At 47.9% G+C, this 234499-nt stretch overlaps 11 protein-coding genes across 32 annotated transcripts; 6 read left to right on the top strand and 5 right to left on the bottom strand.

Annotated features, from left to right (window-relative positions):
* Window positions 1-6412: 6412 nt before the first annotated feature.
* Window positions 6413-50689, bottom strand: LOC104063140 (gamma-aminobutyric acid receptor subunit pi). Of its 3 annotated transcripts, XM_009565295.2 has the most exons (10): window positions 50572-50689; window positions 43284-43372; window positions 37155-37258; window positions 29971-30038; window positions 28384-28601; window positions 27838-27920; window positions 23312-23449; window positions 13610-13762; window positions 12557-12750; window positions 6413-7068 (listed from the first exon to the last, which is right to left on the bottom strand). In XM_009565295.2, the coding sequence occupies exons 2-10, from the start codon at window positions 43337-43339 to the stop codon at window positions 6757-6759; spliced, it is 1326 nt and encodes a 441-aa protein (XP_009563590.2). In that variant the 5' UTR covers window positions 43340-43372; window positions 50572-50689; the 3' UTR covers window positions 6413-6756. The 3 variants fall into 3 exon arrangements, with proteins under 3 accessions (XP_009563590.2, XP_053927620.1, XP_053927621.1); XM_054071645.1 differs by lacking the exons at window positions 37155-37258; window positions 50572-50689 and having other exon boundaries at window positions 43284-43362; XM_054071646.1 differs by lacking the exons at window positions 37155-37258; window positions 43284-43372; window positions 50572-50689 and adding an exon at window positions 30735-31117.
* Window positions 42638-110871, top strand: ENTPD1 (ectonucleoside triphosphate diphosphohydrolase 1). Of its 11 annotated transcripts, none has more exons than XR_008450686.1 (12): window positions 74484-74632; window positions 97165-97298; window positions 97696-97813; window positions 99052-99202; window positions 100042-100201; window positions 100828-101064; window positions 101586-101846; window positions 102879-102998; window positions 103199-103336; window positions 103496-106427; window positions 107223-107299; window positions 110270-110869. XR_008450686.1 is itself a non-coding variant. In XM_054071642.1 (11 exons), the coding sequence occupies exons 3-11, from the start codon at window positions 97185-97187 to the stop codon at window positions 103700-103702; spliced, it is 1506 nt and encodes a 501-aa protein (XP_053927617.1). In that variant the 5' UTR covers window positions 42638-42784; window positions 43702-43801; window positions 97165-97184; the 3' UTR covers window positions 103703-110121. The 11 variants fall into 11 exon arrangements, 6 of the variants coding, with proteins under 6 accessions (XP_053927617.1, XP_053927615.1, XP_053927618.1 ...); XR_008450689.1 differs by having other exon boundaries at window positions 103496-103909; window positions 110270-110865; XM_054071642.1 differs by lacking the exons at window positions 74484-74632; window positions 110270-110869 and adding exons at window positions 42638-42784; window positions 43702-43801 and having other exon boundaries at window positions 103496-110121.
* A 1177-nt stretch (window positions 110872-112048) lies between these two features.
* On the top strand, window positions 112049-124563 carry CPN1 (carboxypeptidase N subunit 1). Of its 2 annotated transcripts, none has more exons than XM_009565316.2 (9): window positions 112049-112442; window positions 115678-115874; window positions 116557-116712; window positions 116974-117156; window positions 118654-118765; window positions 120020-120159; window positions 120466-120565; window positions 122394-122512; window positions 124283-124563. In XM_009565316.2, the coding sequence occupies exons 1-9, from the start codon at window positions 112220-112222 to the stop codon at window positions 124412-124414; spliced, it is 1362 nt and encodes a 453-aa protein (XP_009563611.2). In that variant the 5' UTR covers window positions 112049-112219; the 3' UTR covers window positions 124415-124563. The 2 variants fall into 2 exon arrangements, with proteins under 2 accessions (XP_009563611.2, XP_053928183.1); XM_054072208.1 differs by lacking the exon at window positions 112049-112442 and adding an exon at window positions 114399-114999 and having other exon boundaries at window positions 124283-124562.
* A 4652-nt stretch (window positions 124564-129215) lies between these two features.
* DNMBP (dynamin binding protein) lies at window positions 129216-163955 on the top strand. Of its 7 annotated transcripts, none has more exons than XM_054071593.1 (17): window positions 129216-129278; window positions 138004-138182; window positions 140500-140622; window positions 141194-143122; window positions 155266-155453; window positions 156030-156129; window positions 156662-156809; window positions 157338-157355; window positions 157948-158147; window positions 159376-159506; window positions 159737-159841; window positions 160051-160179; window positions 160619-160951; window positions 161353-161535; window positions 161612-161810; window positions 161906-162360; window positions 162739-163955. In XM_054071593.1, exons 2-17 carry the CDS (start codon window positions 138038-138040, stop codon window positions 162922-162924), a joined length of 4572 nt encoding a protein of 1523 aa, XP_053927568.1. In that variant the 5' UTR covers window positions 129216-129278; window positions 138004-138037; the 3' UTR covers window positions 162925-163955. The 7 variants fall into 7 exon arrangements, with proteins under 7 accessions (XP_053927568.1, XP_053927572.1, XP_053927569.1 ...); XM_054071594.1 differs by lacking the exon at window positions 129216-129278 and adding an exon at window positions 130436-131899; XM_054071595.1 differs by lacking the exon at window positions 129216-129278 and adding an exon at window positions 134895-134983.
* A 715-nt stretch (window positions 163956-164670) lies between these two features.
* On the bottom strand, window positions 164671-182481 carry ABCC2 (ATP binding cassette subfamily C member 2). Its single transcript, XM_054071376.1, has 32 exons — window positions 182324-182481; window positions 181584-181757; window positions 180987-181112; window positions 179786-179920; window positions 179275-179397; window positions 178878-178933; window positions 178397-178628; window positions 177601-177785; window positions 176844-177021; window positions 176100-176354; window positions 175581-175646; window positions 174930-175067; window positions 174456-174602; window positions 174067-174151; window positions 173915-173981; window positions 173590-173716; window positions 173264-173440; window positions 172993-173160; window positions 172505-172691; window positions 171510-171642; window positions 170978-171083; window positions 170508-170727; window positions 169888-170042; window positions 168752-168907; window positions 168450-168649; window positions 167906-168032; window positions 167408-167509; window positions 167170-167313; window positions 166734-166892; window positions 166316-166482; window positions 165773-165967; window positions 164671-165341 (listed from the first exon to the last, which is right to left on the bottom strand). Exons 1-32 carry the CDS (start codon window positions 182363-182365, stop codon window positions 165212-165214), a joined length of 4662 nt encoding a protein of 1553 aa, XP_053927351.1. The 5' UTR covers window positions 182366-182481; the 3' UTR covers window positions 164671-165211.
* Window positions 182482-185501: 3020 nt separating this feature from the next.
* Window positions 185502-190743, bottom strand: CUTC (cutC copper transporter). 2 transcript variants are annotated; one of them, XM_054071379.1, is made up of 9 exons: window positions 190666-190743; window positions 190305-190376; window positions 190179-190238; window positions 189348-189557; window positions 188157-188192; window positions 187621-187754; window positions 187004-187031; window positions 186513-186618; window positions 185505-185935 (listed from the first exon to the last, which is right to left on the bottom strand). In XM_054071379.1, the coding sequence occupies exons 2-9, from the start codon at window positions 190372-190374 to the stop codon at window positions 185824-185826; spliced, it is 756 nt and encodes a 251-aa protein (XP_053927354.1). In that variant the 5' UTR covers window positions 190375-190376; window positions 190666-190743; the 3' UTR covers window positions 185505-185823. The 2 variants fall into 2 exon arrangements, with proteins under 2 accessions (XP_053927355.1, XP_053927354.1); XM_054071380.1 differs by lacking the exons at window positions 190179-190238; window positions 190666-190743 and having other exon boundaries at window positions 185502-185935; window positions 190305-190466.
* On the top strand, window positions 190627-197065 carry LOC104059740 (cytochrome c oxidase assembly protein COX15 homolog). Of its 2 annotated transcripts, none has more exons than XM_054071378.1 (8): window positions 190627-190743; window positions 192177-192299; window positions 192892-193078; window positions 193346-193513; window positions 194027-194108; window positions 195383-195537; window positions 196380-196493; window positions 196784-197064. In XM_054071378.1, exons 1-8 carry the CDS (start codon window positions 190724-190726, stop codon window positions 196913-196915), a joined length of 981 nt encoding a protein of 326 aa, XP_053927353.1. In that variant the 5' UTR covers window positions 190627-190723; the 3' UTR covers window positions 196916-197064. The 2 variants fall into 2 exon arrangements, with proteins under 2 accessions (XP_053927353.1, XP_053927352.1); XM_054071377.1 differs by lacking the exon at window positions 190627-190743 and adding an exon at window positions 190750-191001 and having other exon boundaries at window positions 196784-197065.
* A 478-nt stretch (window positions 197066-197543) lies between these two features.
* On the top strand, window positions 197544-199072 carry ATP6V0E2 (ATPase H+ transporting V0 subunit e2). The gene is made up of 4 exons (XM_054072069.1): window positions 197544-197700; window positions 197766-197813; window positions 197904-198030; window positions 198240-199072. The coding sequence occupies exons 1-3, from the start codon at window positions 197597-197599 to the stop codon at window positions 197995-197997; spliced, it is 246 nt and encodes an 81-aa protein (XP_053928044.1). The 5' UTR covers window positions 197544-197596; the 3' UTR covers window positions 197998-198030; window positions 198240-199072.
* A 1223-nt stretch (window positions 199073-200295) lies between these two features.
* ENTPD7 (ectonucleoside triphosphate diphosphohydrolase 7) lies at window positions 200296-204950 on the bottom strand. Its single transcript, XM_054072068.1, has 12 exons — window positions 204795-204950; window positions 204558-204722; window positions 204282-204487; window positions 203976-204126; window positions 203483-203586; window positions 203353-203409; window positions 202837-202985; window positions 202587-202753; window positions 201531-201855; window positions 201363-201448; window positions 201122-201283; window positions 200296-200956 (listed from the first exon to the last, which is right to left on the bottom strand). The coding sequence occupies exons 1-12, from the start codon at window positions 204800-204802 to the stop codon at window positions 200737-200739; spliced, it is 1800 nt and encodes a 599-aa protein (XP_053928043.1). The 5' UTR covers window positions 204803-204950; the 3' UTR covers window positions 200296-200736.
* Window positions 204951-205702: 752 nt separating this feature from the next.
* Window positions 205703-209790, top strand: SLC25A28 (solute carrier family 25 member 28). The gene is made up of 4 exons (XM_054072221.1): window positions 205703-206044; window positions 206281-206509; window positions 207253-207309; window positions 208670-209790. The coding sequence occupies exons 1-4, from the start codon at window positions 205736-205738 to the stop codon at window positions 209185-209187; spliced, it is 1113 nt and encodes a 370-aa protein (XP_053928196.1). The 5' UTR covers window positions 205703-205735; the 3' UTR covers window positions 209188-209790.
* Window positions 209791-218371: 8581 nt separating this feature from the next.
* On the bottom strand, window positions 218372-220580 carry NKX2-3 (NK2 homeobox 3). Its single transcript, XM_054072041.1, has 2 exons — window positions 219991-220580; window positions 218372-219347 (listed from the first exon to the last, which is right to left on the bottom strand). Exons 1-2 carry the CDS (start codon window positions 220331-220333, stop codon window positions 218707-218709), a joined length of 984 nt encoding a protein of 327 aa, XP_053928016.1. The 5' UTR covers window positions 220334-220580; the 3' UTR covers window positions 218372-218706.
* Window positions 220581-234499: the final 13919 nt, after the last annotated feature.

Raw genomic sequence — 234499 nt, 5'->3', positions numbered from 1 at the left:
ATAAGACTGTAGCATGTGTGAGCATATGTGGTTTGAAATGGTGCAGGGTCACCCATGTAGCTGGCATCCATGTGGGATGCTCTGTGGTAATGTATGGAAATCTCCAGAATTATCAGTTCTAATTACCAGGTTTTGCAAAATGTGGGCCAGCAGTGCATGAAAAGGTTGCTCAGTAGAATTAAAATTATCCTGGGGCATAGGAAGCCTCAGACTTCAAAATCTTAAGCTATTTGCACATCATACTTGAGTTTTTTATTTCAAAGAAAAAAAAATTACAGGGATTTCTGACTCTTTCATTATGAAAGAACCTTTTGAGGTACTAAGAATGATACTTGAGCACGACACTTATACAAAGATGATGAAGAATGATATGGAAAGATGATAAAATGGTGCTCAATCTCTTATTCATCTTTCTGGGAAAGAAGCGGAAAATAAGGTTCGATTTATTTTTAGCTACTTATAAAATTTCCTCAGACCTTAATCTGCTATATTATTATTTTGAACATTGTGCCATTTTGAGAGGTCATGACTGCAAGTTCTTGTGTTCTCAGAAATTCACCAAGGGTTTTCAAGGTAATCCTACAGCAAGGATTAGACCAGATCCCTATAACCAACATATAGACTGATTGTGTAGCATAGAAGCTGTTCCTATAGGTATTCTTTATTCACAAGGATGGAAAATATGACAGAAAAGGACAGTTGTATTCATTAGATACCATCAAAAATGTATTGCTGTGAATGGAAAGCACTTTAATTAGGACTAAATTAGCTACATGCATAATACAACTCATCATATGAGTCTAATGGACTAGCATTTAAATGCATATAATTGTGCAGATGGTTCCCTCAGAAGAGACTAATGTGCTATTACATGACTCCTGTTCACCTTGTCATGGCACTCATCCAAAGCAGGTGCTCAAAAAACAAAAAAAAAAAAAGGAAGTGGACTGAAATGAACTGGCTCCTAAAAGAGTCTGGGACATAGAAAAGGAGGAGACAATCCCTTCTTCTGCATCTTTCAAGGATATGTCAGTGGGCGCAACGCTAGCTTTCCCAGGCTGGCAAATCCCACAAGCTTGTTTCTGAAATGCAATGCATGTTGTTTGTAGCAACATCATTAACATCAGCACGAGGGCCAGCAGCACACAAGCTGAGAATAATATGTAATTCAGGTTTGGAATCCATTTTATACTCTCATGTTAATTTTTTCTAACTTTGCCAGGTTCTGCTTCCAAAGCAGCCAAGCTCCAGCTACAGCCAGTGCTGTTAGAGCGGCTATTCCAGATCCATTCCTGACCTGCCTTTAAAGCACAAAAATGGCATTCCTCTCCTTTCTGAGAAATCAAATAACCCTGGTATGGAATCTTTTCATTGTCTAGGTTCCAAAACTCACCTGCTGTAGCAAGGGAAGCAACAGCAGTGCAGCTGTTTGTTCATTAATACAGATGAAGTTACCCAGTGGTTAAATCTGGATTCAATTTAAATTCAGAGCAGAGTTTAAAAATGAATCAGGTTATGGTCTGTGATGGTGCTAAAATCTTAAGGGGGTTTTCTCTTCTGAAGTTTTGGCTGTGTTTGATCTGGAATGGGAAAATAGGGTATATTCCAGTTTGGAAAGAAAAGTAGAACCCAAATTAAATTAGCAAAATCAAATTAAGAGACTGAACTGCCCTCAAACATCCCCTTATCCTTCTCTTTCTGAGGATGGAAAGTTTGACTGTTTGATGGAACTGAGGAAGAAAGATGGCTCTAGATGGAAACTAATTAAAAGCTGACTTTGGCAATACTATTGAAGTGGACGCCTGGTTTTAATCATAAAGTTATATAACAAGTAATGGCAAATACACTACAGACTTCGAAATCACGTCAAGTTTATCTGCTTTCAGCACTGTCAAGCACCCCTTTCTCTACAGTGAACAAAATTCACTCTAGCCTTCTGCTCTCAGGCTGAGCCAGCTTGATCTTACAGCGAGCTGTTCCTCACCCCAGAAGACTCCCATGCCTCTGTTTCCCACCATTTCAGTAAACTATGTCTTCAAGGAAAACTTTTTCAATCTATTTGAATGGTATTTTAAAATTCATTTGATCCTTGTGTCAACTGTTAACAGTTACTTGAGAACATTTACTTAGGATTCATAAATACATATAGGAAAACTCTTGTTACAGCCACTCTTGAAATACTGAGATACTATAATACTTTGATTTGAAATATTACAACCTGCAGAAGAAAACTTGTAAGTAAGGATAGAAAATTCAGGCTTAAAACATAAGCTATTGTGGTCATTATGTCACTTTGCAGGCTGACAGAATATGTTAACAATTAAGTGGCTAAAAATATGGAAACAACAGTCCAGATCTGAGAAGCCTCAACAAGAATGATGCTGCTGCCTTGCAGGTATGCAGGGTGGAAAACACGGCCATATTCCACAGTATCTGCAATTACCAAAGCTGTGAATATAATGAAGAAGGACGAAAGATTAAGAAAATTCTCTCTGTGGTGGCAAAGGTATAACTGAGTGTAGGAATACCTGAAGGGGAGAAAAGAGGCTACGGCAGTGAATTATAGAAGATGCTTCAATATGGATTTAACTATGAGCACTGAGAAAGAAGGACACTTTGAAGACCTCAGTGCCCACAAGCCTTTAGCTGAGACGCTCACCTCATACAGGCTAGAGGGAACATCATCATCACAAATCTTCTTTGATAATTATAATGATCATCACAATTTTGGAAATCTTATTTGAGATTAATAATGATCAATAGTGACTTGCAATATTTTAAAGCTTCCCTTTTATTATAACACAGCATTTGCTGCATCAGGGTTCATTTCTCTCAGAAGTCCTCAACAGTCCACCTGACAATGCTGTTTTGTCTGATTTTAATTAATCTGTCACTACAAACATGACCTAGTTACCATAGTACAAATGTCAGCTTGTAATAGCTTTTCCCTAGAGTCCTCCTTAACTAGCATTTGCCATTTACATTTGCTCATTCAATCATGAAGAGTAGTTAATTAGCTCCATCTACTGCTGTATGCAGTGAATTGTACCAGCAACGCCCGTTCTCTAGTAGCTTCTTCAGATTCTACAGGCAATGGTGGTTTGGGCACTGAGGTGCACCATGGCACCGGCGAGAGCTGCTAGCAGAAACCAGGAGATTTATATCTTTCTGTTTCTTCTTCTGTCATCAGCTTTATTGTTACATATGTTTTCTTTAATCTCTAATCTTTTTTTGTTATTTCTTGTTGAATTTCAGTGTGAAAATGTGGGGCATCTTTTTTAAAAACATTTTGCTATGCCAAAAGACGTAAGAGTTCACAAAATAATTAACACAAAGGAAGGAAACAGCTATTCCATTCGCTGGTGCACTAATAATAAAGAAGGCCTCTATGCTGAAAATGAGTACTCAGATCAATAGATGCATGCCCTTATGTTATGCTTGCCATATGTGTTGACCAGAGTATTCAGATGGGGTATTTAGTTGTTTATGTTTTAAAATAACTATTGTGATATTAATTTTAAATGCCTTCTTATTTTATAAGAGACCTAATGAATGCCTGCTCTAAAATGTCATTTTTCTTGGTATTTCCCTTTCGATTTAGGTGGAATATTTCGAACAGTCTCAAAACAGCCTAACTAGCATACCTATAAGCAGACTGCATGAGGTACTTACTTACCTATGACGCAGCTGGATCAGAGAAACTCATCATATAATTGCCAAAGTGGAGAGGTAGCAAGGATTTATGCCTTCAAGTGTCTAAAATCTAAAAAAAGAAATAGTATTTTATTTTTAAAAATGGCTCAGCGAAGGATTTTATTTTCCTAATAGATTTACTTTTCCATTAAGAAATAAAATAATACCAAAGAGCTTATTAAAGTCAAACGTGTTTCTCTAGTCTGCATAATGCTTAGACACCTGTGAGATGGCTGCCAAATCAAAAGACCAGGCTTGCAGGTATTCCAGAGGAAGGAAACATATTCCTTGGGCTGGCTGCTGCCTTCGGATACATCAATAGTAGTGCTCCTCCCGCTAAAAGCAAATGGCATGAAGGTACATTCTCAGTTCATGTTGCCACCCCAGTCACCCGCCTCCAGTCCCCAAATGTACAACTGCCTCAAGTGGCCTCAAAATCCAATAGGCCACTTCTGAATTATGAGTCTGAGAAGATTTCTGATTAGAAAACATTAAAATCAAAGTAAGGGGGAAAAAAAGATTACTATCAACCAGAAAATGATTGCAAGAGTTTTTCCTTTTCACCAGGTCTGAAAACAAAGCCATTTTCATTGCCAATGTTAGCTTTTAGTGCCTCAACCTCAACTTTGGCCCCTGATCTTAGCTCTAAAAGACATTTCTCCATCTCTATGTTACTTCTGAGTTTTAGCCTTCAATGCATTGTTCGTGAATGCCACTTACTTAGAAGAGCCTTTCCAGCTAATCCCAAGGAATTTTATAGTTTCTGGGGACAGTTTTGTATGTTCGAATAACATAAAACTCTTCTTCATTCTTCATACGCTGCACTGAAAATCTGTTCCCCTGTCCCCTGGAGGGAACATCTTTTACTCACACAACTTCATGTCAAATCAAGTTTTGTTTTTCAAATTAGTAATTAAAGCAGAATTATGCAAAGCAGAATAATAAATAATCTGGCTGTGCAGTCTATTAGTTCATAAAAACATAAGGAACTGCAGTGCCTAACTCTGCTTATAATTAGCACATCAGTGGGAAAACAGATCCTGTTATCAATTAATGCACTGTAAATAAATTTCTCCAGACCTTCAACAGCTTTGTAAAAGAATATTTAAGGTGATTTATCTCCAATTTAATTGGAAGCTACAAACCCCCAAATGCTTACTTTACGCTTGTAGTAAATGTAAATCCCAAATTTAGTGTTAACACAACAGGTAACTTGCAATGTGCGGATAACTGTTTGGAATTATTCAGAATTAATGTAAACTCCAAATCTAAGAAACTAAAGACAAAGCTTTACCATAAGTCTTCTGTGAGTTTTACGGGAGTAAGAACTGCAAAGTGACCTGAGAGTCCAGTTCCGCACCTCATTTCCAAGAAACAAATCCTATGGAATCTGAATAAAGGGTTTCAGGTCAAATCTGCAAGAACAGAATGTTAAATAAAAACTTTTGGGAGGTTTGGGGGGTTTGGGGCTTATCATTAACAGGGGCACTCTTGGTTTGATTTCAGAAATGTATTTGCTTTTACATGAATTTCAGATGAGCCACAAGGTACCAAAAGCCACGACATTGTTCTTGGGGTTACACTGCCTCAACAAGCCTTGCAAAAAGCATTAGTGATAACAGTAGGGAAAAGCTTTCAGTACTCAATTTCTTTGAAAAATAAAAACACTGAGGGGATTTTATTGACCTAACACCTGTTTATCAGTGTGCAATGATTTTTATGGATTTAGTTGTGAGCAGGGGTAAATCTACTCACACTGGTATTTAGGACTTTCTTCTCATGTAACAGTGTTCTTCACAAGCAGCACACTGGTCGAAAGATATACTGGAGCGTCTCAACATTACGGGGTCTTCTTAATGCACCTCTACATGTGCAGTGTGTCAGATCATCATAAATGTCAAAGTATAGAGTCTATAAAAGCACATATACACATTTATATATATATATGCAACCCACACATATATTATGGTCAGGAAAAGGTATAAGTGCTTCTAAACTTCCAGACTTCCATGTAAGAAACAGGTTGATCCATCAATAACTTTTGTAATATCTATCAGATAAGTAACCACTCAGAAAGATTGTTATCGTTTTTCATCAGATGTAACCACTCTTGCATATGGGTCATAATTTCACTTGTGTTAAACTTCCCTTTTTTTTCAAGATTTACTGCACATCCAGAGTTTTCTTTTCAATTCAGGAAGTAAGGTTTTTCATCTTTATGTGAAACTTTTAATGGCAAGTGACTTGAGGAATTTGCTAAGCTGAAAATTAAGCATATCAATTTTTAACTCTGCGTAACAGTTACCCAGGCAGCTGTGAAGGAGCAGAGTACAGAGTACAGACATCAGGATAAATGGCCATATTCCATTAAGGATCAGCCAACACCTAAGTATGTCCTCACTTGGGAAAAACTTTTCTCTGGATCTAAACATTTTGGCTCCAGTCCATTTCTATATTATGCCCTACACTTAGAAAAGCCATTGGTGCCTATGGGAATTCTATCTAAAGATGTAAGGCAGAGTCTTGATAGATTTTTGTGATCTTACAAAGATGAATATATGTTTGGCTTGTGTCGGTAGCCCGTGACTACAAAGCTGTTTCTTGCCATGAAGCAAAACCACTTTGATCTGCAATTACACATTTTCTTGTACAATTTGCAAAACCTATGCATTATTGACAAAGCCTGAAAGAACTGAATACTGAAAGCATGGCAGGAAAACAACACTTCATTGTTTTTATTTTTAAATGTATTCAATGCAGTTCAGAAACAAGTGTAATATAATTCTTACTTTACAAAGTTGACCATTAAAATAGTAAAAAGGGACTTACTGGCCTTTGATAAACAGTTTAATATGGGACATACATGCTAATAGGAAAGTCAGTTTTGCATGACAGTCATTTAACGATGGAAAAGTAAGTTAACAAGGAACTTGGTAGAAATGCTTGAAAAGATGGCATGTCCTTTCATATCCCTTTATCCAAAGGCAACTTCTTCATTATTCTGCAGCTTCCTGTCTCATATCCACTCTCTAAACTTTAAATCAATTTTACACATTAAAAAAATTAGAAATACAAATAATATACCCAATATAATACATTAACTATGATGAATGATAATGGGAAAGAAAATCTGGCATAGTTATCTATGTGGTAAGGATTTTTAACATGGAAGCAATCAAAGATACAGAAAAGTCTTTTCATCACTGACATTGGTGAATTACACCCACTGTGTTTACTTTTCTCCCTTTTCCCATTGATGCTGGGTTTGCTGCTCTTGTTTGACTGGATCTTGTTTGTATCGTCAGGGGCACTGCAAGTGTTAGCAATGGCTGCCAGCACTCCATTCCTCTCTTCTTCAGCCTCTTCATCATCATCCTGGTAAGAAACAAACCAGAAGGTACTTAAATGCATGCTTCTTCATCTATTTACGTTAGGGCTACAGCAAATAATAGGATTTTTCTTACAACCCCTCCCTTAGCTCACTCTTCGACTTCAAGGGTGAGCACCTACATGCAGTAGACCGCTCCTTTCAGCTTTCAAAGCCTACATTTACAGGAGAAACACTGACTTTAACAACATCTTACCACATAAGTTTTCATAGGACTGTCAAGCAAAGCTGGATTTGCTCAAATATGGCCCACTAAGCTTTACTTAAGACAGCAGCAAATCCATGAAATGCACTGTATTCTGTTCAGGGAAAATACTGGCAAAGGTCAGTGTCTAGAAAGTGAGCACAGCAAAGCCCCAGTATGGAGATGGAGAAGGCTGAGGAGCTGCCAGACCAGCTAATCAAGGTGGTGACCCCAAATCAAGCACAGGACACTTTCCTTCAGTGCAATCGGTTACTTTATTCGTAGTTCTTTGTGATGAAAATCAAAACAATTCTTAAAAAACAAAAGGTACAAAGAAAAAGAGGATCATGAAGAGGGATGAGCCCCACAACTAATTCAATACTAAATAACTCATACTACTTATTTTCAAGTCCTGAAACCCATACTTTAAGTTCAAAGTTATACTAAGGTTAAGCACATTTTTATGTGCTTCACTGCATCAAGACAGCTCTTTGGAGAATGTTGTATAAGCCTTCTGGTGGGTTGTTTTTCTTTGATTAGAAATGGCTCAGAGCCATGAACTTCATGTATGACATCTTCACCCTTTGAAGTCAGCAGGTTTTCTGTTACTGACTCAGAGGACGCAAGACTAGACATCAGCTGCAGCTTCAGCTCCAAACACAAACTTTCAAGAAAGTTCTGGGGTATCTAGTTTGTTTGGAATATTGGAGAGATACCAGGAGATCTAAGCTACAAAAGCTGGCTCCATCTTTGTACGTAAATTAAACTTAAATTGGTATATCTGGAGGAGGCGTCATTTTCATTCAGGCAGGTGTACACATAATTTTCATTTTCTGATGATAATTTTATTACCTTCCAAATCAGCGAGTGGCATACAAGCAAGAAAAGGCTCAAAATTTATTTGTGAAATGTAGAATGCAGAATCTCTTTCCTCTGACCAATTTACTTTCTCCATTTCAATCATGAGAAGAAAGAGGTTCAACAACTTTCAAACTTCAGAAAAGTTAAGATGTACAGCCCTATGTGTAGCCACACAAAAAGCTCATTTAGAAATATTCCAGCTATTAAAGTCAAAGAGAGCTCATTAAGCCACCTGAGCTATCTCCATGTTACATTAGTAACATCCTTGAAAATTAAAGTGGAACCAGGACAATGTCCTCAAATTGCTGTGAACTACTGAAGCAGAGCACATGGAACGAGAAAAACAGATTATTACTGCTTTTCATTTTCAATTTGAGAAAAAAAAAAATCCAGTATATTTTATTTGAGAGAAAAAAACTTCAACACAATGTGTCATCCTAAAAATATACTGACTACAAAACCTTGCTCATCTTCCACCTAGCCTCCCCCAGCTATGTGAGAATTTTGAAACCAAAGGACAGGATAAAAATCTGCCTATAAAGCATTAAGAGGCTATAAAGCATCCACAAAATTCCTGTCTGAAATTAAAACAATTCCCAGCATAGTACTAAAATACAAACCTGAGGGCCTAGATCTGCTATAAATACCTAGCTCTTCTGCTTCAAAAAGTTCAAGCAGCCGAGGGAAGCACTGGGGATGGCAGAGGAGCCTTTGCCAGCAGCGCCTGGCACCTGAAACAAGGCACTGGAATGACAGCCCAATGAATGCACTCGGTGCTTCAGAAGTTAATAAAACAAAGAAACCTGTCAGAAGAGTCCTGACTTTTTTCCTCTGCTCTCATTTTTTTAGGAAGGGAAAAAAAGGCAAAACAACATCTATACTTCAAAACTGGCAGGATTTGGGCATTATTCAGTCTAAGAGTCTATTTGTCTCTCAGGTAGGGCAGGCTGAAAGTTGTACAGAATTAGTTCTACTACAGAGCATGAAAGGACATCGCGTACGTGCCGTTTGTCTTTTCACAGAACCGCATGTGAACAATTCGCAGGAGACTGATGCTTTATTAGGCTGTTCTTAACTCTTTTCTGCTCCCCAAGAGGCAGTTATTGCTTAAGCAGAAAACACCATATATGGTGCCTATGTACTTGATTCTGTTTGCAGTTTTGCAAGGCAGGGATCTCACAGAACACAGGCAAGTTTACAGCAGAAGTGCTGCATCACATTGCTTGTAAAGGAGAGAGCTAATCCAGAGGAGAACCACAACTGCTAGGCCATTAAAAAATATACTCTTATAAACTGGGACTATCAAGGGACTTTTCCAACTTGCTATGGAGAACTATACGTGACGAAAAATGGTTTACATTATAAAAAAAAAGATCATGTTGCAAGTCCCCAGTTGTGGCTCTAATTTCAAATGTCACACTAAATCTTCTCTGGATTCCAGTTGTCAATGAGAAAATGGCAGCTGGCACTAAGAAGGGCTCTGTTTGGATACAAAATCAGTAGCATCCAGGAAAGGTACAGTACATCATTTGAAAAGCAGAGTATACAGCACTTGCTACTGTGGCAGCTGTTTATGCTAACTGAAATGTTTGTTGACATCTAAAACCATATGTAATTGAGCAAAATTGTTACTTCCATTGAATAATAAATATCCTCGATATTTAAAATATTCCAATCTAGAGAGTTGCACACCCAGAGCTTCTTTGGTGTTCACAAAGACTGCATGATGCTTGCACAGAAATGCCAAGTAGCCTGAACACTGCCTCTGAAACCTTATTTTCAGTTTTCAAACTTATCTCCTTTCTGACCAAAAGGGAGAGGTTTAGGTGAAAGATAAATGAAGACCAAAGAGGATTTCTCTTTTACAATTCAGACCTTTGCATAAAAGAGAAGAAACTCAAGATTTTGGAAACACAACCTTGCCATTTAGTCAGTCTGTCACGCAGTTGACGTGAATGGCACATTTTGCCTGACTGTCCTTGAAGCAGGTAGCTCCTCTGCTTTTGCCATAGCTTTGAAGCTGTCTCTCTGGGTCCTGGTTCACATGATGTGAGACACTGCAAGAGCATGGATATGATGAGCTGTTTCATCAGTTTATATTCTAAGCTGGAGACCCCAAAGGCTTCAAAAGAATCTGATACACCAGTGGCCAACCACTTTAAAAAGCAAACCAGAAAGCAAACCGGTACAACTAATTGCTATGCAAGGCAAAGGGTTACATTTTCAATACACCTCCTACATTTATTTACATAATTCTGAGTGCAAATTTTGTATCAGCTCACATATGTGAATAACAAACCGCCAAGTGAGATTTCTAATTAACCTATGTCCACAAGACAATATGATAACGAGAACACATTTATGGTGACAATAATCTCACAGGAATTTGTTAAGTACCTGCTAGACAGTGACATGAGATTTTAGCTACTACTTCTGTCCTCAAAACGTTCTGTTTTTCACAGGGAGAAATGAGAAATACAAATCAAGTGTGCTTTACATGTCACCTTGCTCAGTAAGCAGTACTACAGTAAGAAGAGGACATGATGGGCATTTCCCTTACTCTACAGAGTCTTGAGTCGAACTAGGACCAGTCAAGTGCCCCTTCCATTATATGCTTGTGTTTGTGTGGCCAAGAAGTAAATTGGACTGGTTTGCTCACTCCTGATGCACAGCAGAAGGCAGGAAACGTGTCTGAAGTGAAAGACTACCCCTGTCAGTCATTAAGTCCATCACAAAACTGTACCTTAAGTCCTTCCTCCTTCCTCATTTTAGGGCTATACCTCCATATACTTCTACACACATCTTTCAAGTCCACAAGTTCCAATGTCTACCCCATTTCCAAGCACTAGTATGTGTGCTGCAGATCAAAGGGAATCTCACACACAGGCAGGCAAAGGCAAGGGCAGTCATAAGTGCCCTTCACAGATCCAAAGATGCTTAATCACCCAAGCACTAAACCACTTTACTTTCTTATCAAAAACTCCAATAGTTTTTTTTTCTGCTCTATGAGCAAAATGACAACCACTTACTTCACAAGATGGATACGTTCAGAGGAAACTGTCACTGATGCTGCCTTGCCAAGAAAAATTACCTTCAGGCTTTCCACTCAAATCCTCATTCTAAACAAGTGTTTGCCCATTTGCAGACACTCTCTTCTCAGAGCTGTTTTTTAGAACCCACTGGGTGGCTCATCTTTGTATCCATTTTTCAATCCTTCTCCACACACTTAGACGTAATGACAGCTTTGAACATATTCTTGTGCATTTACAGAACCTATATCTCATCCAAACAGCCAAACTCTCATATTCATTGTTGAACTATCTAGGCATAAAAAAACACATCTTGGCTGATCCTCATTGGTTTTAAGGTTCTACACTTCAACTCAATATCCTGTTTCTTAAGCCTACTGAGGAGCTTTGCTTAGGCACTTGTGAAGGAAGCTCTGTTCTAGTTTGGCTTAAATAAAATCCTTTCTTCTTCTAGCCGTTTATCTCTATAGCACTCAAATAAACCTTTTCCTGTATTTCTCACTTTCCACATATTACTCTTTTCTATCAGTCCAGAAATTTCATAAGCTGCTTAAAATTTTCTTTTTTGTCATGCATATTAGATTTAGTTCTGTAATTAAAAGCTGTAAGACAATCAGCTTCCAACTTCCTTGTGATTTCTTTTTCACTGCTAATGAAAGCAGTGTTAAACTCTGAAGATGGGACACGTGACAAAATTTCTTCGTGAAGCTGTCCTGATTATTTCAGCAAGATGACAACCGTCAGACTCAAGAACGCCTATGTTGATTTCATTCCTTTTTGTTTTAAGTATATTTCGCACTATTTCAGAATTGCAAGAAACTTATTAAGGCAGCAAAAAGCATTACAATAATAATGCAGAACAGAAAGTGAATCTCAGTCCGACCTTCAGCTGCAGCTATGGAAAGAGAAGGTGTAAGTGGAAGGCTACAGGGATCTATACATCTGGTACATGAAGCTATCTGCTAGTTAACCGACTCACATACCATGTATGTGCAGGTTTCATAAACAGAACGTGATAAAATCTTTTATTTTTTTGCTGTGCTACAAAAAGATCGAGTCAGATTGGTGTAATTTTTGAATTGTCAGTAAGCACATGTCATTGTTGGAGAGACATCAGGTGCCTATGATATTTGTGATATGTTTAGCACATTGTTTGATTAATGAAAATAAAGTCCATGCCGAAAGAGAGAATCATTATGGAAGGGTGTATTAATTTGTTTGATCTCTTCCAGGTATACCAGCAATTTTTCTTTTTCTCAAGGTTATTCTGTTTCCACTGCCCTTATTCTAAAATAGAATCTTCTTTAAATGCATGTACTATTACTGCCAAGATAATTCATTCTCTTCAGCAGGTATAATTGAAGCCTGTTGTGTAGGACAACAATCAAAGAACTGAAATACCTTTCGAAGTTCCTTTGAACTGAGTTGATGCACAGTGCAGAAATGAGCCACAGCATACTCTAACAGTGCTCCAAAGATGAAACTGAAGCAGATACCAAGGTACACATCAATTGCTTTAATAAAGCAGTTAGCATTTGGAAGTGAAGTCCTGGCTCCCATCATCAGCGTTGTCATAGTAAGGACTGTGGTAACCCCTGTGGAATGCATAAAAGTTAGTTCTCATAAAACGCAGATAGCAATGAGAGCCTCTACTGCCAGGGCCCTGCTACAAGACAGTTCTTCCTGGCTCTGTGAACTCCTAGTACACCACAGCATTTAATGTGTCATGTTTTGGAAAGAAGACTTTCAAATGAACTTGTGATTCTGAAGTTAAATGCTTAAGATGAAAAGTGTTTGTAAAGCTGAGAAGACTGGAAATTAAAACGAGATATTTTGGTGTCATAGAATGTATATTTATGATTAATACATTATTATTGCAATACTACGCAAATGGACCCTTTAACACATTCAGATATCATTTTGCTCAGTGCAGTTGTCCACTGGCCTCATTTGATGTGAAATCTTTCTTTATTCCCTGTTCTGTAGGAGTGTTTTTCCCACTCCACCTGCAGGCTGATCAGAACTCATTTACATTCTCTCCCATTCAGAATATCTTCTATTTGCAATTAATTATATTTAATCTCTTATAATTCTCTTATTATTCATGTGTTAATTAGTATGTATCATTAAACCTCACAAAAGCCTCACAATTCTGTCTGTACATGCCATGTGCTTGAATATGTTGAAATTATTTCCAAAATGACTGATTTTCCTTTGCTTTCAGGAGCCTCCCCTGCCTCCAAGTCAGCTGTAGCTCCCAAAGATGTCTTCTTAGTTAAAGAATAGAAAGGCTTTAAGTGGAATCTGTATGATGTACTGCAGATGGCAAACCAGAAAAGTAATCCCATAAAACTCGGTATTTGCAACTTTTGGAAATGGATGCCATATAGATGCAATAAATAACGCATCTTAATGATCCAGTTCTTGGTTTGTTTTGTTTTATCAGCTTCTCACCTATGCAGATTCTGGCTGGAACTGATGACTGGCTTATCCAAAATGACACCCAGGAGAGCACAACCAATAGGATTGATGGCACATACGTCTCTAGTATGAAATACAAGATGTTCCTCTTGAGATTAAAGTGAAACACTAGCTTTGGGTAACGTCCTGTGAAAAGAGCAGGGCAAAAAAAAATATTGTGAAGGTGCAATTCATAAAAGTTCTTTAAATTATCAGTCCATATTACTTTTTTTTTTTGCATTAAAATAAAGTAAAAACTTAACAAACAAGCTTGAAAAATATTAAACACTGTTGAAAAATTCTATCATGAAGATTCTAAATTGAACAGAAGGGAAAAATCAAAACATATAACGCCCTGTCACCATGTCCAAAATTTCATTAAGGAGGTCTTGAACTGGAAATTCACTGAGGATTAGAGAAGGAAAAAATAAATCCATCAATGTGTACAAAGGATGGCTCATTATATAACACAATGCAAGGAAATTAAAAATCACATAATTATTCAACTGTGGCTATTCATAAGAATTACCACAATGAGTTACTATATAAACTAACATAGTAACAACTGTAATTTTATGAAGTTAGCATGGTCCTTATCTTTAACTGCCTCAGATATCTCGTTTATTTTGCCTTTTTTTTTTTCCATTTACTGTTGCTCATTATGTGGATCAAAGGTACCTCTTCTCATATTGCTGACCTACCTTTTATATTCCACTTAAACACCAGCAGCATCTTCACAGCTTCATCATCTATTTTTTCTTTATATTAGGGCATTGCAGTGTTCATGCCGCTCTGAGCAGTGTCACTGTTGTGGCAGAAATGGTTTGCTTCTAAATGACTGATTAACAGAGATGAAAGTTTGGGCCCTTGGTCAAAGACAGAACTGGGTTTCATTAGGGAGCAGCACACTGGTAAGCAGAGCCTGAATTTGATATCCAGCTCACTAACTGAGCAAAATTTGGCTATATGTGGGCAACAGAAGTGAAGGAGCAGAAATTGTTACCAGTCCAACAGATCAAAGTAAGGCAAAAGCTTGCATTTTACTAACCTAAATGTGCAAAATAGACTTTTTATTCTGACGTTCAAAGTTCAAAATTAAGTGTTAATTGTATTTAAGTTTTTTAAAACATTATTTTAACAAAATTCTTGAACCAGAATATCAACAAGAGACTAATGCTTGAACATACTGTGGCCAGATAACTTTGGCTTCGTCTACTTCAACCCAACAAATGAAGATCTCCAAGACCTATATTTCGTTCCAACACTGAGTGCTGTGAGTCAGGACAGAACGACAGAACAGTGAATGCACTTTAGCAACAAAAATATATGCATAGAAAGGCTATTTGTACATCCCTCAGGTGCACTGTGAGACACAGTGTCAAAGAAGAGTACTTTTAAAACCTTGAAATGTAAGTAATGGATGCCAATAAGTGTCTTCTTGCTCCCAGGCTAGGAAACAGATGTTTTAAATGTCTATTTTTAGAAGTATTGTATAAATTGCTTCCAGAGAACAAAGTTTCACAGAACTCTTAAAAAATCAGAATCACTAGATTATGTAGCCTGACCCTAATCACAAATCATTAAATTGACCCAGTAAGCCCTTGCTTTGAACTCAATCACTTCAACTGGAATAGAGTTCACCTTTCACATAGACATCTAGACTTAATCTGAGGATATCTAGACATGCAGCATCCACCATTTCTCTCAGTAATCTGTTACAATGATTAAAATCATTTTGTCTGTTAAAAATGAATGCCTAATATCTAATCTAAATCTGACTTCATCTTTCTGCCATGTTCACTCTACCTTTTCACAAGTAGACTGAATAGTTTTTTGGTAGTCAGATCTTTCTCCTTCTAAAGGTACAAATACATTGTACTTAGGGTTCTTCTTCATAAGTTCAACATACTGACTTCTTCAAATTCCTGACTGATACCAAAACAGGATAAAAAAAACAGACAGTAGACTTTAAGTCTCTCCAAGAGGCAGTAGACACAAAGATGATTTATACCGTTATCATCATTTTCACATGAGAAGAACATTACATTAGTGTACCTCTATCAATACTGTGATTTTAACCAAAACAGTTGTTTCAGTAAAAGTCATTTTGGCCACCAAAACTGATTTTAAATGTAAGCAGACCAAACTAAAGTACTCAAAAGTTACGAAGTGCAAAACTCACAGCTCACTGTGTAACATTACTTCTGCTCCTGTCTGCACTCATCCTTATACTAAATCACGCACTACTGCTATGGAAAAACACTCAGTATGTACAATAAAGGACTAGAGCATAACATATATTTAGGGCACGAGAATTAGGTCTGTACAAGAAATTGTAAACTAATGGCTTCCTAGTGTGCAAGAGCAAGCATTTAAATCTTAATAAAACTGTTGAGGATTTTAATAATTTTGCTTACAATTTTCTGAGCTGCTACTTAACTAGACTCAAAACAGGTATTTTTAAATAGATATACTACATTTTCTGTTTAGTGTTTGTACCCCAAACTGCTATTACTGTGGCATGGCTGCAGCTAGGACATGAAGGATGATGGCACTGCCACAGTGAGCAAGGGAAGTGTGTCAACCCAGAGCTTGTGTGAGAGTGCAGATGGTACACACCATCAGGAGGAAACCAAATCCTCCACAAAAGGAATTTGTCTTGTGTTTCTGTCCTGACCAAACGGAAGGATGTGGTGTCATGTACGCAGCAAAGAGGAGTGAAAAGACTGGACTACGCTTCCTGCAGTGTACCACAAGCACTTCAGGGTTCCTGTGGTTCAGTCTTAGAGCTTGTCTTTAAGACGGAAAACTCTGAAATTGCCAATACATAGCAGCCATACAGCAATAACCTCTCCTCATTAGCACCCTACAACTGTATCTCCATTCACCTTACATAGGAAGCACTTACACAGGAAGTTAGTTCAAAATATCTAACCTGAAAGTCATAATTTGCCACTTTGCTGCAATTTCCAAGTGTAGAGAAGCCCTTTGAATGTTCCAGTGTTGTTTCATGTTATTTTTCCTTATGCCAGAAATTTCTGAAGCAAAGTAGACAACAAAGAGAAGCAGAGATGTAACAGCTTATAGCTGAGTGGCTTTTGGGGGAACAAAGAAAAGGCATTTCTCTAACCTTAAGGCTTTCTGCTTGCCAGAATCCAGAGACACATCATGGACATAATAATAATAGTGTCAGCATTTCTCTAAAGAGCTCAGAAGAGCTTTTATAATGGAGAATTTGAAGCAACCTATATATAGAATTCATACAAGCTCCTCCTATAATAAGGGGAAGGAAGAAGTAATCAAGAAACAGTAAGCAATGCGTACTTACCACGCTAAAGAAATGAGAAATAGGACAATATGAAGACAGAAATAGGGAAATATTACAGTCCTTTTTCATCTACACTCCCCATATATCAGAAGTTATCACCTTTCAAATGAAATAGATTTGCTACTCATATTATGTGAGTTGCATATGAGATAGTAATGATGTATCTCATTGCCTTTGACTTGCACATTGGAGGCTATGGTGCCATCAGTCAGATCAAAAGTGAAACAGGTTCGTGTAATCCTGGTCCTGGCTTTCTAGAGTTAAGTCAAGTACAATTACAGTTAACTCCTCAAACCAGTCAAGTTTGTCCCTTGCTTGAAAAAATATTAGCATTAAAACAAGAACTTTTTCATTCAAGTTTCTGGCCTAAGATGGATGTGACCTCAGTGATTTAAATTTGATAATGTGATGGAAATAAACTTCATGCATATAGCTAACTCTGCAGCAAAGGCATAGTGTTAGCGCTTACCCAACTATCAAATAACTGTGGTTAGCAGTTTCTCAGATGAATCTGAAACTAAATTACTGTCAATATACATACTCTAAACCCACCAGAAGGTGAGGTATTCTACTTCAGTCACCCCACAGTAAAATAAGATTAAGCTGCGTTACTTGGGCATTACATAATTTACTAGAGGGTAGAAGTACAAAACTACACAGTAGCTCTAACTCATAGATCAAGAACAAATCTAGATACTAGACTACAGTCTCCTTACCTAGTTTACCTCTCTCTGCTGCTTAAAAATAAAATAAAATAAAATAAAATTTAAAAGTATCCTCGAAAATAGAAAGAGGTAAAAGAAACCAAATTTCAGTTGATTCCACTTTTATTTCAGCATCATAAAAATTATACTAGCATAGATTCTTTCCCAGTAGTGAAGCAGGTGTAGGTCTAGGCCTAAGGCAGATCTTTCTGAAGGCAAGAAAAGCTAGTTTATTCCTTTTTACAACTTGCCTTTGAAGTTTGCCTTCTGGCTTCTAAAAACAATATTCTGATTTACAGCACTATCTGCCACTTCATATAGATCTTGCTGTATTATTGATGATTTTATCAACACTGACTACTGCTGCACTGCTTAAGAAATACAAATAAACTTAATCAAACAGGCTTCCTTATCGTCCTAGGTCATCCATTTTTTGATTTTCCATTTTTCTATGGCTTCTGTTCCTGTCTGATGGCAGAACACTGCATCTCTGCTCTTTTCTGCTGCCTTCTAACCAGCAGACAGTCACAGCAGAAGCACCTGAAGGAAGGACTGATGCTCCACAAATGCTACCAGCACTTCCTAACTTCCACTCTAGTGTTACAGGATGGAAGCATCTTCCCCACAGTTACTTTCTGTGGACTTTTTGATGAACTCTACTCCAGTAAAAGACTGTTCCACATCACTCTTTATGTAAGAAGCACTTTGGCATCTTGCACAGAGGTGTGCAGTCAGGCACAAAGAGCACATTCTTCTCCATCATGAAATATGTATGCTAACCCCTTGGGTGCCACCTAAAATGTGTGATGTACATCTCACACACACTCATCAGTATAACTCTAGCAACGCATCATTTTCCTCTCTTCTTGCACTTTTTAAGGGCACAGGATGGGAAAGCTTTAAATAGAATTTTACTGCCTTAACTATGTGCTGAAAATGTAGTTTTCAGTATGTATTTTTTTATAGCCTGTTTACAATGAAAATACATGTTAAGGAATGGGTAGTGTTCCCACTTTTACCCAACAAATAAGGTGTGCAACTAAAATGCAGTTCTCTGATGTAGGATGCTAAGGTTGTCAATGTTATTACAGCTTCTTTGTCCCTCCCTCAGAGAACAACCAGTCTTCTGCTCTTCACAGTCAAGATATTAGAAACTACCTCTTTTCCTACTTGTTCTTCAGAAATGAACTACAGGAAATTAAAGATCAGGCCAGACTTCTCAACATCCGTTTCATCTTCAAGAAAATGCTTTACAAAAAAATGAGTTTGAAATTCAAACTCCCTAAGAATGACACAAACCCTTTCATCTAGTGTTTGTGTGCAGATATATTAATCCATTTAGCTTACCTCTAAAAGGAAAAAAAAAAAAAAACTTACAAAAAATTATACTATAGAAAGTCTTTCAAATGTTTATGTGTATTTCTGTATATTCTACAAAGAACCTCATGGAAGTTAACAAAAAAACACCTTCTCTTAATATTCTTGATATTCATTCCATTCATTGCATTTCCACATGCTTTTATGTTACTGTGACTTTTTCAATGCATTTTCCAAAATCATTTTCTTTCTGAACAGTTTTACAGTGCAGAAGTATCACAAAAACAACTTGCAATGGAAAACTTTACAACACCAACTCAAGTGGAAAAGCTTGCTTACAAAGAATGATTATATGAGCTTAGACAGGTAAGTTGAACATAACATGGTAAAAGACACATGCACATGTAACTCCTTGAATCTTAGGTGAGGGAGACAGAGGACTCACCAGATCAGATTATACTGAATAAAATGCTGAGATTGTTTGTAAGCCCTGTATGGCAAAGAAGATATTCTCAGAAATAACATGGAAAGAGTAATTACAAAAGAACTTAAAAGGGAATGAGAGAAGTTATTCACTATACCATGCCACAAAAATGGAGAACTGGAAAATCCTAGAAAAGTTTAACTAAGAAATCTCCAGAGCCTGGGGAAACTGCATATGGACCTGGAGGAGAAAACAAGGTAATGCCTTTATTTCAAGAGACAAAGACTGACTGATGAACACACACCCTGCGTAGGAGTCTGATACATTTATATACTCTTACAGTTTATATACCTTTTGATTTTCAGATCATTAATTGTAAATGAGAGAGAATCATTGCTAGCTTAGTCATGACCTCCCACCTGAGAAGCCAATAACAATGGGTGGTCAGCGGTCGGCAGAGTTGCAACACTGCATAGCCAAAGGTCTGACAGACCTCTGGCCCAAGGAGACCAAAGCAGCATTGGTGATGGACATCAAAACCCTGGCACTGACAGACGAGGAACAGCAGCCAGATCCCTTTGCAGTCTTTTTCAAGATGGCAAATGTCACATCTTTGTGCATCACGAAAAGGAGACTGACTTTAAGTGTTGCATCTTTTTTCCCTCTGTTCTGCCAAAATAATAGCATTTGAATATGCCAGTTTGCTGACTTCACAGTTTTCTACGTGGGGAAGTGCACCGAGAGCACTGACTGCCTGACACTCTCGGTGCCTTCTGGGCTCTGGCTGCAGACTCAGTGTTAGACTAGACCCGAGCAAGCTGAGCCTCTTCATTCCTGCCGCTACTGAAGACTTGGCAGGAGGGTTGCAGTAGCAAGAGCAAGATTTTAAGGAAAGTTGCTGGCTAGAAGAAAAGCTATCAACAGCCAATTAGTCTCAAGTATTAAATGACATTTTTGCTTCTTTCTCCAATTAAAGATGTTAATTGAGATTAATTAGCTATCACTTGCTGTGAAAATAGAAGCATTTATCAAGTGGGAACACATGGGGTCTGTCCTGTGCCCAGTACTTCTCACTAACAAACACGATGATATACCAAGTGTCTTTTAAGAGAGGAGCATTAGCACATGGGAGAACAGGATTAGAGTTCAAAATTATCTCAAATATCAGCCTGAGCAAAACAAGATGCAGTTCAACAAAAGCAAGTACAAACTCCTACACTCAAATGGGAAATACCAGCTCCATAGACAGAGCACAGGGAATACAGAGCTAAAGTGTGATAAAGGAGATGGAGTACTAGAAGGTATCACAAACTGAACAAGGTCAAAAATGCACAACAATTTTCTGCAAGAAAAGCAAATATCAACCCGGAATGGATAAAGAGGAACACGGTTCAAGAAATGCATTTAAGTAATACCCTTCCTTCTAGGGAGGATATCTGATGCCAATACAGTGCCCCATTTTGGGTACTGTACATCAGCAAAGATATGAGAAATTTGATGGGAGAACAATAGCAAAGACAAGAGATCTAGAAAACTATATGAATTAGAAAGAGCGAAAGCATTGGTCTGAGAAAAGATATACCTGTCCTGAAATAGTGAAAGAGCTGCTGATAAATAGCAGGAAATTTGTCTCCTGTATCCACGTAATGTGTCTGAAATGCAGCAAGGGAGATCAAGATTAGACATGAGGAAAATATGCATGTAATAATCACCAGAAAAAAATCATCTACAGAGGATGAAGCAGACATTTTGGAGGTTTATCTGACTTATTCCTAGAAACATCTGTCAGGAAGTAGGTAGTAGATATAGATGACCTTGCCTTGGGACGTGAAAATAGATTAAATGAATTCTTAAAGTGTACCTCAGCCTTATTTCTATGATTATTTACACAAAAAGCTAGACTGTAACAGTCCTTCGTTGTTTTTATGTTTCTTCCAATAAGAAGAACAAGCATTTTATATCACTATTTATTACTCTGAGAATGCAGGTGGTGTTGGATACACAGCTAAAATATGTGTATATACACAGTGAAAATATTTCACTCGCACAGCAGCTGTACTGTCTGGTCAGGTTCACAGGGTACCAAATCCTGATTGCTTTTTTTGCTGTGTTAGGAAATACTATGCCTGGCTCTTCTCTGTATGTTTAGCTTTAGCCTTGTGAATAACTGTAATTTATAAAATAATTTCAGCTATCTATTCATGGTGCTAAGGAAATGCAAAGCATCGTTTTTCACATCTATATTGATTACATAATGTGGTCACTTTTTTCTTTTAATATGGGCTACAGTAGACACTGCTTTCCTAAAAAAATATCTATAGAAAACAGCACTTAATTCATAATGACTCAACAGAAAATTAAGAGGATTATGAGATTCCATTTTAAAACTACGGCATAACATGATAACATGCCTTTCTTGAACAGGAGAATTAAAACAACCAGGTGTGCGAAGTTTTAATTGAATTAAGTTGCATGTGTTAAAATGCATAATTAAAAGAAGAAGTAGCTTTTGACTTTATACATAAGATTACTGCCAACACAAAGGGAAGAAAACAGCATAATTTATGGAAAAGAGCACAGTTCATCTCATCGTGCCTCTTCAGTAACAACTGGAAATTGGTTTTATTCTATTTGGTAAAAAATAATAGTACTTTTTCGGCTTCAGAGTCTGGACTCTATGATAGAAGGTGGTAAGAATTAAGCAAGTTTCCTCTCTCCTGTATAGTGAGCAGGTCCTAATATCCTTCTGGACAGAACAGCAGTAAAGGATTATTCCCCTTTGATTGAACCTAATGTTGCTTACCCAGAAGCTGTAAAGAGAAGGAATGCAATCACACGTCTCTTACATAAGCAGCAAGATACTTTGTGATCCTGCAGCTTGATAGTATGTACTTCATTTCTACTTCTATATCCATTGAGAAAATTTTGACTTTTACCTTGAAATTAGAGCATAAAGCTTCTGTGTGTTGAATTATTAAAGCAGAAATATCCAACAATGGAATGGGGAAACTATGTTTCTGTGATTCAGAATTAGTAACACATCCTCTGGTGAAAGTACAACTTTGGAGGATGTGCATGTCATCATTTAAAGACCTCTCTTTCAGTTGGCATTTTGACTTGAGCAGAAGAGAAACTGAGTATGCCGTGAAGAACAGTAATGCAGGACCAAACAGTAACTCAAAGAGGATAAAGCAAGCCTGGCACATCTTGAACTCTTTGAAAGCTCTTTCAAAATCTCTGGAAAATAAACAGGAGCAGACTCTTTCATGAGGGAAAGTCCTGCAGTTAGAGGAAACTTTCTAAAGCAGTTTACTAAGATCAGCAGAAGAGCAGGTCTGTAGGAATGCTTCTGCTCCTTCCCCATCAGAGGAAACTTAGGCTGGGCAATCTGTGCTCTGCTGCCCACCGGACTGCACAGAAGCTGCCACTGACGAAGAGCAACTCTGACAAGCACTAGCCCTAAATTTTTGCAGCTGTAAAAGCACCCAGCATATTCACAGAAATTTTCATGACTGACTAGAGGCTTTTTTCTTGCCTCATAAAACCAGAGTGGCTATTTCCAGGAAGACAAGGAACTGTTCCGAGCTGCATACCCAGTGTCCCTGGCTTCTCTCCGATTTATATGACCAATTTTACAGGCTCTTCTTCCTTCACAAGAGCTCTCCGTGACATTGCATGAGAGGAGTAGTACATCTCTTGTTTATCATTTTTTATACAATGCATACACTGCAACCTCAACCTTTGCAATTATCTGGGTCTCTGCTGGTAACATCTGGACAAGCTTGTACGGTTTCAAGAACAAAATCTAGCAGAAAATTAAAACTGTTTTCCTACTACAAAGCAACACACTCAGTTCCTTAACACTGCTCTGTTTCCAGAGCCATATTCCAAACTGTACCTAAAAAGTGTTAGAAGTGTTTTACCTGTCTCATATACCGCTTCGGACACTGAGGTAAAGTGATCTTCTACTGTGTATTGTGCCAGCCGGAGTGTGTCCAAACCTCGAACTGAATCATTTCCTCTAGTCCAGTAAAACATGACATTATTGATGTTATACCCCCCTGTAGTGATACATAAGCCAACAAAAGTGTTTATTTTACACAATAACTCATTTGTGTTGAGTGCACTTACGGTTCAGCTGTTTCTTATTTGTCTGTCTGAAAGTACAATTAGATGTAAGCAATGATGGGTTTTGGCAGAAAAAAATGCCTGTCTGTAACAAAACTCCCAATAGCGTGCAAAGTCTTATGATTTAAAAGCTGACTTTTTTGGAAGTGGTCATTTTTACGTGTTCTATTCTAGAATAGATGACATGAACTGATAAGAGACTAGTACCACATGGTATAAAGGCAAAAGCTATTAAGCTCTTCAGAGCTACAGTTTTTATGAATTACAGCATTGCCAGCATTTGGACTAAATATTAAGTGTGCCTTCTGTTGCATCCCAGGCTGCTGTTTCTGAACGCAGTGCATTTGGCCTTCATTCCTATGGAAATGAAGGGGTAAAAAGAGCAGCAGGGCTGCTGCATACTGGCACTGTGCTCTGAGCCAGGCTTGGGTCATCACTTGGGGTGACATTTTGGCTTTGGAGCTTGGGTGCTTCCCAAGGACATCAGCTTAGATGCTGATGTTTCTGCAGGCTCAATAGCGTGGGATGCTTCAGGAGCCCCAGGAGACTTCGTCTTAACCTTCAAGCAGTAATTAGGAGCTGAGACGGGACATGAATTATCCATCAGAAGGCAACTGTATTTTGCACACACTTGTCAATATGCAGCACAATCATAGCTAAAATACCTCTGTAGCTTTTCCCCATTATATTAAAAGGCAGACAATTTTCAGACTAGTGTATATGATTAATTCAAGATTATGTTAATGTAATTTACATGTTAACAGGGAGCATTTGAACATCTTTAGCTTACTTAGATCAATCATTCTTGTATTTGACAGACTTATATTGTACGAGTTAATAGCTAAGCTTAGGGGCAGAAACATAAGCTGATGATTATTTTTAGACTCCAGTCAATTGTAAGTAAATTAAAGCGTGAAACAATAATGTAATGCATTGCACAAGGGTATATGCTGCAAAAAGAACAAAGCTCTAGAATCACAGAAAAAGAGATGCATTAAAATAAAAAAGGGCATTTTAACATTCTTAATTTAATAGCTTTGGTTATTGCAATGACAAAAAAGAACTGATTTCTTACAGCAATTTAATGTGGGAAAAACAGGAATTCAGAAATTTCACTTCAAGAAAACACTGTGCTGGTTACCAATAAAAATGACAACTCCATCTGGAAATTCTTTCCCTGAACATTCTTAAAGTGTAAATCTTGTTTTCACTACCACTGGCAGTTTTCCGAAAAGGTACCGTGACCAGGGATCTCTGCTCATATAATCCTATTTATAGCAACAAAAGCCAAAACACTGCTGTGTCAAAACACTAGGCCAAAAACATATGAGTCCAAGCTAAGTTTTTGATTCTCCAAAACCAAATGATTGCCTTGTCCTTAAGACAAAGTAAAGACGTTTATAGATGCAGTTTCTATGCATGACCCCAGGCATGGATTCGTTTGACTTTCCTTCAGTATAAATGAACTGCAGGTATTTAAATAAGGTCCAAAGAACTTGAGAGTACCACAGTAAATCCTTATTCATTTTTACAAGACACTGAATATTCCAAGCTGTGGGAGATGTCTAGATGGGTGAGAAGAAGCACATCTCCAAATGAAGGTTGTTTTGCTTTTAACAGTACCATTTTTGTGGCACAGTATTTTCATTAGCTGAATGATTTGTAGGCTTTGGTGACTATGCCTACAAAAAATCTTTGAAAATACTAATTCCAAAATTCTACTTGTGATGAATTTTCATGAGGAGCATCTTCCTGATAGTCAATAAAGTCAAATAGCAGAGTACTCTCTCTGTGAAAATAATTCTTTATTCGGGGGATTAATATTTTACTAATTATAAAATGTGTTAAAAGTTTATATAGACAAAATCCTTAAGCCATGTTATCTGGCTTTTACAAGTACTGTCTATTCCCTTTACATGATACTGAGTTTTCATTCTAACTAATTACTCAAGCCCAAAATGTCTCACTCCTATACTTTGCTGATACAGTATGAGAAGCTAATACCTACAGGGTTAACTACAGAAATAGTGAATTTGGAATTAAACATTTATAATGCCTAATACAAATTAGTTTTTTACCTTTCGGTTGCTAATTTTAATTTCCCCTGATTGTCAAGCACAAGTTAAGTGCCTTCATGTGGCTCTTCACTGAATAAATGCTAAAGGACAAATTTAAAATAGAAAATAAAATTTCAGAGATGGGCCTAAAGCAGTAATATGTATTTGGACTAGAGGCCTGACCAGGGGAAGATGAAAAAAATCCCTCAGCCCAGTGTGAATAAACGGTGGTGTTCCCTACTACATGGCAGAGAGCATGAAGCCCCTGGCAGCACTAACAGAGGCACAAGCCCTCCAAGTCCCCAGATGTCACATCAACAGAGACTCGGAGTGGCATCTCCCTGTCTCCTAACATATGCCCGTACTACCTTCTGAACAGTTGCAATAACAGCTGAAAGAAAACAATAGACAGTTTGGCTGCAATGTATTTTGCTGTGTAGAAAGCATTAGTCTATAAAAATTAACTACTAAAGGCAGAACAGTATGTTGAAAAGGCCACTAGGGATACTTTATTATGTAAAGTCATTACTTGATAATATCATGTCATGTTTATCTTTACATTAGTAATCACTTAATAAAAGGTTTAACACTTTGTCTCAGCTCAAATATTTGCTATATATATTACATTTTATTTATAAACGTCACTATTTGTGTGGATGTGTATGCATGCTTGCATTCACAACTCTTAATTTCAGGTAATGGCATCTACAAGAAGTATTACGAGATGATGTCATAATTCATCTATAAATTGACACCACTTATCTCATGAGGGAGCAATCACCATTTCCAGAGTACCCAAAAGAAAGTACTAGTGTGCACAGAAGAAAACGGCCACAGCTAAAGGCACACTTTTGTTCTGCATTCATTGCTTCTAGCGGTTTGCTTTCCTCAAAGCAAAACACCACTGTCATGGGAGCATTTGTGAAGACATTACTATGTTTTCCCCTTAGAGGGGAGACACTTGTGTGTTGTTAAAAAAGCAGATGGAATCATTCTGAAAAATGCTTGGTTTTAATTACACAGGGAATTCTTGTTTGTTTAATCCTGTCAAATAAATTTTAAGTTCCTGTGGGACACGTATTTTATTCTGGAACTAGAGAAAATACTAAATGACTCATTAGGCAATGCCGTTGATGGAAATCCACATACATTGATTTATGTATGCTCCTCCAAAAAAAAAAAAATTTAAAGATTAATCCAAATTCTAATTCAAATCACTGTTAAACAGAACTTACAAAATTGCTGATTCTAGGGGGACTCATGCATGAGGAAGATTTTTGGGTTGATTTTCTTTGTGTTTCTGACTAAAATGAATCTTTGCAGCAATCCTCTAATTGGTCCTTACCAACAAGAGATAAGGAACATACACACTCTACTGCAACAGCAAAGAATAAAGTTTGCCAAGGGCCAAAAAACTTTCCAAAAGATTTTGAATATATATCATACTGGACATCCTTTTCCATTATCCTCCACAAAAATATCTTGATAAGAGTATTATCATACGAATAATAGCAAAAAGCTACCTATAAACATGCGCATTTGGGTATTTACAAAGTGACGTCATCTACACTATATTAGAGAGTGTATTTTAATGAAAATTACGTGAACATTGATTGATTAAATGAGACCCTATAAAGGTATATTCAGTCTTGGTCTATCAGTTGATGACATTTTTTCTCAGGACACTGCCACAGAGACAATTAAGTAAATCATCGAAGGAGTTGTATATATCCATCTCAGAATTGAACTACCTATGAAATTACCTTTTTTCAGCATGGAAACAGCAAATTAATAAAATATGAACCCTATGCCTTATGAATAGGCCTTATTCTAATTTCTCTCTTTCCTAAAGGAATTGTGCCTCAGGGCACAGGCAGGGAAATACGTTTTGCCTGAAAGAAAAAAACCATAAAATTTCTCAGCAGTGCTGGAAAATATCTGCTCAAAGAACTCCCCCTGAAGACCAACAGAATTAACTGCAGGATGTGCAGCAAAACCAGGCTTATGATAATCTCCTGACATTTTGTTTAAACATTAATAATAAGTAACATAGCAGCCCTTCAGTACTGACATGCTATTTTCAGTGAAGCCTCATGTATTTATCTATGAATACAGATACTATTGTATTTTAACAGGGTCCGGTCACATACTTCCCCTTGACTTCTTTGAAAATTCCAGACTCTTTGATAATAATATCTAGCAGTCCTTGAAGATTAGGGATACTTTTCTAACTGTATAAAAATAATAAGGAATAAGTGCCTTACAGCTTTCCAGTTGCAAAGTACACGTCTGCTTATCCATTGGATATTTGGTTAGATCCATGCTGCATGCAACAGTCGTGGTGATGCTTGCGAGAAAAAAAAAAAGAAAGGATTGCTGATGGTTAATGGGAGAAAATTGCTCATCAGTAAAAATAAAATAAGCTACGTAGCCTTCTTGAACTAATATTTGCAGGCAAATGTCTATTGTAAGGGGAAAAAAATAAAATCTATATTTCCTGTTACTTAATTTGGAAGAGTAATAGCATCCCAAATGGGAAACCACTCCAGAGGAGCCGAGTTTAGTGGCAGTCTAAAAAAGCCACTCCTTGCTCCCTTCTCTCTTACGAAGTACATTTTACCTTTGTTGCTATTTTGCAATACATTTTACAATTTTGTTATACTTATCAAAAATCTATTACAAAGCATAATCTTCTATAAATAATGTTTTACAAACTAATCAGTTTCTTAAGTGCAAACTCATGCTAACTTGGAAAGCCTAAAATGTAAGTAAAAACCAAATATAAAGGTTGCTATGTGGTATATACACACCGTAGAGCATATAAGACTGTTCCATTAGGATATATTCTAATAAGACGATTGTCAACAGTGACATCGTGAAGAAAAGACTTTTTTGAATCAACTATGAAGGTATCTGGTACCCAAAGCATTTCCACAAGCCGGCCATCTAAGCTTAAACTCTTATTGCCATCAAAACAAAGTCTGTCATCAGTCCATCGCTGCCTTAGAAATATGGTAGCCGTGTAATCCTGAAAGAGAAAAAACTAAATTATCATACACAGCAAGCCACCAATATTCTGATTTGCAAAATATAGAGAAATAGCTGTGGAGTACAAATAGCCTCCAAGTCCCCTTCTTAAATGCTGGCACTTCAATAGCAGTTGTATTGGCTTTTGTATTGTCAAATTTTCCAGCACTTGATGTGAGGTTGATAACATTAAGAAATACTATCTTGAGTAGATTTTGTTCTTACAGTAATTGGAGTTTTACAGTAAGAGCTAATGGCCTAAATCTGGGGCTATAATTCAGCTGAAGTCAGAGCTTTCTAAGCAGATAATCTGGCTCTGTAAATCTTTAAATTTTGGGATGGTTTATTTCAGTGGCTGCAAACGTCATTTTGTTCACATAAACTACTGAAGAATGCATCTTTTAAGAAACCTTTGGAAAAAGTTGAATAAATCCAGACAGTAAAAAGAACAAAATAAATTAGTGAAATAGGAAGGGAATCATCATCTTTTAGCTCGATTTGTCTTTTCAGCATCACAAGGGAAACAGTGGTGCCAAATTTACTGAGACCTTTCAGCCCAATTCACCTTCAATTCAGATATGCCTGGTAGCCTTATATTAAAATTACACTAATTCTAAGCACCTTTTTAATCAACTTTTGAATTTATGGTGTGTTTTTATAATTATGATACATTCATCTTAAGTTCTGAACTTCCTCCTTTCAAAATATCTGTGAATACACTGAGTACAGAGGGATACTAATATTCAACTTCTCTGGAAGCCCGAGTAATGAAATGGTGAGGTACATTTATATACAAACACACACATGCGCATATAGCACATTTACTAAGACTGAATACCTGATTAATGAATTTTGCCTTTTATTTCTATGTACCAATGGAGGATCTTTAATTACAAAAGTAATCTCCATTTCATATTTCTGAACAAGCTAAGTGATACAAATATAATAAAACATATAATAAATCAGTGTGTGACAGTAACAGTAAAAGAGAAAAACAATATGAGTTCAGCTGTGTCTAATCACAAGGAAAGGGAGTAGCTTCAAAGTCACCTGGAAGTATCTCTAATCTTCTGAAATGCATATTTAGACGTTTCATCTGGAAAATAAACACTGCTCGACGTGCCTGTTGTTAAGATTAATACTCAGTAGCAAATTTCTGTTTGTATCTATGAGAAGTGCAATTTGCATCTGCATTTCTATACTGATTGAAGTGCTATAAGCACTATCTGTAGTGAAAAATAAAATTTTGTCTCCTAACACATAGACCGCACAAGGACAAAAGCCTCAAAGTCACACTGCCAGCAGGTGTAAACACAAGACACCAGCTGATCAACAAGTAAACCAAAAAAAGACTGCAAAAGCTACAATACCATATTTATTTCTGATATTGTATCAATGCTTGCAATATCCAGACTCATTCCAATTGACACAGGACCATCTGTAAAAAAAAACAAACAAAAAAAAGAAGACAGAATCTAGCACACAGTTCTTCAATACTCAGAGTTGAGAACTGGCTACAAAATCTGCCACAATGTGACCCAGTTTTTCCTAAATGTTTAGCAGCTTTTATACAAGTAAATGTTTCTCAAACTTAAGATTATGGAAGAATTTTAATAATTTCATAAGCAAAATACAGTACTTCTAGACTAACATTATCTTGGTTCTAACAAACATACTTTAGTTCCTAAATATTTCCTGGCTTATATGATTTTATTTCCCCCTGGAGAAAAGGAGTGCTGTGGAAAATGTTGCAAAATAAGGAACTGAAGGTACAGTCCCCATGATACCTTACACCCTTCTGCTCTGAGGTGCAGAGCAGTGGAAAGAATTCCTCCAGTTGCAACATCTGGTCCATCAGATGTCAGTGAACTAAGGAGTTGCTCCTGGCAATGTCACATGGTTAATATCCAGATGGGATATCTGAGTAACTTTATTTACTGCCTATTTAAGAATATATTGTCTACATCAGGTCACTGTGTTTTAACGTCTTGCTTTTCACTATCAGTGCTCTTTTACTATCAGTGGCTAATTTGCGATTTAAATATTTGCACTTATAAAGCAAAGCAAGCAATTTAATTCTTCATTTGATATTAATACCAGTTGAAGGTTTATTCAATGTGATTAAGCACCTTACCTAAGGAGTTCTCATGATGTCATTGTAATGCTATTAAGCTCGGACTCTCATTTCCTTGTGAATGTGCTTGTCACAGTGTCAGAAGGAAGATCATCAGTTGTGTATTTTAAAATGCAGAACTTGTGCAGCACTTTCATGGAAACATGACATTATTCCTGGTTGAATACGTGCAGAATATTAAACAGAGTACACGTACAGGGTACAAGGAAATTAATATTAAATGTGCATCTTTCCAAGTAATTGAGAAATGAAGAAATAATTCAGATAAGATCTATGTAGCTGATGGTGGCTGTGTACCACAGGCACATCACTGAAACAACCACTTGGCTCCCTGTAATGTACCATGTACATGGCTCTTATATGCCCCCAGTTGGCACCTCAAGAAGGATGGGGTCCGACTCTACCCCACTGAGTAATACTAAAGAAAAGAAATGTGTCATTCTAAGTGGTATCAGTGAATTAGTTGCTTTGGGTTTTTTTCTCAAAATAATTTCCATTTGTAATGTATGTGCTAAAGTTATTAAACATCTGGCACACCTGAAAATGTATAAATACTTTGTTCGGGACTCAATTAAAAGCTCAAATATGAAGCTCCAGCTTAAAGCAGAACTGTAGGTCTGCAGCATCCCCTTATGGTAACCTATGTGTTTATTACATACCATAAATTGTTCATCTATTAGAAGAAAACTTGGGAGTTACCTTTGAAACAAACTTATCTGAGTGAAGAGTTCTGACCTCTGGCAGCTTGTTCTTCTTTTTCTTTCCATTCTTTTCAGGTTCTGATACTCCAATTATAAATTTATGGTTTGTCCCTCCCAGCTTAAAAACTTGACCCTCCAGAAAACTCAGCCCAACTTTCTAGGGTACAACAGTGTCAATTGACACTTCTGCTTACCATTGTATCATATCATTATTACAGGTACACTACAGCCAGCCTCCAAAAATGTGCCAGAACCTCGCAAATCACTGAATTTGAAAATAAGTCTGATTTGTAATATATTTCTGATTTTTTTTAATTCTTCCTACAGATTCCCATGTATTACTAACAGAGTGTATTATTGTCAACTGTCACACAAGAATTTGGGGGGGAACCTCACCATGCAAGGCATATGCCTAATGATGTACCATCCTAAGGAGATGATAATGCAGCGTTTATCTAATTAACATACACTTTACTTTTACTAAAATGTCTATATAAACACTCTAACTACGCACTCTACAGATATTCACAGTAATTCCATATGGGGAAGCAAACAGAAGAGTGGCAGATAGCACACAATTTGTTTAACCTTGTATCAACAAACTAAATCACCACTGTATCGCACCTGCGTTGATAACTCTGTAGACCTACTACTTAAATCAATCGTCACTATCATGAACTGTCAGTGCTGAGCTGTTAGTATTAGCTCTTATTAATTTTGTTAAGAAAACCTAAAACAACTGACATTCGTAAGTATCTCAAAAGGGATGGCTCTTTGAAAGAATACCTTGTCCTTGCAGCAATAGTGAACAAAATACTATGCCACTCTAACAGAGAATTAGAAGGAAAAGTATCACCAGAAAAAAATTATTATAGTTTCATAAAAACTGTCTTTGTCTGCCTGTTTGCCAGCTTTGCTTTGTTTTAGAGTATTACAGGACTTTTAGATAAGGCGATACATTACGCTTGGATTTTTCCAGCATTTCACGATCCACCACAAGACTTCTTTCTTGACAAATACACATTACATGAAGAGACTGGACAGATCAAGACAGGCCTTCTGGCAGACCTCAACTGTAACTGTTGATATGAAGACATCAGAAGACACATCCATTTCTAGCAGGAATCAGCTTCAATTCTATTTGTTTGCATCAGTCATCTTTAGACAGTGATGTAGCTTTGCTGGTACAGTTTGTAGACAAGACAAAAATTGGTGGGGATAGTAATAATAATGGCTTGTTAAATCACGTGTCAAAAAAACCCGTATTTTACTACAGCAAAATGCCAGCAATTAATGTGGGGAAAAAATAACGCAGGCAGTACGTACACGATAAACTATCTTGGCCAGCAGTGCCTTTGAGAAGAATGTAGAGGTTGTCACAGATAATAATTTCAACACAATCTTTCCATGTTATACCTCGGCAGAACTAGTGCGATGTGGGTTATTGAGAATTAAGTTATCTTGCAATCTACACTGTATTGGCAAGAATGTTATAAGATTACTGTGACAAGATTTGTTTTCTACATTAAAATTAAAAAGCGCAGACAGTTCAATTGAGGAAGAGAAATATTTCAGAAGACAACAACTCTAGAAATTTAATATCAAAGCTTGTAACATGAAAATCATGAAACAGCGTTTACACAGCTACTCAAAGAGAAGACAGAGAGGTGATTTGCTTAATGTCAGCAAGTGCACAGAAAGTGTATCTAGTAGTCAATTTCACACGTTCTCTGACCAAACAAAGCAAGATCCCAGTTTTTGGAAGCTAGAGATAACATGAAATTTCAAATAAATTTACTTTTTTTAACCGAACTTAATCACTGTTCATCATTTGAAGTGTCTAGAACTCAGCATTTTAGAGGTGAAAAAACCTCAGACTATATCCCAAACTGTTCTGCATGCGAGAAGCTGGATTTGGTGGCAGTAACAGTCTCAGGGTCTCTTGTTTCCATGGGAAAGGAAGCAAAATCTACATTACCACCTCTGTAAAGCTTAGAGTTTTACACCAAATCACTGATTTAATAAATGACAATTTTAAGGATTCAATAGGGATTCAAAAGATTTTATTTTTTTCTTGTATACAACTGGCCACAAATATTCTAAGCTTTTCGTCTTTCTATGAAGGATTAGACTCCGGCTAATAGGTACATAAAAAGTCTTTATGTGACAATTATTTGGTCTTTCTTTTTCATGACCCCTGTGAGCTTGTCTCATTAAATCAAAGGGGTTTTTGACACTGCTGACATCCCAGCATCTCCTGATCTTTCTATGGTAAACAGTAAGCTCCTGAACACTAAAATGCCTTCATCTAATTAAACTCATAGAACTTATTATTACCAACATTTGGGGAAAAAATATGACTGATCTTACACAGAAAGTTGTACTTGAAGATTTAATTCCCTTTCTTGAATTTAAACCTTAATACCACGAAATGTATTACTTGCTGCAAAGCTAAGGAAAAGAATCTTTTAAATGTGGTTTAGAATAACCAATTTAAGCTTGACACTTTTCTATACCACTTGAAAGCAGTTCCATATTCATATATACTTAGCTTTGACCTTTTCATAGTCTCTCTTTTTAATTAGAACACTTAAATTATCATATTCAATCATAGAACAAATTCTATTTGTATAAAATTATTTACAAGATTTCATGCATCCCTTAACAACTCTATGAACCTAATCCGAGGCTCACTGAAGTCAGCAGGAATTGCTCATTTATTCAGAGAGGTTTGGCATAGCACCTCAAGTTATAAAATTGGTCAGCACAGTTTCAGCAGAAAACTCGATGTTGAAATCAGCTTGTACTGCCATGCTAAACTGTCAGGGTTATGTAGTACATTTAAGGGTGAAATAAGTGTGCATTTTTAAATTCCTTACGTCAGCTTTTCTATAGAAGCCTTTCGTATCTATCTACAAGTCTAGGATGGATATTATTACACTAAGAGGTACTATCTACTAACACTAGTATAGGCATACTTCATATTCCCGCACAAAGAACGGCTAAAATCATTCTAGATTAGGTAACTTTTTTAATTTGATAACAGATCTTTCCAAGTCTATCTGTTCAGTTTTTTAAGACTCGTTTGATGAACCAGCTCAAAGAGAGACATTAAAATGCTATTGTTCAGGAAAGAGAATATTCTTAACAGTAACATTCAGATGAGGGCAAAACCAGTGACCAGTCCAGCTGGGATTCCTCTGTACTAAACATTGTGTGAAAGTACTCCCATAATTTGGTAACTGAAATGTGCTACCCACCATGGACAAACATAGAGCGCTCAATCAGTTTTACTTGTCTGCAAACCTTTGACATACTAAGCCTGGCTTCATCTAATCTAACTTCAGGCACCTAAAGATGGGAATGAGTCTGGTTTAAACATAAATGGCAGCATTTGGGTAGCAAGGGTCTAGAGGCATGACCTGTGGGGGAGGAGATGACTCAAGACAAGATTAATCAAGGTTTAAAATGTATAAATCTATTAGTTCAAATTCATGCAAGGAGACAACCCAACAGTTTTTATGTTGTTAGGCACAGTCACTGGATTCAAATGAAAAAAATATCTTCATAATCCCCCCATTAATGGCACTGGCTGAGCGGAATCCACATAGGTAATTTCCAGTCACCCACCAGTCCCAGCACAAGAACAAACCAGGAACAAATAGGCAAATGGGGGGCTTATTACAAAAAGAACTTGCGAACTACCGTAAAATTTCCTTGACCAGTAAATATTTCTGTTTCTTTTGGCTTTGGGAAAAAGGAACCTTCATTTTATGATCATTTCTTTATACTTAATGCTTTCTTTTCAGGACTAAAAACATATTTTGCTAAATATTAAGGAGTTCAGTGTCATTGAATTTGTAAGAGTATGATTGTATCTTGGCAGCAAACATCACTTGAAAAACCCTCATTACCTGCCTGAAGAAAAATTTCAAGGACAAATAACTTTGAAAATACTTTGAATTTTGTTATTCTAAAATTCAAGCTAACCTTCTGGCCTTCTCACACCTGATAAAAATCACGTTTCAGTGTTCCATTATGACTAGCTAACACTAAGCTCAAAACACAATAGATACCAACAAATAATACCATCTAGTTTTATTTTCACATATATTTACGAGTGCATATCTAACTGACTACACAAACTGTAACGTGCACTCTGCATGTCGATCTGTGCTTGAGCTACTCTGGGATTTCCAAGCAAACATAGAATGTCCTTTGCACCCCTCTGAATAAAATCAAAAATAAAAGAAAAAGAGCTATAGCCTTGCTGCATTACAACAGCTGAGAAAAAAATTGGCTCACAACAGAAAAGGGAGATTCATAATTCAAAAGTGCTTTACAGTTGGTATTGACTACTATCACAGGATTTTGCAATGATGCTGATTGCTGTCTACCAAAACACGTCATGGCAGTGCGAACACATCCCTAGCAACAGCATGAAGTAATGAGTGAAATACATTAACAATCACTGAACATACAGTTAGTTTTCATCATCTCCAGTGAGAAGGTGTTAATTTATTTATTAGCATTACTTTTAATTTGCTGAAAAACTTCATATACCATGTAAATACTTATAGCAGTTTCATCAGTATCTGAGATAATTACAATAAAACCAAACAGATCAAGTATCTTTCCCTTTCTCCTAAGCCTAAAATACAGATTTAGCTCAACATTTTCATGAAATGGATTCAGAAATTGCACACGATGTGGAGTGCCCTCATTGAACAGGTTGATGGTCTGATCAGGTATTTGGATGGCAAGATGTAACAGCATGGTCTGAGAATCTCTTTAGTCAATCATTTTTTGGTGAGATATAAAGGGATATAAAAGTCTTCATTTGAAAACTCTAATATTCCTGAATATCTAACTTAAGAACTATTGCCTAGCATTCACCCTGTAAGTTTATTTTCTGACAGACATCTGGTGCTGAGCATCATTTCAATGTGCAGAATACTGTCTTTTTCAGAGTTCTACAGTTAATCCAGGCAGAGATCTTGTAACTCTTCAGTATTTCAGATAAATGAAATAGCCTGTTTCAAGTCAGGAAGATGCTTCCTGCTGAGATTTCAAGGGCCTAACACTGCGTGCACTGCAGGGCAGTAAAATCAGCCTCAGTGCAGTGTACTATGTGGGTCTTCCAACCTGGTGACCATGGCCTTCTAACAAAGGGAACTTACATTATTGATCACTCTCCCCTCACTGGTTCTGCAGTGAAACAGTTTGGTGACCTTTAAGACTGAAGGCCAGGAGCATTTATTAAATAATTATCTTGCAATTTTATAGTAAATGCACATAATACTTTGTATACTAACAAGATTTACCTGCGCTTTTACAAACAAGTTGACGCATACATACCTTCTTATCTTTAATCAAAGGTTTTTATAGCCATTACGTAGAAAATTAGGGGAAATTATGCTATTAAATAGGTAAAGCATCACAGCTTATTTCACTGGGGACACATGAACATTGGTAGCCAAGTTTCTAACAGAGTCTGAAAGTTTTGCTTGTGAATACCTGTAATACTCAAGTTTCACCTTGAACCACAAAAATTATGATGCTCTTTCCTATCATACCATAGTACATCATGTATAATCAGATCAGTCACTGTCAAATGGTGGAATAAAAAAGGACAGTGAAAAAAACTGCTCTGATTGCTGAGTTTCAGACACTGCATTATGCCACGGCTCAGCCTTATTAAAATAGTTTTACTACTTACTATCAAAAAAAGGACGTAGATACTTGTTGTATCCTTTTACTATTCTTTGTATCGTTGGAGGTAGAATTTCACTTTTTCCTTCAGCTTCAGGAATTTGCACTACCCTAAAAGGAATTAAAATAAGTGAAAATGTTTTAAAAGAACATCATCAGTTACAGCAGAGATCATATACCAAAAAATGCCCCATTAGTTTCAAGGTTACTGATGATTTGCTCTCTAGCAGATAACCTATCATAAAATATTTGTATGTTTGCATTTCACAGCACTGTAGAAAAATCGCATTCTAGAAAATAAAAGACTTTATAATCTGCATTAGTTTTCTATTGGAAAAAAATACTACTTTTATACCTTAAAGTCTATTTTCTCTTTGAAGTCTATCATTTCTTAACATCTCACCTGAGAAAGTAGTTTAGTTTTCCTTAATGCCTTCTCTATAAATAAGGCACTATTGTTGTAACTAGGAATGTGGGAGGGGTGTTGATTGGTTTATTTCAGCATTTAAAATTAAGCTTCTTTTTGTATAATGAAATACATTCAGTTTTAGCTCCCGGAGAGAGAGAAAACAACCTCAGAGACTAATGTGTTAAAAAAAAATCACTTTTAAAATACTGCTTTTACAATGTAATCTTTAAACAAGTTGCAGAAATAGTCCTGTTGGGCTAAACCAGTGAAGCATAATAAGAATGCAAACGACTCCTATGCGCAGAAACAGCTACAAATACAATTCACAGAAATCAGATATGAATAAGTAATTACCAACCCCATTTTTGCCCTGACGCCCTGCATTTATTTTACTGGGAGGTTCCAAGGGAAAATGAACAAAGAAACACAGGATAATACACACCTGAATGGCAATTATTCACCTAAACTATGGTAGGATTCATTCATTTTAATACTCTTTTATTTTGTCTCCCTCCTTCACATTTTATGGGTCTTGATGGTTAGCAGCTGCGGGAGGGACAGCTGAGGCCACTATAAGTAACTGACCTGTGGCAAAAAAAAAGCTTTGTCCTTAATTTCTGCCCAGCCCCTGAGGTGAGCACCCTGAGAGTGTGAGCAAGGTGTGCTCGTGTGCTCTCCCATCACAGATTCAGGCTGTGAACTTCATATATTAAAGCATGGTCCTGACTGCTCATTGCCAATGATTCAGAAAACCACAGATGCAACTTTTCATTAATTACAAAGGTGATAAGTAAGCAAATAATTGATTGAATCGAGGAAGCCCAGCTGGTTGCAAGCAGAGGCATTGTCTATGGAGCAGACACCTATACATTCAGCAGGAGAGGGCCTCTCTGCTTCTTCTCCCCATTGTGTCAGAGGCACTAGTCACTGAGAGGGAGTCATCACTGAGAGGGCTCTACTCCTTAGTTCTCCTGCAGAAGGTGCAAGACCTATGGTTGTGGTGGCTCAGCTCTGAAGAAGAGAAGAAGAATGATGATGACAATAACGATGACCTGCTCCTTATGAAGAAGGAGGTATGCTTAAACTGATAGCTAAGGGAGCACTGGTGTCTTGTGTTCGTTCCTAGTCCTGCTAAATCCTCACTGAATTTCTTGTTCCCAGTTTCTCATACAACTGCTGTTCCTAATGATGTTTCTGGGTCTTCTGTAGCCTTCTAAATGTGTCTCCTTTGATTTGAGTTTTATGATGTTTCTGAGAGAACTTGTGCTGCTCTGTCAGGAAACTGTGGGTTTTATCCACTAGGGATAATCCAGTAATTAGACTGACAGAACTAAATGCTAATATTTCCCTGACTGCATGTGGCCAAATTGCCCTGGTTTTGTATGTGGTGTCCACCACCTTTGCTCCTTTTGTTGCTTCATTTTTCTATGCACCAGATCTTATTCCCACATAAGTATCTGCTTTTCATTAAGTCTTGTAACTTACAGCTTAACTTACAGTCTGCTTAGGGACATGGTTTAGGGAGTGTTAGGAATGGTTGGACTCGATGATCCAATGGGTCCTTTCCAACCTGGTGATTCTGTGATATACTTGAATATTCCTATTTCCCTTATTTTGTCTCTGTTTTTTATTTCTTTATTGTTAGAGAACTACTTAATTATTTTATGTAATGTTAAATGTGGTCTTGAATAATGCCAGCATTGAAATAGGAAAGCACAGTCAGTTTGAGTTGAAATGTGAATATAAATAAAAAGGCTAGTTTTATGTTGGTCAGAAGTATTGAAATTAAAAATGTGCTTGAACTTCATTGATTTCTCAAATACTGTAGAAACAGCAGATTTTTCTCCTTTTATAACTTACAATTTTAATGAAGCATTCAACGTGGTGCAAGAGTTTAACCTCGCTGTGCTTGGGTTGTTCCTGAATAACTTCCACATATTGTGAAACAGAAAGGCAAACTTGTCCCTTTTCCATGGTGAGGGTATAATATCATTCTGCTGATGAGTATGCCATTGTAGAACAGCCAGATATGTTACCATTAACAGCTATTTTCTGAAATCTTAAATGTTTAGCATTACTGTACGCAAATCCTCCCTTTAAATCACCTATGGTACACTTTGAAATCATTCTTAACCTCTCCCATTAATGTATATTGTGTGACCTCATATTTGATTTTATGCTTAAGTAAGAACTCATTGGCATTGGAAACTTGCTGTGCAGTACCTGTGGCTGTGAATTGATGGGGCCCGTCCCTCGTGTGCTATTTTGCCATATAATTTTTGAGAAGCTCTATGATAGTAAGCCAATATACAAGGGGAACCTGATGCCTCCTAAAGGGGTGTGTGTGGTGCTATCCCCCAGGTAATTCTGGAGCTCTTAGAAGCAGATTGCCAGTGTTGGAAGTAAGAAACCAATATGTTACATGCCTTAAGTGGGTTTGCTCTGACACATTTGGGAAGATGTCCTGTTTCCTTTAAATTGCTCAATTCAAGTGCCCCCTTCATCACAAAGCGAGAGTAAGCTCAAACCATCTACATTCTTGTAGGAAGCTTTTTCTTTTTTTTTTTAAAGATAATAATCTGTCATATAGGCTCATGCACACATCAGAGGATAAAAGTAAAGGCTGAAATTTTCTTTTCTTGTATGTTCTTCTTTACCAATTCATCTATGTTTTGTTTTTATTCAGTATCTGTGTTTTTAAATTTACCTAACTACATATTTTTTAGTTGATACATTTTCCTAATGTGTTTGAAATACATTGGCAAACATCTAAGTATGGGATTGCTTTGAAATAGCTGTTCCAGCCACTGAGGAGAGAACAGGCTTTTACAGAAGGAAACAGAATATACAGTTATTTGACAGCCTGAAATACTTATCTGTTCATGGCTGGCAATGGTATAATGCAGATTTTAAACTCTTCAGGTTCAATGACCCATGCTTGCCTTTATAAAGGCTCAATTCCAATTATTTCATGTCTTCAGCTACCTTATCTCAAAAACCTAGTATTTTTACAGGTTAGGCTAAACTTGGAAGATACAACAAATTCTCGTTATTTAAGATAACTTTCAAGTTAGTATTTTAATAGAATAGGGTAACTGGAGGGGTGAAAGGGAACATCTATCCTAAACAGCACTACACATCACTGCTTAAAACAAAAGTACAGTCTAGACACATGTACGGGAATATTTTTGATGGCTATTGTTTGTCAACTGTTGTGTTATGAAAGAGGTAGAAACTAAGAGAAGTGGGAAACAAAATGCCAGTCAGAGCAAGCTTTTGAAACACCACCCTCAGGAAAAGCTTTTTGTCAGGCAAGTCACTGACGGGAAGGATTTACAGATACAAACAAACCACTTGTTTCGTACCCAATATGCTCAAGGCTTTTGCATAGTTTTTGTAGATAAACTGCAGCAGAATTTGCCACATCGCGGATTAATTCTCTGCTTCAAAACAGCCCGTACTGTCACGGGTTTTTTTTGTTACTTGGTGAGGTTGTAACAGCAGCATTGCACTACAACTTGCCAGATACATGAACAAATAATTAAATAATGTAAGTGCTCTTAAATGCAGAACAAAAAAATCAACATCACACACTTTTCTGAATCTGACCCTAGAAAGTCAGGCTAGCAGTCTTTAATTTGAAAACACCCTTTCTGAAATGAGTGGGAGTCCTTCTTAGAATCAAATAGCATATGTTTACGTAAGCTGATTTCTGGTAATGATTTGAAATGTAAGTTCTACTGATTGCACTGATAAATTTGCTTCCATTTTTTTCATTTTTAATAAAAATATTTCCAGGAAAGTGATTGTTCGGGCAACCCCTTGGATATAGACTTTAGCATGCATGTTTGTGGCTGACTGTAATGTAATTTTATGTCAAGCACTGAAAGTGAAGTTAAGAAATGTCATTCAGGAAGGGAGAAGTAGAAAATAAGGTGGAGACTGATAACCTGGTGTGACATTTGGCATGTGCACTGTGACAGATCACACTCTCTGTATACGATAAGGACAGTGAGGTTCTGGCTGTCTCTAAACCTCAAAAAAATCCCACACACAACACAAAATAAGCCCAACCAAACATTATTGATTATGAAGTGCTCAGTAGTGGAAACTCCTTAGCCAGAGCTAATGTGATATCTAAGGGGCCGCTTGAGAAGCAATGCTGGCCCTTGTTTCTTTGCACCTTGGTCCTTGGGTACTGTTTAGAAATATTTCTCTGTTTCAGTGCCAAGCAGGATAGTTTTTTTTTAACCAGCACTTGAACCAAACCTTCCTGGTTTGTGCACAGGGAAGAGACATTTGTGTACCGAAGTGCATTGTCTTGGCTGTGAGCTAGCAAGGGGCAGAGCTTCTCAGCAGCTGTTCAGATTTGGGTACAACACGACTACATCAGCTCAATGCTGTGCACTCACATCCAAGCTAAACAGGTGCTGTGCATGCACATAACTCCCATAGGTAAGAATCAACTGTCTGTGCTCCTGGATACTCTTCATCATATAAAGCTGTAAGAGAGGATTCACAAAGTTCACTTCATAATAATGAAGGCAATTATAAACTGCAGGGTGAACTCGGGGAATTTTGCTTCCTTGTTGCTTAGATGCTTCTGAAATTGTGTTGGTCTCCTAGCAGTGTTTTATTACTACAAAGCCATGAATAATCTATAGTGTGTGGCAAGTCACCGCTGACAAGGAAGAAAGGTGGAAATAGAGCAAGCGTTCTGGGCAAAGATCTCTTTATAGCACTGGAGAAGGTGGGGGAGATGGAGGCTTTAAATTCCTTTTCAGGGGATTGTTTCATGTCCCTCAAAATCAAGAGGAGGCTTTATCTAAGCATGTGTTTACACACCCACTTGAACTGAAACTCACGCAAATTCTTATCTTGACAAATTTACTGGGAAACCAAACAGGTTAGGCAATTCCACACAAAGAATCAGCTAACAGACTTTAAATACTTCAGTTAAAAGTGGTAGTTACAATGCTTAACCTGTCCATGTCTGCATTTTCTTACTGGAATTACTTATAAGGAATATTTTTTCCCCGTTTTATAGGAGGCATATGTTTTAAGGGCTTCATTTCTATCTCCAGGCTTTTGTCACGGTAACCGCGCTGTTAGCGGGGTTACCTGTACACAGCAGGGACTGGCTTCACCTTCCACCTTAACACAACTCGGCTTCCCTAAAGACTTCAGGATTTCTTCAACAGAGAATAAGGCGATGGTGTTTTGACCAGGTAATTCTTTTTAAGATTCTTTCCTTTAGTAATGAATGCACAGGAATTGCTTTACTACCTCAAGCTTACAGTAAATCTAAGCGGGCTGTGTGCTGCTGTCCTTGGGCAAGGTACTACGCTCCAGGCAAGGACCACGTGCTGTTCTGAATTTGCTAAACATCTGATAAAATATTCAATCACTGTACACAGTAATCCTTCATTTGATGGATAATTTACTTAAATTAAATTCCTTTCTTTTTTTTTTCCCCCCCTCCATCAGTCTTTTCAGTGAAAAAATCTAACCCAATCAGGGCAGCTGAGATGATCCATGAAGGAGTTCAGTCCTCTATTTCTGTTATTAATATCCAGGTTATTTAATCTTCAAGAGGTGTGATTCAACTGTCAAGTAGGTTTGGTTTTATTACCTGATCAGTTACATTTCTAATTATATGTAAGCTGACTATAAACCAACTGATGTTATGTGTTGAAGAAATAGTAGTTTTTAGCAAATATTTCTTACCTACACAGCATCAATAGAAAAACGGCTCTGAGACTGCAGCATTTAAGGCTGCACATGGTCAGGTGTGGTTTTGAAAGTTCTTGTGGCTCCTAAAAAAAATGCAAAGGTAATGTTTTACAACACATTTGCATTTCAAATATACAAATTTCACAAGGTTTTCAACACTAAACATACTGTATCTTGAAAAGCTGCTGCTATAAATGTATTGGTGAATATCTACAATAGCAAAACAACCTCAGCAGTTCAGAAAAGACATGGTATCAGCAATAATTTAACTTGCTGAAAAAAGCTGCATTCCAGTATACTACAGCTTCCATTTTTGTACTTATCCTCTAAGTATTTGATAAAGTAATTGTTTTGAAAAATAATTGCAAGTGTGCTCTGGAGAATTACTTTGAGCTTTGCTTCTGCTATTCAGGTTTGTACATGACTGTCTATGGCACATCAGTGCACTCCTCTGCATGGAAAGTGATTGCCCCCATCTTAGAACGTAAAGCTGTTTGAGAACATCATCTCTGGTACGTGGGTACTAACACCACTTGTGATATATGTATGTTTGGTAAGCTTTTCATTAATAACAAAAATTGAAATCATATCCTTCTACCTCCAGCTATCAAAAAAGATCCTTTAACGGTATATAAATAATCCTTTATACACACCCACATTCATCAAAATGTTTGGCTGAGGCAAGACATTTTCTACTGAACACAATTTCTTTGTTTTTGTCAGTATGATTCACATCCGTAATGGTTATTTTAAGTAATCTGTCAGCTCTGTAATCTATTTCTGGATGAAAAGAGTATCAATCAATACTTCAACGCAGTCATGCAATAGATCTGAAATTCACAAACTGTGCAAACTTTTTCTGTATTTCATCAAAACATTGAAATCTTATTTGTAAGACTTGCTTCAAAACTTTAAAAAGAAAACTACATGACAAGAACGCTACCCAGAATCTGCAAGACAGCTCTTAAATAATAAAGACAAATGAAATGTCTCCCTTGGGCTTTAGGAAGGGACAATCAATACGATTGTCAATGCTGAGAATCAAACTTGCAAGAGTCTTGTGCTGCAGTTTCACAATAAATTACTAAGTCACAAACCTGATGCATGACAACTTGAAGCTGTGTTTTAACATCCCTCAGAGATCAGGATAAAACTTTTTTACCCCGAAGTAATTTTTCTTTCAGTCTATAGTCCCAGTATGTGCAACACTAGTGATATTTACTTAAATTAATGCAGTATGAATGGTATCTGACTGGTATTTAAAAGTGATGAAGTGAAAAATAAGTTGTTAATGTTTGCAAGAAAAAAATGAAAGCTATTTCAATGGCTTTTTAAACAAGGACAAATTCTCAGCATCTTGAATACTTTAAGCATACACCAGCTCGGTAAATATTAATGTCAAAATATATCATACACTCCTACTTACTTCCACAGAAAAACATGCATGAGACATTAAGAGAGTCTGTAAGAGGAAGATACAGCACAAATGAGCAGATGGGGTTGTCAGAACATTGCTCTCTAAATGCTGATTCTGTAACACTCCTGGTGCATACTGTGGGATCTCTTTTGCATATCACTTTGGGTTTGGATGGATACTTTCTACATTCACTGTCTTTATCTCACAGGAAAACATGCTAAAAATAGGTATTATCTTTCTGGCTTCCCAGAAAAGCTCTTACTGACTTTATAAGTACTTCATAAAGCTTCTTTTATATTTAGCTTTTGAATTGCTACTATGAGCTCCTAATGTGTCTGAAGATCCTTTATAAGCAGATTAAGGAAACCTATGGATATTTCTGTACTCGTTTGGTTTTAGTTTTTACAGCATTGAAGATCAAAATGAATGGGTAGATTACTAATCTTTCTAAAGCAACTGGTTTGCCTTCAGATCTTAACCAACATTCAACTTAGCAATTTTATGTCTTAAAACATGAAAGGTCAAATCCATTCTATGGTACATGGATTAATTTTGTATGCTCAGGAAGGGAGAGCATGGAAATAACAGGAAGGAGAGGATCTCTTATTTCTCTATAAGAATTACTAATAGGGATCTAATTACCATGCCACCTGGTAGCCCATCACTACACTGGGTAGCTATTGAAGTCTTAAGGAGTTTAACAGATAATACTTAGGCTGGATATGTAAATCACTGCTGCATGTGCATACATGCTTACACACACACATTTTCTCTGCTGTCATTTTTTAATGGAGCTTACTGAGCAGGTTTGTTCCATTGAAAAGCCTGCCTCTTGGCATGCTTCACATCTGGACCTTTCTTCTGTCATGCTTTTATTTATCAAATGCTGTACACTTACAGCAGGATTCCCTCCTGCATATGTTGACCTTATTAAGTACGGATATTTATAATAAAACTAGTACAGCAGGACCTGTAATGTTTTCCTTTCCTAGTACTTAGAAAAACATACATAAACTGTTCTTTGCATGGAATATTGAGCCATTTGGTTTTACCAGACAGACTACATGCTGTCCAAATTATTGTGCGTATATTGCCACACCTTCTAAATATACCACTTAGTAATTCACGTGAAGGCAACAAATATCTGTGCCTGTTTCCCATAAGATGAGACAACACCACTTTCTACTTCGAACCAGATCAAATTAGGACTGTAAAACTGCATCTAATGTTTTGGCATTTCTCTTGGGAATTCAGTATTTATCTTCAGCATAAGAGGAAAAGTGAATTATCCAAATTTCACAAATCTCTAAGACTGAAATGGGATGAGGCAGAGAGCTGGCAGAGGCAGTAGCAGTATCTTAAAATTTCACTGGGAGTAGACTTTGAGTGAATGAAACAAAGGATGAAATGCCTGTCCTACTGAAGTGTCTTATCCACAAGTGGATGCATGGAAAAGACTAATAATTTTTAGATAAGGATATTTTGTCATATGATAGCCACCATATGCCTGAATTCCCATGGTTGCTGTTACACGTATCTAAAATTGCATGTAGAATTATCTTAAAGTCAGTAGTGGTTTTAAAGATAGTATAAGCTGAGTTAGCATTGCAGTTGCATTTGACTTCTGAATCCAAACTGTTGAATGACAGCATCTTTAAGTGCTTGACTGAAAAACAGCTAGAAATTCAGGAGGGATTCAGCCAGTGTGCCAAAGAAACACCTCTCCCCTGTTATGCATCGTCCTATTTGCATTGTCCACTACAACTGCAGAGTAGCCAATGAGTCTATAATATATTTTCTTAACTCCATCCTCTGGTTTTTAAATCAATATGAACTACTTGGAGGGAAAATGATGGAAAGCTGAAAATACTAAAGGCTCAGTGGGAGAACAGGAGTGGATGTATGGAAGGTAATTGCAATATAAGATTGAGAAGTAGAGGGGCAGAGAGGAAAAATAAAAAGGAAAAACTCCTCCAGGATATGGCCCAGAATGCCACTGTCACTTCCAGATTCTTTATTCATTATTCTCTCCTGCCCTTGCTTTTAGCAAATCAGCACCTGATGCTATATTGCCACATTTGTTAGCTGGGCAGTCTGCCTTACTGCTCTTATTTCTAAGTTGTATGGGTATTTTTTTATCTCACTTCAGCTATGCACAAACTACAAGAGAAAATAAAGGGACAGTGAGCAACTTTTGCTCATCACACTGAAAAGCCAAGTGCACACAACTGACTGACAGCATTTTGTGGAATAGTGTATAATAGTCCTAGGTTTTGATATTCTTTAAGTCTCCCTAAAATACACAGATCATGAAAAAGAACAAAATGTAAAGTTTTTACACTAAGATTATTTTTCATGTTAAGATCAATTAATACAGCAAAGAGCACAGCTTAAGTGAAAAGCAGCAAGATGCTGTGGGTTTTTTTATGGGGCAAATGAGAAAAATAAAAAAATTAATAAAACCCAGAAGCAGCAAACCTCAGGGTCTAACTGGGAATTGACTGATTAAAGTGGACCAATGCATGTGCCTGCATCCTGTTAAAAGGGGTGCCCTCTTATTTGGCTGACAAGCTGGCTCTTGGCGTACCAGCTAGCTAGCTTGTTTCTAAACCCTAGGCACATCAGATCTTGCCTAGCACAGACAGAAATCACGCAGTCTCCTTGGGCAAGTAAGCAAGGTTAGATTTGCTCAATCTATGGAAAGTAGACGTCTTGTCATGTTCTCTTCGCAGAGACAGTACAGGGGGTCATCTGTGGTGACAGTGCTATGTTAGCAACTGGATGGATGTTACGTTTCTACTATTGATATATCCAGCAATAGCTCTAAGTGAAATAGTGGATTCTAGTTATGCTCCAGTGTTTTGATCAATACAGTTGTGATATTTGCCAGGTAATACAAATAACAGCTGAAGATGTCACTTTCTCACTGAACTCTCGGTGAGTTGCTCCCTTCTATGCAACATCTTCAAGTTTTGTGATTTGAGATGGTTTTGTCAAAGATATTGTTCAAAGCAAAAGGTTGTATTGTTAAAATAAGTAGAATGGATTTAAGACTCATTTCATTTAAGAAATTAAAATCTGCTTCCCTGGTGTGGCAAAATGAACTGTAAGTGAAACTTCACAATCAAACAGTGCTTATATGTGTATAGGGCATTGTATGAGTCTTTAGAGTGATCCTGAATAAATCTGTATGACAAACAGGTTCACTAATTTTTTTTTATTTAAATTAGCAAATATTGCAATATCCTGAATAATATACATGTTGACACGTAAAATCACTGCCCTCAAGATACACTGGAAGGTCAAAGCAATTCATTGTTGCAGCCATTTTAAATTTCTCTTAGTATCAGTTCTTCTAACTACAAAAGAAGTAAGGACTAGCAGTATATGAATACTGTCGAATTGAGACATATTTGCAGCTCCAGCTTGTGGTCTGTATCTCTCACCAAGTTGCCTGCATTATAAATTTTGTAAATAACAAAGCTTTAGAGTAACTAACATAACCTTATAGTAGGATTATTTTATATGTTCATATGTTGTTCTTTTCATTCTGTGCATTTTAAGTAGATTATGTATCTTGGGTTAGCTGGGAAATAGGTTAACAAGCAGACATGTTGTTACTGTTACACAGTTTTCCTGGAAAATTAAGTTTAGATTTATAACAAGTGGGTGTTTAGAATGGCAATACAATTCTAGGAGTTACATTTGTGGAACAAGTGTCAGATGTCCTACCTCCAACCAGCATAACACTGAAACAAAAGATTTTGAACATCTACAGATATTGATGTAGTAATTAACTGTCACAGTATAACTTTTAATAAATGAATGTGTTCATTTGACTGCTTAAATGTAGCACTCATTACAAGCTTTGCTCTTACCTATTGAAAAATCTATAGAGTGTGCCACGTAGGCTATTTTCTAGTAAAAAAATTCAATGGATTTAATCATTCATCTCCACCTTGTTCTTAAATGAGCTTTTGGATAGCTGACATTCAGAAGTCCAGCAGATCAGTAGCGTTTGGGTCATGTCTGATTACTGTCATTTGTATTATCCAAATTAATCAGAAGTTTGTGGGGTTGTTAACAGTTGTTTGTAAGTATATAAACAGACTTTTTTACTGAAGTCTTCTGCTCTGTGAATCTCAGCTGGGCTCTAGGCAGCTGGACCTCTACACACATCTGTAAATGTTTAAGGGACCTCTTGTCTCAATGGCTTTTGAAGGTGCAGATCAATACTGCAAGGTCTTCTCGCCTCCAGTCCCACAGTCAGTCACGGACCACCTTCTGGTACACCAAGCTTTGCCTATGTTTGACAGTCACAACTCGCAGCCCACCTCTATGGCTGCAGCAAAGCGCAGAGAGGTGCTCAGCTTTCACGCAGTTTAAAGAAAGAACGTGTTTGAGTCAAGCCAAAGAGCGAGGCAGCCTTCAGAGATTGTTAATGATGAACGAAGACTCAAAGGCATCTCCACAAAGGTTTTGACTTTGCAGGAAGGTGCAAACAGCTTTGTGGCTAACAGTGATGGCCTGGGTGGTCTCCCACCCCCCAGCTGAGACCCAGCAGTTGCCTGATAAGCACTCCAGGTCACCAAGGTTCTAAAGAGCACCCACAAGTGTGGGTCGAAACGCAGTGCTGCTACTGCAGCACTGATACCATACCACACTAGTTATACAGGCCAGGTTAACTTGTTTCTATAGTCTGTAGAAAAATGGAGCTATAGTTTTGTTTGGGCACTATCAAAATAGGTATGATTAATATAAACAGTTGAAAATCCAGAAAGTTGGACAGAATATGCAGGTTCAGATTAAGAACTAACAATTCTTTTTTTGAAAAGGCAAGTAAAATCATATCTTTCTGGTGCCAGCTTAAATTATTGTTCACTATGAAAGTTAACAGAGCCAGAATCTTCTCGCTCTTAATCCACAAACCCTGATGTCTGCAAGCTTTGCTCGAGCATTCTCATGTTGTAGAAACTACCTAGGAGGCAACTAATCTGCCTGTGGCTTCCCTCCATGCAGCCTCTGGCATGGGAGAATGAGGGACATCTTGCTCTATGTCACTGAACACACGCTTGAGGCTGTGAGGGAGAAATATTAACCCTGCAGTTGCAGATTAGGCTTAATCATATCCATCTTCTCTCCTCATTCAGTATTTTGCAACATGCCTCTGAGATGAATGAACCAGTTTGCAATTAAATTTGTTTTCAATTGTAAAGGCTTCCTTGTTTGCAGGGAAGAAGGGAGGTAGTATACCCCATTGATGCTTTGTTTTCCATGCAATATGCATTTGAACCATAGATTTTTCCTGGTTTGACCACTCTTATCCATGCCTGTAAGCCTCTAGAGAAAGTATTATTTGATCACTGGTTTGACCACTCTTATCTGTGCCTGTAAACCCCTAAAGTATTATTTTCCTTGGGACACTCACTCACCAAATAACTACTTTGTCAGTCTGAGTCCAATGACTGTAATTCCTCACTGAATTATTGTCAAGTAACCAGGAGATTTACCAACTAACAATTTGAGCGGTGCAACAGGATGAAACAGTAGGGAGGTGGGGGAAATAGAAGCTGGCTCATAAATTATCTTAGAGAAGTTTCTCTATATGCCATTATGTTTTTAAAAGCAAATTTTTGCAGGTCTTCTGGGGGGAAATACACCTCTCAGATGTGGTTTATTTCATTATCGGTAATTTGAGTTATTCTGTGATATTTTAATCCAGAAGAAGGCATTTTACTAGTACCACAGAGAGGAAAACCGAAGGTGTTTTGGAAGCAGTCGTGCAGAGGGGGAGGAATGAGCAGGGGAGGCGAGAGAACCCCAAGAAAGGCACTGGGGGAGAGGAGCGGGGCCGGCGCGTCTTACCTGGGGTCGGAGCGGCGGCCGCTCCGTGCAGCCTCGCAGCCGGCCGGGCAATGCGGGGGCACTGCGGGGGAGCCGCGGGTTCGAGCCCGCCCCCCGCCGGGAGTGGGCGGCAGTGGGAGAAGCACCCTCGGTGCTACCAGATTAAGCGCCTGTAGGTTGTCCCTTCGGTGCCACTCCTCCTTTATTTACTCCTATTCACACCCCTTTCCAGTTTATGGTGCGTTTGGAGGAAATTTTGCTGGAGAAAAAAAGTGGTGAGAGATCCCTGCAAGACAAAAATCTGTGGCTGCACTTCCCACCGCTCCTTTTTTGTTGTTGTTGCTGTGCCCTTATAACAAAGCTTGCATAAAACTTCCTGGCTGTTGCCTTGTTTTCCCTCTTGCAATTGTCACATCTGAGCTACCTTAGGTAGTGACATCCACCTTGTTCTCTATTTGATGCAGAAATGTTCTTGGAATATGCAGATAACACTGTTCCAGTCTTTCTAGGAGTGACTGGAAGCCAAATGCTAGGTTTGCGGATATTACTTTCTTGTCTGACGTTTCGCTTCAGGAGCTGTCTGAAGTTTGCAGGTAGATGGGGAAACACCAATCCATGCAACACATGATGAAGGAAACAACTTGGGGAATGCAATTCCCGACTCAGGCTGTGTTAGGGGAAGTAATTTCTGTCTGATTTTAAGATCTGCTGTCAGAAGTTACTGCCTGTACCTAGGATGTGAGGGAAAGAGAAGAAAATCCTTCCTGACAGGGTCCCTATCCCCAATACTAAAATATGGTGGTGTTGGTCCAAGGTGTGGAGAAGAAAGAAAATTATTTTGACTACTTTGGTTTCAAATACTAGTGCTGGGGGTTGGGATGAAAGAGTTGACAACTGTTGAGGAAGGCAAAGGCTGAGAGGTTCCAACCCTGCAACTCCTGGCTGTAAGGACTGACAGATTTTGGTGCCCTGCATGTGCTAGTGTCAGTTCATGTTAGAGGTTTTTCATAGAATAGTTGAGTTGGAAGGGACCTTAATCTAGTCTAACTCCATGCAATGAGCAGGATCATTTTCAAGGAAATCAGGTTGCTTAGAGACTAATCCAACCTGACCTTGAGTGTTTCCAGGGATGGGGCATCTACTGCCTTTCTGGGCAACCTGTTCCAGTGTTTCACCGCCCTCATTGCAAAAAAAACTTATGTGTATCTAGTCTGAATCTACCCTTTTTTTAGTTTAAAACAGTTAACCCTTGTCACTTTCTGAAGTTTACCTTACTAACATCAGTTAGCTCCTGATGTGTTGTTATAAGAGACTGTTTTTACATCATGTGCCTGCTGTGACTGCACTGGAAGCTCCCCCCAAGCCACAGAACATACAAAGGTCTGAGGCCCAAAACAGGAGAGGAAATATATATCCCTCTACAACAAAAAAAGTGCACGTTTCCCTATTGTTGTGTGCCTTTCTGCTGCTGTTATTGCCTAAAGCTCTTATTATTGTATCTGAGGGTCAGAGAAACGAGAGAAACATGAAATCCCATATTCCTTGCGAACACTGAGTATTGATCCAGTTATAAGTCAAGAATATGAGCCGAATGTGCCTGGTCTTGGGTACCCCCGCCCATATCTTGTTTGAACAGTCTTGTTCAACTTGTGTAATGTGTATAGTGTTTATCTTTCATTCATCAGTCAAGCAGAAAGAAGCTTGAACCCCAGTGGGAAAAAATCCCTGATTGTTTCTGTTGCAGAACAGCTGCAAGGGGAAGAATCTGCGGGTTTGGTCTCATGTGGCATTTCACAGAATTGTTTAGGTTGAAAAAGACCACTAAAAGCATAGAGTCTGACTGTAAACCTAATACTGCCAAGTTCACTGCTAAACTGTGTCCCAAAGTGTCATGTCTACACATCTTTTAAATACCTCTAGGGATGGTGACTTGGCCATTTCCCTAGACAGCCTGTTCCAGTGCTTCCTAACCCTTTTGGTGAAATATTTCCTAATATCCAATCTAAGCCATCCCTGGTGCAACTTGAGGCTTTCTTCTCATCCTATCACTTCTTACTTGGGAGAAGAGACCAATACCTGCCTCACTACAGCCTCCTTTCAGGTAGTTGTAAAGAGCAATAAGGTCTCCCCTCAGGCTCCTTTTCTCCAGACTAAAGAGCCTCAGTTCCCTCAGCTGATCCTCATAAGACTTGTCCAGACACTCCACCAGCTTTGTTGCCCTTCTCCAGACATGCTCTAGCACTTCAATGCCCTCCTTGTAGTGAGGGGCCCAAACTGAATGCGGTATTAGAGGTGTGGCCTCACTTGTACAGGGGCACAATGACTTCCCTACTCTTGCTGGCCACACCATTTTTGATATGAGCCGGGATGCCATTTGCTGCCTTAGCCACCACTGCTGGCTCATGTTCAGCTGGCTGTCCTTTTCTGCCAAGCAGCTTTCCAGCCCCTCTTCCCCAAGCCTGTAACGTTGCATGGGGTTGTTGTGGCCCAGGTGGATGACCTGACACTGAGACTTGTTGAACCCCACACAGTTGGCCTCAGCCCATCAATCCCACCTGTCCAGATCCCTCTGTAAAGCCTGTGTTCTCTTAAGAGATTAACACTCCCACCCAATTTAGTGTCAACTGTGAACTTAATGAAGGTGAAATTGATCCCCTCATCCAGATCATCGATAAAGGTATTAAATGGAACTGGCCCCAACACTGAGCCCTGGAGAACACCACTTGTGATTGCCCACCAATGGCATTTGGCTCCATTCACCACGGTTCTTCAGGCCTGGCCTTTCAGACAGTTTTTTACCCATCAAGGAGTATGCCTGTCCAAGCTGTGAGCAGCCAGTTTCTCCAGGAGAATGCTATGGGAGACAGTCTCAAAGGCTTTACTAAAGTCTAGGTTGACAACATCCACAGGCTTTCTCTTACCCACTAAGCAGGTTGCCTTTTCATAGAAGGAGATCAGGTTAGTCAGGTGGGACCTACCTTTCCTAACGTGCCATGTGATGGCACTCAAGATGATCTGCTCCATAACCTTCCCAGGAACTGTGGTCAGGCTGACAGGCCTGTAGTTCCCCAGATCCTCTTTCTGGTGCTTCTTGTAGATGTGTGTCACATTTACTAATATCCAAGGAAGTGGGTCCTCCCTAGGACTGCTGATAAATGATTGGAAGTGGCTTGGTGACCATTTCCACCAGTTCCTTCAGTACCATTGGGTGGATCTTATCTGGCCCTAGAGATTTGTGCATGTCTAGGTAGCGTAGCAGGTCATGAAGCATTTCTTCTTGGATTGTTTCTCTTCCATTCTGCTCCCCATCCCTGTCTTCCAGCTCAGGGCGGTAGGTGACCAGAGAACAACTGGTCTTACTATTAATGCCATCTTTGCCTTGGTCTCTAAGAACCTCCGCCTTTTCCCCATCCTTTGTCATTATGTTTCCTCCTACAGCCAATAAAAGCTGGAGATTCTCCTTAGCCCTTCTTTTGCTGCTGATATATTTATAGTAAGGGCTGTAGTAGTTTATCAGCAATTGGCTAATGTGAGTCTGTGCCTGTGCACAGAAGCAGACCTGTCCCCTGAGAGCCAGCTCCTGCCAAGCCCTTGTCCCCTTTGCACTCCCTGCAGCAGTGGGACCTCTGAGGCACCAAACCCACTGCCTATCCTTGACCTACACCCAGAAGGGGACGGCTCAGTTATTAACCCAAAGCTTAAGTCTCTGAATGGAGCCATTCATCAAGTGGGAAAATCAGCTGACTCCGTCCTCGGGCTGGTAAAGAGTGATGAATTTGTTTCAGAGAACAACTTACAGGAAAGATTTCTTGAACACACGAAATCTGGATGCCTGTGGTAAGAAATCATTTAACTCCGCTGTGCATTTAGTGCATCTGTGTCAGAACCCATGTCGGGTAGGTTGGTTTTTTAGTAGATTTTCTTTACAATTTGTAATCTCAGAGTTGTAACATCTGCAGAACTGATTAAACAGTGTTGAAGTGTGTAATGACTTTCAATAGCTGTAATGCCAAGAATAGTAGAAAACAAAATGAACTTCTACTGTCCTTGGGATTCCTGGAGGTATGTTAAGTTCTTATGGCAAGCTGGCTGTGAGACTTTAGGTGTTTGAACTGCTTGCCCCATAACATATAAACCTTACAAATTAGGAAATATTATCATTTAAGTATCATATCGATGCATAAAATACTTAGTGATGGGATGTCTTGTAAACCAAAGTGTCTCCAGTTTTTAATTTTATTGATACCATTATTTTAGGCACATTAATACAAATGTACATGCTTGGAATGCCAAGCAGACAAGTTCTGAATAAAGGCAGTCTTTAGTGAGGACCTGAAAATTGAAAATAATACAACTTTTGTACTTAAGCTAAAGGCAAAGCAAAAAGTGAGAAAAATACCCATTAATCTCTAGATTTTATTTCAGTCTTTCCATTTTAATGAGGTAAATGGCAATATCAATGCTGAGGATTTTCAAAATACACTGACTGCAGAGTATCTGTTTGAAATTACTCTGAAGAATTCTATTTTATTATACAGTGCTTCAGTAATGGAAAAGATGAGGGAAAAAAAAACCACAAAACATGCACCATCTTTAGAATTCTTTAGCAGGGGTAAAGTTTTCAGATTACTATAAATTATGCGGCAAGTAGAGGATGAGTCAATTAGTGTTCTAATACCTGGCAAAGTGTACTATCAAATGGGAATGCTTGCCCATGAATGTCTACATTCTTACACCTACTACACACTGCATGAATAGTTGCATTTTAAGTTATTATAATAATAAGCAGTAACCTGAGGGCTGCAATACTCTGCAACCATTCCAAATCATCTGAGTGGAAAATAATGAAAATATAAAATGGTTCCAGTTTAAGAGTTCACGTCCTCCTTTTTTGTATCTTGCTGCCCAGTCACACAACAAATTCTTTGAACATTACCTGTAGCAAGAGTCACTTACATAAAACACACTAATTGTTTATTAAGTATTAGATGTCTTTATTTTGGTTTAGGCCCATCATGGTTGAAATTTTTATCCTCTTGATAAGCCTTTACTTATCAGGTGAACTTCTTGTTTCCCTACTTGCTTTTTTCACTGAAGTTGCTAGGGGTTAATGGGTTATTTTAGTATTCATCTGACTTCTTGTAGGATTGCTCATAGGCTGAAACCAATGCATGTCCTTATTGAAATTGGGACCCCCTACCTCACTTCTCATTCTGGAGCACTATGGCTTTGGTACCTTGAGAGATGTTGTTGTAGACAGCCAGGATGCACCTCGCCCCTGAACAACTTCAGCTTGGATCATGACTTTCAGGCACTACACTAGCTTTTACTCTTCCCGTGTAGTGACAAAACACTCCAGGGTGAAACCTTCCCAAGAGCAAAGCACCTTCATCTGAAACCACTATTTCTTTAACGGTTGTGTGGAGAAACACGTATTTTTTGCTGTATCACTTGTCAGTTGATTCACAACAGCAAGACTGTATTTGTCACAGGTTTGTTAGCTCTTGCTACACTGCTTAGTCTGTCCAGGTGCTGGCTTTGATGAAGTACTTACGTTTCCATTATGTCTGGTATAATGTCAATACTCAAGAATTAGATTAAATGAGAGAAAGCTGAGCTGTAGACAGTGGATTTGATTATCTCAGGTAATTGATTTCCTTTTTATGATGCTGTCAATGCCTGAGAGGCCTGGTGGATTAACTGATTCTGTCAAGAACAGGCAGGCTTGTGCTAGTCTCACATCATATACAATTTTCCATTTTATTATCAGTAGGACAGTGGAATTGTGTAAGCCTCTGGCTGGGATCTTTCCTGCTCTTTTTAAAGACTTGGTTTGGTTTCTTTTACTGGCCTGAAATCCTCACTTTTAGTCAGGTGGAGAATGTACCTGTTCAGCTATCAATAACAAAAAGCCTCCAGCAAGTGTGCTGCTGAGACATCAAGAAGCAGTTTGCACAATCCCTGTTACCCCATGGAGCGGTACAGACATTAATTATATGCATTGTGAGCATTCTGGCCTGGTTATTAGATGGAGTAAGATAAATGCAGTGGGGTACGGTTAGTGAGCCCCAACTGCGAGCAAGACCAGGAAAAGCCGTGAGACACCAGGACAGTTATGTCCAGACAGACAAATTTGCTGAGTAGTTGTTGTGTGGTCTTAGTGGTAAAGCCAAATTGCTGGCAGAAGGTGGACTTGTCTTCCCCAAAGAGAAACCAGAGTGGTTACTGGACCTATCCTACACTTCCTCATGAAAGAATTGGTGGTAAGAAAAGTGCTGCTTTCTCCTGTCCATGTCCAGTCTACCTAAAGATGCCACTGATGTCCCTGAATGTAATGATCATCCTTTCATCAACTCTGCATGATTTATACTAAAACTGTAAGAATTGCTCCATCAGTTTCATTACTTAAGCCCCACCTGCTGTATGATCTAAGCAAGACTAAAAGAATTGATGACATAATACTGAAGTTCTACTTTGACAGAAAATATTTTTTCCAGCCCAAACAGGATTGCGCTGTGCTGTGAATATATACTACATGGATTAATCTGTTTATGGTTTAGTTTATTCCACTAGACTCTAAATCAGTACATTATGTGTAATTACAGAGCAGAAGCTTAGGGAGACAAAAAAATTCTTTTGCTCGCAAAAGGAAATAAATTATTTTTCTTCTTCCTTTATTTGCAGCACTATTTTACATAAAAAGAGTTCCTAATATTAACGTATCCTTAACAGTTTTAAAAGCATATGAAGACAAATTTTGTTCTATAGTTGACTGTGCAATACCCTACAGTCTAACTCCTACTTGTATTAAATTTAGACTTCTGTGTGCTATTTATTAAGGCTTAGTAGCTATGTGTAAACACAAAAAGGATTCACCAATATTGGGTTTGAAAAATTATTATGAATATAGAGAAATTGTTTCTTACAGCACTTGTAAGATTTTTCGCTTATTGTAAAATTATGAAAGGAGAACAACAGCAAAGCATAGTAAATTCTTAAATGTCACTTGAACTATCATCTCTTAAAGTTACCAAATTAAAATGTAACATTCACTTAAATCTCTCTTGTGAATATACTGTGTATGAATCCCCGTTCTGTAGAAATGCTAACCCCTAAGGAGTATTCAGGCCAATAGCTGGTGAAGTTGAACTTCCCACAAGCTCATTTTGAGTAGACAATGGCAACTTATATTTTTAGTTGGGAATACCTCTTTTAAAGGCTGTCAGATTTAAAGCAATGTTTCCAGAATTTTTTTTTTTCTTTGAGAAACTATGTGCTCCAAATAAACCCCCTGCCTTTTTCTAGGAGATTTGCTAGGGGAAAATAAGAAGTGTTCGGACAAAGGCGGTAATGGGTATTTTTCACAAGCTGCCTCAGTAGTCCTTCGGAGGACACAAACAACCCATTTGCCATTTCACGGCTGCTGTTATTTGCATTAAGCAGAGTGATAGAATCCAGGCAGAGTCAGAGGAACACAGTGGTGGAAGAATGTCAGAAGAAACCTGTCTTCCACAAGACAAAACATCCTAAGACTTTTCATTTTTACCCTGGTACATATTCCCTGAATTCCTGGAATATTTACATTTATAGCCTCAGTTTCCTAAAAAGAAATGGGTATCCTGATGTTATGGCCTTCCTCAGGCTGACTCACTTGAGTAACAGATGGAGGTTGTGTGCCTTTATGCCCGTGACTTTGAAATTGCAGGTCATAGAGGTAGTTGCTAAGAGAACAGAATAAATACAGAATATCAGACTATGTTTCTAGTCCTAAACTTAAATCTCCGTGTTTTAAAATCTTCACTAGAGGCTGATAGATTGCTGAACCCTGGGTCATGAAAGAGGGTTTTCTCATGTTCCTACTTAAGTCAGGAGTAAAACTTTAATGTGGGTAACAACAGACCTTATTTTCACAGAAAAACTGTTGTCTACATTATTCTTGGGGCTAAACAGTTTTAAATTGCAAAAAGACCATGTGAGGAGCGTGCAGTTATGCTCAAATCATGTTCCATTTTCCTCAGGAGCACACAGGGAGTTGTTTTAATTCAAAATATATAGTATCTGTCTGATCTATTAAACTAGAGAAAAAATAATTCCAAGAACAGAAAATGCCAAAGGCAGTTTGAAGAGTTATAGATAAACATGACATACAAAAACCGTGTAGTGAAAGTTAATGCAAGTCAACATCTACAGTGGTCTTAAATGCCACATTGATTCAAAATCACACAGTAATGGATGAAATGGGAATGAATTATATTTGATGTCTCTTTTAATGAGCTCAACAAGGAATTTGGTCCAAGCATGCTAAATGTAGAGTCCTTGGGATGTGAAGTGCTGAAGCTCACAGCCTCAAAATACAACTGTTTTTATTATTTCGGGGTTTGTTATTCTATAGCACTGCATTCTTTTTCTCTTCTGCTCTTTAAGTGTATTATGCTGAAGGCTTGGAATTTAGAATGTAAATCATTCTTTAATACTTCAAGTTATGCAATTACTATTAATCTCCTGGTCTGATTTACATTACTCTTTGATAAAGCAGAGTAATGAAGTTCTATACGGTCAATTTTACAATCCAGTTCCCAGCCATAGGAATCCTGTGGCTCTGCATTGAAGAGGGAGCCTAGAAAACAAACATAGTTGGGCAAAATGTTCTGCCCTTGGGTCTGGGCTCACAGTAAACAGCTGGAAAATAGAAATTGTCTGTAATATTTATTATGAGCAAGATTATTAAAACACAATTCCTGTATTTGGGCCATGGCTGCGGTCTCTCTGTCTAAAAAGTTGTCTGGGCTGATGCTTTTTCTTGTGACTGAGGTATCATCACCTCTTCCCTGGAGCTTAGGTTAAGGGCCAGGTAAGGTTAAATTCAGGATTCTGCCTTTCTTCTAGGGAGAAAGTAGGTGATCTGATCTACACTGAAAGATGTTATCTTGTTTCCATGTTTATTTGCATGAAACTTCAAGTAATTTAATGTATTTGTGACTGATTATCTATCAAACTTGAGATAAATTAGTAAATGCATTCAAAAGTAATTAGTAGGGAACTTACAAAATACCCGTTTATGCACGTGTATATATATTGCACATTTTATTTCCCTAAGCAACTAGATTGAAAAAGAACTCAAATCTGCAGAATTGATGATTTTTAACAGTGAAATTAAATAGTTAAGGTTTTATCAGCTCTGTAATGATGGTATGATTACATAATGTCTAGTCTCTCGACAATGCAGTATTAAGTGTGATGACTTTAATAGCTAATGTGCTGACCTGTTTGAAAAAGCATCAGGTTTCTCTCTGAAGTAAAAGAAAACTTTTCAGGAATTTTATTGAAAGTTAAAACAAAGTAGAAAATATTATTACACTTTATACAGCTAAAATGTAAAAGAAGGATAACTTTTTAAGTTCTGATTAATCAGTTCTGCAGTAGATGTTCCTCAGTAGTTTAATTATTGAAATATATATCTCAACGAAAAATATTTTTGGTAGCTGTGAACCTAGAAATCTGAAATTTGAAATGTTGAATATGGAATACTATCTGCTTTCTGTGACTAAAAATTACTTAAATGAGTTCATCTACCGCCATTGTGTAAAATAGCAAATTCTAAGGAAAACACCATTTGTGGTATATAAATATATTTTAGGTTTGCAATATAATACAAAAATGAAATTGGAGAGGCTTGACACAAACTGCAATTTTAGTTTACACTGTTCTGCCCATTTCCTTATGAGTTATTATTTTTCTGATCAATTTGTGAGACAGAAATATGAACATAAAAAGAAAATCTAAGTTCAGACCAAAACAAAATTTCACACTCAATATTATTATTATTACACCTTTACATATCTGCTTATGTCTTACTGAGGAGTCTTTAATGTTCATTACAGAGCAAAGCAGACGTAAGCATGGATAGGAAATCGAGGCACTATACTAGGGAAAAGCCAGTCAGTTCTGACTTGTTTTCAGTCCCTGTGTATCTATGAAAAAGATATATCAAAGCTGTTTTGTTAGTTATTTAGACACACTGCTTAGCAACTGTAGTTTCTCATCAGCTCGTCTTGTCTTCCCATGTTTAAGAGGAGCCTGAGCAGAGCACTGAAACTTTACTGGTGCAGGTACTTAATGTTTTTATTTCCTAAAAGTTAAATGCTACTTATGGTAGTGACATGCACATGGGAGATGGGTTTATTCCTTGCTGATAGCAAAATCATGATAATTTGATCCTTTCCCTTTTGAAAGGAGGGTAATGTTTGTATTAATGTTGATTTGCTGTTCCTGCAGAGGGTGGCAGTATGGTACTATCCTCAAAACCAGGGAAGCCCTGCTCTCCGGCAGAAGCCTTTCTGATTTTTGTAGGACACGTATGGGCTCACACTGATCACAGAGTGTAACAAAGCCTGATTCAGGTGAGGTGCATACTGCAGTACCTGTAAATAACAATTTTACTCGTGAGAAAGACTGACCAAGGCGCAAATTGTGTGGGAATTATCATTACCAGGGATGGTAATTCCAGCTTGAAGAAAAGATCAATTGATTTAGCTTTTAAGGAAAATGGCTTTCCTGAGGAGCTCTGGATATTAGGGTTCCCCTGGCTTGGTAGCCATGAAGAGTCCAAAATCAGCATCCTGGCACGTGTCACCAGCTTACATAAGGTCTATGGTTTATATAAAACACTGCCACACCTTTGTTTAAAATCACTGATAGACCCGTGGGAGAAGGACATATGACTGACAGAGTTGTTTAATAACTACAAGCTGATGTTGAAAACATGTGAAGTAATGTAAAATTTGAATCTTTCCCTATGCTATTGACTGCTAATGAGTTCAGTTTGCAGCCAATGTTATTTTCAGGTACAATGGCTTATTTCAATCAGCAGCATTATAGAAGTGCTTCTTTGTAGCTGTGTTTACGTATCCTTAATCAGATCTCTATCAAGTGAATAATTCTGCTCATTTGGACGTTGGTGGGTGTTCGGGTAGTTCAGAGTGGGATTTCTGTCTTTGTGAACACTGTAGGGAACTCTGGCTTAGTTATGTAGCACAAGCAGTTAACGTGTTGTTAAAGCTGTCATCAACTTAGAATGAAAAAATTGAAATTACCCTTTCTGCCTGTATTAATGAAAAGACTGAAAATATAGGACACACTAAGTATTCAGCCTTGTACGGGCCATTTTCTTCACTGATTTAATGTCAGTGAAAATTCAAAGTAACAGCCTGGAAATATCCCAAGAAATTTAACCCCTGCAAGGAAACTTCCTAATTAAAGTCAGGGGAGCTATTTGTTTGCTCAAATACTGTCAATTACATGTTAATTGACTTTTAAACAACTACTGTTAAAACTTAAATATATATTTGCTTTAAGGTACATAGAGGCTTTTTGTCAAAGTGATCTAGATTTTTTTACTGTGATAAAAGACTTTTTCTAAATGCAAATTTATGTTAAACCTATAAGCAGTACGTTACTACTATGTGTGAAGGCAAACACAGAGTAAAAACCCTGGAAGCTGTATAGTAAAAATGTTCACAGGCCAAGGGAACAGACTGGGAATAACATTAAGGTTAAAAAAAGAAAGTACTTGCATGGAATTAATATTTGTTTATATTGTTAGCTTTAGACCAGGTCTTCAGCAATACTCCTACACTTGTACGCTACATAAGCAGAATGCTGAAAGTGCCAATGCTGTTTATGCTGGCCAAGTTGTGTTTAAGCAGTGGAATTACTAATATACCACATGCAGTGAAGAAACTGAAGATCTCAGTCTTCCCATTATGGTACTGGCAGAGCTATGCCCAGTGTCCCACTACTGGGAGAGCTCTCTATTTGAGGTTGGAGGGTTGCTGGCACTACAGGAACAATATTAAAATTACTTGATAGAGCAAATGCTTTGATAAATTTTTACGTTATTTGTATTTACATATTGGTGAAACAATTTAATTTTTAATCCAAAAACATATGACAGAAAAATTAATTCATGTGGATTAGTTAGGATTTTAACTGATATGCCCAGGGTCACTACGGCACTCTGTATCAATGCCTCAGTGTTGACAGTCTCCTATGAACATCTCTGGAGAGTCTTACTTTAGGTGAGCTTTGTCATTGTGTTCAGCCTGCGATATTCCTCTTCAGAATGTGAAAATAATAGAGAACTAAAAATACTTATGTTCCTGTTTCTGCAGTGTGATGTAAATGCGCATAGTTCAGTTTTACTGCTTTTTTCATGGAGAATTAGTATTTTAGCATAGTTTACATCAAAGAAGTTTAGAATAAATGAGCTAAATAAATCCTGGAGAACACTTGAGTGGTAAGTTAGTATTCAACTACCAACAACTTTTTTAAATACCTCAAAATACTGATTTTGCTCTATCTAGAAATGCTTAATTTGGAAAAGTTTCTGCTAACTACCTCTCTAAGCCTTAAGTCACCCCAGATTAAGTTTAGACTTGCAATAGCTTTTTTGTTTACTTTTACTGTCATCTCCTGTAAGAAAATAGGATCAATTTGCAGTAAAATTCTTGAAATATTTTTGCAGCTGCAGCTCTGTTTTCTTTACTTTCCATTCATTTGCTGTGGGAAGAAGGAGGGGGGGAAGCATCTACCACTTAGTTTCCTTTCAAATCAGAGAGTGAGGCTTCTAAGCTTCAGAAGTAATTACGTTTTTGAGGTATTTGGGCATAATATTTGAGGGTAATGCAGTAAATAAGTAATTCCCAGCCTGCAACATAAAACCAACAAACTTTAGGGGAACTATCAAATGCAGCTCTGAAATTTGCTGATAATAGTGGGAAATTCTACCACAAATAAAAAGATTATACAGAGTAAATTAAATTTCATATAATCCATCCAGGTTGCTTTCCACAGGTGTAAGTTCAAGCAAGTTTGTGTTTTGTTTCAGTTTTATTACACGGTTTGATTTCCATATTTAGAAAATGCTGAGCCCAGTATCACGCCTCCAGTTGGCCCGTTTTAACCTAGATCGACTTCAAGCAATGAACATTGGACTGAAGCAGAGGCAAACCCAGAGTGTTTCCCTGCTCCTACAGGGCTAAATCTAACTCCAACGAGGCATGCAAAGGGGCAAGAGTGTAATGTCCTCCCAGGTGCTGATGTGCTGGTTCCTACTGTGGTAGCCAGCATGGAGAAGACCCTTGATGCTTTGCCATGGCACTTAGAACAAGAGTATATCAGATGGTGTTTACACATAAAAACATGCAGTGTATATTTATATAAGACAGTTCCTTCGGAAGCAGGCAATAGCACAAACTAAGACAGGCAAAATGTCTGGATAGATCTCTCCCATGCATTTCTGACCATTTGCACTGAGCACTTGGCCAGCCATGAGCAGTCTGCAGGGCAGCCCTCAGTCCAGGACAGTTTTGCAGCACAGAATTGCCCAAGGACATGAGCCAAACTGCTCCCAGGATGCCTTATGCTATGCCAAGTCTGGGACTGTACCCACATTGCAGAAAAACAATGAGCTGTAACTGTCTGTTAACCCCTGGGTGCTCATTGACCAAAGATGAGGTCTGGCTAGAGTCCTTGCTTAGTGAGGGATACAGTCCTTGCAGCAGGTGAGCTGTATGACACTTGTAGCCCATACGGAAATATCAGATAGCAGCTCTTTAATTTGGACACTTGCACAGCCTTGGGCAAGTCCCTGTATCCGAGTTTCCCTGAAAAGTGATTTAAACTCTAAAGAGATGCTTTCCAAGAAATTGCATAAATGTGCCTCTGATAAAAACAGAGGATGTTTTTGTGATGGTGAGGTTGTAGAAAACTGAGGGAGGTACAGACAATCCTGGAAAGCACTAAGCTTTGGAGTTGCTTCTCAAATACCATCCCACCTCCTACTCAGTTTGGAAAAAGACCTGATAGGCCTGATGGAGGCATGGGATCATGTCGCAACAAATCTCAATATTCTACTACACCATCTGGGTAGTGCTTTTTGTTTTATTTATCTCTTCTGCAGAGAAAATAAGGAAGGCCTTTAGAGACCCTGAATTAGGAGGCTAAAGCAAATCAAAGAGGCAATCAAAGAACAGGTTAATCCAATATTTTATTTTGCTGCTGTTATTAATCTTGAACATCACAGCAGGAGTATTTTTTACATATACTATCTGTGAACCTTAATGAATCTTTCAGCTCTTATGCGTTTTGTTTCAATGCATTTCAATTTTGAGTTCAGCCCCTTGGCCAGCAGCTACACAGTTAATGCATTCAGAGTCCTGCACAGTGGCACTCAAAGAGGTGACTTGGATGCCATTTGTTTTGAGTTGCCAACTCCAGACTGAATGACCAGAATTATTTTACTCTTGTGCTGGATTTTGGCTGAATTCATGAATTACTCTTGAACTCAGATATTCTTCAATTGCGTTTGAGGGACTAAGAGAGGAGTGCTAGAGGGATGCTGTTTGGCTGTTCAGTATCAGGATCTTGCATTGCAGCATTTATTTTGTCTGCTCCTTATTTTGTCTGCTCCTTATTTTTTTTCTTTTTACAATCATGTTAACAGTTCCTTAGAGGGTAAGATAGGTTTATATATTTCCTTGTTAAAAGGGTAATTGAAGGAAGAACTCAAGGAAGATAGTTTATTCAATACTTGCTTTCCTTTGCTGATGGATTCACAAGGATGCTAAAGGTACAGAAGAGTACATGGAAAGGAATACTGAAATAAGAGCAAGACTGTAAAAACAGGATTATGAGCAGACTGGGTAAGTCTCGAAAGGGTGATAGTCATTATTGATGAGGGGACCTCTCCTTCCCTCCAATAAATGAATGTTAGAGGTGAAGTTGCCTTTAAACTTAAGGGATGGCTCATTAATATCCAACTTCCATTAGAAAGAGGTAATGAAAATTACCTGCAAGACTTCTAATAGAATGCTCATTTGCTGGGAGACTTGTACAGATGTATGTTTAAATAAATCATTTTAATATAAGTGCTGTGTTCCTGCATTTTGCCATTCCTGTGCCCAGTGAATTTACAGACAGTCTGATGGAAATAGGGTTAATCTGCACAACCTTGTTTCACACCTTGGGATTAAAAAAAAGGATGAGGACAAAGGTGAAAAAACACAAAAATCAACAGCTGCAATTGTCACTGTCAAATAAATAATTAACTACTAGTGAGGATGAGAACAATATTCTGTACTTTAAACGAGTGCAGTTATTGGAAGTTTAGCAAATACTCTAAAAAAACAAAATAAAGACTGTGAAGGCTAGCTTTCTGCAGGGGAACAACATCATTCCATCAAAAGTAGCTTTTAAATGTATTTTATATAAATCTTCCTGTATAAGAAATGGAGGCTACCAACACTTTTTGTAAATGAGTTCATTATGCAGTACTCAGCTTGTCATATCTGTCCATTCCTGCTATCATTGTCCTGTTTTGAAAGATAAGTATATTAAATATGTGCAAAATGCTTGCCAGGTCTCAATTACTTGCAGTCATTTAGAGCAGTGATGATAGACTACTACATAAATTATGCAATACTTTGATTAGTATACTGTAAATGCTGTCATCTTTAACTTACGGTCTCAGGCTACACCTGGGGACAATTTAAAGAAACATTACTGTTTTTCTAAAGTAAAACAAGTTTTTATGCTTTTAGCTCAGTTAGCAGCATTTCATTCAAAATTTGTTATGCACAAAGGCACACCAATTGTAATAAATGTGAGATGGCCTAAATCCTTTCCAGAGCAAAGAAACAGATTACAAACTATGATGAAAAATCCTTATGTAAAAATATGAAAAGATAGAATATTTTTATTAAAAGAAGGAGTAATAGGAAGTGAGTGAAGAGAGTAGTTAAAAGGGAAAGAGCAACTAAGATATGGGGGAAGGGAGTAAAGGAAAGTGAAACATTAAATAATGAAACAAAAATGAATGCTGAGGCAAGAGCTGGAGGATGGTGATGGGAACTATTTAAGAAAAGACCAACAGCTTGAGGTTGGCAGCGTTTGTGTTTGTAGGTGCTAATGTAGCTCCCTGACAGTTATTCCAGGAGCTCTGTAAGGTTAAACAAGAGGTTGCTTTGGGAAAATATATTTTCTTATTTCATACTGATAGGCAGACCTGTTTCACAGTGGTAAGTAATGCTTTTCTCTGATTTCCAGACTGTTCATTAAACCAGGGTGTAAAAAATACTGTAATAATGAAAAGCAGTCAGAGCAAAATTGAAGCAGAATAGACTGGGGTTAATCTGCCAGCACACAGAGGAAAACAACATTTTCCCCTGCCACAAAGAACCTTATTGTCTCATGTTAAGTATTTAATTTTGCCTGTGTTTAAACCAAACTGTCTTAAAGTCTGTTTTCTTATGATGTTCAAGCACATGCCAGTTACTGCAGCAGCGTACGCTGGCACAGCCCCAGGGAGGAGCTGACCTCTGCATTTTCCAGGGCTCTTCAGTTTTTCTCAGCCTGCTTGCATTGGGTTTTGGTGGAGGAGAGTGCAACTTGCCCTTTATGGCTGGGAAATCTCACCAACCAGAGTTGATGTTACATGAGGGAAACAAGCCCATGAGAAATCTGTGCATTTGGGGAAATTTTGGATATTAGTGACTGATCTCTACTTATATCCCACTGGTAAATCTTATTAATGAATATTAAACGTATACACTTTCATATAGTATTTGTCACTAAGTGTTGAAACCCAAAATTTCATTTGCTCTGACTTAGGAAATTTGTGTGTGCAGAGGTTTCTTTTCGAAGCTAACAAAAGTTAGACAAGTGTCCCTCTGCAATGCATTTCCTTGGTAGGGCATCATGTCAAGGAGATTCTCTCTACCAATATTAGAATAATTTCTCCTTTATTTAGCAGAAATGAAGCTGCTATTAATATAAGCAAGCTGTTATTAACAGATAACTAGTCACACAATACTTTCAATTATTTCCGCCTACAGCCACACACACACACTTGCACTCATTATCCAGAGAGGAGATGGAGAGAGCTGGCTTGCTACTGTGTTGGCTCCAGCAGACCAGTTTGGCATATTCATAAGAGAAGAAACCAAGGGAGGAGCATGATGGGGGCAGGGAGGCACAGCTGTCAGTACAGAAATATCATTTAACAGGACTAAATAATGTGGATTTTTGATGCCATAGCACTCTTGCTAAGACTACCTTTGCCTGTGATTAGAGCCTGAGGACTTCAAGTTGAGGAACATACCAACAAACATGGGACGGCAGAGAAATTACTGCCTTCTTTAGTTCAAGCTCAGACTGTCATTTGGAATTTCTGCTTGCATATTACAAATTAAATTTGAAACAAATGGATGGTTGTCTGGAAAGCAAGTAGAAATCTCCATCTTTGTTGAGTCAGGCTTAGTTTGTAAAGATGTTATGCTTAAAGTTCCTGTACATCTTTGCATGTCTGTCTAATTTCTTTGGTCATATGGAGTATAAATCCACACATGCCAAAAAAAAAGAAAGTTCCAGGGCGCTAAAATTTAATAGTACTGTAGTTTAGCCCATAAGAGGATGAAACATCTGAAATCTCCAAAGTCTACTGACCTGGTATATTTTTACACTGTGTGGTATTGTTGCTTGGAGAAGTTCCTTGATGCTAAAAATAATCATTTCTACGCTGTTTTCTATCTCCAAGGTTACAAAATCTTTCAAATCTAGGCATAATTAAGATTATACCTACCAGACATATTTTTAGCATGTTAGGTTTTCTGTGATGTAATTTTGTTCCATTACACACTGCTGAGTTCAGAGGAAGTCTGCTCCATATGAGAGTCAACAGAAGAAGTGAAATCATTAACTTCTGTAGGCACTTGTTTTTGCTTAATTACCCACAGATCTTTAAAGAGCAGCAATCAATTTAGAAGAAGAAGCTCCAGGTGAACCTCAAAAAAGAAATCTGAAATTCAAGTTAAGAAGTCAGAAATTTGATGTTCCCTAACAGGTTTGAAGATAGAATTGTTCCTTGAACTAAGATTTTTTTAAATATTTTCTTGCTTTAAAGTCTTTTAAGTAGTAGACGGATAACAACAAAATTAATAGAACTGATGTACCTCTCAGTTCAGATACTTTCAAAGAAGGCTAAAAACGCGATTTTTTGTTTTGGCATGTTGTATTTTAATGTTTAATTATTTAATTTTATAAGGGCTTGGCCTGATAAAAACCTCTAATCCAGATAATGGAACTGCTGCCCTAGAAGTATGACAGTAAGACGGTGGCATTTGTCAGATAATTGTTCTGCAGAGTTTTTAAATTAATACCTGTTTGCAAATGACTCTTGAGCAGTAATCCATCCCTCACAGAGCCTGGCTGGCTGCAGCTGATGTCCTGCCTCTGGCCCCTCAGCCCCTCCTGAGCGGGGCTGGTCCTTCTCTGGCCATGCCACCTTACCCAAGCGTCGCACAGGGCTGCAAATGAAGGAGTATGCTTTTTGCTTTGTGAATGAGACTACTGCCATACAATGAAATATCTGCTGGAATGATCACCAGCAGGACCGGAATAGGTCATTAATTCCTTATTCCAATTGTATCCAACATGCTTGGAAAGACTAGCAGCCTACAGATAGGGTCTTGTCTGCAAATGAAAACTGATTTCAGAACCTGCGAATTTGTAACTCAGATAGTTAAAGTCTGAGTGCCAGAAAGTGGGTCGCAGAAGAACATTTGAAATGTGATGGTTTCCTTGGAACTCTCATGCAGGAATTCCTTAAAAAGATGGAGAAGCATATTTATTTAGCCTTTTATGAATCTTTTCTGTTGGGAATATTGCTGAGACCTAAATCTTTCCTTTTCCATACCTATCCACAGACAGTCATCCATTGGTAACGTCATTTTTCAAAAGGATGTTTGGGGGATATAGTGAAATAACTCTTTCACATACACTAAAATAATACTGAAAAACACTGAAAAAACTGAAAGTTTTGTGGATTTTTTAACAATAAGGCCGTTAACTTATTTTATTTTATAAAAATGTAATTTGTCTTTAGTAGCCACAACTGCTGAGAAGAATAAACCTAGCAAATTAACTAGAAAACTGATTCACCTCTATGAACAAATTCAGGAACTCTTTTGTTTGGTTAGTTTTTTGCCAGTTTCAATGAACACCATTACCTCTGCATTATCAGTTTAGTACTGATCAGACAAAACCTGTAAATAACTAACTAACAGGGTAGTCTGCAGATGTGTCATCTGAGCACTATGAACCCTATGTCACAAAAAGAGAGATGGGCAAAGGCTATGAAATTTTAACATGAATGACAAAGAAAACAGCCAGCAGAGATGATGACAGTCATGGCTGAGTAACAGACAAGCTGGATGGTTTTATCTGTTGCACTTCAAAACAAAATAGCATCAGGGTCTCTGAGGAAATTACACTAAGGTGGAAGAGGAACCAGCAATACAGACACAGTCTGGCGCAAGAAGCAACAGAGAAATGAAAGGAACTTGTACTTGGGCTGAAAAATAGGAGATAGTAATGTTTACTCATAACTAAAAATGGTGGAGAAATGCAGTAAAGTGGGTGTTACCTTAGAGACGATAGACACGTTTGGGGTGACAAGATCTGTGAATATTCGTATGGAGACAGCATAGTGGCATGCTCTGAGAAAAGGATTACAGATATTTAAAGCAAGACAAGGAACTAAGATGATGGAAGGGAACTTAAGTCATTTTCATAGATAACCCATTTCATAAGTTTAAGGCTAAGGACCAATACTCGTTCACAGCAAGATGAAGCTGAAGGTCATCTGATCTTTTCACAGAAATATCAAAATTTTTTTTCATTTTTCTAAGTACTGCATTCTCTAAAAATAATGCTCAGTGCACACAGGTAAATCTTGTAGAGATTGTTACTCAATTGTCTGTTTCCTCAGGAGTCATCCAAGAGGTTTGCTTTTCAGAAAGGTAGCGTTTTGAGCATCTGAACATTTGAACTTCAGCTATTGCAGAGGAAACTGAAGATGTGGGGAGGACTTGACCTACTGTGTTGTGAAAACTGTCAAGCTTGAAGTGATTTGTAATGTTGGTTAAGTGGGCCAAGGAGCCCAAAGCTGTTAAAAAAATCTTGATACCATTAGCACTTTCGGTTATTTGTCTTTTTTCTATGTCTGGCCTCTCCTCTGCTTTCCTTTCCAGAAGGAAACTGTCTTTAATCACTTGGATCAACCTCCCTTTGTAGGGAATTCTGCTCTCTCTGGTCCCAGCAATGTAATGTGTTCACTGTCTTTCTGGAGACCATCACTTTTTATTGTCTGTTGCAGAGATGCTGTGGATGGAGGACTGGGTACCTGTTGCCTCTCATTCCAGGGCTGCTGGATGGTAGGTAGGTGGTGACATGAACCAGCACACTGGGATTAAATGTCTTGGAAAGCTTGAAGAATATCCAGTCTATCTCTGCTCAGGCCAATGTTTACACACAAAGTTTCTTGAAGCTGCTGCTCTTCTCTGTTGCTCAAACATAGAGTGATGGTCATCATCTAAATACGTAACCCCAGGTCACACCCTAAGGAGACACAGACATGGATAACTTCAATATTGTTGTTGAGATTGGTGATGGGATGGCCTGTTTCTGTTTAAAATATTTTAGATGTTTTCATACCGGTTCTTTCCATGGAAACAAGCTACTTCTGTTTCTAAAGCCTGTAAGTTCATCCCCAGGCTCCTTGATTCTTTTCCTATGGCTGTTTCCTTCCCCCATCCCTAAGCCAAGAGACTCTGGACTCAGTTTCCAGCGTTATTGTCTTGGGCCCTTCTGTCTCCTGTTTGCTGCAAATGGAGCTACTATGTCCCAGTGCTCACTCACTCTTGCTCCTTTTCTGAGTCCCAGAGGCAGCATAATACATCTGAAAAAAAAAGCAAATTGTAGACATCTGTGAAGTTTCATGTTTTTAGACACACACAAGTGCTCACACGCCTTGTGTAAACTTAGAGGAGCAAGATTATGGAATAGTTTAGTTAGGAAGGGACCTGAAAGATCATCCAGTTCCAACCTCCCTGTGATGGGCAGGGACACCTCCCACTAGATCAAGATAATTGCATCTAAGCTCTTATTATGGCTAGGAAGATAGTTAAGATCTGTTGTGCCGCCAGAGTTGCACAGGATGGTTGTTTTTGTCCTAGGAGTAGAAAAGTGAGACTCTTCTGGTTTGCTATTCTTGCCCCCTGTTCAAGATGCATGGAAACTACATCCTGAGCTCACTGATTTCCTCTTTTTTTATTCCTGTGTTTTCAAGCTTCCTCCTCAAACTGTCTGGAGCCTTATCAGAGTACAAATGCCTGCCTAGGGCTGCTTTTTTTCCCCATTTTGTTTTCTTATGGAAATGACTGCGACAGAGAATCAGCTGTTGCCTTTTGCTGGTTTGTGGATTGCAGTCAGAGGTTTGCCCAAAGGCAGGAGGATTAGCAGGAAGAGCCAAACTGCTCTGGAAAATCTGGACTTTACTCTCTGTGGAAGAGGAAGTCTGCGTCTCACGTCACATGAGACTAAAAAGTCCACCCTTTCCATTGTCTGTCATAGACAAAGGGGGAAAGTTATTTTCATCACTATCTCTTACACCTAAACTGGCTGCAAAATAGCATGCAACTTTGTTCCCTGCTTTTGTAGCTGTGGAAATACTATCCATGTGTTTATCAGTCCATAACTTAAAGTAGGTCATCCTCAACTCAGGAATCTGTTCCCTGCAGCTCTGTGAAGGACTTGGATGGTTTTAGGTGTAGCAGACCATAACTATCATAGTTCATAAGTTCATAGCAACTCTTTTCCAGGGGCCCTTACGCTCCAGGTGACAACTTTCTCTTGTGTGAAAACACCACTGCTTGTTTCAGGATCACTGATTAATAATGGCCCATCCTTCCCCATAAAGTCTTCATCTGTGTATCTTTGAAGCTGAACTTTCTCACATGAAAAAAAAAAAACCCAAACTAAACAAACCAAAACAACCTTGTCATTGGCCAACTTGTATAAAAGAGCTTATTGTAGTTTGTCAGGTACATAAACAATTTTAAAAGACTTAAATAGATCACTTTGATCATCCATAAGAAGTGTTAGATGAGACTTGGAGTCATGTCTATCCTCCTTTGAGGGCAGCTTGTAGGTATTTTCCACTTGTTAAATTTGCTCTCCTTTGGATCAGCTCTTCAATAAGCCCAGTTGACCGAGCTTCTGGAGTTTCTAGCTGTAGAGACAATGAGTCTAAACAGGGTCATGTGAAAATCAGTCCTGAATACCAACTATATGTTTTTTAGAAACTACATTTCGGTGAGATTTAATTCATTTAACATTTGGCATTTTTTATATAACTGTTTGGTTTCCTGTGATGACACTCAGCTAGCAAGTATTCTTTGCAAAGTCAGTGTGTGATGAGTACAGAAGCAGTAGTACTTTTATCTTTTTTTTTCTTTTTTTAAGGCAGTAGTATTATTGATAAACCTGTGCAGGTGGTATTAATTACATCGAAGACTTCTGAAATTGTATGTAGTGACTAAGCATTATGTCAAATGCACTCTCATTTTTACAAGAATTGTTTTCAAGGTCACCAACATAATTACTCTGCCATGTTAAACCCTTTAAGAAAGGTCACCTGTTATTGCTGGAGGTAAGGTCAGTTCTCCCCTACTTGGGCTGCCCAGACCAATTTTTCTGAATAAGATGGCAAACACTTCATGTCTACCTTCAGCTTTGTCTGCTGAAACACTGTTCCCTGGACTTTTGAACCAAAGCTGACAATCCAGGAGAAAAATAACTTCCTAAAGCCTTAATTAGGTAGATTGTTTTATTTTGTAGATTCCTATTTTCCTGTCCTGGAAAGATTACAAATAGCAGTAGTGTCTTATCAGATTGCAGTAATGCAGGGTAGGTCGATGTTTGTGAAGGAGGAAGAACTGGTCTTTGTTTGTGACAGGCTGCAATAATGCATTTGAAACCCGATGTCCAGATGAGGCTCTCCAGGTCCTAGCATCAGCCTGCTGGACCATGTTCTTCCTGCCTTTCCTTGGGGCAAGATCTGGAAGCTGGTGATGGGCATGGAGCTGGATGGCGTCCAGCTGCAGGGCAGCGTGTCCATTTGTCCAGCTGCAAAGAGAAGCCCCAGGAGCAGTAGGGTGAGTTGGTACAAGTGACACCTCTGAGAGGGGAGCGGTCTCTGGCACAGACAGAGCGTGGCAGCTGGCTGCGGGTGGTGGTGGCCTGTGCTCCAGCAGCTTCACCCTTTGGGTGACCAGTGGGGAAGGCATGTGGAGAGGGGGAAGAGCCCCAGGGGCTGCGAAGCTGGTGGCCACCACTCTGAGAAGGAAGTGAAAGAGCCAGTGTGGTTGTAACTTCCTTTGGAGTGGGAGGCTGACAGATTTCGAGGCAGGACGGGTGATGCGTGGAAAGGGCCTGAACGTTGTGTTTCATGTTTGCGTGGAAGTGTGCAGAGGCTCAGCAGAGCTAAAAGGCAGTGGGGGGGGAGGGAGAGGGGGAGGGGAGTTGGGTGGAGGTGTCCCTTCAGGCCATCAGTTGTCAAAAATTGGCTCTTCCCCGAAGTTCCCCAGGAGATGCAGCCGAGGGGGGAAGCTCATTCTGCAGGGCAGGTGCAGAAGGTGACTTGCTATTACAAATGTATCCCTGTTTGAGGGGGAGGGGGTGTTAATGTGGGCTGGACCTCTTATCTGGAAGCAAAGTCGATCTTCTCAGGACCGTTCTTTGTGTTCTTCACCGGTGTGAAGGGTATATGCTCAGTCTTATGCAACTTAAAAAAAAAAAAAATACCCTTTCTCTCTGCAGCCAAAATGACTTCTGTGCCGCGGAGCCAGCACGCAGCCCTGCTTCAGCCGGTGGAACCAGCAGCGGCCGCTCCCTCGGGTAGCCCCGCCGCTCCCCGGCCAGCGGGGACCCTCCGACCCGGCAGAGGGGACCGGGGCGATGGCGCTGCCGCGCCTGTGAGGTAATCTGTGCCTTCAGGAAAGCAGGAGGTCAGCCCGCAAGTTAGATGGATTGAGTCATGTAGAGTTAAAGTAACCCCTCCCACAGCCATGGACCACTGTTTTCATGAGCACCTCTCGCTAAGGCAGCTCAGAGCCCGCAGAGGCTGAGAAAGGAAGAGAGGGAGGGAGGAGGGAGCGAGCACCGGCACTGATGGACGAGCCAAAGGGTAAGGACGGGAGCGCAGCGAGCATCCCTGACCCTGGCGGGGGCTGCCGGCATCCCGCGGCTCGGGGCAGGCTGGGCATGAGCATCTCCTGCGGGAGGGAGCGGCGGCATCCCCGGCGGCAGCGCTGCGGGAGCCGGGCGAAGCCTCCGCGGCGGGGTGGGCGCCGCAGCCCTCCGAAGCCTTGGGATCCCCGGGCGGCTGCCGGAGCGACGATGTCAACTCGCGGCCGCTCGGGGGAAGCCGCGGGGGCCGCGGGGCGGGAGCGGAGGCTCCGCGCCGGCGTTTGGCAGAAGTTTGGCCGCGTCAGTGCGAGGGATTCCCTCCCTCGGCGGCTCGGGGGACTCCCGGCTGCAGCCCGCACCGCCCGCGGGCCTCTGCCCGGCGCCCGGGGGGGGAAGGGGAGCGAAAACTCATTGGAAGCATCGGCTGTTGGGAAACCGCGGTGGAAAGCGACAGCCTCGAGGCTGGAGGAATTGCTGCTCTGGGTACGAAGGGTTGGGAGTGCGTGGGCTCGGGAGAGCGGGTGCCCCCGGCACCCTGGCAAACCCTCGACTGCCCTCCTGGGGATGGGGGCAGGGACTCGGCGTTAGCCGGGGATGCTCGTTGCACGGTAATTTTTCTACAAGGTACGTCTTTGTACCAGGATTTGCCTTTTCTGCCGTCTGGCACGGCGCGTGCAGCAGCACTAGTCCCACTCAACGTTTGGCAGAAACATTTCCTAGTTTAGTATCAGCTTTTGCCTATCTGGGTGTCTTGCCCTCTGTTTAGCGCAGCTCTGCCATACAGTCCATCTTTCTGCTCTGCCGACAGGCTCTGTGGGGGACTTTTGAACACGAAGCAGGAACTCGGACAATTGGGCAAGAAGCAGTAAACTGGAAAAAAGACCTGGGCATAAGCTTATCCATTAAATTGAGAAGCTTAGGGATAACAGTTTCCGCTGATTTCATAATTTCTTGTTCAGTACAAGGTGGGATTCTCCCAGTGATCATTGTTATGACAACAGGGAAACAAAATGTGATTTGTTTGGTGTTTTTTTTTTCCCCTGGAATGAATAAAATTACAAACTAGATCTCTCCCAAGTTTTTAACTTCATGTAATGAAACGAATGGCATTTGTGTGGAAGAAGCATGTTCTCAGTCTGACGTACGTCAAAATTTAAGGCAAAGACTGACAGAAGGAGAAGGTTAGCTCATTAGTTTCTGCAGTCATATGTGAAGCTGGAAATTTAGAAATACTTTTCCTCAGCCGAGGAGGGAGATAAGAATAGCTTTGAAACCAGTCTTTAGAAAGTTTCATTCCAAAAATGAAATGTAATGCATGAACGGCGATGCCTTTTCTAGTGAGGTGAGGAATCACAGGGAAGAAACTTAGATCACAACTGATTTAGCAAAGAGGACCAAATGAGCCTTCTTTTAGAAAGTGGAATTTTAAAGAGACAGAAGGAAACTGCAGAAACCTGACAGTGCTCCGACTGGTTGCCAGAGAGGTGAGGATGGTGTCAGAATAGGCCAACCTGCAATAGTCGTCTTGCAAGTGCCTAGTGAAAATTGGTGCCTTGGGTAGCAAGAAACCTCATTTCATGTGTGTGGGAGCAGAAAGCACGAGGCAGTGTTTTGGAAAATGCCTCTCATAGTGTATCTTCCAGAGGCAGCAATCAATAGGTTCAGCACGGGGGAGTTCAGGACAGCAGTATCTATCAGCAAGTAGGAGAGCTTCCACCTTGAAATGAGCCATTAATGCACACCGAGGGCATGTCCTTTCATCAGAAAGGAATTATTAGGGAGTGTTTCAGAGAGAGAGAGCAGTTTCCTGGGAGTCTTGTCTACAGGGACTGTAGAAAACAGATTGAAATCTTCAGCTTTAGGAAACCCATATTTTAAATACGAATACCATGAGCTCTGCCTTTAAATTTGGATCAATACACTGACATAGGCAAGGAAGAAATTCTGCTTGGGATGCTACAGAGCAACAGACTATATCAGTTATTAGTATGATTCTTGGGCAGCAAGCGTGACATTTTTTCAGTAGCATATGTTTTTCAGAGTATCTGTGGAGGACCTCAGTCTGGGGAAAGCGTGATACTGATCTCATGCAGACAGCAGTAAAAAGCAGTAAACCTTCTGAAATGTATAGATTTTAACTTAAAAGTTACTGAACAGAACAAGAGGTAATGACTTAAGCTTGGAGTTCTATATACATGATGAATTAATCAGTGCTGTTGAATAGTTGCTTTCTATGGAACAGCAATTGTTCCATAAAAATTGTTCCAACAACAACAGAATGGAATGGCAATAAAGCAAAATCTGATGGAAAAAAAAACACCAAACGTAAACGAATATGAAGGAAGATTGTGAATTTAAAGAATACATACTGACCAGCACCCCAAAACCAAGAATCAGGATACTTTAACTAGTTCGTTCAGGCAGTGAAGGCAGTAAGAAGAAGTTAACACAAGTTAATTGGAAGGAAGTAAAGGAAGAGGAACTGGAGAACATCTGATAAAACATACAGACTGTGAATTGTGGAAGATTATTTAGAGAAAGTGAAGATGTCAGGGAAAAATACAATGTTAGCAGGACTAAGTGTGATTCAAAGGAGGCTTTCTGTGTGTCTAAGGAACAAAATAATGTATATCTAGCAATTGCTTAATCATTGTGGAGGTGGAAGGGGTAAGAGTCCAATGATGATGTGGAAAAGCTGAATAAAATATTGGTTAAATACTTTTCCAAACTTGAGGGGGGGAAATGAATTCTCACATGAAGGAATATTTGGTGGAAATATTATAATTAAGTAGCCTGTTTTGCAGATTAACATTTTGGGGGGCAATAAAGTTTCATGACAATTCTGAATTAAATGTGTCAAATACTTACTGAGAAGACCTACGCTCAATGATATTAATTTTCAGCAAACTGGAGTGGAACACTAGGGATATTCCAGTCAATGGGAAAGGTGCTATTGTCAGCCCAATATTCCAGCAGTATAATGGTGGGTAGCCTAGAGAACTATTGCCAATTTAGTTTGACATCAGTTCTGTCTAGATTACTCAATACATCTCCCCAGTACTCAAGTTTTAATAGCGAGTTTTATCATATTCTTTTGTTGTTTTGTAGAGGATGAGGCTTATCAAAGTAGCTTTCAGATTAATGTTGTTGTAGAAATGGATAGCGCTGTCAAAACGGGTAACAGGAATGAATGCATTGCAAAGAAAATTACTCATCCCAGATGGAAGCAAACCTGTGAGTTCATGTGGTCGCCTCAACCAAGCATATTAATCTGCATCCTAGAAAGGAGATAGTCCCACCTACAAGAGTCTGCAGGAAGAACTTCAAACAATATGTTCCTTTTGATTTTGGAACTCAGCTAGAGAAAAATGCATTAGAAGATGGGGTAGGAGGTGAATTATTGCAAGTACTGGTAGACCTTTTCTTTTGTCTTTGCTTTCTTGAAGGCTTTTTTTGTTTACAGTGTAAGTCAGATGACTTAACAAAATAGATGTCAAACAAGCCTGGTGTGATTCTCATTTGGAGAAAGGCAGGCTGCATTTTGTCATATGCCTGTTACCACTATTGACACCCTGGATTTATTTCTTCAATGAGTCTAGTGTCTCAGAAGAGTTCTAGGGAAAAGGTATTCTTACAAACTGAGTGAACATTGAATAAATCTGGGCTGCAAGTTATGGGACTTTTAAAGCCTGATTTCTCTGATGGTTAGGAACCACTTCACAAAAGGGGAACTGGAAGAACTCATCTCTCTGGGTGATATTTGATAGCCAAGGGGTGGACTATGAGTTCAGGACTGGGAAGGCAACTGGTCCTTTGTATGATCTATTTTCCAAGTAATTATTTGCACTTGTTTTATTTTTCGGAGATGAGAAATGTGTTGAAAATAGTTAATATCTCATATGTTTAAAATTCTCCACAGCAATAGATGTGTTTCTGATATGGTTCTGATTACAAAAGTCTGCCTGTGACTCTCCACCAAAGAATGAGCTAATGGATTAAGACCTGGATCTCTACAGACCTCAAAAATAGTTGTCAAAGGAAATCATCATTAAGCAGCTGTGTTTTCAGAGGTATTCTGCAAGAGGCCTGATGGCATTAGACAGTTTCGGTAATGATGTGAAAAGTATAAAATCACTGCTGATTTACAGATGGAGTTTGTCAGTGCTAGGAGGACCAGTACAAATACCAATTAAGTCAGAGGAAAAAGTCTAAGGAAGCCAAGAGTGGCTGGAAACATAAAGAGCAAATAATAGGCTTCAAGCCAAACTTGTAAAAGCACAGCTAATGCAACTTTGGGAGGAAAATTGGACATTGAAATCCTGAATAGACTAGAAAGATTTCCAGAAAATGTTGTCCGGAAAAAATATGCAGAGGTGTGTGTATGTATGTGTGAGTTCATAGTTTATTTGTTTTAAAAAGCAATGGTTTTGTCTGTTCGGGAGGAGGTTGTCCTCTAGTCAACCTTATTGTGACCGCTGCAACCTGTGTTTGCCTTTTAACTTGTAATTACCAGAAATCTGTAGAAAATGCTCAAGGAATTATTCGAGGAGAATGAATAAATTTAAGAGGCTATGCACCTGAAAAGGGAAGGGTTACAAAAGCTGTAATAATTGATAATCCTTCTGGCCTTTCCAAAGTTGTGTAAATGGCTTAGTATGGTGCAGAAATATCAAGCTTGATCACATTCCTTCTTTTCCTAAGACATCTCTGCAACTTTAGCATCTGTGGGATTGGGAGCAACTAGCAAACCCAACTTTGGGGTTAGAACTCCTTGGCTAGGTATTTTGTACCTTTTTACTGTCCCGCTGCTCAATGGCAGTTTTAAGCGGTGCTGGATCTGGTTTGAAGTGTGAGATAGGAGCCAGGTTCTCAGCTTGGAAATGTTCTGTTCAAGGTGGCTAGAATGTGGTCAAGGACACATTGGTCCTTGTGGTTTAGGCTGAAACTTGGGGTGAAGTGAATGATACTGGTGATGACTTTGGGGAGCCAGCCCAAAAGGGATTAGTATTGCTTAAGACTCATCAAACAGAAATCATAAAATTCCACATCATCTTCATAAGACAAGATGATTAGGAGGTGATTCTACTCTGCTGTTCTGCTCTCATGAGACCTCACCTGGAGTACTGTATTCAATTCTGGAATTCTCAGCACAGGAAGGACATGGATCTGTTACAGCGGGTCCACAGGAGGACCACAAACAGTGGGATGGAGCACCTCCCATACTGGGACAGGCTGGGAGAGTTGGACTTGTTTAGCCTCAATAAGCAAAGGCTCTGGGGAGGCCTAATTGCAGCCTTCGAGTACTTAAAGGGGTGCCAGAGGAAAGCTGAGGAGAGCTGTTTTGTCAGGGAATGTAGTGACAAAATGAGGGGTAATGGTTTTAAGCTGAAAAAGGGGAGGTTTAGATTAGATATTAGGAAGAAATTTTTTACTGAGGGTGGTGAGGCACTGGAATAGGGTGGAAGTCCCATCCCTGGAAGCATTTAAGGCTTTGAGCAACCTGATCCATTGGAAGGTGTCCCTGCCTGAGGCAGCGAGGGTGTAACTGGATGATCTTTAAGGTTCCTTCCAACCCAAACCATTCTATGAGAAGCACCCATGTTGGTTTTCTGAAAAATTAGTTATACCGAAACCATTTCTTACATTGTATTTTTGTATGTTTTTGTCAGCTAGATGTGAGAACTGGCTTTATCTCTCAGGTCAGCAGAAACCCCTGAGCAGAGCTGAAGTTTTATTGCAAGCACTTCCACCAGTGTTTCCCAGACATGGAGCTGTTACCTCTGTGCTTGCATGGGGAGCAGCAGAGCCTAAGGGTGCACTTCGATAGCATCATAATTTGACATAAATTTGTGCTGTTGAAAGAGAAGAGGAAAAATGCCTGTCTTTGTCCCTAGTCTTGTTCTTTTTTTCCTGCAATAACTTTTGGCTTGTCTGGCTTGAAAACCAACACCAGCCTAAGTGAGAGAACAGAAGGAAGCAAGGGTAAAAGTCACTCATTTAAGTTATTAGGGGGGCTTCACTGTAAGACAAGGAGAGACACAAAACCAGCCCTGTGCTCTGAAACAGTGCAGCATTCGTAGTACAAATTAAGAAATGAGTTAAAGGAAAAAGTGTGAGAGACCAGATGGAAAGGAACAGTATCGGCTAAGTGCACACTGAATAAATTCATCTGCTCACATCCTCTCATGCATTCGCTCCCCCCAAATGCTGTTGGAAAGATCATCTTCCTAGCCAGCTTATTGGGCTCCTCTCCCCTCCGTCCCTTGTGCTGCCCTGGCTGTTCACATTCAGGGATGATGTAGGCAGTGTAGCAGTCACTGCTGTCACGACTCTGTCAGTGTTCAGCCACCGCCAGCAATGCTACAACTCTGCCTGTTATAGTTCTTGTCTGAACTCTTTTTGGTTCTTCCCAACTTGGGAAGAGCTTTCTGTGAGGATTCACAGAGCCACTTCACTGTCTGCCTTCACATTGCCTTTCAAATTCCCCTTGTAATGTCAACATACTTTGTAGGCAGTCATTAAGCTTCTGGTATGAGGAGACACGTGCCTATCAGTCTGACCCACACTGTCCCATGCTCCCTTTTGACCTTCATCCAGCTGTACACTACATCTCTTCTGGCCAAAGACTAACCCTTACATGGTGGATGGATGGTTTACAGACTGACACTTGCACCTTGGAGCAAGCATTTTTGTTTCATGTAAGTAGAAGTTAAAGGCTTGTAGGTTTGTTTGTATTTTCCCCTTTGTTTCTGATCTTCCTGAGAATCTTTGCGCTGATTGTATAGGGTCGTGAATGCAATATCATTCCTGGGGAAGAGAATGAAAAGAAAACTGTTTTTACAAAGGAATGAGAATTAGCTTGTTTCTTCATTAGCTATCTGCAATCTCTCGGGCAAAGCTGAAACCATAACTGGCCTTTGAGCTCTGTGTGCTCCCTGAAGAAGATAATCAGCAGCTCAGGATGTAGAAACCGCTTCAGCCCTTCAGTCAGTTCACAGCCCTTTTGCAGTCTGCTCAGAGAGCTGTGGAGACAGCGGAGCAGCAGGAACTGCCAGTACAGTTGCTGTGGTTTCTAACGTTAACTAATAGTGACACTGCAGCTGGGGGCAGGGGAGGCAGCAGCCTCTGCACCTTCCTCCTTGGGCTGTGACAAGAAGGGAGAGACTCCTCCAAAAGTGAGGGATGGAGGGAATTTGGAGCCCATGAAGCACAGCTGATGGGATAGAAACATTCAAGGTGCCTGGCAAAGCTCAGAGAGCAGGCATGCAGCGGGAGGAAAGATGGAGCTCCTATATGGAGCATGGGCTTGGCAGTGGGGACAGGTAACAGGGTGGGATTTGTTCCTCTCCTGAAAACTCTCTCTCCCTCCTACCTGCTCTTTGCCAGAATGGCAGGGGCAGCTCTTGCCAGGGAGAACATCTGCTCTTGGCCAAGACCAGCCCTTAACTGCTGGCTCCAGCTGCTTTGTGGGAAACATACTGGAAATCTGCAATTTTGCCTTGAGTTGAATGTGCCAAATAAGTTGATCTACAGCTTCTATATATGTAGTCTTGCCTTCCTGAAATAATATAGAACTTACTGTTTATCACTTTTTCTGAGACTGCAGTAAATGAAACAGTTGAAGCTGAAAAGAACTTTCTTTTCCTAGTAAAGCTAGTGGTCAGGTTCTTGTTTACAAGTCTTAGAAATACTGTTGTAACAAAAAAGTATGAAAGCCATAAAGAAAAGAATGTTCTAGCAGTGTTGTTTAGAATGTATTCTGTCACTAGCCAGAGAGAATTAAGATCTTATTTTAAAATTAATCAGTTGCAAGTTTAAAGATGAGTTTGTCCAGTGGTTTTAACACATAAAGTTGGGTTGAGCTATGTCTACCCTGCTTGATGCAAAGGGCAGTCAAGACCACCGCTCCTTTCCCATACTGTGCTTGAGACTGTGTCAGCCTGACCAGAGGACTACCCTGGTTAAAACACAGAAAAAAAAAAAAAAAAAGTATTAAAATTTAAAAAGGAATGTGCACTTGTATGAGTGCAAGGTAAAAATATGTCAAAAGACAGAGGTGCTTTTTTGTGGCAGAGCAAACAGAGGAGTTAAGCAAACTGTGAAGTTAAGCCTTTGTGCTTCATCTTAAAAATAGTATTTTACAACAGAACCTGGCCTCATGCTATGAAATCTGTGTTAAAGACAGTAATTTTACAGTTACTTTTTAGGTTACAAAGCGTGTCTCAGCTCCAGAGACTAGTAATTTCTCTACCAATTTAAGGACTTTCTAGTGTTGTGGCCACTTGATGTCTGTGAGAATGCTAACTACATCCCATAAGCCTTTCTGGGAATAGATGTACCTTCTGTAAATAGGGATCTTGGAGAGCCTCTTCTGCCCCTTTGCTTCTCAGGAGACTGTAACCATAAATTTACGTAGTAAATTTTGCAAACAACATCTCAGGAACGTTTGTTGTGGTGTAGTGGTTAGTCTTTGGGTTTACTAGCATTTCATAGAGATTATATATAATGGAGCAGGAGTCCTGTTAGGTAGGCCCTAATGCTTTTAGAAAGTAGTAAATAACTCTCAACTTCACTGGTTTCTCCTACCTCCACCCCTGAAGTCAGACTGTGGGAAGGAAACACAGGGAATGCCCTCTTTCCTGTCACGGGGCTTTGCTGCCTGTGGGTTTTTTTCAGCCTGTTTTCAGCCTGTTTCTCCTAATCTAAATGGCATTTTCCATTATTTTCCCACATTTTTTAATTTGTAGCATAACTGGATAAATCTTGTAGTATGAGTAGTGTGTGTACTTTTCTAGACCAATAATCTCCAAGTTGCTGAAGTGTGCTGCTCCTTCTCTTGGACCCTGGGAATTCTGCCTCTCTGCAGGAGGGAGCGTGCTGTGAGCCCTGGTTTGTGAGAGCTTCCCAAACAAACAGATGAGGTGGTCTAGGGGGTGGAGCATTAAGCTGGGGTTTCGCTGCTCCCTTGTGCTTTTTCATCATCTGGGGAAATAGGGCTAATGATGCTGACTTTTGTAAACCACTTGGCAGTACATGGATGGAAAGCACTGTGACAAATATAAATGTTATGATTTGTTAGTAGGGAAAGAACAAGGTTCAACAAACCTTGTTTGAAAAGTATGATGGTCGGCTCCATCATTACCTGTTTCATATTAGCTCCCATATGTTCTGGGCAGACAGCACTGCCAAGAGCTGGAGTCGGCTGTGGAAGCCAAAGAGTCAACAGGAGCCTGTGAATAGTGAGAAGGAAGTGAGATAGTCCTGGCCTTGGTTGCTTTCTGTGCTGAGAGAAGGCTGGACTCATAAGGTTGTGACATGAGCATGAGAAAATGTGTGCACACAAAAGCTCTCTTGTGAGTCTTGCGGCTCTGCTATGGGCTAATTGCACTTATCCTGTCTCACCAGGAGCTTTACTGGGGAAGCTGAGGTTAATGCCACCCTTGCCCTGCAAGGAACACGACCAGGTCTACACTACACTAGTGACAATGGTCTCACCCTGTACGGTTACAGGGAGCTGCTTGGCACGTGACAGGCTGAAAACAGCTGTAGCTTTAACATCGTCAGTGAGATCTTGGGTGTAAACTATCTAAAATCCCTCGTGGTGAGTCTGGTAGTGACACCCAGGGACAGGCTGCATTGTTCCTCAACTGGATTTCAGCATCCTCTGATTTCCAACAGATCACTGCTGGTGCTGTGCTTATGTCCCATGCGCTCTGTGCAGGAGACCCAGCTGCAGCTGAGCAGCAGAGCTGCATGCAGGAGCAGACCCCAGACCAGCACTAAAATCTGCTTGCTTTGCTTTTATTAGGGTCCCCCATAACATAACCAAGCCAAGGAGGCCTTTCACAGCGATGGTAGCCTGTGAAATAAAGGTCTTGGCACCCTGTGCATAGGGAACGCATGCAGCTGAAGAAGCAGAAACACTAGAACTGTCCTGAAGAATACACAGATGGAAGTGTAGAACTGTCCTGAAGAAAACAGAGATGGAAGAGTGTGTGTGTGAGAGAGAGAGAGGACTAGAAGAAGCAACAGAGCAAGGGTTAAAAGAATGGTCTGTATTGATAACCAGGGATGTGACCGACTTGCACTAAAACTGGGTGAATGCTAACACATGTTTGTGACAAGCCTGGCAGGCTGCACCCAGATAAGCCTCACATGGATGACTTGTCAGAAGAAGGAATTAGTGCTGATAAAGCCCCTGTACAGATGACTCCTTTGGGAGAAAAAACTGTGCTTCATAACAGAAGGATGACAGCAAGGTCGCAGCACATTCTGTATGCAAGTCCTCCTCACCCAGCAAGAAGGCAGACTGTGGGAGCTAAGGTACCCAAATGAGAAATAAAAGGCACTGAGCAGCCATATGTCCTATGGCTCTCAGGGAATGAGGGAAGAGTTGTTTGGGTTTTTTTATGGGTCACATCATATTAGCTCCTAAAAATGGCAAAAGACCTGCTCAAAAATTTGTAGCTTGCCGCTGAAGAGGAACCCAAGAAATGTGGTGGAGACTTGGCATCTGGCACCCTCGGCCCCATCTCTCATGGGAAGGAACCTGCCAGAGCACCTGGGTCAGGTCAGTGCCTGTGAGTACGGGGGGAGTGAGCAGGGAAAATGAGTGTCACTGAAAGAGTTTTTTTGAACATTTATGATCTTCCTGCTCCATAAGGTCTTGCACTGTTGGTACATTAATTTCCTGTATTATAGCTATATTAAAAAACTACTCTGTTCTTAAATGAGAAAAATATGTGAAACCTTTGTTTATAACTAGCAAAGTCAGCACAATTTAATAAGTTTTTGTCTTGGAGTGTTCAGTGGTACAAAAATGGTCCAGAGTGAGCTGTGAGAGGCTCTGAGAGCTGAAAATTGGTGGGCAAAAATATTGGACAAAAACAAAATAGGAGGACAAGGAAAGTTGTTAGATGCTTTTGGTGATGGCAGGTGCAAAGAGGAAACTACCTGCTAGCCTCTGGCCTTCACCTTTCCCACCCAAAGAAAGCTGGCTGCTTCCCGTGTGTCTCTGTAAAGGGAGAGCAGGTCTTAGCCCAGGAGGAGAATCGCTGCTGAGAAGCATCTGAACAAGAGTGGCGTGGGAGCCCAGCCAACTCATAAATGGATTTTAAAGCTAGGACTCCCACATCTGCTCTGAGGAGTCATATCTACAGATTTCTTTGCAGAGTAACCATACAGCTCTTCTTTTTCCTATAGCCGGTTAGCCCTCATTTCCATACTTCACATCTCTTTAAATGAACCCCCTATCTCTTTGGGATCAAATCCTGCTTTCAGTTAGCATTACTGTCCTTATGAGTATCCGAAGTTTGAGTTATTTTTTGCATGATTTTTTTTTTCGAAGTTTTATTGTTTCCTGTGTAGGATGCTGGTTTCCATAGATACCTTGGACATTGTTTATCTATCCTCCCTGCATGTGCAGTTCCTCCCAATGAATGATATTGCAATTTGCCACTTCTGCTTGAGGCTTTGCTCCTTCATCTGTATGAGTGCTACACTGAGCATTTTAATGCTGTTCTAATATGTCTTGTCATCTTTATATTTTGCCATGTGCTTTTCTATGGCTTTCAATCCACATTATATAGTTCCTATCTCAGCCAGTTTAAGATTAAAATAACTGTTCATTGCATGTCTCTTTTAGGGTTTTGTACTGATAATTGTTGGAAACTTTAGCTCAGCTTTTTTCTGCTATGAGTAACTGTTAAACAGAGCAGTGTTTTATTTTTGTTCTCCTTCCCCTCTTGAGAAATGATATCAAAGGAAAAAGTCTGGCCAAGTATTCAGGATTGGTATGGTCCTATCAGAGAGCTCAGCTAGCACTGACTGGTACTGTTTGAGGTGTCTTGCATGAGTTTTGTTTCTTTATCCTTTTTCTACGTTGTCCCAGAGGAAATCATATGTCCTGAACTGCAGAGGTAGATATTAATATGAGTCACAACTTGGCATTAAGTGGTGAGAAATTTATCCGCTATTTAGTGGTGAGAACATTGACCATTATCAGTCTTCCCAAATCCTAGCAGAAGCCAAGAAAAATCTGGATGCAAATAAGTTAGTGCTTTCTTCTTCACGGCTGTTCTGCCCTTATCGGGCCATTTACTGCAGAACTGGGGCTGTTCTGCTGATTCAGCATCACAAGAAGTGATGCCAGGGCAGCTCCAGGCCACGCTTAAGGAATTAAGAGGGCATCTATTAGAGTCACAAGTTTTCTCTTTGGCTGATTTATAAATGGATTTGTTTTCTTTCTTGCTCCTTTGTCCCAGACCAGTTAATAAATAGCCTTTTCAGCGACCCTGCTCCTGCAGGAAACATAAGGAAAGAAGCCTGCACTTGTGAACTTGCAGCAAGCACTGCAGCTGGGCTGGGGATCATGTGGCTGGAAAGCATTTGCTTGAGCTTGGAACCTTCTATAGCCAAAGGGAGAATGGTGCTCAGAGAGCCCAGGAAATGCAGCAGTGTCAGAGAAGCAGCAGGCCTGTAGCTGCTTTTCAGACGGGCCCAGGTTTGCTGGCCGTTCCTGCTGCTGAGGGGCTGTGCTTATCTTAACAGAGCCAGCCAAAGGCTCTTTTCCGTGCTATAGATCTGTCCCCTTTGCTGGAGTGGCCGTGTCACCAGGTTGCCACTTCTTCAGCTGAAGTACCCTCCATTTTGTGGTGTTTGACAGTGCAGGCTGTTGATCTCTCTGTCCCTTAAGTATCTTTGGAAACGTAGGCTAAAGCATGGAGCAGAAAGGTGGAGACAGGTGTTACAGACTAGCTCGGGACTTTCCTGCCTGCATCTCCTTGATGGGAACTTGAGAGCAGCTCATGCTTTTACTCCTCTGGGGGAGATGCAGTGAGAAGTGAGAGCTGTAATGTCCGTTTGCTGAGCCCAGTTCTGGGTGCAGTCTCTGCAGATGCCTGGGAACTGCTGGGTCGCCCAGAGGTGATGGTGGATTAATGCCCCCACAGCAGCCCCACACGTAAGGTGCGCCCACAGGGCAGCTCAGGCACTTGTCAGAATGATGGGCTGCTGTGACCATCCCTTGTCCTTGTTACCATTCTGTGTCCATGCTGCCTTATCCAAAGTATTTCTTGTTGGTATTTTGAACTATGATATTTGAGGCAAGGACTTTTTTTTTCCTTGGGATGGCAGGCTGGGGAGGAAGGGGGTTAGTAACGAAGACAAACAAATTGAAGGCCAGACTGCAGTTTGATTGTAAATGCTTTTCCTTTCCTAGGCATAATTCTCCCCAGGATTCAGTGCATGTCCCAGTAATAAGTAATCTGAACTTTAGAGATTAATGACATCCTGTGCCAGCCCATTCATCCAGCAAGATACCTTTACTGTTTTGTTCCATGTCAGCATGGGGCTCCAGCCCTTGAAGGTGCTCTTCTGAGCCTGAAAATTTAGATTCTTATTTAACTTATTACCTGTGTAACCTTCAAGAAGTATTCTTTTTCTAACACTCGGGAACTTTGTCAAGGGCTGTGCCCTGCAACAGGCTTTAGTCCCATGTTCCTTCCCGTTGGTTGTCTCGAAAAATACCACAGGGTAATTTGTTTCCTGCTATTTGAAATGGAAATTGTAGCAGCATGAGGAACAGAGTGTGATATTCATGCCAAATATCATGACCTGAAGTCTCCTTGTGGTTTGTGGGAATCCTAGTTATTAAAGCTGATCTCTGAGAAATCAGTATATTTTTCCGCAAAGCCTAGACAATGGATACACTCCTCGGGAGGAGACAGAAACTATCCCAGCTGTTCCCTGTCCTTGCTCTGCCATGAGGAACAGAGATACCAGTGCTGAGAGCTGGAGGTACGGGGGCAAACCTGGAAGTGTTCAGCTATCTTTTTTTATGCATGGAGTATTAACTCTGGCTGACTGAAAGGAGGCAGCGGGGCTGCTGCCCTGCCGGGATAGCGAGGGGTCTTTCACTTCATCTGCTTTCTTCTCTGCTCTAAATGGGTACTATGTATGTTCGGGGAGGAAGAACTCTCTGTGTATCTTGCAGGCCTGAGATACGCTCCTCTTAAAGAGCAAACTGATGGAAATCACAATTGCAAGGGGTAGTACAATCCAGGTGTAGGCAAAATCCCAGGCACAGACCAGCACCACAGCAGTCCCCAGCATACGTGCTCATGCAGGATTGCTGGGGAATGGGCATCTGTCCCTCCGCATACATGGCCTCATCAGCCAGGGGCTTGCTAGTGGCTCTGCTGATGCTGCACCAGCCTGGAACAGTGTTTATGCTTCTGTGGTCAGTTTCCAATGGTTTTCAGTCCTCAGTGGGAACTGAAACTTCAGGAGAAAAGCTGATTGCTTTGCTGTGCTGAAATCCTCGGGAAGCTCAGGTTCCCTCCAGCCGCAGCAGCAAAGGCGGCTGCTCTGTTTGCTCACATGTGGCACTTCAGACAGCCGCGTTGTTTTTTGGAGGCTGAGGAAGTGAGGCCCTGAAACCGGTAGTGTTGCTCAATGCACAAGGCAATCCAGGAGAGTGGTAAGGAGTGTGGCAGCCTCAGCCCCCTTGAGGCAGGAGAGGTGCTCAGTGGAGACAGCACACAGGGATCCGGTGGCTACTTGGAGGGTGTATTTTGACATCACTGTAAGTGCTGGGCGCAGAGCTTGCTGGGGGTGGCAAAGGGTTTGAATGTGTTTTCTCTTCACTTGTCCCTCCTGCCAGAACCTCCTGTGGGGAGCAGCAGTATTTACAGTGCTCAGGACTTTGTGTTTTCCAGGAAGTTTCTGAACTTGTTGACCCAACGTGGGTATTGAAGGGGGAAAACAGTTGTTCTGGAGGCTATTTCCTCTGTCTTACCGTGCCAAATTCTACATCCCTCTGGTGCAAGTGGCTGATGGGGCACAGGGAAGGGGGGGCTGTACTGGATTGCTGATGTGACTCGCACATCACCAATCTGCCCATAAAAGCAGTGGCCCTGCAATAACTAAATAGTTGTACACAATAGCTGCTGGGGGGTGAACTGCCAAAGTGGGTGAACTGCCAGGCTGCCAGGGACAGGCGGGGGCGTGACTGTAAGGAAAGCTGATACAATGGTTGATTTTGGTGAATGACAGGGTAATTCCCTAAAATTGAGGTTGACCATCTCGTAGTTTGCAATGCATTACTTCCAGCACAAGGGAAATGTATATTGCCCTCAATCGCAATAGAGAAAAAAAACATTTCTATGGAAGTAATGAATTATTATACAAGTAATGCACGCTTATTCTATGTCAACAAATAATGTCTAGGAGCTCTCAAAATAAGTTATTTCCCAAATTTAAAAATACTTGAACTGGATCAGTGAAGTATTTAAAATAGCCAAATAGGAATGCTAATTGGAAGCAACCTATTCACTTCTTATTCTATTCTCCAAAATCCTTAATCCAACAGTTGAAAGTTATGCTAATTTGAAAAATGACATCTCTAAAGAATGCGTATATAGGGGAAGAAAAGGAAGATGCAATTAATGCAAATTTAAAGTCAAAAAGAGTAGATGGTCAAAAGAAGCGTAAGGAAAAGATTATGGCCTGAGATTTAAGAAGACCGTAGAAGAATTTAAGGATATGGAGCACAATAGGAAGCCTAGCAGCACCATTGGCCCATTGCAAGTCGGCATGTTGGAACTATCGGTAATAACAAAACTGAAAAAATGTCAGTGCTTAATACTTCTTTTTTTCTCCGAAAGAAAACCAAGTGTGTCAACATCATGTGATAACAAAATATATTCAAGTAATAACTTAGGAGATAAGCTGGGGAGCGGGGGAAAGACATTTTTAATTCACCAGATATTTTTTGATGAAACTTCAAGCTTTGGGGCTAGTGACAATAAATCTCCAGTTAAGTTATAGCTTTGATGGGCTGGTAGCAAATTAATACCAGAAGTTGTCTTGTGGGAGACTGATGTAACTGATAACAGTTGTTTCTTCTGATTTGAAAACTTCTTTGATGTGTGAATCCTCAAGAAATGAGCACAAATAGGCTACAGGCTTAGAAGCCCAATAAACATCATATAAATGTGAAATTAACTATCTAAAGGGCATTCTGTCAGCAGTATCCTGCTATTTGCTGGTTGTATTTGAGAATATTGAGTATCACTGTGTTACTGCTGGGATGTAAGCTGGAAGAATATCTTCCCATAGAGAGACTATTTAATGAACAGGCATTGGGAAGGTTTTGGTGAGGATGGTGTATAACAACAGGAATGAGGGGTTATGATGCAGGGGTGAGAGGCAGTACGAGTGCCTTGCAATGCAACTGGGGCAGCTGAGCAGCACACCCAGCACTGCCGAATGCCATGGGAAGGTCTCTGACAGGGAATCTGCTTTGTGCACAGGGTGAATGAGGGATTTGCCAGTGGGGAAGCCTGGGTCACAGGGTCTGCTGCCCAGGACACACTGAACATCACTCCTCCAGCAGTAGACCTACTCTGCAGGGTCAATGTAAGCAGAGCCGTGGGACTCTCCTGAGCACAAAGCCCCTCTGTGTGCTGCCAGCTGAGCAGGCGACTGCAAAAGGGAGAGAAGGGGCCTGTGTGTTGCCTGCTCCTTTGTGTCCATCTCTTGCTGCTGCTGCTTGGCTTTTGCAGCCTCTAGCACCCTCCAGCTCTCCGGGATTGCCATGTGCTTTTCTCTTTTCCAGGAAAGCAGGTCTCCTCCAATATGTCTTGTGTGATTTCCCAGGATTGTATCCCAGTCATGACTCTAAAAGCATTGAAAGGATGAGGTGATCCTACCCCAAGCAATGTTGTGCATATGGATAGCATATAGCAGAGTGGTTGCTGTGGCCGAATTATCTCTGAATGCAGCCTGGAGCTTTGTTGGGGGAAGGAGGGAACTGATTTATTCAAATGCATGTGTATCCCATGAGGAAAGCATACGCATTGTATTGGTCTTTGCTAATAGCGTAGCTTATGAGTGCATTACCCTTCTTTTGCTAACTCCCTGCCTTCTGAACCAAGGAAACAGAGCTAGGAGGCAGTCCAGGAGCCACCTGTGCCCTGAGGCAGGATCAGCTGCAACAGCCCTTGCAAATAGAGATTTCATTTGTCTGAAGACAGCAAACGTGTCTCCATGGCTCTTCTGTTTCTGAAATAAACAATCCCATTCCTTCAATCTTTCTTCATACATCAAGTTTCTAGACTTCTGATCTTTCTTCTTGTTCTCTTCTGGAGTTTCGCCAAGTGGTCAACATCTTTCCTGAAAGGCGGTGTCCAAACTTGGGCATAGAACTTCACAGGAGGTTTTACCAGCATTAGACTCGGGGAAGTATTACTGCAAACTGCTATAGCTGCAAGAATGTTTTCTCTGGAAGTGCTGATTGAGCGATTGCTCACCATACTGTCTTTCGGTGATGGCTATTTTCTAAATATTGTATTTGCTCTTGTCATTACTCAATTCAGTTGGATGTTTTCCCCAGGCTTTCCCCTATTTCTCAAATTTATTTTGAATTCCAGTCCTATGTGTCAGTGTGTGTTTGCTCCCAGCTTGGTATTATCACAGGTACAGGCACATTCTTTACTCCATCTGCCAGCCACGAATACATATGTGTGTGTGTGCACGTGGCACAGACTAGTTCAAGCACTCTGCCCATATATGTATTCTAAGACAAACCTGAACCTCTTACCAGCCTAAGAAAAGATTTTTCCAATATGTTGGCCAGAAACAGTTGGTTTGCATTACTTTGCAGCAAGATTTTCCTAGGTAACTTGTACAAGAGCATGTTTGAATGAAAAAGGCAGACGAAGGACGAGTAAGAAGTCAGATAGGAACAAAGAAAACTTCAGCTCTTCTGAGTATTTATGAACTCAGATGTTTGGCTGTAGTGAGACTCAAGACAGGAGAGCCTTTTAGGTAGTGTGCCTCAAAACCTGATGCCAATTCAGCAACTTCACTAAGTGTGCAGTTCAGCCAGATAGGCTTCATGACAACCAAAATGTCATTTTCCCTCAGCATGAGGATAATGTGTGTCTCTCCTGTCCACCTTGAAGAACAGCAGCACTGACTGCTTCCATCATCTTTCTCTGCAATTACTGCTGGCAGAACTTCATAGATGTGAATTCCTGCAGTTAGTAAATGTGCACAGACTGCATTGCCAGAGCCCCTGTGTACTGGGCACTCTGCTGCCCAGGGTTATTTTAGTCTGCAAGCACTTGCCCTGATGGATGCCCCATCTGCCCAAGCTGTCCACCCTGTGCCACAGAACTAGATGCAGGTGCTGGATGCATTCAGACTGCTGAAGGATTCAGGCACCCTTCAGCCACAGGCTCCTGTGCTCTTTCAGCTGGCAGGCAGGCAGGCAGGCAAGTTGTTGCTCCTTGCTTTAAAAACAGACTGGCATCTGACTAATTTCAGTCCATACTTTTCCCAGTTTCTCAGTCTTCAAGCATGCCTGTGTCCCTTCGAGACAGGTCATAATTCAGTGGCTTCTCAGCACTGTGCTGTGTCTTTCTGATATGTTTAGGTTCAGGAGCTCTGCAGGCTATATTCCCATTTGCTGGGCTACGTGATTGCATGAGCATACAGCAGCTCTTCCCCAAAGGCCAAGCATGTGCTTAGGAAACCAGTTATTGGAGAGACTCCCAACAGACTGCAGCAGCAACGTGGGTGATTAGCAACAGAGGTAGCTGCCAGCTGATGGAGAGGATTCATAAGACACCGTCTTATTCTCTGTCGTCACTCCAAGCCTCGTGGGCAGCAGGCAGTGTGTCTTGGAACTCCCTTTTCTTACAGCATGTAGCAGGACTAATTTAGTTAAATGTGATGAAATGTGGGTTTGCTGGGATTACATGGAAGACGTACTGGGCTGACAGTGCTGGTCATGATGGTAGGTGATCATGTGTCTGAGGTAGTATAAGTCCCCATCTCACTCCATTCAGGCTGAAACTATCATCTTCTAGCGTAAAGGGTACATTACTGTGCAAGGCTAGTCTTGTTGCAGCTCTGATCACAATGCTTACAAGTAAAAGCAGGTTATTCTCTATGCAGAGAAGGGCTGCTGGACTGTTCAGGCAGATGGAGAAGGCTGGAAAGACAAAAATCCGAAAACGCTTATACTTTTGTTAAGAGAATTGAGAACTACAGAAATTTTGAGACAGAGATAGAACAGAGAGGGAATAGGCTGGCAATAAATAAATTAAGGCTGAAAATGAGAACATTTCTGGCCATATAGAAGTGTGCTGGGAGCATAAAGATGGTGTTGGGACCTGTCTCTGTCAGTGAGGCACACGTGCCGTGGAAGAGTGATGGCATTGCAATACAGCCTCCTGTCATCCCTTCTGTAACGGGCTGAGCATGAGCAGCCAAAGAAAAGAGCAAACTATTAATGTTAGCTGTTGTGCTGAATCAGAGTTTACAACAATATTTGTATTTATTAGAGACGAGGGTATCTGAACTGCGCATGGGTTTGAACTGTGTGCAGCATCTCTCCTTTTCTGCTTGACGATCTGAATTTCAGTCCTTAAGCAAGCCTTAGCCTCTTCTTGTTACATCTCTAAAGGCAGCTGTTTGCCTGATTGCTTTTAACATTCATTGCTAAGTCTTTCTGGTGAGAAGGGACTTGGGAGGTGGGCAGCCTTGGCTGTGAGTGACATCTCCTGGCGTGCAGAGCTGCCAGTGACTTAGGTAATGTTGGCTGGAGAAGCAGTTTCCGGTTTGCCTTGAGGCTCTGGAAGACACTGGAGATAATCCTGCTTCCTTGCCTTCAAACAGTTCTGCTTCACGCTGGCATGGTCCTTCCTGGGTTATTCACTGAAAGCAAGAGGTTTTCTGCAGCAAAAGTTCTGTTAGATGAAGTGTCTGCTAACATCATTCTTGGTTGATAGGTAACTCGGAGACAAAAAGGCTATCAGATCTATTTATGTTCTGAGACCTGCACTGATCACTGGATGGAGTCAGTGGTACCCCCTACCAAAAAAAAAAAAAGCCGCAGACACCAAAATTAGAAACAGGCAGAGATGCCTGAGCAGCTGGGCTGTGCTCCAGCATCTGGAGAGTGCTTAATGCCTGTGCAGCTGGACAAAGCTCCAGCACCAGGCAGCTCTGAGCCTTGGGGTGGGGAAAAAGAAAAGCAGCACAATTTCTATGCCTACTTACGGCCTTAGGTGACATTTTTGTCACAACTGACAGCGTGTACTAAGGGAGGAAAAGCAGGGATTTGTCTCTGTTTGGGTTCTGGCTGTGCACAAAGACGGGAGATCATGCCTGCTTGATTTTTAGCTGAGGAAAACTGCTACTAGAAGACAAGTCCTGGGGTCTGGCAATCAGAGGTGCTAGAGAGTCAAGTATTGCTCCGTTTGGTTAGAGACGGAGGAGTGTTTGCATGGCATTCAGCAGCATCAACATAAGATGCAAAGGATCTGGGGGAATGTAGGGAATAAGTTAATTCTTTAGCCACTGCAGGACTTGCAGTTACGTGTACAGCTGATAAAGGTAACCAAGTGTACAGAAAAGGGAATTTGTCCAAATACTTCACCTTTCTGAGCAAATGGTGGGTGAATCTTATTTTAATTACATTTAGTTCTTATCTGGATTTATAATGTTGTGGGTTTGGGTTTTTTTTAATAATCAAATATTCATGTCTGTACACTTTGAGTGCTATTTGGAACATTATCGCTTTGCTAGGTTGCCTTCTGGATTATAGTTATTGCTTTATACCTTTTCTTGTATGAAATATTTCAACAAAATTCTGCTTGGCTCTATTAGAGTTCACACAGATAGATGCTCTGGTATGGGATACAGCAGTGAAATCCTGTATTTAAGCCCAGAGGCTTAAAAAGTGCTCATGATACTAAGCTAAAATTCAGCAGGCAAAAATTCATGTTCAGGGTTAAGGAAATAATGTGCCTTGGAAAAATGACTAATCTCAGGTTGCAGGTGGGATGCAGACAATTATCATTATGCCTCTGCCTACAGACAAGGGTTTTATACATCTGTTTATTTAGTTGATCTGTTACAGAGAGAAAATTGTTCCTGCTTTGTTGCTAATGCTGCTACTTCCAGAGAGTGCCTGCTGAAATAATAATACCCATCACAACAGAAAGTTTAGAAGCATTAGCATTGATGCAAAGTTACCCATCCTTCAATCCTGTGAAAATAAACAAAAAAAGTTGTTAGAGGCTGCCCCTGGACAAGATCTTAGAGTAAGAGTGGCAATAGTTATGTGGACATGCTGTGCAACTGTCAGCGGCGGCTTCAGTTTTCAAGCGTGCTACCTTCATGTCTATACTGTGCAGGTAATTATACATTATAGCATACTACTGTCTCCAATAAGAAGAAAAGTCTCCCAGCTGTCCTGCTCTGCTGTTTCTAATCACTTCAAGCCAGGAGTTCTGAGGCATTTTTGAATAAAGCTGTATAAAATACGTTCTTACCTCCTGCTGTCTGGTATGTGCACCAGACTATTTTTTTAACCTGCATTCTTGGAGATATTGGCAAGCACGCTGTGCCTCTAACAGGCACTCACAAAACGCGAGCATAATAAGCTTCCAAATTTCACAGTCGACCTCAGCAGATTTACACATGAGCACAAAGAGAGGAAGCACAAAGGTCCAGGTCAGTCTTAGGTTTCCCATGGACCTTCCCACAAGGAGATCATCAAAACAAGTCCTCTTGGCATTTTTAGGTTCCATTTTCTCTAGGTAGGTGGGAAGACATTATTTGTCTACAATTTGTTTCTTTTCACTTGAGCTAAATTCTAAAAATAGGCTTTTTGGGTTGTCTCTAAGTTTGGGTAACACTTTGTATAGTTCTGGCACCTGGGACTGACTTTGATGTGAAACCAGAGTGGTTAGAAGATGACCGTGTTCAGAACATGAATACTTTTCATTATTTGCATATGTGATGTGGGGTGCCACGGTAGATTAGGAGCATCGATCCAATATCGCCTGAGGGCTGGAGAATGACCTCTGGAACTCCAGTTCTGGCATGCAGATGCAAAGCAGGTTCAGTCACCTTACTTTCTTGAAGCATGAAGATATTGATGTCATTGTCTGCACAGAGGTGTTGTCACCCTGGGTGACCCATAATGTACTCCTAAGTGCCTCCCGAAGTATTTATGTATAAGAAGAGAAATTAGTATCCATATGAATCAGTGGGCTTGAGTATGGAGCTTCAGTATGGGTAGAAATGGATTTCATGTTGTAGTGAGAGCAGGTATGTCCCCTAGAATATTGAAGCTATTTGTTAGTTGTAAGTGTTGAATTTACAGCTAGATTTTGCAGCTAGATTATAAATCTGGAAAATATTTTCACTGATACCTTTTCTAGAGCTTTGTGTTGTGTATGGTCTTTTTGTTAAACAATTACCAAACTGGCTGAGCCTAATCTGTAAGGTGACATTTCAACCATGGGATATATGAAGGAGAAACCAGAGCAGGAATCGGAGGATCTCTGCCTCTAAGAAATTCCCACACAAGGACATAGAGTAGGAGGTGGGAGCAGCAGTGGGCAAAGGCAGATGCTTCATAGTGGAAAGGGACTGCAGGAATGTGCCTGGAGACCTTTGGGGTGAGGTAAGATGGGCTACTGGGATACTATCATCCTATTTCTGCTCTAGTCACAGGTACCAAACCAAAGATGTCCTGGACAAGAAAGATTCTACTCATCCTGGGATTCCTCTCTACTTTGGCTATAATTGCTTTAATTGCTGTAGCTGTGACCCAAAACAAGCCACTTCCGAAGAATGTTAAGGTATCATAAACTGGGCTCTTCTAGGAAAATAAGCCAGGGTGGGGGGTTAAGGCATCCATGGTGGTCCAGGACACATTGCTGCCTTTGCTGAGTCTGGATAATCTCTCTGACTTTGTGCACCTTAAGCATCCCCTCTTACATCTTCGAAATAAAAACAGATATTGCTTCACAGGGGATCATACCCTAAATAATCAGTCCCAACTTTGCTGCTTCTCTGTTCTTATATCCTTTGATGAAAACTTTGCACCAGAGCACTACTGAGAAAGGGAATGATACAGCATGTTCCCACAGTTGTCAGATGGGCTGTTCATTTCTGGTCCACTCATGTGTGGAGATCAGTGCATGCTGGATCTGGTTCGGTGCCTCAGGTGCAATGACAGCTCTGTTTTGCCCACAGTATGGGATTGTGCTGGATGCGGGGTCGTCCCACACTAACCTGTATGTGTATGAGTGGCCAGCAGAGAAGGAGAACGACACTGGGGTGGTTCAGCAGGTGGAGGTGTGTAAAGTCGAAGGTAAGAGGAGAAAAGTGAGCTGTGGAGGTGGCGCGGGATGGAGAAGAGAGAATGCAGCCTAAGGGAGGGGGAGGAGAAACTTGGAGGAAGAGGTTAATAGTTAAGACTGGTTTAGATCTGTGGGCTAACATGTATCCCACCACTTCCCATGGGGATCTGTATGTGCCTGACCTTCCTGAGAGGAAAGCTGGACCTGCTTTTGCTTTTGCTTTTAGGATGCTTAGAAGTGCTTCTTGGAAAGATCTACACTAAAGAATGTTCTCAAATAAGTAAAATATCTGCATGCACCCTTGCCAAAGTGCCAATGAACGTCAGGCAGTGGAGAGGGGAGGACACAGTTTGTTCTTTTTCAAGGCCCCTTTGCCAGCTGGCCACTGGGCTTGTAGTCCAAGGTTGCTCAACTTACGCATGTCATGGTTTATTTTTGTATTCTATTTAATTGCTTGTAGATATTGTATGGTTTAGAAAGAAATAAATTAAAGATGCTCAAGGATGTACGTGACAAGGACCAGAGCAGACTATCATGGATCGCTGCACTCTGAGGGGAGGAGAAGTGTTGTCAGAGCCTGCTTGGGGTCTTTTCAGGCCTGTCTGCAGCACAGGGGAGAGTCACACTTACCGAGTTGCTACGATAGCTGCTGGGCACTGCAGCGTGCCATGCCATGAGCAGCATGCTGAGCGTATGGCAACCTATAGCAAACGTAGGGCAGGCTTCACTGCTGCCCATGCAGGCCCTTGTCCAGGATGCATGTGGCAGGGAGGGACAATGAATTTTTCTTTGGGCTAGCATGAAAGGGGATAGCTGCAAAATACTCATTGCTGCATGTGCAATACACAAACAAATGACAACATCTTCCCCTCAAGAACCCAGAGTAGTGAAGGGTCAGGGATTTTCAGGCACAGATCCAGGGTACATTCAGGGCACATCTCTGCAAAAACAGAGGCGAGTCTGCAGATGTCCAAGACATACTAAGTAAGCAATATGTCTCACTGCAGCCCTCATCACTAGTCCATAGCCCACTTCATAGAGAGCGGGTGTCAGATGCTGGGCCCTGGGACCATCCCTCCATGCACTGGGCTTACTTGGTGCTGTGGCATTTCTAAAACTCCCTAGAAAAGGGGTGGTTGAATTTGACATTGCTCTCTGTGGTAGTGATATGGTGTAACATGACTACTCATGACAGCACTCTGGGGTTACACTTGGAGTTTGAGCAATGAAGTGTCCTTATTTCTTGCAGGCCCTGGGATCTCAGGTTACTCCCATGCCACAGAGAAGGCAGGTCCCTCTCTGGCACAGTGCCTACGACAAGCAGAATTGGCGATTCCCTCAAAGCAGCACCAAGAGACACCCGTCTACCTCGGAGCAACTGCTGGCATGCGGCTTCTCAGGTACTGCAGGGCTTGTTCCCTTTCCCTTGCAGCACTGCTCCTGAGATCACCACTGATGCTTATTGAGGGCTTCTTGGACAAAATCCTTGGACATGCTGCCAGCTCATACTTTGACCAGATACAGTCTTCTGCCACTGGTCTCTCTGAGCCTTGGGTCTCCCTGGGCTCTTCCTCTTCTTACCCAGAAGGTCCTTTTCCACTCACTCCAACTTTCCATCACCTCCACCATCCACATGCAGTACAGAAAAACAAGGAGGGTAACAGCACCCAAAGGGATGCTCACGATGCTCAGACATCCGCCACAGTATGATATTAGGCCTGACCTAGGATTTTTGTGCCCAACCATGCTGCATCTCCCCACATACCTTAACCTAGCTTGAGACCGTGAAAGCTAAAGTAGCTTCATAATAATATATCCTTTAATTGAAATTTATGACTTCCATAAGGATGCCCCAGACCTCTTGCCTGCCTGGGACAGGGAGTTGATCTTGTATGTTTGCTGTCTGGGGAATCTCCCTGGGGGTACCAGAGGGCACAGATTTCTTCTGTAATGTTGATGGTGAGAGGAATCTCCCTGATCCCATTCCTACCAATGCATATGCTCCAAGACAGCAAGGGAGTTCTGGCCTCTACTCCAAGCCCTGCTCTCGGCTGTGGGGTCTGTAAGCATCACAGCTGGTGGCAACTGTGCTGTCAAAGTGTGGCAGAGAGGGATATGGCCAGTTAGAATCAAATGTACCCATATGAGGGACTGTTCTGTTTCTGCCTGCAAATAAAGCCCACAGGCTGCTGAGAGCTGTCAGCCAGAGTAACTCCCATCCTTTCTTCCATTCATCCAGCTTGGAGAATAAAAGTGCAGCTGACAAAGTGTTGTCCTCAGTAGAGAAGACGCTACGCTCAGCTCCCTTCAATTTCCAGGGTGCCAGAATCATCAGTGGTCAAGAAGAAGGAGCCTATGGGTGGATCACCATTAATTACCTGCTGGGCAATTTCAAGCAGGTACTGTATCAGTGGAAAGTCCATAATTGAACCATCAGCTTGAAGTGCTTTGTAAATCATGCCTTGCAAGAGAGTGTTGTAGGCAGTATCTTCCCTTGTGAACCGTTTACCAGGAAGCAGCACATCTTGCCTCAGCAGGCAAGATACATCAGTGCATACATCCTGATACCCATAGGTACCACTGTAATCAGGCTTAAAGCCTGAAATAAAACACCAACATCTTCAATGTTCAACTTGGGTACAGTATCCTCCTCGCTTCCCGATTTAAAGTATTTCTGTGCCTGCATAGTTTGACAATGGTTATTTACTTTTGAGCTTATAAATCACCTGGGAGGCAAAACAGTAAATTGATTGGTTTTTTTCACATAACAATTGTATTGGATTTCATATTCTTAATCCTTCTGCAAATGCTCAGACATAATCAATCTCTGCTTTCTGAGCCTGTGTCTTTTTCTTGTGTTTTGTGGCAGCTCTCATCTCGTGCCTCTCTCCAGGTCTTCCTGCCTCTCCTCTGTTCTGTCCTTCTTTCTTCTCATAGGTCTTTCTCTTTTTTTTTCCCTCCCAAATAAATCTTCCCCATGCCTGATGTATCTGGTTTGCTTTTTTTTTTTTTTTTTTTTTTGAAGTCTGGCTGGACAAAACTTTTATATTCCCTGAAATCCATAAGTGAGACATCAGGAGCCTTAGACCTTGGAGGAGCCTCAACACAGATTACCTTTGTACCAAATGAACTCTCTTCTGAGTCCTCGGAGAACCTGCTTTACTTTCGTCTCTACGGCAAGGATTACCTAGTGTACACGCATAGCTTCCTCTGCTATGGGAAGGACCAGGCTCTGCAACAGAAACTGGCCAGAGACTTACAGGCAAGTACATCTGTAATTGTAGGTAGAGATCCAGGACCCTCCCAGCTTTGACATTCTGGTGCTGTAAAAGTTACTGTGTCCCAGCTATCTGTCTTATCCCTTTATCTGAATTTGGGAAATGTCATTATCCTCCACAAAGACTGGGCAGATGCCCAAAGGGGTGTCAGTCAACGTTTTTAAAAGTAGTACCAATTTGAGGTGCCTTGATTCTTGGGCATAGGATAGCAGGAGTACTGTGTTCAACTGAAGTAGTCGGGGGAGGTGATGTTTCACCATCTGAGAATCCCAAATCAACAACAGCTTCACAAAATGTGGCTGAAAGTAGTTTGCCTAGGGTACTACAGGGAGGCTGTGGCAGTACCCATGTCTCCCAAATCACAGCCAGTGCCTTAAACCATCCTCATTACTTTGACCCAATGTGTGTCTCTTGGTGTGATATACTCTGACAAGTGCCCTATGGCTCTTTCCCAGGGTATTACTCTAGAGTGAAGTGTAACAACTTGGGTTGATTTTACTTTCAGACTGTGGAGAACAGCAGCCTCCTTGATCCATGCTTTCACGAGGGGTATCAGAGGACTGTAAATATAAATGACCTCTTCAAAAACCCTTGTACATCAGTCAAGAAAAAGCAATTCCCTTTCAGCCAGCTGTACATACAGGGAGAGGGGGATTATCAGAAGTGCCGAAGAAACATTCAGAAACTCTTTAACAAAACCAATTGTCCTTACTCCAGTTGCTCCTTCAATGGGATATACCTACCTCCATTACAAGGGGATTTTGGGGTAAGTCTTCATATTCTGTAACCCTCTATAACTCAGAATATCAGAAAAGCAAAAATACAGAGTAATGCTAGAGTGTATTCTCCATAGCAGGAAATGTAACTACAAAAGTGTTGCTGTACTTGCTGTGAGCACAGCACAGTAAGACCTACCCCAGTACTACCAGTACTGTATCATTCCCATTCTAACCCATCTCCTTTAGGCATCTCCTTGACGAGCTCCATTTACTGATTCATTTTTAAGCAACCCTTCCTGATCGCCAGCACCAGAGACAGGAGAGCCTGTTGCAGGCTGTGCGTGACATGCTGCTCCTGTAAATCTTGTCTCCTGAGGTCAGTGGCGATTACAGAGCTGCAATTCATCCAGAAGTGTGTGAGCAGTACTGAAACCAGTCGGTCAGCTCACCAGTCTCCTTCTCAGGTGTGATGAGACAGTGCATGCTCTGAACACGTCATGTTTGACACCACACTGAACATCAGTCCCAGAGCCACAAGACTTCAGTGGCTGTAAGGCTCTCTAGGGGAACTGTTAATACTCCCTTGCGCTGTTCACAAACTGTGCCCTACTTATCAGCTCTTGACCATGGTCAGAGATGGGGTTTCTGGACTTTGGATTATGTGTGCTGGGACCGTGTACAGTCTTTTCAGATCATCATCTCTGCTGTTTGTTGCAATATTGGCTGCATGCTCATGTCATTCAGTTGCCAAAATGGGATCACAATTGCATTGGGCAAGCACCTTTCACCATGTGCCACTTGGCCACCAGCACGTAGAGAGAGATTTACTGAAGTACTTCAGGATTCTGTGGTCAGTGAAGCTCCTACCTCCATCTTCATTTTGGGGTCTCTAGCTTTCATCAGCTCTGAGGAGTGTGTCTCAAAATGACATCACTCTTGAAAATAAAACTACTTTTGTGTATACAGTGTTTCTTCTTGTATTTCTCTATCTGCAAGTAAAAAATATTTTCTTTTGTGAGATTTCTGCTGTCCTGCTCATGCTGAGGCTCAGTTAGGTTAAAATATTCTTTCTCTTTCAGGCTTTTTCTGCTTTCTACTTTGTGATGAACTTTTTGAACCTGACCAGCGAACAAAGCCCCGTTGCCCTGGACAAAGTGGCCAGCACCGTTGAGAGCTTCTGTGCCCGGCCTTGGCATGAGGTGAGCAGTGCTTGGGGCAGTGGGCTGGAGGTGCCAGGTAGCAAGAGCTGCTTATATTTTTTTCTGTAGGATAAATGGTTAGGGGCAACTTTCAAGGCAAGAGGGGAAAGATCCTCCCAGCACCTGCAGTGAATGCTCAGACACAAGCTGGAGCAGCGGGAAGCTGTGTTTAACAGCCTGTTGACTTCCTCCTTCCCTAGGTGAAGACAGCGTATCATCAAGTAAAAGAAAAGTACCTGAGTGAATATTGCTTCTCTGGAGCCTACATCCTCTCTCTCCTGGAAAATGGCTACGAATTCACTGAAAAGAACTGGCAAAGAATCCACTTCCTTGGAAAGGTGTGTGTGTTTCATGGTGGGGAGGGCACTACCCCAGCTGCTAACTGCAACCACTGCTGTACAGCCCAGCCCTTTTTCCCCAGGGGTGCCACTGCCCTGGCAATGCCATAAGCAGCCCCTTCACCTCCCAGTGCTGATTCTGCTCCTCTCCCATTTCAGATTGGCAGCAGTGATGCGGGCTGGACCCTGGGCTACATGCTGAACCTGACCAACATGATCCCCGCAGAGGAGCCTGCTGTGCCCCCTCTTTCCTACGGCAGTTACGTGGGGCTGATGGTGCTGTGCTCCCTCGTGCTGGTGTCCGTGCTCCTGTTTGCCTGGCTTCTCTTCCACAAGCCCAAGTGCCTGCAAAAGGGGATTGTTTAGGAAGAGCCTTGTGGGGAGAGGGGCCATGTCACCCGAGCCGCTCAGGGCTAGGAGACCCCGGCAGAGCAGTCACTGCTCTCAGTGCCCCTCTCACTGAACTGTGTACTGACTGTGTGCAACAAGGGCATTTATTTCTTCTGAGTCACACTTGCACTGACAGACGTTGGGACATCAGGCTCACCACCTCTCTCTGCCAAGGACAGACAAGTGGGTGTCTCCTCCTTAAATGGGTCGTACTTTCATTCAGTGAAACTTTGCTGCTTGTTGGGTTTTGCCCAGCATTATAAAGAGAAAAGCAGCAGCTCCTGCAAGGGTAATCTCAGGTTACACATCCCACTGAGCTCTTGGGAGCGATCATACACAGGGTGATCCTGCTCCTCCTCTGATGAAACTGTTCCCGAGAGCCTTTCCCACACCAGCACACCTCTGCTCACCTTCCACACCCTGAGCCCTCACAGCCCTACAGCCGGGTATGGCCACCTGCAGCTGGTTGGCCCCTGTAGGCTGGCCAGACTCCCAAATATCACTCTGGGAAAAGAAGGGATGATGATGAAGAAACTGAGTGTGCTGGTGGTCTTCAGCCCTTAGCTGGGCTCTGGTGGCTGGCTGCTCCTTTGGCAGGTGGCAAGAAGCCTCTTTCCCATGTCTTCCTGATGTTGTTGCTGGACCAAAGCTGGCTCATGGTTACACTGAGCCATTCCCATGTCCCCAGGGAAGCCGGGCATTGCTGATTTCTGTAGGAACAGCTCATACAAGCTGAGGGTCCTTGACCAGTAGCGAGTGATTATGCCTACAGTGACTCTGGTGTGATCAGCATGCCTACAGGTGTACACCTGCTAAAGCAATCCAGTGTCACTGTGCTGATCATACAGCAGCCTGTGATCTAGGGAAGATGTTTATTAGGTCATGTTCCTTTATAAATAGACAGCTGGCAAAAGTAGTTAACCAGCATGAGCATGCATAGGTTGAACCACTCTTTCCACCAACAAAATCAGTGAAAATTTGCCTTTCCTACCCTCATGGCTTAGGCTTATTGCATGACCATAAGACCCAGGGCTTTTGAGTGCACGTACTGCAGCCCATCTTCTGTCACACAACTAGGGCGATGCCACCAATTAGGTCCGTGAATCACTTTCTTCCATTTTTCTGTTCCTTGGTCCAAAATAAAAGAGGTAAGTCAGAATTCCTGTTTTATAAAAACAGTTGGAAACCACTGGTGCCTGTCTACCTCCCACGAAATCTCAGAAATCTCTTTTCCTAATGACTTGTAAGTGTTGAAGGCCGAAAGAAAGCAGATATTGTGGAGAGAAAGGTGTGGCAAACACACCTTCATCTGTTTCCCCAAGGAAAGCTGAAGAAGGCATGGAGGAGATCCGGATATGCAGCCCCAATAAGGCCTCCGCTAGGCAAGCACAGACACAGACCTCAGAGTTTCCATGCTCTCCCAGCCTATCCCTCTGGATAGTGCAGGCTGGAAAATGTCTCCCAGTTATTTCTACATCATTCCTGGAAGTAGGAGCCGTAATATATTGAAAGACCTAAAAGTAAGGGAAAAATCTACCCTGTCTCATGGTAAGATCTTTGGCCAGTTCATTGTTCTTCCAAAAATCTGTATCTTATTTTTGCTCTGAATTAGCTGGCTTCAGCTTCTGTTGGATCTTGTTCTGCCCATTTCAGAAAGACTGAGTAACTCTGCTATCAAAATCCCCTTTTCCTTGCTGGTGCTTGCGAGCCGTCACTGTATCATATTAAATAGATTGATCTTCAGTCTGTAAAGTGCTCTGTGCTGACTTCACTTGTAGCTCTCGACTCCACTTCTTCGAAAATTTTTCCATCTTTCTGAAATTTGGACACCAAAGCTTTCAGCAGGGGACTGTAGTAGAGTTGCTAACAGTGGATATAAAAAGTAATACCCTCTGGATTTGATATGTACTCTATATTCCTCATTCATATACCTCAGGGCCAGGCCTGCTTACTTATGAGAAAGTTTTGGGGCTGTTTTGCCCAGTCAAACTATTGCAGCTTGGCCTTTTTTTCCAGCCGTTGCGTTCCAGTACAGCTGCCGTCTCACACCATACATCACTGGTTCTTAATACAAGCCGCTTTGCCTTCCACATGGCTCCACTGAAACATGTACTACTCAAGGAATATTCTTCCAAGAAAGTGATCCCGATCAACCCACAAGTGATGCTTCCCCACACTGTTTTTCCATTGACCAGTTTTTGTTTTATCTGCAAACATTAAGATGTTGGAATTCAGGAGTCTTCCTTCTGTTATTTTCAGCAAAGATATGTGGATGAGAGATTAACAGTAGGTTTTGGTCATGCTGGAAAGCGTGTAGGAGGACTGTGTGATCAGAGCTGCTCCAGCTCCCCAGTCAGCCCTATTTGCAACACACCCCATCCTGTCTCACCTTCCTTGCATATGGAGTCTTCGTAGCAGAGCAGGTGCCCTGGAAAAGCACCCTGCACGAGTTAACACATCCTTCCTCCAGATGAACACTGTGGAAACATGCAGAATGGTAATTTCTCTCCTGACTCTTTGGGGATCTGCTGTGATGCTGGAAATAGCAGATCAATTGGGATATTTCAGAAACTCCCATGTGGAAGCTGGTATGGAGAGAAAGGCTGTGCTAATCTGCACTTCTGATCCCTCCCTGCTAAGGGTTTATGCCAAAGGAAAGGGTCAAGTACAGAACCTGGGAGAAGAGCTTCAGCAATGTTTTGTATCCTTACTGTAAATCTCATAGTATTAATATTGTTAGCTCTTCATTCTGGAGTCAGGTGATTAGCTGGTACCTTTGCTTACTCCTTCCTGCCCTCTTTCTATCATTTTTTTGTTTGAGTTTTGGGGTTTTTTTTTTGAAGCTGTAAACGTGACTTGAGTGCAACTTAAAAGCCCTAAACTAAAATAGATATAAAATATGTTACATTATTTTTAAACCTTATAACTTTTAGACTGCATTTATGAATCAGTCCTTCCAGAAATAGTTTTAAGGTGATGCCAGATGGGCCATTTAAAAACCACTTGAGCAGGCTAAGGCTCCAGGAATTTGGTTGACCAAATGCATCCTATCAGAGTGAGACCCTCTCATATCCCTGGCTGTACTTGAACCCTTTGAGAAAAGCATGATTTTTTTTTCTCCCCACTTCCTCTGCTATTTCCAGACTTTATCCATGGATGCTACTCAGAGTTCAGTTTCAATGAACATTCATTTCTTTGCTGCATCTGACCCAGCTGTTTTCAGCTCAAGTGCACGTTCCAGAGCCACCTAATTCATACATGAAGATCATTCACAATAATCGTGAGAATTTCTATGTTTACCAGCAGTAATACAGTATCACTTCTCTTGTTAAAGCAGTTGATCTGCCTCACTGATAATCATCTGTGCCTTATTTCTAATTTGATAGCTTCTGGCATTAATTTCCAGCCACTAGCTCCTGTACAGTTTTGCTCTTCTGCGTTAATGCATCTTTAAAGATCATAAGTTCTTGTCTTTAACATATTTTTCACTGATCAGCTCTGCTAGGCTGCCAAGACTCCAGACCTTGGTCCTCCCATTTTGCCACAGGAAGCCTGGAGATGTGCTGCAGGAAGGTGGGATGAGTGTTTCTGGTTTGGGTTCAAATGTTAAATGGTCCATTGTTGGGAAGGTTCCTTGCAGGACGAGTTGATAGATTTGCAGAGTGCGGGAGCAAGCCGGTCTCTCTGGGTCCAAAGACTTCCACAAGCACCCAAGTGTCAGGTCTGAGGCAAAACTATTAGAGAGGCTGAGATTTTCAGGGGTCAGAAGAGCAGCCTGAGTGCCTGCAGCATGCTCACTTCTTGCAGATAACCACCAGTCCCCACCACAAGCTCTAAGTACTCTCCACTCTCCTCCCCAACACAGCCGGCTCTTATCTGTGCACAGGCTACAGCTGATTTCTTTGGCCCTACAGCAAAGCGGTGTGGAGCTTCTACTTGGAAGAAAGCTCTCAGAAGTGAGGCCATCACCTCTGTGGTGAGAGGCTGATTGGCAATTGATTGCTGCTGGCTGGGGCTCCCCAGCTTTTCCAAGAGCAGCTCTCAGCTGGATGCATGCCCTCTCCTCATCCATCCCAATCCTTCCCATGCTCTGTGCTGGGGGGGCGGGATGTGTGGGCTCTGTGGGGCTGCCAGCTGCGTCACCAGGCTCAACAGCCTGTTCAGGAGAGGCTGGGGGACAGACCCAGGACAACAGTCCCTGCCACCCAGGCCACGTGCTCTCTTGGGGCTCTGCTCTGATGAAAGGGATCTTTGTTTTGATGCACAGACAAATCTCTGTATCCTTATCACAATAAAGACTTCTGAACTGATGCTAGAAAAGTTTTCATACTGTTTTCCCAATGATGGGAACTTGCCAGTAGCAGGATGGAGCTTCTGGCACTAAACCTGGAAAAGCCCCAGGATGGTACTTCCTCTCTTGCCAGTTCCCTGAGTGGGATCTGGAGTTCCCAGTGGATGGGCAGCATCCCCTCCTGGCAGAGAAGAGCACTGTGGGCCTTCACAGACTCTGGGGAGCCTCTCTCCTGGGAAAGCTGCTAGTGCCCAAACCCCATCCTTCCTTGCTTTAGCTTCCCCCTGACCTCCCCAAAGCAGCTTGTTCTCCCCTGCTGCCCAGTGGACAGCTGCAGTCCTCTGTCCTCGTTTTCCCTCTCCCTCCCCAAGTCAGCACTACTAGCACCATGCTGACACTGCAGCCCCCCCAAAACAGGTGAGGGATGGGGCACCTGTGCCTCTCGTTTGTGGGGCCGTGCAGCTGGGTGCCTCTGCACGCAGCCACAGCTGTAGCTCCGCCAAGGCAAACATACTTGTCAAAGCTCATCACTTTTCTTTCAGCGCACACTCTCCTTAGTTCATTCTTATGGCTCTTAGCTTGAACTTTCCTCAATTTTTCCAGTCTTCCTCTGATAACAATATGGCTGGAATTAAAACACATCGGGTGGAGTCTTCCCACAGCCAGCTATGGAGGGATCAGCTTTTTGCTGCCTGTGACCCTCAGCTATAGAGCTGATGGATGAGGGGAACAGAGCTCACATTCTCATTCCTCGTATTCTCGCCGCTCTGGCACAGACTGTTTCTGCTCACCCTCTTTATCCCACTGCCTCAAAGTCTCACCATCTTTGAACATCTGGGGGTGGGGTGTGGATGATCCATCCCAGATGTATTAGCCGCATTTTCCAAGTTAAGTCTTTGTTTACTTCCTGCACTGTTTCTAAGAACTAATGTCCTATATTGTTTGTTTCTGCTTTCATCAGTGTTTTTCAACATTAACTTATTATTAGCTTAAAGCTTCATTCGTGTGTTGTTTTCCTATAATGTAATCAGAGTCAGGCTAGGTCGGATCAGACAGACAGGACGTTGGCACTCGTCTCCAGCTGCACAATGGATGAGGATTTAGATGGACAGTTAGAGAAAGGACACGATCCTTCTCTTCTAGCCTTCAGCAGCATAAGAAACTTGTGAACAAGCAGTTGCTTCTGGATCTGCATAATTAATAGCTGTGCATGTTCCAGTTCTCAATTAATCCTATTCTCTTTTGCATCCATTTAACTTTGAGCTTTAAGAAGGTAATTTCATTGTGTCTTGTGTGCAAAACTCTTTCCTTCAGTTTGACTTAAACCTGCTGCCTGATAACAGGCTGCCTCCCTATCCTATGGATAACACTGACTAATTCTCCAGACTTAGTAGTGGCTGAGATGCATTCTCCGCCCACCCCAGATTTTGCTCTTGGCTCCTTTTTAGGATCTAACGGTCTGCCTTTTCTTGTTTTTCACATCAGTGTTGCTTTGTCTGCATAGGAAAGGGAGTGCTTTTCTCATGTGTCCCTTGGCAGCTCTGCAGCTCTAACCCTGCCACTGCTGTTGCAGGCCACTGAAAACAGCCTGGGAAGGGAAGGGGAGGGGGAGACAGACCAAACATGGGGGTTTTGCTGTTTTACTACAGCCCTGCTTAGTGCTCCCTGGCTGCCAAGGAACACTGGCTAGTGCTGGAAACGTGCCCAACTCTTTTGCATCGCCTTGGTTGCTTGGAGAGAGCAGCTCCACGAGAATCCAGCAGCCCTGGGAGCAGTGATGTGAGGGAGGCAGGGCATTTCCCACCACTGCATGAGCCACCAGCTCCACAAAATACCACCAGACATGACTTGCTGTAGAGACATGAGCTGCCCTGCCATTCCCATGGTTGCCATACCCATACTCGCCATGCCCTACCATCACTTCAGCTACTTTTCCTTACTTTTCTAAAGGAAGAAGCTTTCTGGGAGTAGCTGGCACCTCCACACCCCCAGCACTGTTTCTTGTTACCTGATTAAGGATAGGTGCCATGCCATTCCTGCTCTTCAATGTGTGTTGCTCCAAGACAAGTGGGGTTGTGGTGGGATGGAGCTTAACTGGAAGAAGGTATTAATATGGGTATTGCTATCTTTATATATGCCTGATAATCTTTTTGTTGTTGTTGTTCTGGCCATGTCTTCAAAAGATATTTGTGCAAAACCAGGACTTTTACAACCTTTTTTTTTCTTTTTTTCTTTTTTTTTTTTTTTTAAAGGGGCCAAAATTGAGAGGATGCTGTGCAGATGGGGCAGGAGCCCAAGAAGACACAGGGACGAGGAGAGAAAGGACCGGTATGGTTGGGCTGCGGTAGAAGAAAGTTGAAAGTGGGAAAGACTGAGTAAGCCAAGCCAGGAGCAGAGAGGCTGTGCACTTTGCCCACCAGCCTGCATCATTCATGCTATAAACAGGGACTCTGTGGCTTTAACACTGCTCTTCCTGGGAAACTGAGGCAGAAAGGTGGTCAACAACCCACATGGGTGTGGAAGATGGGTGGGAAAGCAGTGAGGTGCTAGGCAGCACAAGTGGAGGATGTTTTGCTGGGGGAAGAGGCAGCCAGAGCAACCCTTGTCACAGGTGTTACAGCAATGCAACATGGATCTACATTAAGGCCTAAGGGAAGGCAGATGTTTAGCATGGCTCTCAGTACCCCAAGAAGCCCATTGCTCATGGCAGGAGAAGATCCTTTTCAGGGTGGCCTGGACAGAGCAGCCTAGTGTGCTCGTGTTAGCAAAGGGAGCCTTTCTCCTGATGTGCCCAGACACGACTGTAAAACTTTTGGTGGTATGTACTCATGTTTGGGGTCTGTGTCGGGGTGTCCTAATAAAGATCTCTGTCACAGCTGTTAAGCTGCTAGATTTTTCATAGAATCATTGAACAGTTTGAGTTAAAAGTGACCTTAAAGATCATGCAGTTCCAACCCTGCTGCCACGAGCAGGGACACCTCCCACTAGACTAGGTTGCTCAAAGCCCCATCCAACACTGAACATTTCCGGGGCATGGGGCATCCACAACTTCTCTGGGCAACCTGTTCCAGTGCCTCAACACCCTCCTAGCTGCCTCCCACAGCTGCGCCCGTTTGTGGGCAGAGCACACGGACTGGGGTGACTGCTGCCCGCTGGGGCTAAGGTGCGTGCGGCAGAGGGGGCAGAGGAACCACCTTCCCCCAAACCCAGAAACGGTCTGCAGCTCTGTTTCTCAGCAGACAGCAGAGCATTTTCGCGTGCCTTTAGGCTGTTCTCCGCTGCTGCTAGTTGCCCAGTGCCTGCTGGAGATCACCATTCCCATTTCCAGCGCACAGTGGCGCAATACCAGGAGGGGAGCACAGGGTACAGTGGGGTTTAGGGAGGCTGCTCCATTGTGGGGGTGCAGGTATGGGTCCCGCTCACCCCTGCAGCACTACCATGTGACTATACCGCGTGGACTCCTCAGCGCCTGTGTTTAACCACATCAGCAAGTGAGCCAGGGTTTGAAAAGGCAAAAGATCCTGCAAAAAGCAGGCAGAGCCCTGTCTGCACCCGTGGGCTCCGAGCAGAGCTCCGCTTGCCGGCACCCGCTCCTTGCCCTGCTCCCGGCCGAGCTCTCCGGGCGGGCAGCGGCGGGGAGGGCGATGCCGTCCCTGTCTGTGCATCCCGGGAGCCGCGGGACGGCCGGGGCTGCGCTGCCTCCCTCCGCTTCCCCAGGAGATGGGGCAGGAGAGCAGGCGCGGCTCCGGGCTGGGGGGAGAGCGGCGAACGAGGGGGAACGGGGCTGCGGGCGCCGTGCGGGCACCGGGGCTGCTCCGGCGCCGTCCCCACCGCTCGCCTCTTGCCCCGCCGAGGGCTCGGCCGCGGGCAGCCCCGCTCGCCGTGCGCTCGGCAGCCCCGGCGCCCTCCGCAGACAGTTTTCCAGCGCTCCTGCCGTGACAGCCCGTGGCTGCGGGGGCCTGTTTGCTGTCCGGTTAATAAGTGAGCCGGGGCGGCGAGGGAAGAAGGGGGGGGGAAACTTCGCCGCCGTCGCGGCGCGGTGCCGCGGGCGGGCAGAGCGTTCTCGCCGCGGGGCTGCGGTTCGCCCCCCGCCCGCAGGTGCAGGGGGCTGGCGCTCGGGAACTGGAAAGAGCTGGTTGGAGTTTGCACTTTAGGCTGCGGGCGGGGAGGGAGAGCGGGGGGCGCGCCCGGCGCGGCGGAGGATGGCGCGGTGGCTGCGGTCCCTCGTCGGAGCGCTGCTCCTGCTCGAGGGGGCGGCCGCCCTCAGCTTCCTCCACCATCGCTACGAGGAGATGGTGCAGGCCCTGTTCCGCGTGCAGAGCCAGTGCCCCTACGTCACCCGCATCTACAGCATCGGCCGCAGCGTCGAGGGCCGACACCTCTACGTGCTGGAGTTCAGCGACTACCCGGGCATCCACGAGCCCTGTGAGTACAGGGGGTCAGGGACCCATAACAATGGGGGGGCAGGGGCCCATAAGTATGGAGCCACAGGGATCCATAAGTATGGGGACACTTGGACCTGTAAGTAAGGGGGTTGGAGACCCATAAGTCAGGAGGTTGGAGACTTGTAAGTGTGGGGGGACAGGGACCCATAAGTATGGAGGGACAGGGATCCATAAGTATGGGGGCGCAGGGACCCATAAGTAAGGCGATTGGAGCCCCGTAATTATGGGGGGATGAGGACTCGTAAGGATGGGAGCACAGGAACCCGTAAGGTGGTTGGAGACTCTTAAGTATGGGGGGACGGGGACAGTGGTTTGGAGAGACGAGGCTTTGTGGCTGCACTCCCTGCCATGCGGCACCATCAGGGCATGGAGTGAGGGGTATTTCCCTTTCCAGATAGGAGTCCTGGCGATGCCGGGGTGTCAGACAGTGCTGGCTGCGGCAGGGACCCCACATCCAGCCCAAGGACACGCACACAGGATCCACATGGGTGCATTGTGCTTATGTGGGCTGCAGCGTGGCCCAGGCGCGTACTTTGGACGAAGCTCTGATTTTTCAGTGCAAGCTAACATGAGAAGCCAAACCTGCACGCCACCTGCCCTGCCACCCTCCCTCACCCAAAACACAACGTTTTACAGTCAGGGAGAGGCTGAGCCCAACCTCCACCCTTTGCTGCTGGATAGTGGCAGGAGGGAAGAGTTAAGCCCTTTCTCCTCCAGACCCCAAAGCAAGGGGGACAGCGAGCGAGGGACCGCGGCAGAGCAGGTGCTGTGCTGTGCAGACCCTGAGCCAGGCAGGTCTGGGGGATCTCTACCTGCTGCCACGTGGCCTGCAGAGCCTCGGCAGCAGCGGCCCCTGAGCTGTACAGCGCGGAGACGCCGCTGAGCCAGACCTTGCTGGCAGACGGGTGCCCCTGGGGGACCGAGAGGACCAGCCGGCTCTCCCGGCTGGGGCTGTGCACACTCTTGCTTTTCCACCTTGTATCCCTGGGCCACGGCTGCAGACAGGGCTCTGCCTACTTTTTTCAGGATCTTTTGCCTTTTCAAACCCTGGCTCACTTGCTGATGTGGTTAAACACAGGCGCTGAGGAGTCCACGCGGTATAGTCACATGGAAAACTGCCGGTAGTGCTGCAGGGGTGAGCGGGACCCATACCTGCACCCCCACAATGGAGCAGCCTCCCTAAACCCCACTGTACCCTGTGCTCCCCTCCTGCAGCCCTGAGCATTGCCTTCAGGGGTGCCGGGAGGCAGGATGGAGGCTGCCGGCCCTGTTTGGTACAGGGAAACGTGCATGGCACTGAGGACACCTCAGGCACCTCCACAGCACACCGGGAGCTGGTTCAAAGCAAGGAGTGAGCAAAAGCAATGCACCAGTAGATTTTATACCTGCAGAAATGCTGGAGAGCAGCTGGAAGGGTCACAGGAGGTGACCAAGATCAAACATGCCCCAGGAAGGCAGCGTGGACCCGTGGCCCTGATTTTGTCGCATGGGCCACCCTCAGGCTGGCACTTTCAGCGTGTAGAGTAAGGACTTCAGGAATATCTGCACTCAGCCACAGAAAGTAACTCCAAAAAGTAAGCCTAGAGTCAGTAGGCTTACGTGCAGTAATTAGGGCTAGTGTGGCCACGTGGGTGATGTTTAGGGGTCTGCATATTGAAAAAGGCTGACAAGTGCTGCCGCAGGCTTGAACAAAGCAGAGGAGAATCCCTGCTGAGACTCTGGGTTTTTTTAAATAAAGGCTGCTCGTATCCCCATGACATTTTTATAGTTTTTATAACTGGATTACCTAATTAAATCAGTTCTCATGCCTCCAGAGGTCTAACCAGGTCAAAACATGTTGCCCACCTGTGGTGTCCTCTGCTGAGGCACAGTGATCAAAAGATATGGAAAAGCAAAATTTTTTGACAAAAAAATCATTTTTTTTTTTAGAATCTGTCTTCAGCTTGTCCAGAAGCGGTATCTCCTCCCCACACAGCGAAGGCATGGGAGATTTTGGAAGCAGCAGATATCTGATGCATGGGGCTGCGGTGGTTTTGCCGCAGGGATCCTGACAGACACCATGCACAGCAGCGGGGCTGCATGCTGCCACTGTGACTCTGACCACTGCTCGTGGCTGGAAAACTAGTGGTGCAATGGCAGTCTTAAGCTCTGGCAAGCTGACATTTGTAATACCCTGTTTTCCCCTGACCCTTTCTTGTGAAAGTCAGCCATCCTTTTTAACCAAATCCCCCTCTTATCTCTCATCCTACCGCTGCTGACTCCAGCCTGCAATGGGGCATTTTATTTTCCCACAAATAACTGCTTTAAAAGCTCATCTGGGAAAATATAACCCATTCCTCACATGTGCTGCCTCTCTTTCAGCAAAGCAGTCAGTCCTGTTCCAGGCAGTCTCTAAATCTGTATTTCAAGACCTATTTTAGAAAAGTCAGTAGCAAGAGCACTTTTTGGTCATAAGGAAGCTGCCCAAGGAGCAGTTTGATCTCTCTTCAACTCAGCGACTGAGGGTTTCTCCAGGCTCTTGTCCCTGTCCCTTGAAGGTGAGGAAGCCCCTAAACCTTTTCATGGAAGGCAGGTGAAGGGAAGGGAGTGGAGAAACTGCCAATGCCTCCCACTAGCACAGTAGTCAGGAGCTGACAGGCAGCAGCCAGAGGTGACCAGGCTCTTCCATTGAAAAATGATGTCTGCAAGCCAGGGATTAATTTTATCCTGCAGAGTAATGAATAGCTCCTTAAAGCATGCAGAGCTAGGAATTTGCCATGCTAGTGAGAGGCATTGAGAGGAAACCACAAAGGGCAGAGGTGGGAGAACTGGCCTGTCCTCTCCACTGCCACCCACCACAGAGCTGGGAGGCCCCAGCCCCGCAAGGCTCTGGGAGACAGCAATCCTACTGATGCTCCCTGCTGCCTCTGTGCTGCCTCTCCCTAACCCAAGACCAATCCACCTGCAAATGCATCCCCTTTTGTGTTCCAAAAGTGAGCAGAGACCTGGTGGAGAGCCTGAGCTGCCCCCAGGGGTGCTGTGGCAAAGTGGAGGGAAGCCCATATGGAAACCATGCCATGTTCCTTCTCTGAGGTTTGCATTTTCCAAGGGTATGGGCTGTTCTCCCGATTTATTAGGGGTCCTTTGGGTTTGTCCAGGCTCCCTGCACTAGGAAATGGCTCCTCCTCTATGTTCCAGCCCTGGCTGATGGTGTCACTCTCTGTTGTTCTCTCCAGTGGAGCCAGAGTTCAAGTATGTTGGGAACATGCATGGCAATGAGGTACTGGGTCGTGAGCTGCTGCTGCAGCTCTCCGAGTTCCTGTGCGAGGAGTACCGCCGGGGCAACCAGCGGATCATCCACCTCATCCATGACACACGCATCCACATCATGCCCTCCATGAACCCCGACGGGTACGAAGTGGCTGCCAAGCAGGTACCAGGCAGCGATCACCTCCTCCAGCCGGGTAGGGGCAGAAAGCCCTTCAAATCCCTGCAGAATCCCTTTTACTCCGCCTATGGGAAGGCGACATCTTTCCTTTCCATGCCCTGCCAAATTTGTCTCTCCTAACTGACAGTTGCTGCTCTTCAGCTCCCATGCCAAGGGCTCATGCTGTGTATCCCATTCCAGGTGGCCCTGGCAGATGATGGAGGAGGCTTCTTACACCTGCCTTACCCTCCCCAGAAGTTATTTGTCACAGGAGGGTCACTGCAAATCCCCTGCCTCAAACTGGGAAAGTGGCAGCTGAATGCCACTGTCATGAGCAGACAGGGACATGAGGGATGGGGCGGGGAGAAATTCTCTAGTCCCCCTCCAGAACCTCACCCATTCCATTGTACCGCTAGACCTTAGGGAGGTATTTTATTCATGGCTCTTTCAGCTGAGACAAATTGTTTATTTGGCTTGTGCCTTTCTCTGTGATCCTGGAGAATGAAGATATTGTTATTGACTTTCCTTGTCAGTACCAATACTCTTTGTTCTCCTGCCAGCAATAACACACGTGTTGTGACTAGAAGGCACCAAAGCGCCATTAAGACAGCTGATCCCTGCTGCTCTGACACCCAGCCTGCCTGCACCCACCCTGTTCTCACCCCTGTGATGCACCTTTGCCCCCCAGGGCCCGGACAGCAATGGGTACCTGACAGGGAGGAACAATGCCAACGGAGTGGACTTGAACCGCAACTTCCCCGACCTCAACACGTTCATGTACTATAGCGGGGACATCAATGGGCCAAATCACCACATCCCACTGCCTGACAACTGGAAAAGCCAGGTACCAGTCTGGGATGGTGCAAGGGCTACAGCATCCTCCTAGAGCGGCTCAGCAAATATAACTGACGCAGGGTATGTGCCAGAGGAGCCAGCCCTGCACATAAGGGCGGGCGGTGGAGAACAGAGGAAGCTGCAAAGGCTGAAGCAGGCGTGTTGTGGGGCAGAGTCTGGTGTGACCGATTGTGCTGCCTGACCAGGAGCAGCAGCTGGCTCAGAGATGGCTGAGCTCTTTTGCCTGTCCCCATCCCTCTTCTCCTCACAGGTGGAGCCAGAGACTTTGGCTGTGATCCAGTGGATCAGCAGCTACAACTTTGTGCTCTCAGCCAATCTGCATGGTGGAGCAGTGGTGGCAAATTACCCATATGACAAGTCTCATGACCAGCGGTTCAGGAACCACCGGCGCACGGTCAACACTCCTACCCCCGATGACAAGTTGTTTCAGAAGGTGAGCAGGGCCCTGGTGTATGATGGCATCCCTACAGCCCTGGCAGGGTGCAGCACATCAGAGCTCACTGGGAGCCTCCGGGTCAATGCCCCATGCAGGGGCCAAACCAAGAAACCTGTTGGAAATAACCATCAGCAGACTACGGCATTTCTGCCATCCACTGGCTTGTGAGTCAGGTCAGGGCAGTCCCACAGTGATCCAGTCCCACCACACAGGCCAGATTTCAGGAGACCCTTCCTCATCGATGCTGTGCTTGGGTTACCCATAACCCCAGTATCACCAGTGTTTTCAGTGCCACTGTACTCTTTGAGAGCTGGAGCCTGTCCCCAGTTTTGCCTCACTGTCATAGGATGTATAAGGGATTTTTTCCTAGAGAGATGGCAGGGTCTGTGTGGGGGGTCTGCTGAGAGCAGGATAGGGGAGGTGGATGCCCAGCAGGGTCTTCTGGACAGTGAAGAATAAGGAATGCAACAAAAAGAGCAGTAGGAGCATAGACTGACATCAGGGACTGTATCAGTATGTGCTGCTGTTCCTGCTGGCACTAGCTGATGCCTGTGTTTTTTCTCCATTGTGAAAATGTCCCAGAAATCCATGCCTTCAGTCACAGCTTCCATTAGGGAGTACCCACCACAAGAAAAAGAACAGCTAATGAGAAAAATAAGTCTGAGCTGGAGTTCAGCCTCCTCTGGAAGCAGAGACTGTGTAGGGGCTTGCCAGGACCTGCTGGGATCAGGGCTGCACTTGGACTCAGATGTAGAGAGGCTGCAGTGTGGGGCGTAGGCTAATGATACCCACATAGCCTCAGGAGTCAGAAATGTAGGCAAGTAACTGTTTTACTGCTGAGAGAATGAGATTACACCAGCATCTGAACCATAATACAAGGATATAGAGTTTGCATTAGAAAATGCAAACAGTGTTCTCTCTTAAATTGTGTCTCACGCAAAGGACAGACTTTGGATGCAGTGTCCTGATTTCAGCCCTGCCTTCCTGTCTAAAAATAAGCAGCAATCTTAATAAGGGCAATAAACAAGCAGTTGCCAGAAACAGAAATTGCCCAAACTCTTTCCTAATACAAATTCCACTGATATATATGGTATTTGCATCAGGACTGACACTGGTTAGTTTTTCTTGCATATCTGCTCCCCCTGTTAGTGCCATTTGCTGTGTGGGGACCAGCACTGATGGAGCTGGGTGGCCCTGTGTGGGCCTACTGCCCTCTGCTCCCCCTTATCTCAGCAGGAGCGGGGCTGGAGCCGTTTGTGCCATCAGCAAACCTCCAACTTGCCAGATTTCTGCTCGTCCTCCTCCACCTTCATCTGCCTACACTTCGTAGAGGCCCTGGACACCTCATGTTGTATTTCAGAGCAGTAAAATGTGTGAGATGCCTCTTGTCTGACTTCCCTCCCACGTTCCCCAGAGAAGTCTGTGCAGGAGGGGGGATGTTTGCCCAGAGCCACCCACTGCTGGAGCATTGACCGATGGCTGCTCTCTCTCTAGCTGGCCAAGACCTACTCATATGCCCATGGCTGGATGCACCGTGGCTGGAACTGTGGGGACTACTTTGCTGATGGCATCACAAATGGGGCATCCTGGTACTCGCTCAGCAAAGGTAAGGGCTGGGCAGGTGCACACCGCTCTCAGCAAGGTGTTGAGCTCAAGCGAGGTGAAGAGAAAGACAAGAAACCTCAAGACAGGATGGTTTGGGTCAGGGCTGTGGTAACAGCACTGTGCCTATTGCTAGACTCCATTCCGGTGTATGCATTTCAGACTGGGAACTGGCTTGAAAGACTGGAAGTGGCTTGGGAGAGAGCCACAGAAGTAGCTGAAATGTGCAGAGACCTGCTGTGTGCTGCTGGATGACTGCAATCTGTTAGTGTATTTGAAAACGCTGTGGCATAACTCCATCGAGACCCAAAACTGTGACCAAAAGGAAGACATTTATTGTAGCTGCTGGCTCCTGAAAAATCTGATTTAAAAAGGCATAACAAAGAAACCGAAAATCAGCAAATTAGGCTAGAAAAAAGATTGGAGAGCAACTAAAGGGGCATACAGCCCCTGTAGTAGCAAACCTTCCTGAGCCACTGAAAGCAGAGTGGTGAGTGATGTGGTTGAAGGAGGGAGTCAGGGAGCTACAAGGGGAGGGGGCTGCATGGGAGAAGAAGGCTCTAGTCATGCTGTTATGGAAGGAGGAGGCAGCACCTGTAGAGCAAAAAGAGAAAGCAAGATGGTTCTGTTAGAAGATAGACATAGGCCAGGATGTCTGGGATATAGAATGTTCTGAGTTGGAAAGGACCCACAGGGATCATTGAGTCCAACTCCCGTCCCTGCATAGGACAACTCCAAAATTCACACCATGTGTCTGAGGGCGTTGTCTGAATGGTTCTTGAATATTGTCAGGCTTGGTGCCATGACTGCTTCCCTGGGGAGCCTATTCCAGTACTCCACCATCCTCTTTTCCTAATATTCTTCCTAAACCACCTCTGGCACACCTTCCTGCTATTCGCTCGGGTCCTATCATTGGTCACCAGAGAGTGATCAGTGCCTGCTCCCCCTCCTTCCCTTGTGAGGAAGCTGTAGCCTGTGATAAGGTCTCCCCTCAGTCTTCTCCATGCTGAACAGGCCAGGTGACTTTAGCGACTCTTTAGACAGTTTCTCCTCTAAACCCTTCACCAACTTTGTGGCCTCTTCTGGACAATCTCCAGTGGCCTTATATCCTTATTATACTGTGGCACCCAGAACTGCACACAGTACTCAAGGTGGAGCCACACTGGTGTGGAGTAGAGTGGGACAATCGTCTCCCTTGACTAGCTAGAGGGAAGGGGGCCTTGCATTCCCCTGGCCATGGACTCTTCTTTTCTTCCAGGCATGCAAGACTTCAACTACCTCTACACTAACTGCTTTGAAATCACTTTGGAGCTGAGCTGCAATAAGTTTCCCCCTGAGGAGGATTTGGAGAGGCAGTGGATGGCCAACCGCGAGGCCCTTGTTGCTTTCATTGAAGAGGTAAGGGAGCAGCCCTGGGACTTACACCCTTCTGCAAACCTCCATGGACCCCAGTCCTGATGGTAGGGGACCAACAGGACCTGGGAGCACAGGGGTAGAAAGGAGGCAGTCATGGAGCTCGCTGGATGCTGGTGGGCCTTGGGAAGGTTGTTGTGTCCTAGATTGGCTCTGCTGGGAGGACAGGAGATCCAAGGGTAAGGGGAAAGATGAGGTTGTCCCCAAAACTCCACCCTCCTCCAGTGCTTAGCAGTTTGCTCTTGAGCAAAGGAGGGTCCTCGGCCCAGCAGTCTCTCTCCCTCCCTGCAGGTTCACCAAGGCATCAAAGGCATGGTGTCAGACGAGAACAACAACGGCATTGCAGGAGCAGTGATTTCTGTCCAGGGAATCAGCCATGACGTCACCTCTGGTGGGTTGTTGGTCCCCTTTTGAACAGTGCCTGTAGGAGACTATCTGGGTATGTGGGAAGGGGGTTAGCAGATGAGGCTATAATATATATGGCCAGAGTGGTTTGCTTCCAAAAAGCATTGGCTGTGAGGATTGAGCAGTCCACAGCAACTTACTGTCCATGCTGGACCAAGGAAGGCTTAAGAAAACTTAGGAAGGAAAGAGGTGAGAACAGGAATGCAAACCTTATTGTGAAAGACTTCAGGAAGTCAGCTCCGATTTTATCCAAAAGAGAGGAGAAAATGCATTTGTATGTAACCAAAGAAAAGATTGAAGAAGTAATCTACTGAAGTATCTAAGTAACTACACAGAGCTGAAAATGTTGCTAGCAAAGGACACAATGGCAGCACAAGATGAAAGGCTGAAAGTTCAAGTCAGACAAATATAGACTGAGAATGAAGTGCCGCTTTAGTTTGTGGTGGTTTCTGCCTTGCTGGCCATTTTTAACCTCCTTTTCATGAACACCTTTCTCCGTTCAGACCAACCATTACAGACTGGTTGGACTGTGAAATCCTCAAAACTACTTCTGGACATAGGTCTATGACCCAGTGACGCTCTAGTATTTAGCACTTATTATGCCAACCTGCATAGGAAAGAGGAGTTTGCAAGAGGTCATAGAATCGCAGAGGTGCTGGCTGAAAAAGCTCTCTGAGATCTCCTCTCCAACCTCCTGCTTGGACCAGGATTGTCCCCAACATTGGATCTGATCAGCCATCACTCCCTCCAGTTGATTCTCACTGCCTGTCAAGAATGGAATTTTCATAGCCTCTCTGATGTCCTGTCACAGGGCTGCACCACCTTCACGGTGAAGTTGTGCTCCCTCATCCACCCAAGCTGCCATGTGAAGTAGCTGCTGCCCCCTGTTCTATCCCCTGGCTCCATCACCTTTGTAGCTGCCCATCAAGTAGCTGCCAGGTGCAAGCAGATCGCCCTCCACATCCTCCCAGCCCAGCTGAGCCCACCCAGTGGGCCCTGAGGTCTTCCTGTGGGTTAGGTGCTCTGGTTCTCCCACACCTCTTTTGACCCTGGGGCACCAAACCTGGACACAGTATCCAAATGCAGCCTTCTCAGGATGGAACAGAGGGAGAAAATTATCCGCTCTGATGTGCCAGCCCTCTTTTCCCCTGTGAGCCTGTGACTCATGTGTGTCTCACTCATAGCAATTAGCCCCACTTAAGCTAAAATGACACAGGCTGCCTGTAATGATTTCTCAGATTGGCAATACCCATTCAGTTCCATAGATGGGAATATACTCAAATTGTCTAAGTAATCCATAATGTGCTGTATTGTTGACAATCCCCTGTCCCTAAGCACACAACACGCAGTCCCCCAAAGTGCTCCTCAGGCTTCCTTATGCAGAGAGAATCAAGCAGGGAAGCATCTGAGCAATTAAAACCTGCTGATAACCCAAACATGGCAGAATTATGTTATACATAAGGAATCAGACTGGAGCTGTGATTGCTGTTAGATCTGCTGTGATCTGACTGGCGAGCACTCAGATACACAGCCTCTGAGCTCAGGCACAGCCAATGCTGCTGTACCATCCCCTTTCTTTCAGTGTTTACTTGCAGAGTGATCTCTTTTCAGTGGCACTGAGACATCACATGCAGTCTACCACTGTGAATCCAGCCTTACAGTAGCCAGCAGATCTGTAAAGAAGGCCAAAAATTGCCAAGGTTTTGAGGGCTACACATTCTTATGGAAGTACACTCAGCAAGAGCGACTGGAATGGCTTTTGTTTTGCTCCCTGTGCATCCTGTGTGCTTTTTTTTTCCCATCTTGTGTTCCAGGTGATATGGGGGATTATTTCCGGCTGCTGCTGCCTGGTACTTATGCTGTCACAGCTTCTGCAGAGGGGTACCAGCCCCAGACAGTGACAACAACAGTGGGCCCAGCTGCACCTTCATTGGTGAGTCAGGCTGCATATTCACCAGAGTGTCTCCAAATGTCATTACCCAAGGGAGAAAGAAACACAGCAAGGGATGTCTAGTGAGCAGCAGAGAAAGGAGATGGGATGTATAGTATTGCCAATGGCTGTGGCTGTCTGCTTTAGCAGTTATGGGACTCACAGCTCACATAGGACATAACAGAGTTATGCAGCTCACAGAGAGGGACAGGGTGAAGGCAATGCCATGTGCCTCTTGATTCCTTACTGAGGGCTCAGAGCTGCACTGGGCTGCTGTGCCAGCTCTTGTGTCCCTCTGCCTCTTGGCTGGGGGGGTAGCCCCTGGCTGGGGATGCTGCTCTTTAGTTCTCCCTCTATCTTCCACACGCTCCAAGATATATGTAAGTGCTCCCTATAATGTGGAGGCAGCATCTGTTCCCATTCTCCATTATCCCCCTGTCTCTGTGGGTTTCAAGTGTTTTGCTATCATCTCCATCGTGCCTGGAACCAGACACATTATCAAACTCCTAGCAAGAGGCTGAGGTCTGCCTTTCTTCCTGCCAAGCACCCAAGACAGAGGGGAACTGATTGCCAGCAAAGAACAGCTGAGCACCTTTGGGAGATGAAATGAAACCCAGATATTTTTGACAACAGCGTGTCCCCTACAGTCCTCTTCTGAGGGTAGGCTGGACAACTAGAAATCGGTTATAAAACCAGTGGGTGGTGATCCCTGCCCCCGCTGTTGCCTTGTTGAACATGGCAGGACTGCAGATGCAGCCTGCTCTGAGGACTGGCAAGAACCCCCCAGCTGCAGCATCCTGGCACATCACTTGCTTCAGTGCATGTACCCTGGTCAGGCTCTGCCGTAAATACACTACAGTGGTTCTCCCACCCTCCATCTCTTCATCCGATCCTACCCAGCCTCTGAAGTTCTTCCAGAGCTGCCCTTTTCTCAGGATTAGAAGCCTTCTAATTTTCGTCCTAAATTTATTTATGGTTAGTTTATCCCTATTTGTTCTTATGCCAATGTTGTGCTTTAAATAGCTCCTCTTCTTCCCTGGTATTTATTCTCTGATGTATTTATAGAGAGCTGTCAAGTCCAGTCCTAGCCTTTGTTTTGCTAGGTTAAGCACTCAGCTCTTTGCCTTCCTTTTTAAAATAGATTTTCCTCTTTACCATGCTACCTCCAGTTTCACCTCTCTGTATGGCCTCCCCATTCCCCATTTATATGATACTGTGTCCTGCACATTCCTTGTCCCCTTCTGTACATGCTTTAGTGGATGGAGATTTCTTTTCCAGAGTCTTTACCCTGGATCTACTGGAGGCACTGGTTGCTGAAAGACTCAATAAGCAGGATTCAGCAAACAAGATGCAATTAAAAACTGTCTGTCCTTAAGTATTCTGTGTATTAAATATTTACAGAGATGCAGAGCAATGGTATTTCTCTACTCCCTGGTGAGAAAAGATGAAGCAAGAGCTTAGCCCAGTCCCTTGCCTTGCACAGCTCATCTTCCAAACAGTCTGAGGACATTGCATTGCCTGAGGAGCAACTCTCTGAATAAATGTAGCTGATTGTTGGTACAACATTTTCCACAGGGGAAAAAAAAAAAAAAGGTTTCCAGCTAATTTAAGCACTGAGTTCCCATTGTATCGTAACACTGGCTGAGGCCCCTTATTGCTTGTCTTGGCCCAAGAATCAGCTCCAAAAGCTAGCAGCGGAGACAGGTCCTGCAGAGCCCTGAGCTAGCAGAGTGCACACGTGCTGTTACGCAGCTATTTTTATTCTTTCTCCAGGTGCATTTCCAGCTCAAACAAGATGTGGTGAAGAAGCCCCCGGAGCGTAAAGCCTCAGGCACACGTATGAACAACAAAGCCCTTCAGAAGAAGGTAGTGCCAAGAGCCACCCGCCGGGGGACTCAAAGATGAGGACAGCTCGCTTGGCTGACAGCTGGGGGAAGCCTTTTATACGAGACCTGGCTAATGATTCCAGGCAGTGAACTTTCCAACAGTCCAGCATGAAACTAGCCCAAATCATTAGGCTATTAAACAAGGAAGTATTTAATCCCTGAGCAAATCATGAAGTCATTCCCAACAAACTGTGTCTAGGCTATGGTTCCCTGGGCAGCATGTCTGTAGCTGCTGAGCTCTTCCACAGTTGCCTCATCTAGGAGAGCTCTGCTCCCTTTACCCCTAGACTCAGTTGCTACACCTCATATGAGATACCCAAATACTGGTGCAGAGTAGAGAGAATGCATCCAGGCCCTGGTATTTGACTGCTGCACTCACAAGGTGGGCACATGAATCCTGGCACTGGTCCTCTGGGTGCAAGTGCCATGGTTCTCCTTCAGGTAAGGATGATTGTTGCCTGTAACCCTGAAGTCGGGGGAGGTCAGTTGTGAAGCAATCGGTGAGGTGAGTAGCTCTGAACAGTTTGTCCCACACATAGCACAACTATCATCGGTTAGCAGCACCACAAGGAGGAATGCAGCACTAGGATTTGGTGGTCCAAGTTCATCTCCTGGCTGACGTCACATTTATCTTGATGTGCAGATGGGACTGTGGTAGCTGGTTGGGATTACTTGTAGTCAGACAAGCTGAAACGGTGCACGTTGGCTAAAGCCAAGGATTATCCCATTGCCTTATGTCTTTAGACCCAAACCAGATGGCTCACTGAAGGGTCTGTTCTAGCCAACACAAACAATTAGTCTGAGCACAGGAGCAACTAGGTGAGGTCTGACAACCAGTGACAAGTAGGAGTGCAAGACAGGTGATTTGATATCATTTGAGATAAAATTCCCTGAACCTTGGTCTGGTCAACGTGCAGCAGGGAAGGGTGGGGGCGTGATGCGGTGTGCTGTGCAGGTACAGCACAAGCCATGTGAGTTGTGATTGTGTCAGGGACGACATGACCCATAGTCTGGTGGGGTGGGGTACTGGAGGCTGGACCTTAAAATGCTGCTTAGGCTGTCTGAGCAGGTTTGGAGTGGAAGCAAGAGTAGAAACAAAGCTGGTGATTTCCACAGGGAAAGTATCTTAAGTAGGCAAAACTATTCTAGCATTCTTCATAGCAAATAAGTAACTCCAGAGGGATAAACAGTCCTACTCATGTGCTGCAGCACATGGTGGGGCTGGTTATCCCAGTTTCCCCCACAGAGCCAGCCCTCCGTTGCACTAGTTCTCCATGTATCAAGCCTGTCCAAGAAGCATCCCACACACATTTTCTTGCTCCTTCTCTCTTGCAAACATCTCTTTATCTCTTGTGAGCAACCTCTACCACCTTACTGCATAGACAATATTCTGTACTTCATCCCTCACCATCACCTCCTCCTCTGTCTCCGCTATAAGACGCTAGTGCCATTTTCAGCCCTAGACCACTCTTGTAGCTTTGCCTGCTAACAGAAGCTGTTTTTCTGCCGAGTCACTTCTTGGAAATGCAGAGCAAACTGTCCCTCGTGCGGTATCTATTTAGGCTATTGCAAAAAAGTGCCAGCAATGGTAGTGCATTTAACCACAGCTGGGAGTGATTTCGGTCTGCAGAAGCCAGTGTGGGCTGGAGAAACCAGCCAGTTCCACATTCACAACCAAAGCTGAATTCAAATTCTCTAATTTTTTATCTTTTGGTGGTGGAAGGAAGCAAAAAAGGACAGTGAGGCTGAGAGGTTCAGAATCATGCCCAGGGGCATCAGTCCAGACACTGAACCCTCCTGTTTGAAGTCACATGTCAGTGCAAATTCACCCAAAAGATTCCCTGGTGGACATGCAGGCGGGATGGGGAAAGACACCTTGTGTGCCATAGCTTGGCCCCATACAGCATGCAGAAGGGTCTGCCGTTACCATGCAGCAGACCCATGTGCAGGAAGATATTGCTGCCCCCAACCACAGCACTAGCTCGGCTGGCTGAGATAATCGCTCACTTCTGAGGATGTGTGTGTACATGAGATCAAGGAAAGGGGGCCCAGGGAGCTGCTTTCAGTTGCCTAATTCAGCTGGGTAGTCCAGGGACAGGGTGATGCTCAGACTGCACTGAGCTGCCCATGCCACCTCCAGCCTAGCAGTGTCACTGGTCGCCTTGGTGAGCCTGAGAGCTGCAGGGTGCTCTCATGTTGCCCTCTTGTGGTCCTAGAAAATGCAGGACCAATTCCCCTTACTTTGAAAGGCGGAGTCAGAGGAGTTGGATTTCTTTTCTGTTTGAAACAGGACAAGCTGTCCAGGAGGCCATGTCACTCACCCTCGCAGGCTGCTGTGGGGTTGGCAAAGCAGCATCCAAGTTAGATTCTTGGTGGCAAGCATGTTCTGCTACAAGAGGGTTCCTGCAAAATGCAACCTTCTTGAGGATGCTCTCTGAGCTGGGATTTGTCCAATTAATTCTCCTCCCGGCTCTGACTATTTTTGTGCTAAACAGTTTGGTAAAGCTCCACTTGGCCATGGCTGAGCGGTCCACGTGAAAACATGGTTACAAAATGTTTCCGAGGCAGCACTCCCTTAAGCATGCCTCACAAAGGCTTGCCATGAACTTAGCCCTCAGTGTTGCAAGAAGCATTGGCTAAAAACTGCTCTAAACCTTTGGACCTAACATCTGCAGTACAGTGCTTTTACATCCTTTTGAGACTCCAAGTCAAGGTAAAAGCAGTTCACAGGTTTGTGTCAGAAGACAAAGAATAATGAATTCTCCCTATCTTCTCGGGGCCACTTATGATTTTGTAGACCTCTCCCTCCACCCTCTGTCCTTCTTCCAAGCTGAGGAGTCCCAGCCTACATGGTTGTCTGTTCCCATACCTCTGAGCACCCTTACTGCCTGCTTCTGAATCTTCTTCCAATCTCATTTAACTTTCTGAGATGAGAGGCCCAGAACTGTATGCAGGCACTGGAGAAACGTGAATACAGTGAAGCCAGGCGCAGAAGAATGAACCAAAACTCTTACCAGCAAGACTGCAAGGATTCTGGGATAAGCAGGAACCCCAGTGGGGAGGGTGCACGTGATGCGTGCTTATTTCTGTGGCTGGCATAAATGAGGCAGGAAAAGGGAAAATACGAATAGCTGAACTCAAAGGAGAGTGAGACAGCTTTGCTGAGGATGTCAGTGGAGGTGGGTTGGTCATGGCGGAGACCTGAAATGTTGCAGGAAGAAACAGAATGACAAAAAAAAGCTCAAAACCTGTCTGAGCAAGCAAGTACAGAAGAACTTTTTGGCTCAGAGAACATCTAAAATCCTGTGGCAGGGACTGGTATCCATTCTTCAGCTCCAGCAAACCATATAGAAGCAACCATACCTGTAGGGAAGAGAGCATCAGACCCCCTGTGCATCTTCAGGCTCTCTGCCACCAGCATCATGCCATGCCAGCAGTGTGGGTCCCTGCCTCAGACCAGACAGGGACTCAGCACCCAGACTGTAAACATGCTAACATGATTCTGACAGCGGTGCACGTGAAGCACTGTGTCCCCCAGTCCTGGCTGGTGGCAAGCCAAGCTGGGATCTGGGTGGTTGCTATGGAGAAGTGTAGCTAAATGCACAAACAAGTGCCAAACTGTGATAACTGCTCTGGGGGCTGAGAGACCGGGGGCTGAGAGACTCGGGGATTTACAGTGTGTTACTGATGGATGGCATCCCTTGGGGCATGGAGACTTTTTTTGGCCTGCCAGGAAAACCAATGCAAGACCTTCTGTATTTGTGTGCCTGACCCCTGCATGATGCACAGACTGGCCCCCCCTGAAATGTCGAGGGGTTAAGCTTTTTCTCCATCTTTATGCTCTGGCATGATCCTATGGAGTATCTAAGCAGGCAAAGCCTGCTCCTAGCAGCAAAACTGAGACTGCGCCAGATGGACAGAGCAGACCCACTAGTTAGTGGCTGCCAAAGCTGAAATCCACGAGTCAGCAAGAGGCTCCCAGGAAAAGACAGCAGCATGGAAGGGGAGCTCCCATGCTGCTCGTGTCTGCAAGGTGGCAGCGATTTGAAGGGAAGAAATGGAGGATGGTTTACAGGAGCGGCTGCTGGTCCCACTCCATGCCAGTCTGTGGGGGCTCTGCCAGCACCCAGCACGTGTGCAGGGCACGCAGGAGGCTGCACCCACCAACCTGCGCCTGTTACCCCACGCTGGAACCAAGGGGGTCACCTCGCAGTCTGGGACTGAGCAGTGCTGCCAAGAGGAATCACAGAATGGTTTGGAGACCTTAACGCCCATCCAGTTCCCCTGCCATGGGCACGGACACATCCCACCAGACCAGGCTGCTCAGAGCCCCATCCAACCTGGCCTTGGACACCTCCAGGGATGGGGCAGCCACAGCTTCTCTGGGCAACCCGTGCCAGGGCCTCACCACCCTCATCATGAGAAATTTCTTCATAACGTCTGATCTAAATCTTCCCCTTTCCAGTTTAAAGCCGTTCCCCACCTCCTATCACTCCCTGCCCTTGTGAAAAGCCCCTCCCCAGCTCTCTCTCTCAGGTGCGGGGAGGCTCTAAGGTCTCGCAGAGCCTCCCCAGGCTGCACAGCCCCAGCTCTCCCAGCCTGTCCCCACGGCAGAGGAGCTCCGGCCCTCGGATGATCCTTGTGCTCCTCTGGACCCGCTCCAGCAGCTCCACATCCTCGTGCCGGGGACTCCACGGCTGCTCGCGGCGCCGCGGGCGGGGCAGAGGGGGACAGTCCCGAAGAACCGTCCCCGTGTCCCCGGCCCGGCCTCCTCGGGCTCCGGGACCGCCCGTGCGGGGGCGGTGGGGCGGGCGGGGCCGGCGGGGGCGGAGGCGGGAGGGGGACCCGCGGCGGCCGCCGAGCCCGGAGCGGCCCGGGAGAAGGTAGGGACACGCCGAGCGGCCGGGGCGGCCCTGCCCTGCCTCTGCGGCCCCGCCAGAGACCGCCGTGCTGCCCGCGGCCGGGGCCGCTCCGAGCCGGGGCTGCTCTGCCTTCCCCGGGCTGCCCTGGGCCGGGGCTGCTCCGGACTGGAACTGGCCTGGGCCGGGGCAGCTCTGCCCGGGGGCTGCTCTGCCTTCCCCGGGGTACCCTGAGCTGGAACCGCTCTGTCCCGGGGTGCCCCGAGCCAGGGCTGCTCTGCACCCAGGGTGCTGTGGGCTGGAACTGTGCTGCCCCCGGGAGCCGCCCTGGGCCTGTGCAGGGGTGGCGGGTGCCCCTGGCTCGGGTGGGTGCCCTGCCCTCACTCACGCAGTGGCGGTGGTCCCTCAGCCCTGTGCCCCGTCTGGGAGCTCGCTGAACCGCGCCAGCTCCATGCCGTGGTGCTCTGGGAGCGCTTGGGGCACCGCAGCTCTAGAGTAGCTGGGGGGTACAGCGGGAGCTGCCTCTCTGCTCCCCACATCGTATCTGTTGGGATTTTGGTCTCTAAAGCTGTGTCTATGTGGCCAGCAGTGAGCCAGGGTGGTCACCCACCAGGTAGGCACACAGCTGATGGGAGCTGGCGATCCCTGGACGGCCTGTCGCAGGGCAGCACCTGCCCCTGTAGAAGCAGCCTGGGCATCCAGGTCCTGGAGTGGTCTGGCACCGAGAGCCTGAAGCGGTGGCACTGGTGAAGGGTGGCACAGGGGGTTGCACACAGAAAGCAGAAGCTTCAGACTGTAGCGCTGTGCCTTGCTCAGCTGCACCTCTGAGAGCATCCACTCTGCTTGCGCCAGTCTGAGGAGGGAAAACTCACAAGAGTTCCCCATTTGTTCTAACTCCAGCAAACACAAATCCCTCCGTGTCATCACCAGCCTGAAATTGTTGCCTTGTACTTTAACAGGGATGAACTGAAGGTGCCTCTTCCAGTGGCATTGCCAGGGAATGGAGGCTTGGCTCATCCTGAGCACCTTCTGCTCACAACACGAGTGGCTCATCTTCACACAGGTGTCTGCTGTTCCTGTGCTGACTGTTTCGCTGACCTGGAACGGTGCCTCAAATGATCCCATCCTTGACACAGTTTGGCCTCTGAGTTCAAACGCTGCTGCTGCAGTTCCTAGCGTTTGAAGTACTCCCGCCACTTCTGTCCTTTCACGTCTCATTCTCCTTCATGTAGTACCTAGGAATCCTCTAGATGTGTCATAAGCATTGTCAGTAATGTCTCTTTTGAGGTTTGTCATGTTTCTTCTGCAAAGTCTCTCTCTCCACTTGCCTTCACATTCTCTCCTTCACTTCCATTGCAATTCTGTCTCTTCCTCCGCAAAAAGCCTGAAAGAGTTTGTAGTTACAGGATTTGCACTTCTGCAGATGCGTTGCCAAACACGGCCTCTGTACCATACTATGAGACGTCACCATCATCCCCCTCATCTTGACTCACTCTTCTGGCTTCGAGTCATGCTAGGCATGATGTCTAAATGCTTATTTGTGAGGCTCTCCATAGTGCTGGTAATGCCCACATCTCTGAGCTGACGCCTTCTGCTCTTCTGTTCTTGAAATCCTCTGCTCTGCCAAGGCCAAAGGTTTCAGTTTTCTCTCCAGCTGCTCTGCTTAGGATTAGCAGTGACATTAAAAACTAGTATGAATGTAAAACAATTTTAGAAAAATGTTAACTTGGCAATGGGATGAGAGGAGCTGAGCAGTAGGGGAGAGGAAGGGAGTGATGACGCTCGGAGCCTTGCAGAGTACTGGCTTTGCTAGCTGTCATGGGAAGTGTGGCTGTGGACATCTCAGGGTTCGGTGTGCAGTTGAGGTGTCCCTGCAGTAGGTGACTGTTCAGATGGACTTTGTGACAGCAATGATGTAAACTTGGGTGGGACAGCCTAAGTTATGGTTACCTTAGCACTTCGCTACCTTAACTGATAATTTCCCCTCAACCTCCAGCAAAAGTATTTTTCTAATTGTGTTGTAAGGATTGCTCAATCCCACTTCTGAGCGACAGCAGCTTTTACTTTGTTTTATTTTTAGAACATTTATGTTAGGAAATAAAATATTGCTTCCTCCTCAGGAGCGTCTAGAGGATCTGAAAGGAAGAGGTCCACATGATGCCAAGGGATTTAGATTCTTTGGAGATAAGCAGTGCAGAACAGGAGCAAATGCAGGCAAAGAGCAGAGCTTTCAAGTCAAACTTGAGTAATTTCCAGATTTCTGGACTCCCTGCCTGGCAACCCAAGCATCATATTGGGCTTCTGTCCAAGAGCTTTGGATAGAACATTACTTGGGGTGCAAAGTCAAGTGCTCCAGTGCTGAGGAACATCCTTATAGCCTCAGTTCAACTTCTTTTGGACATGTAGCATAGACTCATAGAATGGTTTGGGTCAGAGTGGACCTTAAAGATCATTTAGTTCAAACTGATTGCGTACTTCCTTCCTCCAGGAGCCCAGGAATGGGTAGCGCAAAAGTGGTGCTGCTGTTGGGATTTTGTCTGTTGCCTATTCTAACTTGCATCTTTTGAGCTTGTCTGCAGGAATGGCAAGAGAGATAAATGTGTGCCTCAGAGCAGGAAATGGGACTCAGTCAGGGGGACTGTAAGGTGCGTGCAGCCACTCCATAAGGAATGTGGGAAACTTGACTCCTAAGTTGGTGTTCTGGCCTTTGTGTGCCTGGGTCCCCAGTGCCAGAGATTAAATATCCATCACAGTCTCTATGCTCACACGTTGTGGCAAGGTGTTCTGCTCCTCATTAAAAATTGATGCTGTGCTCTAGTTTCCAGATGACTTTCATTTGCTCACCATCTGGCCCAGCATGAGCTCCTGTTCCTTCCTGCCCAAGCTACACTTGCTTCACATAAATGCCTCCAGCCTGTCCTCAGCCACAGCGGAGCTGCTGAGAACGCTGTGGCAGCCAGGGCCCAGCTGGACGGAAGAAGTAGTGGTTTGAATGAGACGTGTGGTACATGGCAGAACTCCTGGGACAAATACCCAAACTGTCACACGTGTTGTGGAAGGCCAGAGCTTGCTTAAGCAGCCCTTGTCCATGGTGGTCCTGGTTCTGGGTGGCTTGGCGATCTAACCTAAATGTATTCATTTCAATGGATTTTGATGTATTAGATCACAGACAAAAGAAAAGAAGCTATTTCTTCTTGAAGTGAGAAGATGCCTCTTTCTCCTGGGAGCCACATGAGACTAGGAGATGGAGGGCAGGAGAGGAGATCTCATGTTTACTACTGTGTGAAGCTCAGCAGGGAGGCTCTTTGGGATCTGCTTAGACGAGCAGCGTATCCTAATGAGAGGCTGCAGACATCAGCATTTTCCTAGTGGGGAAAAAGCTCCTCTTCTCCGAACCATTAGTTGGGTTTTTGCTCTGTTTGCTGCTTTGTTCTCTGGGGTTTGTAGGGTCAGCTCTGCAGTTTGCTGCAGCCACAGTCCCTGCCTTCATTGGCACTATCTCCGTAGTGGAGATAGTGGAGGCAGCCTGGCTCAACGGGGTATTGTTTATCCCATCCAGGAATGTGCAGGCAAGCGAGGACCTCTGGGAGCTTACGGAGCAATATGTTACAAAGCATACAGAGCTGCTTACAGATCAGGGGCTGTGACTGGGTGGTGGCACGGCAGTGAAGGCTGCTGTGAGTGGTTGGAGTGTGCTAGTGTGCAGGCGATGTCCTACCCTTGAAGCATGGATGAAAGGACCGTGCAGGCTGTGCAGGTGCAGTGAGGTAAGCAGGAGGAAAGGAGGGCTGACCAGATCTGGAGACCGTGGAGAGGAACAGAGTAAAAGGGCAGGAATGCCTCAGCATGTAGTTAGTAATGCTCTATCCTTGACACACAACGGTATGAGAAACCAAGCATCACTCCTGGTTTCCTCCCACTGATCCTGCAGCCTAGAGTGTGGCAAGAGCCACAGCAGATCTCTTGTGGAAGCCAGACCCTGCAGCTGGAAGGTGAACTGAATGGGGCTGAGAGGCATCTCCGTCTCTGTGGGTGGACTGTTCAGTGGACAGGCATAGAGCTATAATGAGTGGAAGGAGTTACAAAAACACCTAGCTGAAATGCATGATCTTTTTCTCAATTTAAAAAAAATATATATTACTGGTATTATTTGTTTAATATGTTTAATTTTAATTTCCTTATTCATTCTGTGACAGACTTGGCTTTTGTATGTTTCTGGGAATCTGACTTCTTCCTGGTCTACCATTCAGGCAGGCTCTAAGGTTTTTGTAGAGACAGACATCTGCTTCACAAGAATCCACTTGTCCCTCCTGTGCAATCCAAGTATGCCTGTGGAAGCCTGTGCTGCATTTTTTTGGTGTGTTTGGTGATACATTAGATTCTCAGTTACAGTGCTGTAATGCTGACCATGACCTGTTCTTACAGCGCTGCTTCTTGAGTGAGAAACTGAGAAATATTATTTACAAGGAAACAAGTGGTGATAGCACCTGTGGAGTTTGGTTTTCTTGCTGCTAAATTTCTGGCATCCATTGTTACTGATGTGATCCGCACTGGATTAGCTGTCTGTAAACCCTCTGCATCTCTCCTTTTACTGAGGCTGTTAATACTTTTTGTAATCAGCCTAAAATGGTCTCTTCACGTTGCTGCCTTATCTCTTAAGTGCTTTAAATCCTTGCTTCAGCATCTTTCAGCAAAAACAGAGAAGAAAAGAACTGCCTGTTTGTAAGGTACAGAAACTCATCAGAGACTCATTTGCTTATCCTGACCATCAAAAAGAGCATTTGTATCACCATCCTTGGTAGGTCTGCTTTAGCCTAAGTTGTGGCACTTTGAGCCTGACAATTATTTGTGGTGACAGTGAGTCCATTATTTGAGACTTCTTACCCTGACCAATTTCAGATGCAAAAAAAGAGAGGAGGGATGCAAGAAGTTGTCTGAGTCAGTGTGTAAATGCCTTCTCCTGGCTGCTGTGGCTTTTTCCAGTCTGTGCTGAAGGTCCCAAAACAATGTTGTAACAGAGTTAATAGCCATCATTTCATTCTGGTCTCCCCTTTCATCAGCCCACGATGGACCAGCCATGCTCCACAGCTAGTGGCGAGATGGAATAGGCAGTCTTCCACGGAGGTAATGTTAACATGCGCTGAGCATGGATGCAGGCAGGCTGGAGGGAGTGATTAATGCTCTGGGAATCCACTCTCTGCCTCACTGCACAATGCTGTTGTGTCAGGCTTGGAGTCTGGCACTGGACAGGCTGCAGTCGGGCGCCAGGAACACGTTACCTAGTTTGCACAGGATCAGGCAGTAAGACAGAGACAGCGTGTTCTCGGTGGGGTGAGTTCACTGCTGTGCTGCAGCTTCATACTTGCACAGTGAGGCTCTCTTTGGATGTGGGTCTGCTGCTAGGCGGGGGCAGGAGTTCTGCAATTTGCAGTCCTGATCTCTGCCAGCTTGAAGTCCCAGTGTTTGCTCAGTTGTGTAGGAGTCCTCCCACCCTCCCTCCCCCTCGCAGGCAGGGATCACCCATCCTTGAGGTGAGAGGGGATGGTGCTTGGCCAGCTGTCAGGAGCCATGACTCACTGAGGATTGCAGGAGGAGCTCCGCTCTCCCTGCAATCTGCTTTTCCTGCTGTAGCCTCTGCGCAAGCTGTAGCTGGATGTTTGTTTTCACCAGATCTAGGGTGGATCTGGGAGAAGGTCGGGTCCACCATTAAACCTGAAGAACTGGAGTAAGTAAGTTTCCAGTCTGGAAGATGCTAGGAGGCTTCTTTTTCTAGGTGGGGGTTTGGAGAAAATGTTGGCAGGCAGCACTCCATGGAGTAAGGCAAGGCCAAGATCCTGGAAAACATAATATTTTGTGTTCAGTTCGTGTTATGGAGCAAGCTAACTCCACAAGACTGATTCACTGCTTTTAAATACAGAGGCATACTGTTTAGACTCCTATGGAGTCAGGGAGTGATCCTGCTTTACTTGATACTCTTGACAGAATGTGAGCTTGTTAGGATTCTTTTCGTGGCAGCTTCACAAGTTACTTCACGCTTACTTTATGCGCTGACTCTCAGGGAAAGCTTTTCAAATGAATATGTTAGTGCCCGTGTTTTATTATAACTGCAGTATTGCAAAATAATTGCAATACTGCCTCCCCCTCTCAATCTGCTACTGTCTCATTGGAAAAGTTTGTACATTTTAATGAATGAGTCCCCGGAGCTGCAGGTGAGTTAAGGTAGTGATGCTGCCATTTTCACGGGCAGGATCTGAGCACTGGCAAGTGGTGAGGCCATATCCTCGGTGCCAGTGACTACAGCAAAGCCTGAGTTTGGGTCTGCAGCACACATGCTATAATCCTTGCACTCTTCAGCCCACTCTTACATTAGAGGTTTGACAGAAGAAATACAAGAAATCTCACTGCACCATCATGTGCTCCTGGAGAAACTACCCCAAAGCAGCAATTATGCCTGCAATATTTTGTCCCTCTTTGTCCAGTGTGGCTGTGAAGTTTGCATATTCCGAATATGGCAAAGATTCCTGGGACCCTGAGCTCAGCTGGCAGCCTGTGTGCAGCGTGGGGGGCAGCCCTGGCTGCCTGCAAGGGGCTGCTGCTGCTGTGCCTGTCACTGCTGCTGCTCTCCTATTCCTGTCAGAACATGCAGCAGCATGTCCCAGCCACCTCACCTCAAACAGTCCAAGGGTCCTTCCTTGTCTTTAGTATTTCAAAGCTAATTGATGGCTCTTCCATCTTTTTCCATGCTCCACATGGTCATGTTTTTAATACTGTTACTCCTTCTGCCTCAGTAAGTTCCTGCTATCCTGAACTGCAGCTCTTTGTGCTCCTGATTCACTTCAGTCCATTCATCTCTTTTTCATGGCAAAGTGCTGTCGGCTGCTGGATATTGGGCTCTTTGTTTGTACAGCCAGCACCATGCTGGTGACAAAGGGACAGACTGTGCCCCAAGGAGCCCACATGCTACCGGGAAGGCAGTGGAAAGCAATAGGAGTGGTGGACAGGACAGCAGAGGTGAAGGTGGCTGGGGGCTGGGGCGCAGTGTGCTGGTGCAGCGGGGGCACAGCTAGGGGTAGGGAGGGATGTGCTGAGGAAGCTGTTCCTGCAGAGTACAAACCCGCTTTGTTTCCAGGAGGTGAGTCTTACTGGATAAATAGAGCGGTCCTGTCAGCAGAAAGCCTTTCCCTAGCTAGTTCCCCTGCTGTCACTCTCGCTGGAAGTTGTCTGCAGCTCATCAGTGGGGTGTTTTTTCTCCTCTCTGCATTAGCATTCCCTCCTCCTGACTTTCCAGGACTCAGGTGGGCAGTGTGGGGCTGTAGGGAGAAATGGGGATTCTGGGGACCCTGTATGCTCACTGTGGGTGGTGGTATGTGTTGTCACCACATTCTTTCTGCTCTTAGTTAAGTGGGATGTTTTGACAGTCCATGCTGAGTACGGGGCAGGTATTGCCAGCAGAGCAAAGGTAGCTGCTTACTGTGCATACTTTGGTAGGGGAGGAGGTTGGGTCCCACTGCATGGAAGTTGTGTCTCTCAGAGGGAGCAGGAAGCCTCCTTGTGATGTGGGAAGAAAGCAGCTTGTGTTGAGGCAGGGAGGCTCTCTGAGGAGGGTGCTGATATCGCAGAGTCATGGAGGGCAGGGCTCCGAGAACACCTTGGTGTTGACAGTGCTGTGCTCTGCCCGTAATTGTAGTGAGACAGGAAGATGAAAGCAAGCAGTCACTGGTCTGAGTTGCAGATGCTGAGGAATGGTCTCAGGGTTCCTGGTTGCCTTGGACAGATGCACCTTTCAGTTCCCTTCTGAGGGATCTGAGAGGCGGGTAGGGAGCAGCTGAAGCTGCAGTTCTACTGCTGCCTCGGTGTGGTGAAGTGCCTTGATGGTGCAGCTGCTACAAATCAAGGAGAAGTGTCTCATCTCAGCAGCCACTTCCAGAGGGAAGTGTAAGACATAGGCTTGGATGAGGACATCTTTGCTGGCTTTCAGGTGGACATCTTTGCTGGCTTTCAGGTCACCTGCCAGAGGAGATTTCCAAGGCTTCCAGAGCCTTGGGCAGGGTCTGCACCCTCATCTCTGCTTGGCTTCTGCCAAGAGCCTTGGTGAAGCCTCTCAGGGTATGGCTGAGTCTGGTACCTAGAAGGCAGAAGGGGCATTTCCAGCCAAGTCTGAAGATGCTTAGGCTGGGTCAGCCCAGACAGAGGCAGGAAGAATTCACCAGTAGGGTGGGGTGAGCTTGCCTGAGAAGACTTTGTGCCTCTTCTCTCACTGGGCAGAAGTGTGACGCTGCTGCAGCACACAGTTCCTGCGGCCCTGAGTGGTGGTGTGGGAACTGGTGGCTGCCTGTGGTGTGTGCAGTGGGATGTGAGGGGTCCTATCTGCCTGCCCGGTCCTGATGGGCTCAGGGCCCTGCGCTGCATGTCAGAGAAGTGCTGAGCTTCCTCCCCTCCTCTTGCTTCCTTCCTGACGAGAACTAATTTCCAATTTCCTTGCCGCCTCTCCCCCTGTTGCAGCACAAACACGTCCCCACAGAGACAGCCAGAAAGGCTAGACAAGCAGATTGGACCGTGTGGGCTGCACTGCTGGACACCCCTGGCTCCTGTGGTATGCTTCATATGGCAAAGGGCTCTAGGGAGCTCAGGACAGGATCTACTTGCGCTGTTCTTGCCTCTCATGTTCAAGAAGGGTTTTACTTTCTGAACGTATATGTGATAATTTCAGGTGTTTCTGACCACTAATGAACTTCCTGCTGTGTGTCAGCTTTAGGTACTGATCCACCTTCAGGACCCACACAATGGAGGCTGGCTCTGTGGTACGAGCAGTCTTTGATTTCTGTCCCAGCGTCTCTGAAGAGCTGCCCCTCTTCGTGGGAGATGTCATCGAGGTGCTGGATGTGGTGGATGAGTTCTGGCTCCTTGGCAAAAAGGAAGGTGTTACAGGTAAGAGCTGAAAATGCCTGCACCTGGATCTATAGACATGCCAGCTAAATATCTACCCTAGGAGCACACTGTCCCTTGGCCAGAACTGAGCAGGACTAGATTTGTTTTACTAAGTCTTTCACTGGACTTGCTTGGGACTGAGGGTGCAGGTTCCCTGCCACTGGTTGCCTGCCAGCTTTGTGTCAACTATTCAGATAGCTCGTCTGTTGTTTTTTGACATATCAGTGGAGTGTCTGTTCTCATGGAGAGGAGAGCTTCATAATACGAGGTGCTTCATCCTCTGTGGTGGGACAGCCCATTTCCTGGCTACTTTATGCTCTGACCCACTGTGGCAGTGTAAGGGGAGAGAGGAAACAGATGCACTGAGAGTGGAAATGCATCTACATAGAATTGACCTCGTCAGGTCAAGTCAGTGGGACACACAGCAACAGAGTCTCTGTGTCCCTCCAAACCCTCTGACTCAGCCCCACTTCCTCCTTTCTGCATAAAGCATTTTCCTGCACAAGCTGCCATTAATATCTGGGTGCCTGAAGTAGCATGCAACCCTCTTAAACTTTTGGAGGGGTGTCAGAAATTCCCGAAGTACCAAAATGCTCTTGATGAAATTCATAGAGTCTCATAGTCCCTTTTTAAGCAGCTCTTTTTCATCTTAATGCTGCTCTTTCTCATCTTAATGCTGATGTGAGCTCTCAGGGAGATGAAAACCAGGCGACTTTAAAGCATAAGCCTGACTCTATCTTCAGCATGAGGGTGGGACCGGTGTTTCGTCTCTGGCTGTGGAGTTGGGGTTGCTATTGCAGGAGCAGTCTGGGCTTTTCTAACAGCCACAAGCTGTCCCCTGGCTAAAGCAAAGATGGACAGGGCTTCTCTCCAGTGCTCCATGTAGCTGATAAATGGCATTGGATAAGTGGTGACTGATCGTGTGGCTGCTGAAGTCACTGGGCACAAATTACTTCTGCAGAAATCACCAGTGACTACTTCACTGCAGTTTTGTCTCCCAGCATAATTGCTGCACTTTCTCTCAAGAAGATGAAGCTATTAAGGTATAATACATAGATGTAGTTATAGCTCAAAGATGAAGAAACATGCTGACTACAAAACGAATGGTTTTTAATGGCCTTTAACTCAAACCTTCAAAAACAGCATTCCTGCTTTCCCTTGTAGTTTTCTGCCCAGTTTTCTAAGCTAAAGTTGTAAGGGATTGAAAAAATGCTTTTGAATAGAAGTTGAGGAGGTGCTGCAGCCTACCAATAATAACACTCAGTACTCTCTGGGGAATAATTAATGTAGCTCCTTGACTTCCTTTCTAATAGCATTGGATTGTTTCCATGTACAGAGCAGGAAGCTAAGACATGGAAAAAGAGGTAGAGTTGGTTAAAACTGTAAAGGAATCCACTGAGGCTGACAGCCTGTGGGCTGGTGGTCGCACCTCAGGTTAACGACAGCAGATACCAAACTGCCTAAACCCAATGCAAAGTTCTGTGTGTCTAGGGTATGGTGTCTCCAGGTTTTATTGGAGAATGTGGATGTTATATTGGGTTATCAAGAGGAAGTGCTTGAGGTGCTACTAGCCAATACTCCCATCGTATCTCCTTGTCACAAATTATAAAAGACAGGAATTACTTTTTTAGTGGCCTTTGCAGTGGGCTCTGAAATTAGTAGCTGAGTAGTGTCTTGTGATGGCCCTTCTGACTGTGGCCTGTTCAGAATAGCTGGGCATGCTGCAATGGGTGCCATGGTGAAATAGGTGCTCTGAGGTGATAAAGTGGTGCAGGTCCCTGGAGCCTCAGCAGTGCTGAAGCTGTGACAGAGCCTGTGACTTACAGATGTGGTTATCCTGAGCGTGGTAGCCTGACTTCTGCACTTAGGCTGCATTGAAGCCAAGCCTTACAGAGTGAAGAGCACCAGGTGGATGTGCCCAGTCACAAGACACTGGTCTTACGGTGCTGCACTACTGACCCAATCTTCATCATGGCTCTGAATTGGAAAGCAAGCAATAAAACCAGATAAACCTAGTATGTCTGTTCCCAGAAACTCCATGCTGGTAGCACAGTCCCAGTAATGAACAGAGCTTGTTGATTGCCTGGAGTGAGCCGAGGGCACAAAGCTTTGTTCTATTTTAGCTCTTAAGCATCTAAAACCTCATGAATTCCTGACTCCCAAACTAATTCTTCATACACCACGCTATTGAAGCACCCTGGGTAGCTGGTTATTTTCCTTTAGCAAGAGATGAATAGATCCCACTCTCTGGAAGGAGGGTGGAGGGAGTGGTGGGCTACAGGAAAGATTTATTGCTGACAACTACTTCTCACTTTAGGGCAGTTTCCTAGCAGCTTTGTGGAACCTGTGGATATTCCCCCTTTGAAGCAAGGAGAAAAACTGTTTGTTTGTACCAGTGACTTCACGTCTCAAGAACCAGGGAGCTTGTCATTACAGAGAGGTAATCTCCATTCCCTTCCTTTACTTTGAACGTCATAGCCCTTACCTGTCCTTCCAGAAACGTGAACCTAATCACAGCATCCTGCCTGGAGTGGCAGGAGAGATGGGGAATTTCCTAATACCTCATTACATAGGTCATGTCAAATTCACCATGGACCTTTGTGCATCTGCCACCTTGATACCAGTTTCTTATGATCTGTCATTACTCTTGAAACTCCAAATATTGGAGTCGTGTGTTCATAGTAGACTTACAGCTGTCTTTTAACTGCCCTCCAATGCCCAAATCTTAGACTTGTATTTGGGAGAGAAACCAAAGCTTTGAGGCACCTTCATGGCTTAGCAGCTGGAAAGTCATGGAGCCAAAACTGTGTATCTTGGATATCTGCATGCCAGAGACGCTGATGCCTCATCCTTTACCTCCATTCTGTGCTTCTGAGCATCCCCAGCATGCATTGCACTCTGTGCAAAGTGCCAGACCTTACCGTCATCCAGGAAGGGCATGGGAAGCAGAAATAAGAGGTGAGAAGCAATTATGAAAGCAGTTTTGAACTGGTGTGTCTCATTCTCTGCAGGAGACTTGGTGATCCTGGGGGGGTCCCTGGCCTCCAGCTGGCTCCAGGGCCGAAGCAGCTGGGGTTCCAAGGGCTTTTTCCCTTCATCATGTGTACGGGAACTATGCCTTTCAGTTCGGAGCCGTCAGCTATCACAGAGTGCTCTCCTGGAGGTACCTGCCTACTCACTGGGCCAAGCCCGGGCCCTGATGGACCTGTCTGCTCAGCTGGAAGAAGAACTGGACTTCAGGGAAGGGGATGTGATCAACATTGTTGGCATCCCAGAGCCTGGATGGTTTGAGGGGGAGCTCAGAGGCCGCAGAGGTATCTTTCCAGAAGGTTTTGTGGAACTCCTTACCCCTCTGCGAGCATCAGGAATCTCAGAGGATTCAGAGCCGCCAGGGACCTGTGACACCAATGGGACAGTGGAAATGCCCCCCAAGGAGAAGGAGGAGCCAGGGAGCACCTATGGTGTTGCTCTCTATCGGTTCCAAGCCCTGGAGTCTAAGGAACTGGATTTTGATGTGGGTGACAGGATTCGGATCATAGGCGTTCTGGAGGATGGATGGCTGGAGGGGGATCTGAGGGGGAAACGCGGCATCTTTCCACACAGATTTGTGAGGCTGGAAGCCTCTAAGCCTTGCAGGGAAAAGGCAGGTGCTGGGGACCCCCAGGGCAGAGGCATCCATCAAGACCAAGAAAGCACCTGCTTTGAAACTCTTACTTTGCCAGGGAAAGATAGCAGGGAAAAGGAAGATGGGTTGGCTGCACACCCTGAGCCTCACACCATATTGTCTCACACATCAGAGAGGTCAGAGGGTCCTCTTGGCACTGACTTGAAGCAGCATCAGTCGTTTTCCAGCACAGGACACCAAGGATCATGTCCCAAAGGCCCAGCAAACTCCCTCCCCTTTGACCGCATGAAGACAATCAATGGTCTCCTCCCCTCTGCTCAGCTGCCTCTCCATCTGGGCAATGGGTCTGGCCAAGCAAGTGAGTTAGAGCCTAGGGGGACCATTTCAGCCTCCCCAGGAAACTCAGAAACTCGCGCCTTGCCTGAGCATGATGGAGACAGTCCAGCTGTGCGCCCACAGGCTCTCCACACCACGCAAGATCCTTATGAGAGCCAGGCAATTTCTTCCCCTAAAAGCTGGGCAGCATCTGAGTCCCAGGAGAGCCAGATCAATGCCCGGGACCTGGATGGGTGGTTGGAGGGTCAACAGGAGAAGTCCAAACCTTGTTCCTCCAGTCTGGGAGGTGGCCCGGTGGGCACGGACACATGGGCTGGGAGTTGGGGGGAATGCTGCCCACTCACAGTGCAGGGGGATGGCTGCATGGACCTTGACTCCAAACTGACAGAGCAGCTGGTGCAGTTTGAGAAAAGTCTGTCAAGTACCGGCACTGAGCAGGACAAGGTCTCCCGACACTTCTCTATCTTGGACTACAGCTCTGAGAAGGACATTGTCCGTGGGTCTCCTGGGTGTACCCCCCATGCCAGGCAGCCAGAAAAGAGGAAGGCCCTGAGGCCACCCCCTCCTCGGCCCAGCAACCTTGCGACAACCCCTGTGCACACACCAAGTGGCCCGGTGCCCAAAGGCAGGTCTCTGTCCTTCTCGGTGAAGCCCTCCCGGCCTGCACCCCGGCCTCCATCAAGCAACCAGAGGAAAAACGTGGCCCCTCCACAGCTTCAGCCCAGCACCCAGGAGCAGCGGGTGGAGGAGGGATATGAGGACTTGACACAGGCAGAATCAGCTTCCCCTCACTCCATTCTGCTCACGAGGATTGGAGAGGTGGAGCGAGACCTGGAGGCTTATGGCAAGACCCGCACTGAACTAAGCCTGATGTTGGAGGAGCAGCAGGATGAGCTGGTGAGAGTAGAGGCCCTGGCAAATCTTGATTTCTGTGACTCTAACATCGAGAGCCTGAGCGTGGAGCTGCAGGAGCTGCGAGGTAAGTCTGCAGTGGCAAGGGACAGGCTTGCTTCAAGGACAGCTGGCCCCTGCTGCATACAGGCACTGTTGGAGCCAGTCTTCTATTTCTGCCTTTAATTTCTGATTTTGGTTGTTTTGTAAGCATTGTTGCAGTACAAACTGCAGTATATCGTGATTTTGCCTCAGAGAACCACGTTGTCATTCTCTGGACATCCCTCAGTCCTGGTTTTTCCCAATCCCTTTTCCTTCCAACTCTCTCATCTCTTCTTCCAGCCCCACTGTAAATCTAGAGCCCTCATCTGATCCAGCCGCCGTGCGTCCTTGCTTTCAAGCAAAAACACAGCTGCTGCACGTTCAACCTCCCTGCCTCAACTCACTCCCACCTTAGCTGTAGGGGAGTGAGCAGCAGCTTCAGAGTGGCTTTGCTGGTGGTCCTCCAGTTGAGATTTGAGTTGGTATCTGTGGAGTGACTTCCCTCATCCTGTCAGGGTGCTGGGTTTCCTATGGTGACTGCTCTGGTGGTGGTGCAGACCTTGGAGGACTTTTCACTCAAATCAGAGGGGAAGCACAGAAGGCAGTGGGATGGATTAGTGGGCAAAAAGTAAAGCCTGCCTCTATGCTCCTGCTGTTTGTGGAATTGAGAACAGGAAAATGACACTGCACTGTCAGTTACAGTAACAAAGAGCTTTAAATTGTGGCAAGGCTGTAGCTTAAAAGGTGAGTTTTATCCGTGCAGCCTACAAAGATTACTTGGGGAGGAGAAATTTGCCGTGAATTTATCAGCACATTTGGGCCCTGAAACCCAAAGACGCTATATAAAGATCAGTACTGTTGATTACGTTATACTTGATATTACAGTAGACAAAATGGAAAGACAGGACCACGTCCATCTCCCACAGTCCCTTCCCCAGCTTCTTCTGGGAGCTCTGACACTGTGGTTCTGTTACCAAAACCCACGGTGTGCAGGAAATGTGGGCACTGCCTGCGGGAGGTGGAATGAAATGCCAACTCCTGCCTGGGGATTACTCACTCTGACTTCATTGCCGCCATCCTCCCACTGCTTAATCAGTGCTGGGGAGCCCAGGCGCTTTGCTGCAGGATCGTGTGTGATGCAGAGCACATGGGAATGAAGGCTGCTGCTGGTGCCCCAGGAAAAAAGGGTAACGAACAGCCTGCACGTCAGTGGTGTGCAAGAGACATGTTTGGAAGGAGGCTTAGAGGATTTGAGGCTAGATGAAATAACTTGAAGGCAGGCAAGGGAAAATCTAAGCTGGATCTCAAGGGAAATTTTCTGATGGGATAGATTTTGCTGGAAAATAATCCTACTGCCCCAGTGCTCCCTGACAGAGGACAGATCCTGGAAAAACTGTGCCCTGTCGGTTACTGGAACTGGAAGTTTTTGGCAGGAACTAACACACTATCCTGAGACATCCTACCCATGAAGTTATACCTTAGGGGATTTTTTACCGCATTGAGAGACCTGAGGATTTATAGTAGCCTCTCTGGTACTGTGATAAAGATGTGCCCTACCCAAGCTCTGTCACATCCCTCCTGCCACATCCAAGTGTGGCCAGAGAGCATGTCTCAGGCTTGCTAGCTCAGCTGCAGTGCGGGAGCCCAGATCAGTAATGCAGTGTTGCATTGGCTCAGCAAAACATGTTTGCACGTTATGAAAACATGGAGGCATGCTGGAGGGAGAAAAACTTTCACTGAGCATTAACCAACAACCAAAATAGGGCTGGTGTAGTCTTGGAGGAACCCAGCTGCTTGATGTGTCTTTTGGGAAGCCAAAGGAAGAACAGAAACTATGTGATTTTCTAAAATCTTGCTTCTTTGTTGTGTCTTGTGTGCTGACTGGGGGTTTCACTGATCACCAGGCTTGGGCAGGATTAGCGTTCGCCCTACTGCAGTTGGAGTAGAAGGGTCTGTTGGTTTTACTTTGTCTTCTACCATCCAGGAGCATTGGTTGAGCATACCTAAGAAGCGTTTCAAGAACCCGAGACAGGGATGACATCCATGGACTCTCCCCATTTCTGTCTAAGCCTGCTGTGGTTGTCTTGTGGTTTCTTCTGCTGCATTTGGCATGGAAAACTGGGAATACCCTGTGCCCTGCAGTGAGAGGTGTTACTGAAGTGCATGATTCTATAGCCTCCTGGAAACTTATATTGTGTGTTGGCACTGGATTTCATAATCCAGATAGTTCCTTCAAGCCTGTTCCTATAAGTGGGTGGACCAGCAGTTTGCCGTGGAGCAGGGAACTGGGCAGCTGTGGCTGCATCACACTCTGTAGGCATCGCTCAGGGATGCTGTGTCATGCAGGGAGTTGCTCCCCTTCCTGCTGTGGATGAGGGCTGGGAAAAGGATGGGCTCAGCCATCAAGTTTAACCCAGGGGCAGCCTGAGTGAGGTGTGGAACAGAGCCCAGCCTCTACTAGACGACTTCATTTAGCCTCCATGCCAGCAGGAGCATGAAGGCGATGGAAGGAGATCTAGTATCCCATCTCTGGTTTGTGGCTTCCTGCAGTCTCACACACTGTCTGTTTCCCTTCCCTGAGGATGTTGGTCTTGGGGCAAGGCCTCCCCACGCTCCACTGCCTTCCTTTTCCCTGCCTTCAAGATGCCTGCAGAGAAGCTTTAGCAAAGTCGCGGAGCCGGTTTGGGCAGTGAAAGCCTGCCCAGCCCCAGCCTCCCTCCCGCTGGTTACTGATTACTTTGGGCAGCAGGTGGAGGAGGCCAGGGCCCGCAGCGATTGGGCCGGTGATTCTTCATACTCTTGCTGGCTGGTTTCAGGAAGCAACGCGTGTGTTTCACTTGGGACAGGAGCACTGGAGCAGAGTGAAGAAACGGCGTCAGCCCAGGCTTGGGCTCTGGGAGTGGGTGGCAAAGGGAATCAGCACCTGCAGTGCACCTCAGCAGGACTATGTGCACTTATTCTGGGACAAAACACGGTGAGGAGGATCCAAGGCAGGAGCCATGGCTCCTTGGCTGGGAATATGAGGACTACTGTGCTGTGCGGAGGAAGGATGTGGCTGGGGCGGCCATGCTGCGTGGTGAGGCTCGCTGCTACGACAAACCCTGGGTGCGGAGGCAGTACCCAGGCTGCCGTGGAGCAGACAGCAGCTGGGATGATTACAGGAGAGGGGAAGGCATCTCCATGGACCAACGGAGCATGAACGGAGACTGTGGAGGGTTTTGGAAGGGAGATATCCAGTATCTGGACTGCAGGAGAGCAGACAGTGCTTGGGAAGGCAAAAGCCAGGATACAGAAGGTGGAAACTGTAGGGTGTACAAGAGGGAAGGGGTTCAGTACAGAGAATGCAGTTCTGAGATAAGAGAAGGGCGGTACAGAAAGGACGAAGTACCTGGGCAGTACAGGGAGGGAGGAAGGCAGTACAGAGAAAACAGAGTGTCTGGGGATTATAGGGAGTGGGGAAGGCAATACAGAGAGGACAGAGTACCTGGGAGGTATAGAGAATGGGGAAGGTGTTATAAGGAGGGCAGAAATCCTAGGGACTACAGTGAGGGTGAAAGACATTATGGGGAAAGGGAAAGGCAGTGTAGGCAGGAGGGAGGCTCTGGAGTGTATAGGAAGAGAGGAAGGCAGTATAGAGAGGATGGAGGCAACAGAGTATATAGGGAAGAAGAAAAGGGTTATGGAGAGGATAGGGGCTCTGGGGCATATAGAGAGCAGGAAAGGCAGTATGTAGGTGTTCAGGACCAAAGAGACTTTGAGCAGCCCGAAGGCCATGTCATGGACCACAGTAGTCTGGACAGAAATTGTGAAGATCCTGCGCTGGCAATGTGGTCCTCAGGAGATGATAGCATGAGCCCGGGGTCAGGCACCTGCCACATGCAGTCCAAGATGCAGGACATGGACTACAATGAATGCGGGGAGCAGGTAGGCACATCTCCAGGGTCCAGGATGCCATCTAGGAGCAGCGGCGGAGCAGAGTGCTCAAGGATACGCACAGGCCGGGCGGACTGGAGCCAGGTCTATGAGCAGGAGGCTGAGGAAGCAAACAGGGTGGGCTCTCTGCTGCAGCGAAACAGCTTCTACAGACGGACGGCTCCCAGTGCCCTGCGGCACTCAGAGTTTGTGCAGACCAGGAAGAAGCAGCAAGGTACGTGGGGAAATGCTGGGCAGTTGCTTTAGGCATGCCTTTGAGGCAGCACCAGGACTCTGGGTGCAGGTGTGTGGCCAGCACAGCCAGACTCTCATGGGGAAAACCTGGGGCTTACTGAAGTAGGCATCATCATTGTTACCCCTTTGTACAGTTGTATATATGTCTTGCCAGGGCTCTTGCCTCCATTTTGCCGAGGCCCAGGTGGGAGGGAAGCTTAGGCAGCATAGCTGATGACTCACTACTATCCTTTCAGTCACTCTTCCATCTGTGCCCTGAGTATTTTGGGTACACCCTAAAGCCTGTGGCCCTGATTTGTCTGCCCTCTCGAGGCCCTGAGGAGGTTCCTCATGGGGGAAAGGGTGAGGCCCTGGGGTTATCCCCACTGCCTGTTTTACTTTGATAACCCATCTTGAATGGATTCTATGTGTATGAACCAATTCCTGACTCTGTAGAGGGCGAGTGTGGCAGCCGTTCGCAGGCAGCAAGAAGCAGGAAATAGGGGAAGTTGTAGCACTCGGACAGACAGAGAGCAGGTACTTGTAGTTGTGTGGATACACATGGGCAGGACACAGGGACACCTGCAAGTTGTGGGACTGTCACAGCTGGCAATGGTACCTCCTGCATCGCCAGCCCCTTGGTACCGCAGTAGTCCCTTGCCTGCATTACAGCAGCTGTGTGCTGTATCCTGGGTGCCTGAGCCATCCCAGGATCTCCAGTCGCATCACTGGCGCTCTGGAGCTGGAGAGTTACCAAAGCTGGAAGGCTCAGGCTGTCTTGGCTTGGGCAGAATTGTTCCATTGGCACCGTTGTTGGGACAGAGTCAGCTGCAGACAGCTTTGTGGGGCTTGGCTCATTCTTGCAAGGATATTAGTGTGTGTTGGGGAAGGGACAGCAAGGTGGTAGGGCAGAGGAACTGAAGGAGCCCTTCTTGCTGGACTGGTCTCCCCATTGGGCAGCCATGTGTCTAACAACATGTTTCCTTCTGCACACTTCCTACCAGCATCTGTCTTAGCATGTGTGTGAACAGTCCATGAAAGGGGGTTGAAACACAAAGGAAAACAGCACTGCAGTGCAGCAGCCAAAGAGGTGGCAGAGCTGGAGGCTGTGGCTGCCTTTCGGCTTAGCGTGAAATCTGTCCTCGGGAGGTATTTGACTAAGCTGCATTTCTGTGCTCTCAGCCACCCTAGTAGGGTGGGACTTTGCTCAGCTGTGTTCCCAGGGCGAGGGAGGGGAGAGGCTTTGCAGTGCCAGGACGTCCAAAGGGCAGCGGGAAGCTAGGAGGAGCCAGGAGCAGTGGGGAGGGAAACGTCCCACAAAGCCTCGGAGGCTGGTGTGGTGTGTGCCTGGCCAGCTTTTGCAAGAGTCGAGGGGATAGCCTGCCATGCTGGGCGAGAGCCTTCAAGCTGATGTTACATGAGATGCTGTGTGCACTCAGGCTTGCACTGGGAGAGGGCGTTGGATATTTTTCCCTGCCGTGGCAGGCTCAGGGGCACCGATTTGTCTGGGAGTTGCAGAGCAGGATGCACTGACCATCAGGGCCAGTGTCCCACAGCAGGAAGGGGAGGAGGAAGACTTCAGGTGTTTCCAAACACTGTCTAACCTGTGGCCTGTTTCTGGCTGCAATTCACTGTTGTGTCCCTCCTCGTGCCCTGCTGCTCACAGTGCTGCCTTGCTGGTCACAGGTTCCTCCTCCTGTCCGGAGTAACAGAATTCTCCACTGGAAAGACCCAGTGGAGATGACATGGCCTGATCTTTTCCCTAAGTGGGGTTATTCTACTTCTTACTAGTTTCTCTGCAGTGCAGCCTGGAGACAGCTGCTTGGTCAGAGCATCTCTTCTCGGATAAGACTCAAATGTGTCTGCCTGCCACATCAACAGAAGGAGAACCCACCTGTCATAGCTTTGCTGCTTAGTCACCATCACTCTTAAAGTCTTTGCATGATAATGTATTGCATTTCAGCTCTGAACCCTAACTTTTTTTCTACTAAATTAGAGCTTTTTAGTTGTAGGATATTCTTCTCAGGTATTATAATGAAGTAATTTTTCAGTCTTCAGTTCTTTGTAGTGAATAGTACTAAAACAGTCATGGCAAAGACTCTCAGGAAGACCTCTCAATATTTATTCTTCCTGATGCTTACTCATTTTTCAGCTCAGACTCTTTTAATATAGTGGATTTGAGAGCTGCATGAGGAATTCTGGGTGGGTGTCAGCACTTGCTGGCACAGATATGTACCTTGCTGCACTCCTGTGCACTTTTCAAGGACCCCCTCAAACTGCTTCTGCAGTGCTCAGGGAACTCCTGATGACTTTTGGCCAACCGAGCAGAAGCATTACTCCCAAGAATACAGTCCTGTGTGTGGCTGCATTTCTTGTCCCTGTTAATACATTAATGCATTTGTCTGCATTAGACCTGTTTGGTTTGAATAATTCCTTCTTATTTAGATTACCCTCGGTTACTCCATGACTCTCATGCCTCTCATTTGTGATCCCATTGAATTGATGTTCAGTTCTCTACATGACAGCAGTGATTTTTCATTTATTTTAAAAATATTATGTAGGGTCAATTCTAAATGCAGTCCCTGGAGAAAATTATTAGAAATGTTCTTCTTTCTGGATATTTTCCACTGGCAATGGGTTTTTGAGGTCCCAGTTAGCAAGGCCTTATTTTTACTTTTTAGACAGAAAGAAACAGATTATTTGTCTTGTAATTCTGCCTTTTTTGCTAGACTTATCAAAAGGTTTAGTATCTCTGCTTACTTTTGGGAATGCATCACTAAAAAGGTTTCTTTTGTCCTAGATGGAAATAGAAAAGTAGCATTTTATTTTCTCATTTGAAAAATGAAAACTGAATTCTTCATTCTGCCATCCATGGATTTTTCTTGATATCTTTCCTCATTTTTCTGTATCTCAGAACTCCTCTTGTGTCTATAGTTATTATCTAGTTTCTATATTCATTAATTTATTTATATTTGCTGCCTTTATTGAAACACATTTTTCATCAATATTGTTCTCTTGATCACATAACCATGCTTTTATTATCTATTTAAAACATCCTTTTAAAGAACTTTCATTCTTTTTTCCATCAGTGTTTTTGCTCACCCTTTTGTTGGTGCTTTGCCTCAGCTTTAGAAGGTTAGCTCTTTGTACACCATCGTATTAGTTCACTTTTTATCTGCCTCGCAGGTTGGAACCATCCTCTGTTCTCTCTGAATGCAGTGGGGTTGTGTTCATATCTGGAAAACCCCTGGCTGGGGCGATTGTTGTTATCTCACCTGGCATAGAGATAACCAAGCAGGCTCGGTGACATCTTTGAGACATCAGGCCATTCCAGTGGCCCTGGAGAAGTGTTCCCAGCCTGGCCCCGTTCAGCTCATTTTCATTTGTCTGGATTTAGCTCCTGCTGCGTGGTCTCAGGAGTCTGCCAAGGCTGAGTTCACTTCTGTAGGCTGAAGTCCTCCTTTGTCATGGCACCTCTCTGCTGCACCCCCTGCTTCCTTCTAAGGAGCAATGAGACACTGAATACAGTGTGTTGCTTTTGGAACGATGGGATATATTGTTACAGTCTTATTACCAGTGTCCAGAGTGAGAGTTTTCACCCTGACCAGATCTTGCTCCTGGCAGCCAGTTTAGCCTTTCGCTCAGATTAATTATTCCCTGCCCTAGTTTCATCCCTCTCTCTTCTCATGGCAGCAGTGGCTCCTCCCCTCCTGGCGTCCACATTCTTCAAATATTTGCAGCTGGTTTGTTTTGTCCTGAGTCACTGCTTGACTCTGCTGAGCTGTGAGGCTGGGGCTGGGCTGGCCTGGGGCTGGGTGCAGCTCCCGTCGCAGAGATCTGCGCTGACCGAGCCAGGGTGATGGGCAGCACATCTCTCTTCAGACTGTGTTAGCAGCCTGGGCACCTTGCGAGGCTGTGCTGCGAGGGACGCTGGCAGGTGAGCCCTGGCAAGTAGGAGTTGGGGGGCAATGCAGCCCTTTAGGTGAGCCCCCCAGCCCATGCACGATGGGCACGCATCCCACTGGATCTGGTCTTCATGGGTCAACTCTGCATCCAGAGTGGGGCAGGGAGTAAACTTCTGATTGTGACTCTGCTCCCACTAGGAGGTTGGGCAGTAAAACTTAGAAATTCTCATTAATTGCAAGAAAGTCAGTGACAGTGACATTTCTGAAAAAAGCAGCATGAGCTATGTGACTGTGGTAGTAAAATCACAACCTCTGTGTGAAGGGCAGAGGTGGGACTGTGCTCCATCTTGGCACCTCACTGCCAGGGGCTGGGCTGTGAGTCGGTGTTGACTCTCCCATGGGTCAGCAGGCAAACTAGCAAAGCTCAAAAGCATAAAGCTCAAAAGCAGGCACTCCTGGGAGGCTGTCGCAGACCATCAAACTAATCCAGAGAGCCAAGAACTTGGCATAAATTTGCCAAAGGCAGTAGAGAAAATTATGCTGTTGGAGGTTTTAATTTAGAGACGCAGATTGCGGAGCTCGCACAACCTACAAGGATCAAAATCTGAGTCTCTGAAAATTATGATTGAGAACATAGTGTTTGGAAATGTATTTCTGAATGCCCGCTTGGCATCAGTGTCATGGGTTAGCACGAATTTGTCACTGGGATGGAATTTGTTGGCTTCGTTAGAAATACCAGTGTCATTCCTGCAGGCTAACAGAGCCCATTCCAGCTGTGCTGTACATCTGAGTGCCTCCAGATTTCACGGGCATGATGACTCAGATTGAAAGGTAACATTTAAATAGAAAATCTGTAAAGTAAAATAGAGGTCTCTTTAAAAAGCATTTACTAGATGACCAAACCCCACAGCTATGAAATGGATGGGTTTACTTAAATTCTTAATAAGCCTCATTTAGGGAAAGCTACTATTAGACACACAGAATGTGTGACAGACAAGAAAAAATAACTTGATGGCAATCCATAGAGATGGTACAAAATACAAGAGATGAGGGGTGTTAAATGTGTCAGAAATATGTCCTAAATTACACATATTGGTCAGATAGAAGAGCCAAATATTTAAAACAAATTCTGTATTTGAAATTTTTCAACTGCAAGTGTTTGGAAAGAGGCAGCACAACTTTTGAGGTCCTTGCTGAAGGAGGGTGCCAGACTAGTGATAAACAACAGAAGTCCTAAGAAACTTGGCAGCATCATAGTAGATTATACAAATCTTGAAATATTCAGAAGGAGCAAGAAGGCCAGAGGAAAATTAATCTGTGTAAGTTTTCAAAATAACGCAGATACTGATGTGGTGCAAGTGAGTAGAACTGGTGGCCAGCATCGTGCCAGGGCAAGCAAGCTGAGCTGATGACTACTATCGGCCTAAAATCTGTGCAGGGAAGGTTCTAATTTCCCTTCCACAGGCAGAGATTTGAGACTCGCAGGGAAAGGGTGCTATGGAGCTGGCAATCTCACAAGTGTCAGTCAAAGCCTTGCAGCAGGGCACTCTCTGGGAGGACCTGACCTAGATTTACTTGCCTGAGGTGTACTCAGTGGAGCGTGAGGAGCTACTGTGCTCACTGTCAGCACTGGATATCCCCGACTCAGTTTTGGTGACCTCTAGCCAGCCACACTGTGTGTCTGCAATTTAGCCATGCCTAAGGCTGGGAGCACAGTAGGGTTGTTTGGTGGCACAGTATATTCCCAAGATGTCACATACAAAGCTTCATTTGGTGGCATTTTGCCTTGGGATAAATGCAAAATCCTATTCTTTGCTCTAGGAAAATGTAATCTTTTCCATTTATGTTCCCAAATGCTGCTGCATGGATCGTTTCTGGCTCTAATTCTGGCTGGTCTTCATTTTCAGCATTTCTCCCAGACCACCCCATGCCTGGTATCAGCTCACCCACCCACCCACCTCACCGAGTTTCACACAGCTCTTTGCATTTCAAATTAACACCTTCCTGCTTCTTCCAGCCTGTCTTCCCACCTGAGTTTGCTCTCCTGCAAAACAGATGCCATTCCGTAAAAAAAATATATCCTTCTTTTGATGTTACTTTCTTAACCCTTGGGCTGTAGATACCTACTGACACTGTTATGCAGATGTTTCTTTGTGCTTCCTATACATTTTTCTGCCTTGTGTCCCGTTCAGGCCCCAAGCACTGTGTGTCAGGCAGGATTTCTGTTGGGTGTTTGTGGAGGACCTTGCACAGCAGGGCCTGGTCTGCTACTGAGGCTTTGCAGATGCTTTGGAAAGGCAAACAGCAAATGTTAACCACAGTGGCTGCTCCCAGGCCCTCCTTGCACACTCCTGCTGCATTTGAGTTAATGAAGTTCATTACTGAAGATTAAGACAGCCATTGACTTAGCTGAAACCAGTGTTTTCTCTTACTCAGGGTGGCTGTGACTGGGGTAGTTTTAAGGACACTTGCTATTGGGAATCAGTGAAGCCTGTTCTTCCCAATAATTGCTTGCTAAACAAAGTTCTGGGTGTGCCACTAAATCCTTCTCCACAGAGCTGGCCCCAGGCTCAATTTCAAGCAGGGCAGCAGACATGCTTGCTTAGAGAGACAGTCATCTTCCCTCCTGTGTCAAGGACATCCTCTGAGGAAGGTTGTACCTGGGTTTCCCATTTGCTATGGTTGAAAGGGTGTCTGGAATGATTTTGAAGTTGCTTTTTATGCAAAAACAGCGGTTCAGCCCAGGTAGCTGTGAGAAGTTGCTGTTTGATGCTGCTTCTGCTCTGCAATTGGAAGGGCTGGTGTGATTTCAGCTAGTTATGGGCTGAATTGGTGTCTCATCTCGGTGGAGTTTCTCTTCTTTCCTGGGCCGTTTCCGTGCACACACCCCAGCCTGGCAGAGCAGTGGGCAGGATGCTTAGGCTGAGGCAGCAATTTCCCATCCCATGACGGCGGTTACTGCCATCACTGGGCAGGGCAAGGCTGGAGGCTGCCCAGCACCTGGCTGGGAGCATGGGGTCCTTTGGGCCGTGCACAGTGGGTGCCGGGATAAGTCCCAAGCCCTGCTGGTGTCCCAGAATTCCCCGGGCCGATCTGCTGTAACCGGGGAGGTCAGGGAGGTGGAGATCTAGAAATGCCTGTCCCGAAAAAACGTTTTTACAACTGTCTGAGATGGGGCATGCCCACAACTCTAATACAAATCCCAGCGAGACAGAGCAGCTGGGATCTGTGCGAGGTGGCTGGAGTGGATGGGCATTTGTCGAATCAGCATCTGGCCTTAAATTGGGTACCTGCGGCAGGCTGGGGTGCTGCAACGGGCTCGGGGTCCCCCGGGCCTCGGTTCAACAAAGCACCCATAAAACTGGGGAGTCCCAAGCGTTTCTGTTTCGGAGCAATGTTCTTGCCTCGGAGGGGTGTCCCGGGGAGGTGCTGGAGCGGGGCTCTCCTGGATTTGGGGTGCGAGGTCCTGTTGCCGGGGGTTTGGCCCGAGAGCACACGCTTTTCAAGGCAGGCAGGTGTGGCAGAAAGTGGCTGGAGCCTAGGAATCGTCTGGGGGTTAAAGTGTCTCCATGAAAACTGGAGGGGGTTGGGCGAGCCTGGGAGCCGCAGGTGGGACAGAAAATCAGGAGTAAAGCCGTCTGCCGGGGGCCCGGGAGGGGGAAGCAGCGGCTGCGGGCAGGGCAGACCGGCTCCGAACCCCGGACTGTGCTGGGGGCCTCGGGTCTCCCCGCCCCGGTGCGTCCGTCCCTCGGGGGTGCATCTATCTCGCAGGGAGCATCCGTCCCTCGGGGGTGCACCAAACCTGCGGGGAGCATCCGTCCCGCAGGGAGCATCCACCCCCCCGGCCCCTGCGCGGCGCTGCCCGTGTCCCGCGCCGGGCTTTGCCTCCCGCGGCCCTATTGTGGGAGCCCGAGGCGCTCGGCCATTCAGATGGAAATGCCCCGCGGCTGGAGAATGGAGACCTTGTTCCCAGCCTGAGGGGAGGGGGCGGCCGCCATTGCCCGGCTGGGAAGGAGAGGGGCTCCTCTCCCTTCTGCTGCGGCGGGGGCAGGACCGGGGTTTGTGCTGGGAGGGAACCGCCCTGGCCGGGAATGGCCTCTCCTCGCGGAGGATGCTAATCTCGCTTTCTGTTTTGCAGAGATGACTCTCCTGTCCTCTCAGACACCAACCCTGGAGACATCCTCGGCTGCCACTGAGAGCCCAGAGCAAAGGATGCTGGAGAAGAGGTCCAAGGTTATTGAGGAACTGCTCCAGACAGAACGGGACTATATCAGAGACCTGGAGATGTGCGTAGAGAGGATCATGGTGCCCCTGCAGCAGACGCAGGTAGGAGCGAGGGTCAGCTGCCATATGACACTGGTGAGATGGGGTGAGGATACTGAATCCACTTTGTTCGTGGAACCAGCCAAGCAGCAGCACAGGAGCCCACAGAGGAAATTGAGCTATGCTGAGGGGAGCAGGATGGTTGTATCTGGTTTGAGATTCTGCTGAGCTCTCACCATTGCTGAGAGCAAGAGACCTGGCTGCAAGTATCACAAATTTGTTTCCTGGGGCAGAAAATGTTCCTCTTTCTTTGATTTGTAGGTTAAATACATTGTCAGGAAAAAGAAGGTATGGGATCTTGGTTTGGGGTGGAGGAGAGAGAGAACAACAGGTGAACGGGGGCAGGAATTAAATTCCTGGGAAAGAGAAGGACATTGTGGTAGGACACATAAGGGGGACAGTTTCAAGGCACTGGGGGATGAGAGAGTGAGTGCAGAAGTCACTGTGATGAGAGGAGGTAAGCCTAGGCGACTGCTGTGAAGCTGAGGATACTAATGGGTTGCAGGAGGGCAGTGGGGGCTGTTAGGTCTGACTGGGACATGTTTCCCCATCCAAGGCATCTCTCTTCTCATTCCTCAGATGCAGAACATAGACTTTGAGGGTCTTTTTGGAAACATCCACATGGTAATTACCTTCTCCAAGCAGCTGCTATCCACCTTGGAGGCTTCAGATGCTATCGGTATGAATTCTGCTGTTACCTTTACTTAGAAGGCTGGGAGTGGTGGGGCAGAGTAGTTTAAATGCTGGGAGAGGACAAGAGGGCTGGGCTGGGCTAGGCTGCCTCTCTGCTGGTCCCTGCCACTGCTCATCAGTCCAGCAGCGAAGCCAAGGAGATCTGTGTTGCCTCATTGGTCGCTGTGCTGAGAAACACAGTGCCTGTAGCCCTCTATGGCAACTTTCCCCAAAGGGAGCCCCAGTCCTTGCTCCTGTGCCACCAGCTTTTGCCACTCAGGCCCTGGGCGGCCTGTGCCTTTGCTCTCTGTGTGGCTCCAGTGACTGCTGTCCCCGCTCATCATGCTTGGGAGAGCTGGATTGATTGAGCTCTCTGTACTCGTGGGTGATGAGGGGCTGTCCTGATTGCTCAGGTGACACTGTCTCTTCAAGCTGTGTGTGTGGATGGGGATGCTGGGTGCCTCACTGTGAGACATGCCAGTGTTGGAGGTAGCTGAGGACCAGGAGACACTGAAGCCCTGCTTTGCTGCTGTGTACAGGGCCAGTGTTCCTGGCACAGCGTGCAGAGCTGGAGAGTGTCTACAAGGTGTATTGCCAGAACCATGATGAGGCTATCGCACTACTGGAAACCTACGAGAAGGATGAGAAGATACAGAAACTACTCCTGGACCTGCTGGATAGCCTCAGGTTGGAGCCTCTGGCAGTGGTGGCCACCAGGCTGGGGTGGGAGGGTCAGTCTCCAACATCCCTGCCTGTCTGCCAGCAGTACTTGGACAGTTCAGGTGGTGACTGGAGAGGGGCTGGCTGTGTCACTGGATAGTTGACCAATCTCTGGCTTAAGAGAGCCCCCCCAGCCCCAATGCACAGGTGCTGGGACACTTGTAGGCCCTCTTAAACTCGAAGGACAAGCCACCAAGGTACGAAGAACATGACATGTCCTAGACTGAGGGCTCCTGTTCCCCAAGCCCTGCCTCACGGTGGCTGGTGAGGAAGGAGCCACTTTGCCAGGCTCAGTGACTGCTAAGGCTCCAGTTTGTGAAGATTAATGCCTCAAGAGCTGCCAGTGCCAACTGCTGCTCTCGGGAAACAGGGCTGCCCACTGTCCTGGCAGCATCACTGTGGGATGGGGCAAAAGTGCTGGCTGTGGAACTGCACGCCTGCTGCCCCATTAACCAGTTGCTCTTCTTTGCTTTTTGGCACTCTATGGGCCGGCAGGAGCCTGTACAGTGAGTGGTAAGTGCATCCTTCCTGTTAGTCCCCGCTTGTCTGTCTGTCTTGGCCTGGCTGCTTCCTTGTAACTAACCTGCCACTGCGGGGTGCATGTCAGGGTGTCCTAATGGTGTCTTGTAGAGGCATGTCTGGGAGGAGCAGGGTGTCTGTGGTGCTGTTGCAGCAAAGACAACGGGTGGGCTACACAGGCAGGCAGCACAGGTGATGAGGCAAGGAGAGGTCTTGAGCAGAAAGCAGGTTTTGGGAAGAACAGACCTGGGCAGTTGGGTGGTGGGACAAAGTGAAGCAAGCAGCACTGTGGTAAGCGTGAGACTGTGTATATGTGGGATTTTGTGTTGGGTCTGGTGACAGAGAGGATCCTGCCTGGGAAGAGTCACCTGGTATGAATGATGTCTGGAAACATAGGGTTGATCTGAGAACACTAGGGGTTCAGGAGTGCAGTGAATTTAGAGATAGGGGTGGCATGACCTGTGGAGTGCAGTAGATTTGGAGTTGTTGGTGTTCTGAGTCTGGTTGGGGTCAGTCTGAGGGAGCAGGATTTATGTGGCTGAGCTGGAGTTAAACCTGCTGCATCTCCTTTGTCTAAACTTCCCAGGGGCTGTACAAACTACATTAACCTGGGCTCCTTCCTCATCAAGCCAGTGCAAAGGGTGATGCGGTACCCACTGCTGCTGATGGAGCTGCTGAGTGCCACCCCTGAGGCTCACCCTGACAAGGCACCGCTCACAGCTGCTCTCCTTGCAGTCAAAGAAATCAACGTCAACATCAATGAATACAAGCGCCGGAAGGACCTAGGTGAGTAGCTGGATAGAGCTGGGGGGCAAGAGATAGTGGAGTGGATGTGTTGGGGTTCACATCTGTCAGCTCCTAAGCACTTTCTGGCAACCACAATCACGAAGGGAATCTGCCCCCAATGGGCTGTATATAGAGATATGAAATGTACAGTTGCTGAGAACGTGGCTATTGAATGAAAACAGTAGGGAATTCATCTGCTAGGGCAGACTCTGTCTTACCAAGATTTGGAGACTAAGTTTGAAAGTGTATCTGTAGACAGGACAGAATTGCAGAGGTGCTGGCTGCAAGAGCCGTCTGTGATCTCCTGTCCAACCTCCTGCTTGGACCAGGATTGTCCTCAACATTGGCTCTGATCAGCCATCATTCCCGCCAGCTGATTCTCACTGACCCCCAAGAATGGAGATTTCACAGCCTCTCTGATGTCCTGTGCCAGGGCTGCACCACCTTCATGGTGAAACTCTGCTCCCTCATCCACCTTCAAGCTCCCAAGCTGCCATGTGAAGTGGCTGCTGCCCCCTGTTCTATCCCCTGGCACTGCTGAGAGGAGTTTGGCTCCATCACCTTTGTAGCTGCCCATCAAGTAGCTGCCAGGTGCAAGCAGATCCCCCTCCACATCCTCCCAGCCCAGCTGAGCCCACCCAGTGGGCCCTCAGGTCTCCCTGTGGGTTAGGTGCTCTGGTTCTCCCACACCTCTTTTGACCCTGGGGCACCAAAACTGGATGCGGTATCCAAATGCGGCCTTCTCAGGATGGAACAGAGGGACAAAATTATCCCCTCTGATGTCCTGGCCACCCTCCCTCTTTTCCCCTGGAAGCCCCTGTCTCATGCAAGTCTTACACTGCATTCTTTCTGCATAGCCCCACTGAAGCTGAGATGACATAGGCTGCCAGTAATGATTGCTCATATTTGCTAAAGAAGCAACATAAATACCTTCTGTGTGTTCAGTGGTTATTGTACACCATCTCCTATGTCAGCTTATGCTAACACTACACATAACCCTGTGGAAGAGTTTGGATGGTGGCACTACAAACTGTAGGGCATAGTGAGAGCCAGATGGGATTACAGGTGCTGGATTTCAAGGTGATGGATGGGGTGGGATGATAATGTGGGGCACTTGGGGCTGCAGAGGCTTGGGGAAGGGGAGAGCCAGCAAGGCAATTGTTGATGAGACATTAAGACAAGGGCATTGTGCTGTCAGGGGTTCTGATTTCTACATCAATCTCTTTAGTGCTAAAGTACCGGAAAGGGGATGAGGATAGCCTCATGGAGAAGATCTCTAAGCTTAACTTCCACTCTATCATCAAGAAATCCAACCGTGTGAGCAGCCACCTCAAGCACCTCACAGGCTTTGCACCCCAGGTAACACGCATCAGCTGCCAGGTACACTTATACCCTACGGTGCTTCCGCAGTGGTACCTGCTGTCCGCCCCGCCCCCCCCCCCCCCCCCCCATTCCCTGATGAGTAGCTCTGATCCAGGCCAGCAGGCAGAGTGAGCTTAGCGTCTGACCCACCCCTCTCTGCTGTCCAGCTTGTGGGTAGAAGACTCTGGAATGCTGCATTGCCTCACTTGAGACATTTTCTCTCACAGCTGAAAGATGAAGCCTTTGAGGAGACAGAGAAAAATTTCCGGATGCAAGAGCGGCTGATTAAGTCCTTCATCCGAGACCTTTCCCTCTACCTGCAGCATGTCCGAGTGAGTCACTCTAGGTGTGAAGCCTAACCCAGGGGGCTCACCGTGCAGTGCCTCTACTGCCTGCATGGTGCCTACCTGCAGTGCCTCAGGACAGTGTTCCTGCCCTCAGCCTCACCAGGGAGTGGTCCTTGTGGGTCTGGGCTGCCTTGAGTGGCCTTTTCCTCTGGGCAGCAAGCACAGCTGTGCTGACTGTGTCCCATCTGGTGCAGGAGTCAGCCTGCATGAAAGCACTGGCAGCAGTGAGCATGTGGGACCTGTGCACTGAGAAGGGCGGTGGGGACTTGGAGCAGTTCCAGAAAGTGAATCGGCTCATCAGTGACCAGCTCTTCTCCAGTTTCGTAAGTGAGGCTATGCTCTTGTGTGTGGACAGGCAACCCCTGGGAGGTTGCGAGGGGGGGATAAAACAGCCTGAGAGAGATGTGAGCTGAGCACTCCTGTTTGGCTCTTCCCTCCTGAGAACTTTGATGCCTGTACATTTATGATGTGCATTGAGTGTGCCTGTTAGATACACATTTTTCCAGCCCTACCTGCAATATTACAGTTCTCTGTATGAGTGGTTCAGGTACTTCCCATAGCATTACTCACTCTGGCACATTTATGTGAGATTATAGAATAATTCCTGTCAAAGGGACCTGTGGAGCTCTGGTGGGTGCTATTGGGAAGATGGAACCTATGGTGTCCTGGGGAGGTTGTGTGCTGGAGGGTGAGCTGCTGATGTTCACCGCACAGTGAGAGAGAGCACCTCGTCTCACTGCTCTCTGCATCTCTATCCTCCAGAAAGAGCGGACGGAGCGGCTGGTGATCTCGCCCCTGAACCAGCTGCTGAGCATGTTCATGGGGCCCCACAAGCTGGTGCAGAAACGCTTCGACAAGCTCCTTGATTTCCACAACTGCACGGAGCGAGCAGAGAAGCTGAAGGACAAGCGAACACTAGAGGAACTGCAGTCAGCCCGCAACAACTACGAGGCCCTCAATGCCCAGCTGCTGGATGAGCTGCCCAAGTTCCTGCGCTTTGCCAAGGAGTTGTTTGCCAGCTGCGTGCGGGGCTATGCCGAGGTGCACTGTGACTTTGTGCGCCTGGCCCTGGAGGAGCTGAGACCTCTGTTGTCGGTGGGTTCCTAGAGTACAACCAATGCTCTGGGCTCTGCAGCACAAGCCTCTCTGGGACTTACCCCATTGTGGGGGAAGCTGCTGCTGCAGTTTCAGGTCCCAAGTGCTTTAGGGCGGGCTCCTGTGGGATGCCCTCAGGACAGGGATTGTGGGGTCATGATGCAATTGTGCATTGGCCGGATGCAGACGAGCGTTTGCCTCAGAGAATCTTGGGTCACACATTCGGAGACCACTCGGAGATGGGTCCAGACAGGGCTGCATATCTGGGCCTGATGCAAGCCACAGACATGGCTCAGAGCCTGGCTTGGCTTGGGAGCCAGTGTGGGCTCTGCCATAGCTCTTTGCCCCTTTTCCCAGCAGCTGCCACCTAACCATAACCCCCGATCCTGCTCTGGTTCCAGTTGCTGAAGATGTCCAGCAGGGAGGGGAATCTCATTGCCATCTTCCAGGATGAGCATAGTCGAGTCCTCCAGCAGCTCCAGGCCTTCACCTTCTTCCCAGAGTCCCAAGCAATTCCCAAAAAGCCTTTTGAAAGGAAGACTGTGGAGCGGCAGTCTGCCAGGCGGCAGCCTCTTGTAGGCTTGGTGAGTTCCCTCTGCCCTACATCAGTGCTTGTAGGGAAGCCCAGGATGAGTGTTCACACATCTTGTTCTTTTGCAGCCAAGCTACCTCCTGCAGTCAGATGACATCCGAGCTGCCCTCCTGGCCCGCTATCCCCCCGACAGTCTCTTCCAAGCAGACCGCAACTTCAATGCTGCCCAAGACCTGGATGTCTCGCTGCTGGAAGGAGACATTGTGGGTGTCATCAAGAAGAAGGACCCCATGGGCAGCCAGAATCGCTGGCTCATAGACAATGGGGGTAGGTCGTGCTCTCTGCTCTCTGCTCTCGTCATCTGCTGCAACTCCTTTGGTCCTCCTGCACCCCAATCTAACTCGTTCCTCTCCCCTCTGCAGTGACCAAGGGCTTTGTGTACAGCTCCTTTCTGAAGCCCTACAACCCGCGCCGCAGCCAGTCGGATGTCTCTGTGGCCAGCCACTCTTCCAATGAGTCAGAGCACAGCAGCTCCTCTCCCCACAGCAACACCACGCTGACCTTCAGTCCCAGCGGAGCAGCTGTAACCTTCACTCAGAAACCCCCGCAGGACTCAGCCTCCCCGGCAGACCCATACCAGTCCCCACAGCCCCCCTCGGAGACAGACTCCCCCTCTCTGCCCCAGCTTGGGTCTGGTGACAGGACAGCCCCAGTGGAGGCTGGTACAGTGACATCTCAGTGCCGCTACAGCCGCCCTGAGCTGGGCTGCAGCCCCAGCTCTCGCAACGGGCACCCTGCCAAAGCACATCTCAGGCCCAAACCCTCCGTGGAGGACAGAGACTCTGGGCTGGAGAGCAGCGAGTCGGAGGGCAACCAGGTGAGCCCTCAACCACCCCAGAGGGCTGGGGAAGCTGACCCCCTCACTAGAGTGGGCCCTGAATCATCCTTCTCCCTGGCAGCAACCAGGAAGAGGGGGAGGTGGAGGCTGCTCTGTCCCAAAGGGCTGAGGTGGAGGATGAGACCTTTTCTCCTAGCAACGGAGGTGCAAATGTAGAGAACCAGGCTGCAGATGGGTGGGGGCAGGCCTGACATAGGCCAGCATGGGTCTGGGGCTCACTGTGGACAGGAGCTAAAGTCCAGCTTTGTGCCTTGGTTTCCTGCAAAGCACTGTGCAGACATCCTGTGCAACATGACAGAGAGGCTGTATGGTGTGACCATCCAACTGTTGTTCTCCCTCTTTCTCTCTATCTCGCAGGTCTATTATGCTCTGTACACCTTCAAAGGCCGAAACACCAACGAGCTGAGTGTGTCGGCTAACCAAAGACTCAGGATCTTGCAGTTTGAGGACATCACGGGCAATCAGGAGTGGTGGCTGGCTGAGGCACATGGGAAGCAGGGCTACGTGCCCTCCAGTTACATCCGGAAGACAGAGTACACGTGAGGCAGCGGTCAGGAGCCTGCACCCCGTGCCTTATTCCTGCGGGGACTGCCAGGGGCCCTGGGGAGGCTGGCCAGCTCTGCAGCCCCCAGTGCTCGCCCCAGGCTACGTTCTTCACAGTCATGCAGCAGTCCTGGTCCCCACTACGTTGACTGCCACTGGGAGGAGGATAGGTGGCCTGGCAGGACACAGGAACAGGCAGCTTGTGTGAGGGCACAGGCGAGTTCACCTGTGCTGTTTGAGCCTTCTATGTCCAGCCACAAGCAGGGAGCAAAGCCTGGGGCCATGGCCCGGGAGCGTAAGGCTTGACTAAAGCTGAGGAGCCGCTGTGGGTTTAAATTGTGGAAGGCTAATGCTGAGTTTCTGGCGTATATCATTAGCTGAGTAGTGTTAAAAGCAACCCAGGCCCTATGAAATTGTTCCCTGTGCCTTCTCAGCAGCAGAAGCCTGATCCCACCTGGATATCTACACACTACCTGCGGAAGCAGCTCTGAGCTTCACTGGGAGTAGTTGAGTTCCAGGGATGGGATGGGCCCGACCTCTGAAAGCTCCCACAGCAGGGCACCTACTGGGTGCCTCATCGCTGTGCTTGGTCTTACAAGGGCTAGGGCTTTTCCAAGCTATGCTACTAGTAGCCATCAGGTTCTCATCTTCCAGGTGAGCCAGTGGCCTGAAATGCCCTCTTCTCTTAGCAGCACAATATCTCCAGTGCCCAAGACCCATCTTTACACTGACATCCTCACCTTGCTTTTGGGCTGGGATAGGGCAGAAGGCAAAGCACAAGCTGTCCTCCAGCCTGGTTTTGGTGAGAGGGGTTGAGAGAGGCTCTGACCAAGATTGTGTCACCTGTGTTTTCCTGCGGGGCACCAGAGACAGTGCTCACATTCTGGGAGAGCAAGGCCTGCCCTGGGAGGGATGTGGTACCCTTTGCTGGGGTGGTGTCTTACCTGCTGCCGCCATGCCCTGAAGGAGAGAAGCTCCCTTTTCTTGGCACAATGTTTGTATCCTGTGTACTGCTGCTCTGTAAATAAAGATTTGTCCTTGTGTATAGGAAGTGCCTGTTGAAGTGTTTGGTGCACTGTGGGGAGCTCTGGCCAGTGCTGGGCTGCAGAGCAAAGCCCATAGACTTCATCCAGGGCCAGGGCCAGGAAGAACCATGGACCCTTAGGTGGGGTCCAGTATGCTTCCACCTTGGTGTGTGTGCCAGCTGCAGCTCAGGCACTAGGAAACACTCACAGGGAGGTCCTTCATTAAGATTAAATGATTGTACTGCCCTCTTCACTCCGAACATTACCTGACTCAGCTGGGGCTGCAGGTGGCTGGTGCCCCTCTTGTCACCAGCTGGGTGAAGAGTTCACTCTGCTGTAAGTGGGGGGGCAGCAGCAGTGTGCGCAGGGGCCTTCCAGCAGCCACCGCCAGTGCCACAGCTCCTGGATGGCCTTCATGCCCACAAACACAGAAGAGTCAAGACTTCATCATCAGTAACCACCATGTTTTGTGTGTGTTACATGTATGTCCATCAGTGTAGCAGGCATGCATGCCTTCATCTCTCCAGCTTCTCTCCACCACAATCGGGTTTGTATTCTGGAGCCAGAGCCTGAAGTTGACCCACCAGTGGTTACAATAGCCCCAGGGACCACCTCATTTATTTGCACTACAATCAAAGGGAGCTGTAGGTGCAGGGAAGGCAGGCAGGCCCAGGCTTCTCCAACTCCATGCCAGCAAGTAGTGTTGATGCCTGGGTGTAGCTGTGTCACCCAATTTGAACTCCCCCCATGTGTGCATGCATAACCCATATTAACAGCTCCCCCAAATGCTAGCCAGGTTTAAAAGTAAACTGAGGCTTATTTAGCATGCTTTAAAGTCAAACTTTTAGTTGGAAGATTTGAACAGTTATAAAAAGTAATAAATTATAACATTCAGTCTTAGATCAAGCTAAATTTCATTCCATAGCACTACAGCGTCTCAGCTTGGTTTCCCTGGTGTGGTGAAGTACAAACACCAAGACCCTCAGGGAGCCATGATCTCTCTGCCTGGAAGATAATTTTTCCCCTCTATACTGGAATAAATTATGCAGCTCCAGACCCTCATGTGCCCAGCAGGCAGGGTGTGGTAGCAAGGCTAACAGCTCACTCAACTCCAGATCCTCTCTCCCCAACAGCCAGAGAAGCCACCCTCTCCTCTTCCCAGCTGCAGAAAGGCAAATTCCTGGGCTTGGTGAGTGCCAGTGGGAGGGAACTGCCCCCCCCCCCCAACACACACACTCCCCCCGCACACTGCTCCTCTCCATCTACAACATGGTGGTTTCTGCATTCGTGATGCCAGCATCCTTCGCCATGGCGGAGAAGACACCGTCCTTTTTGAGCAGCTCCGAGGGGCTGTCGTATTCCACAATCCTCCCGGCTTGCAGCACCATCACCCTGGCAGCAGGGAACAAGAAGGCCTGAGCTCCCAGGATCCCAGCTGATGGCACTGCTGGCACCAGCACCACAGCCCCACCACCCTTCACTCCTCCTACAGCCACATTTTGCAGTTCACCTCTCAGTACAGAGGTGAAAACAGAGCTCCTCTCCACCCTGTGCTGGTGGGTGACACACATAAGGTGTCAACAACTCCTTTATGGCCTCTTGCTGTAAAGAAAGACCCCAAAAAATGTTTCTCTCCACAAAGGCATAACTACTACATGTCCATCCTTCCCATCCCTCAATTCTGCCCTCGTGGAAGCTCTGTATAGTGCTGTCCAAGACACTGCATCCACCCCTGCCCCTCTGGCTGCATCCTTGCTTCTGCTGCTGGCCATCTCTTGCCCATCCTAGGAACCCAGAGTCCCATTCCCTTGCCCCACGGGTACCTGCTGCTGTCCATGATGGTGTGGAGGCGGTGGGCGATGGTAAGGACAGTGCAGGCAGCAAACTCACTTCGGATTGTTGTCTGGATTAAATGATCAGTTTCCAGATCTACGGCTGCTGTTGCTTCATCAAGGATGAGGATCTTGGCTTTGCGGAGGAGGGCCCGGGCCAGGCACACGAGCTGCCGCTGCCCAACACTGGGATGCAGAGGGGAACAAGTCACAAGGTAGACACCAGCGTGGCTTCTGCACAGCTAATGCCACACACTGCCCTGACCCCAACACCGTGCCTGCCCAGCCCTCCCTGGTGGATCATCTGCCACCCTGTAAACCACATCCCTCAGCATATTGCTATCTGGGTCACCATGGGAGGGTTGGCTCACACTGGCTCCCTGGCAGCCCTGACTCCTGGACCGTTTTCGCCTACCTTTACTCCCAGAAGCTTATGTGCCCTTGTCCCTGGACAGCCTCTCTGCCAGAGGCTGCTATTGCAGGCTGTTCCCTCGGACCAGGGTAAGAGAGGGGAATGGGTATGCCTCTGCTCACCTCAGGTTCTCCCCTCCCTCGCTCACAAGATGCAGCAGCCCCTCGGGAAGGTCTTGCACATATGTCTTCAGGTGGGCCAGCTCAAGGGCCTTCCAGACCTCCTCATCTGTGTACTGGTCAAAGGGGTCCAGGTTCATCCGCAGAGTGCCAGTAAAGAGCACGGGATCCTGCCAGGCACAGCACCATGTTCAGTGGTGCCATGGCCACTCAGCAGGGGCAGTGGGGCCAGCCTGAGTCTGGCCACATCCTGCCCACCTCGCTGCCCGCAGCTGGGCAGGGGAGGTGGCGATGGCATGGTCTCAGCCCCTTGGACTCCCCACAGCACCCAGGAATCCACTAAGAGTGATGTGGTGCCCAGGCAGAAGAGCCTGGGAAGGCCATGAAGCAGTCACACATAGAAAGCTGGGGATGATCTCACCTGGGGGATGATGGTGAGGTTCTGGCGAAGGTCATGGAGGCCAATCGTTGCTATATCCACCTCGTCAATGATGATCGTCCCTCCAGCAGCCTCCAGCACCCGGAACAGGCAGTTGGTGAGGGAGGATTTCCCAGCCCCAGTGCGGCCCACAACCCCAACCTGTGGAAGCAGATATTTAGACCAGATGACAGGGTGGAAAAAAACAGCGCAGATAATCCTCATCTTGGTCTGGTGGACCTTTCTACTCTGCAACTACAATCACCATCTCCCAGACTGTCTACTTTGGTGCCCGCCCTGCAGCTTGACTCCCCAGGAGCCACATCCCATCACCATCCCTCCCCAGGCCACAGACTGAAGCTGACTGAAGGACAGACAACTTTAACACCATATCGCCATGGAAAGAGTGTAGTAAGGGCAGAGGCAGAGATGTCCTCACCTTCTCGGTGCTTCCAATATCGCAGGTGATCCCCTGAAGAACCAGCTCCAGTTCAGGTCGGTAACGAACTTTGTAGTCAATAAATCGGATCTCACCTTTGCTGGGCCAGCCACGGGGTGGACGCTTTTCTGTCACCCATGGAGCCTGGGGGCACGGGAGCGTTAGGGGGCTGCACCCTGCAGTGCTGGCTGGCACCAAGCTGTGCAGCGGGGGGTTGCCTGGACCTTGGTCTCCTCACCTCATTCTCCACCTTTGTGTATTCGTGTACCCGCTCCACGGCCACAATGTTCGTCTCCAGTTCTGAAGACGTCCGCACCAGCCAGTTCAGCGTCTGGGTTACCTGCATGGCAGAGCCCAGAGGATGCAGAGCTCAGTGGCACCCAGGACAACCACCTCCCACCTCAGCACAGGGACTCAGCTCAGGCATGAGCATCCCTAGCCTGGCCCCTAACTCTCCACTCCCCTGCCACAGCCCACTCTCCCCAGCCCTTCAAAAGTTTTGCTGTAGCATCTGTGATCCACAGTGGAAACATGCTCTTCCCCACAGGAGCAAGTAACCCCCTCACACTGGAGTGTGTGCTCCCCTGGCTCCACAACAGCTCCTCAGCTGATGGGACACCCCAGTTAGTCCCTTCTCTGTGGATCAGAGCTGGAGACAGGGCAGCATCCTGCAGCCAGCCCAAAGCTCCTAGAAACAGCCCTGTCCTGGAAAAAGAAAAAGCTTTCATTGACTCACGTTGAGGGCAGAGGAGACAGAAAGACCCACGATGCCGCCCTCCAAAGTGCCCTTTGAAATCACAGCTAGAAGTGCAGAGAAGAAGACCACCAGGCTCCCAACAAACTCCAGACGAATAGCCAGCCACCTGCACCGGGAGAAGATGCCTGAGGGGTAGTGGGAGAGGCACCTGCCAAAGTACCCACCCACTACACCCAAAGTACCCACCCAGTAGCACATCAACACCAGATACCGCCCCCATCGCACTCCCATCTGTTCTGGAGCATCAGCCTCTTCCCAGAACAAGAGCATCTCAGCCCTTGACAGCACAGCTCACCCTGCCCAGGCTCTGGACACTTTCAGAGGACCAGAATCTGGCTTTCAAAAATCTCCCTAAAACATCTCCTTCCCACAGATGACGTCCCTGTTGCAAGCTCCCCCAGTTCCTACACAGACCCTCAGTCCTGAAATCAAGAGAGACAACTGCAGCATCTCATGGGTCTCCCTCAGGACCTCAGGGCAGGGGTGCTGCGGGCTGTATTGTGGCATAAGGAGTAAAACTCACCTATTTGAGATTATCCAGGAGTAAACACTTTTCTGATTGATGTCCATAGTGCTCTCATTCTGCTGCAGGAACCGTTCTTGGTGTCCATAGGCACGGATCACAGAAAGGCCTGACACCGTCTCACCAAAGTGGGAGTAGATGGGAGACCTAGTTACAGAGTCCAGACGCCGTAGCTGGCGTGACGTGGAGACGTAGAAGCGCTGAAATGAGGGATGCAGCTTTGTTACCAACACAAAGCCCAACAGCAACAAAGATACTGCTCTAAGCAGGGCAGAGGATTCTCTCAAGCCCCAGTTACTCACCAGCACAAAATAGTAGAAGATGCCCAAGGGAATGATAACGAGAGCGAAGAATGGGGTGGCCAGGGAGATCATGATCAATGTGCTAATGATGCCCATGAAACAGGAGAGCCAGCTGCGGAAGGACATGGGAATGGTCTCGTCTATCGTGAAGATGTCCTGGAGCACACAGAGTAGTGGGGACAAGCAGTCAGTGACCCCGAGGAGAGAAAGAAGTCCAAAGGCTCCATAAATACAGGATTCCTACAAGCTTGTGTGGTAACACAATGCCAGACACTTGCAAAAATACTGGATAACAATGAATTGGTGTTAGGGTCACAACTCCATTTAGGGTCACACCTCTGAGCTTGGAAATGCCTGATTTAACAAAGAAGCTTTCTTTAATATTCTCCTGTAGCACAGATCAGCTTTGGGAAATGCATCTTCATCTGGACCCAGGATGCAGGAGCAGGAGCTGAGGCAGAAAGAAGAACAGGGCTGACCCCAGGCCCATGCACCTGCACCCAGGTCTCCAGATGGTCATCATCCTTCTCCTAGCTCAGCACCACATACTCCTTCATCTCAGAGTAAACCCAGCAGGTCCATAGGCTTGATCTCAAGAGAGATTTTTATACCTCAAAATCAACAGATGTCACTGCAAAAAACATGGAGTGGCTTCATGCTTGAAAATACCTGTCTGTATTCTCCCTCCTTCCTTGTTTTCTCTTCGTTTTATGAGTCTCACTTACATAGCTAAGACTGTATACTTTGCTGAGTCCATAGCCAGAGTGACAACTCATTACAGGACATGAGCTCTAGGCTCTTGCTTCTCTTGGTAATATACTCTGGACCCTTTTCAGTTTCTCCACATCCCTCTTGACCAGGTGGTCCCAAAACAAGACATAGCATCCAAGTTTGGCCTCCCTAGCACTAAGCAGAGGAGATAACTGCTGTGATCTGACCACTTGCCTCCTAGTATAGCCCAAGGTATGGTTTACCTCACAGTCAACCTCACATCCACCATGGCCTTCTGGTCCCTTCCTGGCCCTGATCAGGGTTCATCTGTGCAGTGCTGAACAGCAACAGGGTTATGCTGTCACCTAACGCTCTCCAAACCCGCCATAACTAACACCTTCTTGATGTTGGGACTCTTCTCTTACCTTGGCAAACCTATTCACAATGCGGCCAGTCGGGGTTGTGTCGAAAAAGCTCATGGGCACACGCAGGATGTTGCTGAGAAGTTGCTGATGCATCACCCGAGAGGCTTGCATGGAACCACGAGCAGACAGAATGGTTGCAAAGAGCAGGAAGATTGCTGCAAGGAGACCACAGGACAGTCATCACCAGCTCACGTGAGACACTGGCCACAGGCACTCCTTGGCTCAGGGGACACATCAACAGCAACAAGCCAGCAGCTCTGCAGTGAGCCACAGTGGTAAACCTGCAGCCCAGCTTCTTGGGAGGCCCTGGTAACTGTGTTCCACCACTGCAGAAGAATGCTAACACTTTTGGAAAGCCTTAGCAATTTCTCCAAACTGATTAAGGACTACAATCTTCAACCTAAGGGGGCAACACAGACTTCTTTGGGCAATTTATGCTGGCTTCAGACTGATATCTGTCCCAGTTCAGCCAGGAGCCAAAAAGAAGGCAGCAGCAGACAAATGAACACAATGCTGGGTCTCCTGCTCCTTGCCACACTGCTGTTTGCAGGCTTTGCGAACCATATCCCTTCTGGACTGCACAGCCAAGGTCAGCAGGACCCCTGTGCTCCCACACTCACCTTGTGACACTCCCAGTGCCCCAAAGACACCGATCCGCAGGTCTCGCTGGTCTACAGGATAGGTCTGGTTCAGATAGTGCTGTGCATCATCAGTCCAGTCGCTGAGCCACAGGTTGGTCCCCACGTAGGCAACATACTGTCCGACATAGCCCATGGCAATGAAGAAAGAATACCACAAGCCAACAGCACGCAGGTACCGCAGGTACATGGAGAACTTCACCTGTGGACCAATTCAGCCCATCACTGCTGCCCAGCAAACCATGTCCAATGACATCCAGCCTTTGAACTCCCACCCTTGCTCCCCACAGTGCTTCCCTTCACCATCAGCCCCAGGCACCTTCATCTCCTTCAATAGCTTTTGCCTGCAATGGGGCCACAGAAAGACAGCAATGGCTTCTCTGAGCCAAAGTCAGGGCCTTGTAGTACTGAGCCAGGGCAGCATCAGTGCCCACCCCATCCATTCTCCTCACCTTGCCAGTTTCCACAGCTTCTTTCTCAATCAGTTGCTGTCCCTTCAGCTTCTTGGGGGGCTCCTCCGGGGCCTTCTTCCAGGAGCTGGTGCTGCATTTACTAACGCTGCAGGGAGGTGATGGGCACTGTTAGTCACAGGGTACTGGATGGGTCCTTCTCTTCTGGGGGTCCATCCCCACACTGCTTTGGGACTCCAGTCCTGGAGCACTCTGAGAAATCTGTATAAGCTTTGAATGAGTTGAGGGGAAGCATTAGGTGTCTGCAGCCACAAAATCATAGCTGTTGTCTCCAAAACCAGAACCAGACAGTGGCAGGAGTTTCATGGAAGACTATAAGGCTATGACACACTAATGTGAGGAAAGGTAAGGTCAGATTCTCCTAACACAGCTCAGTTGGTGGTAGGAGTAGGCAGGAAGCACCCCAGCCCCTTCTCCAAAGAAATCCCTCCCATTAAAGCCCCCAAACCCCCAACTTTGAGGGAGCAGCACAGAGACCAAGGGAGAGACCTGAAACCTCAGATGAAGTTCCCACCTGCGACTGAACTTTCTTCGGTGGATGCTGGCCTCTCGCTTCAGGGTCATGGTCACCACATCATCAGGGCCCTCCTCCACACAAGGCTCAGTGCCTTCATCACCCTGTTCTTCATCCTGAGCTAAAGCAACAGCTACAAGCACAGGGATGAGGGAAGGCAGAATCAGGCCCTGAGGAGAGAGCTGATCCCATGCACCACACCTCTGCTGCACTCAGCTCCACCTCAGACCCAGGCTGTGTTCTACCACCACACATCACACCTGTTCCAACTCTATTGCAAGCTTAGTACAGCAGGAGAAGGAAGAAATCCGTTGTGCTGGAGGGATAACTGACAGAGGAAATAGGGCTAAAGACCTGCATGGAAGCAGTCCCTGCTGCTGAGTTATCCCAGCATCACCACTGCGACTTGAAGAAGAAATTTGTGCTAATTTTGTAGGTGCAAGATCTGGTAGGTCATGTCACTCCAGTTCGGGAGCATCCCTTTAGGAAGGTGGAGATGGGTCCTGTGGGGATGGACTGGGAATAGCCAGGCTCCAGCTGCACAACTGAGCTGAGCCCAGGCAGGGTGAGCACCCACCTGACCTGACACCACTCCTCTACATATAGCTGAGGGACATGATAAAGATGAAATTTTATCCAATAGCATGTTCAGAATAAACCAAAAGATCTACCTCACCCCATCACCACTAAGACATGAAGTTGATTGCCACATCAGACTATGCGACACGTAAATACAAATTTACTAAAAAAGGAGTGAAAAAATAAGACAGGTCCTTTACTGGCTGTTCAACACAATGCTGGGATGTAAATCTTGGGCAGAAGGTCCTTGTGTTCCTGATTGCCAGAAGCTGGAAAGGATTCACAGTGGCCACCACGGGGGGCCTTGGCTGGATAGAGCCAGGTCAGAATGACAGATCAGGTCTTGAGGTTTTCATAACCCCAAGACACACACACGGCCCCTTCTAACTGCTGCATTCCCGTTGTGTTCCCAGTACCTGAGGTATTTTTGTCTGAAGCATCCTCCTCCTGGCTGCCGTACAAGTTCAGGAACTGGGCAAAGGCCCCCCTGTTTGCAAGCAGGGTGCTGTAGGAGCCGTGCTCAGACACTGCTCCTGCCACCAGCACCACGATGTTATCGACCTGGGGCAGGAAACTGATACTGTGCGTCACCAAGATCCGTGTCTGCAACAAAGTGGTTGCAGGGCAGTGAGCAACAAAACATGCTATGCGTCCCAGCCATGGGCCTGCAGACTCTCCATCCCCTAGTAGGGGATCATTCTGCTTATCAGTGCCTGGCTATGGGGACAAGGGACACCCCTCCGGTGACCCATGAGGTCTGTCCTGCCTGCTGCAGCTCCATGTGAAAGCCACAGAACCCCGCTCTGTCCCAAGCAAGCAAATTCAGCCTTCCCTGGATGGCCAATACCATGACAGTGCCACTTCTGTCTGGGTGGGTGGTGTGGAGGAGGGCACGGGTGCTCACCTTCTTTTGCAGCAGCCCTTTTGGCCCCAGCACGTGATCGAAGAGGTGCTTGCCAACGTGAGCATCCACAGCAGACAATGGGTCATCCAGGACATAGATGTCTGCGTTGCTGTACACTGCCCGGGCCAGGCTGACTCGCTGCTTCTGGCCCCCACTCAGGTTAATGCCCTGGAAAAGAAGGGACGTCTCTGAGCCCTGAGCTGGCACAAGGCAACAGCTCTGTCCTCTGCCACGGGTGCTATGGGAAACTCAGAATGCCCAGGGCTGATACCTTCTCTCCAATTTCTGTCTGGTCACCCGCAGGCAGCAGTTCCAGGTCTGGAAGGAGGGCACAGGCCTTGATGACCTGCTGATACCTGGCTTCATCCAGTTCTGACCCAAAAAGGATGTTGTCTTTCAGTGTGGCATTCTGGATCCAGGCCTGCTGAGGGACATAGGCCAGCGAGCCCTGGAAGAGAGACACGAGAATGCTGTCATCTTCTGCAGCTTGTCCTTGCCCCAAGCTATGACGTCAAGACCAGTGTTGCCGTGCTGCCTCCCCACTGAGCTTTGAGGCAGCCCTAGATTTATTTCCCTGTGCCAACCGGTTCCTCTTACCTGAATATTGATGTGTCCTTTGATATGCTCCATCTCCCCAAGCATGGCTGACACCAGTGAAGACTTGCCTGAGCCCACGGCCCCAACCACAGCCACCAGGCTCCCAGGCACGATGTCCAGGGTGACACTGCAATGACATGAGGGCTAAGGAAGCAGCAGTGACGAGTCACCCACCAGCCTCTGCATGTGACTAGCATGAAGCAGTATCTCTGGGGCACTCACCTCTAGCGGCACTGTGAGAGTTGACTGCCATCCTCAACCACCAACATAAAAAAAGTCCCTCTCTCCACACCCATCTGCCCCCAACATGGAGTGGAATACTCACTCTCTTATTGCAGCATTGCCATCCTGCTCCCATGCAAACGTGGCCTCGGAGAACCTCACAGCGCTGCCTGTCAGCAGAGAACCATCCCTCAGGGTTAGGAAAGCCCAGGGCTGCGTCAGCCCGTGACCTGCCTAACCTGGAGGTTCACCTACCTGCAATGGGGTTGTGGTGGATAGCTGAGGTGTCCAAGTCTTCTCCGCCCAGGTAGCGCTCCAGCCTTGCAGTCGACACATTGGTCTGCCATGGCAGAAAGAGGATGGTATGTGGGCATGGGGCGCAGCTGGGTGGGCTGGCTGGAGCCCTGCCATCAGAGCACCCCAGACACACAGCTCCCACTCAAACACCAGCATCAGCCTCTGAGCCCCAGCCCTGAGTCACACAGGTGAGTCCTGCCCCAGCCCCCTGCCAGCAGAGTCCTGGGCACTGACCCCTGGGTGCCCAAGACCTGAGTGTGTGCCACCACACACCTGAGCCCTATGTGCTGGTTTGGGCAGACGTATTGTGATCCCCCCTGCACCCCCTGCCCTATATGAGGGCTGACCTGCACCAGGGAAGAGAGGACCATAGGCAGCATGGCCATGGGGAAGCGCAGCACATTGAAAAGGGAGATGGCAGTGAAGGCCTTCTGTGCATCCAGTATGTTGTTCTCATCCACCAGCACGTAGACGGCAAAGCTGGCCAAGGAGACCTAGGAGATAGCAGGAAAAGCCATCGTCAGTGTGTTTGTGAGCAGCCCTGTCCTTCATGCTCCCCTAAGGCATCAGCAATGCCTTCCTGCTGGGGACCTGTTTCCCTCCTGCTTCCCTTCTCACCACTCTAACAAGAACATCTTTCCACTGCAGCTCTCCTGCTAGAAGCCAGGACCCTACTCTGCATCCAAGGCATCTATCAGTCACCCCCTTCCTCACTGTGGGAGCACTACAGCTGACATTCCCGGTCTTTCCCATCCCCTTAGGCACAGCCCAACCCCAGCTCTAAGGAAGGTGCAGCCCTCCCCAGACCTGCTGGCACTCACCAGGAAGGGGGCACATGTGAACACAAAGACAGAGATTGACTGCAGGTAACTGAAGTTCACTAAGTCCTTGAGCTCACGTGCCCGGATCTCATTGACTCGCTTCTCAAATGAGGGCTCCCAGGCAAAAAGCTTCAGGATCTGCGGGATGACCAGGGTGACAGGGTGTTGGTTTCATGGGAATGCCCACCTTCACACTCAGCTCTCCAGTGGCCAGCACCTCCATCTTCAGCTCCTGGCTTGCTCAGAAGCCTGCTTGGGCATTGCCTCTCACCTGCCTTGCCCCACAGCTCAGAGCACTTCCTTGCAGCATTCCCACTCCCTCACCCTTGGCTTAGGGGTCACTTGCCAGCCCCCCTGCTACCATGGCAGCCTGATCACCACCACAGACATCCAGAAAAGCCCCAGAAGCCCCTTTCTTGGCTCCCAAGTCTTGGTCCAGGCACCCAGAGCTCCTCCCCAGCCAACCTTTCAAAAGATGAAGAAGCCAATGGAATTGCAGAGACTGAGGCTTGGTTAACTCGGACACAGGGGCCTCAAGCTATACTGTAACATTGGTGCTGTAGCGTTGTACAGCTCTGCTGGCTTCAGGTACAGTGCACCAAGAAGAGGGGGTGCAGCAGCTACCCAGGGGGTCTCCACTCCATTGCTCACCTTGATTCCATTGAGGATTTCACCCATTATTTTCATGCGTTCATCCTTGTTCTTCATGTTTCTCACCTACAAAGAGAAAAGCCAGATGTCATTTAAGCAGACAGCAGCTCACCTTTGGAAATACATCTGGGCTGCTGCAGGGAAGGGAAAGGTCCAGAACCCAGAGAAGCCATCCCACAAAGTGAGGCCTTGGCTCCCTGAGGCTATGGACAACCTGGGAAAAAACAGCACCCTGTTGTCAGGTTTATTTTATGGTTGGTAATATATTGCTTTCTACTGAGCCCTGCCCAGGTTCAGCTGTGATGGCAGAACAGGTCACACCTGCCTCCCACTCATCTCAGCTGATCACTCCTTGGGGCTCAGGCTAGAGATATTCCCAGCCCAAGTCAGATAACTTCCTAGGCTGGGAAAGATCAAGAGCGTAACAGGGAAGGGTAGGAGAGCATGGAAAATTAATGAGGGAGCAACAGAGGGCCTCAGGAGTGAGAAGCCAAAGATGACCTTGCACCCACCACTGACCTGGATGGTTTTGGCCCTGGCAACCAGGAACGCATTTATGGGTATGAGCAGCACCATGACTGCAATGCCAGCCAGGACAGAGGGGCCCAGCTCTTCCCAGAGAAAGACGATGGACAGGATAATTTGTAGAGGGGATGACCACAGCTGGTGAACGAAGTTGGCCATGTCCATGAACCTCTGGGCATCGGCTGACATCAGATTCACAGTCTCTCCCACTGTGGACTCCTTGCGGGTGGCACTGGACATGGTGAGTGCCTGCAGAGAGAAAGCAAAGCCACCACATACCAGCCTGCAAGCAGTCTGGCTGCCAGCAGCATGGCACAGAGCAGGGAATTAGCAGGCTAGGCTGAAACTGCTTCCCAGTTTGCTCCTGGTTCCTCTCTGTTGGCCATGTTTTCTGTCATCGTTGCCTGCAGGCCAGGAGCCACCATATGCTTGAGGCAAACAAAGACAGCCCCCATGCAGGAATCCCAGTGGCCACTGCCCTAGGTGTTGCACTGCTCTGAAGAGAAACCTCTCTTAGCTCCTGGTAGCTGCCAAACACACACCCAGGTCCCAGGCAGAACTAGCATCCACAGTGCCCCCAGCACTGGGTGTCCCACAGACAAGCTCTCCCTGTGTTTCCCTGGGAAGTAACAGACATACAACCCCATTACCCCAAGCCGACAGGGCAGGCAATGGATGCTGGTATCCCCAGCCCAGCTTGGAGAAAGCCAACAGCGGTGATCACAGGGCCATACCAACCTTCTTGTAGATAGCAGCGATGAGACTGGCACGCACATTTATGCCAAGCTGGAAGCACAAGCTGAAGTACTGCTGCAGGCAGAGGGACTGGATCAGCGCTGCCAGGAAGAGCAAGATGGCATACAGGTAGCCTTGCCAAGCAAAGGCATCTTCATCTGACACAAAGGCGATCAGCAGCCTGGAGAGCAGAGCAGCCCATGAGGCTCACACACTACTGAGACAAACCCTGGCAGGATGCTCCAAACCAGTGCAGGGAGAGCAACCTCACGGGAGCAGTGACAGAGCCTCTGCACAAGCAGCTGGCTCGACACACAGCAGCCTGGGGATCCCAACCCCAGGGACACTGTATTTCAGGTAAAGCGAGTGGGTCACTTGCATTACATCATCCACAGACTGTGCAGCTCTGTAAAACAAATGGGACAGGTCCTGGGGGGCTGAGCTCACTGACCCATGAAGGGTCTCAAAGAAGAGCCAGAACTGTTCCCAGGGAGGGAGCAGGACTGCATAACAAAGGAAGTAGGGACCAAGGAGCAAGATATCATCCCTAAGAGCTTGCAGTGACCTCAGATCAGTTCTTCATTAAACTGTAACCCAATATGTTCTTGAACCTTTGGTGAGGGCACAAAAGGCCCCCAGGGTGTGAGGCTGGGAGAGGCACACATATGGACATGGTGGGACTGGGCGCAGTGCACACAGGGAGGCAGTGCAGCTGGGTGCAAAGCCAGGCCAGGAACAGGAAAAGAGAGAAAGAACTCACTTCAGCAGCTGCGGGCTGACAAACACAAGTCCATCATGCACCAGCTTGAAAACCACTGACAGCAAGAGGTTCTGCCAGAAGGTCTTGCACAGGGTTTTCACCAACCAGCCCCTGGGGTAATCCTTATGAGGGCCAGAGTCCCCTTTATCCTTCTTCTTCTTCTTCTTCTTTGGCGGCTTCTCCTCCTAGAGGGAAACGCACACAGAAGTAAAGGAGCTGGTTGTGCAGGCTCCTCACACCTGGATGAACACTTCCAAGGCTGTGCTACAGCCTCCGTGGGTATCCTTAAAGAAGCTGTAGCTTTACCAGGCCTGTTGTATTCCCTCTCACTGCTCTCTGCTCATGTCATACACACCTGGTACCAATACCTCTCTCATGCACCAAAGATAATTGTTGCAAACCTCAGACCAGCCTGAACCTCTCAAGCCAAAAATCAGGCACCGCAGAACTAATTTGAGACCAAGGGTGATCACAGAGTGATGTTCACCCGACCTTGCTGCTAGGAGGTATCTGGGATATGGAAAGACAAAGATAAAGGAGCTGCTTGTACTGCAGACTTGAGGGTGGTTCCTTCCTGTAGGGCAGAAGGACGGAGACTTTCTTGGTCTCTCAAAGTCAAAATATGAGGATCTGCTGAGGACTGGGAAGACTGTGTCAAGGGTTTCCCCATCCCATGCCCTTGCATACTCAAAGAGGGTAAAACCCAGCAAAGGAGGTTGCAGGGAGGTGAGATGGCTCTGCTCCCCAAGGCTAGACTTTTGGTCCCATGCAATGCCAGGAGCGGGAAGAGATTTACCAGCATCAGGATGTCCTGGCTCTGGGCCTTGCTCATGTTGTTCCCATGATCTGGGTCACCTTCTCGGCGTCTTTTCTTGTATTTCCGTTTCTGCAGTTCTGCTTGGGCCTTCCTCACTGACGTCTTCATGTTCGTCTCCAAAACAGCATACATAGCCCGTGTCTTGTCTTTATCTTTCAATTCCCAGATATCCTCTATCTCCAAGGGCTTGCGGTAGCCCTTGAAAACCGTGCTGTGGGGCAGAGAAGCCTCCCCTCAGCAAGTTTCCCACACTACACCTGTTGGAGAGTCCTTGCTACAAATGCAGAGACTTCACACCCAGCTTGGCCCTGAACTCAGGCCGCACAGACTGCATCAGATGTGGTGTCTCTCATGGCTAGCTCCAAGCAGCCCGTGCTGAAGGCTCTCCCGAACAGGGCTGGGCCAGTTCTAAAGCACCTCTGCATTTTGCCAGCCCAGCCTCCCATGGAGCCCTGCTTACCTGGTGTACCACTCAAAGGTGATGGAGCTCAGGAAGGAGGCTGTCACCTCTGGGTTCTAGGGTACAGAGCAAAATGAGTACGAAGTTATTGTGCACACTGAGGGGTGGTGTTGACAAGAGCTGACTCAGCACCACCAGCAACTAAGGAACCCCAGCGTCCAGCTATAGCAGCTCCAGCCCTAGGGCCCCCATTTTGCAACCAGAAGCAGCTTCTCCTTGGACATACACGCAGATGCCCACGGCTGTAGGCTCCAGCTCTCACTGTACCTCTTACTGAAGCCCACAAGTCTTCCCTCCCACAAGGATCAGGAGGAGTCTCTGCACAGAGCCAGCCCTGCCCTGTGCAATGCCAGCTGGGATGTGGTACCCTGAACCCACTCATGCATGGACCTCGCACCTTCTCCATGATTTCCTTTGTTTCTGGGGCGATGTCTGAGAAGCCTGAGACAAGGAAGAGCAGCAGCTGGAGTCCATAGGAGATGAAGAAAAGGACAAACCGTGGCACGTCAGAGATTGGTGCCTGCAGGAATGGAAAGGCCAGGGTGACTGTTGGGGCTTGTCTCAAGACCACCTGGCACTCAGAGATAAGATCCATCCCCAGGACAGTGAACAAGGCTGGGCCCAATGAAGCAGTGCAAAACTTGCTCTTGGTCCTGGCTCAGCTCCACTTTGTCACCCCTCCCCGCTTGTCCCTGACCTCCTCCTGTAAGTCCACAAAGAGGCTTATGCCTCCCCAAAGATACAGGATGAATTCCAAAAGCAATCCCTTCTTGAGTCTCTTCTGATTGCCCAAGGTCCCTAGGGCAGCTGGAACCTCAATGATACCACTGAGAGCTTGCCAAGAGGTGAAGTCTGAAGGGACTTTGTATGGGGACAGAACAAGACAGAGCTTCCTGACAAAAGCAAACCTGCAATGCTTTCCGGATGAGTGACTGGAATGGCAGTACCCCACAGAGCAGGGACAGTGTCCAGAAGCAGAAAAGTACTCCCGAGTCTCTGCGCAAGCAGAAACGTCGCGTGTCATGGATCAGCAGGACCAGGAGCTGGGGAAAAGAAAATCAGTCAGAGGTTCAGGTAAAGCTGCAGGACTCAATACGTGCTCTAAATGTGCCTTTGAAGCATGTGTCCTCAGACACCAGCTCATGTGGTCTGATGGAATTCACTGCCTTGAAGACACTGAGCTCCCCAGTGCCTGAGCTCACTGCCAACTCTTCGTAAGATTTGGAGTTAATTGCACAGGGCAAAGGTTTATTTCAGGAAGATATAAGATCAGGCTCCTGATAGAAAAAGCAAGGTCCGAAGACAACCTGAAGGTAGAGCAGAGCACTATTTCTCATTTTAGCTGTTCTCACCCCAGATCCTCAGATACACCCAGCTGTGAGCAGTCACAGCCCGTTTCCTATATACTGCCCCCAGACCTGAAACTAAAGCCAGAGACCCAGCAGTGTGGCCTCTCTGGGCAGTACTCTTGCCCTATAATCTCACATGAAGCTGCGTGTGAAACTAAATGACACGACAAAATATGAAGAATGGCAAACAGGAGTGTTACATTTGCTTTTAAGTGTAACTCCTGAGTGTTATGGCTTTCTTAAGCCTGTTAGAACATTCCATGCCTCACACAAGACATTTACAAGTTCCATCAAGCTAACAGCCCTTATGTCTTCAGCTTCCTCCTCTGCCTGGGTATCCTGTGGCACTTTTCAGCTCTTCACACAAAACTGAACAGCAACCCATGGGAAGCTGTGAGACATCGGAGCAGCAAGCCATGGTCTGACATTCACACTGTGCAATCAGTCCTGTGAAACCCACACTGCTGCTACTAAGGCTTCTGCCAGAAAGCTGAGCTGCACTAACAGGTGCAGTATTGATCCCAGTTTTAACAGTAAAAGGAGGGAGACACCATACAACCAGACACTTGTCCTCAACCTACTGCCCTTGTGCACCACCCACACGTGTTCAGGGCTAGTCCCTACCTATCTTACAGGCTACTTTTCCTTTGTGGCCACTGCTTCCAGATGATCTTTGCTATGGGAAGATCTCTGCCTGGCCCTGTGATCTTACACCCCGCCTCTTCAGTGACACACAGCACGTTTACGACTGATCCCTTACCCAGGTGGCGATGTACAGGCTGGGGTTGGTGTACTGGACATCTGGCAGAGGCTCCTGCTCTGTGTCTTCTACAAACGCCACAGCCAACTCTGCCACTGCCGTCAGCAGCAGCAAGGTGGCCAGCACCTGCGGGGAGAGGGAAACAGCTGTCAGGGGAGGGCCAGCCCATCGTGGGAACTGCTGGGAGACAATGCAGTCAGGAGTAAAAGCACTGTGCCCCATACACTGTTACAACCCAAACCTGGCCCAGGAGAGCTTTCCAGCGTCCTGTGAAGCTGCAGCACTTCCACAGAAGCACTGCCATCATTTTAAGCTTGGAGGATAACAGTCTAGAAGATGAGAGGCTCCAGTAAACACCTCAGCCCTCCCTCCCAGTGCATCGCAGCCCTGTTATCCGCTCTGTTCCAGGTGTGTCTCATCCTGGGCTCCCCTTTACATGTCTGTCCTACATGCTACCCTGGCCCATTGTTCCTTCCCTCCTACAACATCTCATCTCTCCACTCCACACCTGACTCCAGCCCAGGGGCTTTTCACTCACCACCTCTCCATCTGAAGTTGCTCCAGCCCGCCCTCTGTGCCACATCAGCCCCACTCTACCTGTTTGATGATGTAGAGTATGGTCACAGATGATCTCTTGGCTCCGGATTTGCACATGGGCAAGAGCTGCCATGGAGCCAGAATCCAGAAGAAGCCAAGGGGGACCCAGACCAGCACAGTCTGCTGGAAGCACACAGGCAAGTCGGCATCTGGACGAGCGAGGAAGGAGTCATTCTGGAGGCAGCAAGGACAGACAGTCAAGTCACTTGGGATGGCTCACCTCTCATCTGTGCTCTCAGCACAAGAGTCAGCACTGCCATAGCTCCTGCCCAACCTGCTCACCCCCACTGCACTCTCCTTCTCAACATCCACCTTTCTGGCCGGGCACTGCCGAGCTCAGCCAAGGTCCCTGGTGATGCCCCCCTACCCATCTATCTGCCAGAACCCAGGAGGGCCTCCCCAACAGCCATGTCTTCCTGGAGCCAAGCCAGCCGCAGCAGCTGGATCCAAATCATTCCCCAAGAGTTCTGTGCAGGGTGTCCTGTGTTCCCATCTGTGGGGTTAAACCAGGACAGAGCTCACTCAGGGAACTATTTGCATTGTTCTCTCATGGATACCACCCAGGCAGAGCACAGAGCTCAGTGCCATGGCAGCCCTGCATAAATACCAGAACCTCAGCCAGATGCTAGCAGTTGGATCTCACTGCCTGAACACGCTGTGAGCCCCGGGATCTACTGTTCTCCCCTTCCACTGAGCATCCTGCCCCAGGAACAGGCAATGGGGATGACACAGTCACTCACCCAAAAGACAGAGCCGCAGAATTCCTCCAAGGCTGCTGACATGGCTCAGGCGAGAAGAGACACCGGCTCCTTCCCTCACTCTGCCTGGCAGTGAGAGCCCTGGGTGGATGCTTGGAATAAAAGTCCCCACACACCCTCCAGTGGCATCGGGACAAACCCCCTGACGATATGCAGTTAATTGTTAACTTGGTCCTGTTGCTCAACACCAAAGACCAAAGCAGTGACCAAAAGGGCTTTGGAAACTGTGTGGACTCTCGAGAAGGGAGGAGAGGAAGGCCCAGGAAAGAGATGAAAGGGGAGATGCAGGGAAGCCACTATCACAGTCACTGCAGAGCACCACAGCCATTGCTGAGAAACCACAGCTTCACCGGTGCACACCAAGACAAGATTGTTTGGACCTACTAAAGACAACCTCACTGGGGAGCAACAGATCTTTCTTGCCAGAACAAGCCTGCTGAGTGCTGCTAAAAAGTTCAGCAAAGGCTGGTCCCTCAGGAGCCAATGATGACAACAGCCTTTTCCTGATGTGCCACCCGGCAAGGAGGTGCTCCTGGCCTGCAAACTTGCAGGACCTGGTAGCTGAGCTGACCACATACTGTACTGCAGTGGTCTTTCCAAGTCCCTAGGATCCAGGTTCCTATTACTAACTTCTGGCCTGCACAGCCTTGAGAAATTCCCAGCTCTTCCTTTTGTTTCACCCTTTCCCTTCTCCCTTTCCCTCATCTCTGTGTTGTCTGCATGTTATGGCACCCAACTGACCACAAAACTCAAGAGACTTTGAATCTTCTTTCTAAGGCAACTCCCAGCATGTAACAGAGACGGAGGACCATTCTTGAGGGGGATAACTGCCACTAAATCATCACCCTGCTGCTTAGAAAGGTGGAAGTGTAGGGGCAGGTAGGCATGGTGCTACTCAGGCTAGAACTGAATTTGCTTTATCATGCGTGCTCTCGGGGAGCAGCAGGTGAAAGGGGAAGGTAGGGTGATGGAAAGGATTCTGCTGTCTCATTGTTCATGGAGTTAGTAGATAGCACATAAGTCAAGGGTAACACAATGAGTAATTGCTCAGGATCGACCCCCCCACCATCAATAGCAGAGGAAGGTTCAATGTCCAATACATTGGTTAATTATTACTGGCTTTTCTGATTAAATTCACTTGTTTTAGTAAGTAAAGCTACCCCTAGTACTAGGTCCTCCTGGCCAGAACTAACACAATGCTGATGAAAACAGCAATCTCATGCAATGGATAAGAAGCAAGTGAATGGAGCAGTCACTCCCTCAGCTCTTCTCCATCCAGAGTGCTGACGTGATGAGTCTTCCTGTTCTCTGGCACAGGTGTCCTCTGGCCCTTCTTGTACCCACCCGAAGTGCTGCTGCCAAGGGGATCGCTTGCTCCCAACACCTTCCTATTCAATGCTCCCATCACTTGTCTCGTTTTTCAGTACCTGTCACAGCCCATCCCCACCCAATTTTTGGTCTTTCATTCGGAGCTGAAGTGCATCGCTCAGCACAGGCAACGCACTATCCAGCTTTAATGTTCAAAATAAGCACACTCCCACTTTCTCTACCTTCATACCTGGGACACGCTCCTCCTAAAAACCCAGAAAGCAACCTCCCTGTCCTTCAGTTTCTTCCATAAAGCTTCCTTCAATACAATACTCAAGACAACATTAACTGGGATCAAGCTAATCAAAGGGGTAAGACCTCTTTCACCACCTCCACTCCCCATTTCCCTGTCTCAGCCATCACCCATCTGTTGCCCACCACCTTACATCTAAAGTTTTCACCATTAGGCATTGCTTCCTGCCCGTCACACACAGGATCTAGTCCAGGACAGAGGCTTCTGCAAGTCAGTCTAGGAATTAGTCCTGCCCTCCCTGCTCATGTTTCTGAAGGGCTTGTTTCTCTGTTGTTACCTTGTAATCCCCTCATGAGTTCAAAAGCCTTTTTTTTAACTCCTTTTTTTTTTTTAAACTTTACACAAAAAGAAATAACCACATACCATGTTTATGATGCTGGGGGGCTGTCAGCATATTATTCATTGAGCTACCAATATCTTACCCATTACTATGACTCATAAAGTCTCGCAACATAAGCCATGAACTCTTGACTCAAGTGTCTTGAACTACACTGACTGCAAATACAAATGTAATCATTTCTTCACCTCGGTTCAGATCCTTCCTACTGCCTACACATCTGCCAGTGCTCTTGGTACTGGCATTACACAGCCTCTCCTTTCCCAGCTCCTATGTCAGGTCCTGAGGTGTGTTTCAGTAGACACTGATACTGCTGATGGATCCACATGAAAAGGTGGATGCCTCCTCCGAGCTGAAGATACAAAGTTAGTCTAGGTTATAGGTTTTCAATGACCTGATTCTGTTTAAGGTGACAAATGCTGCTACTACCCTGCCAAATACTGCATTTTCCTACACATCCTCACAGGCCGTGTGCCATTGCCAAGATGGTCAGACAAATTTGAACCCTGGTTTTCGCTTCTTAAGAAGGTTCACTCTCTCTGTGTTCAGACGGATTCTCTTTGGCTTTGTGGGTCTTTTAAAGAGCAGGCAGCAAGAACGAAAGTGCTTTATCTCTGGGTTTCTGCTCTCTCAATGGACCACTCTGACACTGTTCTGATCTTCTGTTGCATATTTTGCAGGGTAACTGAAATGAGTCCAAGGCTTTGACTCTGACTAGGCAGCAATAACCTAACCGGCACAGTTGGCTGAGCACTATCGGGAGAACAAGCAGGTGGCTTCATATTAGGAAAAAGACCTGGAAATTCCCTGATAAAAAGCACCTTGTCCTCCCACAGATCTCACCATACGCCCATTCCACCTCAAGAACTCACACGCCCAAGATGCCTCACCACTATCTCATATAATCAGTCAGGTAGTCAGAAGCTCCTTCCCATCAGAACTTAATGTGTTTATCACCTCTGTGCGTCAATAAGCAGCTTTTATGTGCTTCTCCCTACCTAGCAGCTGCTGCATTTCTAATCCCCAGCTATCCTACTGGCTGACCACAGCAGACCTTGCTTTGCAGCTGTGGCTATGAAGTTTCCCTCCCTGGCATTCTGGATGCGACTGCTTTCTCCTTTGGTGCAGCAGGAGCCTGACAGGCTTTGCAACACAGACCAGTCTTATCAGTAAAATAAATTTTACAAAAGCACAGCAAGAGGGGGGCAGCTGCAGTGTTTATTTGACAATCACATGCAGTGCTACACAATTCAGTCCCCCTACTTTATCAGCTTCCTTTCTCCCAAATAATGCCGAACAGCTTGTTACCGCAACATCTGGGAATGAGTCCTTTTATTTAAAATGGCCAACCTAAGTTTCCAGGCCAGGGACTGGTGATTCAGGGGAAGCCAAGGGAAGAGACATCAGGCTTCATCACCTAGTTCACATCCTCTGCAGCTGGAGGATAGAAGTGGTACCCATCTGTCCATGTGGCAGGGAAGACCCTGGAGTCCCAGTGCTCTTGTCCCAGCACAGTGCCTTCCACTAGAGAATGTTCTTTGCGATCGCGTTCAGGGTCCTCACTTTGGCCACATCCGCCACCTTTATGGAGTATTCAGGGGCAGAGAAGGACGCTCCCATGGCAACGTTTGGATTTCTGTCAGGAAAACCACTGGTTACTTTCTGCAGGCAATACAGATGAATAAGACACACTAAGGAAAACCCACCATCTCCCTTAGTCTCAGCAGCGGCCTGAGAACCTGCTGATGCCACTCAAGTCAACGACAAGACAGTAACAGAAAGAAGAATAACCCAAAGATCAAAACCAACAGCATCAACAGAAACCCAGTGCAGATCTGCACAGAAACATAGGCAATTCCTCACTCATGCCTCAGAAGCACACACCACCAGCCTCCCAAATCCCACATGCTCCAGTGTTAAAGGTCTAAGACAACCACCTCAAGTGCCACACAAGTGGACTCACAAGCCCTAGGTCAGCAGTAGCAAACAAATGCCTCAGGGAACCAGTTATACATGGAGCTTGTCTAGATGATATGCACCAACTGGATTAGTACACTGCAGAATACAGAACCAGGCGTCATGATCCCAACCATGAGCAAAATCAGCACTGTTTGAAATTGATGTCTGTTCTACAAACTCATGCTGACATTAATCCAGATTTTCTCTTGTACCAGTTTTCCTAAAAAAAAAAAAAAAAAAAAATAAATAGTCACCTGAACTTCATTCCTGAATCCCGGGCTGAGCGAGCAGAGCAGTGAAACTCAGAAGCAGTGGAGCCTTCCAGAATTCTCTGCAGGTTGCGCTCTGTGATGCCACCCCCTGGTGGGAAGAACCCGTGTCACATATAGCATGGGTGGCACTGTCCCAGGCACAACACCCCTCTGGGACCTGCCTCCTAAGGGACAAGGGCTATCTGCACAGAGAGGACAAGACATGCCTTGGGACAACAGAAAGCTAGGCACACAAAAGGAGATGGGAGAAGCCTTGGCTCATGTTCTCGCACAGATCTAGAGCAGTCTAGGCAGCAGCTGCAGGGCTCTGCCACCCCTAGCTGGCTGCATGGCCTTTACATGCACTTGGACAGGAGTTTCTCCTCCTGGGACCCAGCTCAAAAAGCAGAATCTGATAGCGCATCCCAGGGCCAGAGGCTAGGAAGCAGGGGCTAGGGACAGCACCTGTCACAGATTACATAAGAAAACATTACCTGGCACCACCACGATTCTGCCCTTCGCCTGAAAGAAGAATAACGTGTCAGTGACACTGCTCAGCACTACATCCACATGTGCATTCATAAAGCAGCAAAGAACCTTCACATGCTGTGCCGTCAGTAAGCTCATGGATGTCGCCATGGCTTACGATTCACATACTCTCACCCATCTATTTTGTCCCATTCATGTTTTACAGGGAAAAACAGTAAAGACTTTGCAGTTACAGCTAAGACAACATGTCACCTTTTCCTCCTACCTCCCTATCCCACCTGGCTACCTCTCAGGTTCATCTGTTGCATTTTCATAGCAAAAACTGTGAGATCCCAGCAGGGACTGGACTTGGCTGTTCACGCTGGCTAATCACATCAGCTGCTGAAAGCAACTCCTATCACACTCCTCGCTGGCTGCAAGCAAGAACAACCCAACCAGTCTTTGCTTTCAGGGACTTTGGGGTCCAGCCCACATGGACTTGAAAACAGGGTAAGGCCAAGTGAGACAAGCAGAGCAAGTGCGCCTGGAGAGAAGTTCCATTACAGATATAAGGGCTACCATAAATGAGCTGCCTCCAGGCAATGCCCAGGAAGTAGGCACGGTAACCGAGGGGAGCACTTACCTGTTCTGCAAGCCTCTTAATTAAGGACAATCCTTCCAGTGCTGAGCTATCACAGCCACTTGTCAACACCCGCTCAAATCCCAGAGAAATCAGGGTCTCCAACGCCACCACAGGGTCGTGTACCATGTCAAAGGCTAAGAGATCAAGAGAACAGCTCAGGAATCACTCAGCTCATCATGCTCAAGCCCTGTCCCCCAGACACAGCTCAGGAGACAATGAAAAGATGGATCCTTCTCCTTGCCCATCCCCACACAGAGCCACAGGTCATGCCTACAACATCCCCCTTGCAGTAGGGGCAGGGCCACCATGCTCAGCTCATCAGACACCTCCTCCCCACACCGGGCAGTGACACAGTCCCCAGGTCTGGACCTTTCACCTCCTGGGGGAACAGCAAAGCCACAACCTGCTCTCGCACAGCACGCGGAGCTTTCCCTTCTCCAAAGGGCAACCAAAGGACACCAAGCTCAGCTCCCTCGCAGCCCCACCTTCCCCTGGCAGCAGGCTCCCTGCCAGGGCCTCTATCTCCAGCAACTCACCTCGGTGAAACGTGACTGGCAGGGGACGGCACACCGCTGCAATAAGAAGACATACTGTCAGTCAGGGCTGGCACAGAGATTTCTTTGCAACAGAACCAGAAAAGCACATGAGATGCTGCGAACAATGCAGCTGCTGCTCTTCAGCAGGGAGTTCTTCTGCCCTTTGAAGAAGGAACAAACCTTTATTTCTATGGGTAACGAGAATATCCCCCATCTCATCTGGACCATGCAGAACTCTCATTCCCACCAGAGACATCTTTATCTTCAGAAAGGAAGCATGGAAGTTGTCTCCTCTATCTAGGACAGAACCAGTGCTCTTTGAGAGCAAGAGACCTGCTTTTTGTGGTTTCTTTCACTACCTACAATTTCCACTCTCAGAACACAACAAAATTCACCAGTGGCACTCTAATGACTGGGCAAATCTTATTTATTTCTATGAAAACAAATCCAACTGCCTCCGGCCCTGTAAACACTGGTTCCAGGAGAGCATCTCATTGCTTTAGTGGACACAAATCCTGGCAATACCCCTCTCATTATCTGCACACTCTACAATACATTCACGCGAAAACCTCGGCACCATATCGCCACGGAAAGGCTCAGCCCACTTTAGCTTTGGCAGTAGCTCACAGAAAGCATGTGGAAGCAGATTCTCTAACTAACGATTTCCCACTGCAGCTTCACTAGCCTTTTATAAATTTCCAACTCCTTCTTATTAACTTTCATCATTAGACATATTACAGGAAAAAATAAAGATGAATTGCCAGCTACCCACAAGGCTAAAGTCCAGGAGAGACATAGCCTAGACATCTGTAGCAAGGATGTAAGCGAAAGAAGAAAGCGTGAAGAAAATGGAGAAAGGAAAGAATTCAACACTTTAGTCCTCTGGTACCCCAAAAGCAGCTTTCCTACAACTCTCTCCTTCTTAGACCCTGCTATTCTGTCCTGGGTGGCCTCAAACCCTTTATGAGCTGCTTGCGGCAGCAAGCAAAGCTTCTTACCTATTTAACGTGCTGCAGCTGAAGACAGTCTGTGGCCTTGCCTTCTGTCTTCAGCTGCAGCTGAAGGACTGTGGACCAAAGCACCCTGCAGTTCTCCCTACAGCATCGGACAGAGCACCACTTAACTCCTGCCACCAGTCACAGCACAGACATGACAGAGCTCAGCACAGTGTTTCTGACTGGAGACTCTTACCCAGCAGTGCTGTGCAGAGCTCTGTATCAATGCGCCCATCCTCAGTAAGGGCGCCGAATACCAGCCCGTCGGCCCCATGCAGCTTGGCAAGGCGGATATCAGCTTTCATGACTTCCACTTCTCGGTCTGAGTACAGGAAATCTCCACCACGGGGTCGGATCATCACGAAGACGGGCACTCTTACACACTGCTTCACCACCTGCAGGAGTCCTGGGTGGGAAGAAAAGCTGTGCCTCAGTTCTCAGCTACAGCAACAACACCAGGGAGGTGGAGCAGTGGGCAGGGGCACACAGGAGGGGAACAAGGCTGGTGGGGAGTTAGAACGAGGAGAAAGGGCTTGGGAAGGTGTACTGGGCACCCTGACTTAGCCAGGAAGGGGAGCCGACCCTGGAAAAGAGTATGTAAGAGAGAAGCGAGCCTGAGGAATCACAGAATGGTTTGGGTTGGAAGGGACCTTAAAGCCCATTCAGTTCCAACCCCGCTGCCATGGGTAGGGACACTTCCTACCGGACCAGGCTGCTCAGAGCCCCATCCAGCCTGGCCTTGGACACCTCCAGGGATGAGGCAGCCACAACTTCCCTGGGCAACCTGTGCCAGTGCCTCACCACCCTTGTTGTGAAGAGATCCTTTCTAATCTCAATCTTCAAACTTCCAGTTTAGAGCTGTTCCTCCACGTCCTATCACTCCATGCACTTATAAAAAGCCCCTTCCCAGCTGTCTTGTAGACCCCCTTGAAGTGGGGTGGTGGGAAGCGGCCCAGAGAGGGGACTGCTGTCTCAGAGAGGAAGAGAGGGAGGGGAAGGCTGTCCCGGGGGCAGGGCCGGTGCTCACCCATGCTCGGGGTGGTCCCTCCTTCCACGAGGCCCGCGCACAGCTCGATCCGGCCGGCACCTGGGGAGAGGCACGTTAGCACCGGCCCCACCGCAGCCGCCCCTCCCTCGCGCGGCCCGGCCTTACCTCCGCGCTCCGCGTTGACGGCGGACTCCACCGAGTCCACGCACACCTCCATGAGGAAGCCATCGTCCATGCCTAGGGACGAGCGGCACCGTCAGCCTTGCCCTGCCCATGCCGGCCGGCCGGCTCCGCACCACCACAGCCCTACTTCCGCCCCAGGCCCCGCCCCGTCGCTCCCCGCTTCCGGCCTCGCCCCCTCGCGGCCCGGGCTCGTACCGCCCGCGGGCGCGAGGGCGGGCGCGGGCTGGGGGGGGCGGGAAAAGAGCGGGCGCGCCCCGCTCGCGCGCCGCAGGCCCCGCCCCCCGCCCGGCGCCGCGGCCCCGCCCCCGCCCGGGCCCCGCCCCCGCCTCGCACGCGCCCTCACCTGCGCTGGCGGCGCGCGGGGGTCGCTGCTGGCTCTAGGTCACGTGTTGGGGATTGTCATGGTGACGCCCCGCTTCCGGTACGCGCCACTTCCGGGGTCGCTGGCGATGCTGCGCGCGGTGCGCGGCGGCGCCCGGTTTGCGCTGTGCGGCGCCCGGGGGCGGGCGGGGACCGGGGCGGCGGGACAGGGCCCGGGTTCCCTGCGCCCCCCTCTGCAGCGGCGGCTCGTGCAGCAGGCGCCCCTCGCCCCTGCCGCTGCCCCGCCCGCCGTGGGCCGGTGGCTCCTGGCCTGCAGCGGCGCCGTGGCCGGGGCCGTGGTGCTGGGCGGTGTCACAAGGTGAGCACGGAGCCCCCGCCCCGCTCTGGGGCTGCTGCAGGGCCCCCGGGCTCCGCCGGTGCCTGCTTAGGCTGTGCCCGCTGATGCAAGAAGCGGCTGCTGTTACAAGAAATGAAACGTGCTTTATTTAAGCTAAAGTTTCATCTAAGTAATTGTGTTCTTCCAGAGTTAGACAGCATGTTCCTCTGGTAGTGCTTTCTTTAAAACGGTGTTTTTCCAGGTGCTGTTCATTCTCCAGGTATAAACTGGAGAGGTGCAGATTTAGGCTAGACATGAGGGTGGTGAGGCACTGGCACAGGCTGTCCAGGGAATTTGTGGCTGCCCCATCCCTGGAGGTGTTCAGGGCCAGGTTGGATGGGGCTTTGGGCAGCCTGAGCTAGTGGGATGTCCCTGCCCATTGCAGGGGGGTGGAAACAGAGATCTTTAAGGTCCCTTCCAATCCAATCTATTCTATTCTATGATTCTACGATTCTGTAGAGATGATCATGTCTTGTGTTCAGTATGATCTGTGCTGAACAGATGCGACTTCTGTAACCATCTCTGTTTGCAGTATTTCCTATCTTAAAGGCAAGGTCAAGCAGAGATGTGGAGTCAGGTCCAAATTAGCAAGTGATTTGACTTGCAAAGTTTCATAATAGTGTTAAAATTAGAGCTTAGAAAGTAATAGAATAAGATTTCTAGGAAAATCTATACATGTGCGTAGGAAATATATTCTGTAACCAGCTTTTGTCTCAATGCACATGATTGATGGAGATCACTTGCGCATGTTGCTCAGGCCTGATAAAGGATGCTCACTTTCTAAAACTCTGAAACGAGTCTTAGAGAGTTTTATTTGCTGGCATTTTGGTATTACTGTGGTTGCCCCGAGTGTGCCTTTGGGAGCTACACTCGCATCTGTCTTCCTCTTTGGCTGCAAGGGAACACCGTGGGCAGGACTGGGAATAGCAGAGAAATACTGCCTGCACTGCATTGGTGCCAGCAGGGGATAACTTTGTGTCATGTAGTCCTGATAGTTTTAGGTCTGTTCACACTCACAGACTCTCTGATTTCCATCCTCTTTCTAACTGTAAGTTTGGGAGTTGTCCAGTACAGCCAACAGCTCTCACTTCAGTTTGATAGGTTTGCAAACCGTCAGGGAGTGACCTATGCCTGTTCATGTCTCTGCCTGCATCCAGACTGACAGAATCGGGCCTCTCCATGGTTGACTGGCACCTGGTGAAAGAGATGAAACCCCCAAGGACACAGCAGGAGTGGGAAGCTGAGTTCCAGAAGTACCAGCAGTTCCCAGAGTTTAAAATGTGAGTACGTAAAAGTGGAAGGAAGGGGGACAGAGCTGCCCAGGGTACTCATGAGAATGGAAGTCTTTTCTAACATCACTAGCAAGGCAAACAAAGTCTGTCTGATGGTGGTCCTTCTCTGGCATTTCCTTTCTCTGAGGCTGAGTGAGAGTGGTCTGTTTAGCCTGGAGAACAGAAGACTGAGAGGGGATCTTATCAATCCTTATCAATACCTAAGAGGCTGGTGTCAGGAGGATGGGGCCAGGCTCTTCTCAGTGGTGCCCAGTGACAGGACAAGGGGCAATGAGTGCAAACTGGAACACAGGAAGTTCCATCTCAATGCGAGGAAAAACTTGTTTTGTGTGAACATGGTGGGGCATTGGAACAGGCTGTCCAGGGAGGCTGTGGAGCCTCCTTCTCTGGAGGTATTCAACCCCACCTGGACGTGTTTCTGTGCAGCCTGCTCTGGGTGAACCTGCTTTAGCAGGGGGATTGGACTGGAGTATGTCCAGAGGTCCCTTCCAGCACCTACCGTTCTGTGATTCTGTGTGGGAAGCGTGGCATAGGACTGCTGCATCATGCTGAGCATTCTTTGTTTCACTGTCTTTAACAGCCTGAATCATGACATGACACTGACAGAGTTCAAGTTCATCTGGTACATGGAGTACTCGCACCGTATGTGGGGCCGTGTTGTGGGTTTGGCCTACATTCTGCCTGCTGCCTACTTCTGGCGAAAGGGCTGGCTTAGCCGCCCCATGAAGGGCTGTGTTCTGGCACTCTGCGGGCTTGTCTGCTTCCAGGTGAGCCAGCTCTGTAGCTCTAGGTATTGGTAGCAGCATCAACCATGAATATTTCTGATCGAGTGCAGTTGAGACAGTGGCATTTGTGACAGCTTGAGGCGATGTCGGTGCTGGTGGCTGGCTGAAAGTGGACGAAACAAGCTGCTTTGCCCCTAATGTTAATCTGGTCTTAACAGTCCTGTCTGTGCTGAGACAGACATGAAGGGTTATTCACTGACGAAGGGCAGCATAGGGGAGCTGGCTCTGACCCCTCTGTTCTTTTGCCAGGGACTGCTGGGATGGTACATGGTGAAGAGTGGGCTGGAAGAGAAGCCAGACTCTTATGACATTCCTCGGGTCAGTCAGTACCGTCTTGCAGCACATCTCGGCTCCGCACTGGTTCTGTACTCTGCTAGCCTGTGGACAGGGCTGTCTTTGCTGCTTCCGCGACACAAGGTACGGAGTGGTGTGTCGGGAGTCAAAAGTGCAGGGCAGCATTGATTCAGAGGGTTGGGGCGTGGTGGGAATGGTGAGGAAAGGGTGTGAAGGGTGGTGGTGCTTCCGTTTTAGTCTCTGTTCCTGCCTCTGATCTAACTGCGTTACAAAATACCCTTTCTGTAAACTTCTCTGTTATGGGACACTTCCTTTGACTCCTGCTGCTCCCCTCAAAAGTGTTAGCTTTAGCATTTGCGCAAGCTCAGGCAGAGGTGTGCCTGGCTGAGCTAAATGATTTGTGCCAGTAACTGTCCAGTGGCCGTTTCTGTTTCTGCACAGGACAGGACTTGATTATTTGTAGTTTTGAGGAACCGTGGAAATATGACTGTGCTGCGTAGTGGTCTCTAGATTTGGCCTGTACAACACAGGCCAGCCCCTTGGTCTGTATGTGCAGTGAAGGCTTTTTTGGCCTGCTGCAAACAGCACTGGGAATGCTTGGCTGTGATTATTTTAAGTTTTTTTTTCATTTTACAGTTACCTGAGAGCCATCAGCTCCTTCGCCTGAGACAGTTTGCTCATGGCACTACAGCTCTTATTTTTCTTACCGCTCTTTCAGGTGAGAGTGTTTCTGACTGCTGTCCCCTCTGTGGCTCATTCCTCTCTGCTCTGTTTTCTTTCTGGCCTGGCAGGGATTGTGAGTCTGTCACAAGTGGTGTTCCCCAGGGCTCAGTGTTGGGGCTAGTTCTGTTCAATACCTTTATCAATGATCTGGATGAAGGAATTGGGTGCTCCCACAGTAAGTTTGCCGATGATGCTAACTTGGGTGGAAGTGTTGATGTGCTTGATAGTAGGGAGGCCCTACAGAGGGATCTAAACAGATTAGGTCGATGGGCAACAGTATGAGGTTCAACAAGTCCAAGTGCCGGGTCCTGCCTTTGAGATACAACAACCCCATTCACCACTGCAGGTTTGGAGAAGAATGGCTGGAAAGCTGCCTGGCAGAGTAAGACCTGGGGCTGTTGGTTGATAGTGGCTGAACATGAGCCAACAGTGGCCCAGGTAGCCAAGAAGGCCAGTGGCATCCTGGCCTGTATCAGGAATGGCATGGCCAGCAGGGCCAGGTAGATCATTGTCCCTCTGTACTCAGCATTGGTGAGGCTGCACCTCAAATACAGGTGTTCAGTTTTGGGCCTCTCACTACAAGGACATTGAGGTGCTGGAGTGTGTCCAGAGAAGGGCAACAAAGCTGGTGGAGGGGCTGGAGAGCAAGCTTTATGAGAGACAACTGTGGGAACCAGGCTAATGGAGAAAAGAAGACTGAGGGGAGACCTTATCACTGTCCTCAGCTGCCTGAAGGGAGGTTGTAGTGATGTGGATGTTGGTCTATTCTCCTTAGTAACAAGTGATAGGACAAGAAGAAATGGCCTAGAGCTGCACCCAGGGAGGTTCAGGTTGGATATTAGGAAAAATTTCTTCACCAAAAAGGTCATCAGGCACTGGCAGAGGCTGCCCAGGGAGGTGGTTGGATCACCATCCTTGAAAGTATTTAAAAGACGGGTAGATGAGGTGCTTAGGAATATGGTTTAGTAGTGGGCAGACATGGCTGAACTCGATGATCTCAAAGGTCTTTTCCAACTAAATGATTCTATGATTTTATGTGTCCTCTGGGGAAACTTCATTGCTGTCAGGGAGCTGACAGTTGAGAACCTCCCTTCCTGATCTTTCCTGAGCAGGTGGAGATGCACCTTCCAGCCTGCCTGCTGCTGTGTGATCTCTGTATATGTTTCTAAAAGAAATTCAGAATCAAGCTGAGCTCTTGAGTCAGCTGTGCAGCCTGGAGCGTCACCTGTGCCTGCTCTGGTAGTCTCGTCCTCTGCTCTGGAATTGCAGGTGCCTTTGTGGCAGGGCTGGATGCTGGCCTTGTGTACAATTCCTTCCCCAAAATGGGGGAGCGCTGGATCCCGGATGATCTCCTCGCCTTCTCCCCCATGCTGAGAAATATCTTTGAGAATCCTACAACTGTACAGTTTGATCACAGGATTCTGGTAAGTGCCGTCTTCCTGCTGTGTCTGTGCTGCTTCTTGGTTACGTCCTGCAGCCAAGCTGTCGTCTCTGGCATGTGTTTCTGTCAACTTGAGTGATATCCAGGGTGTCTGAAGGTCCTGAGAGCGTGTTACCAATTTGATTCAGCAGGAGGAGGAAGTTTAGCACTCATTTGTTTTCAGCATGGTCTCCTTCCTTCAGGACTGTCTTCCTCCTGCATGTTACAGAGTTGGTTTGTTTGTGTCTCCTTTTCTGTAATGGGAGCTGCAGACCGGTGTAGCCGTTGCTGCTGAAATAGCTGGGAAATCTGTGTGAAATAAAACTTGGAAATACCTGGTGTTGAATGCTTCCTCCAGCATTTCTGAACTTGCTTTACACCAGTAGCATCCTGTGAAAATTGCTAGTTTGGGCAATCCAGGTGTTGAATACCACTGCTGGCACTGCAGTGCAGTAAGCCAGCCCTAAGACTAAGAGAAAGGTTAAGCCACTCAAGAGGGATTGCCTGGGGTGACTGGCACAGCAGTATTGTGCTGGCAAGCTACTGCTGAGTGGTGAAAATGGGATCAGCTTTCCAGGTAACAGTTGTCAAGGTGACAGAGAGGGGAAAAGGCAAAAATAATCCCTAATGACTTGAAGAAACGAGGAAAAGCAGTTGGAAAGTAAAGTTAAATTTTACAGTTCTTAACCTGGTGGCACAGGACCACCAGAATTTGGTCACAGCCATTAACACATTTCTGCAGTTAAATATTCCTCAGAATTTTCTACTGTGTGGAAGGCACAGCCAAAGGCTGCTGCACCATTTACTTTGAACTTTTTTTGAAAGGTGGTAGTTTCTCTCCCACAGGGCATCACCTCCATTACTGCTGTCACAGCGCTGTACCTCTTCTCACGAAGGATCCCACTCCCTCGCAGGACCAAGATGGCAGTGACTTCCTTACTGGCTGTGGCTTGCATACAGGTACTGTCTGGGGGGGGGGTTTCACCTTTTTTTTTTTTTTTTTTTTTTTTTTTTCCCCTCCAGTCCTCTGTATCACGGTTGTGAGACAGAGCTGTTCCCAGCTTGGATCTGTGCTGGTGCCAGGAGCCCAGAGCTATGTGGTGGAGCTGCCTCAACCTGGGGCATACATGCTCTAAATTTGAGGGTGGGAAATCTGGCGATGGCCATGAGCCTTTCCCATCATATTCTGTGCCGCGGATATGCATCAACGCTGTATCCACGGGCTGCTCTTATCCCTTCTCTTCTTGCAGGTGGGCCTGGGCATCAGCACCCTGCTGCTCTACGTCCCCACGCCGCTGGCTGCCACGCACCAGTCGGGCTCGCTGGCGCTGCTCAGCGTGGCGCTCTGGCTCATGAGCGAGCTCCGGCGGGTTCCAAAGTAACGGTCCGGCAGGAGAGCCCTCGGGAGGAGCTGTGCCCAGGCCTGGAGGCGGCAGAGACCCCCACTGCACGAGGGGTGCGCGCCTGGGTGGGCTTGAGCCTGTACTTTGTAACATAAAGGCTTTTCTACCGAGCGGCTGTGGTCTGCTGGGTGCCCGCTTTACCGAGGCAGCACCGGGTGGGGTGGGGGGCAACGGGTGGGGAGCCCCGGTGGGGACGGTAGGGGTGGGGTGGGGTGGGGAGCGGCCGGGGGGAGCCCAAGTGGCACCGGGCAGGGAAGGGCGACGGCAACCCCCGGGGAAGCGGGGGAGCTTCGGTGAGGCGGCGCGGCGGGGGGAAGGAGAGCGACGGAGTGGGGAGCCCCGGTGGCACCGGGCGGGGCGAGGGGATGGGGTAGGGCGGCGGGGGGATGCCCCGGCGGCACCGGGCGGGGGAAGGGTGGCGGCGGGGGCGAGCACCGGCGTGGCGGTGTGGGGAACGGCGACGGGGGAGCTCCGGTGGCACCGGGCGGAGTGGGGAAAAAGGGGGATCCCCGGCGGCACCGCGCGGCGAGGGGATGGGGCAGGGAAGACGGGCACCAGGCGGGGCGATGACAGGCGGGGGGCGGTGCTGCCCCCGCGGCGGCGCTGCCAGACCCGGTGTCCCCGCCCCCGGGAGGCGGTGCGGCAGGCGCTGCAGCGGCCATGACGGCGCACAGCTTCGCGCTGCCGCTCGTCCTCTTCTCCGCCTTCTGGGGCCTCGTGGGCATCGCCGCCCCCTGGTTCGTGCCCAAGGGGCCGAACCGCGGGTGAGTGGGGGTTTGGGGGGCGCGGGAGGGGGCCCCGGGCCGCGCTGACGGCGGTGTCTCCGCAGGGTGATCATCACGATGCTGATCACGACCGCCGTGTGCTGCTACCTCTTGTGAGTACCGCGACCCCCGGCTGCCTCCCGCCGGGAACGGCGCCCCCTCCGGCGGCCCCGCGGCTGACGGCGGGCCGGGTCCCTTTGCAGCTGGCTCATCGCCATCCTGGCCCAGGCTAACCCGCTGTTCGGGCCGCAGCTGAAGAACGAGACCATCTGGTACGTGCGCTTCCTCTGGGAGTGAGCGGCGCCGCACGGAGACCCCGACACCATCCCCGTGAGTGGGCGCGGCGGGGGGGCTGCAGCCTGCTCCTCGCGCTGTGGGGCAGGCTTGGGCTCCCGTGGCTGTGAGCTGCGGGGCTCCTGGGCGCGCTTGGCCCGAACAAGCGGAGCGCTTCCCAGCGAGCCTGTGGTTCTCTAGGTCTGTGGGGACTCCCTCGCGGGTGCGGTGTTTTGCTAACTTCTCCTCCTTTCTCCCTTCCCCAGTTCTTGCTGCTGTTCCAGCCTCTGCCCTCCTGTACCAGACAGCCCCAGAGGTGCTGGGACAGAGGCTGGACCCGCTGCCCCAGCGCACCCTCAGCACTGCAATCTGGACCAGTGATGACTGGGCCCCTGAAGATGGCAGGCAGCCCCCCTGCCTGGGATGAGGGTCTGGTAATCCTGGCCCTGAGAGCAGCCGTGCTACAAGGGAGAGAATCTCCTCAGCTGGCCGTGTGCTGCAGTCACTGACACCTAGCACCATCCTGAGAGAGATCTGTGTGTGATCCCAGCAGATTCTGTCCCTGCAGCACATGGCCCGCTCCCTCCAGTGCCCTCAGCCCTCGCCCCCCAGGTGAAACCCCTGCTTGTAGCCGTAGATGCCCTACTACTTGCCATATGCCCGGTCATTTCAGGCACAGTCTGCCCCTCTGCCTGAGAAGGCAGGAGTGTGCAGCATCCTCTCTTGTTTGGTAAGTTCCCTGCGTTCGCTTAGACCGATTCCGGCTGTGGAGGTGAGAAGAGAGGGCTGACCCTGGAGAAGCAGACAGAACCCTGTAGGGGTAATGAGGGAGGTGCTGGGGTGCAGGGCAGGTTCTGCTGCTCAGCTGCTTGCTGGAGGGTGTTAAAGGTGTGCTGCATCTTCTCCCACCTCAGCAGTGAGGGTGCTGCAGTTGTGTCTTGGCACCACCATCCCCCAACCTGTGTCTAAGTTCTGAGAAGAGCCAAGTAGGGTGCTGCAGTGTAGGTTTCCCCTTATTTATTAGATAATTTATCTGTATTTATTTATTTGTCTGTGTGTATTAAATTGGTGTTGTGAAAATAAACCCTTTTTCTAGTAAGTAATGGTGAAGGCAGAGTTGCTGCTTTGAGGCTGAGGAATAGTCCTTGACTTGATTCGGGCTTCTTCCCTTCCCCATAACCCTGCTTTTGCACCATGAGAACAAGTCTGGGATCCCAGCTGTTGAGGTTGGCAGCACACTCCATGTGTGGAAAGTTGTATCCTTGGTGCCATCTGTGCACACGTCCTGTGGAACCAGGGTCACAGGTAGGCAACAGCATATGCTAGAGAAAGAACTAGGTACATGCCCAGCCTCTCCTGTAGTATGTGTGTGCTGGGGCCATCCCCATGGCTGTGCAGCAGCTGGAGAAGCTTCATGGCCTCTTTCCAGGGCAGCTCCATGAGTCTGGGGTAGGGAATAAGGTAAAAAGGAGGGAGCAACATTTTCCAGGGGCTCTGAGTGTGCAGGCATTTCCTCTGAGGAGGAGGGCAGCAAAGGATTCTGTCACCAAGGATCACAACAGTTCAGTTTGTATCAGAGCCTCTCTTGCTGCTACTGACTGAGGGGTTGAGAGAAGCTGTCCTTCTGCTGGAATGGCAGAGAGCATCTGCTGGCATCTGCTGGCAAGGAAGCAGCTCCATTGTCCCACTGCAGCTGCATGAAGCACTGCTCTGCAGCTGTGCACCAGCCCCTAGTCATGCCTCCAGCCCGGAGCCATCGCTGCTGGGGAGGTGCTCACTAGAAAATGAGTGCTGGGTGGCTCAAAAGGGTTGTTTATTGCTATGAGAATGGGAACAGATGAGTTCAAGTAAGAAGTGATGAACTTCATTGGATCAGGGCCTCCAGCCCCAGGGGAGGAAGGCTTGTACCTGTGGGCACAGCCGTAGACCTGCCCAGAGTAGTGAGCTGGGCTGGAGGGAGGTGGTTGTCTCATGGGCAGGCCCAGCCTGCGCTCATGGGGAAGAGTACCATGCATCCTGGCTCTAGTGCCCAATTAACGTGCGGGACTCCACGGGGCAGATGTGCCCAGGAGGGAATGTATGAAAGGAAACATGGCGCACTTTGCTGGTCCCTTAGGAAACAATCCCTGAGCCCTTAGTGCTGAGCCTGGGGCATTGGCTAGGACTGTGGAAGAACTATCCTGGGAGAGAAGATGTAGCAAAGAGCAGGACACCTCTTAAGGAATGCTCTGAGAGGGGTGAGGTTGGGAAGAGCAGCATCACAGAGCTCCTGGCTCACCTGGTTCCTGCAGTAACTGCTGGTGATCACTGTTCTCTGGCTTGGAAAGGACTACAGAAAGGCCACCCCAGGTCATAAGCTGCAGCACCTCACCAGCTTGCTCTGCAAACTGGTTGCTGAGTTACGGAGTGTCCCAGCTCTTCAGGCCACAGCCCTGGGTCGACCACCTTGGTAGTAGTGTCCTGCTAATCTGAGGGACCTACCAGGGCTGCAGCCTTGAGCCTGCTGGCAGCGGAGGACTTTGCTCTACATCATGTAGCAAGGCAAAGGTTGGAGGCCAAGGAATGCAAAGATTAGAACTGGGCGAGGCAGAGAGGAAAGCTCTGGTGTCCGTAGTTGCCTTGTCCCACAGACTCAGATCCTGATGTGAAGCTGACAGTGGAGAGTTGAGATGGTCTTTTTCTTAAGAGTCCAAGCCCTTGGAGCCCAGGCTGTCAGCCAGTCCTGGTTCTGCTGGCGCAGTTGGATAGCAGATGCCACCAGTGTCATGACCCGATTCCCTGGGCTGGTGGCACCACCACCTTGTCCAGCCAGAGCTGGGCTGAGCGCAGATGCCGGTGGTGGATGCGGCGCAGCCGCAGGAGGTAGAGGACTATGGCTAGCACTACAACCAGGATGCAAGCGAAGAAGAGATAGTGGTTGTAGACAAAAGAGAGTCGCAGCCAGGAGACGTGTGCTTGCCGGATGCTCTCTTGCCGTAGATCCCTGTAGAGAGTAATCAGTACTGGCTGTGAGATGCTATGCGTTATTACCAGGGTCCTGCAATGCTGCTCCCCTTGCCGAGGCAGCAGAGCCCTTGCCCAGTGCCGCAACTCCTACTCGCCCCCAGCCACCCTTCCCCGAGTGATCCCATCAATGAGCCAATGGTACCTGAGTGGGAGAAACCGCATCTTGTAGAGGATGGCTCCCAGCGTCCACTGCACCTCCCGGTCATACACCAGCTGGGCCGTGCGCAGGCTGGGGTAGTCCAGGGGGAAGCGGAAGCCCTGGTGAAGGACTTGGTACATCCAGGCTGATTTGAAGCACTGATACCTGCAGACAGGGCACAAGGGAGCATCAGGCCAGCACTGCCCTCTACACCACAGTCCCTCGCCCAGGCAAAGCCACTTACTTCAGCCGGTGCTGGTCAGCATGCGCTGAGTAGAGGCCACCACGGAAGCGCTGGGTCAGGACCTCCCATCGCTGGCTGCAATACTCCTGGGGAATGGACACTTTGGGGCTCAGAGGAAAAAAACAGCCCCTGCTCCCTCCCTGGCCCCTGGGCTGGGGCAGCACTCACCTGGGCAGCAGATGTGAAGGTGAGGGCACTGTACTGCCCCCCCAGACGCAGCACATCCTCGGTGCAGTAGAAGAATTCAGAGAAGCCGTAAAACTCACTGTTGCCAAAGTCGATGGGTGCTTTGTAGGCCCCCACAAGGGAGGCCTGGCTGCTGTTGGGCTCAGCCAGGAGGGGCTGCAGCAGCTCGGTACAGGCCAGCCAGTCCCCTCGCCCCCGCACATACAGGGTCTGGCTGCCCCTGGCCACCGTGTCCTCCAGCCCCACAGGCAGGCAGGGGTCCAGGAAGGGCGTCTCGGCACTCAGCCCTGTCTGCTGGTCATGCAGGCTGGAAAACAGGCCGGGAAGGAAAGGCAATTGCACAACAGGGTCCCTGTACCACCTCCCAAAAGCCTAGTCTAGCGCTGCTCTGCATTCAGACACCCCCCCATCACACCAGGCTGTGTCCCCTTGTGCCCTGCAGTGCTGCTGCCCGCTCTGCCACCTCCTGAACTTGATGGATCTGTCATGCTGACCTACAGCCACAAGACCTGAGCACCCGTGGGGTGCAACAAGACATGGCCCTCCCCATCTCATCCTGCTCAGGGGTATCCACACCCCTGCACAGCCCCCGAGGATCTGGAGGCAGGGTTTGCTCCTGGCACAGGAGTACCTGAGCACTAAGCCTCTCCGCCTCTGGCAACAGCTTCGTGTAGCGCTCTGGGAAGGGAATGAGAGACAGGAGACAGAGAGCTCAAGATGTGGATGCAGTGGAAAGCTGTGCTGAGTGAAATAGTGCTGGAAAAGGAGGGAAAGTCAGAGCAAGAAAAGCCAAAAGCCTCCATCATGGCCTTCCTGCAGCCTGCCACAAGGAAGGCAGGGACCTGTAGCACTGATAACACCTGCAGGGCTTAGAGAAGGGCAGTGCCCCTGCACCCTGTGCCAGCGTGGCTGTGGGAACTGTTATCCCCACGGGCGGTTCTTGGGGCAGATCCAACAGGGAGAGAGGGTGGCATAAAGGAATCGGCATCCCATTTTGCAATGCCCCAGGAGCAGCACTGCCAGGCAAGGCAGCAATACCGGTTCTGCACATAGGTCTGATTTAGAACAAGCTCCTCGTAGCGCTGCCGGGCAAAATTGCCCCCGAAGCCCAGGAAGGTGTTGACGTAGACACGGTACACGTGGCCAGTGTGCTGCACATCACAGCCCAGGTTGAATTCTGCCAGCAGGCTCTTGGCAGCCTCCTCCTGGGGATGTAGAAAGGTCCATGATCAGCAGAAAGGTAGAGAAGGCAAGGACTGCTCTTGGGAACAGCCGGCCAGATACGCACCTGCTGCGGGGAGGAGAAAGCTCCAGAGTCAGGCACCTCGTAGGCAATCTGCAGGGAGGCGCCACCCATGTCTAGGATCCCAACTGTTCGTTTCCGAACCAGGGGCTCTCCCTGGTTCCCCAGGGCTACAGTGACCATTGCATCCTCCTCTGGAACCCACAGCATCGTGTCAGCAAGGGGCCAACCTGGGGGGTCATCTCCCATCTTCCACTGTTACTCCCCAAAGCAATGTTATGGGGCTCCTCCAACCCTACAAGCAGCCCCAGGGGAGCAGCCGGGAGGTGGCGGTTCCTAGCATTTAGGGCTGGCCACTTCCAAGCTCCCCCAAAGCATTCACAGTAGGAAGCCACTACAGGAACGCTACTACAAAGCCTCTCTCCCTGGTTCTGCTCCCAAAATGCTGCATGTATACCCCTCCTGCATGCAGGGACTCATTCCTACAAGTGGGGCAGGTGTCCCTCCAGGTCCAGGAGTTTCACACACATGGGTGGGGTCAGGCACTGCAGTCACACTCACCATCCTCATGATCAAATCGTCCCAGGACAAAGTTGATGCCAATCCAGGCGTAGACACCTGTACAAGACAGAAAGGATCATTACAGCAACACGCTAAAGGGAACCAAGCAATACTTTGCAGCAGCTCCTACCTTCCTGTTTCCCTGAGATCACTTCTGCATGTGATTTGGAGAAAAGGAAATCAAACTCCAGTGGCACATTTCTCACTAAGTCCTCCAGGATTGCAGCTTGCTGCCTGCAAAGGGCACAGAAGAGGGACAGATGCTAAGGGACCTCTACCATCAATGCTTCTTCATGGCAGCACAAAAGACAGCAGCAACCGCGATGCAATACAGCCCAGATCCAACCCCATCAGCCATGTTGCTGCACCCAGCATGCTTTAGAGATGAGAAACTAGATCTGTTAATGTTTGAGACCTCAGTTCCAGGTGTCTGCTCTTAGCTCTCTCCCAGCGTGCTCAGATCTTCCTTTTGCAATCCTTGCTGCTTGCTCCTTTCTCAAATTATCCCCCAGGATTCGCTGTTCTTCCAAGAGGTTAAAAGAACGTAGTTCTCTTCCCCTTTCTCACAGCTGAGGGATTCCAGCAGGTCCCTGGCTCCCTGCAGCAAGGGCTGACGAACTCACCACTCGGGCAGCAGCCGCATGCCTGCCGTGCACAGGATGTAAAGCGGAGTTTCTTTGTGCTTCTGAGCCGGGATGTGGGCTGCTGCGAATTGAAGCAGCGGGCGCAGGTAGGGTGTAGCTTGCTCGGGGGCTGCCGCTGCTACGGAGATGCCTGCCGGGGAAGGGAGGCTGTGAACCAGCCCTGCCGTGGGCACCGGCTGGACCTGTCGCTTGCAGGGAGGTCCCGGGGCCGGGAGTGGAGAGGGACGGCACCAACCAGCTCCATCCCGTGTCCCGGGGCCGGGAGCGGAGAGGCATAGCACTGACCTGGTTTAATTTTCTTGACGACAGGACGGCTGCTCCGGTCCCGCATCTGCTTGATGTCCAGCAGGTCGTGCGGGTTCCCGTTGTGCGGGGGCCAGAAGTAGACGAAGACCCGTGACCCGCTGCTGCCGCAGTCCACCACCACCCCGTAATTGAGAGTCAGGTCCTCGGTGTCGGTAGCCGCCAGCTCCTCCACTCGCGCCAGATACCTGGGGACGGGGCTGCTCAGCACCGGCGCCGCCGCCGAGCCCCGCGGCCACCAGCCCCGGCCCCGCTCACCTCTCGTCGCGCCGGGCGGCGCGGGGCGGCGCGGCCCAGGGAGCGGCAGCCGCCAGCAGCAGCAGCAGCAGCCCCGCGGCCAGAGCGAGCGCCAGCGCCGCCGGGCGATGCCGCGGCGCCGGACACGGCCCCACCGAGCGCCACGACGGGCAGGGAACGCCGATCCTGCGGGCAGAGGGCACGGCTCAGCACCGGGCACGGCTCGATCCCGACACCCCCCACCCCAACTCCGCTCACCTGGCCATGTGCGCCCGCCTGCCCGCGCATCGCCCCGGCACCGGCACCGCCGGCCACGTCACCGGGCGCCCCCACCGCGGCCAATGGGGGCCCCGCGGACAAGTCCCGCCCCCCGAGCCAGCAACGCCCAATCAGCACCGCCGTCCCCGCCGCGGAGCCACGCCCACGCGGCCCGGAGACCAATCGAAGCGGGGCGGGGCAGTGCCGCCGAGGAGCTGCATCCGACCTCGGGCGCCTGCCCAGCCAACGGGGAGCGCCTGAATAAACAAAACGCGGCGGAGCGGCGGGCGATGGGGGCTCCCTGGCCCCGCGGCGCAGCGGGCGGGCCAAAGGTCACAGGCTCGCCGCCCAATAAGCTGTGCGGCGGGGCGGGGTGCGAAGTTGAGGCACCCGATAAGATGCGCGGGGCGGGGATCGCGGCGGCCAATGGGCAGCGGGCCCGAGAGCGCCGGAGGGAGCGGCCAGCCAGTGGCGGCGCCCGAGCCTCGGGGGCAGTGAGCAATGAGCGCTGAGCGTGGGGGCGGAGGGCGGTGCGCCGAGCCAATGGGAGAGCTACGGGGGCGGGCTTTGGTTGGCGAGTTGAGCCAATGGGAGCGAGGCGGGGGCGGACCTCAGGTTGAGGGTTTAGCCAATGGAAACGCGATGAGGGCGGGACTTGGACAAGGATGACCAATGGGAGCGCGGTAAGGGCGGGTCTCGTGCTGCGCCGGCCAATGGGAGTGCGGCGGGGGCGAGCCTCGGGTTGAGGGCTGAGCCAATGAGAACTTGGTGGGGGCGGGCCTTGAGCTGCGGAAACCAATGGGAGCGAGGCGAGGGCAGGCCTCGTGAGGCAGTAGCCAATAGGAGCGTGGTGGGGGCGGACCTCGGGCGGTGGCGGCCAATCGGTGGGGCGGGGCCTCAGCGCGGCGCGGGGCCGGGGCGGCGGCGGCGGCGGCGGCGCCATGGAGCTGGGGGCGGGCGCGGGGGCGGGCGCGGGCCCCGGCGCGCGGGGCGGCGCGGAGTCGGGCCGCGTCCTGCTGCTGCTGATGGGCGGCGGCGGCGCGGGCCGTGCGCGGCGGGGCGGCGCGGAGGCGGAGCCGGGTCCGGGTCCCGGGGCCGGATCCGGCCCGGGGGGCCCCGAGCCGCGCTCCCCGCCCGCCCCGGACTACGAGGCGCTGCCGCAGGGCGCCGCCGTGTCCACTCACATGCTGGCGGGCGCCGTGGCGGGCGTCATGGAGCACTGCGTGATGTACCCCGTCGACTGCGTCAAGGTACTGGGGCCGGGCGGGGGAACCGGGGCCGGGGGGCGGGGACCGGGACGAGGGGAGGGGAATCGGGGCCGGGGGGGAGAACCGGGGACGAGGGGGCGGGGAACCGGGACGAGGGGAGGGGAATCGAGGCTTCCGGGGGGGGCGAAGCGGGGCCGAGGGCGGAAGAAATGGGGCCGGAGGGGCGAACCGGGGCCGGAGGGGTTGACCGGGCCGCCCGGCGGGTCCTTGTGTTGCAGACGCGGATGCAAAGCCTGCGCCCGGAGCCCGCTGCCCGGTACCGGAACGTGCTGGAGGCGCTGTGGCGCATCGCCCGCACCGAGGGTGTCTGGCGGCCCATGCGGGGCATGAACATCACGGCCACCGGCGCCGGGCCCGCCCACGCCCTCTACTTCGCTTGCTACGAAAAGTTAAAAAAGACGCTGAGCGACGTCATCCACGCGGGGGGCAATAGCCATGTGGCCAACGGTACTGGTGTCCCCCCCCCGGGGCCGCGGGGTGCCGGGGAGCGGGACGGGAGAGGCGAGCACGGCGGTAGGGAGGCCTGGCCGCGGCGGGGTCGGGGGGCAGGGGTGCCCTAAAGCCCCTGTGCTCTCTCCCGCTGCGAGGTGCCGGGCAGAGGGACGCCCCGGTGCTGCGTCTGCCGGAGCCGCTGCCGGGTGCCCGGCCAGAAGCAGGTTAGTGGCTGGCGCCGGCCTCAGCTCGGGAAGATGCCGGTGGACGGGAGCGGCCGCAGCCCCACGGGTCGGTGACGGAGCTTGCTCCAGGAGCACCGCGTGGTTTCGGAGCTCATCTGTCACGGTGCCTGTCACTCAACTCAAGGAGCCGCTGCGGTGGGGAAGGCGTGGGGCTGAAGGGAGAGCGGGGTGCATCCCACGCATGGCGGAGTGCCACCGGGTTTCTCCTTCTTCGTAGGATGTGGGAATGGTCACTGTCCTCTATCACGCAGTGCCATCAGCCTATCTCCGAGCAAGTCCCCCTTGGTCTGCCCATGGGATTTGACAACCTGTTGCAATCCTCTCCCTCTTTCTTGTGCTCTTTCCGGGTGGGAACTGCTAAGGACCAGACAGCTTCTTGGGAGATAGAGGCCGCCTTTGGATCTCACCCTCTTCCAAGGGCCTCCTCCTGCACCTTGGCAGGGACTTGGGGCTGCAGCGGAGCCCTGGGGTCCCTTGCCTCCCCCCTCACGTGTGGCAGTTCTTGTTTTGCAGGTGCAGCCGGGTGTGTAGCAACATTGCTCCATGATGCAGCCATGAACCCTGCCGAAGGTAACGATGGTCCTGGCCTGCCGGGGAGGGGAGGATCGGGAGCTGCCCAGGCCAGTCAGGTCCCCTCCACAGCACAGAGGGTGCTCTCCTCATTGCTCCCCCGATCACAAGGATCCTTTGGGAGCCAGGAGCTGCAGCTCTCGTTAGAGAGCCCGTTGTGGAGGGGGTAGGTAGAAGAGATTAATTCGGGGAAGCATAGCAAACCCCAGTGTAGAAGGAGCCAGTTGGGGACGGTTACCTGGAGCAGGAGAAGAAGGCACTGTACTGCTGAAGTCATTTTGAGCATGTTGAAGTTGGGCATCGCTGTGGTGAGATCTCAGGAAGATGTGTGATTCTGGGCCTGTGTTCATGAAGAAAATGAAAAGAATGGGATACGAAAGGCATGTGGGAGAAAGGAGATCTTGTGTTGTGAAATGTCTGGAAGAGTGATTTTGTTGGGCCTGATAGGCAGAGGGCATTTGTAATTGAAGTCTGTGAACTCGGTGAGAGAAGGAGGAATAATGAGGAAAGAGCAGTCGTGAATGTGTTTTTAAGTCTGACAGCTGGGGGGCTGACGTTGGTGCAGGCCCCAGCTGATCCATGCCCAGTGCAGCTCCTGTTGCCTGCTGCCAAGCTGGGACTCTGAGGAGCAGGCAGCTGCTTGGCTGGAGTGCAGTCATTCCTTCCCTGGAGCTCATCTTTTTACCATGGCTGCAGTATTCTGTAGTCACATCCTTTTTTCCTCCTTGTGGTCATACTAAGATAGTGGGAGATGGGACAGTGGCTGGCTGCACTCCAGGTTCCCCTACCCGGCTCCTGGATGTGTTGGAGTGGGGGGCTGGCACTTGGTTCTTGCCCTGGAGCATCTGCATTTCAGCAGTGGCTGCTAACAGTTCCTGGCTGGTGGGCTCTGCGCTGTGCTGTGGTTTATTCTGGGCTGCAGTGGGGGTGGCTGGGGAGGTTCAGGCTCATCCAGATCAAGAGCTGTATGGAAACTGAGACAATATAAGCTGAGAGGCTTTTCCTGACTGTGTAGCAGCTCTGCAATGGAAGTTGGGGAGGTGTCAGTCACTTGGGACCAAGGCTGGACCTGGAGTGTAAGCACCTGGGTATTGTTTTTTTTCCTGGGGCTGCAGCAGCTGTGGGATTTGCAGGACAGTGATGTGCGACGATGATGCCTCAGCAGATCTAAATGGTTGCAGTTCTGCCTGGGCACACCAGGGTGCTGCTGATCAAAGTTGTCCATCGTTAAGCTCTTAAGCCGACATTACCAAACTCTGGGCAGTTGCAGGAAGCCTGACTTCGTGCTTACCCTCTTTTTTCTCCTCTCCCCCTCTGCGCCTGGGTCCTGCCTGCTGCGGCTGCTGCCATCTGTCCCAAGTGGTAAAACAGAGGATGCAGATGTACAACTCGCCTTACCAGCGTGTGACGGACTGTGTTAGAGCTGTGTGGCGCAACGAAGGGGCCGGAGCTTTCTACCGCAGCTACACCACCCAGCTCACCATGAACATCCCCTTCCAAGCCATTCACTTCATGACTTATGAGTTCTTGCAAGAGCAGCTCAACCCCCACAGACAGTACAATCCAGGCTCCCACGTGGTCTCCGGAGCCTGCGCGGGGGCTGTCGCTGCTGCTGCCACTACGCCTTTGGACGTTTGCAAAACGCTGCTCAACACCCAGGAGTCCCTGGCCTTGAGCTCCAACATTAGCGGACACATCACAGGCATGGCAAATGCCTTCAGGACGGTGTACCAAGTGGGTGGCGTGACCGCCTATTTCAGAGGGGTCCAGGCGAGAGTCATTTATCAGATGCCCTCAACAGCGATAGCCTGGTCAGTGTACGAGTTCTTCAAATACATCCTCACCAAGCGCCAGGAGGAGCGGCGGGCTGGGAAGTGAGCCAGAGCCAAATGCTGTTCCAGACCTGCTTCATCTCCCCTCCTGGTTTGTCTTCTGACCCCTCTGCCTTTCGGTTTGGTTTGTGTTGATGAGAGGGGGCAGCAAAGCCCTTTGGGGCTTAGCGATGCCATTTCTTGCCCATGGTTGCTGCAGCTCTGCTCAGGCTGCACGGCTTGCTCTCTCCCAGGGTCCTCCAAGATGTCTTGCTGGGAGCTGCAGCCCAGGTCATGTCCCCTGGCACTTAAGTGGAGCTGTGCTCCTGTCCTTTCAACAAAAACCTCCTCTCAACGCCAAGTTTGTCCCTCCTCGGAGGGGAATGTCGATGTTGCACTGCCTCTGGCAGGGCCAAGCTGAGCTCGCAGTCACTGAGGAGGAGGCAGCAGCACTGCCTGGGATGCTGGGGGCTTTGTCTGGCTTTTGGCTGAAGCAAAGTGTAAGCCTTGCCGTTGTCTTGTAGCACGCACACATGATGCTGACTGCCCTGATGGGGCAGGGGGGAAGATGGCACTTGAGGAGGGGAGCCTGTAGGTTGGTTATTGTTCCTGCTCTTGACACCTCCAATAAAAACAGTTCTGCTCGATCCTCATGCCCCCTTATTCCTGCATGGCCCAGCTCCCAGCACTGTGCCTTTCTGACCATGTGTTGCTGAGCTCTTGGTGGATGTCAGAGGAGGAAGGGAAATGGAGTCTAGTGGTGGTAGTGGGAGGAGGGGGCCTACCTAAACCGACCACCGTGGCAGCTTGTAGGGAGAGGGGTCCCCGTCTCCTTTGGCTCATGGCTCAGCCTACCACTGCCATGAGCCAAAATACCAATGGAGAAGCTGAGGTTTATGTTCCTTGACCAGGCAGCCCCACACCCTGAGGACTGACCAAGGATCCTCAGGATGCTTCCAGAGCACTCCAAATGGAGGCAATGGCATGATGGTCCTGGGTGGTGAGTATTGGGGATGGTACAGGAATTTTGGCACTGGGTGAGGCTGGAGGGGTTTGTGCACCTCGAATAAGAGATCTGAGGCTCAGCAGGGTTTTTACCTCCTCATTTTGAGTAATTAAACTAGTTTGTGCTTTGTTGGGCATCATAAAACTATCAACTCACTTGCTCAAAATGCTAATATTTTGTCTAACGATAATTAATAGAGTAGGTTATTTTTTTATCGTTAGCTGTCTCAATACTGAATTCTTTTAGGGTTCCACCAAGCTCTGGACCTGTGAGCCAGGCTCCATGGGTTGCGTCCTGGGCACTGAAGTATCGTGTAGCTGCACTGACCTTCCAAGAGCTCTGGGTCCCTTGAGCTGGGTGCCCATGGATTACGCTTGGCTCTTGCAGGATGCTCCCATAGTGCTTGCAGGAGGGGCATCTATCCCATGGTGCCGTGCCCAAAATAACTTCCCAGAGGAAGCACATTCACAGCCGTGGTATGTGCTGCCTTGAGCATCTGGGTTGGCTTGGGGCTGCTCCAGAGGATTTGCCAGTCTGGTCTGGCCTGCACAGAGGGTTTGGTGAGGGGGAAGAGGGACTTTCCTGTGTCTGGAAAGGCTGCTGGATAAGCACAGGGGCTGCACAGCCCTTGGGGACACCTGGCCCCAGCACTGCCAGCAGCACTGGAGGGCAGAGACTCTCAATACCCTGCCCGAGTCCCATCCTTGCCCTAACCCACCTTTCCCTTAAGCATCTTTCTTGTCCCTAGCTCCTGGGTGTGGGTGAGAGACACGAGAGACCCCCAGTGGGATTTTTGATGTCTGCCTTGCAGGTCTGGGTGCCCCTGGGCACAGAGCGGCCACAGCCACTGCTCTACAGCTGGGGTCCAGCTGGGTTGAGTGCCCATCTCTGCCTCCTGGCATGGGCTGCACTCCTGGTCTCTGCTTTTTCTGCACAAACAGGAGGATGAGACAATCCTTAAAGGAACAAAAGCCACCAGAAGGTAGGAGCCTCCAGTTTTCCCACCATTTCAGGAGCTGGGGCTTTAAGAAATAGCCTGAGTATTGCAAGATTTGGCAGCCCTGCGGCTCCTCCACCCAAGAGAGAGAAATCTGAGAAGCAGAAATGGCTGGGAGAGACCAAGGAAGGATTAGCTTGGTGGGCAGGGCATTAGACAGAAGATGGGTACAACTGAGTTCTGCCAGGACGCGTCTCCCTGCCCAGAAGCTGAAAGCAGTTGGCAGCGGACCTGCAGCTTTGCCATGTGCTGAGGCTACCACCAAGGGAAAGGTGTAAACGCGGGCTAGTTCTGGGGAGATTCACCTATTAAATCCATCAGCTGCTGGAAGAAGCTCTATAAATGCCAACCGGCGAAGGCATGATTGAAGATGACTCTAAGATGTTTCCAGGAATTACTGCCCACAGAACTGCTGTGGGAGGGAGCGAGACCCCTGGGAGTGGGGAGATGATAATTCAGCACAGAGTTGCTGCCCTGTGGGCAATTGGCCCTCAGCAAGGACAAGGCCATTCAGCTGTCCCAGTGCTTTGCCAGCTTACCCAGCAGCAGCTGGGTGTTTCCTGGTGCTGGTGGCAGCAGCTCTGCAGACAGTGGTGCTCTGTGAGGGGTCTGGCTGCAGGGATGGAAGACCAGCATGGGGTTTTCCAGATATCCCATGGGCCACGCCATGAAAGACTGGAAAAATCCCATCCTGCTGCAGTCTCCATCCCCCAAGTTGAACCTCTGCCACAGACCAAGGGCTGACCATGGCAGCGCTATAGCTTCTCCCCAGCTCTGCTGGGGTGGGCTGTCCCCTCACCAGCCGGCCCAGTTCCTCTGGCACCTTTGGCATGATGAGATGCCCAGAGGTAACATTTATTGGCTGGTTCAGCTACAGCTGCTGCCTTTCCAAGGTCTGCTAACGCTTTGGCGGAGCCACACTGCTCTGGGTCTGTCCTATGGCCTCCTAGGTATTTGGCTGCACTTCGGGTGAGATCCCTCCTACAGCCTCTTCTGAGTAAAGAGACTATTTTTGGCTTTCCAGCAAGGAAGCTATGCTCAACCCGGCAGAGTTTTGGAGACAACCCCTTTTCCTTTCGCCTCCCTGCAGGATCCCTGGACGCATCCAGCATGGGCAGGGATTTGCTGCCTTGCCTTCCTGTGTCCAACTGCCCCTCAAGCCCTGTGCTGTCACTGTGCTGGGGGGGTCCTGGGTCGGGGTGAGACCCACAGCCCCTCGAGCAGGAAGAGCTGGGCAGTGCTGCTGGCCTTGCGCTGCTCCAGGAGATCGATCCAGGGCTGCTGCACCTCTGTCGTGGCACAAGCCCAAGCTATTTCAGGCAGTCCAAGTTTGCCATGTCAGGAACAGCTCAGGAGCCCCTGGCCATCTTCCTGGGGTAACTGGAGATGCCTGCACTCCTGTGGGTTAAGGGCAGGGCTGGGGGCCAAGCTGCTTATTTCTGCTGGAGGGGAACTGAGGTCATCTCCCCCAGAGCAAGAAAGGGAGATCCCTCCAGCATGTCTGCCCAGTACCTTCAGCTGGGGGCTGGTGGGCTCCTGACCTCCTTCTGTCTCAGAGACCTCACACAGGTCACTGGGTCCCAACCCACAGGGGCCTTTTCTAGCCTTGCTCAGTGGGAGACGGGGAGCAAAGGCGCTGTCCTGTCAAACCACATCCCCACATCCCTGCCCCTTCTCTGCCAGCGCCCTGGGCTCCCCAAAGCTTTCCTCCCCAGTGCAGCCCTTCTGCAGTGGGTGACAGAAAGCCCTGCTTGGTGGGAGGAGATGGTTCAGAGCCCAGAGGGAGCGCAGAGGTGGGCTCCCAGCTTCCCTCCAGCCTTAACCCACTCTGGCTCTGGGATTCCTCAGGGCTCTGTCAGACCCCAATAAAGTTGTACAAGTTCTCATGACCCTACGGCCTTACAGTGGTGGTAAACGCAGGAGCTGAGTCTGCCTGGACACAGAGCAGACGTTGCCTCTGGTGGGCCCTGGGAAACCCTCTTCTGACCAATGTTGCTGCCTGGGTTAAACTACTAAGAGACAACTCCTGGCTGGGCTGGTCTCAGCCTGCCTGGCTCCAGCTGGGCATCATGGTGCAGGAATACAACATAGCCTGAAAGGTAAAGCTGAAGCTGAAAACCTGCTTCATTGGCTGTAAAGAGACACCAGAGGAAGTAATTCCCAGGGTTGGGCTAGAACTTCTCTCAGCATGTCTGGTTTGATGGGGCGATATTAATACCTGTACTTAGTGCACGGTTGTGTCGAAGTTCCCTGACAATGGACTGCAAAGCAGCCCTGGGAAGATGCTGCCTGGCTGGAGCTGGGGTGTGGGCAGCTGGCATGTCACACTGGGGAGGAGGCAGAGGTGGGAGAGGAGACACTCCTGTGCTGGATGGGACTGGCAGAGGAGTGGCAGCAGCGGTAACTGTCCCTAGGGCACACAGGTAAGGACAACAGGGACAGCTCAAGTGTGTTATGATACTAAAGCCTGCTCTGGGATCAGTCGTGAAAGCAGCTGAAGCAAGAGCTGTTCCAGGAGATGGGTGGTCTCCAGCCCAAATCTCCACAGCCCAGCACACCTTCAGGTATGGCACTGGCAGCAGTTCTAGCCCCAGAGAAATCCTGCAATCCTCCCAGGACATCTATGGCATGAGGGCTGACATAAGAGTCTCCTGGCAGGGCACAAACCATGTAGGTGCCAGAAGAAATGCAAACGCAAGCAGCCTTCTCCTCTGTCCCTGGCACTTTTGGGTGCCCATTAGACCTGGGCAGCATGTCACTCAGAGTGTTTCCAAGGGCTATAAAAAGGGGAGGGAGTAGGGAACTAGGCCAAAATTGGGCTGTGCCTCTGGCAGGGACACAGCACCCTCTGGTGAGGATGTAGATGTAATGGGCACCGGGCACTAAGCACCACGACCATCATAAATGTCCTTTGGCAAGGACCTGCCAGGGGTGAATGTGGTAGTTGGAGGCTGTGGGCAGTGCAGGGGCATCAGGAGCTCGGGGGAGTGGGGGCGACTGGGCTAGCACTGGGTGAATTGCACCACTTTGGGATGGAGAAGGTAATTAGCGCTAAAAACCTGCTGTGTCTCTCACAAAGATACTTGTGCTCAGTTAAGAAACGCAGACAGCAAAACTTTGCTGACTAAAAAGGGACCTGGTGGTTAGAGGCCAAGAGGGGATGCTGGCCCTGTCCCCAGCTCTCCCACCACAGTGGGGGCACGTGTGGGTGCTTTCCTTCTGCTGCGTGTACAAGCCCCAGCGATGCTGCCTGCCTGTGTCAGGAGACCCCGGCTCCTGCAGCGGGGGAGACACCAGCCTGCCCGGAGCCAGCACGAACAGCCCACCCTTGCCGATGCCAGAGTGTCCCGCTGCCACCCCAGTGCTGGGGATGCGATGCCAGCACGGGGCGGACCCCTGTCCCTGCTCCGCTGCCCCCCAAGCCTTGCCGGGGCAGCCCCATCCCCAGGCAGCCCCAGAGGCAGAGCGCCCGCGGTGTGGGGTGGCGGGGACACAGGGGTCACCTGTCGCTGCCTGTCCCCGGGCGATGGCCGATAGATGGCGGTGCCGTATCTCGCTCGGGGACAGGTCTCAGCAGTGTCCCAGCTGGCAGCCCAAGGGACATGGGGTTCCAAGGCAGCATCCGCCTGCAGCAGCCCCGGGCACGGCGGAGGGCTGGCCCCAGGAAAGCCACTGGGGATTTCATCGCCCGGGCAGGGGAAGGTGGCAGGGAGCGGCCAGGGAGGGCTCCAGCAGGGCTCGGGAGCAGCTCCAGCCTTCAGCGGTGCTCTGCTCTGGAGGGGATGAAGATGCAGTCCCCTTCTCTGGAGGGGTCACCTGAAACCCTCTGAGTGTCCCCAGCCCGCTTAGTCAGGTATAGTCATCGTGTGATGCACAGGACAGGCTGGAGCACTGGTCTGTGGCCATCAGTAACTCATCCAAGGAAGGGAAGCCAGTTCCTGGACTTTGTGCTTGCACACAGGTACTGGGAGAAACCCTCACTGGAGGCTTCACAGCCAATATTTTAACTGAGTTACCTGATCCATGGCTGGCCACAGCTCTCTTGGCACTGGAACGTGCTTGTGCTACAACCCTGCATCACCATTGCCAGGAGGAGCTTCCAGCATCTCTGGTGCCGGCTGCCCACAAAATACAGATGCCCCAGCATACAGGCAGCCTCAGCAGCTCCCAGCTCTCAGATGGTGGGAAGCGCTGCAGAGCAGGAGCTGTCACTCCAACTCAGCTCCAACACAGATGGGCAAGAGCCGGGCACCAGTCCAGCACATGGCTGCATCCCCGAACCCCTGGTCCCAAGGCAGTGGGAGGTGGCTGTGTCCATATTGAAGCAGATGCAACCAGAACTCAGTGAGGTTTGCCCAGGTCCATGTGCAGCACGGCCAGCCTTGCTGGAAGCAGGTGTCTCCTCGCTGATGGCAGCAAGTGGATGGTGAAAAGTGTTAAGAGAGTGAAGAGGAGGGATGAACATAGCAGCATGAGGGAAGGAACAGAAAAAGATATTGGGAAGGAGAGGAAAACAGAGCACATCTACAGTGCTTCAGAGGGAGCAGCAATGCTCCTACACAATCCTGAACACGACCGAGAGGCCAGAGAAACCAAGCCAGCTCTGGGGTCTGGGTAGAGCCTTCCTGGGAACCACTGGACAGAAGCAAGTTCTTCCCATGGGCTCCTCTTTGGCCAGGAACTTGAATGAAAAACAGAACTGGAGCCCATGCACAGAGTGGGCCTGAGGCCTGGTAGTTAAACCCTGTCTGTCCCAACAGTCCCTCCTTTGCCTTAAGTCAGTGTATTGTTGTAGAGAAATTCATCCCTGTCTGAAATCAATCAGCACCTTCTCCCCCTGACTCCCAAACAGCAGTAAATCCCCTGATCAACTAGGAAGAAACAATATGTGCCCTTTGCCCCCTGACCACGGTCCTCCCCATCCCTTCCTCCCTGACGTCCCTCCAGCCATGCCACCATCACAGCGGGACCATGCCAAAAGGATTTATCTCAGTGTCTTACGCCTCCCACCTCTCAATCCCACTACCAGCATCCCGCTTTGCCCTGGGGTGCAGGAGACGGGGTACGTCACAGGCGGGCGCTGCCTTCAGCGCAGCCACGCAGCAACTTCCCTCCATTGTGTCTCCCCTCCCTGGGCAGCCCGTCCAATCTGCAGTCTCCCACCATCTCCCTCCCACTGGCCCCCACCGGCTGTTCCTCCTCTTTGGAGTGCTTCACTTCCGCCGCCCTACTCTGGGCCCTCCAGCATCGCCCACTCTTTGTGCTGCTCCATCCTCCCCACCAGCTCAGGAGCTTTGGGCGAGAGTTTGCAGAGGGGTCCCTCCCACTAACCCCCTGGCCTCCCCCGGTTCTGAGCTGGTGAGACAGCTGGGATCTGTCCCAGAGATGGAGCTCACTACAGTAGACATCTAGAAACTTCTATCACTGTGCCACATAGGCCTGTGGCCAGCCTCTCGGCATCTCCTGTCTGGGTGCTGCTCCAGCTCTCTGTGGAAAGAGTGTGTGCTGGGGGCACACACTCATGTCACCAGGCACCAGTGGGGTGAGAACAACACTGACCTCACACCTACAGCAATGCTGGGTACCACTGATGCTTGATAATGCTGGCACTGCCCGGCGCTGACTCTTGCGAAGCAGCTGTGGGATCCCCGTGTGCCCCTTCACTTTACTTAGTTATTCATGCTCCCAAGACTGTGGCTACAGACACAGGCAATGTGTCCCAGGCCAGGGCTCTGGTCTCATCCGGAGCCTCTGGGTGCTGCTGGGGAAGCAGTGGATTTCTAACCAACTGCCATGTACTTGGAGGGGATGTGCTAAGCTGGGAGGTCCTCTCACACACCCTGATTTTGGAGGCGCTTGTGTCGTGGTTACGATTCCTCTGGCTTGCTCACCAAGGCTTGAACTCACACGGGTCTCCTATTCATGCAGACAACACTCTGGCAGAACATGGAGAAAAACGCAACTCCTTCCTATGGCAGAGACAAATCTCCCCAGCCTGACCGCTGCTGCGAAGAGAAAGCATTACCTATCTTTGTTCTTGGCTATCCTGTTTCTACCCACGAGACCGTAGGGCCTTAACCACTCATCTCCGAAAGCCGAGAGCAGGGCCTGGGCTTCCTCTCCCGTGACACCTTGCTGCCATCCAGCAAACAATCGCCTGGGCGTGCCGCATCCTCTCCCAGCGCCGGCCCCACGAAGCCTGCTGGCCTCGGGGTGGCTGTGGGGACAGCGGGGTGCTCTGCCGAGCCAGGGCTGGGACCCTCGGCCTGCCGCTTGCCCGCTCTGTCCCCACGATGTCGCAGCTGAAAGAATTTCTCTGGTTCCTTTCGAGAAGCGAACTCTGCGGGTGCGCACTCAGCTCGCGCGGTGGGAATGCGCGGCGTAAATCGAGGTTTAGCAGCGTGAATGGTCGTTACCCGCCGCTTCTGCCACCTACGAAGCCCCTCGTGGGGAGGGCACGGCGGGCTTCGCTGGGCGAGGCGGGAGGTGTCGCGCCCGGCGGCTCCGGGAAGGCTCCACTGGAAACCTCTTCGGGAGCTGCAGCCGGAGAGACACGCGGGACGATGCGGGAGAGCTCCCCGCGCCCGCGGGCTCCGCTGCCGCCCCGGGAGAGGCGCACGGGCTCCTCGGGCGCAGCCCCGGTGCCGGGCGCGGCACGGGCAGAGGCTCAGCCGCGACGGGGCGGGCGGGAGCGACCCCGCGGCCGGTCCCGCGGCGCTCGGGGGCCTCGGCCGCCCCCTCCCCCTGCAGCCGAGCGAAATGGCTGAACATGTAGCAATAATGCCCCGGCATTCAGGCTGCCCGGCCCGGCCGGCCCTAATCAGCGGCCCGCGGACCCCCCTCCTCTCCCTCAGCGCTCCCAGAAAGGGGAACAAAACCCAGCACGTTTCTGCAGCCCCCGCGCATAAAGCGCCGGGCCGGGGCCTCAGTGGGGGGCAAAGCGGCCCGTCAATCTCGGCGCCGGGGCCCCTTTGTCCCTCGCCTCCCTGCCACACCTTTTGTTCCCGAATCCAATAAGCGCCTATTCCCGCTACCTTCCTCGGCGGCTCCTTTCAGCGCCGGCCCGGCGGCCACAATGGGCCCGGCTCTGAGCTGCGCGGCCCCATTCAGCGCCCTTGGCACGCTCACAAGCCGGCCGGGCCGCCCTGCCCCGCGGGCACCGGCACCGGGCAGCGGCACCGGCACCGCGGGCACCGGCCGCTGGGCGAAGGAGGAGCGGGCGGCGGATATTGCACCTGGTTTATTGACTGACTCGGCGAGCTGGCGCTGGCAGTAACCAATACAGAGTAGATAGACGGGCCGCGGCGCCCCCGCGCTCCGCCGTCGGCTTTATACAAGCAAAGCTGCTCCGCGGGAGCGGCGCGACCGGCTCCGATCCGCCCGGGTCGGCGGCGCTCGGCCTCGTCCTGCCGCTCCGCTCCGCGCGCCCCGCGGGAGCGCCGGGGTCCCGCCGCGCCGTCCCGTCCCGTCCCGCCGCCCCTCCGGTGCCGGGCGCGCGGCCGGGCTGCGGGGCGGGGGATGCCGCGGTCCCGGGGCCGCCGGGCCGTCCTGCCGGTCCGCTCCCGGCCCTCAGTGCGTGCGGGCTACCACGCCCGGATGCCCTGCAGTGCGCCCTGGCCGCAGGAGGGCCCCGCCGCCGCCTGGTGCAGCGGCTGCCCGCCGCCGCCAAAGCCCCCCAGGCCGCCCACGTTCACGAAGGGGCCGGCAGCTGCCGCCGGGCTGCAGGCGGCTTGCACGGAGGCGCCGCCGGTGCCCGCCGGGTACGTGCAGCCGTAGCCGGGGTTGTAGGAAGCGGCGTTGCCGTAGCCGTAGGCGGGGAAGCCGTTGTAGGAGTAGGGCCCATTGTACGCCGAGCTGTAGCCCTGCGACCCGCCGAGGCACGGCTTGCCGTCGCGGACCAGCACGGGCACGGCGACCCGGCGCGGCGGCGGCGGGGCCGCGGGGCCGCCCAGCTCCAGCGACTTGTCCTGCCGCTGCCGCTTGCACTTGTAGCGCCGGTTCTGGAACCAGATCTTCACCTGTGTGGAGGTGAGTTTGAGGCTGCTGGCCAGGTGCTCCCGCTCGGGCGCCGACAGGTAACGCTGCTGCTTGAACCGCCGCTCCAGCTCGAAGACCTGCGCCTGCGAGAAGAGGACGCGCGGCTTCCTCCGACTCCGCTGCTTTGGCCTCTCCGCCTCCTCCGCCTTCTCCGCCGCATCCAACGGTTTCTTCAGGACGCAGCTCTCTGCACGGGGGAGCACAGGTCACGTCTGAACCGCGCCGGGCGCCCGCCGTTCCCGACGGGCGAGAGCCCTGCGCCGCGCCCCGCTCGCCGCTGCGCACCCGTCGGGGAACGTCGGTGCGGGTGGGGAGGCAGTACCGGGACCGGCCGATGCCGGGCATCGCCCGAGTTTCCGAGGGGCCGGTTCGGGCGGCGGAGCCGGGCGCTTCCCCGCGTCTCCGGGCCGGCTGCGGCATCGCGGAGCTGCGCCCCGCGCCGCGCATGGCACCGCCGGGCACCGGCACCACCGGGCACCTGCTCCGCTACCCCGGTCCCGGAGCGCCCCGCCGGGCCTAACCCTCCCCGTTCTTCCCCCTCCGCTGCCGAAATTGCGTAGCGCGGGCCTGATCCGGCAGGTCCGGGCCGTGGCCCTGCGGCGGGGCTTTCCGGGCAGGCGGCGAGCGGTGGCGAAAAGCAGAGCGGTGGCAGCGCCACGACGTACCCGTCGCGGCTCGGGATGCCCCGGGGACGCGGCGGCTGGGACCGGGCTGCAGGGCCGTGAACGGGGCTTGGCAGGGCGATGCCCGGCGGGCTGGGGAGGCACGGCGGGGAGCGATCGGGGGTCCGTCCCCGCGGTGCGGGGCAGCGCGGCGGGGCCGGTACTCACTTGGGTCGCGGGCCGCGGGGTCCAGCTCCTCTCCCGGGCCGGCCGCCTCGCAGGAGCCGCGCAGCACGGCGTGCACGTAGCTGTCGGCGGAGATCCGAGCGTCTGTCTGGCTGCCGGGCGCTGCCATGGGGCTCAGGTAGGACAGCTTCTCCTCCTCCTCTTCCTCCTCGCCGTCGGAGAAGCGGGCGCCGTCGGCGGCCGCCAGCAGGCAGGCGGCGGGGTGGAAGTGGTGCTCGAGGTGGTGCGGGAGCTGGGCCCCATAGTGCGGGTCCTGCTGCTGCTCCAGGTTGAGGATGTCTTTGACAGAGAAGGGGGTGGAAGTGACGGGGCTCGGTAACATCATCGGGGCAGCGCAAGAGGCCAGGCGGTCCCGCGGGCCCGGCGGCGCTGGGGCGGCAGCTCGGCGGGGAGCGGCGCGCCCGGTGCGGGGGGAGCAGGCAGCGCCGAGAGACGAGGGGCCGCGCCTGCTCCTGTCTAAGTTGCCTCCATTAGCTCGGCACTGGGGGTCTGCGTTTTGTTACAGCTTCTGCAGGGACAGCCAAGGGCTCGGGAGCCTCCTCTGCCCCGGGCCGGCACGTCACGGCGAGGAGGGGCCGGGGGCGGCCTCGCCATTGGAGGGAGGGGGAGGCAGAGCCGGCCCCCTGCCCGGCTCCGGCCGCCCGGCCAGAAATAGCAATGTATTAAGGCTGCGCTCGGGCAGGCCGCTTCCCCGCAGAGCGCCCCGCCGGCCCGGCACACACCGGCGGGTGCGGGGTCGGTGCGCCGGGGTCGGGGTCCCCGCAGAGAGCCGCGGCCGCCGCCGCCGCGCCTCCCAGTGCTAAGCACGTATAGGTAGGTAGGGACCCCCGCCCCGCCGCGCCCCGCCGGTCCTTGCCCACACACACGGCTCGGCACAGCCTCGGGAGAGGCGAACACGTGCGGCCTCGCCGGCCCGGCCTCCCCGCCAGCACGGCAGCCCGACCCTGCAAGTGCCTCCCGCCGCCCGGGACGCGGCGCCGAGGGGAGCTTCGCCTCCGCCGCCCCGCACTCCGCCCGCATCCGACGGCGACTCCGCCGTCCCGGTCGAACCGTACCGTGCGTACACGCAGCCCCGCTTCCCCCGGTGCCCCCGCCGGTGTCCCCGTAGATCTCCCCGCCACCGCCCAGTCTGCCGCCACTCGGGCTCCCGCCGACTGCGCAACGCGCCCGCCGCCTCTGCCGGATCGGGCCCAGCGGACCCGCGACGGCCAGGCCCTACCGGGCCGGGCTGGGCCGGGTCGAGCGGGCGTCCTGGAGCCTCGGAGGTGCAGGCCTGGAGCTGAGAGCGCTATCTCGCGCCTTTCCTTGTTTTCTTTCCGTTTCTTTCGTTTTCTTTCGTTTCGTTTCGTTTTTCCCGCCGGTAACGGGAGGCGAGAGGCTGCACTGAGCCGCCACGCCGCCGTGCCGGCGGGTAACGCACCGAGTGAGCCTATCGAGCCCCGGCCTCACTGCGAATCCTTCGTTCCCGGGGCTGCGCCGAGTACCTGCCGAGGACCCCGGTGCGGCGCGGCGGGGGGAGCCGCGGCCTCGCGGTGGAGCCCCGCGGCCTCCGGACCCCTCCGAGGGCTCAGCGCCGCTGCGATGCGGGGAGCGGGCGTACCGAAGGTGGGGCGGGGGGTCCCGGGCGAGATATTTCGTTGTGATTAAAATCCTGCTGCCCCGCAGGGCTCGAATCGGCGCCGAGACGAAGCCACCGGGAGCCGGCCGCGCACGCCGGGCAGGTGAGTATCCCGGGGCTTCGCGCGGCCTTCCCAGGCTCTTCTCTCGGGTCATTACCATCCGGTGACTCCGCCGTTTACCGGCTCTGTCGTTGTCCTTGTTTCCCCGGCTCCCACCACTCCGCAGGCCCCGGAGAAACTCACGAACCGGCGGCGCAGCCCGGGACGGGAGCCGGGCCTCGAGCACTTCTCCGCTGCTCGGGCGCTCCCGGTTCCCCGGCGCGCCGGATCGTTCCCACCGCGCCGCTTCAAACCCCTCGCCATAAATCTCGGCGTATAGGTCTCTCCCCGCCGCTCCCCACCCGTTCCCGGTGCCGGCCGCCTTCCTCCTGTTCCGGGGCCTCCCGGTCCTGGCGGTGGACGAGGAAAGAGAGTCGCCGTAACCAGGCCCGATCGGGGCCCGGCTCTGCCCGGGAGAAGCAATAACAATTAGTAACAATTAGCTCCTGATCGGTGTTACATATCACCGGCCGGCCCGCCGCCGCCCGCCGCTGGGCCGCGGTCCCGGGGAGGTGTCAGGCGGCCGCGCTCCTCGGGAGCTCCGCGGCGGGGACGGTGCCCTCGGTGGCGGCGACAACGGGGGCTGCGGGACTACAGCCCGGTGTGTCCGCCTGCCCGGGGACCGAAGGCCGCCGTGCCCGCAGCGGGATCCAAGACGGGGCCCGCGGGCACGGGGAGGCCGGGCCGGGCGGAACCGGCGCTTCGGGACGCCTTTCCCGGCCGTGGGAGCGGCTATCCCGCCGGGAGCCGCTCAGTCGTGCAGCCGGCGGCAACGGAAAGTGCTCGGGGAACCCGCACCCCGCGGAGGGGGCAAGCCGCAGCCGGTCCCGGACACGCGTGGGAGCATTCCTGCGTTATCCCGGCCGTTGCTGCGGCTGTCGGGCCCCCCGCCGGTGCTCCCGGTGCGGGAACCGAGCCCGCGCCACCCCGCTCTGCCGGCGTTCATTCCCCTTTGGTGGGGCCGGATCGCGCCCGCCTCGGCGGGACACGAGCAGCGATTCCCCGGCTGGGGAAGCCGAGGCGGCGGCGAGATGCTCGGGCTCGGTCGCGCTCCTCGGCTCCGGCCGCCCCGATACCGGGGAGAGCGACCGAGCCGGGGCAGGAGCCAGGGGAAGGCGCAGCCCCGGTACCTGCCGGCGGGTGTCACCCCCGGGATGAGGCTCCGGGGCTTTCCCGAGCCGGCTGGGCTGGGGTCACCGGGCTATTAATGGTTATTTTATTTATATCATTAGCGGCGTCCCCTGAGCTCTGTTTACAGCGGGGCCTTGTTGTCCCGGCCGTTCCTGCGCTCTGTTTAGACAAGGGATTATTGTAATGGATGGAGCTCGCCGTGCGGATGCTGCAGCGGAGCCAGGAGCCCCCTCCCGGGCCCGGGGCGGGGGGAGCAGCCTTCGCAGCTGCCCCGGGAGCTGCAGCCGGCGGCCGGGAGCGCGGCTCGGGGCGTTGCTCTCAGCCCCAGGGCTGCTAATTGCTCCATTAGCCTGGCGGGTGCCGAGTGCCGGAGCCGACCCCGCGCTAATGGCCGTAAACAAACAAACACGCTAATCCGACCCTGTCTCCAGCCCCGGTGCTCGCGGGGACGCGGCTGCGGGGGGCGCCCACCTGCCCGGTGCCGGTGCCGGTGCGGCCCCGCGCCGCCGGGAGCTGCCCCCCGCGCCGGGCTCTATTTACACAGAGCCTGCCCTTGTGTAAACGCTGCGCGCCGTGGTTTATCTCAGGGCCCGTCTGTTTCTCGTTCTCTGTCAGCAGCGCCCGGTGAAAGATGGCCCTTTCCCAGGGGCTCGGTCCCTGATTTATGTGAGAACCGCAGGGCGGCGGGGACGCCCCCGCACGGCGGGGCCGGCGGCGCGGAGAGGCGGCCGGACTTGGGGCAGCGACCCTCCGGGGGATCCCCCCGCACCGGCCGACACCTGCCGGCAGCGGGACCGCCCGCCGCCACGCTCAGTCTCGCCCCGCACCGAGTCCCGACCGCCCCGACGGCAGCTCCCGGCGCCATGTGCGCATCCCCGCGGCTCCCAGGGTAGCGGACGGCTTTTATCCCAGGCCCGCCGCTTGCCCAGGAGTGACGCTTTTCCATAACTTCTTGAAAAGAAATGTTCCCTTTATTCCCCAGGAAAGCAGAGGCTCCTGCGGCGCGGGGCAGCCGGGTCCAGGCAAAGGATGCTGCGCGCTCGCCCAGCTGTCTGCATCTCCTACTGCCCCTTCCCAGTCCTGCCCGGGAAGTGCTGGCACCGTCCTGCCCACTTGGGTCTTCCAGGTGGCACCTTACTCCACCTCTCGGGGTCTTGGAACCCTCTGTCTTGGAGGCTTTGACAAGAACCAACCATGTAACGTCCATTTTCTTTACAAATACATCACTGCAAATATTTGCTTTTCTTCAATATTTCCTTGGTCCATTGGTATTGGCTAATTTACTTCTGCTTCACAGTTCTTCCCAGGACAGGGATGTACCATCTGGAAATAAGTCCTAAACCAAAGCCTCGCTGAGAAATGTGTTATCTGAGGGTCAGACGCAGACTTTAGTGTTCTGAAAAATGCATACGTTTCTGAGGTGGGAGCTTGATTTGATGAGTACCAAAGCTGTGTGTAACATGGAGTGCTCAGCACTTTGGGAGATAGACGTTGTGCATGCAAGGGTGCTGGTCATTGCAGCAAGGGGAGGTTTGGACACCAAAGGAAAGGCTGTCCTCGATTGTAGTGCCTGATGCACGTCTGGAACTGCAGCTGATGCATTGAGCTTGGTGAGAACCAAATTGCAGGAGCAGGTAAAGGTCATCCTACATCTGAAGGATAGGAAATGTCAGTGCCATTGACCCCCACCTGCCTGCTTTTATTTGACATTTCTTGTGCACAAAGTATACGTAGGCTTTCACAAAGCCATCCTGCTGCAGAACACAGCCCCACAACTGTGGACGTGCAGAGAGTAGAAAAACATCTCTTCCTCTGGAAGAGAAGTTGTCATAAATCACAGTTTACTGCTCATGCAATGAGAAGGTCCCATGTTGAGGCTTCTGCTGTGGGACACTGCCACAGACACACCTACACCAACCCCTTGCTAGTGCAAACCCCACAGCATTTCTGAGAGCACCTTTGCCCCGTGCTTCAAAAGCCTTTGCTGCATGTTTTCACCCAGGAGGTCAAGAAGCAGGGCTGAAATTCATCCTTCAGCAGAGGACCAACACGAGGCTTACTCACTGCTCGCATCCACAGGCCTGTGTAGCACTTGCATCCCATAGGGCTTAAGTGGAGCCTAAGTGGACTCTGGGCCTTGCACTGGCGACCTGCCCAGCGCTGGATTTCAGCTCCGAGCCCAGGCCTGCAGCTCTGATTCATGCACATAATCCTGCTGAGGTCAGCGGGTTTCATCCTGCTCCCACCGCAGCTTGCGGGACGGTTCACACGAGAGTGGCAGGGTCAGGCTCTGTGTTTGCATACACTGTAGAAAATGGAACAATTAAGATTAAACCAATTAAATTTTAACAGGTCTGGAAAGCGTTTTATTACATAATAAACAGAAGGGATTAGCCATGTCGGGCTTTGCTGCATGTGTGCTGGCGGAGCGGTTCCTTGCTGTCCGCAGCACTTGGTGTTCCTCAGGGCTGGGGACCTCCCTGCGCTGCTGCAGGGCCGTCCCGCTGGCAAACACACGGGGCTGGGAGCACAGCTGCACGCTGGCTCCTGTTCCCGTCCAGCGCCTTCCCCTGAAGCATTCTGGGTGCAACGCTTGTCTTAGCCTGAGCAAAGCTTTTTCTAGAAGAAATTTTGCAGGTTGTTCAGTGGCTACTTCTACAGGTGTCCTTCAGGGAGAAAGAAGCGCTTGTGCTTCTGTCAGGCATGCTGGTGAGGAGCAAGTGCCCGGGCTGGGTCTGTGTGAGGTGCTGACATGTCTCGTCTTGGAAACAGAGCTGATAAGTTCCTCTTGTTTAGGGTATCTGCCCAGCAGCCAGTCCCCACTTCTCTCCCTGCTTAATCAAGATTCCTCTGGCTGCAAGCAGGGCTTATTCCCATGCGGATGAGGCCATCCTGGGAATGGCTACCCCTGGAACTGGCAAATCTGTGCCAAAAATGACACACAGCTGTGGATTTGCCAGGGTGGTTGGGGCTGAGGAAGGATGCAGAAACTAGCTTTGACAGGAACTGTGCTGCAACCTTGGCTGAGCGCATGCGCAGGGCTGCACACAGACAGATACCTGTCTGTGGTGGCACTCACCTGGCTCTGCTGGTGCTCGTATATAAGGGGTGCCACAGGCTCCGAGGGGCACCCACAGCCAGGGACTGTTGCACAGCTTCATCTTCTCAGCCATAACTCACCACTGGCTGCCTCAGCAGGGTTGTGCACAAATATCTCCCCGCCTTGAAACAAAGCTCTGCACCTACCTGCAGCCAGGAATGAGGGAGAAAGGCAGGGGCTAGGAAACCTCATCCTTTCTGTCTCTGCTGGGTAAACACAGGATAAGATCCTGGCAGGCTCCACCAAAAGGCATTTTGCTCCGTGCTTCTAGAGGCCACGACAGGCCAGCATCTGACTCCATAGCAGGTTTTTTTCTGGAAGCAGAATGGTTGCTGCAGGCGGTGACTGTGGCATGTTCAGGGGCTGCGAAGGCAAACAGCTCCCTGGCTGAGTACCATGCCTGGAAAAGTTAATGGTGAAGTGTGCGCTCAGTCTGTGCACATCGAATAAACACTCATTCTTTCATTTTCCTTTAAAATAGTCTTCGTATCTTGCCAGGGCTGCTCGTGTTGCTCCCTCCCACAACAGCTCCTCACCGATGACTGCAGTATAAATAGAGCAGCCCTTGGGTCCCACACGCAGGTGGGCAGGTGGGATATTTGAAAGCTTCTGTTAATAATTTATCTCTGAGTCCGCCTAATGAATTCTCCTCGTAATTACTGCACAGAAATTGTTAGTGTATCCTGATGATTCAGAGCTTTCTAACAACAACTCTGAACTAAATTATAAACTGTTTTTCTATCTTGGAGTGGAGACTTGAGAGAGGATTCCTAATTGTTCTCATCCCCTCAGGGGCCGGTGCTGGATTATCCCACACAGGCTTCTCTGCAGACTTGTTTTTAGTCTATCAGTGGGCTGTCTGCCAGACTGAAGGGATGGGGAATTCAGTTTTCCAGTTTTAAATCCCCCCCTCCACCCTTCCATTCCACTTACACCTCTAAGGAAGACCATGGATTAGAAAGGATTTGCCCTCATGGGGCTTTAGTTTGGGTTTGTGATGACCTGTCCTTAAAAGCTTTGGTTCTTTTTTTTATCCCCATGTAAACCTGACTTCTGGCTTTACACTGGGAATGGGCAGAAGTGAGGTGCTGTGTGGTTTGTAGAGCAAAGATTTCCCATTTCTTTTTACATACCTGTGTTTAAATGGCATTTCCTCTTGGAGAGAATGGCATCATGTGAAGGACAAGCAGGTGAGGATGGGTGAGAGTGGTGTTTCAGGAGCTGAACTCCTCCTGCCTTGGTTGCTGTGCTTTGGCCATGCATGCGAAAAGCTGGATGGGCCCAAGGCTCATCCAAAATTCATACCTGTGCCAGCAGTGATGGTGCTGCCTGGGTCTCTTGATGCAGCTCCTGGATTGTCTCAGTGCCACTAATCGTCCCAGTGCACCAGAGGCCTTGAGCAGCTATGCTGGGCCACCATCACCCAGGAGAACTGGGATGCTCTCCCGAGGACCCATCCTGGTGCTGTTCCCCAGGACAAGTCCTGCACTGACAATGACCTGTGCAGCGATACCGGGTTAGGCCAACAGTCACACAGCACTCAGGCCATGGTGAAGTCGGCCAGGAGTTAGCAAGGGGCCAAGGCATCTCTTCCCTTCCTCGTTCCTGCTTTGCCGGGGAGGCAAGAGGCCATGCTGCCGGCCATGCCCCATCCCACTGGAAGCGCCGACGCCTGTCTGGCTCCTGGGACACCCCGCCAGCCCTGTCCCAAGCACGTCCCCCACGCCCAACAGCAGTGAGCGGGCACCGTGCCGCATCATGGGGCCGCACAGACCCAGGCACTCTTCTCCAAACATCTCTCCCTCCGCACACTCGTGGTACCCCCGTGGCTCACCCATGTCCGCCCCGCGCACCCGCCCTTGCTGACGGTGGGGAAAGTCAGAGCCGTGTCCTTGCGCTGACCTTCGCCTGACCTTCCAGTAACGCTCGAGAAACCCTCGGAAAGGCTTTCTCATTGTGCAGCCCCAGGGTTTCCAGGGAATTAGTCAGCAGGCTGGAATTGTGCTCTGTGTATGTGACCCTCCCACCCCCCCTGCCTCTCCCATCTCTGGAGCCGGACCGGTCCAAGAGATATGTTGCCAGGGTGACAGCGAGGTGTGATGGATGGACAGAGAGTGGCTGTGGAGTGGCAGGGCCACTGGTCAGTAACCCAGGGCTGTGTTTATAAGAAGGAAGAGGCTGTTTCCTGGAGCTAACATAATGCAGCTCTAAAAAAGGCAGGGGAAATACATCATGCGAGGAGAGCGCAGCCCTGGGAGGGGAGGGCCGCTGGGGAGCCCAGCACCAAAGCGAGCCTCCAGGTCAAGGTGCCTTTGACAGGGGCCTTTTTTATAGGCCATTTGCGTGAGAGTTCGCTGCTGTTTCTCTGCAGCCCTGACAGCAGCTCAAGGCCCAGATGGGGTTTGGGGAGGGTCTAATCTAAACTCGCCGCTTTCCAGCCCTTCACTTGCAGGACCCACTGATTTATTTGGAAATAAATACTCGCTGACTATTGTTCCACAGAGTGACAGTCCCCCCTTCCCCAGCATGGGTCCATGCCTTCTCCCGTGGTAGACACATGGAGGGGTGGGGAACTGGGGAAAGACCCTGGTGCAGAGGGAGCAAAGGGCTGAGCCCACAGCCCCCACCTGCCCCTGCCTTGCCAAGCCCCAGGATGCAGCAATGCTCATAATCGTGGTCCCTGCACAGGGTGGGGACCTAGGGCATCACTCAGCACTTGTGGTGCCTGGGCTAAAAGCTGGGATGGAGGTGACCAGCTGGAAAGGCAAGAGGTCATCTCACTGTCTTTCCCAAATGCCAGCCACGGTGCTTTTCCTCCCTTTATTTGCACCACAAGTGTGCAAGGTCCTCATGCCCGATGCCAGCATCTCCCCCACTGTGAGGCTAAGGGCTCTGCAGCCCCACACACCCACTGCTGTGACCACCGTGAGGTCATCCCCACCCCTCGTGTCACCTCTGAGCCCTGCAGCCACGCTCCCCCTCATGTCACCCCCTCTGCCGGAGGGTCTGGCCACGGTAGAAGTGGTGGCTGCTGGTGCTGCTGACGGGGGTTTCCCTCTCTCCCCATGGGAGCTGAGCCCCCCAGGTGGGCTGGGGCACCACTGCTGCCTTACCCTTCCTTGCTGCTGCTCCTGCAGCTCTGCCCTGCCCTTGTGTCCTCTGGGATTTTACCCTTGCAAACTGGAGAGCAGTGCCCCGGGAAACAGCCCCCCATTTTCCCTACCAAAATAAATAAATAAATAACCAAATTAAAGCATTTCAGAAAAGAACTCTACAAAAAGAGGGAAAAGAATCTAGGCTCACCCAGCTGTAATTCCCACCATTTTCTACGCAGGCACAATTTGCTTGTACTACAACTGAAAAATTATTGAAATGTTGAAAATCTTTTTTTCTTTATTCTACAATTTTTATTCTTACAGCCCTTTAATATTATTAGTTATATTACATTTAGCTTTTTTTTTTTTTTTATTTTACAAGAGGGCCAAAGCTTTTAAAACTGTCAGCATAGGGAAGAAAAGAGAGGAGGAAATCTGGAGTGAACGTCAGGGGTCTTCAAGCAGCTTCAGGGCAGGGAAGAAAAAGAAGGCAAGGAAAACATGAAAACAGCACTTCCAAGTTCTGAACAGCTTTCTGGATTAGGAGACAAAAAAAATGATTCAAAATATCCCATTGAGAAGTTAAATGAAAATTGGTTTTATAGACTAGTTATTTTTTGGCAAGAAAATTTCCAGTGATTTTTATACTGAATAAGTTTTGTAAGTAATTTTTCACAATGTTAATAATAATAATAATTCTATTTCAATAAAATAATAAAAATCCTCAATTTCCACCTTGCCAGCAAATATCTGGTTCAGTTTTGTCCTCACTAGCACAGTAGTAATTTTTTAAGTGGAGCTTCGTTTTTGGAGCATGATTTTGCTTTTCTCTCTTTCCTTCGGAAGAGCGTTCTATCTTCAACGTTGTTCATGTTTCCCCTGCTCTAATTCATGCAAATACTGCCGCATGCACAAATTCCTCAATGAGTTCAGTATTAATCAGCAAATAATTTTTTTTGCAGCCCATCCTGTGTCTAAAAGCCACTTTCTAAATAAGTATTTGATGAGTATTTGTATATTTAATATTTGCATTGTTCTAAGTGACTTTTAACATTAGGTTCTCTCACCCACTTTCGGTTCAAATTAGCACGTTAACATGCACTTATATTTGAATTTGTGTTCAGCTTGGATTTTATACAGCTGTTTTTTAACAACTTTCAAAAAAAAACCGATGCATATTTTGGAGTTATTTGGGTTTGTCAGACATATCCGTCACAGCTGCTGGTGCCGGGGAAGGCGATCCCTGCTTCTGGAAGCCCCGTGCTGGGGGGCAGTGCTGCCCGTCCAGGGGGAGATGAACCAAACTGGTCCCCGCGAAGCCCCAGCCCCTCGGCACGGGTGTCGTGGTGCTGCTGAACTGCAGCCCCCTGAGATCAGCCATGAGCACAGGCTGGGTTTTCAAAACTCTGTCTATTACCGTTTCCACAACCAGTTCTTGCTGGATTTGCGTCAGCCCCGTGGCACCCCTGGACATGTGCTGCCCGGGGGAGAAGCGGGGCTGGTCTCGGAATAGAGGGGCTTGTCTTTCCAGCTCTGCAGATTCGGGCCGCCCAGCTCCGCTGTGAGTGTCCCCAGGTGGCCATGATATTTCTAAAGGACTTGTCTGAGGGTCACAGTAAGCTCATTAGCTAATTCCCTTATTACACAGCATCAACTGAAGCATGTGTGTTTGGACTTTCAGGCAGACTCTTCTCACCTCTCTCCCCAACTCGCCTCCTCATTACTCCCTTTTCTTTGTTTTAGCTGAGAAAATGGGTTTTAAAAAGTCCCCTTGGCCCAGACATTTTGGGTGTGCGCTCATCCCTCCCTCACTGGTCCCAGTCTTGGGATACCCCCAGTAAGAGGGGCTGGGGCTGCGCTGGGCAGGACCCTGCTTGCCCAGCACTGCAGCAGGGTGCTCTCACCTCTGCCAAAGTGGCTTTTCGGGCCCGTTCACATTTCCCTGTCAGTCTCGGAGCCCAGCCAGGCGAACGTGCTTAAGGTTTGATTCAGACAAAGCAAAGCGTGGGGAGTTTCCCTGGGAAGGAGGCTGCCTTGGTGGGATGCAGCTCTTTGCAGGGTCGCCTCAGGTTTTGAGAGTGTTGATGGGATCTTGCACCTTGTTTGCAGAGAGACACCAAGACCCTTGCCCCTAACCCAGAACCCTGTGGATGCTCACCCGGAGCCAGGGGGTCACAGTGCTTGGGGCCAAGGTTTTCATCCCCAAACATGGGGAGCCTGGCGGCCTCTTCCCTCACCGCCTGCTCCAGGAGAAGCCCGGTCACAACCCCTGCCTGGGGAAGAGGGATGGACCCAACATCCCACCCTCTTCCTTCTAGGAGGCCACATGCTTCAAAATCCACCTCATGCCGGCGCTTTCCGGCCCTCTGTGAGAATGTACATTTTGTGGCTCCTTCATTGACTTTGAAGAATGTCCCTTTATTCACAATGTTATTTCCTTTAATCACTGTGAGGTTGCAGGAAATCTTCTTGGAAAATTGTTTCAGATTGGCTGGAATCACCGTACTGTCGCAGGGATGGAAAACTCACTTGAACTTGTTTTTATTTTACCCTAAAAAGTCACTGTCCCCAGAAGGTTCAGATGTATTTGGATAAACATGTGAGTTCCGAGGATTTAGTTGTTGATGAGCAGTTTTTTTCTCCCCTTCTTTTTTTTTTTTTTCTTCCCAAATGAACCTCTGTGGCTTTCCAAGTTCCTGAGCTTTACTCAAGACCAGGGGTCCAGAACTAAAGGAAAACTGGACCATTGGTATAAACAGATTGAAGAGAGGCAAATACATCATTAAGGGACTCAACATGCGAGTAGAGATAACGAAGTAGTAGGTGACAGTTTTGGCCATCACCTAAGAGCTGAATCAACTGAATTTTCTACATGAGGATATCTGTGCTGGCTGACACAGGAAAAACAAGACATGCTACATCTTGACTTTTATGGGAGTTCAGTCCCATTTCCACATGAAAAATCTCGTGAGCAATGGAGAAATGTGCCCTAGGTGAATGTGTGGCTACGTGAGAGCACATCTGTCTGGAAAACCGTGTTGAAGAGGCAGCTACCAGTGCCCAACCCTCGACAAGGTCTGGGTCTAGGGCTAATCAGTGCTTTCTTCAGTGATTTTTACCTGCAGCACTAGTCTGTTATGGCCTGCAAGAGTGTTTTTTCTTGAGAAATTGGAGAACTCTGAAATAAAGCTGTTGATAAGAACAAATACAGAGCTTTTCTATGTGGGGAATGAGCAAGGTTGCTCTGTGGGAATGTAGCTGGAGGTGACAGTGAGTCTTGCAGGGAGCATGAGCCAGCAGCAGCCTGAGTGAGCAGAGCAAAATCAGACCAGGACATACAAACAAGGTGTTTGTAAGACACCTGATGTGATCCTGTCCCACTTAGAAAGTGTTATTCTGAGCGCTGAATCCCACTTGGGGCTCAGCGTTTCAAGTTGCGGTTCTTGGAGAAAGACCAGGGAAGAACAAGATCAGAAATTCAGAAAACATGACATACTGGAGAAGGCTGAAGGACCAGGGTAGCTTGGTATCAAGACAAAAATGCTGCAGGGGAATAAGATAAAAGTCTTTACATGCGTAAAGCCTGCTACAAAGAGCGAGATAATGGGCTGTTCTTTGTTTTCAGGGTGGGTAGAGAAGAAGCCATGGGCTCACCATGCAATGACTGCAGTAAAGGAGATTAAAACTCGTTTTTCTTGGAAGCTGTCTTCACCACTAGAGGCTTATTTTAGGAAGAGTTTAGACAAAAGCTCCACCAGGAAAAGTTTGCCTCGACTCGGGGCAGGCAGACAGGCTAAGTGACCTTTCAAGGGCCTTCCAGGCTTACTTTTTATAATTCTGTGAATATGGATACTTTTTAGACAGAGAAGATAATTTTGCCTCTAGACAATCTATTCAAGACTGGTCCTTGCCAGGTGTGTTTTTCTTCAGCTGTGAATGTCGTCCAGGTTTCCATTATCTCCATCAGCTGTTTTTGTTATTCAATCCTAAGCATTTTTTTTTTCCATCTGATTTTTTCTGCCCATTTCTGTACATCCTTGTCATCCTGCTTTTGCTGGAATGGCCATATGCCCTGTGTGATCCCCCTCAAGTCATCACAAAGAGACCTTCTCTTACCCTGCAATGGACTATATGCCTATACTTGGGATCCAAAAGCATCCCGCAGCAGACCCCATCTCGGTCATCATCTGCCTGGTGACAGACTCCTGGTGTTGCAAGCTCATGTCTCACTCCTGGTATCAAGCCCATCGTGAGGCCCCTGCGGGTCATCCGTGGGCTGGGTGTTTTTCTCTTTCTAAAACAGGACTAGCAACTGTTGTCCCCCTCCATCTGTGGGTTTGCAGACATCGACTGTTCAGTGTTTACGCTGAGGTCGTGTAATGGGAATTTTTCTACGCATATTAGTAACACGTTGTATTTTTACTCATGATGTTTAAGATCGGAGTTAGTCATTAGATCACCTATGCTGATTTCCCCAGCTGCCTTGTCTGGTTACTCTTTCTAGATCCAAATAACTTGGGGTTTCACTAATGCACAAAAGCGTCTTGTCTGGAGGAGCGAGGGAGTTTATGGTTTAGTCTTACTTAACCGCTGATGGTTAATCCACTGGCTAATCAGCATTGCTCAGAAAATGTGTGTCGTATTTCTTATGCAGGTTTCTCTGGCTTTTAATTTCCAGCCATTGATTCTTGTTCTTCCTTTTTTTGGCTGGAATAAAAGCACTTTAACACACGGTATTTTCTTACTACAAGAGTTCCTGTGCATAGCAGTCAAATTTCTTAAGCTTTTTTAAGAAGAAAACAGGTTGAGCTTGAATTTGTCACTGTGGGGTGCGTTCTCCTGCCCTTCTGCCTTTTCAGTTGCTGTTTTCTGCACCCTCTCTCATTTCACAGGATAATTTTGGCCTCAGGAGCTCTGTCGGCACAGCCCGCTGGCCGGGCCTTGATCCATTGAGTTTTGGAAATGTCTGAAGATGCAGATCCCATCGCCTTGCTGTGTCCCTGTGCCAGCACTCAGCTGTTAAGCCTCCTTCTGTCCCCCGCCTCCCAGCCCACAGCTCCCCAGTCTGGCAGCAAGAATGCTATGGGGGGTGGTGAAATGGGGAGGAGGGGGAAAATCACAACTCTGGCGCACCTTTCATCTGCATCTTTTTAAAATGAGGCACCAGGCTAGTCAGAGTAGCTCAGAGCTGGCATCCCATCCCCTGCTGTGTAAGGCACTGCCTTGTAACTTCTATTTGCTGTTCTCCCAGCTCTGATGTCTAGGGTTGCATTCGCCATGTGGCCCTAGCATCGAGCTCACATCTAACTGCTCACCCTCAGGACCCCAAACTAACTCAGCACCAGACCCCTGCCTTAGCCTCTGCTACACAGAAAGATAGCCCACTTTCTTTGCTGACACACTTGGCGTTCGGCTCAGTCAAAACCCGTGATGGGGTGACGCCATGC

This window comes from Cuculus canorus, chromosome 7 (assembly GCF_017976375.1).
Source record: "Cuculus canorus isolate bCucCan1 chromosome 7, bCucCan1.pri, whole genome shotgun sequence".
Lineage (NCBI taxonomy): Eukaryota > Metazoa > Chordata > Aves > Cuculiformes > Cuculidae > Cuculus > Cuculus canorus.
The sequence above is the reverse complement of the archived record's forward strand: the minus strand, read 5'-3'. Positions and strand labels throughout refer to the sequence as shown.

Excerpts from the sequence above, each read along its gene's own strand:
- LOC104063140 (XM_009565295.2), bottom strand. The coding sequence starts at position 43,339 with ATGTGCAGCCTTAAATGCTGCAGTCTCAGAGCCGTTTTTCTATTGATG. Across the intron at positions 30,039-37,154 it reads TCTACGTCCTTTTTTTGATA|ATGGTCCTGTGTCAATTGGA; the intron begins GTAAGTAGTAAA and ends TTTTTTTTACAG. Across the intron at positions 12,751-13,609 it reads TCCAGCCAGAATCTGCATAG|GGGTTACCACAGTCCTTACT; the intron begins GTGAGAAGCTGA and ends TGCATTCCACAG.
- ENTPD1 (XM_009565306.2), top strand. Across the intron at positions 102,999-103,198 it reads GTGCCCGGCCTTGGCATGAG|GTGAAGACAGCGTATCATCA; the intron begins GTGAGCAGTGCT and ends CTCCTTCCCTAG. Across the intron at positions 103,337-103,495 it reads GAATCCACTTCCTTGGAAAG|ATTGGCAGCAGTGATGCGGG; the intron begins GTGTGTGTGTTT and ends CTCCCATTTCAG.
- CPN1 (XM_009565316.2), top strand. The coding sequence starts at position 112,220 with ATGGCGCGGTGGCTGCGGTCCCTCGTCGGAGCGCTGCTCCTGCTCGAG. Across the intron at positions 115,875-116,556 it reads ACGAAGTGGCTGCCAAGCAG|GGCCCGGACAGCAATGGGTA; the intron begins GTACCAGGCAGC and ends TTTGCCCCCCAG. Across the intron at positions 116,713-116,973 it reads CTGACAACTGGAAAAGCCAG|GTGGAGCCAGAGACTTTGGC; the intron begins GTACCAGTCTGG and ends TTCTCCTCACAG.
- DNMBP (XM_054071593.1), top strand. The coding sequence starts at position 138,038 with ATGGAGGCTGGCTCTGTGGTACGAGCAGTCTTTGATTTCTGTCCCAGC. Across the intron at positions 158,148-159,375 it reads CAAGCGCCGGAAGGACCTAG|TGCTAAAGTACCGGAAAGGG; the intron begins GTGAGTAGCTGG and ends CAATCTCTTTAG. Across the intron at positions 159,507-159,736 it reads TCACAGGCTTTGCACCCCAG|CTGAAAGATGAAGCCTTTGA; the intron begins GTAACACGCATC and ends TTTCTCTCACAG.
- ABCC2 (XM_054071376.1), bottom strand. The coding sequence starts at position 182,365 with ATGTCAGCAGCCTTGGAGGAATTCTGCGGCTCTGTCTTTTGG. Across the intron at positions 166,893-167,169 it reads ATATTGGAAGCACCGAGAAG|GTTGGGGTTGTGGGCCGCAC; the intron begins GTGAGGACATCT and ends CTGCTTCCACAG. Across the intron at positions 166,483-166,733 it reads ACCTCACCATCATCCCCCAG|GATCCCGTGCTCTTTACTGG; the intron begins GTGAGATCATCC and ends TGTGCCTGGCAG.
- CUTC (XM_054071379.1), bottom strand. The coding sequence starts at position 190,374 with ATGGACGATGGCTTCCTCATGGAGGTGTGCGTGGACTCGGTGGAGTCC. Across the intron at positions 190,239-190,304 it reads CGTCAACGCGGAGCGCGGAG|GTGCCGGCCGGATCGAGCTG; the intron begins GTAAGGCCGGGC and ends GCCTCTCCCCAG. Across the intron at positions 187,032-187,620 it reads TTAAGAGGCTTGCAGAACAG|GCGAAGGGCAGAATCGTGGT; the intron begins GTAAGTGCTCCC and ends TTCTTCTTTCAG.
- LOC104059740 (XM_054071377.1), top strand. The coding sequence starts at position 190,772 with ATGCTGCGCGCGGTGCGCGGCGGCGCCCGGTTTGCGCTGTGCGGCGCC. Across the intron at positions 193,079-193,345 it reads GCGGGCTTGTCTGCTTCCAG|GGACTGCTGGGATGGTACAT; the intron begins GTGAGCCAGCTC and ends TTCTTTTGCCAG. Across the intron at positions 195,538-196,379 it reads AGTTTGATCACAGGATTCTG|GGCATCACCTCCATTACTGC; the intron begins GTAAGTGCCGTC and ends TCTCTCCCACAG.
- ATP6V0E2 (XM_054072069.1), top strand. The coding sequence starts at position 197,597 with ATGACGGCGCACAGCTTCGCGCTGCCGCTCGTCCTCTTCTCCGCCTTC. Across the intron at positions 197,701-197,765 it reads CCCAAGGGGCCGAACCGCGG|GGTGATCATCACGATGCTGA; the intron begins GTGAGTGGGGGT and ends GTGTCTCCGCAG. Across the intron at positions 197,814-197,903 it reads GCCGTGTGCTGCTACCTCTT|CTGGCTCATCGCCATCCTGG; the intron begins GTGAGTACCGCG and ends GTCCCTTTGCAG.
- ENTPD7 (XM_054072068.1), bottom strand. Across the intron at positions 202,986-203,352 it reads ACGATTTGATCATGAGGATG|AGGAGGATGCAATGGTCACT; the intron begins GTGAGTGTGACT and ends TGTGGGTTCCAG. Across the intron at positions 202,754-202,836 it reads CTTTCTCCTCCCCGCAGCAG|GAGGAGGCTGCCAAGAGCCT; the intron begins GTGCGTATCTGG and ends CTACATCCCCAG.
- SLC25A28 (XM_054072221.1), top strand. The coding sequence starts at position 205,736 with ATGGAGCTGGGGGCGGGCGCGGGGGCGGGCGCGGGCCCCGGCGCGCGG. Across the intron at positions 206,045-206,280 it reads ACCCCGTCGACTGCGTCAAG|ACGCGGATGCAAAGCCTGCG; the intron begins GTACTGGGGCCG and ends CTTGTGTTGCAG. Across the intron at positions 207,310-208,669 it reads AGCCATGAACCCTGCCGAAG|TGGTAAAACAGAGGATGCAG; the intron begins GTAACGATGGTC and ends ATCTGTCCCAAG.
- NKX2-3 (XM_054072041.1), bottom strand. The coding sequence starts at position 220,333 with ATGATGTTACCGAGCCCCGTCACTTCCACCCCCTTCTCTGTCAAAGAC. Across the intron at positions 219,348-219,990 it reads CCCCGCGGCCCGCGACCCAA|AGAGCTGCGTCCTGAAGAAA; the intron begins GTGAGTACCGGC and ends TCCCCCGTGCAG.